This window comes from Xiphophorus maculatus, chromosome 12 (genome assembly GCF_002775205.1).
Source record: "Xiphophorus maculatus strain JP 163 A chromosome 12, X_maculatus-5.0-male, whole genome shotgun sequence".
NCBI classification, from domain to species: Eukaryota; Metazoa; Chordata; class Actinopteri; order Cyprinodontiformes; family Poeciliidae; genus Xiphophorus; species Xiphophorus maculatus.
The window spans coordinates 9,901,445-10,167,591 of NC_036454.1; the positions used below are offsets into that span (position 1 = coordinate 9,901,445).

General features: G+C 37.7%; 6 protein-coding genes across 10 annotated transcripts; 3 read left to right on the forward strand and 3 right to left on the reverse strand.

The window, feature by feature from the left end:
- The first annotated feature begins 25,494 nt into the window (after nucleotides 1–25,494).
- LOC102226127 (probable isoprenylcysteine alpha-carbonyl methylesterase ICMEL2) lies at nucleotides 25,495–31,602 on the forward strand. Its single transcript, XM_023343161.1, has 10 exons — nucleotides 25,495–25,588; nucleotides 27,163–27,189; nucleotides 27,273–27,407; nucleotides 27,529–27,649; nucleotides 27,765–27,971; nucleotides 28,699–28,782; nucleotides 29,628–29,769; nucleotides 29,988–30,150; nucleotides 30,260–30,483; nucleotides 30,701–31,602. Coding segments are annotated over exons 2-10 (1,215 nt in total). The 5' UTR covers nucleotides 25,495–25,588; nucleotides 27,163–27,187; the 3' UTR covers nucleotides 30,838–31,602.
- Nucleotides 31,603–32,928: 1,326 nt separating this feature from the next.
- On the forward strand, nucleotides 32,929–60,063 carry LOC102225868 (chondroitin sulfate proteoglycan 4-like). The gene is made up of 10 exons (XM_014468574.2): nucleotides 32,929–33,190; nucleotides 37,324–37,487; nucleotides 38,934–42,509; nucleotides 42,855–43,328; nucleotides 44,065–44,241; nucleotides 50,508–50,706; nucleotides 51,127–51,258; nucleotides 53,646–53,818; nucleotides 54,576–54,759; nucleotides 55,514–60,063. The coding sequence occupies exons 1-10, from the start codon at nucleotides 33,103–33,105 to the stop codon at nucleotides 57,568–57,570; spliced, it is 7,224 nt and encodes a 2,407-aa protein (XP_014324060.2). The 5' UTR covers nucleotides 32,929–33,102; the 3' UTR covers nucleotides 57,571–60,063.
- Nucleotides 60,064–76,541: 16,478 nt separating this feature from the next.
- snx18 (sorting nexin 18) lies at nucleotides 76,542–90,146 on the reverse strand. Its single transcript, XM_005798405.3, has 2 exons — nucleotides 88,303–90,146; nucleotides 76,542–77,797 (listed from the first exon to the last, which is right to left on the reverse strand). Exons 1-2 carry the CDS (start codon nucleotides 89,750–89,752, stop codon nucleotides 77,544–77,546), a joined length of 1,704 nt encoding a protein of 567 aa, XP_005798462.1. The 5' UTR covers nucleotides 89,753–90,146; the 3' UTR covers nucleotides 76,542–77,543.
- A 4,974-nt stretch (nucleotides 90,147–95,120) lies between these two features.
- arl15 (ADP ribosylation factor like GTPase 15) lies at nucleotides 95,121–201,731 on the forward strand. Of its 2 annotated transcripts, none has more exons than XM_023343730.1 (5): nucleotides 95,121–95,543; nucleotides 134,884–135,028; nucleotides 136,229–136,288; nucleotides 148,103–148,311; nucleotides 199,938–201,731. In XM_023343730.1, the coding sequence occupies exons 1-5, from the start codon at nucleotides 95,532–95,534 to the stop codon at nucleotides 200,088–200,090; spliced, it is 579 nt and encodes a 192-aa protein (XP_023199498.1). In that variant the 5' UTR covers nucleotides 95,121–95,531; the 3' UTR covers nucleotides 200,091–201,731. The 2 variants fall into 2 exon arrangements, with proteins under 2 accessions (XP_023199498.1, XP_014324017.1); XM_014468531.2 differs by lacking the exon at nucleotides 95,121–95,543 and adding an exon at nucleotides 102,264–102,595.
- Nucleotides 201,732–229,095: 27,364 nt separating this feature from the next.
- ndufs4 (NADH:ubiquinone oxidoreductase subunit S4) lies at nucleotides 229,096–249,556 on the reverse strand. 2 transcript variants are annotated; one of them, XM_023343180.1, is made up of 6 exons: nucleotides 249,444–249,531; nucleotides 246,722–246,849; nucleotides 246,417–246,495; nucleotides 231,422–231,594; nucleotides 231,235–231,308; nucleotides 229,096–229,304 (listed from the first exon to the last, which is right to left on the reverse strand). In XM_023343180.1, exons 2-6 carry the CDS (start codon nucleotides 246,808–246,810, stop codon nucleotides 229,201–229,203), a joined length of 519 nt encoding a protein of 172 aa, XP_023198948.1. In that variant the 5' UTR covers nucleotides 246,811–246,849; nucleotides 249,444–249,531; the 3' UTR covers nucleotides 229,096–229,200. The 2 variants fall into 2 exon arrangements, with proteins under 2 accessions (XP_023198948.1, XP_005798461.1); XM_005798404.2 differs by lacking the exon at nucleotides 246,722–246,849 and having other exon boundaries at nucleotides 249,444–249,556.
- A 667-nt stretch (nucleotides 249,557–250,223) lies between these two features.
- fst (follistatin) lies at nucleotides 250,224–258,842 on the reverse strand. 3 transcript variants are annotated; one of them, XM_023344081.1, is made up of 6 exons: nucleotides 258,628–258,842; nucleotides 257,311–257,508; nucleotides 256,925–257,143; nucleotides 254,991–255,215; nucleotides 253,407–253,637; nucleotides 250,224–251,351 (listed from the first exon to the last, which is right to left on the reverse strand). In XM_023344081.1, the coding sequence occupies exons 1-6, from the start codon at nucleotides 258,719–258,721 to the stop codon at nucleotides 251,263–251,265; spliced, it is 1,056 nt and encodes a 351-aa protein (XP_023199849.1). In that variant the 5' UTR covers nucleotides 258,722–258,842; the 3' UTR covers nucleotides 250,224–251,262. The 3 variants fall into 3 exon arrangements, with proteins under 3 accessions (XP_023199849.1, XP_005798460.2, XP_023199850.1); XM_005798403.3 differs by having other exon boundaries at nucleotides 257,317–257,508; nucleotides 258,628–258,841; XM_023344082.1 differs by lacking the exon at nucleotides 250,224–251,351 and adding an exon at nucleotides 252,026–253,240 and having other exon boundaries at nucleotides 258,628–258,841.
- Nucleotides 258,843–266,147: the final 7,305 nt, after the last annotated feature.

Sequence of the window (266,147 nt, forward strand, 5' to 3'; positions counted from 1 at the left end):
GTTTTTCTATTAGCTCTCCCCTATTTTTCACTTAAGTTTTTCCTTAGAGTTTCTAGTTATGTTTATTTCTTGTCACTAGTTATTTTCTGTCACTCTAGTTTAATTCTGTTTTTTTAGCCTAGTTTTTCTTCAGTGTTAGATTCTTTTTCCTGTGTATTCTCCCCTCTTACCTTGTGTCACTTCTCTCTCCCTGTCCATAGTCTGCCTCCTGCTCCCTTCATTCACACCTGCAACCTGTTAGCTCATCAGCCTAAGTCTTTTGTCTCAGCATTCAACCTCCCAGTACTTAAGCGCCTCTCCCTCGGTCACTCCTTGCTGGTTCCTCTAGTCACTTCTCTGTTATCCCCATGGTTTTCCTCGAGGCTCCTTGCTGATTTATTATTTGGAATTTTAGTTTACATTCCTGCCTGGACAGCTGTGAGTTTTGTAAGTTTTAATTGAATATTTTGATTATCCACTCCACACCTCTGCTCTTCTGCGCTTAGTCACCTACAACCACCATACATCATGGAAGTAGAAACTTCTTCAAAAAGGGGACTTCGGTAAATGCAGAATCTCTACAGAGTCTGGAAGTTTGTGGAGTTTTGATTCAGGATTTTTGAGGTCAGTGTAAAACTGGCAAAATATTTGGTTTTTCATACTTAATTTTCTGTCAAATCAAATTGTTTATCCTTCAATCTGTCCATTACCTAAGTCACAGGCTTTTTCTATACTTAAACTGACATTGTTATAAATTTTGTATCTGTAGCTTAAACCACATTGGCAAAAGACAGACTATATAAATCTGAACTAGAAAAAGTAAGCAATTTTGGCTCAAAAATGTGTAGAGACCTTGAAGAAAGGTGAAAGTTTGTACACTTTCCTGCTTCATGTAGCAAAGCCAAGCCCTCATGCCAATTTTGAACTTAACCCTAAACCCCCTTTTCCCTTTCTTCCACCGAACCTTTAAACTGACCCAAATCATGGGGCTGTGACACTTTGCTCCTTTTGAATGTTTGCCATTGAAGCTGTGGCACTTGACCAGACAAAGGGACATTGTGTGAAAACTCGGGTCCTCGGTGGGAAAGTGACTCTGATGAATTACATTCCCACAAAATTCAGCGTGAAACAGAGAATATTCATAACCTGGTTTTATTACATGGGAAAAGTGTAAAAGATCTGGCAACCATTGTGCACAATTTGCCTCTGGTTTCTGGAGTGCTTCCTGAGCCAGCAATTTCTGTGCTCAGACCCAGTTTCTCTTGTCATCTACAGTGTTTTAAACTGAAAGTCACACAGTTCAGATGCTGTCGAAGATCAGGAAATACTCCATGTTTTGGTGGTCGATTCTTATCTCACCAGATTTCACCTAAAGTACTAGTGTCTGTTTTAATTTCAAAATCTACAAACAGGAGCAGTTGCAAATTAATACCTGCAATAAACAAAAAAGAGCTTCAACCCCTTTAATTATACGCTGAAGTCATTCAAAACATAATCTAGTGCAGACAAGATACCAAGTTCTCAAAATCTGCAAGCCATAATAAAATATCCATACAGTTTGCACAATTACTGTACAACAGGTTGTGATCCGATTTTTTTTTTTTTTTTTTTTTTTTTTTTTGCATTTGGTGTTTGGCAGGTTATGCAAAATAAATTTTTTCACCCCTTTTGAAAAGGATGCCTCGTTGCGATAAAGACGCTATCCTCTTTATTAGTTCCACTGCAGGAAAGCTGCTAAGATATTGCTGGAAACTTGCATTTCTTTGAAAAGTTGTGACAAAGGTAATATTTATTTTTATGAAAATGTTTTTATCAGTTGTCATAATGCTTTATATAAATATAATTACATACCGTTTTTGTCTTAGCACTGATGGACTATCAGTGCTAAGACATAACATTTCTCTGTAAACTGAGGGGAACTAATGATAAAGTTGATCCAGTTGTAATTGTTGCTAATGTCTGTAAAAAAATGAAAAAGACCCGACCACAGGAGGAAGGTAAGAGGGTGAGAATGCCTATTAAAGTATCACAAAAGTGGATTATCCATCTTTCCCGGTCTCTAGGATGCATCTTTGTCCCAACAGTTCTTTGCAGATTCCCATTAACTATTCTGTTAGCCACAAATCCTTTCTTTGGTCTTTCTCTTTTCCTTCTTCTTGGCAGCTATTTCTGTTCCTCCTCAACCTTTGCTCTCTAACTCTGAGGTGGTGACATACGGTTGGAGAAGAAAAAAGAAAATGTATGACTTGTATCACTGTGAAGTACTTTACAACTCCAAATCAGTAACTTAGACTGTATCAGAAAGGGCAGCGTGGGAGCAAAAAAGAGGATCTGGTCAAAAAACTTAGTTCTGGATTTTGAAGAAACAGCAACTGACCAGTAAATATACATTTGAAATCTATGCAGGAGTGAAATAAAGCATGAACAATCAGAGTCAGATTTTATTTATGTTTGTGCACACAAGGAAATTGACTTTGGTTCTGCTTTATTCTCAGTAAAAACATTTCAAATATAAATTTATAACATAGAGGAAACAAAAACAAGTGTATTTTCTTTTTTGTAAAAAGGTACATATAGAGTGTTTTTACCAAAGAGGAAGACATTGTTGAATTAGTTCAGCTTTAAAGATAATAGCAGTTTATAAATATTCCTTAAAATATTCAAACAAAATAAATAAAATGAAATTGATTTCAGTTTTATGGATTTTTGATCCAAAGATCATTTGCCATCAAACATCTCAAGTGATCCAGATTTCCAACATTTCATCCTTGTAATACATTGTATGAAGTGAATCGTAGAAACAAAGAACCGCTTGTGGAGCTGCAGGCCAATGATCTCAATACAACTGAAGCCAAAAGTGCAAAACCTTAATTAGTTTTTTATTGTTAAATTAAAACTGAAAAGGTAAAAAATTAAATTGGTCCAAGAGACCAATAAGTTATGGTTTCTGTGCCAGTTCATATCAACATAAAATACTGATCTAGTATTGTCTCTTCTGTAGAGCAACCTTAACAGGGGCCGGGACCAGCTTACAGGAGCCCCTGTTGGCCTCTGTCTAAAACCACCAATGGTAGACTGACTCAAAGTAAATGAGAAAGGGCTACGGGTTCACACTGCAGTGATAAGGTGTGCATATGAAGTGAGGGATCAGAATGCAAAGAATGTACTGTGAAATTTACATTCTTAAAGTTTTGAAGAATGGCTGACAAGTTTCCTTCATAACTGATTTTTAAACCCAAAAAGCATACATTATATTTTCAAACTATATTTGTTGAATCGAAAACATTGTAGAATTTCAACGCTTCTGCTGAAAAAAAAACTGTTAAATGTGGAGAAGGTGATTTTCAAAGAGTATGGTACCAATTCTCTCTCTAAGATGGAACCATTGTTGTTTGGCTTTTGCTTGCAGCCTTGCTCTGACCTACACTTTCTTGCAATAGGCTGCATGTCATTAAGCAGTTTCACCAGTTGACAATTGGAAGTAACTAGATTACAATGACAGGGACACTTGTACAAGTATGTTGAGTTTGTACATGCAAAACCAGGGGATGTTATCACAGAGGAAAAAGCCAAGAGGTTGGGTCAATGAGATTGTTTATCTGCTCAGTGGACAATAAGTACCTGTGATAGTTTTCCTTACCTACATGAGACAGTATAATGTGTCAAAGGTAAGATGAACAGCTTGTAATGTTGGCTGTTGTGATTATGATTTTGCTGTTGTTCAATCTGCAGGCCTTTAATTTATCTCATTCTTTTAGGGATATCCGATGCTGAATTTAGGCTCAAAGATATTTTAATCCTTTGTTTTGTACTATGTGACAGCAATATAGCGATGTAGTGTTCTGTGACCTTCATTTTTTTTCATCTTTGCCTAAAAAGTCCTTGGGTAGCAATGACTCTCCAACAGTCTACCTTCAGAGTTGCCATAGCAACCAACTGCTGTACTGGCTGGAAGGGATCTCCACTGGCATAGTTTTGAGAACTATGCTAGTGACGTGGGTAAAAACAAAGCAGATTCTCACTTGCAGAGTTACATGCTTCAGCGTATGTGTATACTCCTAAGCCTTGAATAATCCTTCTTGTGTTTTTAGACAAAAAGTCTATGCAAACACATCCTTAGATCCTCTCTCAATCAACTTGGTCAGTTTCTTTCCCAGGACAAGTCAAGTTCTCACTATAACATCATAGAAGAGATATGAAGATTTATTTATTTATCTCCATAATTCTTTAAAATGTTTCACTCCAAAAATAAATAAACTAATGCAATAGTTAAGTACATGGGTGCATCATAGTGTGAATGGAATCAGGCTGGGACAAAATGACAACTTGTGTGTGTGTGTGTGTGTGTGAAATGACAGTAGAGCAAATTTAACCTGGAGCCAGGCAGTGGATTAAATTTAATTTTGTGGAACAACATTTTATTCACCTCTACATTATCACAACTTTATTAAAGAAAAAGTTAAATGTTAACGTCCAATATACCACAGATAGAGAGAAGAAGGTGTGGTTGAAACCGTAATCCACTGGGCTGTTTTGAATGTATCCTGGCAACACCTGAGATCATGACGTCACAAGAAACGACTTAGCATGATACTGAAAGAAATGAAGTAACCGTGAAGTAAATGTGAACAAAAACATACCAAGCCTCTGTTTAATCATGGTTGTCCATCTCTCCGCTTTTAATCTTACGTCACACAACCGGCAGTCTGTCAGGCAGCTTGCTCACTGTGATAAATGAGAAAAAAAGACTTTATGAGATTTAAATTGTCTGAACCGATGTAGGACCAGGCCATTCACCAAAGCAGAATGGAATGCATCTGGGATTTCACAAAAAAATATCAAATATCCATAATGTTAATGCTTATTATGACTTACTTTAACTAAATTCTGTTACTTTGCTTATCATTCCAAAAAATAATAGTCCCTTATGTAATCATAAAAGTCTGCTAACCTACTCAGTCAAAAGATATTCCCTCTGAAATGTTTGGAACTCAAGCAATTCATGTTCTCATTTCAAATTCCCTAAGACATTGTTATTGTCTTAGGCCAGTCCAGGAACATTGTATTCTCTACACCTCATGTCTAACTCCTTTAATATTCTCTCTAAGGAAACAAATAAGAAGTTTGGTGTTAAATACAGGTATAATTTTATAACATCAACAAGGAAGAATGGATGTATTTGTTTTCACTACTATACTATTAATAAACATTAAAGCTGATAATAAACCTCTGGGATGAATGTGTGGTCATCTACATCCTTTGAACGAAAAAAAAATGATGCTTTTAAACGTGTAAATAATTATTTTTTACTCTTGAAAATAAAAGGACCTGGGACAAGATGTCCTTGAGCAGACTGTGTGTACAGGTGAACATATTCCTGCAGAGTGGGATGCCTGCATACTTTGTCGCTCACTCATCAAACACACCCATATGAGACGATGGAAAGTTGCGAAGTGTAAAGCATGCCTGATGTTGGGTTACAAAGGTACATACTGAGCTGCGGTGAATCTTAAGCTCAGTGTAAACCTTTACTTGACTGATGCAACTCGGAGTATCTCATTGTCAAAAAACTTGGCAAGAACTTTGCAAACTATTTTGAATGTTTTGTGTAAGCTTGTATTTATCTGAATTCAACTTTTATCTTCTTCCACTTAATTTGGGTTTGGGTCGCAGGGACAGCAGCCTTCACCTCAGCAGGGGGGCATCCAGAAGGCAACTTAACCAGATATCTGGGGCAAATCCACTGGATCTGGGGGAGCAGTGACTCCCAGAAGACCGAGCATCTCACAATGTCTCAAAGGGAAAAACCAGACACGCTCTGCAGGAAACTCATTTCGGCTGCTTGTCGCTGCAATTTTGTTTTTGTGACCACAGACAAACCAGTACAACACCAAACCAGGACAGCACCAAACCAGTACAGCACCAAACCACCAATTAACCTATCAACGTCCTGCTCCATTTTTCTGTTGTTCATGAACAAGACACAGAGATACTTAAACTTACTTGCTTCTCTTGAATTTCTTCCCTTGTCATTATCACAACAAAAAGATAACTAAGAAATGTAAAATCTGTCAGATAACAGAAAAATGACTTTAAAACTTTGTAACACTTGAGAAAGATGGGGCTTTTTAAGGGGGGTGATTTGTACAAGATCTATTAGCCAACTTTCTAATCTGCGACATTACACATGTTCAAGAGGCACAAAATAAGGCATGCAATATCTGCCTATTTCTTCATGCTTGGTTACATGCAGATCAACAGTAAGTTGCAAACACACAGCAAGAATACCAAGACTAAAGCTTACATTTTGAACTACAGGTGTTTGCCTTTGAGCTATAATGAGCAGGACAGGCATTTCACAAGATAATTGCATGGTAAACATAATCTCTTCATCCTAGCAAATGAGCGTGAGACTCTGGATGTTGTTAAGTTGGACTGAAACAGCGAAGTAGAAAATCAGAAAAATTGCAAAGTCACAGAGAAATCAGGTTTGTCTCCAGCTTCCTCTGCTCCTTCCTGGAAAACAAAATGAAGCCAACATCTAAAAAATGCAAACTCATATCCCATGATTTTTTGGACTTGCTCTTTTTATAACTGTGGTTCAATGTATTTGAAAATTCTTAAATGATGAACTATAGGGAAATAGAACAGAATTTTGATGTGAAGAGAAAATGACTTTATTATTGTACATAAATGAAAGACTGAATAATGTGTTGTGTCTGTATGTATATATTTCTGCCATATCTTGCCAATTCTCTTTTTTTCAATAGGATTTAGGTCTGGACTTTGACTGGGACATTCTCCTTTGATCTAAATCATTCAAATGCAGTTCTGGTTGTATGTGTATAGTTGTTGTCCTGCTGGAAGCTAAACCTCATCCCATTTATCAAATCTTGATTTTTTTATTCCATAATTATCCTGTTTTTAGCTCCATTCATCTTACTTGATGAGCTTTCCTATCCCTACAGAAGAAAGGCACGTTGTTTCCACCACTATAAATCACTGTGGAGATGATGATGATGACACCATATTGTGCAAAGCAGAGGCAAATCATAGTGTTTTGTATGTGGGTCAGTACAGTTTTTGTCTCATCTTACAAGGGTGCCCTCTTCCATATGTTTGCTTGTTCCCTCCATTCCTTGTGGTAAATGTTAAACCGGGATTTCTGTTTCTTTTCTACCTGAGCTGTGAATCTCTGTAGCTCCTCTACAGGAGCTATAGAGATTATTTTGTTTTTCCTCTCCAATAATGCTCTCCTTTCTTGACCTGTGTTTACACATTGACAAATGTGTCCTACTTTTCAAGTTTCACATGAAACTTGAAATTCAAGTAAAACGCAACAACGTTACTGGTTGTAATCAGAAAAGAAGTACAATTTTAAAGGAGGAGTTTTTATGTGATCTCCATTCAGAACAGCTGTTTGGAGAAAAAAGAAAGCAAAACATTGAGGTGAAAATTATTAAAAACAGATTTATTCTTCTCTTGGTCCTGTTTCATTTGACATCGTTTCTTTTAAGCTGCTATAAAGAAATATCAGGCACCAAAAACACTCACTCATTTCCTTACTGTAACACGATCAAGATGAAATTTAGCAAATTAAGGAAATTTATTTTTGTTCCACATGAAATGGAGCCAAAAAGCACAGCAGAAAGGAATTTGCTGATCATTTCAGACAGTCTAGAAATGCTGGTGCGCTTAACACCTTTGTTCTCTGTGACAATAAGTTTAGCTGCAGACGACGGTTCCCAGAGAGGAGTTTTCACAGTGAGCATATCTGTGTGATTGTGCTCAGCCAGCTGAAAGGCCTGACTTGATATCACACCATACTTTATGTGCAGATCCTGTAATTTGTCAAACAAAGCCCCACCAAGAGAAAAATCACACATACACACATAAGAAACACAACACCTGTTGATTTACACTTTCTGACAGCCAACTGGTGAAACACGGCGTGAATAAAATGAATGTGACATGTGTGTCCCTGAGTGTTTAATGGAGCATGTAGCTCTATTAAAGTCTTAATATTTTTTTGAAAGATTAATTTAAATGCAGACATAACTCTCATGAAAGAAAAATACACAAATGTACATCCTGGAATTTAACATTTAAAGTAATCTTTATCATTTTGGCATGTTTTCCCTCGAATTCTTCCAATAGTATGTTAACTTTTTACCTTTACGTTTGAAGTTCTAAAAACTCTTCTTATATAATACATATGAATCTGATACAGGTACACTGAGAAGAAACTGTAATCGCTGGTTTTCTTTTCTTCCTATTGGGCAACACCTCAACGTGTTTGACGTGTGCAGATGCCTTCACGTACACGTTGGCTCCAAAATCTGCGGTGATATCTCCCCTTCTGGCATGCTAGATATTATGACAGCCCAACCATCTAGGCTAACACATACCAGAATGCTATTCTTATGAAAATCTTTCGAGTTCAGGTAATGCTGCCTTAAAGAAAACCTTTATGTCTGCTAACCTTTATTCACTTTTGGGTGCTAAGGCATTTGTCTGTAACACAGCCTCCATCTCCTTGTAATACTTGATTATAAGTATGAGAAACTGACAGGTTGCCCAAACATACTGTATGTGCCAGCGAATAGTTTGTCGAATAATTACAGAACCTTCTACAATTATATTTTTGCAGCAACATCATCTTAGACTGAAAACTGTGCTGCAATTCTCAGACTGTAAGATCTTTTCCTTCCTTAACATTCTCCTCATGTGGTGACAATATAAATAAAAGTCCTTGTCACGCCGTTTTTGTCAAAGCTCTAACTGTTTTAAGCTTTTTAATTATTTCTTTTACTGTAGTTATGAGCAGATTTAGGTAAGTAGTTATCTCCTTCATGTCCTGAATTATGAAGGACAACACAGCACTACTTCTCTAATTTCATGTTCCTTTGTCTTTCCCAGTTTTGAATATGTTTCATCATATTTATATCCATGTGGAAATTAAAGCTGTGGATTGCTGAGTAAATGTTCCCAGACACACTTTATATTATTAAAGTAAAATGTACATGTATAACGTTTTATTTATTTTATAGAAACTGGTCAGGATCCAATAAGAAATTTCTGCTTTGCATGAGCGGTGTCCTTCCTTCTGCCTCCCATTTACTGATGAAATCCATTCCACAAAAAAACTGTTTTTATTTTGTACACTGTCCTTAACATTAATAACTAAAACATAAGGATTGGATAGTAATTGATTAGATAAATATATACTGATTAGATCTAGATTTCAAACATTTTTGTTAGGAAAACCACAATTATTGTCTTCATTGAAGAACAGGTTCAGTCCAGGTTTAATGTGTTAACATTTGCAGACTGATAAAAATGCTAATTTCTATGTTTTCACAAACAGAACCCAAAATCTCAAATCATGTTTTGAAGAATATCAGCTCAGTTTTCCATATACACTACATTGTACCTCCAAGTAAGGCTTAACCAGTTAAAATATTTCAGATTTTGTCCCAAAGGAAATCAAATATGGTTTTGACTAATTAAAAAATGTTATAACAAATGAGCTTTGATTCAGCACTAAATAATAAGCTGCAAATCCAATGCCAGTGTCAAAGTTGTCAGGTAGAAATGTGTACAGAAATATTGTCTTTCAGAGCTTTCACTGCGCACACTACAAGAATGCATCATTTCCATGAATGGGCATGCAGATAACCAAAAAGAAGCCTTATTGCCCATATCAGTCCATATTGCCAGCACATGTAATTTTCTGAAAATGTTCACTTAAATGATTGCTGTGTTTTTCAAAATCATTTTGAAAATCACAGCAGTTCTAGAGACCCCACTTTTATCTACAATTGTCTTGCATCAGATCCATTTAGGCAATTAAAATGGGATCATTATGTTTGGGCCTTTTATCAGGCTACTTTACAACAAATAGAGACCCTTTATGCGAATGCAGGCTGAAAAGACAAATCTGTCATGAGTAAAAGTTCTCTCAACAGTTCTTCTAAGTACTGTATTTAAACTGCCGGTGATCTTCATGAGTACCAAGTTATGATCAAATTTGAGTGTCTTTGTGAAATTATCAGCCTCATATCAGTGCTGTGACTCAGCACTGACATGAGCAAGACAATAAAAGCAAGATAACATTTGCTTTGCTTTTATTGTTGCACTCACTGGAACCAATTGTAATCAGATTACAGAGGAAAAACCTTCCCAACGTAGATCCAGATATGCCGGAAGAACAGAATATTCTAGCAGCGCTCCTATACTTTCAGAGGCAGTTTAGATCTTTTGTGATAATGTAAAATGCTGGATTTTGTTTTTAGAGCCTCGGAATTTAAAGTTTTGCCAAAAAAGAAAAAAAAGCTTCAATTAAAGCATAAAAAAATAATAAATAATTGATCTTACTTGTACAGTGTCTTTGATCTTCAGACGTTTGACTCTTGTATTTCTGGTTTGATCTGCTATCTTTTCTACTCCAACCATGTTTCCCCATATGTTCCTGCCACCATCTGCTTTTTCGTTTTCAATGCAGTATTACCGAGAGGGCTGCATTTATCCAGCCCTCTCAGTAATACACACCTTGAGATTTTTTGTCCTCTGCCAGCTGCTCTGTTGATATCTCCACATAGATTTTTTTGTCCTCCCTTTAATGTTTTTTACTGTTTTGATGTCGCTTTCTTTTGTTGAATGAAGTTTTGGAACTTGCGTCTCCTGCATGTTGAGACATGCACTTCGGTCCTTCTGTATGTAAAACAAATGTTCTCACAGCAGTCGTGTGTTTTCTTTTGCCTACAAAAAGACTAATTTATAACTTCAAATGCTACAGATTTACCTTCAAATTGTTTTAGAGACCAAATGTTTTATGGTCAGACAAGAAAAAAGAATATGATAGTACTTCTCACATTTTCACATTTAAAAAAGTATGTTTAAATTGCTCAAAATGCAGGCCTGTATATTTATGAGGCTGTGGATTTGAGAAGATCCAGAAATCGAAACATGTAATAAATAATTGACATTTCATTTTCACCTTGAAAAAAAGAAATCATGTCTTTAAAACACCTTGAATAATATAACATTCATGCTTCAGAAGCGTTTTCTCACCATTGAAGAACTGCAGTAGGATTAAAGAAACACTGCAGGATTAAATTAAAAAAGGGAAACCTTTTGTGAGAAACATTTCATGTGTTTTGTACTTTGACACGTTTCACAACATTGAATGCCACTTGTCTTTCTAAGCAAAAGTTGCTTTGGAGCCTGCTGACATTTCATTTTATTTGAACTATAAATATAGGAGAGGCTTTTATTCTTTAAGAACAAAGGTTGCCTCCTTTGACAGTATATTGACAAAACGTGTAGCTAAGAAAGGCAGGGTAAAATTACAGTGGAGCTTGAAATACAATGGAGGTAATGAGCTTTACACAGGTATGAAGGGTGGAGTACAAACAGATGATGGGTTGGGGAAGTAATGTCAGACTGATCACTGCTTCATTATTTTACTAAAAAATATCTGTGCATAAAAAAAACAATTCCCCATTTCTTAAAGGGGAAAACATGAGCAAAACAGGTCTGGAGGTTTAGAAAAAAAAAAGCTCTTTTCAAATACTGGTAGGTACAAATTGTGGTGTGTTCAGATGCTCATTTGTGGAGGCGGCGTAGGGGTGGTTACTCATAATGCCTTTATAGCTTTGTTTTTACCTTGATTCGTGATTTCTTCTTGCTGACAGGAAATAAGGGATTTTACTAAAAGCATCTGAAATGTCACTGACTGATACTTTCCTCTTGTAACCTTTAGGGAAAAAAATTCTTTCTGGTTTCAGATCTTCAGTTTCCTTTTTCAGATAATTTGTTTTTCTTGTAATAGCAAAGAATATGTTTGTGTGCACAGTTCCCCATGGTGTTTAATTATGTAGCTGTTTTACAAAATGAACATCAAACTGTACTTTAAAAAAAATTATTTAAAATTTAATTGGAAACAATATAATGTTTTTTCCTTTATGTTGTTTTCCTCCATGTAGTTTTGTTTTACATTATGTCCATTAAGCCTAATTATTATAGTAACTAGCCTTAAAAGAACAAAAGATTTCATTGTTACCAGATTTGTATTCAACTGAGTTGTTAGTTCTGCTATCTTGCAAGTATCATGTTTGTTATTGGAAATGACAAAAAAAGCAGAACAAACTGTTGATGGAAAAGAATAATTTTAATATATCTTACAGAGAAATGATAACACACAAAGTAGCAGAGCAATGAAAAGATCCAGTAACAAACAATGAAAATCCAGGTGCTTATGCATAAAGGCAGAGAGGAAATGGAGGAAGAACCAGGTGAAGTAATTGACCAGCTGAGGCAGAGAGGAAGCTGAGGGAAGGAGAGTAAATAACATAGAGGAAGTGGAAAAAAACTTAAATGATCTTCAAACCAAAAGGGGAAAGCCCAATAGTAATCTAAGAAAATAAATTCACATATACAAAGGACAAAACCCAAGACTTAACTAAAAAATAAACACAAATGAATAAACTCATGTGACAACCCCTTGCTGGCACTAATGAATTCAGAAAACTGAAAAGAATATCACAACATCTACATAAAATCAAACCTCATATAAATGATCAGAATACCAAAACTAAAGAAACCCAAATTTCCCAGGATTGTGACAAAAAGGTCCTGATCTCCCACACAGTCTTAATAAATCAATGTATGTACCAAAAAGTTTCCTGTCAAGGAACCAAACCCAGGTAAGTGTGAGGGAAATGTGGGTTCAAATATAAAAGATCTAAATGTTCAACAGATTTTTTTACATGAACTGATTCCAATTACAAATTCAAACACATAAAACTGAGTCCAGAAACAGAAATTAATTCTGAGTTACAACAAAGGCTCAGGAAACCTTCTACAGGTTAATGTCATTTGGAAAATTTTTAGTACTTCTTTTACTTTCTGTGATTTTCCTTTCCTAAACTGTTACAAGGAGCTTTTCATCTGACCTTTTCTCATCGTAAAACAGGCACAGAGGAGAGTATTATGAAAGCATTTACACAAGTGGAGTGTTAAATAGCTTGAAAACGTAAACACCCAGTGTTTTTATGGGGTGTTGGACTTTAGCACATGTATAAATTTACTGTTCGTATATTCTTGTTCATTTCCAGGCCTCCTGCTTCTTCTTTTTTGTTAGATTTTAACTTGTTTGTGAAATCCCATTACACATTATGACTGCTTGATCACCTAAAAACAAATATGCATGATCATCCAGTCCTTTTTGCTCAGATAATATACTCAGAATATAAAAATAAGACTCTCTGCAGACAGAACACAAATGTCCACACACAATTCCTCTTTATCCTGCTCTGGGTCATGAAACCTGAACGTCTCAGGCAAAGTTCCTGAAATGTCCAGCACGATGTGGCTAAAAACTGCAAAATCCTATTATAACATTTGGTCAGTCATATTGCATAAATGAGCAAAATTCCAAGGCTGTGAGAAACCTCTAAAAAATGTGTTAGCAGTGAGTTTACTTATCTTATTTAACACTTTCCCTTTGTTAAAGGCTTTTGCAATGGCCTTATGCAATATCTTTTTGGGTGTTAATCTCAGTTTATCTCTCAGTTAAATGTCAGAGTTTGACCTTAAAAAACAGATTTTTTGTTACTAAACAGATGATTATGAAGATATTTTGGATTTGTCAAACACAAACGAGAAGCATGGATTCAGTTTGTTTTTTTACTCATATGTTTGCTGAATAGGTTTAACATAATTTTAACTTTTTGAAGGGTTTGGTGAGGTGAAGATCACCTTGGGGGATCAGAGAGTGTTGCTGGCAGGAAGTAGCCTAACTTGTTGTGGTTTTCTTTGTGTGGGGGCTTGGGCCAAGTTGTGGCACGGTGGGTTCCTGGCTGGGGGCCCTAAGGTTGTGCTGTAGTGGGGGTCCCTTCATCTTGGCCTTCCTGAGACTGTTTCACCAGCAATGCCATGCTGCCCTTTGTCTTTCTGATTTCTGGTTGGAGCCTCTGGGGGTGAAGGAAGCCCCTACTGGGTGCTGGGTGGTCTCGCTATACTGGGGGCCTGAGTGGGTGCCTAGCCCCCCAAGAGGACCAGATTCTGGGCTTGTCCTGGACTTGTCCTGGGCTTGGCAAGGTGTTAGCGGTGCCCTGTTTCTCTGCCTGCATGGGAACTCTTTGTCATGCCTCATTGTGTTTCAAGGCCAATATACCTCTGTGTCGGATGTATGGCTGTTCTGTTGGAAAGACAAGCATCTATCTGCAACCTGCAGAAGCTACCTGGCTTTCAAAAAATGTTTTATCTACTCAGAAATCTTCATACAGGTGCTGTGGTGGCATAGGGGTAAAACACAACCTATATATGCAGGCCATATTCCTCAGTGCGACCTCTACAGGTTCAAGTCCTTGCCTGATGACCTTTGCCGCCTCCTCCATCTCTTGTTAGCCACTTTCCTGTCTGGCCACTCAAATAAAGGCCACTAGAGCCAATAAAACCTTCTTTCAGATGCCTTTTGTGTTTTTTGACAGTCAACATGTGACTGCACTACCTTTTTACGTGTGTTTTTTTTATTTCTTAAAGTTATTTTTTCTTATTATTTTATTCAGTTCTGGCGATTTTATTGCAACACAGACACAGGGGCTCCTCTCTGTTGAGCGTGAATCCCATGCCCCTCCTGGAAATGTCAGCATGCCTGAGGCAGAGCTCAGTTTGGGAAATGTTGCTGCTGTTTTTTTCTCACCCTTTACCATGGAAATTTATATCAGACAGCACAGTTGAGCCATTAACTTTTCGTCTGCAGACACTTGATGTGTTTGTTCCCATGGGGGTTTGTCTGGAATCTGCAGAAAAAAAAGTTCAGTCTTAAACAATTAGCTTTGGGACAGATCCATTCAACATTGAAAGGTTTCTCACTCAATGCCTGGAATATTCTCTCAAGATTTAAAATATAGAAATGAAAGAAAAAACAAATGAAATGAACCATCTGACCTTGCTCTGAGAAAGAATGCTTGTATTCCAGGACTATGGTATTTGATAGCATTTACTGTTGTGAAAAGAATTATCGTAGCTGGACGCTGCCCTCAAAAGAAAAGGAAAGCAAACAGAAGGATCTAAATTACACATACCACACTCTGGATATCCCGTGTTTGTCCCAAAGCTGGTGCGTGAGTGTGAACCATTAAAAATGTTTAAGACTGGTTCAGACTCTTGGATGGCTGAGGAAGGGGGTGTTAGATCTCACACGCCTTATAAACTGTTTATTAAAGACAGATGTTGTCAAACAATCACCAAATAATTTTGTCTGACTTTTATTTGGCCAGTTCTGTCTTGATGGTTTCTGAACCAAGCTATGTTTTAGAAATGACATTAAAGCAAGAAGGAAGAATGTAAGTAGGGTAGTCAGGGTGTCAGATTGTTAGGGAATGCTAGCTGAAGTGAAAACCTTTGGGTTTGGGAGGTGTCATGCCAACAGTCAAATGGAGGTAACATTGAATGATAGGAACAATTGTCAGTTATCAGCCTTTTCTATCGAGGAACTAGCACCCAGTTATTGTCTGTAGGGCATAAATAATGTCTTCTTGAAGACTGAATCTAAAATTCAGTCTTTCTATAGCCTAGTCTTCCTATTGTACAGCCTATAACTGTGCTTGTACAGTTATATGATTTGGTAACAACTGTTACTCACGATACTTTTGTGACGTAAAACTTAAACGTTTTTTGTTGACAGTGCTCTTTGGGGGTAGCTTTGTGGTCAGACTCTGCAGAAAAGACAGGATGACAGGATGGTGACTAGCGACACAACCAGGAAGGAACGCACAAACAGGAAGTAGTGGTTTACCAGGCAGAAGTGGTTTTCCAGGATTTCTTCTTCGGTAGCTCCAGAGCTTGTTTGACTGGAATCAATAGTGAAAGAGTGAACAGTTCAGTTATACTCCCACTGCAGTATGCTTCATGATGTTTTGTCATATGTGTTTTCATATTTTATATTTCGTAATTTCCATGTAATCGTAAAAAAAAAAAAAAACACAACAGAAAGCATTGGTGGGACATTCACATTGAATCAGGACTGATTAAGGGAAGTTCAGTGTTTTGGTGCAACAGTGCCTTAGACAGTTGCTACTATGACAAACTATCCATATTGCTCTCTGGTGGAAAAAACAGCTTCTGGAAGTTGATTAGTTGGGGCTGTTTTCGCACAAACACACAGATGAAATTCTGACCAACCGCACAACGTTTCACAAGCAGAGAGGGGCGAAAGGTTTACCAAGGGGGTTGTGAAAATAAGGGGTGGACTACATGAGCATCCCTCACCTAGATAATGCTTTTTAAAGAAATACTATAGTCAAAGTCTGCAATGGACTGGCAACCTGTCCAGGGTGTACCCCTGCCCCGAAATGTCTCGCTGGAGATAGGCACCAACACCCCTCCCAAGCCCACTAGCGACAAGGGTGTAAGAAAATGGATGGATGGATATAGTCAAAGTGTCTAAATACATGACTAAGTATATTAATTAAACAAAATTACATTTTGAGGTTTCTAAATTTATTTCTAAGGCTGAAACCTTTGCAAAACAGTCAAGCTTGGGAATCATTTTTAAAAATAGATTGTTGAAGATGTGCATCACTAAGCATGCCAGAAGGAGAAACCCCAGCTTGTCCGTAAGCTGACCTCTGGAGAGCAAATGCACTGTTTGACCCCTGGTGTTAGTTTCACAGACAAGTTGTGTTTCTTAATCAGGCTGAAGACGTCATTTTATTTTCATACAACAATGTATTCGTTTGAAGGACACTTTCAAGTGGTCTCTCTGGGAACTGCAGGAGGTTATGAAGTTATTTCTCAGCTCCCAAGGTCGGCATTCAGGTCACTTTCGGCAGCATTTCACTGGGCTCAGCCAGACAGTGTCGTACTTGTGTTCAAATAGGGCAAATTAGTATTCAGTTCTCAACTAAACAGATGCATGCTGTTGTGTCAGCTGGAAGTTTTTCTTTAATACTGCATATTCATGGGACACAAACACAGTGCATGGCAGACACATTTAAAACCCATTACCTCTTCACATGTTGTCACCTCACAACCACAAACATTTGTACCTTTCTGGGATTCATATGATAAACCAATACCAAGTAGTGTATATTTGTGAAGTGGAAAGGAAGTAACACGTTTTTTTTAAAACATTTGTACTAATATGAAAAACTACCTCATTTCAGAGGTAATTGCTGCCTCTGGATTTTCTTTTGGGATATCGTTGAAAGGGTGTTCTAAACAAATTCATATCATTTCACCTCCCAACATTGCACTGGCCTGTGTTGATTTACTACATAAAAACCATATAAAATACACTGACATTGTGGTTGTGAGAAATCTGAAAAAGTTCAAGAGGTATCAGTGAATCTGCAGTGAACTTTATCCTCACTACTTCTCAAATGTTAGTCTGCGGTTAAGAGGGATTATGAATACTGAGAAATTTCACACTGGTATAGCAGATAAGACCCTTTTTTTCACGTGTGCAGAAGTTCTGAGAGTGAAATCCGGCTGCAAGATAAGTTGTAGTTTGAGCATAGAACAACCGTAATGTTAGAAATTTAACACAGACTGGTCAACTGTCAGTTTTGGCCTACTTCGGTTTGCTTTTGATTTAAAGCAGTTTGTGTGTTTTTCCATGAAGGCTGGGAGAATTCACAAGATCCCATTACATACTGCTAACTTACAAGCGTTCCACAGAAGTTGAGCCAGTTAGTTTTCTTTCCACAAAATAACAAGAAAAAATAAAAGTGCATGTCTGTTTATGCTTTCATGCAAGTAGCTATTACATTCCCCACTTTTCATGTATTTTTATTCCCACAACTTTACTGGGACTTCTACCTTTTTAGATTCTGAAAATTCTTCCATCTGCATGTTAGCAGGCAACTCTTAGTTTCTGTTAGTTCATTTAGCACCTAAAGGGAATATGAAGCACTGAAACTTGACTCCTTGCTCTCTACACCAAGCTGCGACTAAATTAAGATTTACAAGGACGTCCATCTGAACCCTTCAACCCGCAACCACATGCACACAAACACTCGCAGACATGCACGTTCAGAGCTATGTCAGTTCCCCCATCAACTACCTTATTTTTGCCAAACTTTTCCCACATTTTTTTTTAAAGAAATAAATCCTGAGCATCTTCCCTGCCTTGTTAGCATTCATCAGATGCATTTAACAAGAATGGCCACTCTGTTCCCTCCAATCAATCAGAGGGCCAAATGAAAAACCACAGCAGTCTGCACGCCAACACCTCTGCCATCGCTGCTCTTCTGGCGTCGGTGGGACTCGAAGTGTGATTCCGGACACCAACATATTCAGACCTCATATACAGAAGTGAGGGTGTATTGTTGGTGCCAGTTCCCATCTTTGTCATTGGGTTGTTCTTCCTCGGCCTCGTGTGTTTTTGTGGGGTGCAAGGGAAAAGATGGCTCTGTGTCCAGAGGTCTTGAGAGCAGAATTCCTCTGCGAGTACAGAGCTGCGCTGGACAGCAGACAGAGGAGAAAGTGGGGGAAAAGTAACACAGAAGCAGCACGTTTGGATCCTGGCTCAGACCCGAGCATCACTAAGGAGTTCAGGTGGACTGTGTCACTGAGGGGGTAAGCAGGGGGGAAGTAAACAGGCTTAATCAATGCAGGAAACATATGGTCAAATTGCAAAGATAAACACTAAAAAGTTGCAGTTATCAGAGTATTTTCAACTGAATAGAAAGTGTGTTGAATGAATCAACAAAATGTTTTAAGGGACATTCATGAAGGTGAGACATAATTATGCAAAAATAAAAAGTTTGAGGTGAGAAATGACAAGTATAAGGGAGCCACTCACACATTTGCCGTGAAGGAACAATGTTATGTTTGGAACACCAATCTCGGCCATCAGAGAGGAACAAAATGTCCAAGAGGAAAGTAAAGCATTTCACTCCACTGTGAGTTCGTAGGGTGAACATATATATGTTAATATACTCAGGGAGAAGGAAGCATGTGATGAAGTGGCTGTAAAAAGCGTTTAGAGACCTAACAGACCATCAATTGATTTAAAACCGCTCTATGAAGAGTCAAGTCCACCTGTAGTTCACCAAATATTCAGTGACCGCTCAAAACTAACATGCTATTTGAAAAAGATACAGTTCTGGGATCATTCAGGTAGATGTAATTTCTGCTCCGGTTCTGACCTGCATTGTTACACTAAAATACATTAATGTAGGTAAAGAGTTATATTTATCACAACTGTGTCACTGGGATACTGATACTGTGTGTGTCATAAATTTCATAATGTGACCCACAGAGAAGAATTATTATAACATTAAACATAGTTTGTATTTTTTTGTTATACAATCTACACCAGCAGCAAAAAACCACCAAGCGAACACATCTCCAATTAGATAATCAACCGTTACTTATCTTGCAAATTGAAGGAAAAAAATGCATCTCAGTTGTTCAAGTAATTATCAGTAGAAGCAGATGCTCCAGTAAGAAGCAGGCACAGGGCTATCAGCATATTCAGCAATCAAAACCAGAGTTACACTCCCCCCAAAACTTTATCGAAAGCAAAACAATTATTCTTTTTCTGGGAATTAGATAAAGTGCAACGACTCTAGTTTTCTGAAGAAATTACCACAGATCCGTTTGAGTGGACTTTTTCTGGGAAAACTTTGTTTGTTTATTAATAAAAAAAGACATTTGACATTAATAATCATAGTTTTGTCAGAATTACCCTGTGTTCATCTGGGAATCTAGATTGCTGGAGAAGATTGAACTGAAGGATGAAGGTCTTTGAAGAAGCTCGAACTGGAGCAATGAGGTGAATGCAAAGTAAGTGTACTGCAGGCAACAAACATCTGAAGACTGCTCTGCTGAGGCAGCACAGGGAGTCAGCTCCTCTGAATGATTGCTCATGACTGGAACCAGCTGGAGGCCGCATCTGCCAGTCTCACCTAGCAGGAAGAAGATAGGAACAAACATTCACTCCCAGCACAAAACCCAGTGGAGAAGAGAAGTTCATTGCTAAAGAAAAATCAAAGACACGGTATTAGAAAAAGAGCACACTGAGTATCAGCTGTGGGCTTCTTCAAAGTCCATCCTTGGTCCTATAATATTTGTATAATATTTATATTGTACATTAATGACCTCTGTAAAGTTTCTAAAATATAGTTTTATCTGCAAATGACATTAATTTGTACAGCTTTTATAAATACTTACACTTTTAACGCAGTGGAGAGGGGGAAAAAGAAAGGACTTGACTTCAACAGGTAACTTTTTATTCAAGGTAACCTATCGATGTTGAAAATAAAATGGAATTAAAGGTCATGCAATAGACAGAATTAAATAAGTCCACTCTGAGTTGCTTAAGAAAAGTTGTGAAGTGTATGATGGAGCTGTGAGATTTGCAGCTAACAAACATCAACACTGTTAATGAACATAGTAATTTGATCAATTTCCTTTCTCAGCCTGGAAAACTGTAAAAAAAAAAAGGGCTGTCAAAACTGATCTCTCCCAACGCTGCTATGATGACCTGAGGGCAAGTTTTCCAGCTGATAAACATACAGAGCAATGGTTCAGTTTTGTTTTCTGCAGCGTTAAAGAAATTACTGAACTGAAGCGCTCGTGGAGCAAAAAAAAAAAAAAAAAGCCAGCTGTGACATTTTGTCGGTGCTTTTCAGCATTAGTTTCAGCAACTAATGCATAAATGTAGGTTGACATTCGTAGAGTTTTGCTGCTTTAGGCTCAAGCTATTTTGCAGCTGACTGCAAAATTCAAAATAATGAAGAACTACTTGGGTTTAGACACTCTTCATGTCCTCATGGAATAAATTGAGGTGCATTTTTAACTGTGTTTTCTTAATACTACTATATATAAATTTATTGCCTGGAAAGATTCCAATGTTTAACAGGAAACAGGTAAAAGCTATGACTTCTTACCACCATAATTGTTGCAGTTGGGGCTGACTCTGCTCATGTTAGCCACTGAATGGCTGCCTTTCAGAATTAGTCCATTTCCACTGTGGTTTTATTTGAAGAAAAAAAAACACCTGGTACTCCCCACATCGTGGCAGATGGAGGAACAACCTCACACCCACTCATGGCTGGATCCTCCGCTCCTTGTTGCCAAACACAATAATAAACCCTCGGTGTGGTCAGCAGCACTCATCCACTTCTCTGCTTTCCATGAATGTGCAGTGCTGAATCCAGAGAAACCTTTGTCCTTCTCACGTATTTACTGAGGTTTGGATATGATCGGCGGGCCTTGGTGAAACTAAGAGGTGTAATAATTGGAAATATTTCTGCAGTTATTTTTACAGCTTTACCTGAATGAGGCCACTTAGAGACAGCACATCTTAGATCCTTTGTGCTTTTTTTTTCACTGGTGCATGCTGATTTATAAAGCCCTTGGACTAATAATCCCTGTTAAAATGTTTATTACTGTTTCAAATATTATTGTTATTACATTCCCAATACCTTAGCAGTCCTCCAGAGCCTGTATTCTACATGTTTTAGTTCTTTCCCTATTTCAGAACACCTTAATCAAGTAATGGTTGATCAGAAGGCCTCTTTAAAACGTTATGGTGAGGACATAGTTGGTCCATTTGAATCAGTTGTGTCAGAGCAGATGAAACCCATCTAAAACTGGCAGGACACAGGCCTTGACTGGAGGACTGGAGCTGGACACCCATGGCTTGGTGCATCTCATATCTGTGTCTTCTGGTTCATGTTGGCAAAGTTACAAAATTACTTTGTAATTTTTGTTTAAATTAATCATTCAATTTGAGTCATCTGGGTTCAAAGTTTAGTTTTTCCCAATATTCCACAAATGTAAGAAGTTATCTCCCTTAACTATAGAGGTCAAAAGACAACATGTCTTATGGAAAATACATTTAATTACAGATGATAGAGATCTTCCTCCCCCTGCTGAATATTTGCTGTATGGCTGCTGATTTTCTGAGCACAGGATTACAAGTCATTCTATTACTCACCATACCTCTATCTGCCAGTGTATAGGATTTTTCTACAAGGTGTGGAGGCTATTTTTCAGGGGGTGAAAAGTTGTTTCTTTGTTTGTTTTTTGCATTAAGGCCATTTGTTTTAAAGCACAAATATATTGTTGATTTTTGTGAGCTCCAAACAACCAGCATTTATCCATGACAATATATGAAAACATTTTCTAAATTCAAAATACTATGCACAAACAAACTTCCCCCGAGTCTTATTTTTAACACATTTAAAATAACATTGTTATATAATAAAACAGTAATCAGCAAACAGCAGACAAATAAACAAAAAAGAAAAAGAAGAAAGCCCAAAAAAAAAACAAAAAAAAACTGAAGTTTTTGGAATAAAAGTCTATTCTTTTACTTGGCTTTACGTTTTTCTTCTTCTCTGTGTGTGTATTAAGAACCAGCCAATTTTTAAACAGACAATAGCCTGTACACGTTCAAGGTATTTTAACATGTATGCATTTCAACTTGATTGCTTGATTTCTTTTTATTCACATAAACTGTTTCCGCAGCGCCAGTACAAATGTAAACAAGCTCAAGATTAGTACTCTCCCTTTATCTCTCAATTAGACAACATTTCCTTCAAATCTTAAATTTTTTGCAAATAACTGAATCTAAGGGTTAGATATTTTTTTAAAATCCACTTTCATCTATGTAATCACTCAAGACACAAAGCAGATGTTAAATAATTTCAATTTACTTGTTACAAAATCCTTCGACCTTGAAACCTGAAACGGAAGTCAGCAGTGGGAGACCTCTTGACAAAACTCGCGAGTCTTTGTTCACATATCAGTAAAAAGTTTAAGCGTTCTTTGGATGTTGACGCGTCCATTGGCAGTTATTAAACGTGTTAACATGCTATCTGGTTGTCTATGCTAGCAGATGCTATCTGCTAGACGATGTCTTTGTCTAGCATCGTAATTTGTTTTTTTTTTTATCCCCGTTGCTCCTACAGTTGTCCTTTTCATTATTTTTCAGGCTAACCGGAAGATAATATAGCGGCAACATCCGCTATATTATAGCGGACGAAGTCCGTCTTCTGTGTTTCTGGTAAGCATGAACACAGAGTGATTTCTTATTTACATTAACTTTGTCACAATCAGGCAATGCAGAGAAAATATTTTATTGATTTTGCCCAGACTTAATGACTTGTGTTGTTTTACTGGTGGAATTTGATGGCCTCTAAGTCTTCGTGTGTAATTCCGTAAAGGACCACTAGAGGGCATACTAGCACAGTACTTGAAGCTTTTATTGGTTTCCTTTATGTTAAAAACATCTGGTTTGTGAATCAAATTCACCTGCCAATAATTAAGTGGTTGTACAGTAACCAGTGGTTCTAATTGTTATAGACAATTAGTGTGTCTAGAAATATCGTGTCAATTCCTTTGGTCATCCAAGTTCATTTTAATTGTTAGTAAACCAACTTATGTTCAGACATTTTGCAATTTACACATTTATTTTTAGGTCTGTTGGAGCTGTTCTTTGATTAAAGCCATGAAAATCAAAAACCTTAGTAAACAGTTTAGAAGCAAACACACTCTCCTCTTTGAAAGAGCCGTCTTTGTTTTCTAATGTAAAATTTCATTCTCATGTTTTCTCATATTTTCCGTCTCTTGATGTTTGTAGATAATCGAGGAGAAGGATTCTTAACATGTTAGACCTTCTCAATACAGAATATTGAAAATCAAGGAGCATTAACAAAAATGAAACTATAAAATTATTTATATTTATGTATTTCCTTAAGGTGTTGGTGTATTCTTATGACTGCTGGCTTGCTGTTAGTAGGCCTCCCATATTCTACCTGTGTTGCTGCCCAGTGGTATTATGGCTGGACAAGCCTGGGTATAAGAAGTATATAGAAGCTCTATATCCAAGGTAACTTTCATAATATTGATAAATAAATAATACATTTCACATTTATCCCTGAGCAGTGTTTCTCATTCACACTCCAGTTCCAGCAGACTGTCAGTTTGACTCAGAGTTTAGTTATGAGGGTGTGGACTGAACCATGAACCAGCAGGGCCCTCGAGATAACAATTGAACATTCAACCCTACCTGAGCCACTGCTGCCCATTTATGGAAATGGACTGCACTAAAAGAGATGAAACAGAATAGAGTGATATCATCCTCCTCTGTGTCTTTTATTAACCATTATAAGCACTAATACGACAGAAGTCCAAATGAAAAGATGTAGCTATGCAAACTAATAAATGACTGTGCATGTCCAATGACTTAAAATTGAGCTTAAACATTTGCTATTTGCAGTGGGAATAATAATTCAGTAACTGACATATTTTGAACTGACGTGGATCTTCGTCAGGTCAACAGTGTAAATAATGAATTGGCCAGGCCCTCACATAGATGTTTCACAGGTACAACAGGTGGTATGGCACTCAGCATTCTCATCTTCACTGTCAAAGACATTACAAATACTGCAAGAATGAATCACATGTACCAAATAACAACACATGGTCAGAGTTCATCTGGATGGAAAGTTAATGCTGAACTGAATAAGAAAACTAAAAGTGTGTTGTTTTTTTACTCAGATGTAATTTTGAATGACACACTAGAAAAGTTATATTTAATAAAGAATACTTATTTTATTATTTATAGTATATTTTGGTATATTTTAAATGCCTTAAATGTCGTATTTAATATTTTTGATGGAGATTTATTAGGGTTTCATAGCTTGATATACAGCTACGAACGTCAAATATGATTTTCCTACTTAGTCAAAATGCCAAAGCAGGATCTTATTGTAAGGGGAAATAAATAAAATAAATATTTGAAAATTAATATTTAATCTTTTAAAATATCTTTAAAAAATATTAGTTTACAAAAAACTTAATACAACTGAAGCTGTTTCATATGAATTAAAATTAATACTTGTAGTATGTAGTATTTTTAATACTAAATTAAAAATACTACGTATTCCGTCAGACTAAATATTCCAACGAAATGAAAGAAAATATAAAAAATATATTTTTAATATTTATTTTTGTTTTACTTTATTGGCACATTTATTTATTTGATGGTGTGTTTATTTATAATATTTTTTTATTTTATTATTATTATTGTTTGAAACTGCTCCACATTTAAAACACTTAATAGAAAAAATTTCATAGAGGTCGATTTTGAACGTATCTATTTACCAGCTCTTTCGCTCCAAAAATGATTTTCGGCTCACCAATACAGAGATGTGAATAAGTTCAAGATAGTAATCCGCCTTTTCGTCCAGATCGACATTTGACTCATTCAGTGAAACCTGAAGTGTTTCCAGATTATTGAGCAGAGTAGAGACAACTGTCTGAGAAATCCGAACTTTTTTTTTGAAAATTTGAAACACTCAACCGATGCAGAATTATGTAAATTAATTTCGGACCTCATCCGCTTCCAAACCGGAAGTAAATATGGATTTTCTCTTGCCAGATCAACGGGGAAGCCCCAACAACGGACTTTGACTGTTGACCCATCCTTTGACAGCTATTTAAGAAGTTACTTTCTATTTTGGTTCAACAGTCTCTGATAGCATTGAGTTATATTTAGTCGGCTCCCCAGGTGTTACTATTTCTCAGAGCCAGCTGAAAGCTCGCAAACTTCAGCGGGAGATCCAACTGTTCTGTTTGTCAGGTGAGCCTAAACATTCTGTTACATCTGTAAATCTCCCATTTCGCCTCCAGAAAGGAAAGTCTTTCTGCTAATGTATCTCTAAATTTATTGATGAAGCAGTCATAATCACATTATTTAGCTTCCAGATTAAACTGTTATAACTCAGTTTATTTCAGCATCAGTCATGCGTTATTGCTTTTCCTGCTGGATTTCTTTCTGTGATTTTATATTCACTTGGTTTTTCTATTGATTGTTGCATATTTTCAGATGCCATTCTTATTATTTGGACTAATCCTACAGCACTTTGGTCCACTCTATTTTTAAATTTAACTGAAGAGATTTTTTTGAGCAACTTTTATTTGCCTAGATGAGTGATAATGTAAAATACCACTAGAGGGCATACTAGGGCAGTTTTCCTCAAAGGTAGGTGAGGTTTTCTCAAACATTTTAGGTTCATTATTGCAGTCTTCTTACCAGTGATCAATTAATAGACACAATTAAGTAAATGACATCTCTCATTGTCCTGTTTTGTAGCCTCAGTTTTCTGTTCTTAGCTGACAAGAGGCACCCAATGTGGTAAACATGTTTTGCATTTTGATGTAATATTCAAAGTAGCTTAGTTTTTTTATTTGAGCTGCTGTCTCCTTTCTGTCATCTGGAGCACTCTGCCCATTCTCCTCAAACAACATCAAGACCGTTTTCATCTACCCAGCTGCTGCTCACAGGATATTTTCTTACCTTTCAACAATTCTTTGTAAATCTGAGAAATTTGCATCCTGGAAAAGCTGGTATAGTAGTACTCAGGTAGAGGATCCCAAAGGGCTTGACACTAATAAGATAAGATAAGATAAGATAAGATTTATTTGTCATTGTCATCAACAGATTACAACGAGATTGAGATTTGCTCGACTCGAGTTAAGATGCAGGTTATGTGTATATACATAATATACAAAGATAAAGAAATAAATAGTACAAAATGAGAAATAAACTTAGACATCAGAAGATGGTTGCAGCGCCTGGAGGTGTCGCAACAGAATTTACATTTTTAACAAGTGGTGTCAAGAGCAGAAGTTCTTATGCCTTTGAATTTAATGCCAAAATTTGCCATCGGGTAAAAACTGTTTTTTAGGCGATTTGTCCTGTTTTTTATTGCTCTGTATCTCTTGCCTGATGGCAGCAGCTGGAAGAGACCATGGCCAGGGTGTGAAGAGTCATTTAAAATGTCCAAAACTTTCTTGTGGAGCCTGGAAGTGTAAATCTGTTCCATAGTGGGGAGTTAGTAGTACATTCACATGTACTACTAACATGTACATTCACATGCACATTCACAGTAATTGTGGCAAGACTGTAACGCATCGGCTCCCTCAGACCACTACCTGTAGGCAAAATGGGTGAAGTAATTTTAATTTTTAAAGTAAAAAAACAAAAATGAAGAGTTTATCTTTGACCTATCAAATATAGATAGTTCACTTCACATAAGTTAAGCCTGAAATTGCAATTGAAGCCATTTATAAACTTTTATTTTGCTTATTTCAGCTGCAGTAAAATGTTCATACTCCTGAATTGAATGTTCTTTGTCTTTTTTATGTTTGCAGAAGAAGGAGTAGACTAATCCACAATATGTAAGTCTTTCTAATGTTTAACATCAGTAATTACTTTTATTAAATGATTGAAATGTGTTAATATATTTGTATTTCTTTGAAAGGTGTTGGTGTTTGCCTGTTATCGTGGGTTTCCTGTTTGTGGCCCTCCCGTACTTTGTCTGTTTTGTGACCCAGTGGTTCTGTGGGTGGCCAGACAAGCCTGGGTACAAAAAGTACATAGAAGCTCTAAATCCAAGGTAATTTGTGTAATTGTTTTTGTTTAGGGCTTGACAACCATATAATGCCCTTTGGTACAACATTTTTGATTATTTAGAAGAGGTTTAATTGTTTTTTAAAAATGTTTTATCATCTAATCAGGCGGATCTACCGTTTGACCTTTGCTACGTTGGATCTTCTTAAATACTTTCAGTATTGGAAACTGTATTTTCAGATTAAGTCCTGGTATAGAAATGAGAAGAACACTAAGCACTACAAAAAGGTGGGAACATTATAAAAAAATGTACTTGTCAGTTTTGTACTTAATCATAATAAATATGGTAAGTTTTTGCAAAATCTTATCAGTAACCTCTGGTTTTCTTGCTTTCCTTTGGAAGGGCATTGTTTATGGGCGTCGAAGCAACAAGCTGGACTTGTTTTATCCCCCCATACAGAATAAATTTGAGTTTCCACCTCTGGTTGTATTTATCTATGGCGGTGCATGGAGCACTGGACACAGATCCATTTACTGTTTACTGGCAAGGCAGATGGCTGAAGAACTGAATGCAGCTGTTGTTTGTCCAGATTACTGTACTTATCCAAAGGTAATAAAGGCGCATTGTCAGATTATTCTTCTGATTCTGATTCTGATTATTTCTTTGTGTAATAAATGTAAATGAAAGGCTCCAACTGCAACATACTGCAGTAATAATGGCTCTTTGGGGAAGCAGCAATAAACCAAGGTTCGTCAGAGAGCTTTTCAAAAAAAGAGTAAGAGAATCACTAAAGAAAGAGAAGCAAACAAACATAGATGTATTTTGTTTTCCAATAATGTTGTAATATTGAGAAAAATGTCAAAATTAGAATTCAAGAGTAAAGTAGAAATTATTAGAAAAAAGTTGAATGTGGAGAAAAAGTTGAAGTGCTCTGTTTTGTGATGAAAGTCAAAATGTTGAGAGTAAATTAGAAATATTTTGAAGAAAAGCCAGAACCTGAAACTGTTGTATTCATCCATGTTTGTATAGTAAAAGAGAAAATCTCCTTGTTATTTAATCCTATTCTAAAATATAAATCTAATTCAATTAAAATGATTAATTAAAATTAATCCTATTCGCCAGACATGGCTGCAGATCCTTTTAACTTTATTGTGTAAATACGTTTTCCCACTTTTTCCTCATAATTTAAACTTTTCTCATCATTTTGACATTTTTGCATCAAAAATGGGAAAGAAAAACATTTAAGTTTTTCTGATTCTCTTGGTTGATGATAAAAAGGTGATTGATTGTGCTGAACTGGTTTGTAAATTACACTGCTGGTTCTTTCTGATTTCAGGGGAATGTTCTAATGATGATTCAAGATATTGCCGACTGTCTGATATGGGCGCAAGAAAACGGACAGAAGTTCAGCTTTGACAAGGTAAGACGCTCTCTAAATTTTAAAGAAAGTAGATCTGACTTGATAATCATTGAATAAATCAGAGAATATCCTGAATCCATGTCTATTTATTAAATAAAGCTCAGGTCACATACACTTATCTTGGCTAAGGATCAAATTTATTTCTCATTTTAGTTGAGAATGGTAAAAAAAAAAAAAGAAACATCAGTGATGTCAAAAACAGGTATTTGGTGTTTGAAATTACAAAACCAACACAAAGTAGTTTTCTTTCCATTTTATTTTATACCACAGCATTCATTAAACTTGACAAAGTACCGAAAGAAATTTCCAAGAAAGTTTCAGGAAATTGGCAAAAACATCTCATTGACTAACAAAATAGAGAACATTTTACCCAAAAGTTGGGAAACTACACTTTTCTTCTATGTAAGCAAAAATCTTGTGTCAGACATATTTGTCACATTTCTTCCTTTCTTTGTTTTATTGAAAGATTGCAGCAACAATAAGTGGTCCCGCTGCAGATTGCTGTTTGTAATGTCTTTGTGCAACTCGGAGAAAACCAACAACAAATTCAAACAATATGCACCCAATTCTTGTTTCTTATATTTGGTGCAGCTGCAAAAAATACCACAAAAATAGTTTAATTGAAACAATAAAAGTAGGACAAAATGATATTCATGTCCACGTTTTTTGTAATTATTTTCTCTGAAGTAGCATGGGTCCTATTTCATCTGTTATTTATCAACAACTTCTAATACTGATGTTTTCTTTGGGAGTCCTTGTACTTATGATTGTAGCAATATATTCTGTTAAATCCAAGGGTCTTCATGTGAAATATGCTTTAATAAATCCTGTTTTTGTCTTTTTAGAACAACATTATTTTAGTTGGCCATTCAGCAGGTGCTCATTTGGGTGTAATGACCACACTATTTCTCCTTGATACACGAGAGGAGCTGGTGATAGAGTCAAAGAAACAGCAGCAGATTTTACAGTCAATACGAGGAGTTATTGGTATGTACATCTGTATGTCTTTTTAAACAAAATATGTGTTTAAAAAAGACAAAATAAAATAAACATCTGTTTGATTATTTGATGTTTTTATCATTTTTTTCTGAAATTGACATCATTATCAATTAATTATAAGTCAATTTTAGTCATTTATTCCTTTTAGCCTTTATTACTTTCCTTTTTATAGGTAACTGTTTGTCTTTTTTTTGCTCCCTGAATAGGGATGAGTGGTGTTTACAGCATTATGGACCATTATGAGCATGAGAAGAAGCGAGGAATTGAATACGTCTCTTGTATGTCAAGAGCCATGGATGGGGAGAAAAACTTTCCATACTACTCACCAGTGCACATAGTACAGAACCTTAGTGAAGACAAGCTGAGCAGGTGAGATGCAAACTCGAGAAGTATCCTGAAATTTGTTTCTTGTGTACATTTTTCGACTGCTGCAGCAAAAACATCTTTCCTGACATTTTCCTTTCTCTGTTACTGCCAGAGCTCCACGGTTCGTTTTGCTTCACGGGAATTGTGACATCGTTGTTCCGGTTGAGTCTTCCACAAAGTTCTACAAGCTCCTCTCTTCGCTGTCCGGAAAGGTGTCGCTCCACCTGCTTCCTACCGTCAACCACACTGAGATGGTCACTGACCTCATGCTGTCAAGCGGGCGCTTCTACCATCCGATCTTCAGATGCATTGAACGCGAGTTCAGGAAACTCCTAGGTACCTGTTAACAGCCTATCAGGGCAGTGTCTGTGTCTGCAAACGTCAGCTGCCAGGGACACACATATTGCACAGCATCTGCTCTAATGCCACAAAAAATAATTTTTTGTTTTGATTTTATAATTGTAATAAACTAAAATATATATATATTATTTAGCTGCTTTCTATCCAAAATCAGAAAGCCTAAAGAATAAATGGTCTGTTTGTGCCTTCACAGCCCTAAGCAGTGTTTCCTTTTCACGCTGCATTCACCACAGACAGCCAGTGTGTCTCAGAGTTCAGCACAGAAAACGTCCTTCATCACCTGAGCCACAGCTGCCTGTTATGAAATCAAGACTGAAAAAGATTAGCTGAATACAATGTTAGGTCAAATTTCACATATCAACTGTTTTATTAAGAGACGTGCATTATGATACTATGTAAAAATATTACTGTTATTATTATTAATAATATTATTACTGCTGGAGTCAAATTGCAGAAGCAGTACCTCTTATTCTTGGGCTACTGGTTTTGAAGTGAATGTAGATGCACAACATTGATCATATTATTTGTTGTGTTAAATATAATTTATTTTGTATGATAAAATCGACTTGAATGTTGTGATGTTTAATTTAATAGGAATAACATAACATTTATGTTATGGATATTAAAAAGCACCTTAAAATTTTTTGAAGATATTTGTTTTTTGTTTGTTTTGTATGGGTTGTTTTTTTTGTGGTCCTTCATATTTATGTGCGGTTAAGCTCAAAACTGTTGATACCCCATGCAGAATTAGTTTTAAAGTAAAGTTTTAATTTGACCAACATGTTTCTTCTGACTTGAAGTGATATTAATGTTTTGGAGCGGCCCAGCCAGAGTGTGTTCTTGAATCTTGTGCTAGGGTGATGGCAAGAAGACCATCCAGCCTCAACAATTTGGAGTTTCTTATGAAATCAAAATACCAGTGAAAAAATACAAAAATAAGGTGTGCAATGAATGCTTTGATTACTGTGACACCAATAAAGATTTTTTTCCCGTAGATTACTGAAAAGGGTATAAATAATTTTTGGTATGCAGTTTTTTGAGTAAAATGTAAGCTTTTGTACTGACATTTAGTTCATGAAAACACAAAATTCAGTTTCTCAGAAATGTAATACAGACATTGTGGAGAAGATTTCTGACTTGACAGTTTCCTAGCAGACAGTCACTGACACCGTCCACAATGAGGGTAAGCCCTGAAAGGTCACGGATAAAGAATTTGGCTGTTTTCAAGAATATTAAAGAACATAGAAAGTTGAGTGAAAGGAAAAAAAATGTCATAGATAAATCTGGATAAGTAACAGGGATGCTAGCAGGATTGTGAAGCAGTCAATTTAATAGTTTGGAGGCATTTCAAGATGTGTGGACTACAGATGAGTCAATGTTTCTTGAGTCATCGCAAATGGATGTGTCAAGGACATGGGCTGTACTCCTCACGTTCATACTGTCACGGCACTTCTGGATCACGTATAATATAAGTATCTTACCTGGGCTACAGAGGAGAAAATGGACTGGACTCTTCTGCAGCTATCCAAAGATTTCTTTTTGGGTGAAAGCAGATTTTGCATTTCATTTGGAAATCAATGTTGCAGAGTCTGGAGGAAGAGTCAAGAGGCACAGAATCCATGTTACTTGAGGTCCAATGTGAATTTTTCAGCTGTCAGCCAGAAAATTTTAGAACATTTCATGTTTCCTTCTACTGACAAGCTTTATAGAGATGCTGATTTCATTTTCTAGCAGGACTCCTCTCCTTACACTCGTAAAACTACCAATATCTGGTTTAATGACTATGGTATAATATCCTTGCGTTTAATGGTCTGACCTAAACCTAGTGGGGAATCTATCATGTGTTGTCAAGAGGAAAATGAAATGAAGGTCATTATTAAAGCAAGCTTGGCTTCCTTAGCAGGCAGATGTGACATACACTAATACTACACAGTAAATTGACCTATTTTCTTAGTAGGCCAATGGATCCTTATGGTCTTACATAATACAGATTTTTTCCTAGTTTTTTAATGAATCTCAATAATCCTTAGTGTTTACATCCTTGCTATTTGCACAGAGTTGTTTCTTTCAAACATTATCCATATAGTTGTTTGAAATAACATTCTTGATGTTATTGTCTTTTTTTTCATTTCTTGGAAATAATCTGTTTTTTGTGCACAAATATACATAAACATTTTGTACACTTTTGAACAACTATTTAGTTTCACATTTCTTTCAAACGGAGCTATTTTTAATTATAACTGTATAGTCTCATTCTTATTTTTCAGTTTTTATGACTATATTTTTGATCTAAGTATGATTGTGCAAGCTTCTATTTACCTTTAACCTGCGGGTGTTACTCCAGAATTTCCATTCTATATACTATTCAGCTTTTATTTTGAAATTTCACGCCTATGTTTCGCGCACGAGGCGGAGTTCTGAGTGGGTCGGTTCGCTTCTGCAGAGCTGCGAAAGGGACATACACTCCATTCCGCTCCGTTTAAGTGTTTTGTTGGTCATCTGGACGGAACCGAAGCACGAGGGGGTGAACAACATTCGGTAAAAATGTGAATACAAATTCCACTGAAATTAACTGTGTCCAAAGAGACAGTAAACATGGACTCTAATGGGAACAACACCAAGAAGAAGTTGTGGCTCTGCGGTCTCCTTTGGTGGTCGCTCCTGCTCGAACTGTCGTCTGGAGGTAACAATATTCCTACTTTTGGACTTTTCTGTCAATTAAAGCAAGGACTAAGTTAAGACACTTGGTGTTACATTTAGGGTCAATGTGTAAAAGACACTTGGTGTTACATTTAGGGTCAATGTGTAAAATTGTATGTATGTGCTTAAAAAAGTGACGTTTTACGTGTTTTTTGTTTGTTTTTACTTTAATTGTAAATGCGTTACATGAAACTGGCTGTTAAAACTGTAACTTAAGCTTAAAAACAACCGAACATCCTTCAAAACAAAAATGATAATGACTTTTTTTAAAACCACAACATAAATAAGCGTGGCTCAGGTTTATCGTTACAAAAGATGATTAAATGATTTTTGTTGCTATTGTTTTTTGTCACTGCAAAGGTTCACTGGACTTAGATTGTTGACCTCAGTGTTACCCAACAGGATTAAGTGAAATATGTATGGAGACATGTTGGTGGGGGGTAAGGCTGCAGAGTCATTAGTCCCTTTCCATCATCAGCATAAACTCCACTCTCTTTCTTAATTTGGACATTATGAGGGCTAATAAATGTAGTTTTCCTCTCCTGTAAAAAAACACATTTGGCGATTTTTGCATGCATGGATACATACTGTGCAGAAATAGCCTTTCAAATGTAAGCAGAGTCATAGGATTTCCTAGATTTTGCACTGAGACATCTAAAGGAGAGAGATGTCTTTGTTTCACAACTGAGCATTATTAAATCCATGTAGGCATCCCTTAGCTATTCTCCTTTATTTGAGCCTGACATGTGTCATCTAAATTCAGCTTTCATCCAGGCACTGCCCTCGGGGGATCATCACAAATTATTTCACTTTGTCATTCTTTGAAAATGGCCACAATGGAGGAGATATTTCCCTTCATGTCATTGTCTTTCTGTTTTGCCTTTGCACCATGTACCAAGCCTTTGGTCAAAAGATCTGCATCTCGGGATTCTGACAGTGCATCGGCTTCAGATACAATTCAGTCATGTTGCATCTCCGGTCTGCTGAATAAACGGAATGCACAGGCAGTGACAAGCACTGGTCTACCCCTCAAATTAACTACAGGCCTGTGTTCTCTGAAAAGGTCACAGGCTTTGTTGTTAAGGTAGATGTTTGGGAAGTGTTTCAAAAAATGTCACTGCTGTAAAGAAAGTTGCCCCTGTTGACATGTAGATTACAGGATGGTGCTCCAAACAACCTCCTGTTTGTTCTTTTGAAGGGACATATTAAGGTTAGTGGGTTTTTTGTCTTATCTGCTATACTCTTTCATTTACATACCTGCCAAATTTTAGACATGCTGCAACACTTCTGTCATATCAAAAAGTCAAAATTATGGGAAGGAATATGGAGGAAAGAGCTTCTGTCATCACCAAATATTTTTGTTTATGCAAATGCAGTTTTAATGGCGACTCCAGAAGACACAATTAAGCATGCATTTCTGCCTCTCTGAATTTAGAGCAAGACATTTTGTCGCCTTCTTCTTGACTAGTTTAATCTTTATTCTGTACATAAAGCCACTCTTATGAAGAAAAAAAAAAGGACAGACACCCACAGCGGTGGTTACACTTTACTCTTTTTTTTTTATGCCTGCAAGCCTGATATTTGCACATACTTCCAGCTACATTAACCCATCTAAATGAGATCATACCTAAAAAAAAACCCCATAAAAAAACAAAACAACGCAAACATTCTGCTCTTAAGTTATTGTCCTTGTTTGGATCAGTGGTATGGGATACTGCCTTGCAGCAAGAAGATGTGGTATGGAGTGAGTGAACCAGCTGGTCAGTTGAGGTCTTTCTCTGTGAAGTGGTGTTTGAGGCTTTTCTCCAACAGTCTGTCTCTCAACGTCAAGTTCAGTGTTTTTTAGTTGATTTTGTTTATACTAAATTGTTCTTTGTGCATGTTTGTTTAACCTTTAACAAGTTATTACCTGCTTCTCTTTTAATGCACACATTTTAATGCTAATTTATATGCTAATTGTTTTTAACCCCACCACACCAATAAATATTAAACTCTATATGTATTTCTGAAGTATTTTTGAATAAATCAATGTTATCTGGCAGCTTTGTGGTTAGTGCAAAATATATCCTTCCAAACTATCTATGAAGAGGAATACGGGAGGTGACAAAAAGATTAATCTTTTCTAGGACTTTTATTTATTGTTAACTTGATTTTTGTACATAGACTTAACCAAAAGTATACAGTAATGTACACCAGCTTAATTTATTAGTAGCTTTTAAGTGCTTCATTTGCAGAATATTGGACCCTATAATCATTCTTCTCTTTTTAGATCAGCAGTAAACACAGCATTTTCTACATGTCAACACTTGTAGAAAATACATGAGACAATTCAAGTGTAGACGTTCCTGCAGACTTTCAAAGAGAGTGAGATGTAATAGAGATAACAGGAAGGATAAGTATAACAGGGAAGTCGGTCTGCTTTATCCTTTATCAGATTTCAACATCTGAAATTTTAACATGATAAACTAATCAATCAGTTTATTTACACCAATATGTGGAATTTAATTTGGAAAAGTTGGCTATGTTTTGGAAATATCAGAGAAAAGTAAGGATCTGTATCCCCTAGGGCAGTGTTTCCCAACCCTGGTCCTCAAGGCACACTCATGGGTGATTAACATGCTTTTGCTGAACTGCAATCATCTCATTCAGGTGTTGCATCTGAAACATGCAGGGTGGTTTGTGTCCTTGAAGACCAGGGTTTAGAAACACTGCCCTAGGGAATACATGCTGGAAAACAATGCAAGCTATGCTAATATGCTCATGTTGGTTTAAAATGTTTGCTTTGTTACGTTGAAAAATAGTGAAATATATTTGATGTTTGTGAAAAAGCATCATCAGCACTTCAATGTGCTTGTCATCTCAGTTTGTACAACAAATTCAAGATTTAGAGATATAACTGGCTTAAATGTCAGTTCCTTTGACTTGCAGATATTGAGATTTTTATAGATCAGATTATATTTTTATAGATGTAGATTATTTATGCTTATTTTTTTCCTCCTTCCTTTCATGTTGCGTTGGGTCCTGTAATTGACATACCTTTATTTAATCCTTTCCATGACAGATTCAACTGTGCTATGAGATTGAGCTTAGAAACATTGCATGTACCCACACTAAGTTTGTCCAGCCCAGTAATTCTCTCTAACCCATTATAGACTCACCCCCTGGCTTGTAAACTGCAAATGAATGAAAATGTGCAATGGGCGCTTTTCTCCACAGAGGCAGAGATGTTTGTTGACCTTTCAATATGTGTGGTACTCCGCAGCTTGTTAAAAACTGGTGGTGCCTGGGCATGGAGGCACATGAGAATGCTTCAGAGCATGTTTGTGCAGATTACAGAAGGGGGAAAATGGCAGGGAAGTGAGGTAGAAGAAACAGCTGGGTCCGTCTGCCATGCCATTTCTAGAACAAGAGGCCGCAGACAATGTGGGGACGTCAGAGCCTTTTATGTTCCGGTTGATGGTTCCTGTCAGTGCAACGCAGGCCTGAACATGTCTGACTCTCCAAGTCATTTCTACTTCAAGTGTCTCTCCCTTTGTTTCCCGCTATTATGGCATTAAAGTCAAATACCTTAAATATAGCATATGTTGTCCTTACAGCACCAGAGAGCTCATGAACAACTTTCTACTGGAGCTACAAATAAAACTGCAGTTCAGCCTGGAACTGTGTTTCTGACAAAGGTGCTTATTAGTTTAAAGGTAAAACCTCAAACCAGTATTTTAATGCATGTTAATCATAATGGTTGTGCTCAAAAATTAAGCCATACTGGCCCACCTTGAAGGAAAAACTTAGAAAACTCTCCCATAAAAACAGTTTTTAAATCAGGAAAGCTATAATATCTGAACAACCTATGTTGTAACTCTCAGTGAATGTGTCTGATTTGTATTTACAGACTCTGCTTTACTTATAAAGTACTTACCAACAATTATAATTAGCCTGGTTTTATATCTAAAAGTCACAGTGTGGGCTATAATAAGCCCACACTGTTGGACTAGACTTCCCCTCAGTTTGTTGTTGTCACTCCAACTCTACCTTTTTTACATATTTATTGCAATTTTACCTCACTTTTTCTATAATTGTGTATTTATTTAAAAAATCTACCAAATGCATTTCTTGCAGCTTCCTTCTTTGGGGATGGCTTCATACATCTTAAGGCAACAGAATCGTCCGACCATAACATTCTCCATGTTCGTTTCCGGACCTCCAGCACAAACGGCCTGATGTTTCTCGCTGCTGGCCAGGCCAACTACTTCTTGCTAGAGCTCCATGCTGGTCGCCTGCAGGTTGGTACAACTGTGGCTGCAGTACATCAGCATATGTTTGCATGCATGCCTTTACATTCTGAAATTACATTTCTTTGGGTTTTGCTATAATCAGCACACCCAAACATTGACTACTATAAGCTGTAAATCTCTCTTGTAGAAAAACAAAATTATTTTGCTTTTTGCTCCATCATCACAGTGTCTGCACCACTTTATTTGATCCTTAGCATCATCATTGGGATCTGTTTAAAGTGTAGTAAGGAAAGAAAGTCCATCTATTTGACTGCATGGCCCTTGAAACATAATGTGTACATGCAAGTAATTACAATTGTGATATTACTTGATTACATCAACCTGTTCAGAAACTGCAGGTGGAATTTATTAGTTTTTGCTAAAACCTGGTGCCGTGTATCTCTGCTTTTAAAAAGTTAATGTAATGTTCTACATTTTCTCTGTAAACAAACAGTATAAACAGTTTTGTACATATTGCAATTGCAGTTACAATTGTGACTTGATGCAGTTAGACTTACTTTAGTAAACAAAAGAAACTCTGGGATTTACCTGACAGTTTTGTGCATTTGACTAAAATATCCTTGAGACTAAGCTCATATTAGTTACATTTTAACTGTTGTGAAAGAATCACACTGACAAATGTGTTGAATTTTTGCACTTCACTGAGCACAAAGGGTGAACTATGCTTCATGGGCTATAAAGTGGTAGTGTTCACCATTTTTCAAGCTTGGGGTCTCACTGTGTGAGTCAGACATGAGTTGCTCCCTGGAAGCTCGTACATGTTTAGCTCCCCAGCAAGCCTTGACAAGCATGTCATCTAAATGCAGCATTATTCTGAGACAGTGTTGTGATGCTCTGTGGTCGTAGCCCAGGGCAAATGGATAATGGTCCTCTTCCTGCTCTCAAACCCAGACAGAGTTCACTGTTTTGACAACAGGTGACATCATCAGCAGTCTGAATCCTGCATTTCTTATCCCAGGTGTCACTGTATCTACAGCTTATCTTTTTTCAAACTCTTGCAATGTATGATATTATTCTTTATACAAGGATGAGTGTTTTGATATGATAAAATTTAAGAATATAGATGTCATCTTGCATTTGGTAAAGTAAATTCATTTATATCAAATACTAAAGCATCATCTGTTACATATAGATTTGCAGTGCCTTTATATCACTGAAATTCTAATTACAGTCTACAATGTATGTTAGTGATTTAGACCATTGTAATTGGAAGAATAAGATGCATTAATCTTTAACTTCGTTTTTTTAAAACACATTTTTCTTTCCTGCTATTACAGTTGTAACCCATTTCGCACTAAAGTCGTTTGTCTATTCTACTCAGTTGAAGCTTAAGCAGATTAGTGAAAGGGCTCTGTGTACATCAACTTCAATTCTTGTTCCATGTTTTCAATAGTAGATTAATCATATTATTTAAACATTTTTTGTTTCTTTTAGGTGAGATTGGATCTTGGATCAGGGGAGCAGGTTTTAGAGTCAGAGCGAGGGGTCCAGCTCAACGATTTGGCCTGGCACTCAGTGGAAGTCCACCATGTGCAGCTAAATGTCACACTGACTGTTGACAAAAACTCTCATACAAGTGTAAAGATGCCTGGCTCTCATCATCATCTCCACATTAAAGATGGTCTTTATGTTGGAGGCTCAGGAGGTTTGGACAAAATCTACCTTCCCAGAAACTTAATCGGCTTCCGAGGCTGCTTGGATGAGGTAGTGTTCAATCAACATGACGTGGTGTCATCACTGAGGCCGTACACTGGATACAAAAACATTTATGAAGTCTCTTTAGGCTGCAGTCCCCAGTTCTTTGCTACTGAGGAAGAGCCTATTAGTTTTTTCAGTTCCAGAGCCTATTTATCCCTTCCAACTTGGAATCATCATCATCATCAGGCTGCATTTGAGTGTGTTTTGCACACCTCAGCCAATGAGGGTGTAATCCTCTACAGTTCAGCCAGGGATGGAGGCTTTGTGGCTCTGGAGATACAGGAAGGTTTTCCAGTTGCTGTTGTAGGGAAAAATGGAGTCAAAACCGAACTACATTCTCAAACATCCATCAATGACAGAAAATGGCATTCTCTCAAGTTGCATTTTAGTTCCAGAAACCTTGAGCTAACTGTGGACAAAGAAATGGTGAAGAGTAGCATTAGTTCTCACTCAAAGAGGCTTCATCTTAAAGGTTTTCTTTATGTTGGAGGTATTGATGATGGTACCAGGTTAGAGGTCAGAAAGGTAGGTCTTGCCTCTGTATCAGGAAGGCGTGCCAGAGGAGGTTCCTTCAAAGGATGTTTAAGGAACATTGAAATAAACAGAGTAAAGATGGGTCTCTCTAATGCAGTAGTCACCAAAGATATTTCAGTAGGTTGTGAACCAGAAAAACTGCCAGAGGAATCAACCCATGTTAGTCCTACAATTACACCAAGATCAGTTTTGTATTATGTAACTCCAACGTCATCTCTTCAGATGTCCACCCTTGCAGTTGGTTTGGACAAAAGGTATGGCTTAGATTTTGTGCATTTCAAAAATCTTGTTGTCCAGGAAGGTGGTCGAGCCTCTCTTGATGCCAAACATATCAAGGTATTCCTGGACTTCAAGGCACTTGGCATTCGGCAATCTCAAATTATGTTTAGAATTGAAGAGCAGCCAGTTAGAGGTCAGATAAGACTTGATGTTGATGACGAGCAAGAGGAGAACACCTTTGGCATGTTGGATCTTTGGCATGGAAGAGTTATGTATGTCCATGGAGGTTCTGAGGAGCCAGATGACTTCATCATGTTCTCAATATATTGTAGTAGCAGAAAACTGGTTCCCGATTATCTGAAAAGCAGCAAATTATATCGCTACAACATAACTGTGACACCAACTAATGATGCACCTGAATTAAGCCTCCCTGAAGGAAATCTCTTTGTCATATTGGAAAGATCTAAGAAACATCTCACCACCGAGGTTTTGAAAGTAACAGACATAGACAGCAATTACACAGACCTTGTATTCTCAGTACTAGGAAATCTGAATGCTGATGCAGGCTATTTGGAACTAGAGGGCAACCCAGGCAAGGCAGAGACTTCATTTTCATATGTTGACCTAGATGAAATGAGGGTGTATTATGTCCACACGGGTGTGAGAAACTCAAGGATAGCTCTGAGAGTTAGTGATGGAGACAAGGTCAGCAACACTGTGGTTTTAAGGATCATGGCCATAGTGCTGGAGTATGAGATTGCCAACAACACTGGTCTTGAGCTCACTCAAGGAGAAACTGCTATTATTAGTTCAAAGCAGTTGGCTGTGCAAACAAATGCAATGAAACAAACTGTAGACATTCGCTATGATATCATTGAACCACCACAGTTTGGAGAACTCCAGAGACTTCACTCAAGCGGTGAATGGAGGCACACGGAGTCATTCTCGCAAAGACTTCTTGAGAAAGAGCGCCTTAGGTACGTTAGTACCTTTCAAGATATCCAGACCTCAAATATCAGTGATTACTTTAAATGCAAGGTTAATGTGGCTGCAAGAGCAAACACTGAAATAATTTTCCCAATTGCTGTTAAGTGGGTGAGGTATCATTTGGCAAGGAATGTCATGATAAATATGGATAAAGTTAGAAAAGTGACTCTAAGCTCAGAGTGCCTTGTAGCAAGAGCTGATGGTGTCACCCTCTCAGATGAGGAACTTTATTTTCGGGTCCTCACTACACCAAAGAAAGGAAAACTCCTGCTTGACTCCACAGTCTTGATGAAGAACTCAACCTTTAGCCAAAGGGATCTATCAGATGAAAGAGTCCATTATGAGCTGGTTGACAGACCTTACGAGGACACAACGGACAGATTCAAATTTCAGCTGATCTCCAAACATGCTCAGTCTGAAAATTATGATTTTCAGTTTTCAATCAAAGCCGATATCAACACTGTGTTTATGAAAAATGAAGGCCTCTCGCTTCAGGAGGGAGAGAGCAAACTCATCACCAAAGATGAGCTCTTTGCAGAGACTTTAAGCACAAGGGACATGTTCTACACTGTCATAAGCAGTCCTAAACATGGAAGGCTGGCACGCATTAGTCAGTCAAATTCCAATGCCAGCTATGATAACATCTTGACCTTCAGTAATCAGGATATAATGCAGGAGCGATTAATGTACATCCACGATGATAGTGAAACTACACAAGATGATTTTGCTTTTATAGCCTCTACTAACCAAGGGTTCAAATCTTCCATTTCGGATAACGAAGTTGGCTCCAAAGAAGGAACATTCAACATCACAGTTCAGCTAGTGAATGATGAGAAACCGATTCGAATCATTGATAAAGTTTTCCATGTTGTAAGAAATGGACAGAAGCTACTCACTACAGAGGATTTGCTTTATTACGATAACGACTCTGATTTTGATGATGGCCAGCTGATCTACACCCGACGTGGAATCCCAATGGGAGACCTTGTGCTGGTCAATGACACGACTCATCGGCTGTTTCAGTTTGCACAGAAGGATTTGGAGGAGAAGCGGGTGTTGTTCATTCACAAAGGTGCTAGTATTGGCAGGTTTGTTCTCTTTGTATCAGATGGAAAAAATTTTGTGTCAAGTCTCTTAGATGTTAGTGCTCATGACCCTTTCCTGAAGGCTGACAACAACACAGGTTTGTTGGTTCAGAAAGGACAGTCGGTAATGTTTACCACCAACAATTTCAGCATCGTATCAAATATGGATATCCGGGATGACCGGGAGGTCATTATTAAGTTGGAGGAGCCTCCGAGATATGGCAGTATTTATCGTAATAAGACAAAGGTTGAGTCATTCACTCAGTCGGACCTAAAGGATGGGTTAATCTCCTACAGCCACGATGACAGCAAACACCTGGCAGACCATTTCAACTTGACTGTGAAAGCTAAAGTTCTGCAAATTACAGAGAGAGTTAATGTGAAGGTTTATCTTGAAAGTCATCAGAGGCCACCCATCATACAGCATCTGGAGACTTTACTGGTGGAGGAGGGAAAACCAGTGAAGATTGATGAGACTAAACTGGAGGTACGTGGTACGATAACACACTTTTCTGTCAGAGATTGGAGTTTATCATAACTTTAATAAATGTTGGTGGTTTCATGTATTTAAAAGTAATGAGAAACATTTTAGTGTTATCTAAGTACTAATACATTTGTCAAATTTTGTCCACTCATCCATTACTTTGTCTTTAGCCTATTCTTCTCACCCTACCTGAAAATGTGGGTTTTAATAGCAGTGTAAGAAAAAACATTGAACCCAAAAGGTTTTTGCAGTAACATCGAGTATCATAAAGATTTCAAAGAGGGGTAAATCTTAGTTGGCAATGTGACATTTTAAATCTAACCAGGGAATGTTTTCGGATTGGGACAGGTCACACACGAGGACAACCTGCCATCTGAGATTGTGTTTGTAGTCAAAGTAGCTCCGTCTCATGGCTTTCTCCGGCGCTTTTTCGAAGCCGATGAGCGCTACATCGGAACCAAACAGTCACCTGTCAAGATGTTTACCCAGGATGACATTAACAAAGGGAACATTCAGTATGTTCAGGTGGAGCCAAACAAGGTAAACGACACCTTTGTCCTGGATGCCACCAATGGAATCACCGATGTCAGCAACATCAGGATAAGTGTTGACATCATCCCACTGCTCATTCCTCTACACGTCACCAATTTCACCATTAATGAGGGTGCCTCAAAAGCACTGACAGAGGATGTACTTAAAGTCACCAATAGACACTTTTCTGGATTGAACTTCTTTTATAATTTGACAAAGCCCCCTCTCCATGGTCACATTGAGCACTCTCGACATCCTGGTGTGCCTATAACCACTTTCACCAGGAGACAGGTGAGAAAGGTTACAATGATGAAAAAAATGTTTTATACCTCTTGAACATTTTCACATTTTATGTCTGCAATAACAGATTTTAATGCATTTCAGAAATAACTTTGATTCTACATTTAAAGTTATATTTTTTAAATCTTTTGAAAGATCTTTTTCTAACACTTCACAATTATGCACTACTTTGTGTTGCTCAATCACATAAAATCCCATTGAAATGCATTGAAGTTTGTGGATACAAAGAGACAAAATGTGAAAAGGCTAAGGAGTATCAGTAAGTTTTTGCAAGGCAAAAAATTGGCTAGCAGAAATATTTTACAAAAACTCAATAAGGTTTTTTTTTCTGTTTTTGCTATATACCAAAAACATTCAGCTATTTCTTCAAAGTAATTAGACTTCTGGTTATTATTGCAGTAATTACTTTCATACCTTGAACTGTGGAGTTCTTATCTTAAATGCTTGCATATTTTCAGTCTTGGAAACCTAGCAGTCTTACATAATTAAATTACTTCGGTGAAGAAAGCTGTTGCCCTGGCTTCACATGACCTCCTGCACTAGCTGGAATTTATTCACCTTAATCATTTAAAGTAATGTGCAAAATAAGTTTCTGAAATGCCTTTTTTTTATTTTTACAGTGTGTCAACTCTTGCCTCTATTTTGATATATGTTAGTCTTTATATTCTGTTTTAAATGACCAGTACTTTACATTTTCCTGGATCATTTCTATTACTTTTTTCCACAGGTGGAACATGAATTTATTTACTATGTCCATGACAGCAGCGAAACCTTAGTTGATAATTTTACGGTGGAAGCCAACGACACAGGCTTGAGGAAGCACAGTGCCGCCCAGACGGTTTACATCGAGCTTACAGCTGTTAATGATGAGTCTCCTGTCATTACCACCAACAGGGTCCTCAGGGTGAGTCTGTAGCTCTATATTTAAACTCTGCACACGTTTTTTCTGCCAGTCGGTCTGGCACCACTGTCAAAAGATTTTCATGGGGTCGTTTACTGTAGTTGCCATGCTCGGGCTGTGGAGGAGCGGGGAAAGCGTACTATGTTTGCTATCTGGGATCCCACAGGTCTGCCAGCCCAGAGCTGATAATGAAAATAAAAGCTGCTGTACATTTAAATAGTTTATTTAATGTCAGTGGTTTGGACAATACCTCTTCATGCTGTATGATAATCCAAATATAAATCCATCAGATTTTATAGGTAGAGCTGGATGGGATACATCTAAAAAAATAATTAAGAGTATTTTGTCTTTTATGACCAGCTTTGCCCCAGTTGCAACAAATTCCTTTGAGGTAATTCAGAATAGAGCCACCCCTGAAATTTCTAACATAAAATTTTATATAAAAACCAATTTTTATGTAGTTAGGAAACTCTTACAAGGTTACAGTAGTAGTTTTATTTTATGTTTATGAGTTTATTTAATTTCATAGTGATTGGGACCTGATTTTTATATGACAATTTTACACTTATAGATATTTTGTTAATGCTAATAAAGGTCACTTTTCAACATAATATGTTTACATTAGGCATTTGGTGAAAATCAAGCTTTTTAGACAAAAATAATATATCAGTGGCCACAAGGTGGCTGTCTGCCACTGTCTGACAATAAACTGTCTGTGCAACAGGAATATGTACCTTACATGCATGATATATATCTACTTGATGCTGTATATCGCTGTTCACGATTGAGTCTCAATTTTAGTTGAAAGGGCTTTGCCTTGTAATAAAAAAAGAATGATAAGATCGACCTGTAATTTGATGAACCTATGGTATCATCTTTATTTACTGCTGGTACAGATTGTGAAGATAAAGATAATTAAAACTGTCTCTCAACAACGACACATCAAAGCTGTAAAGGTTTGGCGGTTTAGACTTGCTCAATTTCAACAAAAATGAATCCAAAAGTCAAGTATAGTCACGTCCTTTGTGCTTATTATGATCTCCTCTCAAGATGTAGCTTGATGAACATCAAACATCCTGCTGTAATTAAGAAGCAATCTTGACCCCAGGAGACTTTTCATACAAACTGATCTCACGTGTCGTTTTTCTTTTAATCTTGTGAGTCATCCTGATGCTGTTTGTCAGTCCTGCTGTGACTTCCTGCTAAAGGTGGGATTACCGGAGGTGTAGTTGCTCCCCTCCAGAGCAACACTTACTCATATGTGAGAAAAGCTTTCTCATGTGGGGGGCTGTTCTGCTGTAGGGCTGTTGCGACAAGTCTGATAGGCAGTTGTACACGTCCTCACTGAAGAAGTCCCTCAAGTTGATAATCTGCATATTAGACCAAGTTTAACAACACTTTACTGTTGGTAATATCTGACAGTTCGTATGTTTAGAATGTAGTTTATTCCAAAATATCAGCATAAAAAGTAAGTACAGACTATGGTAATATCAGTTTTTTTTTATCAGATAAATGAACCAGCAAAAATATGCCATTCACCAGATGTTAATCTGAGGTAGAAAAGCTTAAAACGCAAACATCAGAAAATAACTCCACTTATTTATCTGATACTGAGCCAAAATACAACAGTTTAAGATGATCTGAAAAAGTGTTTAGCATTCAGTGCCAAGAAAAAAAAAACAAGACCTTTATGTGAAACTCCAGAGAATTCATGGTTCAGCATGTTAAATACTGCCAGTAACGGAACTCACTAAAAATGAGATGTTTGGCCATAATGCACAGTGTCACTTTTGGTAATATAGGCGAAAACGGTATAAACACACCAAATCAGCTGTCAAGCATGGTGGTGGAGGGATGATGATTTGGGGTATTTTGCAGTCACTACACACCTGGGTGTTTTTTTGACCAAAACTTTCTCGATATATTGTAGTCAGTATTATGCAGTTTAGTGCCTTGAAATTGGGCGTTTGAGCTGAAAAGCGTGGCACTCGGTGAGACTGTTTGGGAATCCCAGAGATTAAATGATTTCTCAAACATATATGAAAGAAGCAAGGCAAAACTCCAGGTACGTTTTTGATGAGGGAATAACATTATAACATGATGTAAAGGTCATGAAATATTAATTAAATGTAATATTGCCCCTTTAAAAGACGGAAAATCAATCACAACCACTTGTTTTTGATACCTTCTGATTGCGTCTTCCTGTCGGCTGTATCAATTGTATTTGGCATTTTGTAATGATCACCAATCACACGTTATCTGTTGTTGAAGTTTCTCACTTTAACCATCTGTCAGAGATCAGGCAATGCCTTGTCACATCCACAAGCTTCCTGTAAACTTGCTGTTTGCTAGGTGTGAACAATTTGACAACTGACAGATCAGACTCTTTATATATTGTGTCACACATTGTGATTTGCAAAAGTATTGCACAATGAACTTTTTCAAATTTTGTCATACAAGAAATGGAAACTTCTAGTGTTGTGGCACTTGAGTACTTTGAAAGTATTGAGTACCACATTTTCATTGTCTTGTCTACAAGACCAAGACTACAACGTAGTATGAAACTCCTTCCTGCATTCAAATACAACCAATGAAGTTTTGTAAAACTTTAATTTTACTGATGCAACCTGAACCCTTACGTACTTCAGATGAGAGAAATGAGAAAACAAGATGGAGAAACATTTTCCGGTTCCAGTATATGGATGTTTCTCTGACTGTGGAACACACAGACATGTTGCCTCCATGCACTGTGTCCGCACCTAATTCTAAGTTGGTTATTTTTTACCTGGATGTATACACTCTTCAGAGTTATCTGGTTTGTCTGTATAACTTGTTACCTGCTTGTCAGATTTAGTGGACAAGTGGCATGTTGGTCTGCAATATGCCACAGGAGCTCCTTTATTGACTAGCTTGCTAATGAAATGAGCTGCTACAGACAGTGTGGTTTTCTTTTTTTTCTGATTGCTTAAAATGAAATTCTGTTAACAGTCTAATGAATAATTGAATTTGTTTTCAGATTTTTCTTAATTACAGGATTCTGGCAGTATTACGGCAATTCTTACATATTGTAACCATTGCAGTTCCTTCGCTTCATAGTTTAAATGCAGCCTATGCCATTTTCCTTTAATCATATAAGCTGATATCCTGGCTCCTGTGAAAATGGCATATTGACTTAGTTACAACATTTTTTTCCAGGCCTACATGCTGTTTATATCACCCTGTTGCATTAATTAAGGAAATGACAACCTGTCCAAGCAACAGTAGCTCCTCTGGCTTGAGGTCTACAGGCTTATCCTTCACTGTCAAGGACCTGCATGCTTCAGTAGTTTTGTGCTCTGTGTGTCAGTTACTTCCTCTGTTACTTTGTGGTAGCCCAAGGCTCTTTGGTGTGCATGGAAGCAGGAATTTACCTCAGCTTGTCAGCACTCTGAAGTGCCCTGAAAAGTGTTTACAGTCTGTACAGCTATTTTTAGTCTGGGGTGTCCTTGATTTAGGCAGCATTCAAGTGTTTTTATCATTTTCTTTTTCTTTTTTTTTTCCCTTAGGCCGCTGTTGCTCTAATATCTGCATTGTCTAAGTTAGAAATTATTTGTATAGTAATTAAACTGCAGTACATGCTGTACTTGCAAATGTATTCATGTCCTGTGAACCTTTTCACATTTTATCTTACTTTGACGCCAAATGTCAATGTACTTGTTGGGATTTCATGCAACTGAACAACAGAAATCAGTGTCTAATGATGAACTGGAAGTAAAAGGATACTGGAGGAGATGCAGAGATTCACTTTATGGAAGAGTAGTAAGAAGTAAGACATGGTTGGAAAAAATAGATCCAATGGGGTACAGCAAACATGATCTTGTCAGATAAAACCAAAATTTGACTTTTTCTCCAAAATGTCAAATGCTGTGTATGGTCACACCATCCCCATGTTGAAAGCACTTTGAACTGCCTTGTTGCTGAAATGCACTATACACAGAAACTTGACTTGAAAGAAAGTGCTGGCAGCATTATGCTGGGTGCTTTTTAGTAGGTCAGAGTTGATAGGAAGATAGATGGAGTTAAACACAAAATATTACTTAAAAATCTGTGTTTATAGGCTCTCTTCATAAAAAAGCTATTTTTCAAGAAAAATGGGAAATTATTTAAGTATCTCAATGACTAGACATATCCAGATTGCTTCCAGCTGTAGTAATAGAAAAATGCTATTCTGCAAAATATTGACCAAGATAGTTATTAGTTATTAAATTTTGAAAGCTTTTTATGATTTTCTCCCACTTCAGAAATCTGATTTTCTGATGATCTTTCCAATAATATCAGAGAGCTGAAAGGCAATAAATAGTTTTGTGATGTAGCATAACTTGCAGGGATCGCATGTCTAAAGAAAGAAGGAAAAAACTCTTGAAACATCTTTGAATCCAAACTCACTTTGTCATTTACTGCCTTACAAAATAAAAACAACCAGGTAGTGTTTCTAAAATGAGTAGGGCTTACATTTCATCTGTACCATTTATTTGTGCAGCACTACGAGACATAATCTTTCTATACCATAAATGAATTGACTTTGCATTTCCTATGAGCAACCTGTTCAGGATGAACCAGTACTTTTACCCGACTGCTAGAGGTAGGCGCCAGCCACATCAAACCCTACGAGATTATTTATAGATGGATGGGTGTTATGGCCCCTGGCCTCTTGAGTTTGTGCAGGCTCAATGTGGTAAGTGCCGAACAAGCCAATAAAAAGAAACTAGGTGTCTTAAAGCGTCGATGGTCTTCAACATTTGCAGGAAGCTCACACTGGAGTAAAGTTAAACAGTCATGCCACCCCCAACCTGCACTCAAACTTAATGGTGTTTGTGCTCGAGTTGCAGTCAGAACTCCACTAAAAGTGGATGAGCTGAACAACGCTGGTGGTCTAGGAACAAATGATCTTACTCCTGTCAATGCCAACACTGTGGCAATAAATATTTATCCCACACCAAAAGCAAAACATGAGCAGCATTCTCTTTGTCACACACCAGTACTAGCTGCACCTGATCTGACCCGATCTTTCAAGCTGGAGGTGGATGCCAGCACAGTTGGAGCTGGTGCAGAGTTAATTGTTAATTGTTAATTAAGTGCAGTGTTTAGATCATCCTGTTTGCTATTTCTCCCGCAAGCTTAACAAACATCAACTAAACTATTCCACCATTGAAAAATAAACCTTGGCTCTGTTGTTGGCTCTTCAGCACTTCCATGTTTACCTTGGTTCTGGTAGTTTGCTGATTGATGTATTCACTGATCATAATCCACTAGTATTTCTTTCACGTATGTACAACCACAATCAGCGCCTTAGGCGGTGGGCATTACTATTGCAAGAATACCATTTGAACATCCGACATAAGAAAGGAACAGAAAATGTTCTCGCAGATGGCCTTTCCAGGATGTGAGTATGCTTCTTTTGTTTTGTGTGATACTCAGGATTTACAAAACTCGGTTTTGTAATTTAAGGGGGGGAGTGTTACAGCCCCTGGCCTCTTGAGGCTGTGCAGGCTCCTTTTTGTTATGCAGGTTCAACTGTGAGGGCACACCTTCTTGATTGGCTGCCTGGAGGCTGCAGGAAAGCCACCACCCCATTGGACTAACAGAGAATTTTAAGCCAATCAGACATTGATGAGCCTCACCTGCTCCCTATAAAAGGCTCCTGAAATCACAGAGGGCAGCTAGTAGGAAGAGGTTTTGTTAAGCAGTCCCCCACCTTTGGTGTTTACAACTGCTTTGGGCAGTTTGAACTATTTTGTTCTTGCTTGTTCTGCTAAGTAGTTTGAATCTGCATTAAATTGACTTTATACAAGCTAGAAGCTTGTGTTTGGGAGGTTTGGTGCTCCCTTTGTGTCCTTTCTTTTGGGTTGTTTTGAGTTTACTTTAGGTTGACTTGTTTGAACATTTTGTAATTTAATTTGTACTTAACCATTCTTGAATTTGTTAGCCCTTTTGTTTTAATTGGGTTAAGTTGTATTGTGTTTTGGTTTTGTGAAACCATCTCTTGTAATAAAAACCTTTACATTCCACTTATTTTCTCTGAACACATCTTTATGTTGCCGCCCCTAAATTCCTAGACCTTGGGGGCGTAACAACGGGTGAATTTCCAATTAGCTAATTTTAGTTCAGCTTTATCCCCTCTTAAGAACCAAATACAGTTGTAAATAACAGTAGTTAAAGCATATAGGGCATAATGAGTCACATGAAATGAAACTTTCCAAGTAATATGACACTGTTGTTTATCTCTCCAGGTGTGGGTGTCATCAATCACAGAAATCAGACCAGAGGATCTTAGAGCCGAGGATCTTGATACACCAGCAGATGAGCTACAATTCATGGTCACCCCACCCAGCAATGGACACCTGGCCCTTAAAAGCAACCCCATGAAAGCAGTGTTGAACTTCACACAGGCCCACATAGACCAGGGACAGCTGCTGTTTGTCCACAAAGGTAAAGTGATTTAATAGACAGAGAAGGACTTCTTTAATTTTGTTTTGTCTCCCATCTGCACAGTATTTCTGACTGTGAAGTTGTTAGTCAGTCCAGAAACTGATTTCTGAGTTTATTCCGTTCCTTTTACCTCCACTAGAGGGTGCTCTTGGAAAGTCTGATTTGGTTTTCACTCATGTCATATCAGGGGCAGTTCATCTAAATCATCAGCAGTTTTTGTCATCATGTTTACAGTGACTCCTGTTTTGATGTAACTTCTTACGTTTTGCTTACTTGTAAATGCAGAAAAATTTGAAACCTGCGCTATACATCACAGTCATGCAATAATGTTTTAAGGGTTTTGTTTGGGGATTTAAAAAGATATTCTTGTTTTTTATTGACAGCTTTTGACTTTAATTGATGTTTTGATGTCTTTTCTAGGAGCCATGTCTGGGGGATTTAACTTCCAAGTCAATGATGGTGTGAATTTTACTCCCAGGCAGATCTTCAGCATCACCGCCAAAGCTTTAGTTGTGAATTTGGAGAAAAACCGCCCACTCAAGGTGTTTCCTGGTAAGCATAGCCCCTGACTACAGCAAAATCAGCAAATTGCCTTTTCTGCTTCTCCTGTACAATGACCTCACTAATAATAAAGTGTTTTCATAAAGTGAGTGAGCAGCTATTACATTGGCTGCAATGATTTAAAGCATCATTTAATTAACAAGGCTCTCATAATTAAAGCACTCATAGGAATACTTTATTGATACTATGATTACTTAGATTAGAGAGACAGGTGTTGCAAAATTAATCTTTATGGCACAACAGAAAAAACAGTTTTAGGCTTATGCAGTTATACAGCTGGTATATTTGTCAAAAGAAATATTCTAAATTCAAAACTTATTTAATTTTATTCAGTCCACTCCAATTATTTCCTAGTTATAATACATTCAAATTAAGTTTATAATTAAATTAATTAACAATTTTAAAAGGACACCCAGCTGTTTGCAGTGAGTTGACCTTCCAAACAGTGGAAGTTTGTTTGTTTAACTTTACAACAGTCCCTCATACTAAAATATCATGTGGTGAGAGTAGAAAGGAATAATTTTCTCTCAACAGGAAGAAACATATCCAGGCTCATTATGAGCTGTATAATCAGATTCAGATTCACTTACATATTGTCCAAATTAAGTAAAATGTGCACTCTGCCTCAACAAGAAAGGCAAAACAAATTATGCTTGTCATTTACAATTGAAACATATGTGTAGATTTGACACTTTTGATCTCTAGTTAGCTTTTCTTTTAAACTACGACACTGTTGTGTGTTCAGTCCGCCTGCTGCTGTGCTTTCCAGATTTCTTTTGGTTTAATAATTCAGCGCCTTTCCAAGAGCAGGGTCATTAAATCATTAAATGGGTGTAGTCTGTCTGCAAACGCTTTTCATAGTTTTCCATAGGTTTTCACTACTTCTCTTTGTGAATTAGAAATAACTGATATTGTTGTGTGGGTGCAGCAAACAGCCAGCTGGCACGCTCTACTGAGCCTCTCAGCCACAGGGTGAGTGGGTACTTAAATAAAACTGTGCCACTGTCTGTTCCAGGCAGCCATGTTGGTGCTTTGTGCCAAGCAGGACAGACGGGGGGAAGCTAGGATGGCAGCTTTGGTTTACAATTAGGGGTTGTTGTTGTTTTTTTTCTTTAAAGGAGAGAGTGGCGACGTAAAGCCCTTTCACACTGCGGTGGGAAAATGAATGTTTTTCCCCCTTTTTCTCACAAACATCTAGACTGTCTGGGGGATTTCTGTCAAACCTGAGAGAGGAAACACTGCTTTTTAATCAACTGCATGTGTCTCTTTTGAGTTCACTAAAAAAGTCATGCAAAAAATGATGTTTAATATGATTAAGATAAAAATTGTGGAATATAGTCAGGACAAGTAGGTTATCTAGCTCTGTTATCCAGAATCTACTGTACATGTTGTTAAGATTCATATACTGCAAAATTATTTTCCTGTAGCATGAGTATAAAAGAGGGATTTTTATTTTAGTATGAAACCATTTCTCTCCCTCTTCCTCCAAGGTAGACATTTCCCTTGGGAAATGAAAATGGTGGGAGCGCAGCTTACAAGTGAGGAATGAATTTCCTCTATATTTCCCTGCCTTCCATTATTTATCAGCAGTCATTTTTCAAAGCCCTCAAAATATTCCGAGGAATCTGTACTGCAAAAAGAAATAAAAAATCTTACTAGATATTTTCGTCTAGTTTCTAGTGTAAATATCTTTGTACATTTGACATAAGACAAATCTAACTTATAAGTAACTTATTCAGCAAGATATAGAAGCTTGCTTTATGTCAATAATTCCTTAATATTAATCAAAAGAAGTAGTGGTTCCACTAGCAGACTATTTTCATTATAACAAGACATCTTTCCCATGTTATAAGTGAAATAATCTACTAATTGAACAAGTACCTTTTCATCAATATTAAATAGTTATTGATTTAAAACAATCTCCTATATATTACTGAAAAGATACTTGTAAGTTAGTTTTGTCTTATTTCAGGTGTATGAAGATATTTGCACAAGTAACTAGGCCCAAAATGATTGGTATACAATCCTTGGTATGCAGTGTATACAATTTATTTTGGAATAAACCTCCTTGATTAGTTCTGGCTGTTTTTGTTGATGTCTCTATATCCCCCCCCCTCCCCCAGTGGTATTTGTGTCTGTGAGGAGCTTTTAATGTGTTGTTAGGAGTTTATGCAACACCCCACTCTTTCGTTGGACATGGTGTTGTAAAACGTCTCTGGTGTCTGCGTGGCAGCTTTAATTTAACACATCAAAAGGCGGTTGTCACGCTATCCCAGGCTTTGTTTTTAAGAGTTTAAAATGTGCAGCACAAAGGAGGAATAACACAAGATGAGACTGCCTTGAATGGTTCAACCCCACCTATTAAAAATTCTCTCCAGGATCTTCCAGCCCGATCACCAATGATGATTTACAGGCTGTGACCAATGACATTGGAAGCACCTCTAACCGCACCATTATGTTCAATGTGATTCGCCATCCTAAACTGGGACGCTTGGTGAAGAGGCAGCTTGATAACTCTACTGTGGAGATCTCAACTTTTACACAAGATATGGTAAGTGCACACAAGGTCACATAAAAACTGTGTCTTATTTTAAAACATGTGCGCCATTGAAATAGAAATCAAGGGCGTGTGTGTGAGAGAGATTTTTTTATTAGGCTTCCTCCATTTATGTGGAAGGCTATGCCAGATTTCCAATGTTCTGCATGAATAATGCATGTCCTCCATCCATGTTGAAGATACTGACTCTCCATTTTTTGCTGAATGAGTCATGGCAAGCCTTTATGCTTTGATTTATTATGGATTTTGATCTGACATAATTAAAGTCAAGGTGATTGTTCTGTATTCACTGCAGAACAAAGAATATTTAAATTATTAATTAGATCTGAACCATTAGATCTTCATCTGTGGAGAAACTGCTGAGCAATTCAATCCCATAGACTCAACTTATACAAGTGCATCTCACCAAACCAGAACATGGAAAATGATTTATTTTACTGATTCAAGTTATAAAGTAAAAGTTCATTTTTCATTAATTTAAGTTTTGAGAAAATAAAACACAAAAATATTACGTCGCAACACTAATTTCATACATCAGCAAGGATACGCCACAAAAGGTCACAGCCAAAGAAGCCATTAATATCCAAGCTTATGGAAAGTTAAGTGGAAGGAAACGGTGATACCTTCCACGTAATCTCAATGATCGTTATTGGGATTACCTCGTATGTCTGAATCAGTCAAACTTTTATTACTCTGAGCGCTTTTCCACTTTGTGGACCGCTGTAGTAACTGAAATATTTCTGTATTGCAGGTGAACAGAAAGGAAGTCATCTACATTCAAACACCCATTGAGTCGGTGGGCTGGGAAGCTATGGATTCAATTACTTTTTCTGTATCATCACCGCCTGCCTCTATAGATGGTCAGACTTTCAAAATAGACATCTCCTATGAAAATACAGGACCTGAACACAATACAGTGCTCCTCAAAAACACAGGTATGAACTATATTTTCAGTTCATTAGCTGCTGTATTTGCTTGCACCTCGTTAGGTCTGCATTTTGCTTTACATTTGGTCAATAGTTTTACATACTGATCTTTCACATTTCATTTGGACTCTTATCTCCTCTATTGAAAGTAATCTCCTGTCTAGTCCTCAACCATGATAGCAGGGTTTGTAGTGTATGCCTAAAGCAGTGGTAAAATAAGTATCAGACCTAAAACACTGTCTGTAGCAGATAAACTAAACAGTTTTCCCTGTAACAACCACATTACAAACCTAAAAGTGTCTTTGTGTTTTTTGCATATCTACATAATGAACCAAAACAAAGTTGTGCACAATTATAAAATGGAAGAAGAAGGACACAGTTTTCAAACTTCTTTATAAATAAAAATCAGAAAAATGTGTTGGATATTTTTATTTAGCCTTAAGTCAATTTTTTAATAAAAAAAATGAAAACAATGTATCTTAGCTTAGTTTGCCAAGGTTGGGATGAAAAAGGAAGCTACCTTCTTGCAGATGTAGGGAGTAGTCTGGCAGCACCATTTTAATAAAGCTGTAAAACATTTATTGAAGTCAATGAAAGAAAACAAAAACATTTCTCTAAAAGCAGTCATGTTCAGTACTGATAGGTATGACAAAGCAGCATGTTTGTGAAAGATTACAAAAATGACAGAAAGGAAGAATGGAAACTGCATAATATTATACATGCAAATATTGCAGCTAGATTTACTTTGTTTATTTTGTGGTAGGTGCTGAGGTGGCAGAAGGGGAGAGTGTTGTCATAGATGAATTCAAGCTGGATGCCTCCAACCTGATGTCAAAGCTGTCCTTGCTGCAGCGGAGCTCCTATGAGGTCTGGTTTCAGGTGACTGATCTTCCCCAGCATGGTGTTATCGTGGTAGGTGAGAGAAATCTCACCAAAGAGAAACCAAACTTCTCCCAGTTCATCATCACCAAATACGGCATCATTTACAGCCATGACAACTCTGAGACGACTCGTGATTCTTTTGTGTTCAGTGCTTGGCTGAACCCAAAAGGCAGGACTGCCCAACGGCCTGAAGATGAGAAGGATGTTGTTATTGAGCGTTTTAACATCACAGTCAGGCCTGTGAACGATCAACCACCTGTGCTAAAAACTAAAACTCCAGGTCTGAAAGTGGTACAGGGAGACAAGGTAGCTATCGGGCCTGAGGATCTCAGAGTCGAAGACTTGGATGATCCTCCAGAGGATATTACATTCTCTGTTATTAGCAAACCAAGCAACGGTTACATAGCTCTGCAAGGAGGTTTGAATGAGTCAGTAGTTTCCTTCACTCAAGCTCAAATCAACAGCAGAAGTGTGTATTTTATCCATGATGGAAGCTCTGCCTCAGGTGTGTTTTACTTCAGTGTTACAGACGGACATCACAAACCGGTATATAAACTTTTTAACATAGATGTGTCAGAGATTACCGTCACTCTACTCAATTACACTGGATTGTCACTGCAACAAGGGAGGACCGTAGTACCTCTGACCCAGGACAACCTTGCAGCAGAGACGAATGGCAAAAGCGCCACCATTCGCTACATGATTACAAAACCTCCCACCTTTGGCAAAATTCTGAAAGAAAACCAGGAAGTTACACATTTTACACAAGAGGATCTTCGGACTGGAAGCTTGGCCTATCACATGATCTCGCTGTCCTCTACAGAGGACAGCTTTGAGTTTACTGTCTTCACTTCTGAGGCAAATCTTACGGGTCAAGTCCTTAATGTGACAGTCAGACCTCTGATCCATGTTAGCCAAGGCTTGAAAATTCCCAATGGGATCACTGTCAGGCTCAACACTAGCTTTTTTAATGCCTCTGAACTGGCTGCTGTAAGTGACAATGACCCTGTCTTTGACATTTTGTGCCATCCCAAGTACGGAAAGGTGCTTCAGACAAGTTCTAAAAGGTCCAGGAAGTTTGTCCCAGCTGCATCCTTCACATTTCAGGAAGTGGTGCAGCAGAAAGTTGCATTGGAGCTGAATGCCAACATGACTGGAGTAGAGGAGCTGAATGATTCCCTTGTTTTTGTGCTGAAGGCTGATAATGTCCAACCTGCTAAAGGGGAATTCCACTTTACAGTAGTCCCATATGACCCAGTGGTTTTTCCAACCACAAAAAGCCCAGTCCTGACCACGTCACCCAGTCCTCAGACACCAATCAAGATTTCTAGGAATGGAACCGTCTCCCCAGTCCCATCTACAGTTCTCCATTCCACCCACCAACCCAGCAAAAATCAGCAAAAATTCAGGGGCCGTAACCGCTGGGGGAACTCGAACGGAACTAGCTTTTTCAGCACAACACTTGGAAAGCCGCCTCGAACGGAGGAGTTTCCCTTTAGGAACACACCGGTCCGTGTGGAGTCCTACCCTCAGAAAACCTCCAACCCACTCCTCATCATCCTGCCACTTCTGGCCCTCCTGCTGCTCATAATCATCTTTGTAGTTGTGGTCGTCTATTTTCGACACCACAGACAAACGAAGCAGAACACCTCTTCACCTCGGGAGAATCCTCCCACTGTTTCACCCAGCAGTGAATCCCACAACGACCTAACCCAGAGGAGCACCACAGTTCCCACTGTTACTGTCACTCCTTTAAGTCCCTCCTACCCTTCCAGCCCTGTGCTTAGTAGGTTTTTGCCACAGAACCAGGCTTCACCTTATGACACAAATCACTCAAATATACTCGTCAGTTCTTGGAGTAACGGTTCTCTAGAACCAACTTCCCAAATTATTCACACCGTCACCCCAACTTTGCAGAAGAATCAGTACTGGGTATGAAGACAGTGATTGATACAAGATAATGTTGCTACATGTTTATGTAGTGAATGAATGGTACAATTGATCACTTACTGTTGCAGTTACTATAGATATTTGGAGCTGTTTTGACCCATTGTGTGCTTTGTTCCATTAAATGGAAAACTGTATGTTACTATCCATCAGTTTAACTCTCATGAGCTCCCTTTCTGGAAGGCAGCAGCTGCTGAAAGAGGAAAGAAACAGCTTTTATAAAGTGTTTCTTTTTTTGTTTAACAGGTCTTTTATAGTTAGAAAGCTGCTAATGTTCATGGCAGAGAAAGTTTTCCCAAAATAATAAGTCACCAGCAATCTTTAGGCAAGACGTCAATATTGTCTAAAGACTTGTCTATACACGTTAGTGCCAAGGTTTTGCTGTGCAAACACTACTGAAGTGAGCAGCTGGCTTTAGAAGAAAATGAGATGTTCCCATTTTATTGATGGATGCTAAGTCATGACCTTAAAGATTACCCTGTGCCCAGGACTGCTTGTGCATGGATGTGGCAAATTTCGGGGAAATAATCCCCAAAATAATCCCCAGGTGCAGCACATTTGACACTTATTGGTGCTTCGGTTTGAGAAGTGTATAAGTAGCATAATCTGATACTATTGACATTTAGACCAATGCACCATTTTATTAAAACATATTTTAAAAGTCAGGGGGAGGACCTTGCATCAGGAAAAGCTTGTGTTCAGCAATCATCAGTGGGACAATTACTGGTAGGTCAAACAGTTCCTTTAAGATGAATTTTGTGATAGCTCTTTTCAGATTGTTCCTCTTTAAATTTAATTAGAAACTTCCTATTAATCTTGCTTCCCTGGTGTAAAAATATGGCATGACAGAGACTTATCTCATTTAGAAACTGGCTATTATGTCTTACCATCGCAGACATTGAGGAAGTTAATAAGAAAGCTCACTTAAAGTGACAACTTGGGAACTGTGTGCTCCAATCAAATAAGACTTAAAACTGACCTTAACATCTGGCATAAAACGCGGGATCATATGTGGGAAGCACCTCATCTCTATGAAGCATGGTGGAAAACCTGTGATGCTGTGGGGCTCTTTTTTTCCCCCAAGTAGTTTAAAAATCAGCATTGCAACATGAACTCTTTAGTACATTTTTTTTTTTAAAGGCGTCCTAGTGAATAACTGAAAATAGATCATTTTTGAGTGTTTAAGCTGGAACCAGTTTATTCAGAACATGAAAAAATCAGCACAGGAAAAGTTCAAACTTAAAGAAAATCTGAGATGATTTGAAAAGAATCCAGATCCTTCACGATATGCTCCAACCTTTATTAAGTTATTTTGTGCACTTGGGAAAGAGGGTTTGTATAAAATAATACCATCAACATAACAGTTGATTTTGTAAAAAAAAAAAAAAAAGTTTATTAAAGTGAGATTAAATAAATTAAATTAAAAGTTGAACTTTTCTAACTTTCACAGTGTAGGATCAGGCTGTTGCAATAAAAGAAGAGTTTATTATAAGCCCATTTACCCATTTTTACCAGCGGTGCCGATAAGTGAGGACAACGTTGTACATTGAATGAAACAGATTTCAGTCTTTTTCTTCAGTTTAGTCGCTCACTGAAAACCTACATGTACCTTTTCTTTATGTCGGGAAGAAATGAGACATTTATGGATTTAAATATTAGAGAGGGAGATTAGCATGATAACAACTTGATACTGTGAATTACTGAAGCTGGCATAAAATGTATGGTCAAAATATTTCAATCGATTGTTTAGATTTATATAATTTCTATGCATTATACAAGTATATAAAAGTATAGTTTATTTTGTTATCTCAGGAATTTTTTTAACACAAAGTGTGCGATACATTTATCAAACACTGCATGTAGTCAGTAATCATTGAAGCCTACATAACATAATTGGCAGGTTTTTGCAGGTTCTTTAACTTATGTATGCCCATTAATGTGGTTTTACACTGTTTTTACCTCTATTTATAAAGCATTTAGGCACTGACCATGTGCTGCAGATTTAACCTCGTAGCACTATATCCCTATTTAAAATTAAATATCAAAGTGTGATCCACAACTGGTACATAATCTTTACATGTGGGGTTTTATATTTCTGTTATAGAAAAGGATGTTTTATTTAAATGAACAAAACTACTGAAATGTCTTGGCTAGAGAAAGCGGAAAGAAGCTTTTGATGACTGAAAGGAGCTCTTGTTTCATCTTATTTTATTAAAGTCAGGATAAATTGTCAAGTCATGAACGTTCCTTTCTGCAGATGAACTCTGACCTCTGTAAACAAGCGGTACTGCTGCGATCTGCTCTAAGGTGAATTGTGAATTTTTGGGGAAAAGAAACCACTGCAAGTATATTAGTCGTGAAATAATTTTGTACTGAAAAGAATCACTTGTGTCCCAGTCTAATCTAAGTGTTAAAATTTAATTTGTAACAGAAGTGTTGTATTTATTTATACTGTATTTTTTAATAAATCACTTTAAAAATCTTCTTAGTCTCAACTTTTTTACAAATCTCAGTCATTTAAATTTTTTTTATCCTGTAGAAGATTTAGTATTTCCTCACTGAATCCTTTTTTCTTCCTCATAGACATTTTGTGGCTCTCACTGTAATTGAAACTGTCCTGCTGCCAGGGCAACAAAAGACCCATTACAGTAGGGGACCAATTTAAAAAAAATAAAAAAATTATAATCATCAGTTCTCCCAGTTTCCTGCAATTAGCTCAGCTTTGGTTTTCGCACAACCAAAGGTCACTAAACCTGCAGCACTTTGTTGTGATCGGCACTGAGACGCGCGTTTCCATCCCATCAGCAAGACAAAAACAAATTGTTCATCTCACCGCCAGCAAATACTGGAGATTTTACATGTGTAAACTAAAACTGACTGAGCTGTGTTGTTTGGGTGTTTTAGTCTTTCACATTTACAATTATTTTTTTTTCATTCATTTTATCCATACCTATTATAAGCTAACAACCCATGCATTTCAGACAGTTTGGCTTCATCCACATAGCCTGAACCTGCTGCGTTTCTCATTTCTTACTTGTTTCCCAAAAAAGCTTGTCTGGTTTTTAAAAATTGTGATAGTTACACTTCTTTTTAGGACATGTCTGAGTTTATTCGGTTGGTGGTAATCACTGGCTTCGTCTTCTCCATGACTCTGTGGAACTCTTTACACAAAGTCCTATATTTTATCCTTTAAATGATTACAAAATATTTTTCTTTTATGACAGAAGGAAATATTTCAGAGCTATATGCTTTAATAGGACCTGGAACTCATAAAAGAGAAACCAAACCTCAAATTTAAATTTAATTAAACTGCTTTTTATTTAGATTTGTGACTTTTACGAATTTAATAATTTTGTACAAACAAGAAATTGTATGTGGTATAAACCAGGTTCTGCAAATTAAACCCCAATCACTAGTAGGTTTTTTTTAACGTATAAAACGCCTTATTTCTTGTACTCATGAATCATTTCTTGATTTTCTTCGTTTTAGTGAAGAAACATCAAACATCTACTTTATTTTTTTGTTTTAATTATATGACAGTCAAACTTGTTGAATTTTTCCAAATCAAAGCACTGATCTTACCTCAATCTCACAACTGGCAAAGCAACGTTGTTTCTTTTTATGAAATACCTTTTTTCTTGTTTTTTTTTTCATTCCCACAGGAGTAGAGATGAAATAGAAAAACATTACTGGTGAGACCACCCAACATTATGGAGCTATTTAGAGTTGCCTTGTGTGTTTAGAAATGCTGATTACCTAAAAGAAAAATTATACACCAACAGATAAAACTGCTAATTGGAATAGTTTGAAGCAAATCTGTTGTGAATATTTTAAATATATTTGTATAATATATCATAACATAGATGTGTTTGGTGAACTACATTGTGGTGGCTGGTTGTCTGGGTCCTGTGTGGTGTAGGAGCCTGGTAGCTGCACTGGTTTCCTATTTATGGCATGTGGCGTGCTTGTACTCTCATGAATTCTACATCATCATCATCAATTTTACAAACCTCAAAATACCCAGACCAGGCTTCAGTACTTATCAGTAATCATCTTAACACTCTTGGGAGACACTATGTCCCTGTGCCGCGCCGTGCACATCAAGTTTTGATACATTTCTGGCACATGGATATTATCATGCAACTGTGAAATGGGAAACGTGGCTGTGGAGAAGTACACACACCTCCAAATTGTACAAGGTCTTGTTGATTGAACTCTGATGGAGTCTTTTCGGCAGGTTTTATGAAATAATTACACAAAACTTAGGACTTCAGAGAATGGTTTAATCAATGTCAAAGGAGCCTTTACTGTAACTTTTACAGCTGAGTTATAACACAAACTTTGAAGGTCACACTCAACTTTTGGCACCAAATGAGAACTCAGGTTTTGCAAATTTTATTTTTAGGATTTAAAATGGTATTCATGCACTAACAATCCCCCCCGACTCTATACAGAATTCAGAAGCTGTCATTTTGTAACGTTATCCTTTACACAACCAGGGAAGATGCCAGGATTAACTTTACATTCCTCAGTCTTGACTGAGGAGGTGAAGAAATAGGTAACTAATACCCTGCTGACAAGCATCACTGCAGAGCATGCAGATAAATATCACATTAGAGCATGACTGAGTCTGAGTAAACCCGCATGAAGCTCCTACTTTACCGTGATAACTTATCAAACATCTCAAGATGATCTAGTCTTGTTTTATCACACATTTCTATTGCAACATTAAATTTATTAAACTTATTTCATTACTCAGTCCTGCAAAGGTCATGTTTTAAATACTCCAAAAAGTTTCAAAACAATTTTTAAACCAGAGTTGAATATCTATCTATCTATCTATCTTTGGCAGGCTTACATTTAAGATAAAAAATAAAATAAACTGCTGACATTAACAAGACCAAGGCACTGCCCATTGTCCTATCATATTGTTACTGTCATATGAATATCATGTCTAGCTTTACAGCTGTTTTATTTTTCTTTTGAAGAGGACTAGTGTAGTGAAATTGCTGACTTTGAGTTCCAAATAAATGCCTGAGTAGATGTAGACAAGGGTTCAATGATCTTTACGGCAAATGTCTGTAGTGTTGTGCTTCGAGTTTCTCAGTCGAACATTTAAATTACAACACCAAGATTAAAACAATAGCTGTAGCACAGCAATTGTACGAGTGAGGGTTGGATACATCTGATAGGTTCTTGGCGTCGATAGAAGATCTTACAGTAATCGCTGTAATTTGGGGGCTGGAAATTGTGGGCCTCAGTGAACAATGGCACCCTTCCCTTTAAGACAAGGCTGCCAGAGACAATAGCTTCTTGGTTCATGTGCTGTAATAGGGTTCCATATAGATGATCCCAGATGGCTAATTAAATCACAAAGTGCATGTTTAAGTTGAAAAGAACTATTTTATAGTGGCACTGCAAGAGGAACAATGTCGACACACCAAAAAAGGAGTCAAGTGACATTTACTGTATTTGTTATCGCTAATTGGGGCTCGTAAAATTCAGACTGGGGTGTCAGAATTTGTCACAATGGTGCTGAAAAGTATGAAGGTTGTGTTTTTAAGAGGAAGCCTTGTCACACAAACAACATCATATGGCAATACACCCTATTGCCATTCTGCTGAATGAGATGAGCTTAGTGCTCATTGTCTGACATTAAATCAGACTAAACTTTTCCTAACTGACCTAAAACTGGGAACGTTTAATCTTGCTTAATGTAGTTGTGTCTTCTTCTCTAGGGTACATAAATATCTGGTTTCAATTGGTTAAGGTTTCCTGTTAAACTGTTGAGGTTGCATTTCCAAAGCAATCTCAGCACTGTTTTGTGCATGCTTCATGTGATCTAAATGAATAGCAGAAGAATTTGAAATGGTGAATTTGAAGCATATTTTATCCCCTAATAATCTTCATCTGCTGTTTTTTTGCTGAAAACTAAAGGCAATATTTTAAGCTATTTTGTCTTACTAGTTGAATCAGGTGTAATTTTTACTTATTTTGCTTTTCTGTGATGTTTAACTTAAGTTAAATAATAGTCTTATCAGCATCCTGACAGACCCAGCCCCAGTCTCACTGGGTGTAGTAGTTACCTCCCACCCACATTGTTTGCTGAACTGACTCCTTACTACTGTTATCTGAGGAGTTATCCACTATTAGGTTATAAACAAATGTCAGACAGCAGAAGAGAAGTAATTTGATTAAACTGGAATTCTAATGTGGGAAAAGGTATCATGAACGAAATGCAAATTTGGTTCAAATCAGGTTTATAAAACACCAGCTTACATTACACAAAGATTTTACAGTTGAAACCGGACATTTCCATGCACTAAATAAAAAGATGCACACCCCATTTGTTTCTCTCTGTCTGAAGTTTCATCAAACCATATATCTCTCTTGTTTTAGGTCAGTAAAAATATGAAAATTATTTCTATTTGCGAATTGCTACAATAATGAGAAAATATGTCAGATTTATTTAGTTTACCCACAGAATAATTATTATCTCTTTAAACAATGAGCATAAGGTCAGAATTGGGGAGCAGCACAAGTCTGGTTCATCCTTGGGAACAATTTACAGATGCTTGAAGGTGCTGCATTCATCAGTTCAAACAGTTATATATAAGCATAGAGGTGTTGGGAGTATCCAACCATCATACCGCTCAGGAAGGACAGGAGGGGAATTTTTATCCAAAATGTGCAAATCCATCCTGGAACAGACCTTGTGAAAATGCTGGCTGAAGCTGGTAAGACAGTGAAATGTTCTTACCAGCTTCCACAGTGAAATGTGTCTTAGGCCTATCAGCAAGTAGTGGCCTGCGAAAGTAAGGTGAAACTTTATAGCCACAAAAACCATCATTACATTTGGAGGAAAACCAGTGGACACTCACAAGCCTGGAAACACTACTCCTACTGTGAAGTATGGGGGTGGCAACATCATGCTGTGGGGCTGTTTTGCTGCATGAGAAACTTGTATACCTCAAAAATAGGTCCCACCATGAGGAATGGACATTAAATGTGAATATTGAATCATCTAGAAACACAAATGGATTATTGAAATAAGATACAGCACACACCCAGAGTGGTTAAGTAGCTTACGGACAACACAGTCAATGTTTTTGGTGGATGCCACTGACAAATGAAGCAGAGATTGGACTGAGGCGGAGGACTGTAGGATCTCAGTCCTACAGAGAATTGGTGGGTAGATCTGAAAAGACAAACCTGACTCAGTTACACCAGTCCTGTCAGGAGGACTGGGCCAGAACTCCAGCAAACTATTGTGAGAAGCTTGTGGAAGGAAACCCAAAACATTTGACCAAAGTCATACAGTTCAAAGGCAATGCTACAAAATACTGACGAAGTAGAAGTATAATTTGGACATAATACATGTAAACTGGCAATTCACATCAGAAAAGCACCTGATTCTGCAGGTATGAATCTTTTAAATATTGCCTGATTTTCAGCTCTTTTTCTTTGAGGAAGCAAATGTTTTTAAATGATTGAAACGTGAAAAAAGCCAGAGTTTAAAACCTATTTGACAAACATAAAATCTTTGTGTATGTGGCCTCTTCCTCTTAAATGTCCTCTTGTTTATTGGAATCAGAGCTGTAAATGAATCTCTGTGATGCTGGGGGAGGGGAGAATGTGCAGACACACACAAACCAACAAAAATGCATGTTGTGTGCGTGTGGGGGTGTGAGTGTGTTTGTTGGAGGGCAGCCAGAGAGCCGAGAGGGTGGGAGGGCAGTCAGCGTTTTTCAGACAACATGAATGAGGCCCCGCCAGAGCGAGCTTCCTGTGTGAGGGCTATAAAAACAAAACCAGGGTAAAGACTCTCACATTCCTGAACACTCTGCCAGGTACAAGATACATGACATGTCCTCATCAAGTTTTTTTTTTTACTCCAAAAAGAAGAAAAGAAAAATGGTTGAAAAAGCAACACTTCCCATATCGCCTTGTCATGAATTGGAAAACACTTGAATGTCCATATATGTAGGTCAAAGCTGTAGCAGTGTTTGTTTTGATGTTCCTTAGAGGCTCATTAAATCTCAAAAACACCAGAAAGTTTCACAGGACAGAAATCTGGATCAGATTTCCGAGCATTTGTGAGTCAAATAATGAACCCACAAAGAAGACAACATCATGTATGAGTGCGGTCTACAACCATATGCATTGATGCAAAATATCTATTATAAGTTGTGGAAAAAGTTTCTTTGGAGTGATGAAGATTTTACTGTTGCGTGACTTAAGTGGAAATCGAGCTTCTTATGTGTGATAAATATTGTGAGAACATGTTTAAAGCCTTATCAGGATACTTTTATAACTAGGTAATATTTTGTCTAGAGCATCCAAATGTTGCAGAACAGTGGCACTTAAGGACTGGAGTTGCTGACCCCTGATAAGTCTTAAAGAGATGGATTCATGGAGTAAGGTTCACTTAATATTTCATTCAGGAAATACTTGAGGTAGAAAACTTTTGATGTCTTTAGAAACAAAACTCTAATTAGTTGGTCCCAGAGGCTGAAGCTATCATGAAGTTCAAGATGGACTAACACCAAAGCAGATTTCCTCAAGACAGGCCAGTCTCAAAATAATCAAAGCATTTTTATACAAACACTCTTGTGAGCATTTTAATGATACTCAACTTTCCAATTGATGGTTATTTAGACAGAAGAATGCAGGTAAGTGGCGGTGCACCACCAAAAACCTTCCTATGTGAAACATGTAAAGCGTTTTAGATCAGAGTGATCATCTCAACTGCCCCCATCCTGGATCTTGTTCATTCCGACGTTGCAGAATTAACACCTCAATCCAATTGTTCACATTTTCTAGATTAAGAGACAGATGACAGTGAAAAAGGTTATAAGCATCAAAATGCACAGAATTTCAGAAATACAATGCATGTGAAGAAACTGATGCAACATTGTGGTGAACTTCTTTAAATAGATGTTTTTTCTTTAGAAAAGCAGAGGTCAGCAAAAGCAGGTTTCTTTCCCAAGAGCTTCTGGAAACGTCACTGGAAGAAAAACACAAGTTGCTACTTGAAGAGACAAAAACAACTCAGATAACAGCTGAGTTCAGACAGTGTGGCTCTGAATCCTTTAAACAAGCTGAGATTAGTATTAGGGTTCAGTAATAATAACAACAGGCGTGGCAGGATGCCGATTTCTCCACACAAACCTAAAGGGGGCATCTTGTGTTTGTGTTTGTCCTATTTCAAACCGCAGCTTCCCACAGAAACTGCCATAACAAAGTGGTCTGAGCCCTGTGAAATAGTGTCTTTGCTGTATAAAATTGTGCTTTCAGCCATCAATACTCATTTCTAACAGGGTGTAGAGTGTATTTCCCGGTATTAGAGGTCTCGCCCTCGAGAGAGGGCTGCACTGAGGTCAGTGGATGATCTAATGGGAACTACTGTTGCTCACCAGACCCACATTTCTGTCTAATCTTACTTCCTGAATGGCCGACATGAACTGGCAGTGGCACTGCATTACAGAAAAATTAAACAAAACACCCACTTTACACAAAACAAACTTTCAAAAATAGAGGAAAACATGTTACTGGAAAGTGAAAAAATATCTATGCCCTCAGATTGAATTAGTTTTGACATTTTTGTCACAGTTAAATGTCTGAGTTATCAGGCAAAAATACGCTTGATAATTATAATAGCATCTTTCAGATCACAGTTTAATTTAGTAAGGGAAAAAAGTGAATGCCCTCAAATCTACAACCTACATTGCTTTGGAAGAATTTCGCCAAACTCTTTCATGTCACAAAATCTAGTTTAAGTTAGGACTTTGACTAGGCCACTTCAAAGTGTCATTTCTGTTTATTTGGGGGTCTCTGTGCCTAATGTCACAAGCTAATGAGCAAGAGAGCAAAGTTCATAGTTGGCTCTATTACCACAAGTCATCCAGACCCTACAGCAGCAAAGCAGCTCTATCACCATCACATTTGACCTTAAATAGGATGTTTTGTTTTTGAAATGCTCTGAGTTTTGTGGCAGTTGAATGTGATGGACACCTTCAATAAATTTCCATCTTTGCCTCATCAATCCACAGAATGTTTTCTTAAAAGTCTTGGAGATGGACCTTGTGGGGTTTTGTGTGTAATTTGTTGTTGTTTGGCCTAAACTACTGTACATCAGTAGTTTTGGCCTTAAATCCCACCCATGGATGCTATTCTTGCCTGGCCTCTCTTTATTACTGTTGAGTTATGAACCCTGACCTAACCTGAGGCAATTAAGACCTGCCGAGTTTTAAATGTTGTTCTATGTTCTTTTGTGACCTCCTGGATGAGTCATTGATGAAGTCCTGGAGTAATTTAGTATAGTTTCAACACTGCTCCATCATCCATTTCTGGATAAAAGCTCTTTAGAAAGGCTTTACTTTATGACCATTTCCAGTTTTCATTTTGCTCCACTCTTGAATTTCTACAGATTACGGAACAATCTGTTGCTTTTCAAGACCATTCAGCCTTCTTCATGTCGTCAGAAGGGTTCCATTCAACCACTTAAAATCTGGCAGTAGCCAGGCCTGGGTATGGCTGGTGAAATTTAACTAAGCAAATTTAGTTAATCACTCTGTGACTAAGGGTATTAGAGCATTAAAATGTTGACTCTGAGGGTTTCAGCCAGGCAACCTGTTTCCTGGGTGTGACAGAGTTCGATTTACGGAAAACACGCAGCACATAACGTACATTCAACCTAAGAGCTTAACAGTTAGTTGGTGTCATGTTGTTTTGTAAGAAGGTAAATATCTCAGGTACAGAGTGTGCTAAGCAATGTACAGGAACAGATCACCGATGATATCATTCTAAAAGGAGGAACTTGTTTAACAATTCTTCACTCATCAGCAGATTGCTGCGCAGACAAAACCTTCCAGGGGTCACAAGACAAAAACGAAGGGAGCTGTCATGTGAGAGCGGCCTGGTGTTTGTGACTCAGCGTGGAAAAGCTGAAGTGAGACTCTTTTGGTTGTTTTGAAGTGGCAAAAAGGGAAACAACTCTAAAACAAGACAGGTAGAGGTCAGGAGGAGCTGAGGGTTTTTCACCCCCGGCTGAAACATGAAGCCTGTGAAAACGGTGCTCTGGTTGCGACTGCTCTTTAACCCCGCCTGTACCTGAACCTGTCAGCTGTGTCAGGAATCTGTCAGGACTGGCTCTCTGTTTGCCGATCAAATGGTTGTACAAGCTGGGCCGTAATTAAAAACAGAGTCAGACAGAGCCCCCCTTCAACCACCCATCCCTTCCCCGCCTTCAGCGGGGAAATTGCTGACTGCAGGCAAACGCTGCACATTCCTAAAGCATGAACTCTGAAAAAACAGAAGACATTTTTCCGCCGGTCATACCTTCACAGACAAAGGGAAGGAACAACAGTAAATGATTGTATATCTGTTTGAGCACACAATGAGCATGCATGTAATTGTTTTTGTTGCTTTGATGAAGTGAAGTCCTGTACATGACTGAGTCGTCTGACCTGATGGGATGATGAGAACAGACAGGAACTAACTCAAAATAACCAGTTTGGAAGAGCATTTTACTTGTAGTGGAATTGATGACAAGAAACTCAGTAAGTGTAGTATCCTGAATTATTTTGAAAACACGTTTATATGAAATTGTAAATTGAATTACATTTTTGTAAATCACCTCAAAATTCTCCTTTTAGGTCATTTTCACACAAAATATCCCGGTAGACTGAGGACAATTGAGGGCGGGTTTCCTGTCAGTCTGAGTTTACTTTTAAAATGCAGTTTTTGAAAAAGGTCTGGTCCTTTTAAATGACATGGTAACCTCCTGACCCTTATTGTAGCTGGGGAATTTCAAGAATGGCATCCAGTTATTCCTACCAAGGAAACTTTCCACTGAGCATGTCATATATTTCTATACATTCTTTGTACAGTTTTTCACCTTTGTGCTCTGCTAAAATCTGAGAATAATTAAGATCCCTTCTAAAAATGATTAGAACAGCTAATGTTTTAATAGTTCAAACTTGAAATATATCCTATTATGCATTAATTCTCAGCAAATCTCTAGAGTCTTTATCTGTGCTCTTGCTTTTGCCAATCAGCACCAAGGAAAATAAATTGCACTCCTGGTATTTCAGATTTCCTATACTACATTTTCTTTCAAATACCTCAGATTTTCTCTCCAAAAATTATATGCTCTCCAAAAAAATACAGACAGATTTTTCTCAAACAATTTGAAGGTGTGTTCCACAGAAAAAGCAATGAATATGGATCCACTAATAAGCAAGGGTCCACTCTAGGGTGCATTTGTTATGGTTGTTTTTATCCAGAAAGCCTTGAGTGGTAGTTTTGTTCCTGTATATAGTTCACTTGAAGCGGATTTTAGGTGGACCAGAGTTCTTATGTTTTCCACACCAAAGTTTGAGTGTTCATTCACAAACCAGCTACAGTTCAGCTCAACAGGTTAATATGGATCCAAACCCCAACTTTAGGAATCTCTCTCTTGAGAGGCAGTAGTGTTTGGAAAACGTTTCATAGATAACAGGTCAAGACATTATGCAAACTTGATGACAAAGAGAATAAGGACAACACCTCTCCTTTATGTAAGGTCTGACTGACTATACTGACAGTTATTGCACAGGAGGTATTAGCAAACAAAAGGCAACACCAGGCAGACAAAAATGACTTCAACACAAGCAAGAACGGCATGTTCAGCACCTCCTCTTGAAATATTGTACATCCATCTAAAACAAACCATTTCCTTTTAACGGAAATCCTGTCTGGTCTGGTGACTTCCTCTTTTATTGTGGAAATACTAGAAGAAGAAACATAAAGGATGAAATATTTGCGGTTGGCCTCGGGTCATTTCCTGCCATTATAGCGTAACATTTGGAAGACTTTATCTGCTGAGGCAGATGAGGAAAGTTGGGGTCAGTTCCATAGTGGTGATTTGTGGGATATTATGTCATAAAAATGATAGAATGGATATGATGTGGTTATTAGGAAGATGTGCTCTGGATTTCAAGCAATGCATATCTGGAGTTCCAGTGAAAAATTGCATAAACTCATCATGAGAAAAACTGTCAGATTAATTTTTGAGCTATTAATAATTTAACTGAACTATATGTTCCAGAACTGACAACAAACAGCTTCAATAAATGTTTAAAACCAAGAATTAGGTGCACAAGTTACCTTTTTTTATTTTTGTTTGAATTGTAAAATGGCCTCAAATGTACATAAAGATCATCACTATTAATTGGGTAAAAAACATTACCAAGTTGCAGGGAAACCACATGCCTGTTGCTATCAACTTTTAGATTTAGATTTAGATTTAGATTCTTCTTTTCTGCTTGGAGATTTGGAGGTTGTTATTATTCAATATTTTGTTCGTTTTACATGTGGTTCATGTTACCACATGTAGTAAAAAATGAAAAACAAAACACTGTATGAGGCCACTACCTAGCACAACAGTTGCTACAGACATCTTTGTTTTTAAAACCTTATCTTGATTATCCAAAACACACATCTTGACATTGCAGTCAGTCAGTCTTTGCTTTGACAGATCTTAAGACATTTCTTTGGAAGGCATTTGGTTTGTAGGGCAGCTGCGAATGTCAGTCAAATCTAAAAATGTTTATTTTGATTCAGGGACTTGGTACCCTCTCAGTCTGTTATCCAAATTATTTCTCTCTGAGCAGAGAAACTGGATTTTCCAGAAGTTTCATAGCAGGCTTGTGGCAAGTCGGTTCTTGTGTTGATCCTGAACATCCTAACCAATTTTATGTTTGTCTGTGGGTGAGAGATTTCATCAAATGGTTGAAATCTGGTCACAAGCAGGCGTTCTAACATGATAATGATCCCAAACAAACATCAGAAATGCTTTTCAAAAACATAAAGCAGCAGACATTTAACTTCTGGAATGTCCTTCTCAATAACATTATAAATGTGTGAACAGTACCTAAAGGCATGTTCTTTTTAATGAACTCTGATAGATAATATTCAGCTAGAAATATGAAAGAAGCCTTTTAATAATTGGGGGGGGGAATATAACTTGCCAAGAGAAATTATACCCAAAGAGGCTTGTGGGGTTTATATTAGAGCCTATATGAATTATTGTCATCAATATACTTTTTCATTAACTGCCACTAATATGGCAATTAGCAGCAGTTTTCACATCATTTGCATCCTAGGTAAGTTTCTTCTTCTGCTGCTTGTCAACCAGTTAAAATGCAGGAAATGATCAGAACTTTTGGGATGGGATGAGATTCATTTCTATCCTAAACTAGTCTCTATTTTCTAAGCAGGAAGTGGGAGACTTGATACACAAAGTTATATTTTTCCATCTGATGCTGCCTTGGAACATTTGTCCATATAGATCAAGTAAAACAATCTGCTGAGAAAAATCACACCCATGGTGAGTATAATTCTGACAGGGACCATATGAGTTATAGAAGAAGGTTAAGTTCAAAATGATATACTAATTAAATTCTTTGCAAAAATATTTGTTTCAAATTCTACATCAATGTCATCTGATTAAAGGGAACCTATTTCCAAAAGCAGCTTTTCTGCATCCAAGAAAACAAACCAGGACTTTTCTGAAAAGAGAAAAAGAAGTGAACTGTGCAAACTCTGCTGTTTCTCTACAAGATGCATTCATCAGTACGTCTCTAGAGAAGGCATGTGGAGATATTCTCATCTGCAGGGTATCAGCACTCTGATTAAAAATGTACAAAATGTTTCTGGGTTACATTTTGTGAATTCCTGAGAGCTGCTGCGCATCCAAAAAAGAAATGAGCCAAGTCTCATGAGCGCGGTAATAACATTTGTGAACGTGATGTTCCTTAAAAGCACTGAAAGGCTACAAGGGTTGTTTGTGCACTCTAATGGGACAACTCCTGCAGAAAAATGTTTATCACTCATCGGCAGTGGTAGCCTTATCAGGCTCCTCTGCAGAATCTGGAGTGTATTTCTGGTGTTGCTCTAACAACACGTCCTAAACATTCGACGTTTGTGTCTGTGACATGTAGCCAGCAGCAGACAGTGCTCTGCCTCATAAATAAATCCCTGTCTCATGTAAAACTGTAATTTCTTGCTAAACAACACCAAACATAGTGACTTAAACTATTTTTGACAAACACTAAATAATAGTCGTTTGCGTCATATTATATGAATTTAATATCATGTAAAATTCAAATGTTGACACTGCAAATACCTTAAAAACATGTGACATTTCAAGAGTTTTACAAATTTAGAACAACACAAGCTTTAGGCTGGAGAGAGTGGGAATTTATGAATAGGAGCACCCATTTCCTAAAGGGTTGGACGTATCGGACATGAAGCCTGAGGGATGAATGTTAAAGTCTGCAAGAATCCAGTCAAATCTCATGAAGTGGAGAAAAAAAAACCCCAAAAGAGCTGAAAGCAACAAGATACTAAGATATATGTCACTGTGGCAACAGAAGGCTCGTTAGCTGAAGCACCACATTAATGAAGCCACAAATACTTCATATTTAATGTTTTTAAATGAATGTCTGATACTTATAAAGGTTAGGATAAAAAGAATGAACAACAGACCTTAGCCAAACCAGTTGTTGACATGTTTAAGAAATTGTTTCCAGTCAGGATAAAGTAATTTCTCACTGCTTACATTGGATTTAAGAGAGAAAGTAGCAGCTACTTATCAGATGTTTTTGGTTAAGTAAGTCAGTAAAAGTTTATGAAGCACCTGTTTTACAGACAAATCTCTCAAAGTGCTTCATACTAAAGAAAATAATATAATACAATCATTAACTCCAGTGTTTAAAGCAGGAGTTTGAACAATTTGCTCTTTTAGAGCAAATAGGCATATCTTCACCAGTGGAGGTTTACAAAATGGCCAGCAGAGTCATCAGCAGGAACCTTTAGAGAACCAATTGTTGCTTACCCTCAATCTGAAAAAAGGTGTATATCTATTTTCAAAGAATTTGAAGTCTAACTGTCAGAATTGGGTTTTTTCTGTGTTGATTTGAGTTCTCTGTGTGTTTATTTTAGGTTTCTGTGTGTCTCCGTGTTGTTCTGTCTACCCCTTGATTGTTCCCAGGTGTGTCTCGTTCTGTGATTAACCCTCTGTGTATTTAATGCCACCTGTGTTTCTGTGTCTTTGTCACGTCCTTGTCGATTGTTCGTACCAGTCTGTTGTTTTTGTCTTACTCTCCATTGTATTTACCAGTTGCTACCAGCGTCGAGCCTTAGTCTTCCGCTTAGCTGTGCTGCCTGGTTTTTGGACTTTCTGGACTCATATTTTCACCATTAAAGCATCACTTCTTCATCCCTACCTGAGTTCTAAGCATTTTCCTCACCACTCATCACATTTCATGACAAGAACAATGGTTGTAAGTGGGAAAACAATTAAGGTGGTTGCTGATCTTCCCAAGAAACGTCCCAGAAAATTCACCTGTTTCAATGTCAGATATGGCCAGAAACCCAAGAGATCCTGCATTTACTCGGAACAAACAGGGCTTTCTATCCAAAAATAATAAGGAAGGATATTATAGGTTTGCGAAGTTGTATATGAATGATCATTAAATAATTGAGACCAAAATAAAGTTGTCTGTCCATAATGCAGAGTACCATCTATCTAATAAATTAGCATATAAACACCTTATGGTGACAGTCAGACAAGATGGTGCAGTGGTGATGATTTGGGTCTGGTTTCCATGAATCAACAGTGAGGCTGTCTGTCTCCATATCAGCAGAACAATGATCCCAAACCCAGAAAGAGTTTAACAACAGAATGCCTGAAGAAGGAGAAGCATTAAGGTCAGTCAGAAATCAGACCTCAACCTGATTGTAAAGCTGTGTTGGGTCTTCAGACACTTTGCATGAACAAATGTGAACTGAAGCAATGTGGTAATGAGACAATGGTTATTGCTGCAGTGGTTCTACAAACTGGTTTACTTTGTTTTTTTATTATTTTATTTAATGTGAGTCTGTTTATTTCTCCAGAGGTTGTGTTTATATGCAGGTACTTTTATCAGGTGGTTTTAAGTTGTTTATGCATGATAGCTGATAGGATACTTTTTTTTTTTTTTTGGAGAAAACCTATTTTACAATTCCAGATCTTCTAATTTCAAATGGCCTCCTTGCCAGTTTTCGAAATTCAAAGTCTCAGAACATTTGATTACTTTTATAAACACACTGTTTAGACTCAGAGTAAAATGTAACTAATTTGTGACTGACAGGTTCTTTTTGTATTCTGTACATAAGTATGACTATGTCATTTTTTTTGTCAATTTGTCCTATACGTATTTACTTAGACTAATGAATGATAATTCAAAACTTTTTCGAATTTTGGAAGACTGCACAAGATCCAGAGCCTTCGTTTATCTTCCAAATACTTTGCATTGCAAAGTAACCTTGATAGTCAAGGTTTAAGAAACAACAAAGATCTTTTCACTGAGCAAATGTTTAAAATGAAAGGTCAGCAAGTTGAAAATGAAACTACCTGCCTGCTATGCTTAAGAAAATGCCAGCATTGCTTCAAACCTTCAAAGTTATAAGATTAACATCTGATGGTACCAAAACATTATTATGCAAACAGTTCTGCTTTGGCTTAATGGTCATTAACTTCCTCTTTTAATTTCCTGCAAAGTGGTACATCTATGAGACTTTTCAGTTCATCAAATCTTTACATTTAGATAACAAACCGAGACTAGCAGGAAGAGCAAACATTTCTCCAATAACTTATCATCCTGCACAAGCAGAAAATGTGAGATCAGATAACCTCTTGGTTTTCAGCGATGGCGATGAAATCTAATGAAAACCTGTTAGTGTGACCTTTTCCTTTTCACGGCGTGTTCGCTGTCATTCACTCTGACATTTCTAACATGGACCAGCTGTCTCAGATGGCTGACCTCTGTACTGTCAGCAGATCTGTGAGCATAATCTGAACCACAGACAGCACAGCCGTTCTCCAGGGACAGAGCCTGAAAAAAGCTGCACAGCGTTCTGCTGCCTTTGTCTTTTTAGCATCATAAAGCTCTTCTGTGACTACATTACTGACACTGTTGTTTGCATCCATATAATGGTATAATGGTTGTAATGCTTAAATGCTTTAAAAGTGCCACCTTGTGATTCTAAAGACTTCTAGCCCACTTAGTCATCCAAAATGTTTTCAGTTTATTTTATAACTTTTATGTTTTTATTTCGTGGCATTTCATGTTATTTGGCATTTCTTCTTTTAGCTTTTTGTTGCCCTTCTTTATTTATTTTTCCTGAGTTTCTCTGTATTATTTCGGCATTTTCCATCAGCTTAAGCCCCTGTCCTTCACAGCTGTTGTTCAACCAGTATTTAGACTCACCTGTGTTGAACTCCAGTAATCGGCCTCCACAGAATTTAAGCCCCCAACTTTATTCAGCCCTTTGTCAGACCTTTCTGTTTTCTGCTTGTCTGTTGCTGATTTCTGCTTTGCACAGGTTTTTACAGACAAATCTCTCAAATTGCTTCATAATAAAGAAAATAAATAACCCTAATCTCCTGGATCTTTTTAAAAGTTTGTTTTCATCATCAAACCATTTACAATGTTATTATGCCTTGCTCATGCCTGTGTTGAATCTTTAAACGCAGTTTTCAGCAGAGCAAATTTTCTGTATCTATCAAGCAATTTTCCTTATTTCCTCCTCTCCTCTATGGAGTACCTATTGGAGAATTTTTTAATATTTTTTTTTTACTTTGCGTCAGTACATGAAACTGAATAATGACAAAATTACTAGCATTATTGCTGCTCCAGCTCTTTCCACATGAACTCTGACTAAACTATGAATCATTGTTTCTGATGTATCAAGATGTGTAGGCAGCCATGCATGTCTTCCATTTCATTTAGCTGTTGCGATGAAGGAATGAATTAATAATTTTTCCACATCTATAACAGCGGTGCCAATTAGTGTGGACTGGACTGGAAATAAAATACAAAACCACCAAAAATCTCATTGTAATGTGAGAAAGAAAGAAAAACAAGACAAGCTACTATATTTCTGTAAAGGATAAATTTAATTTGTATCTCTTCTACAATCTTAACTTCATGATACAATCATCATAAAGTTTAAAAACACCAGTAATCCTGCTTTTAAAAGGATCTGCATTATAGACACTGGTAAGAAACCCTCTACTCCTAGCAGCCTGCTTCTGATAATTTAAAGTAGAGCCTTCAAACCAACATTTTGCTGACACAAATAGAAACATAAGGTGTAAAAAGTGTTTACCATGTTCATTTAAGCTGTACATGCTGAAACAGGATATTAGTGCTTGCTGTGAGCAGGGTATCCCTGTGTTAACAATCTAATCCAAGAACAACTTAGCAAAAGAAATGGCACAACTCGATAACATAGGCTTGAATTTACAGAGGGGAGCCTTGCAAAAACACATGGATTGTATGTCTGCATTATCAGCACATAAGAGTTGTTAGAAATAAGTAACAAAAATGACCAAAATCAGAAGGCACAGAGAAACAGCAGTGACAGTCGCTGCTCGGTGAGGAGCCTGTAAACATTCTGCCCTGTTTGTCTGAGAATAAATATTTCCTGAAGGCAGTGTGTTGGCCACAGGAGTGTTGCTGCTCCTGGAGAGGCGTTGAGACCAAAAATTGTTTTTAAAAACTGTGCTGTAAGGCTAAAAACTCCTGATATAGGAACTCTTGCACCAGATGTGTAGGCAACAGTGAAAACAGGCTTCTCTCTCTGCTCTTCATCTTCCCAAGATTAATCCGTTTATTATTATTGATCTCTATAAACTCTAGGCAACTGTGTCTGCACTTAAAACTGGCTTAATTTTCTAAAAATACATGTCCGAACGTCCCAGACAAAAATGCAAACGGGATTTCGTTTTGTGTCCTCTCCATAAACGTCCCGTCCTGCTCTGACGTCAGCTCCCAGCAGTCTCTGCGAGGTCCTGCCCTTTTCTAGCCAAAATCCCAATCACGGAAGCGGCACGGCCGTTTGTCGTCGAGACCCAAAACGGATTGGGTGATCCGTTATGCGTTGTCGTACTTTTGCAGAGCCTCTTCCAGTTTGCCCGTGATCTTCTGGAAGAAAGCGATCTGCTGCAGGAGATGGTGCTGCATCTGGGTCTTGAAGTCTCTCACGCGGATGTGGTGGAAGTGCTGGATCTCGGCCAGCGTGGCGCAGGAGATGATGTTGCAGCGGTCGTTGATGCCGTCTGCCTGCGGCCGGTCCATCTTGCCCTCCTCCACGTGCTTCTGGCTCTCCTTCACCTTCGTCAGGGCTCCTGTTAGGAGAGGATGAAAATCACAAAAATTTGTATTTCTATACTTACTTGTTGCTCTTAAAACAGGAAAAAATAAGAAATGACTTGACTGAAGATAACCAATTTAAAATTTTTAACATAAGTGACTGGGAACCATGCAGAGCCTCATATCTGTTTATAGTTATAAAATCTGCGGGGCCACACTCAAAACATATTAATGACATGATGTCACCCCGGAGCCTTCAATCATTCAACCATTTAAGGGACTTTGGTGACATTCCTGATGCTACTGCCAGAGTTAAACAAACACACACAGGTTTGCATTTCTGTCCTTATTAGGATATTCTGTAGACATTTGTTCATTTGTATAGCCAAAATCTATTCACACTTTAGCTATAACACACATCTGTACATATAATCCTAATAAAATAACTTTGAAATATAAGGAGGAAATCTGACAAGATGCAAAAAAAAAAAACAATGCATGGAGTCACCAAATGTTTTACAGAACTACATTTTAGTCATACTAAAAATAAGCTAAAATTTTACTTCAAGATAAAAATCCAATTTACTGTTATTATCAATACAATATAAAAGGGTTTAAATGATTATTGTGGTTACTTTAGTTCTGCAGCTGTGCTTCGAGTTTTGCCTTTGCTTCATAGCTGTGCTTTCTGGATTATTAATAAGTCACAAAACCACCAATCAACAGCAAGATACAGTAATTTACCACCTTCCACCAACGCCCATTGGTTGAACGCCCTGCTACACTTCAACCCAAGGCATTAGTTGATGAACAACAGATAAAAAACATGTTCTTCTAAATTAAATAAATGGATGATGTTTATGATTTGCAGCACCTTTAACGCTCAAGAACTTATAGAAACAAACTTTATCTTTATCCCATTAAGAAACAGGACATCTGATATGTCTGTTTGAAGTAGGAATTAGAAATAGGGGGTTATCTATAAATAAAACTATAAAACTAACAAAAACTGCAAAGGAGCAAAAAACCATCACCTGTTGCAGCAGCCTGAATAAAAAGTCAGCATGCCACCGTAGAAAGGATTTGACAATATATTGTCATATCTCTGTGCTTCCTCTGGCATCATTTCTGTTACCGCTTCCCACAGTAATAACTTTTTCACTGAAGAGTGTTGACAGCATGTCTTGGATGGGGTTATATATGGTGTATTCAGTGAATAGAAAATGTGTTGATTTTTGACTTTCAGGTCAAATTATCAGCCAACCAGCTTTAGTTCTCACCGTTTTCCTATCCAATCTGTTCAATTTAAAGTCTTTTGGCCTACATTATTGTACTTATAAGGTTTTTTTCTAGAACAGCTCTACAGGAAGTACCGGTAAATATTACCCTGAAATCAACCATAAAAGAATTGATAAATTTAGAAACGGAAGTGAAAATTGCAAGCTTGACACTCATACTAAGAGACCGAGCAACGTTTGCTCCGAGTGCTCACACATACGGAGTGCTCCTCTCGTCACTGTGGTGGGTTCTTGTGGTCTAAGTGAGCCGAAACAAAGGTTTAAAAAGCTGCATTTTCAAATACCACCCCAAACTTCCTGCAGAACAAACCTTTAGATAAGAATGTGCAAACACTAATAAGTTCCTTTCTGCCATTTCCAAAAAAAACACAAGTTATGCGAAACAAACATCACAAATGACAACCTACTGGACAGGAACATGACACTACCATATAAGGCATAAATGTATAAAGTGTGAACTTTCCTCCTTACAAGAACTTTTCTGACACACCTATAAATGTGCAAGTTAAACAGAAGAAGTGTGATTATGGTTTTAAATGTCTATGTCAATATATATAGTGAATTGTTTATTCAAAGGGCAAGAGAAGGGGATTGACGCTAATGTGAAGCAATTTTTAAATAAATAAATAAAAAAGACAGTCAACATAAATAAAGAAAAGCTAATGTTGATAGCTGAACAGGTTTTCAGAGGAGATTGGCACCTGTGAGGCATGAAGCGAAACATCTCACATTGTCATGGGATTTTTTCTTATTCATCAGGCCTGAGCTGAGACACTGAAGATTCCTGAAACATGACGCAAGAGAAAACCTAACACACACACATCACTTTTTTCCCCTTAAAGTTCACATGCAGGTTCCTGTGTTTGTTTTTTCTTTTCAATGCACAAAACTCTAACAAAAGGTAGCATGAACGACAAGCTAAGGACGTGAGCACAACAACAGAGGGATGCATATGCAGAACCAAACTGATAAAAGAGAAACTTTATGGGAAGAAAAATAACTGAGGCTCAGAGGATGGCGTTAGCATTTTGCAAAATGCTGAGCCACATCATGCTGCACACAGCTGGTGCACAACCTGCCAAAATTACTTTGGGTTTGAGTATCTGTGAACCTCAAGCAACAGAAAAATACTTTAAACCAGGGGTCTCAAACTCCAGTCCTCGAGGGCCGCAGACCTACAGTTTTTAGATGTGCCACAGGTACAAAACACTGGAATGAAATGGCTTAATTACCTCCTCCTTGTGTAGATCAGTTCTCCAGAGCCTTGCTAATGACCTAATTATTCTATTCAGGTGTGGTGCAGCAGAGGCACATCTAAAAGTTGCAGGACTGCGGCCCTCGAGGACTGGAGTTCGAGACTCCTGCTTTAAACCATTTGCTGTATCTTAGATGTGGAATACCAAAAACAAAACCTTCGTTTCTCTCGTTTTTATTTTGCTGTCATCCTACAGATTCCCATTCACAGTTCAGATAGATAGATAGTTAAATCTTTATTGTCATTGTCACAAGAACAACGAAATTTAAAAGAACAACAAAATTTAAAACCTGGCAGCTTAAATAAGGAACAGTAAAGAAACCTCAAGGTGAAGTCTGGCTAAAATACTGGTGAGATAAAAAAATTTTCAATCTACTCTCTTTGACTTTTGTCACAAGTTTAAACCAGATTTGTAATTTACATTTGCTCTACTCAGTCCTCACAAACCGAGGCCCTCTTTAACTGGCTCAGCTCATTGCTGAGGTACAGTGACCACACTCTGGGCTCGTTGGACCGACCAAACATCATTCTGAGTGATCAACCCTGGTGATTGTATTCTTTTAATCATCACATACAGCTCACAGTCAGCTGAAACCTGGTTTACAAACTTGAAATGAATAGCTTTACCTAAAGGCTGAGCATTCTCTTTGACAGACAGGTGAAGCGATTCTGCAGTTGATTCTGTCAATCAAATGTAATTCAGGCACAAGTCGGACTAGATTTTGTCTGTTTAATTATGTAACTTTTATTAGCATCACTGGCAAATATTTTCAAAATAACCCTTAAATGAACCTTTAACTGCAGTACTCCCTTTCATTCTATAGCGAAAATACTTCCATTTAAAAATATAAATAAATCTTTTGATCTTTTCAGTGTTGCAACACTAGATATACCTCAAACTGTATAACTTACTTTATGTTTTTAAAATGGTGCAAAAACTTTTAATTAGAGGTGCCACCTAATAATTTCAATATACTTTAAACAATTTTGATATAAATAAGACAAGAACTATAAAAATCCCAGTAATGACAACAAATTCAAAACTGAATTCCCAGACTCTTCTCTTTGACCCACTGAGCTGTGTTTGATGTTCAACTGTAAAAAACTCACTTCTGTTCCTTTTCTCGCTTCCCGTTTTACAGTTGGCAGCTGTGTTAGAGATGCAAGCTATTTTTAAGAACATACATTTGCAGACATTTAACACACAAACGCTGTAGAACTGCATGCAGCGTGCAGATGTGCAAGCGCTCCAAACAGGAGGTTGTCCTGATGACTGTTTTGTTAAAAAAAAGTTCTGTCTGTGGTGTGTGAAGGTGGCACAGCATTCCCTTGTGCAGGGAAAGATTTCAGCCCTTACGTAATCCCCACTTATGCAACGACCTGAGTGAAAGCGGACGAGCCAACAACAATCCCCGTCTCATCGGGGACAATCAGAGGATATTTAAATAAGCTGTTATGATGCCTCAGGTGTTTACACAGCAATGTGAGGCTGACTCAGCAGGACGTGCCAGCATCCTGGCATATCGCTGCTTTCTTTCACTTTCCTTATTATTTTTTCCTGTTCTAATATGCCTGATAAGATATGCAAACATTTGCAGGGTATTGGAGATCCCTGAGTGAACAAAATGTAGGAAAGTCTTTTTCTTGTTTTGTGCCCTAATTAAAACACATGCAAATGCAGCCATATGTTCTAATGTTCCAATTGAAACTTTTAATTAAAATATTAGCTACACAAAAGTACTTTTCCTCTTAGCAGCAGTTCTGTAGTTTCTTTTGACACGTACTAAACCACAACATTTCTAAACTTGAGCAATCTTCCTCCCACTTTTTCCACAGCTTAAAATAAAAAGAAAATGCCACACCCCAATCCTGTCAAGAGCCTCAAAATGAGTTTTTAGACAAAAATAGAGAACTGAAAGGTTCTGTAAAGCCAGTCAATAGCATGAGTTGGCGTTGTCCCCTTAAAGCTGCAGGGTAATGACTAATGGGATCTTTGTGAAGGTGGAGATCAATACTACGACAGCTAAGGTTCTCTAGCAGGAAAGCTCACATTTCACTGGTGACCAGGACATAAAACATCCTGCCTGATGTTTACGGGTCCACAAAGCTAAAAATGGCCGCACTAAATAAACATTTCTGGAAATATGAATTTGAAAATAGAAAATGGACTGAAACCCTGCCGAATATTTTAACTATATCTAAGTTTCAACGATTGTTTCCATTAGTCATTGTCGTAGCACCTGTCGATCCCCGACAACAGTTTCTGTGCAACCACTTATGTAGAGGAAATGTATACTTTGGTTTTATGACAAAGGATGTGGCCATGTTTCTCGACTTGTGCACAGATGAGTGTAGCAATAAAACCTCACTGCACAGAACAGTTGAACAATACTTGAGTGGACGTTTGCTTTACATATGACTAGCCTACAGATGGGGACCAAACTACAAATAAACTGCAATCTATGGGATTCAGAGTTAAAACAGAAAGACACTCATTTTTTAATTTATGAGGATCCCAGATATTGAGGCGAGTAGTAAACATAAACTGACTTCAGTGAGTTTACATGACCCTAAGTAATCCCATATGTCACCTTCATTGTGGAAACGTTTGTTTATAACTTCCTAGAAAAGCATGTCTGTCTTTTGCCTCTACCACATTCCCTATAAATAGAAAGGAATTAACAATGTGTTTCCACTTGCATAATGATCCAAACAAGAAAGAATTCATGAATGGGAAAAACAAAGATAAATGAACTGAACTCAGAGTAATACGACAGACTAGACCGCGCCAGTCAGTATGAAAAACAAGAGATCAAAGTGTTTTTACAGACAATATGCTTCCTGTGGCTCACCTCTCTTTTACTGCATACACTGTCTTTTCCTTCAGTGTATGATGGGTAGTGCCTAAGGAGCAATTCCCCAAATCTCTCAATCATCTGTTTTGGTTATGTTTGTGAATCTCTGTTTGTAGTCTACGTGGCAAACTTGGCTTGAGTTGACTGGGAAGCTTGTGTGTTACTGCAGTCAAAACACAGTCTGTCCTGCTTCCTCTGCACAATCTATTGTGGAGTAAATGGTCAATTAATTTGCAGGGACCCATTCGACAAAGGTATCCACAGGCTCTGTCATCAGCATAATGCAAAACATAAGGTATTCACTGAGCAGCAGCAGGAAGTAAGATGAAGAAACAAACTCAGACTGCTGCAAGTTTTGCATGGATTGATTGAGTTTAGAGGTGCAAATCTCTAAAGTGCAAATCTGTACAGTCCCATGTTTTGCATCACAAATATTTCACATCTTACTCTGTCACAATGGAATTACTTTAACAGTCACACATATTGGGAGGTACTGATGTTCAGAAAACTGTCAGTCAAGTTTTGCCAAGAGTAACGAGGAGTGGTTAAGTTTAAGCTGCATGTTACACAGTTGTCTATACAGATAACATCAAATTATTTTTCCAAGCATCTTCTAAAACATCATGCCAGTGAAGCAGAACATTCTTCTCACACAAACTCTCTTGGTTAAATTGGACGCATACCAAGACCATCTACTGCTACTTAAGACAACCGTAGCTTAATACTCAATACAGTCTCACTAGGGATGCACTGACCGATTAGCCACAATTTCATTAATTTTGAGTGATAGACAGTCGATTAATGTTAAACCGCTGTTATCCACCAATCTTATGTATTGGTCTATGTCCTCAAAGGTCTGAAAATCAGCCACTGATCCTCTGATCCTGATTCCTCTCTTGCTGGGCTGTGAGAGGCGACTGCTAACAGACCCGCCCACTCGGTCATCCACTGTAGCCAACTTAGCGACTTTGTCAAAGGTGTATTCTGCCACAATCCTACATAACATTACTACCACTGTTATATGTCCGTACAAATACCACAAGACTAATTCCCTCCCCCCGCCACACCAGATGCACAAACAACAAATGACTGAAATGAACATTGGTTATTATCATCAGCACAGTTTTACCTAAGGGATATGACACCAATGCATTAATAAAATGCTAACATTGTGTACTGTCAATGCTTATATAGATGCATGCTGCATTATAAATAAAAAAAACTATAGTGGCATACCACAAGAACCAGATTTGGGTCACGGTGGTGTTATCTGTGATAACTTTTCACATTATAAAGTGCAAGCTCAGAGGGGACCGTGCTTTTTCTGTGGCAGCTGCCAAGCTACGGCATGATCTTCCTTTGGGTATAAGACAGGCCTCTTCACTCGCTGTTTTGAAATCCCTTCTTTAAGACCCATCCTTTTTCTTTGGCTTTTGGCACAATCTGAGAGGTTTCACTTTGTTTTGTTGTTTGTTTTATTGTGTCTGTATATTAATATGTATTTTACGTTCAATCTTTTCCATTTTATAATTGCACTGTATTTTATGATTGTGTATAGCACTTTGGTCCTGTCGGTGTATAAAGTGCTTCATAAATAAAGTTGGTATGGTATGGTATTAGATTGCCTCCACTCTAATCAAAACATATTGGCATTGGAACTAAAATAAATAGAAATAAATAACAAAAAAATGTCTAACTCGTATTGGTTTATATCCCATTGTAGCAAAAAAAGACATGTTACTACCAAACTATATTGTTGTTCATAAAGCAGTCCAGCCAGTTTAATCTCCTGACAAAAGGAGTGGTTTGATTTGAAGTTGTAAGTTTTCTGTTTGTTTTTTTATGTGGACGTATGAAGAGATAATGTCACATTTGAAGACATCAACTACATTTCAAAAAGATAACACTGTAGGACACTTCAAGATGGTGGAACATAGGCTATCCTTTTTTGCTTAAAGAAACCCTTTGATTATGTTAGTAAATAGATTCTTAGTGCAAGGTTGTGTACTTTTTCCATTTAAATAATTAAAAAGGTAAAACATTCCTTCCTCACAGAAAACTAAACGTTCATAAAGGTAAGACTTTACAAATTATGTTTAGAGTATCATTTCCTGTAATGGTTTTAACTTGTCAGACATACGAGGGTGATTTAGTCTCATACTTACATTCCAGTAAAGAAAGCTGCAAAAGTCAAATATTATTATTCAGAGAATTTTGTTCTTGATTTAGCAGTAGTAATAAGAGTACAGGATATATATATATAGAGAGAGATATATATACTGTATATATATATATATATATATATATATTTTTTTTTTTTTTTCTTTTTCTTTTTTAAATAGGACTGAGCTCAGAGCTCTGTGATGCTCCAAAACACTGACTTTGCTGTCCTTAACTCCCTTTGTAACTAATGTATAGGTATGGTTAGGCTCACTGTCCTTCTAAAAGAACCATTTATGCCCAAGCTTTAGCTTCCTCCCTCATGCCTTGAGATGTTTCTTCATTATTAGGCCATAATCTTTTCTTTTAATATTTCCCCTTATGTAATGGCTTCTTCTCCACTGAGCGGTCTTTCAGGTCAACACAGCAAGACTTGTTTTGTTTGGATCATAACACTTTTAGCAATTTCAGTCACATAATTAATTTTGCCTTTCTTTTGGGCTTGACATGCACAATTTGAAGCAAAGCACATCTCAAAAACACGGAGCCTTTCTCCTTCCAGGATGTTATGTTGGCTGGACATGTCCATGCTGTTAATACTTGTGTTTAATAGTTTGAACAGATGAACTGGAACCTTCAGTTGTATAGTATCTGAAAAAGAAATTGTACCCGAGGATGAACCAAACTGTTCAGGGTCCACTGTTCTCTTCTCGGAAATCTTGTCTGATTCATTTTGATTTTTCCATGATGACTTCTAAGGAAAACAACTTCTTAATTGAGAAACTTATAAAGCCATGACATCATCATCTTAGCTTTTACAAATTGTTTAAAGGCAGAGTAATCTTAGTGTATGTAAACTTCTGACTTTAAAGGAAGTGATATGAAAGTCTCAAAAAAAAAAATAGAACACATATATGTGCGTGTTTATGTGCTTCTGCATTTTTAAAAAGCTTCAATAAAGATAATATCCAAAGCAGTGTTGTCATGTTCTCTTTTTTAAGAAGAAAGCAGGTGTTATTGAGATTATTAATACTTCTGCTGTGCGAACTGTTGTCCTTCTGAACTTCACCTCTAATCATGGCTGACATTTTGACATGTTGTGTTAAAAAATGAAACAGTTGGTGATACTTAGATGGACAGCGCCCTAAGTTTAGAAAACATAATCATTCGTGAAGGATAAACCTGCAAATATACCTGCAACATATAAAATGACATTTTCTCTATGTCAATATGTCACCACCAGTCACACAACATTAAGCACAGATAAATAACTACCCTATTCATGCAGCAGGTGAGTCAAACAGGAGCAGCAGCAGTTGCATGTTAACAAGTCTCCAAGTGCAAACACAACTTCTGTTTATTCTGGGAACTGACCTAAGTTCTATTGCTGACTTCTGTGAATGACATTTCAGACCAGAAGTTATTTGTTTATCCAAATATGACCATAAAAGACACTTTAAGTAAGTGAAAAGATGACTTATTTGCAAACCATTTATAAACCATTTATTGGTGGCTTATAAAGGGGATAAGACAGTGGTGTTATGATATAACAAAGGTAAAGTACAAACTTAACTATATTATCTAAATTAACAATAACGCAATATTTTCTTTTTATTTTACATCAGAAATAAATCTGACCACATAAGGTTGGCCATGTTATTCCTGAAACTGGAATAACTGGCCAAAAATAACCCTGTGAATTAGGCTTTTTTTGCTGAAAAATATAGAGCAACGACAACATTAATTTCCAATCAATGTGTTTGAAAAGGTGAAAGGTGAAAAGATGTCCAATTAAATGTGCTTCTTGCTGTCTGACTGTGGTTGAAAAGTTGTTGGGGTTGATAATGTGGGCTAGCCCTCACCGGACTTCGCTAAATTAGGACAGGGCACGTGGAATTAAAATGTCAAGACTTCAAAGTGTTCTTTTTGGGTTAGCAGAGGCTTAGAAAGGTCACAACAAGATAGCCATAGAAGTCAATTGATTAGAGTGCATGTGTCAAACTCAAGGTCTGTGGGCCAAATCTGGCCCACTGTGAACATTTCTGTGGCCCTCTAGAATCTGTTATCTTGAAATTGTTTGCATAAATATTATTTTATCAGCCAAAGCAAATAAATGCTTATTTGTATAGAGCTACATTAAATTAAAGGGGGAAATATGTTACATATTATTTAAAACTCCTTGTTTTGAGGGATAGTACTCATATAAAGCAAAGTCTGACTTGAGTTTTGATTCTCCTCACAATTTTGGTAAATTAAGTATGAGTAATAGAACAAATGTCTATTTCTCTGAACTATTGTCCTGTTGATGCTAATATGACAAGAACTGTATTCAGTATAGGAAAAAAGTTTTACAAATAAGTAGGCAGGCAATGACTTATTTGTAAACCAAACTGACCTCTGCAGCTTTAGTGTCAGATTACATATAAGTTTTAAACAATGCAAAGAAAAAAAGGACTGAAAACAGAGCCTTGTGGTACCTCAATAAACATTTGAGAATATATATATAATATATTGTAATATATTATATAGTAAATTAATATTTACTATACAAATAGTAAATATTATATATATATATATATATATTCTTATTGAAATTAGTAATTTCAACCCTTTAGAAGGGCTTTTAAAGTTCAGAAAGACTCACTGTTTTATCAATTTCATTAAAAATTAATAAAGTCAGCAGTTGAACAAGGGTTTTGAAACTCCATGATGGTATCAGTGACTCTTTTAATGTAATGTCTCCGAAGCACATTAAACAAAACCACTCCTACTTTCTACAAGTTAAACCTGCTTAACTGCCCTTTGAACATCATTGTAATGTGTTCATGTGTAATTTTGCAGTTGTAAGTTTATCACCTAAACACTGATACAAGAACAGACATGTACCATTTTGGGGGAAGCTCCTTAAAGCATTATTTCATTTTAAAGGAGTCACTGAGAAGTTTTAAAATGCCTCAGTGTAGTTGGTTTACCTTTTTGGACATGGATGACGTCTGGAAAGTTTGCCAGGTGACCTTGGTAAAGAGCTAACAAATCCATAATTGGGTCCAGATCTTTGCTGGGCTGTTCATAAAAATACTCTCCAATCGCTTCGTAGGTATCTCCAGTGAAGGAGATGGCGTGGTTGAGTCCCGATGAATATGTCTGCTGGTCCATCTCAAAGGCCTGGCTCAGAGCCTTAAATGACATCCCCACCTTCTGGTACTCCTTCTTAAATCCACCCATCTGCTTGCGAGCAAACTCATTAACGGTGGCGTTGAGCTGCATGGTGCTGTCGTCCATCCTCTTGGTGAAGGTCTTGAACCCGTCAATTTTGCTCTCCACCTCCTGGAAGTCGAGGGGAGCCGGTGGAGTGCTGATGGTGAGGAAGAAGTTGGCTCCCACTAGCTCGTCCTTCTCAGCCTTCCTCTTCCCCTGCTTCCAGGCCTTCTCGTCTGTGCAGGTCAGAAAGTGCTGGAAGACGTCACACTTGGACAGGACAGGGTGGCTGGTCATGTGGTTCATCCACCAAATGAGACCCTTCCTCCTCTTGGAGATGAAGTCCTCCTCGAAGCGGCCTGTGGCCTGCTTCTCTGGGAGGTGTGGCACAGAGATGACTGGGAACTTCTCCGCCAGGCGAGCGTAAAGCCAGTCGAAGTGCTTGTACCTCCTGCTCACAGGGTTCTGGGTGTGCGTGGGGGTCAGCTTGTAGGAGATGTAGCTCTTCATCCCTTTGAACTTGGTCTGCTTGGTGGGATCGTCAATAGTGCAGGAGAAGGGGTAAGGATTCTCCTGCCACTCCGGACCATACTGACCCATCACCACACACAGCTTGTCCCCATCCTTCACAAAGCCTGACGCCTCTCCGAGCACAAACGCCTCTCCTCCTGACTTCACAAAGGTAGAGAACCTGTTCAGGTTTCTGCCCACTGTGGCTGAGCTCTTCACCTGCGTTGCATTCCCTCTTGGACCAATGTGTGTTGTCACTCTGTATGTGGAGCCCTCTGAGTCCTGGTACCTTCCTCCCACATTCCCTGGCTCATCTGCTACAGTGGAGCTGTCATCCCAGTCATCATCCCAGTCATCATCGCTGCCTTGGATGTGGTGTTTGTTGTTGTGATGCTCTTGTATCGGCGCCGTGTTTGTGGTCAACCCTACCGGAGGAGGCTTAGAGAAGTTCTGGAGTTTGTCAAAGCCTCCAGCTGTGATATTAGAGTACCGAGGCTCCGCGTTGATGTTGTAGCTGTTCAGCTCAGCCTCGCTCCGCAGGATCTCCACGTACGAGGCGGGGACCAGTCCTCTGTCCCCTTTGCTGTTGGAGCTCTCCAGCCAGCCATCAATGTCCTGCTCGCTGAACAAAGTTAGGATTTCGCTCTCCTTCACCGACAGCTCCCCCGGGTTTTCAGAGTTGAAGTCGTAGATCACTCTGGCTTGGAGCGCCATGGCTCACACGGCAGCTGGAAGCGGGACAGCGGAATCACTTACTGCTGTCCGGGGCAGGAGGGGAACACAGCAGTCAACCCACCTCCCCAAATATATGCCTTTAAAATCCTCCTCAAGCTCAACGTTGAAGCTTTGAACTGCCTTCCTGCCTCCCCTTGACTCCAACCTGATTTGGAAGCGGCGGTGTTTGAAATCCAGCGGTCGCAGCGTGTGAACACGGACTGACCTGATCTGCACTGCGCTGCAGCCTCCCTCCTGCTCCGACCGACACTTCTTCTGCCTTTAAGCGCTGCGCAGCAATCCGACGGAGATCAGGCGAGACCAGTCGAGGGCGGAGCAACGACAACATGCAGCAGCTGCAGACAACACGAATCAAACCTCCTGCGCTGCTGCTGTTGGGTGTTTCAAACCACCCAAACTCGCCACGAACTGCTTAAAGGTGAGTGGTGGTAATGGTGACAACTCATTAAAAATGCATTCTTCATATAAAATAAAAATAATAATAAACAGATGCGGAATCTATGAAATTTCCGTTCAAATATCTATAGGGCCTTAAGCTGAATTCTTCTTACTCTGGCTGAACCCCTCCTTTTTCTTCTGTTTTCACTCTTTCGTCTTGCTTAATGTTTTTCAGATCATTAAATTGATTTTAATAATAAATAAATAATTTCCAAATATTCAGTCTCTATGTTTGAGCCCATTACCAGATTATTTAGAGAGTGATCAAAAATAATTAGTAAGAAGTATAATGTAATTAATCTGAAGGAATTCACAAGGGAAATGATTTAAACTAATCTTTTCATGTCAAACCTCCCAAACTCACCACCCTGTGCACAGAACAAATGCTAAATCCTAATGTAGGAAAAATAATAACGAAATGCTGCAATTTTTCTGTTACGTTCTCTCATGTTTAAACATGAATATATTTTCATTTTAATTAGACAAATCTTACTGTAATGTGATGTAAAACTTGTAACGAGAAACTTTCTCATTTTAGCATGATATGGCTGCTGTATTTATTTCCTAGCTCTTCTTTTGCAGTGCTGTGGAGGAATTTTAGCCTTCTGTTGAAAGGTTTTGAGCATGTTTTGTCTCATCCTACATCATCTCAGTGATATAATAGTCTAAACTTTGACTAGACCACTTCAGAATCTTCATTAGTTCGCTTAATCTGTTTTTTGTTTTTTTTTGTTTTGTTTGGCTTTGTTTTTTGGACTTTCTCGTGTGCTTTGGATCATTTGTCCTGCTGCGTAACCCAAAAGCCCTTGAGATTAATTTTCCAAACTGATAGCCGGATGTTCTCCTTCGGGATTTCCTGAGAGAAAGCAGAATTCATGTTTTAATCAGTTATGGCAAATTGGATATGGCAACATTTTTTTAAATACTTATTATCCCATTTTGAGGAGGCTGTGTGAAATATATTCTTGGTTTCATGTTCTTCTAATCACAGATAATTTATGTATGTTGTAATTGAAACAGTATCAACTAGTACCAAGGAACTTTCAGTAGATGTTTTTCTATTGTAGTCAGTGTTTACTTGTTGAATTAATATTAAAACGGGGCATTGCTGTGTTCAACTACAATCGGACTTGGACAGTCAGTCGTTGGTATCTTCCAGTTCCTTTCTTCTACAACTCTTTTAATTAAAATTATAGTAAAGAAATAATTTGGTAAATGTTTTAGGTCTCACTTCAACTGCATATAACACAAAATGTTTTTCTTTTTCAATCTTGAGTTCAAAAGTGCAGTCAGTCAAATAATGATGATGTATTTGATTTTTATCAAGGCACAAGTTAACTTGGATTGTTCCCAACCTTGTGTCATCATTCATCAGTTTAAAGGAATGACAGACATCACAATGACAAAACAATTTTTCTTTTTCCGTTTGTGCAGTCAGGTGAGTTGCTGACTCAGCTCACCGTAGGGCACTGAAAGTCTATTTTAAGTCTTTTACAATTACATTAATGAGTCAGGAGTCATCCTTCTAAAAATACACTTTTCATTCAATCAAGAAAGACGTAAATCTCGTCCTTGTGCGGGGATTTTAGAGTGGAATTTCCACACTCCTCTCTACGGAAGAGGATTAGGGCCACCGAAAAAATAAAAATAATAATTCTGACTTTAAAGTCAGAATTCTGAGATTAAAGTCAGAATTCTGAGTTTAAAGTCAAAATTCTGAGATTAAAGTCAGAATTCTGAGTTTAAAGTCAAAATTCTGAGATTAAAGTCAGAATTCTGAGTTTAAAGTCAAAATTCTGAGATTAAAGTCAGAATTCTGAGTTTAAAGTCAAAATTCTGAGATTAAAGTCAGAATTCTGAGTTTAAAGTCAAAATTCTGAGATTAAAGTCAGAATGCTGAGATTAAAGTCAGAATGCTGAGATTAAAGTCAGAAAGTCAGAATTCTGACTTTATTCTCAGAATTCTGACTTTAATCTCAGAATTCTTTTTTTTTTCTTTTTCGGTGGCCCTAATCCTCTTCCGTACCTCTCACATGGAACAGTAGGGTTTTTTCTCATTCCATTTTCCATCCACCGGAACAATGTCAGGTTATTTGACAACTTGTTGCTGACTATAAGAGTGAGTGTGTAACGTGCAAAGTTAACTGTGTCCATTGTTTTTGTGTTGTCTATGTAGTGGACTAGAAGCCTGTCAGGTCCGTCCAGAATGTATGGATGGACGGATGAATGGAATAGTATGAATAACCATACTTCTGTTTCACAGTGCAATAGCTAATTTTTCCTTCTACAACATAAAAAGACGTAACTCCTTTAGGAAATCATGCAAACTGAACGGAATAGCATAATCCTGGAAGCAACCAGATGTTTTTCACTTTGGTAGGTGCTTCCCCCTAGTGGATACTTTTATTCATGGCAAAATTAGAATTCCTAAGATATACTTTTGTTGTTTAAATATTATGATTTTAAAGATTTTTGAACATCTAAACAAACTCTTTTGTGTGAATTATGATCTCAGGTTTTACTGTTTTCACTAAAGTGTCAGCCCACTATATAATGTGAAATTTTACATTTTAATACGTATGTGGAGTAGTTATTTCAATCAAGAAGGTTATACTGAAACAAAACCGCCTTCAAATACATTCGTTATTCAGTTTGCTCAACTACCATACTCCTAGTGGCCTCCAGAGGTCTCCCATGTCACATTTCACTGATCCAGATGGCGTAAGGGAAACAGACTTCTCAGTGTAGTGACTCAAAACACTGTAGATGCTAAAGCTCATGCTTCAGCGTCTGTTCTCCTTCTAAGGGAAGCCTGTAGCTTTCAGATGTGAACGCATGTCACACAGTTTACCTTCCACTTGACCTATATTACAGAGATTTCATTTATAGAAAGTCCTATGAAATATTAAAGAACAGTGCACAGTGCAGGAATTATATCACACTGCACTGCCTGAGAAAACCTGTGATTTTCAGCCTTATGTAACCAGGGGAAAATAACATCTTCCTGCATAATTATATGACCTTTTTGTCGACTGAAGTTATCTGTTCATTGTCATGAACTCTGTGAACACTTTTGAAGATGATGGGAGTTCAGATCAGAGCTAATAAGGACGCCAGTACTAACACATCCAATAGGTTTGAAATCTTTTGTATACACATTCATCTTTCTATTTACCGTGTCTCTTCTATATTAACAATAGAAATATGAAATGAGGCTGATCTAAAGACATTTCCAGCAGAAGTACACTTTGTAAAAGCGAAGTCTTCAAAGAAATGGGGAGTAACTTCTTATTATTACAAAGAGTTCGCCAAAGCATATTTGGATGGAAGACACAAACACACTGGAGCATAGACAGTCGTGATCTGGCCTCAATAGAGCATAGAGCTCCACTGTAACAAAGCATTTTGGTAAGGAATTGAACAAACATAAACTAAAATCCAACAGAAAATGGAAACAAAACTTTTCTGAAAGACTGTGCTCAAGAATAATAGTTGTCATAAAAAATAACAATTTATTACAGCTATGATTAGAAAACAAAGTCTTCAGCAAAAATAAAGACATTAAGGAAGGCTTTGGGTCCTAAAGTTACATTACATTTGATAAAAACATTCTTATGAATTCCTTTAACATCGTCTAAAAAATTTTTAATAAATAAATTTCCCATGGTAGTAGCATATTCTTGCATTAAGAAATAATGAAAAATGCCGTATTTAATTTGAACATATTAACAAAACGAAAAAACTCTAATGAAAAAAATTTGCAATTTAGAAAATCCACAGTCCCATAATTTTGGAACCGATAAAATAGTTGTTTTCAGAATCTCAGTGTTAGTTCTATGTTCAATTAATGTACTTAAGGGATCTCTTTCTGTTTCCCTCGGGTCTAAGTCTCTTGGGCTCTCCTGAAAATATGAAAGATAAGAGAACATGCCATTGATCATAAAATAAAATCATGGCAATAAAAGGGTTTATATAGTTTGAGGATCAAAGTCAATATTTCACAGATACTAACTAGCAGGATTTCACAAAGCTTTATTAAAAAAGAAAGCATGAAGCTAAAACGAATAAGAGGCTGTCTTTAGGAGTTTACCTGATAATATAACGTGTCTAGCCCTGTGCTTCCATCTAACTGGCAGGATTTCTCATGGCTCCCGTTCCAATTTGGGCCAGTGAAAATCAGCTAAATATATCCCTTAGAAGATTATGACCGCTTACAAACCCAAAAATAAGTGTGACCCCTCGGTCACTGCATATAATTTGGAGACATAAACACATGTCTTTGCAGACTAGGCAGATTATAGAAAATACTTTATATTAGTTGCTTAAGCATGTGAAAAGTAACCCAGTTTAAAAATCTGTCAAAAAATATAGTTTAGGTGAGGTAAAGGAAGAAAGAATAACATTGAGTGGGTGTTCTCACTCATTCTTCCTACATTATATATAGAAAAACACTGCCCAGTCGCTTCATTAAGTACACGTATTTACTTGCTTTTTAACACCAATAACAACGACCAATCACAGGGCAGCAATACTATCTACTCAAACCATATTGACAATGACGTTCTCCTTCCTCCGTTTCTTATTTTTTGGTTCTCATTATTAGAATTATTATTATTGCTAGTAGTGGCACTTTTCTGTTTGTTTTAGTCTTGTAGTAATATAAACCTAGAGATCAACTTTTATTGCTCTGAGTGTAATGTCCCACAGCTATGTCAATAAATTATTCACAATACCAAGATCCAAACCCCATTTAATTCCCTCTATCGAAATGTTAGCGTTGTAATAACGAATTTGTTATCAAAGAAACGTCGGATTTAATCGTCCCTCCTCAGATTGGGCAACGAAAATAGCCTCCATGTGTTTGATCACGTGATCGCGCTGCGTGCGTAAAGAGAAAGGACGACGTGCGTGACGTAACGCGAACGCTTTCGTTAGTTTCCTCAACCAAACACTGTCTCTACTGATATTATTGTGTGATAAAAACTGGAAAGCAGCCGGTGGAAAGGGAGCTGTTTGTTCAGACAAAGACCAGCCAAACACAGCGGGGTTCCCCCCTTTGTGAAGCAAAACGAGTTGCTGCTTCTGCAATGGAACTTGTTTTATAGAGGGGAAGGAGACGACAATTTTTTTTTCCCTTAACAAAAGCACTTTTTAAACCCAAGAAAAGCTCGTTTTTAGTCTTCTAGCCATTGCTGTCGGAAGGAAGGCGGGGAATACAAAGAGACGCCTGCTAAAACCCTCAGAAATTTGGACTCACTCAAGCAAAAACGGGATTATTACGAAGCTAGGTCGTGCTGCTGTGACTGGTCAGCGATAGTACATGGATTATCTGGTGAGTAAACGAACAAAAAGGTTGTTTTTGTTGCTCACAGCGATTAAGCAAGCTGCTGCTTCCAGTATCTTTGCAGCTGACAAGTCCAGGTCTAGCAACAGTTTGCTGTACGTGTATTACTATTGTACCACTCATAATTAGCATTAGCTGTTATTAGTTGTCAAGTGAAGCTCTTAGCTTCCCTCCTCCATCAGTACTTTGGAAATAGGTCCAACTGGTTGACCCAGACTCCAACGTGTTTGTATGCAAAACAGCTACACCCTTTGAACACCTCTGTTGCTGAGGATGAATCTGTATCCTGTTTTTGATACGGTTATTTTCAAATACAAGCCGCTTGCATGTTTATAGCTGTCCTGTGCAAAACAATAACTTCCCTTCAGGCTGTTGGCTCCAGCTTTTGACTGGAAGATTGCTAGTTTTTGGGCCCTTTGCCCACATTGTGCAGATGGGATGGGTGCTGCTGGGAAGCCCCCCCTCCCTCCAAAAAACAAAACGGCAACAATAAAGAGGAAGCTGGTGGAACTGAAAAGCCTTCCCTTGGGATTTATAAAAAGTTTACCAGTACATTGTGCTGTCATTTCACTGGTGGGGACAGAGTGACACTGTGGAGTGCAGAGGAACTCGCCCACCCAGTGTTATCAACTTGTTTAGATATGGACCTCCCAAGACGTGAGACCTAAAAGAAACTTTTAACTTTGGCTTTACTGGAACTTTTTTTTTTGTCCTTAACCATGACCAAAACTGCTGCAATGTCTTGCATCACAGGTACTAATTTTCTCTGCAACAAAAGGAGTGTGTACATAGTTAACTTAGGTTATAATGTAAACTCTGCCAAGCATGGATGGAAAAAATATTGACACATAAGGGTAAACCAATAAGCCAGTGATGTCAAAACAGCCCCATGTGACAGGAAAGGATTAAAATAAACTGGTTGGTTTTCTGTACGGACAGACTTCACATTTATTCCTTTAATACCTATAATATGTGAAACCATGTGAAAAGATGACCACACTTTTCTTTTGCCTTGCTTCTGCTAAACACCCACAGTGCTGCGCTGCATCACTATCACTGTAATATTGTCAAACAAATAACACATGGCCAAGCTCCTGTCCGTCCCTAAACACACACAAACAACCACAAAATTGATATGATTTATTATATCGTAATATTGTCCCTGTTTTAGTTATGGGACCGATACGACCGGTATGTTAAAAAATGACTAGAAATGGCCGATAGCGATGTAGATGCATCTTTATAAAAAACCTATGTAAAATTTTGTACAAGCTGGTAGTAAACCCAGTAATTTAAGTGAGGGTCCAAAATTATCCAGTTATGTTTGGCCCGTGTTAATGGCACCAAAATATTTGGCTTTCCTTTAACTCTCTAAAAGACACCAATCCAAGTACATGTATAATTTTGACCATATGTGGTCAAAATTATACATTTAGAGTACTGGGTTAGAGTACACATATGTTACTCTAACCCAGGGGTGTCAAACTCCAGTCCTCGAGGGCCGGTGTCCTGCAACTTTTAGATGTGCCTCTGTTGCACCACATCTGAATAGAATAATTAGGTCATTAAGGCTCTGGAGAACTGATCTACACATGGAGGAGGTAATTAAGCCATTTCATTCCAGTGTTTTGTACCTGTGGCACATCTAAAAACTGCAGGACAGTGGCCCTCGAGGACTGGAGTTTGACACCTGTGCTCTAAACCATATGTGTATTTTCTGAACTATAAGCCGCTACTTTTTTCCCACGCTTTGAACCATGCGGCTTATAGCCCAGTGTGGCTTTTCTGTGGATTTTTCTTCAACCACCTGGGGCTCTTTAGCAGGAAGTGAATCATTGGAAGTCAAAATTGGAAATCAAAGAAGAAAGCGCCAATTTTACTTTAGAACAAGCACATGCTAGCACCAGGCACAACGGAGAAATTTCTTCAAACTCATACCTCCTCATTATGGAAACCACACGAAAAAGTTCATATGATGCATGTTGTACTGCCAGATTCCTCTTGATTTGGCAGTACAGGAAGGAAATGGAGCCGCTGCACGTAAGCTCGGCGTGAACGAATTCATGGTTCAGTGTTGGAGACGGAGGGCTGCGTCCTTAATGTCAGATTTATTAATCTGATATTGGAAAAACTGAGAGCGGCGGAGATATCAGCGGCTTATAGCCCGGTGTGGCTTATATATGTATGTTTCCAGTTTTTTTTAAACTTTGTAGGTGCGACTTATAATAAGGGGCACTCTATAGTCCGAAAAATACGTTAATTTCTCAGTAAATTCTGTCTACTGTGCCCAAACCATTTTGAAATTCATTGCATTTTGTTTTGTGTTCAGTTCATATTGAGAAAAGAACAGTTGAAATATTTCTTTAAAAGCTCTAAATTAGAATGATGTTCAAGATGGGTGTAAGCATCCTTCATTTTGACACACCTTCTCACTCTTAGCATTAACAGGAAAGAGATTTTTTTGCAGCCTGCATGTTTGAGGGGTTTTAGGATTTTCCATGGTAGTTTTAGTTTTGTGTGGAAAGCACAGCTGTAACTCTGGACTGTTGGGACAGAGTGCTTGGCTGTCCTCTAAGGTCAGGCACTCAACAGGCGTCGGGCTGTTGAGTTCCTGCTGTGCGACACTGAAGATGTGGTGCAAAGCTTTGAACCACAACTATATCCTTCTCAGATTTAATGAGTCCTTCCTGTTCAGTCCTGTTGTTCATTTTATTGAGGCGTCGTTTTGTTTTTGTGATGGGGATTACTTTAAAAAGATGGGGATTATTATGATCTATTAAATTACGGGCTAATCACCGTAGTTTGAATTATGACAGTAGCTGACTTCTGATCTGTGCCAGATTCTTTCAACTGGGATGCGGTGCATGTTAAATCGACTTCTGCATGCTCAGCATTGTGTCAAAAAGAACATTCGAAAACTGCAGCACTCAGACAGGGATTTGATCCCATGAGCTGTTGCCATAGTACAGCCTTACCAAATTACTGCTGCACTGTGTTACCACCTCCTGAGACCTAACCTGATTTTGAGTGACTCAGACAAGATGCTTTCTGGGGACAAAATATATTCTGTTTGTTAATTTGTGTAGGCTATTTCAGTACTTGCACAACAACTACTACTGCTGCTAAAGTAATGCATGTTTAAAAAGTTTTTAATCTGTAAAAATTTTGAATTGGGTGCACAGATTTAATCAAAAATATTGAGAAAACACATGCTAAGTATATAAATAATTTGCAGCCTTGGCCCTTTTTACTGTTGACCTCTTTATAGAGTGTAGAAAGATGCAAATACATTTTAAAACAACTTTACCTTAACAAGAGTGATATGGCACTCTAGTGGATTTCAATCACTCAAACTAATTACAAACAGCTGAATTCATTTTGCAGATGAGAGAAAAGTGTAGTATACTTCCTTCAGCCAGCTGGTCAGCAGTGTGCAGCAACGGGAGATACAACGACAGTGTTTTGTTATTCTTGTTAGTCTGACTACTTAATGTTGTCAGACAACATTAAGTCTGACAATGTCAGACTTAATGTCAGAAACTATTAACAGTTTTTAATTCGTAGCTTTTTAAAACCTTAGTGCTACTTTGTGTTTGAACTTGTATTTATTTGTTTTTTAGCTTTTTCTAATATATGACTTTTTGTGTGAGTAGCTTCATTTTTTGCAATATTCTGGCTCATATTAAATGTATAAATCAAGTGAATGCTGGCGGGGGGATTCTGCTACACCTTCAGACTTAACGTCTATCATATTCTAGACCAGTCTGTAAGGAAGTCAGCCTCTAAGATGTTATCTGTTCTGTCTCAACAACCAGAAATTTCTTGTTGTGGAATTTGAACTATGTGAAAGACTCACTGACAACGATTGGCAGGCATTGACTTGAAGCCATGGTAACAATGGAAAAACGTAACAGAGCTGCTTCATCTGCTCAAATTCTGGTCCACACCTTCATTCGTCTGGGTCAGGATCAGGATAAACAAACAGCTGCAACACTGAGAGGAATGATCTTAAAAGGTTGCTGCATGTTAAACCCCTGTAAAAGGAGTCAAGAGTTGAGCATAAAATGCAGTTTATGTAACTAAAAGCCACGCAAATGTGACATTATGAATATCTCATAACATGAGATATTCTATCATTTTATTGTTTAATGAAACTTGTATGTTCTGCTTAAATTAGAATTATATCAAATTGCAGTCTTGTTATCCTAACTATGGTTGTCAAAAGAAAAATGGTGACGTTTGGTTTAAATATTACACGTGGAAAGGAAAAGACAGGCTAATGGTTAATTTCTTTCATGTCTAGGTGATATTTAAAACTGATACTTTGTGCTTAAACCACTTCCTCCCTTTCAGTTAGCAAATTTGACACATTCAATAGGCCTAGATTTAAATTTTAACTTGCAGATAAAAGCCACGTTTTGTCTTTCTGTATCAGCTACTCAGTACTTATTTTGTTTCACAGCTGTAGTGTCAAATAATTAACATTTATGAGATACAATCATCCATACCACCTCTGCAAATTACAATAAAACGTTGCAAAAGGATATGAAATGTGAAGAACGCAGTCATAGTGAAGACTGATGACTAGACAGTTCTTCTGCAGACAGTCAGTGACACCCATCACAAGGAGGTTAGGCCACAAAAGACCATTTCTAAAAGAAGCTGACTGTTCAGAGTGGTGTATCCATGCATAGAAATAGAAAGATGAGTGGAGAAAACAAGTTTGTTAGAAAAAGAACGCAAACATTAGGAATTACCACCACCATGAGTCTAAAGCATAGCCAATTTAACAGAGATTTACAAGGTGTGGACTGTGGCTAGAGGCAGAGCTTCCAGAGCTGCCACTTAAAGAGATGTCCTTGGGCTTACGACAGAAATATTTTACTGTTGGTCAGTCTTTCAAAGTCGCCTTTTCAGAATAGAGTAAAGTTTGGGGACCTAATTTCCGACTAAAATGCAGAGTATGAGAATAAAGTCCAGTGTGATCATCCGGTGTGCCATGTCACTTGCTGATGGTTGTCCATGGAGGTTTTATCCACAGTCCACAACTACCAGAACAATGTAGAGGAGTTCATGCTTCCTAAGCTTTATGGAGATGCTGGTTGGCTTTTCCTGCAGGACACAGCACCTGTCCACATTGTCAATACCGGCTTTAATGACCACACTGTCACTGCTGGATTTGCCAGGAACCTGCCCTGACCTATACCAGGCAGAAAATCCTTTTATATTACAATCTGTATGTAATTAATCTATATAATGTGAGTTTTTCCTGTCGAATTGAATTATTGAAGTAAATCGACTTAGTATGATATTCTAATTAGTTGACCTGTAATTGTATTTAGTGAGGTTCAAAAATTATATGATGTTTTTTGGTCCTCACTAAGATCAACTAACACGGTCAGTTATGTCTAATTTTTATTGTGCAAGGTGAAAACAGGTGGAGCAGAGCTAAGAACAGGTGCGTTAGCCATACTCCCATCCTGCTGGCAAACAGCAGATGTTATCTTTGTCCTCTACTTGACAGTGCTGCACAGCTCTGCTTCTCCCAGTGTAGCACTGCCAAATTCCTTTTTCTGTTGTAAGCAATATGGCATTTCAGCAATGTGAATGGTTTAGGTCATTTGAATATCTGTGATATTCTAGGTAGTGATGCTTCCTATGACTCAATTATGAGTGCAGGCCCTTTACTTCCCTGGTAATATTCACATTCATGGAAGTTTTTGGACTCATGCCTTTAAAGAGGCAGCAATGAACCTTTCGTATTTTATTGCTTTTCAGTTGTAGTTTCTTTCTGCTCAAGAGTTATTTTATTTAGCTCTGACCTGCAGTGTTGTGAATTTATTTTCAAGATTTTATTATTTTACAAATAATATTTAGAATATATTTTTCAAAATGGTCTAGATATAGCATATTTTCTGAAACTTTTTAAACTTAAAAAATAAAGTTGTCCTAAGCCATTGCCCTGCGGTCCTTGTGTATATGAAGAATTTAGTGTCCTTTTTTAATTTTAAGAATATAAAATTCACCATCTAACACATCAGATGTAATTTTTCAAAATGTACATGTGATGCAGGACACCTGTACTATGATGCAGGAGTGACGAGCATTAAAAGTGAAGGTTGCAAGGACACAGTTTCCCCCCCAATTTGAGACAAATGAAGCAGAGCAACAAAGCCATTCAAGTTGAACATTTACACACACCTTGAAAATCTATTTTCTTACCAAATTAAATTTTGAATTAAATCTGTTCATCATTTAACATCATTCAATAATTTAACAACCTGTCAGTGATTTAGTCCACCCACTACCCCAATGCTAGCTAATTTTAAATTATATATTATACCTGTCAGCAGGAGGCAATGCCAACCCCTACTAGATGGCTGAGATGACAAACAAGCTATTCAAACATGACTCACAGTTCTCATAAAGGCATTCGACAAAACGTCCCACAGCATTTGCTGAAATCCCTGCGACCACAGGAAGCTCAAGTGGTCAATCTTTTCATCCTTCTCCTTGCAGAAAGCAATGATTTTTATACCTGCTATATCTCTGCTTGCAGTACGGACATTGTGTGTGGGTGGGTAATGGTGACTAATCCAATTTGCAGTCTTATTCTAGATCTCTAGTTGCTGCTGAGTCCTTAATCTCTGTGGAGAGTGAGAGAAAAAGAGATACACTCAGTCGTAAGCTTGCGTCTGTCTGTTGATCCCTGTGGTAATAGTTTCTTATCTTTCCATGAATGAGCATGGCGGGTAAACACAAGGTCCTCCTCATCTAATACTTGCAAAACAAGGCAGTGTGAATGTTGGGATTTAAACGAAGAACTGGAGTGAGGCTATTGACAGCTGACTGCAAGACAGGCAAGAGCTGCAACTCATGCTGTCGGTCTGACACTGTTGTGTTCAGCTACTCCTGATCCTCCTTCGTCCATTCACTTATTCCCGAGGCTTGCTGGTTGCCGGGGGTTACGCTTGTTGTCGAGCACAATGTCGGAGCACATGCAGCTTTCCCTCGCCTTGTGCAGGATTGGGCTTTATAAGGTAAGAAAATGCAAAAAATGTGTGGCTTTTTTCTCACTTTTAAAGCAACACGGATGTGTTTTATTTTTTTCATGTGAGCTGGATTTAACCCCGTCCAGTTTTAGCGTGGTTTAATCTTGTTGTGTTTTGAAATGGGGACTGATCAGATAAAAGTGTCTGCTGCTTCACTGCTGCTTGGCCCCTGACAGAGGATTTCATTCAAGCGGTTGTTGCCTATAATTTAACATAAGAAAGGTGAAGGTGAGCGCAATTATATTCTGCTTTATGTATCAGCTCATAGCAACTGTCCTCAGGCAGTGTTGTAGGTGCCTCTGGATCTATTAATATTTTCCTAAGTGGGCCATGGTGGAAATTATTGTCAGAGTTTTTGCTGTACTTTACTAGTAAGACTTGTGTAAGAGTAATATACATGTATTGGCATTGTCCAGTGAGAGTGCAGTATGCAACAAGTTTCAAATCAAACAGACGTATTTTAGCTACAGCTGATGACTCAAATAATGTATTGTGAGGTTTGATTTTTATTCCTGTAAATATGTGAAATGTTTTGGTCTACATCAACAAACCCAAATTGTGGAGTGGGAATGTTACACGGGTGGCACTTGTTTGGTTTAAAATCTCAACCGTGACTCATTATTTTAGCCATGCAAGCATCATATGAGTAGTGAAAGCCAAAAACACTGTCCTGTTTAAAGGAATTTAAAGCAGCACAAATTATTGAGATAGTTTTTAAAGCTTTAGTGTAATTTAAACTCCTACTAATGTTATTTGACAGTTTTTTAGGGAACTTGGACTCTGAAATTTGCTTTTGGTCTGAAACTTACTGCACATGTGGCGTTGAATCATAATGGTGCACTTCATCAGTTAACACTCAAGTGTGGCTTTCCTTTCTGATCAGTTAGTGATGATACAAGAGCATGTGATCATCTTTTTTCCTACAAATAAAATTACAAACTAACTCTTTGCAATAACAAAGGTTCAATGAATGCAAAATATCTTGTAAAGAAATGTGGGCAAATATTTCTCCTCTGTGACATGAGAAACTGCAGTTGTGAAGGGGGATTGCTGATAGGTATTGCTGTTAAAGGTGTTTCTACAAAGTCTTGGGTGATGTTCACTTTTTGTCTTGGCTTTGTTGCCGTTTAATCAGCAATGACAGTCTTAAGTGTTCTCATACTTTTGATGTCAGATTTAAGCAAGAATTTTGTTGCAGAAACATGTGGGGAACTAAACTGCAGGCTGACATTTCACTCAGAAGCAAAATGATGTCTGACATCCCTTTCAGCCGACTGTAAAAGACTTTGCGTGGGAAGCCTAGCTGATTTTAAAATGAGGACAATTGAAAGTACAGACTACTTAACAGAACTACAAAGGCAGGATTTCTTCTTTTTGTGCATTGCAGGGATTCACTAAGATTTAAACCCCTGCTGAATCACCATCACAACATCCGGACCAGCTATTTATCCGGCCTTTAACATTTAACATATGTGTTTCTCTGATGGATTAAAGAAACATCACACTTGTATAAACATACACACAGACACTGGCCCCTACTTCCTTCTGGTGTTCATAAATACTGATGATGAAGAGAACTCTTCCATTAGATTTTCAGCTTAAACCACATTTGTAGTGCGTCAAGATAAAGTATATAGGATAAAATATATGGTTATTAATTAAGAAATAACATTTAAGAAATAACAATTTCAAGTGTCTAGGATATTTGTTGATGGATAATGGAGCTGTACTACGATGGACCTTACCAAGCTCCGCCCACAACCGACCCACGTGACAGCAAGTCTCACAAACAAAGCCTCGCGGCGCGTTGTTTCTATGTAAACATGACTCGATTAGTGCATCATTTCTACCGGATTTTCACAATATATCAGCTACTACAATGGATAGAGGAACTAAAAAGTTCATGTCGTCATCTGGGAGGAGGTTACTGGTTTCTCAGTCACAAGCTGGTTGCAAACCTGAGGCCAGCAGGTGTCAGTCAGCTATGGTAGATCTGAAATTTGGTTTGATGACCTCAATATGAGAAGCTACAGACTGATAGGAGGAACCAAAGAGCTCTGTAAAGGTAAAGGCAAATCTTCTGAAGTTGGGATATAATTAATTTAATTTCACATAATTACCACGGTAGAAGCCATTTGTTTGTTAAAATTTTATGAAATATATTTGTTCTATTTGATGTTTGTTGTGAATGACGTTTACTCACAAACGAACAAGGTAATTAGTCCAACGTTTAGAAACTACAGTGGCTGTAATGCGCCACAGCAAAGGGAAACAAAGGTAAAATAACCCAAACAGGTGATCAACTCAAAACCACTCTTACCTTTTTACTCTCTCTCTCTTTGTAGTTTAAGCACACCTGTTACCGTGGCAACCGCCTGTGCCCAGCAAGACGAGCAAAGATTAAATTAAAAACATAACATTCAGTCCGTTACGATATCAAGTTTCCAGGCTTTTGATATTTATTTCTCGATTATTAATCAGCGCTTCCCTGAACACAGCGATGGTTGATTGACTAGCTGTACTTGGTGCTAGAGTGGCTAACATGAGTAACAGTGTAGTCCAAAGCCTTTTCTGCTAAAATAAAGTCTTTAGTGTATGTCAGATACAGACACATTGGATATTGATCTGCTTAGCTAACGTAAGACTGTGTAGCAGACAGGCTTCAAGGTGTAGAAGTTGTATCAGTGCTGCCATTATGCTGCACTTAGCTAACAATTTTTTACTCATTTCACAAAATGAAACTCATATTATACATATGAGTTACACACAAAGTAAGATCTTTCAAATCTTTAATTTTATATTTTCAACAGGGAGTTTGAATCTCCTTGTTGCTTAAATGTGCTACGACAACTTGTAATTCGGCTGTTAATGGCTTTCAGCTAATAAAAACCCATACTATCACACTATGTGGAATGGAACATGATCAAAACGTCCACGTGTAGAGGTTACTGGAACTTGTTACCCTTTTGGTCTTTTAACTATTAGCAAGCTATGTGATTGTGATTAGGCTCTCTGTGTTCCTCTAATTATGTCATTAATGGACTGGAAAGTGTTGGCTTTAACCCTGAGGGGCTGGCCAAACCATCAAGAGTCTCAAGGCATGAGTAAGCATGACCTACTTTAAGTGAAAATGCAGAAAATGGCACTCTGCAGTTTACCTGAATTGGCTTCCAGATTAGGTCACATTAAAGGATGCAGAATTTGAAAAAAAGACAGTCCAAATCATTCACTACTAATACAAATGAATAATAATAACCCTAAATATATTTCCTTCAAAAATGTTAGACATGATATTATACATTTATAAGCATTTGCATTAACTGATAAATGGAGGTAAATATGTCTGCAGGTTCTGTCTGACTTATTTTGATTAATTGTTTTGGCTTTGCTGGTTGTTTGGTTACAGGTTGTAAGGAAACTTTTGTCTTGACAGATTGTGCAGCTCCTATCACACAGGTTACACCTTCATCCGCTTTCCCCTCTTAAGAATAAGATATTAGATCATTAAATCGAAGCTTTCAGGTCTGGTATGTAATATGTTTTTCAGAAATGCAACTTATCACCAGTAAATCCTTTTTGCTCAGTGAAAAAAATACATTTTATGGAAATTCATATTTTCTCGTTGCTACATATAGCTAACACTTTTTCCCAGCTGATTGTTGCTTTTGTCATATTGCCAAACGTCCTCACTGCTTTTGTCCACAAGCTGTCCTTTAGGCTTGTGACAAGACCACTGGTGCAGTTCAACACTGTTCTACTTAGCTTGTGTATTATTCTTACTGATAAGAACACATGAGAATAGTTTCTGCTTGGGTAGTGTTAGGTTATGGTGTTCATAATTCAGCCACTTTTCTGTGAAGTCAATAAATAATAAAGAAGTGAATTTGAAGTTTCTGTTTGCATACTCTGCAGCACTTTTAATATTCACTTGTACTGCTTTGTTCTCGATACAAACTGAGATACTTGCATTGAGAATTAATTCATTCAGAATATTAAGATAGTCCTTATGATGGGTACATCACTTCATCTGCTTTTCTTCTTAAGCTGATGTCTCCTTCTCTCTGGTAGAGGATAACTCTGGACTCATCAGACCCTGTGACCTTCTTCCATTTCTCCAGAGACCAATCTTTATGGTCCCTTACATATTGAAAACATTTTTTTCCAGTTAGCCTCAACCATTAGTGGTTTTCTTAAAGCTGCGCAGTAGTTTAGTCCCAATCCCTTGAGTTCCTTTCACATTGTGTGTGTTTGGAAATGCTTTATTGTCTTTCTTTAAATGTGCAATGAAATCAAATCAAACTATCACCGATCACTGTCATTCAGGATTTTTTTTGACCACATTACTTCCTCAAAGACTGAGAGATCAGATAATGAGGATTACTTCCTCATTATCTGAGAGATAATGTGTTGAACACTTTGTAATACACGTTTAGTCATTTCTGTAATTTCCTTCGATGTTTTCTTTGCTTGATGCCAATATTTTGACCCTTCTTAAACAGACTAACAGCTTCTCCATGACCACAGGATGTGTTTCAACATGTTTGTTTAAGAAATGAGAAGCTTTTCATTGCATCAGTTGGGATTACATAACTTGTTGCTAGCTGAAAGATAATTGCCCATGCACTAATTATCCAATAGGAGGCTTGTACCGATGTGCTTAGTTAAATCCAGGTGCACTTTTTTATTTAGCCAGGCAGTGTATAATATATACTGTATAACACACTGCTCTATGTGTTCTTGGCTTTCATTGGGCTATGACAGTCTTTTTTTTTCAACAATTTTTGGTTATTAGTTATTTAAGCACAAGATAGTTTCAATATGTATTGAACTGATCAATTAACACTTGATTGTATGTTTAAATTCAATAAAGTGTCTTCAGTAAATTTCAAATTTCTGTTTTTAGAAATTTGAGAGCCATTTGTAGTTTTCCAAACAGGCCCACCATCTTTTTCTTGACACAAAGCTTAATGCCAAATGTAACATTTGACCAAAAGTTTCCAGTGAAAACTTCTAAAGGATATCCTAATGCTAATCCATGTGTTTCATCCTGCTTTCAGATTTATCCTTTCAGCTTGGTTATCTACACAAATTTTACTGTTTTTATGTAGGCTGCACAATAACAAAAGTTTTATTCAGATTATTTTAAGTTGTACAGCTTCTAGGAACTCTGATAGACTGTTACTCTTTACCACAAATATTAATTTAACTTAATTAATTTAATTTAAAGTTATTTTATAGCCCTTGGGACTCATAAATATGTTATAGTTTTTTTCTGGTGCCTGTTATGTCACCGTAAAGTTCTCACACAGTAAATAAACCTTTCTTCTTCTAGCGTGTGAGCAGCGTACATATCCAACCTGCTTCCGTCTTTTCTGAAAGACAGGATGGGAGCAGCCATTGCGCCATCCTGGGCCACGAATATCCCATATTTCAAAATAAACATACAGTGAAATGATGACTAAGAGACCATGGAAGGCCACCCTAGTGACTGTCGAGTACTGTTCACTGCTTCCCGGCTGCCACTCTTCAGTAATTTGTTTTGTTTGTCCAAAGCCATTCTGAGAAAGTGTTTGGCTGTGGTCGCCAAGGAAAGAAGAAAGAGAAAGTTTCTGTTGGAAATTCACTAGCAGGCAGAGAAGGGCGATGCCACATTGTACTTCTGTTTAGACCACGGCTAGAACAATAAGATTTGTTTTTCATTTCAAAATGGTGTGCTTTTGTTGTAAACAATATTGAGTATTTATATCAAGGAGCATCAGATTTTGTGTTTAATTGAATCTGCAACAATGTTGGCTGGATTTTCTTTATGTTGATAATCAATTATAGAAAAAGGATAAGTTGCAAAACAGATTTAAAGCAACACAGGTAATGACTACTGCATGCTTGACTAATCTGCCTACCTTTTTAAAGCTGCAGGATGTAACTTTGATTTAAAAAAACAAAACAACTATTTGTTGAGACTATGTTGTGACACATTCGTATGTGACAGATAATATTTGAGAAAAATTAGCAACTTTGCCTCTTCCAGGTGCTAAATAAAAAGAAAAAAAGGTCCTCATGGTCCTGATTGGACCCTCCTCTGTCATTTAAGTGCTGTCATTATGACAGAGGAGCGCTGTCATTTATTCTTGTGAACTTGTGATAAAATACATCCTAAACCTGCAAATGAAAAACAGATTTCATTGACTGTAATTTGTTTTGCAATCTATCTTTTGTTTTTTTTTAAATATAAACTCTGTATGCGTGTGAATGAGAGACGTGCGTGCATTCACAAGCATAAATGACATAAATCAGAATTTTAATGTCAAAGAAAATCTAAGTGATGCAACATTTAGTTGTCAGAAAGAGAGTAGGTATTTTGATGTATTTTGAAGTTTTCAAACATGAATGGACTATTTCCTTTTTTTTAATCTGAGGCCATTCATAAGTGGATCCTCTAGCATGCTTCATTGTCCTTCTGCTAACAGTCTCCACTAGATGGCTGAGATTTTCTGGTACAAAGCATATTTCACGGTTCCATCAGTTACAGCAAGTCATTCATATCCTGAAGCAGCAAAACAGCCCGAGGAAGTTTGACTGTCGTATGGTGTTGTTTTTTTCCTGCAGATATTGTGTTGGTTTAACACCTGATGTAACCAAAAACACCTTCCATAAAATTCCAATTTTGTCTCTGCTGGTTTTTTTTTTTTTTTTTTTTTTTTTTTTTGTCTTGGTTCATAGAATATCATCCTAAAAGTCTCAGACCTCAACAAGATGTATTTGTCTGATATGAGGCAGGCATTTGTGCTTGGCTTAGTTCTTGTTTTGATCAGCTTTGGTTTTCACGTTGGAACTCTCCAATGGATGGAGTCTCTTGCCCAGTCTCTTGCGTTTCAGTGTTTCTTTTGTGACCTCCTGGATGAGTTGTTGATGCACGCTTAGAGTAATTTTTGTAGTACAGCTGCTCCATTATTCTGCATTTTCTCCATTTGGTGTGGTATGGTTCTCTGAAGACTCAAAGCTTTAAAAACAGCTTTGTAACTCTCCCTAGGCTGTAAATGTCAATCTCCATTAATTGACTTTTGTGTCCTCAGAAATAAAAGATTACATGATTTTTATTTGCATGTCTTATAATTTTTTGTTAAAATTGCAGTGTGTTCAATGTTCATTTGCCTTTTTGTTTTGCTCCATTAGTATACATTTTTTTTGTTAAACCAAAAGGAGTTGTAAATTATGGCAAAGCATTGACAGAGAGAAATAAGTTGCTATGATTGTGGGTGGTTGAGCTTGCAGTATAACTGCTTCCTCATATTCCTCACATTTCAACTTGCGGTTTCAGGTGTTTTTGTCATTTATTTAGTAATCTATTGACTCTCTCATCTGAAATGGATAAATCATGGCTTTTAGGCCATTAAGCTAGAACGCCACGCTGCTCTGTTAAACTAATAAATAATGTAACAAAAATACGTATTTTCTTTTCTTGCTAGCAGGAAACTCGACAGTCAAATAAGTGATGGTGTAACATCATCCTTGCAAATGGAGAGTTGCACTGCTGCTCAGTCCACTGTGAAAATATGTCTGTACAAACGTCTTCATTTTTTCAAGCACCTGACATAAGAGTGTGCGCGCAAATGATTCCCATTGACAGAGTCTCTACTCAGTGTAACAAATGGAAAAATCTGGGATTGCTAGATCTAGATAAAAAATATTAAGGAAAAAAAAAGTGTTGCCAAACTCTTTTCTTTTGTTCCATTTCTAAAAAGATTAAACTCTACACTTTTTAAATTAAATGCAGATGACTCAAAACAGCATCTCACACACACTGAAGTGAAAGCAATTCAGTTTATAGAGTTAATTTGTATTCCCCTGATTCACTGCAAATCTCATGTTAAGGACCAGATCATATGCAGAGTGTACTGTCAATTCAGTCCAATGATGTAGACTTACTTATGGTCAACTGGATATACAGTGTATATATATTTATATATATATAATTTCTAACTTAATTTGTATGTATTAATTAATATTGCAACAATCCTCCTAATAAGCATGTAGCGACAGGGAACAATAACCTGTGCTTTAATTGCAGACACAGATTTGCCAGAGAAACATCACATTTTATCAAGGCAGTCTCTATTCAGACCATTAACAATAGTATAAAATAATGCTGATGTTTGTCCTTAAAGTAGGTCTGAATAGTAGTTAAAAAAACGTAAGAATCTATAAGACTAACCTGCTTTTAATTGGTTATGTTGATTGGAGAGCATGTTTTACTAACCGCCTACTTTTGCAACTAATGTCAAATGTTTTTGCAAGTAAATGTAAAATTTTTTGTGCTGAATCATACTTGTTCCTTTTTGTCTTTTAGTTCAAGCTATGAAATCTGTATCTGCTATACCACCGCAACAAAATTCATTTCCGTTCGTTCATTCAAACATTTTTCAAATATTATTAAATGCCAAAACTATGGAGCTGGAGGTTCTCAATTTGCTGGCTGTCATGGCTGAGAAATGAAAATGTTGTGCATTCCTTGTGATCGAGCCAATCCTGTCCACCGAGGCCTGATCCACCCACAAATGTAATCCGCTTTGATACGAATGGTGAGAGAGCGACACAATCAGCTTCCTTTTTCATCAAATGCAGATATTTCTGTTGTCATGCAGGGGCAGCATGAAGAGATGGAGACAGCTGAGTTTTACCATCTGGCCATCAATGATTTAAATCACATTTAGCTGAAAGCAGTATTTTTAAAGATTCAAAACATAAAAAAGCATTCAAGGCAGGAATATTTGCCTTCCTTGAATGACAGATGTTGATAAAACAACCTTTAACTTTTATAAGTAAGCTGCAGTGAACTGTAATTTTTTCACTCCAGTTTTAAAGAAGCCAACAGTTTCTGCAAATCTTAGAATCTTAGTCAGCTGCTTCTACAGATGAAGAGCACAGAGCCAGCTGGTGTATTCAGGCCCGTGATTGTTCAGTGCTTTATAGACCATCAATAAGATTTTAAATTATTTCATTTGACAAACAGAATGTTATTGTATTGATTTAAGGACTGGCATAAGCACATTCTGGTTTAGAAAAAACTCCAGAGGCACATTGCAATAATCTAACATAAAAATTAAAGAATGTAGATTTTCTTTTGTGTGCATGTCCTGTTTTGACAGGAAACTCTTTATTGTGGTAATACTTGGAAGTATGGTGACACAAAAGAATAAAGTTGTAGTTGTAGGTCATTAGCATTGGTATTGTAAGAGATGTAGTGCCTCATATTCTGAAATAGGGGAATAACATTGGTGCAGAATAAAAGTCACCTGAGAGTAGAGCCCAGAGGTATCCCATACTCCAAATACATTTAGTACAGAACCAGACAATTCCACACCTTTCCAGTCTTTAGTTCAGAATGTTAACTCTCTTGGATGCGGTTTTGAGATCCAGTAAAATCAAGACAAATGTTTTCTTTTTAAACATTTTTAAATGTATGAAGATGCAAGCCATTCAAAACCTTCACTAATAGACTCAGTGCTGTGGTTGGCTCTGTTAGACCGTTTTCTTAAAATGTTTATTATAAATAAACTAAACATATTTTTTCCTCTAAGATCCTCATAAGAACAAATCATTTAGGTCACAATTTAGGAAAAAAGGGATAAAATATAGGTGAAGTATTGCAGACTGAAACTATCTAGGTCATTCTAATTTAGTTATGTTGAAACCATTTTTATCCCACAAGAGTTTCTTATCTTAGATCAGTGGTTCCCAAAGTGTGGGATGCGCCTCCTAGGGGGGGCGCAGTGCCACTGCAGGGGAGGGGGGTGGGGGGGGAGCGGGAAGCAGCATGGATGAATGAAAAAAAACAAAAAACAGTTACACTAAAGTGTTTCACTGTAAAGATAGTTTGTAGTGTGTTTTGTTGCAACCTGAAGTGTGAAATAAACTTCAGTGGAGTTTGAAAACAAAATATGTGTAAAGGTTTATGTCTGGTTGAACGATGTGTCTGCCCAGTTTTTTTTTTTTTGTTCTTTTTTGGGGGTGATTTTATTGTTATTCATAGGGGGGCCCACAAAATCTTTGGGAACCACTGGGGGGCCCCAGAAGAAATCTTTGGGAACCACTGTCTTAGATCAACTTTTCTCATAATCTGACCGCTTTATTGTCCTTAAACAGAAGAAACTCTGCAGATTCAGGTTAAGTTTTCAGGTCAGACATGGTTATTAATATCAAAAACTCATATTGTTTAAGATTACTGGAGATTTATAAACTTTATTGAGCATGCACCTTTACAATCTAATGCTTTTGGCTTCTTTAAGCCAGCTGGTTATGTAAAACAGTGGTGTCTAAACTCAGTCCTAAAGGGCCTGCATCTTTCATGTTTTAGTTCTCTCCCTGGTGGTAGCAACAACCTTTTCAGCATGTCAGTGTTCTTCTTAGGCCTTCTAATGAGCCATCATTTGATCCAAGTGCTTTAAACTAGGGAGAGAACTAAAGCATGCAGGATGCCGGCCCTCAAGAACTGACTTTGGATACCAAGATTTATTAAGATTTAAAGAAAGGATAGTGGCGCCCTCTGCTGAAATTAAGCAGACACTGCTTTGGATTATCAAAACCAACTGACTATACAATAGTGAACGATCACAAACATTAGTGAAGTTTTGAGTGGAGTAAACATAGTCAAATACAGCAAGCAGATGAAAGAGTGAGCCAGTTGCTGCTCTGGTTGCTGTGCATCATGTCCTAAAGATGTGCATATGCAACACCATATAAAAAAAAGAGACTTGTATGACTTTCATTAAAAAATACTGTATATTTTTATACAGCTAATAATAAAAATATTAGATTTGCGTAGAATAAAACTGTCCAAAAATGAGAGATTTTTGGACAGTTTTTTTGTGTCAGATATCTGTAAAATCTGCATCCGGTAATTGGAGTAGCTGGAAAATACCTGTATTAACAAGGGAAGATTGCTTGAATATTTTCAACCTTAAGAAAGAACTCAACCCAGCTCAGATTCATATGTCACAGCTTCTTTTTGCAAAGGAACAGTAACAAAACTGCCATTGTGTAGCTCCATTCACACAATGCTAAACATAATTATTTTTTGTCTTAGTGTAGTAAAGTTGTGGGTGCTCTGTTTTATTGTTTTTGTTCTATCTCAAGTTAAATATGGATTTAAATGGTTTGCTACATTTTCTTGGAAAACTATTGCACTTTGAATATCCAAGCTTGGAAACTCTACCCTCTCTAGTACACTTATAAGTAAACAAATAAGAAAACATGAAACATGTAAAACCTGATTAAAGTTGTCTTGCTTGCATAATGCGTTATAATGTAGCCTCCTTTTTGTAACATACCCCAAGATGAGTGCTGTTTCACGTTATAGTTCTTTAAAATAGTTCAGAAAGAGAGAGAAGAATCTGAAACAGCCATCTGCACAATTGCATGTCCCTGTGTCCTGTTCATGTTGTCAGAACTTCCTCTAACAGAAAAACTCAGGAGTATTGTGGGGGGTTTTTTATTTTTATTTTTTTAACATTCATCTCTCATGGTCACTAATTTTATAGTAAGCTCATACTCTCCCTCACAAAAGTCTGAATAGCTGACATGCCTCATACATTTTTATATAGAGTATATATAGAAGTTTTCAATTCACTGATAAAGCTTTCCTTCTGTTTTTAACTTTGTGTAGCTGTTTATCCATCGGTTATCATCTGCTTCTCTCTTTTGTGTGCTTTTTAAAACCATGAAATGTTTTATTCATACTTGAAAATTCTCAGTAATTTCCAGTCTCTAATGATGGAAAACAGAGAGAAAACAGGAAATTCTTCTGCTTCAAAGCCTGAAGCAAGAAATGTAATATGTGCACCTGATAAATGACTTACTCACATTTAGGCAGCAAAACCACCGATCAAATTAACAAATTTTACAGCTGTGGATAGTATTTTTTTTTCTCTTGGGGGATGATTGTTTATAAACATAATCAGTTTTGGCGCTATCATTCTTTCTCCTTTCTCCAGGGGAATTTGAAAGCAGCCTTTCCAGAAAGCTGCTGCATTGGGTAATGTGAAGCAATAAATATCCAGCCTTTTTTATTTTTCATCTGTATCAGATCTGCACACAATGTTGCAATTTAGAAACATAAGTAATCATCAGTAGTATTTCCTATTGTGAGCTAAGAATTATTCAGAAAACTTTACTTATTTGTCCTCTGGGGGGAGCCATCCAATCATTGTTTTACTTACTTTCCAGCTCATATGTTCATTTATTGCTAAAGAGGATTACAGTTATATCTACAGAAAAAAAACTATTGCTTCTGGATGTGCTGCTTGATTTATTATTGTTTTTACAAGCCACACCATCCACATCTCTCCACATAGACTATTCTGATTATTGCTATTGAAATATTTAATATTTACAGTAAAGTATTAAGGGAAAATATGGGTCTGCATAAAAGTTGAGTAAACAATTAAAAAAAACGTATTTGATCAAAAACCAAATAAAAGAAAATTTATGTAAATTAGGAATGCCTTAAATCTGTCCCGTCCGACCTTTTGAAAGTTAACCTTGGGTCCTTTTGTTTCCAGATTCTGCTTGACTTTTTGATGTCCAGATATAGGTTATACACATCTATATAGATGGTTTCTCTTTATGAAAGCAGGCCTCAGGAAGGGCATAGGCTATGTAGGAACCAGGTTGGCGCTGTTCGTCAGCTTTATGTCGGCCTGTGATGGATCATGGCACAGTTGGCCTCTAACTGTTCTTTCCTGTTTTTGACTAAGTAAATGTTTCCCTCTGTGCTTAGTCATTTATGAAAGCTGCTTTGCGCAATACTTCCATACGCACAACATCTGTCCATCAGACTCAACTCTGACACCACGTGTGTGTGTGTGTGGTCACATATGTCTTTTTTCCATTCTTTTACTCTAGTGTCCGTCTCTCTTGCTAAGTTTTTAGATCATAATCTGACTGGATCACATTGAGCTGTTTCAAGTCTCACATGGTATTAATTTGCAGTTATATTATTTATGTAGTCATTTCCCTGAAGCATTGCATTAATAGATTTTTATATGAGCTGTAAAAATATCTCTATCTATATGTACATATATAAATATATATTTCTGGTAGATTTGCTGTTTATCCTATAAAACATTAAACATCTTTATTCATAGTATGTGTAAGATTACTCAGATCAATTTTGAACCACATGCAAAATTGCTAATCACCTTATTGGATCTTAAAGTACTAAAGTATTTCCGTTTTGTAAGCAAATTGATGTAAATTAGTGTTTCCATATATTGATAGTCCATGTAACGTAAAAATCTTCGGTTGTATGATGTGATTTTCTTTTGTTCCCTTTGAAGTAGAAGCAACATGTGGAGTCTATTTGCTTTAGTCATGCGCTGCCTGTGTGGGATTTAGTCATACATTTTGCATAGTTGTAGTCCACACACTAATAACCTCTCAGCTTTTTCGATCTTCTTCATGTTTCACATACACATGCGCGCACACATGTGTATGTGAAACTGTTAAAAAAGCATTAGCTCCACATGTGTTTGTGGTGTTGACTCTGCTTCAGTGCATCAGCTTTGAGGCAAAACTCACAAATCTCAGACTATGGAGGTAAAGTTCTGAAGGTGATTAGAGGCGTGTAAGTGTATAGTTTATGATCCACGTCTTTGTCTTGATGTAAAATCAAATATTGGGCTAAACAGAAGACGCAGAAGTTTGTCAGATTTTTCCCGGTAATCATCTGCTTTGCATTTTCAGCAGCCCTCAGAAAAACAGTATTTTTGTTTTTGTTTTCAAAAGCACGTAAAGCGCATGGCTGGTTCAACTGAGGCTAGTGTTACGACTGGTGTCATCAACTTAATTATGTAAATATGAGTGTGCAGATGCCTGTCACTGATTGGTCCGTAGAAGATGACGGAGACGTCCAATTGGTGGCCTCCCGGAGGCGACGGATATAAAAGCTGCAGACGTGGACTTCCTGCCATCCATCCTCAGCTTGTCTCAACTGGCCACACTGTTTGTCTGTTAACACCATGTAAAGTTCTGGAGTTTGTAGGAGTGAGCTGCCGTTTATGTTTGCTTAGTTTCCTCATGCTTTTCTTAAGTAGGGAGGTAAGTTATTGTCATTTGGTTTATTTATTTTCAATTAGGTAAGTTTTGATTAATATTCAGATAGTTTCCTTTTGTTTGTTGTTTTCGGCATTATAGCTCACTCTGAAGCCATATGCTCCATTTGTAACATCTTAATCAAAAATACATCTTTTTAAAATAAATGACTTTATAAAATGTTCAACTTTGTGTGTGTTGGCTGCTTGGGATCTGAAGAGGATGGATCCTGCATGTTATGATCTGGCCACCCCTAGACGGGTCGTAACACTAGACAGATTACTGTGCAAAACAAAACATCTTTAATTTTACTCTTGAAAATAAGTAAAATGTTGCCAAAGGCTAAATGACCTCACATGCATAAATGTAATTCAGTGTAACCTTGTAGTTGCTGCTCTAATCTAATATTCTGTGCTCAGTCAAAATGATGAATGTTATCTTTTTTGTCAAAGTCTCAGGTGAATAAAGTTGTACCAAGCTCAATCTGGTTTTGTAACTGAAGCCAAAGTTTAGGACAAATAATTACTTAAACTCCCATCAAAGCTTAACTTGCCTTATTGAAAAAAATGGTTTGTATTTTGGTAAAAATGTGAAGAAATGAAGCACATTTTGTGAAACATCAAGTTGCCATGTTTATGTGTATTTATTTATGATGTAGTGTTGTTGCATATATTTAATCTACATTTTGATTAACAATGTAAAACTGAATACTACTTTTTGCCACAATATAACATTTGTTTTTTTTCCTACATAGATAATGCTCACCTGACCATCTTGCGCTGAAATTTCAGTCCTGTATATACAGTCTGAGTCCCTTTAACTGGTGAAATAATTATTTGGCAGAACATTTAAGTTATTTGAAAACCTGAATACTGCCTTTTCAGTTTCTCCAAGCACCCGTCATATCATGGCAATTAAATATTTATTGGCGCAGACGAAGTATCTACATTGTGTTTGAATAAGAAAATTTGTTATTTGGACATTGCCGCAATATTTGTATAGGATTTTGTGGTAGGGTGGCTGTACTGAATCATTATCAGATGCATAGAGGATTGGGAAGGACTTAAATCTTTATGCGCCATAGAAATGCAAGGCCTGCACCCATCAGTGTGATGAAGATGTTTCATTTAACACACTGTCTTGAATCCAGGTGTAGGATAAAATGCACAGTGAGACATTTTTTTCTGTCTTTTAGATTTTGATTCTATTGCTTACACATGATCATGTGTACAACAACAATACTGGCATCATGTCTTCTGGACATCCTTCCTCATCCTATGCTAGTTTCATATGGAAAAGACTTGCACATTATGTGAAGTACGTATGAATCATGTATTTTTTTTTATTTTTTTATCTGGTTGTGCAAGACTCCCACTTGTATATCTAAATGAAAACCAGTCATGCGAGCAACATTGCTCAATTTGGCTTTTGGGGAACTACTGAGGTATAAACTGCTGAGGGTCTGAGGGCTTGTTGAAAGATGGTCTTTCTTGTATCAAAAGAAAATATGACAATTGCATCACATGGTGACGGAGTAAAAGCAGCTGGGATCACAATATGGTGGTCGTTTTAAAATTACATAACCATTGTGATACTCTAAATGAGAAAATGCTATGAAAAGAACAAAGTAGGGTTCGGAGGCTCGTTAACAGTTCTCGGTTCATTTCAGGGCTGAGGTCACATGTTATCCTCCCAGCCCTTCAAAAGCAGATGGAGATAGTTTGATAGTGTATTTCAGTACAGGGTATAAAATTTTTCCAAAATATTTCTTTCCCTGGAAAGTTTTTAGACATTTTGTCAAGTTACAAGCCAAAAACTTTAATGAACCTTGTTGTAATTTTATGTGACAAATCCAAAAAGTAGAGAATTAATTCACTGTTTTTAAAGCTCTTTTGCAACTTAAGAGCTAAAAAATGGGCTGTGTGGATCCCTGCAGCTCCTCCAGTTACCATAAGGTGCATGTCTGATTAACCCTCACCTCGCCCGGGCTTAGACTTTATAGCCGTGATTTGGTAGGTTTGAAGTTGCCCCAAAGTGCCTAAATATTCAAATTATGGTTTGACTTATAGAAGGAATAGTGTGTTCAGGGTTGTATGTAGTACTAGTTTTCCACCACACATGGTGTTTTGCACGTAGACCAAAAAGTTACGTTTTGGTCTCATTTGATCCAGAGGACCTTGTTGTAAATTGCAAACATGAGTTCTTAGCTTATTGTAAACAGTAGTTTCCTTGGGGCAATGCGTGTTGTAGACATTTCGTGGGCGCCCCATGTATGCAGGCTATTAGTTCTCAACGCAGCCACCCGTGGTTCGATTCCTGTCAGTGGGATCTTTGTTGCATGCCTTCCTTTATTTTCTCTCTCCGCATTTTCTGTTCTTACTCCAGTCAATAAAACTTAAGAAGTGAGACAAAAAAAACTAAAAACATTTTTTTTCCCTCTTGCCACTTTCTCATAAAGGTCAGCTTAGTGGGGTAAAATACTTGAGTTTTTTCTATTGACAGATTCTGCCACCACTGCTTCTTGGCTGTTACTTTCATCAATGCCTTCTGTACAAGCGAAAAAAGGAGGTTGTGCCCTCCTCTTTCCACATTTTGGAATATTGGTTGGAGAGTGCTCCATTTTGTGAGATGTTCAAAGCTGTGGATATTGTCTTTTAACCTAACTCGGCTTTAAATATCTCCAGAATTTTATCTCTGACCTGTCTGACCTGTCGGGGGGTGTTGGCGTGTGTGTGAGGGTGTGTGTGTTTTACTCTACAATCAACCAACCATATATTAAAAGGTCCTAGAGTATGTGATTGATAATACCCAATGATTTCCAAGGCCTTAAAACTTCCACACCGAGGTTTTAAATATTGAGAAGTGAGTTGTCATTGTTAAACTACTCAGGCTTTGCTTAATTGGCTGTTTTAGTGCTGATCTGTTCTTCACATTTTAGCAACTTTGATACCTTCTGCTCAGGGGTTTCATGGGACTCTGTTTAAGTATCTGAACCATAAACCTCCAATTTGGATCTTTAAATGAGTGAGGAGGGGAGGAGTGCTAGACTGACATGTGGGATGGGCTGTGCGCAGTGTTTATGGTCTCGCAGTATGGCGTGTTTTTTTTTGCGTGAGGCCACAATGAAAGGAACCTACAAGAGGGGTCTCCTAATTTCCATAATTAACTGTTGACACTAACTGTGCTTAATGAAGGCCTATTAAAGAGATTGACCCTTTTACTCAGCCAGTCCCTGGGAATGAAGCTGAAGGTTCTTCAGCAAAGGTTAAAACTATGTGTCTGGTTAACGTCCAACAAATGTGCTTCAATTCTTTCAAGTCTTAGATTCTGTCTCAGTGGAAAAGGTTTTGGGACAGAATGACCTGAGATTCTGAAGAAAGCTCTACTGGAATGAGCAACACTTTCTGATAAATATCTAAAGCATGAATACAGTATTCTGGAAGAGCACAAGCACAATGGAATCAGAATGAGATACTGGTCAATATGACTGATGTGTGACACAGTTAACTCTTTCCAAACTTTCTACCATCTTTGCAAGATTTTTCCTTTATGGAGTTTGTTAATATGTTCATGTCCTGTTGGCTCTCTAGTTTATTTAAATTTTATTTTATTTATTCTTAGCTCGCTGTATTTTTTTCATATTTTTTAGTTTTCTTCTTTTATTCAACACTCTATACGGACCCCTTAGTGAACTCAGCTAATGAATAACAGCACTCTAGTGTACTGAAGTTCAAAAACAAACCTGTCCGAAAAGAAACAGAAAATCTTCTAATATCTCAAAGCTTCAAATCTTATTTATCTCAGATAATAAAAATGTTAGGTACTCATTTCACTTTCACCTCAGAACCCATGTGCATTTGCAAATGAATTATGGCTTCCAAGTAACGCAGATGATGCTTTTTTTTGTTCTATTTTTTTAAAGTGCTTACGTTTCCTGATTAAAAGACAAAGGTCGAGAATGTAGAGTTTCATTTTTGACAATACATTGACTCAAAGTATCACCATAATATCAGTGTACAGGTTAATACATGAATACATACTTTGCATAAAATACAGTCTGTTGAATGGAGTCTAGCTGCATTACATGCCAACATCTGATGCAGGTAATCATACCCAAGACACTAAATGTAATGGTGTACGAATCACCAATATCTCTACTTAATTTTCGAGTATTGTACAAACCTACTGCTAAGCATATATTTAAAGGGGTTTGAGGTAAAGAGTTTATATGAAGTTTCATGGGTCAGTAAGGTATGCCATAGCATGGCCAATGCCTTCCTTCACAGTTCCACTTACTTCTCATCTTCCTTCAGTGCTCCATCAGGGATTCCTCCCATTGAGTTTGATTTCTTTGTTACATATCATTCACCCTTCTCACTCTACCTATTTCTTTTTTGGTAACTATTAATAAAAGCCCCTACTGGTAAAAAAAAAAAAAAAAAACGGACTCTAGTCAATAATATGGACAATCAGCTTCTCATCTCAGATTTATTTATATATAAATATATACATTTCATATATATATATATATATATATATATATACACTCTCTCTCTCTCTCTCTCTCTCTCTCTATATATATATATATATATATATATATATATATATATATATATATATTTGCAAATAATATGGCTTAGTGTTTTTATGCGGTCTAAAGAAAGAGATTTATGGGTTTGAAGATTTTCATCATTTACTTTTCATTTTTGAATTATAGCAGATGAGGAGATCCTTCAGTACATGTTTCTGAGGAAAGAGAGTTGTATGACAATTTTTTTTCTATTTAGTTAGCTGTCAGTAGATTCATTCTGTATGAAAATGGGCTACAAATGATGCAAGTGAGACAGTACCCTCCCCACCCACTTATCCTTATTATGTCTGTGAGATGAGGCCCCTCACACTCCCCCGCTTTGGTTCATGCACACTAGTTTCAGGGCCTTCAAAAGGGGGCCCCTCAAGCTTTGATCCCTTGTATGTGTGCAGCAAAACATCTTTTTGCCCTACACTGTCCCCATGAAAGTGTTTGCTGCAGCCACATGCTAATGTTAGCAAGCAAATTGCCTGTCCCAATTTTAAAATGTACACATTTCAACATTCCCAAGGGGTACGCCTTGAACCCCTCAGTTCTATTTGCCATCTTATCTACCCTCTGGCTGTCTCATTGAGTAAAGGTCTTCCTGTCTGAGTGCAGATGCCTTTTCATTATCTCAGATTTCTGCTTTCTTGTAAGCTGCTGCTGTCCTTGTCTATATTGCTATGTATGCTGATGTACTGAAAACACATTTGGTGGGTATAAATGTGAGGATATGATGGGTAATTTATTGAGTATTAAGTCATGTCACATCTTCAAGCTATATGTGTTTCCTGATGGGCTCTTGTTCTGAACATTGCATTCGTAATTGGGGTCAAGGGTGTGGAATTAAGTCAATTTACTAAGGCTAAACCTGGTACATTGTCCTGCTGTGACATCAGAATCTTATTTTATTTATTTATTTGATCCTGTTCAAGGTCCAACTGACTAACTGGGAAGATATTTTAATGCAGGTACAGTTAAGCCCAAAACTATTTATATGCCTGACAGAATTATGTCTCATTTGGTCTTTTAATTTAACCAACATTTTTCTTTTTAACAGGGGCAACATTAAGCTTTTAGAGGAGCTCAGTCAGAGTCCCGACTAAAATCCGTCAGAGAATCTGAGGAGGTATCTAAATAATAGTGTGTTAGGAAGGAGGCCTTCCAACCTCAAAGAATTAGAGCTCATCACCAAAGATAAATTATCAAAATACCAGTGCAAGCATGCACAAAGATTTTCTATTATACATAGGAAAAAGTATATATAAGCTTAGCAATGGCCTTTTTTCAAAATAAAAAGACACATAATTCATTAATGCAAATATTATAAACTTGTGCTCTTTTTTGTAATGTTTTAATGCTTAAGAGAGACACCTCTCATTTACTTTCAAAAATAAACTACTTCTTTGAATGAAAATGATCTAAAATCTTACTTTGCCAGCGATATGAACAATTATGAGCTTAACTATAAATTGAGCCATTAGTGTCCCTCTAATGTTCAAGCACCCTGCACGTTCAGGTGAGTTGTGTTAGACGTTAAGTGATGTGGTTGGCGGGAAATTGCTGCAGTAAGGTAGCAATTCTGTAGCAGGTGCTAATATCTGTTATATGGCAACTTAGAGCTCTCAAATGCTTAATGCTGCTGTTCTTATTTTCGGTCTGTAATAAGTTTCCAGGAAATGTCAGAAAACACAATAGCTTCTAGATGGGATACATGTACTGGTCAAGACTAAAAGGGTTGTTGTGGTTGCTTGTTTTGACAGGATCTGGCCTCTGAATTTGAGCGGAATGTAAGTGGATATGCTTCTTGTTTGATTGCTTTCTTTGTCATGCACATTAAAACCTGCTTAATATTTAGCCTACTGTCCAGTGACCTCCATCTGTGTGACTTATTTTCATACATTGGCAAACAGCATTGCTTCTCTTTGGGTTTTTTTTTATTTTTTTTGGACAATTAACATTTCAGTCTCAATAGTGTGGGAGATAGAAGGTTATGAACTTTGTTGATGAGGGTACACTTGAGCAATTCTGTAAAAAAAAAAAAAAAAGAGAAAGTAATAAACCATCATGAAAGCCCCCAGGCTTTGCTTTGACCCCCTCATGGCCTCACTGAAGGGGAGTCGATGTAGAACCCACACAGTTCTGGTTGAAATCTTGGATCAGACCCAGTTTCTCTTCAGGTGAACTCATATGGCTTTGTTGCAAGAAAAAGTTATTTTGTTATGCAAACCCTGTTGTATAAGAAGAACACATTTAAGCCTGTGACAGCAGTTTTGAATCTGAATAAACTTCAAAGTGAGATACTTTAAAAAACATCTGACACTGCAAAGTTTTGTACATTTCTTTGATCCATATCATTTATTCTCTTTTTGGATGCCAAATTGGCCTCTGTAACATTATCCTGTTTCTCATATCATGTCATCATCAGTTCATATCCTTGTAGACATGCAGAATTTGGAGACCTTATGTGGCTCATGGCTGCTTAAGTTATGGTTAATAGATTACAGAAGACAACATGCCATTCTGCTATCGCATGTCATCTCACTTTGCAGTTTTAAGACTGTTTTTGTATTTAGTACTGTCTTTGTGTATTTAGTTTATTTGCCATAATCTTGACCAAATTTTAGGAGTGCAACAAGATTTTGTGGTCTTATTATATTAAATTGCTGTAATATTTTAGTGAAATTGTGTTTAGAAAGCACACTTAGGATTATAATCCACTGCCTGTCATACATTCTCTGGTGAAATAAATGTAAGCTAATTATACAAACACTGACAAGACTATCTGCTGTTACACCCAACTCATGGGACAAGATGACGCATGAAATGTATGAGAACAAGACTAGATTTCACAGCAGTATGTGTGGGAAAACTTACGATTTTTCTAGCAAATGGAGTAAAGATTTCACAAATTCTGAACTGTTTTAAATAATCTCTAATCAGAGTAGTATATTTACATCCAAATTTTATTTTACATATGTTGTTTGTGATATTTGTATTGATACATTGTGGTCCTCCAGAAAGCACTGCAAAAAGCTCCCTTTTTTGTTTTCCGAAATTGAATATAAAGTTTCATAAGTCTTTGCATCGTTCACCAGGGACAGCTGATGTTATCGGAGGATAAGTAGGGCGAGTCACATGACACAGGGAGCTCCAGCAGTCAATACAGTCTCTCATTCAATGAATGTCATTGTAAGGGATTCAAACCACATACAGTAGATTGTTGAGGGAAATCCCAGATTTGTTAGATCTTCAAATATATTTGACAGCCTATTACTTGGTTTTGTTAGATGTGTACATGAAAATAGTCTACATGTGTTCAAAAAGTGATCAAACAAGACGAGGCATAGCCAGACAAATCACAGAAAGCAAATCTAAAAACAGATATCAGGAGGTGAGTTTTGACAGAGACTGATGGTGATAATTTAAAAACACTATGATCGGGTCTGGGATTGTATAAGAAACCTAATTTATTTAGGAGATGATTTATTTGTAATATTATATTTAGATATCATTAGTTTACAGCGTTATATATTTCAATACCTGGCTCTTAAGGACTGGAGTTGGAAACCCCCTGCTCAGATGCAGCTGTAGTAATGGCCAAATTACGTCCTCAGCGACAAACTCTGCAAGATCTCTGGTAATGAACCATCAATTAATCATTCATTTTTTTAAGGACATGGATTCTTGAAGACTGAAATTGGACACCCTTGTTCTATACAGCTAGTTTTTCCACAGCTGTGTTGACCAAATTCCAAATGATTTACAGGAACTTGATTTTACTTAATAGCTTTTTGAAAATTCTTACATTGGACTATAAAAAGTCTGGGCAAAGACCCAGAAATACTACTATTGCTGTGGTATTGAGAAGGGTGTGTGAGTGTGTGTGAACTGTAGCAGCGGGCACTTATTGCCACATCCAGATGGTGCAGCAAACTAACAAGGCTACACTGCTGGACCCCTCAATAGGAGCGTCTAGACTGGTCCCTTACCAGACAGATACAGCCTCCCATCAACTTGGCGTTTGTCAGATTTATGGTAATGGTCCTGCAACAGTCTTCCTGTTATTGACGTCCAGATTTACAGCACTGACAGCCGCCCCCACCCCACTGCCATGCACGCACACGCACGCACACACACACACACACATACACACACACACGCACACACACACACACACACACACACACACACGTATCATCCTTGTCTCAAATACTCCCATTATCTTACAGACTTCAAAAAATGCACCATCCGCTGCTCCAGCGTCTTTATCTCTGCGTCCTTCTTTTCTTAGACACGGTATGCTACTGCCAGCATCTGTCCCTTGTCTGTGGAGCTGAAAGTTATAGAGGTGCTTGTGTGTTTAGGACTGTGCAGTTGGTAAGGAAGCTCAGGGCATGAAGTCCTCTAGGACCCTTTTCTGAAAACATCTCAAACCCTGTGGAAGAGAATAGATAAAGACCCTCTTGGGGTGGCAAAACCACCCAAGCCCCCTGTATCTCCTCCACAATAGGTTGTGTCAGAGTTTCCTGTTAATCCTCTGTGATGAAGCAAGAGCGTTTTTCTTTTTCTGAGGGCCGGGGGGTGAAGGGTTTGGGAGCAGAGTGCAGAGAGGACTTGTGGACGAGCTACTTTGTTGTGGTTTGGCAGTGGCTCAAAGATGGGCAGCGTTGGAGGAGCATGAGGGGGAAGGAGGGGAATATATGATTGGTGGTGGAGTGCAAGTAGAGGACAGATATAGTCCGATGTATGTGGATTAGAGCGTAGCCCCACTTTCAAGTCGGCATTTTTGGGGTGGTAACCCGATCTCTGGGCTCTAGCACTTGTGAGCCCAGTGGGAAAGGCTTCCTGACAGATATCCCGTCCATTCTCAGCCCAAGTGTTTTTCCAAGGCTCCCTCTCTGCCTTTGATCTGGCCTCCTCATCAGCCACACAGGGTCACAAGCTACCATGTTGGCCGAGATAGGAGAGGGCTAACCCTGGGACCGCTTATAGAAACAGGAAGCTCCAGCCTGTTGGTCGAATTATCCACAATATAAACATGCCTTTTTTTTTACATTTAAAATGAGATGAAGATTTTAGATTGCCAGTGACAACAACTTTTTTTATCCATACTAATGTGGTGATGACATATTTATTTGATAGAAGTGGCAGTTGTCTTTTTTTTTTTTTTTTTTTTTTAGTTTTCTTGTCTAAAGTTGATTCCTGTTGTACTTTTCTTTTATTTTCTGGAAGACTTTGTATTCAGTGTATAAAGAAAGAAACAGTACAAAGAAAATGCAATAATATATGTTTTATTTTCTTTCACTTTTTATTAAGATAAAACATTGCTTCTGTTTCTTCAGCTTAGTTCATGCAGTGTGTTTCGTCAAAAAGCTGGGGGCGCTCTAACTTCACTTTAGGGCGGTGTGTGTGCGTGTGCTTGTGTGTGTTCAAGCTTGTCTCCTTGTCCAGACACCTTAGCGTCAGGGCAAAAGTGTTGGAGCTCTGAAATGAGGGCCAGACAGACAGAAGTGGGATGAATGAATTGGTTTGCAGGGGTTGATAGAGAAGGAGGGAGTGTGTGTGTGTGTGTGTGTGGGGGGGGGGGGGGGGGGGGGTGAGATGCATCTTGCTTTAGAATGAAAAGATGATGTGCCTGCAAAGCAGTTTTAAAGCTGGGTTTTCCCTTTTCTGAACACAGACAAGCACACTTTATGGACCTTGGGTTAGATTCCGCCTGCTGCAACAGACGGATGTTGGAGTTGCTGCAGACGGAGATATCACTACATTATAAAATTATGAATATAGCTGCTTTATGTATTTGTGCATTTGTGGAGGTGATCTATTTTTGATGTTCTGGGTAATGAATGCCACCTGTTTGGTGTCCCTAACGTTTTTTTTTTTTTTCCATTTTGTTTTGTTTAGTTGAATCGAAGTAAATCTTGGATTTCATCACCTTCAGCTACAGTTAAAGGCACGTCGGAGTTTATCAATGCCAAATCCACTTTTTGTGTTATTTATTCTGCTGTCGGGATGTTAAGAAAACAGTCTGTCGTGCCTGCAGTAACAAGCACAATGCCCTCTGTGTAATTTTTTTTCTCCACCCTCAGGGAAATTCTCCTTTCAGGCGGGCAATGATTGTAACAGTGGTTTATATAAAAAATGCATTGAGGATTTTAGAAACCAAACCTGCATATCTGCTAATGACAATAAAATGTATGGCAGAGATCCAGTCTGGTTGAAAACATGGGAAGAGTCCAGAGTGTCTACCATATCTCTCTCACCCCTTAACGAGAATGGCATGCATAGTCTCCCCGACTCCCACCCCCTTCACTCACTGTAACCATACTGTGTCCCACCATTCACTCCCCCTACCTCGAACTGGCTTCAAAGCGGCAAATAACAACAACAACTGAAGGGGGTGGGAGGTTGTTGGGGGGTGACTGAGGATGAATGAATGTTGCCATCCATCCTCCCCCCTCTTTCCATCTTGCTCTCTCTCTACCTCTCCTGGCCCCCCCTCACCCCCTTCAACGTTTTCCTTCATCCCTGATAGCCTACTTTCCTGTATGTCCTCCTTTGCCGCACACCCGTGTTATGACTGTGGATGGTGTGTATTACACACATAGCTGTTAGCGCTGCTCCTCCGCTGGGAGGCCCATATAAAGGACTGTCATTTGCAAAGGTCAAGAGTGAGCCCTGCACGCAAGTGTTGTCCCGACACTTGGTCTGGAAAAATAAAAACGGCCTGCTCGCCCATCAGTGTCTTGTGTCTGTCTGGCTGTAGTGGCCATGTGTACTTGGGCCAGTGTCTTAGATGTCCTCTTTTTTTTTTTAAATGTCTTCGTCTCTTCTTTCCTCTGTTGTCAGGAAGGCACGTCCAGCAAGGAAACATCTGTTTGCTTTTTGTTGTGTTCTCAGGGATTGTCTTTGGTTCTTATGAAGTTGTTTGGATTCGTTAGTTTTGTTTCCACAATGAGAACTAAATGCAACCAATTTAAGCTCATCAACACATGTGACATCTTCCTTGTATGTGGGAAATAATTTCCTAAGAAAGATTCAACTTTTTATGGATTGATGCACATCATGTTTATTGGAAATTTTATCATCTTTATTCAGAAAACTCTTTATCTACGAATCTGTTATGTGTAAAGCTTTGTTTTTACGGTCTGACCTACTGATTTAATTTTTCTTTCTAACGTCTGTTGAAACTTATTTGTGTAAACTTTGTTTTATTTTAACATACTGTATGCAGCAAACACTGACAGAAAAAGTGTAATTTTTGGGAATAGGGTAGTAGTTTGCATTATAACAATTAATAAAGAGACATCAAAGTGTATTCATATAACTGATTGGTTAATTGGTTAACTATGTGGCTAATTCAACCAGCTTACCAAATTACCAACCAGTCAACTAGCTAATCAGTGATCCAACTAACTGAACAAGCATCACCCATCCAGACAAAAGGTCAGTTAAGGACCCAACCCAACCTGTGTGGTTGGGGTAAGTCTACCATGCTGGTTATCATCTTGCCAACCTGTCAGCCAATCACCAAACCACATTTATGTAAGAGATCATATAAGGAATAGCAGAAACACTTTGACGTACCTTTAGCCACTCGGAGCCAATCAAGCAAACCTAGTGTTTATTGCTTAAAACCAAGTAAAATTTCTGTTTCTCCTTCTCGTAGTGCCTTATTATTGTTATTGTTCATATTCAAAGGTAATTTGCAATCACAGATCTTCTGATGTGGATTTTTAGTTAAATGCCAACTCCCACAACTCAAGGTATAAAATCATACTCATCCAGAAAATATGGGTTGATATTTTGATTAGTTTGGATAAGGTTTGCCAAACATCTGAATAAACTTATTAGTGAATGATTCTAATTGTCTGAAGTGCTTTGTTTTTTTTTTTAATAGGAGGTTTCCTGTGGTTGCCAGCAGTATTAGTAGATGTCGCGCTTCAACAGAGGCAGGGAAAACACAGTCCACACAACCTGGGAGCTTGTTAGGAGTTCCTCAGTTTGGAACATGCTGTCATCATGCCTCTGCCTTTATTCCTGTCCTGTGGTGTCTTGATTCCAGCCACAGAATATGAGAGTGAAACATGAACTAGACTGCTGCTTTGGTGATTGTGGTTTCCCTCTAACCCACATTTATTACCTCTAAAAATACAGAGTGGTTTTCTCTAAAAGAGCCTGTCCAACTGCAGCCAATGAATTTTCACGATGATGGATGGCAATTAATTGACTTCATGTGAACCCTTTTTCTAAAGTTCTTAAGTTGATTTACTTTGGAAATATTTGTGGAATAATATACGTTAGCCACTTTTGTATTGACAGACTTGAGTTCACAGGACTCCACCATGATTGAAAGACATCAGTGGCGGTAGCCAAGAGACATGTAACAACAGTGCTCATGCCATCTGTGTCTTTCTTTTTTAGGTAGTAGGTTCTCCATTGTTGAAGCATTGCCATGTCTTAATAAAATCAGCGTCCACTTGATCTCTGATTCATTGCCAGCAAGCTCAGTTATATCACCCATTAAATGTCTTGGAACCCAAGAGCTCATTTTTTGTTTGTCAGCTATGCATCAATTTCATTCAGAATATAAAGGAGTAGAAAACACTTTGCTTTTGGCCTAAACAATATGATTCTCATTTTCATTAAGTCTAGCGAATAAGCTTCCACAACAGTGAGGTAATGTCTCAGCAGGTCTTTCAGGGAAGTACGGGTGAAACAAATCCACAAGAGGCAGCTAATCAATAATGTCTAGGGATGGCAGACTTTTTATATGTGGAGTTGTTTTAGCTGCATGGTTGCAGCTAAACTCTTTATTGCACTCTCTTGCTTTTACAGGGGTTTGATAATAGCTTCAGTAAAGGCACTTGATTTTCAGCTAAATCATTTACTTTTGGCAATGCAAATTAAATTTTTTTCGATTTCACATAATAGACTAACAAAATGTTGCACACATTGTTAAATGAAAGAAAATTATATGTTTTTTGGCCACATTTAATGTATTTTAATAAAAATAAAACATTTATGAGAAGTGTGGCTTCCCCTTTTAATCAGCTTTGACTTTTGAAGCAAATTCAACTGCACATTTAGACACAGAAATGTTTTATTCTTTGCCAAAAGCTTCATATTCAATTAGATTTGATTATGAACACGAAATTTTAAGTCTTTCATCAGAATCTCAATAGTGTTTAGGCTCATGAAAAAAACTAAAAAAACTCCAGTTTAAATGTTTCTATTTTAGCTCTGGCCATAACTTTTGGGTTATTCTGCAGAGATGTTAAACCTCTGTTTCAAGTGTTGTTGAGTCTCTAACATTTTCTTTTTAGCATTACCTTGTATTTAGCTCTATCTGTTTTCCCATCAACTCTGACCAACTTCTCTGGAACTACTAAGAAAAGCATCGCCACAGCAGGAGGCTTACACCACATTTAATGGTGGGGATTGTTTCTTCAGGCTTTACGAGTAGTGTAATATTTCCGTTCCACATAGTGTGTTTTCAGTGTAGGCTATTTTTGGTCCCATCTGAGAAGAGCACCTTCTTCCACCCATTTTGCCATTTCCCCTACATGGCTTGTTGGCAAACTGCATAGAGGACATTTTAGGACTTTGTCCCAAAATGAGAGGTATGAACTGGAGATCTCTGCACTTCCTCTATTGTTAAAATTGACCTCTTGGCTGCTTCTCTGATAAATCCTCTCCTTACCTAGCATATCAGCTATGTCTCGGTAGTTTTGCAATAATGGTATTCTCTTTTAATTTTGATATAGATGATTTAAGAATATTTTACGAGATGTTCAAAGCTTCTGAAAGTTTTTGACTGAATGAAATCCATTGGTGGTTGTGAAAAGACAAAAACATCTGAAAGCTTCAGGGGCTTGTGTACTTTTTCAAGGCAGTGTACACATTGCATATAATCTCAGCTGTTTGTCTGGATGACTTGGAGATTTATGGGGGTAGTTACGGGCCAGACTGATTTGAGCTCTCTGTCTCAGTGACACAGCACACTGCCTCTCAAATCATCAACTGTGGGGGTGACGGGGCAGGGGCAAGCCTTGAGGTAAGCAAAAGCCTTTCGACATATTTATTTTTCCCCTTTGAGGCTTTTGAGCAGCTCTCCTCGTCAATCTTGTGCTGTCAAAGAAGGCCAGAGGTGGGAGCTGCCATCTCTTTCTCTCACAGGGGCCACTGTGTTCATGAGGACCCCAGGGTCAGGCCCTGGAAGCTCCTTTAGTTACTGTTGTGAAATCCTCTCTGTTTCCTCCCACGCAGCCAGTAAGGCCGCAACCTTCTTTGTTGCCTTTGTTGTGATTTACACTCGAAGGAGGGTGGATAAATAAGTCATATAGCTTACTATACACCTACCATCTTTTTCCACATTAACATTAACTTTTGGCTCACAGAATTGACAGCAGAGAAGTTGATTTAATCTTCCACGGAAGCCTGTAACATGTAGCTGCAAAGAAAGGGGGTGACACTAAGAGGTGAACAACGAACAGAGTAGAAGGACCTAATTAAACCAAGTTTGTACATGTGCTCGCCCATCTGACATGCGTGTGTTTCTGATCTTACCCGCTTTCTGGAACAGGAGAATGTTTCCTGTTTAAGCAGACGCGTGGGTTCACGGAGGAGTCGGGGGGTCGGGTTCCTCTGCCGACGTCTGGTTCTGCTGAAGCAGATTCCCCACATCCCCATCAAACAGCAGCCCTGAAAACTGACCCTTGTGGGTGCTGATATTTTGGGGGGGTATGATGGAGAACCGAGGGTTGGAACATGGTTGCTGTCGAACTGTTGCCGCCTTCTGCATACCACATTTATCTGAAATCGAGATTGTGCATTTTCCAAAATATCATACTGATCAAACAAAGTAAAGATGTGCATGCTAAGTTTTTTTCTATATTTGCCTAATTTATAGTGACTACTGGTCATGGACAAGAACCCCTATGTGGCCCTGGAGACAGATGGACAGATATTAGCAAATTTATGGTAAAATTATCCTTAATACTACTACACAAGTACCATCACATCAACTTTTACGTGCACAGAAGGTCATGTGCCCTTATTGGTTTTTCTTCTTGTTACAGTCTTTGGTAGAACAGGGTCATCTGCTGACATGAGCAGTAAAAAACCCGTGTTGATGTTCCACCTGAAATTTGATATACAAGATGGATGGGCTGCAGTGTGTGTGTGTGTCTGCTCTGCCTTGTCCAGACCGGTTCCTGTCTTGCTAATAAAAGAGATCTCTCTTTAGTTTTGGATACTGATCTCTTCACACACAAGTTTAAGGATCTCATTCACGGTTCTCAGTGCGTTTGCTCCCTAATGTCTCACAGCAGGGGACTCTGTCCCAGGCCGTGATTCATGGAGTGACAGGGTCTGCCCTCAGTGACCGTAATGGCCCAGTCAGACAGGGTGCAACGTGCAGACGAAAACATGTTGGGTCACCACTTAGCTGCATCTGTCCTAATGGTTGGTTTTTTTCTTGTGTATATATCACCAGGTTATAATAATCTGTACAAATTAAGTAAATATTTTTCCTTATGACTTTTTGATATCATGTGAACATTTAATTTAACTGCCCTTGATAAAATTGTCAAGTTTATAACACATTTCAGCAACAAGGTAGTTCAAAGTGCGTTACGCCATAGGAACATTAACCAATTATGAAACAAGCAATAAACAAACAGAAAATAAATGGAATTTTGTAAAATTCCATTATCTAGCAAATATACACTAAATATATTGATTAATGTCCCAGTTATTATTAATCAAAACCAGGTGCATTTTAAGATTTTATTTAAATGAACTCAGTGTTTTGGCTGTTTTTCAGTTTTCTGGAAGTTTTGATCCAGATTTGAGGAGCATAAAAACTAAAATCTGCTTTTCCATTTTTGGTTCTGACTCTGGGGAGGTAGAGCAGACTTGACCCAAAATACTTGAGTGGTCTTCAAGGTTGATGTAACGACAACAGCTCTATGATGTATTTTGGTGCTAATCCATTTGGTGATTTATGAAATAATAAAAATATTTTTTCACAAGTCTATTCTCTGAGCTACAGGGGGTTCAGAGTAGGACTTTATAATTGGGGTGATTTGCTATATTTTCCTAGTTTTATTGAAATTGTGGATCAGCTGCGGCTGTCTGATTCATTTTTTGGGGACAACTTGTGAATAAACATATGGATGAGTTTATCTAGATCCTTCTGGGACATTAGTCCTCTAACCCTAGAAACGTTCTTCAGGTGATAGGACGACTTTGCAATTGTCTTTAAGGATCTCTGAAGATTCATGTCTGAGTTCATCATTGCACCCAGATTTTGGCCCTGATCAGTAGCTTCTAGTTATAATAACTGATGTTGTGCACTGACTCTTGATTGTTCCTCTTTAGACCCAAAGATAATAACTTCAGCTTTGCTTTTATACACCTGGAAAAGGTTATGGCACATCCATGGATTGATTTGTTCTTAGAATCTGTCAAGTGCTTGGATTGGCTCAGAGTCACCTGGTAATATCTGAACAACACATTACTAGTTTTATAAAAAAAATCTAATTTGTAATTTAGGTAGTTATATTATCTAAAGCTTAGTATTATATATTGTATTATTATATTATGTATTGGTAGTTATTTCTTACATAAATAACCACATACAGCTTAAGCAAATACACATTTTTAGAAGTACCACACTAACAGATTTTAAAATGGTGGAGCTCTCAGACTTGAACTTTTTCTGTTTTTTGTGTTACCTCCAGAAATGTTATCAAAAGTTGGAATTTCTATTTAGTTTCCTGTTGCGAATTTCAGAAGCACAGTGCTACAACCTCCTTCAGTGAACACCCTGCTAAACAAAACATTGCTACCATCATGTATTGCTAATAACAGTAAGCCTCCTAGCTTAGCCATCATACTCTGAACACCACTGTCGGACCCAACAGCACTCTGAAGCCCCACACTTTGAAACCCTTTTTATTTGTGCAGTTGCTATATGCACAATTAAAAACCTGCCCAACTTCTTCTGCATTACAACTCATATTCTAAAACGATCTAAGATATGACAACTTATAAATCTAGTTTTTGATTGAGGTTAAATTAAGGGTCCGGAGTTATGTGTCAGTCTTAGTTTTGTTGAGGGGAGGGATCTGGAGCGGAGGGGGCCTGAGATACAACAGTTGGCAACCAGAGAAACAAACATACCAGAACCTGTTCCTGATTCACTGTCAGCTGCTCCTCATTGTACTGGAGGTTCTTCAAACATCCTTCCTTTCATTTCTCTTTTGAAGAGTTTTCTGATTAAGCAAAAATCAGTGCTACTCATCTTTCCAGTCATTGATGCTTATTAGTTCTTCATCATAGTTAATTCTTTAATAACTTACAATTAACTGATGTCAGAATTGGTACTACTGGTAGATTATGAAACCTCCCAAAAGTGAGCTACGACTTGATAGCTGTTTTTCTGTAGCCAGAAAAGTATCACACAAATCATCCAATACCAAAAAGTATGAAATGGTAAAGAGGCGAGACTGACAATATTTATTCCTCTCAATAAGACCAGCACCTCCCTATCCCCTCAGTGTGTACTGCCTGCTTCACATTCTTTGATTTCTGTACTTTATTTCAGTGTTTTCGGGCACTGTGCTGTAAAGGACCCCCACCACCTAGACCAGAATATGATGTGGTGTGCATCGGCCTGACAGGAGCTGGGAAGACCAGCCTGCTCTCACGGCTCTGCGGTGAGAGCACTGACAACATCGTTCCTACAACAGGTATGTGCTAAGTGCACATCACAGTGCACTGATGGAATATAAAGATTGTATTGTTTGGGTGGGGAGGTGCTTGTAGGAAATGTATTTCCCTTTAACAGATGACAGAGCTTTCTACCAAGGGAAAGAACGTTCCCAGTGTTTGTTCCAGGAGTGTATGCCAGGATGTCACCACCCCAAACTTTGTTTCTTTCCTTCAGTCACCTTGGAGGCTGGTGTTGTTTGTCCATCTAGGACAGGAGGATCTTGTCTTAGTGCACATCATTTTCCTGGTAGTGAACGTCGCTTTCCTTATATGCAATGCAGTCCCTTAAGAACGACGATGTTCCCTCCCACCTCCCTGTGTCTTTGACAGCAGCCACATTGAGCTGTTGCAGAAGTCCCATCTTAAATTTAGTCTGTCCCGTTGAAGTTAAACATAAAGCAGCTCCCAAATGTGCAGCTTATAACCATAAGTCTCTGCTTTTCTGGAGGTTTGAACCTTTGTGCCTCCTGCTTGGTACCCCGCACCAGATCAAGTATGGTAATTATCTACCTTAGCGAAGAGACATTTCAGTGAACGTTTATCAAAGAAGAGTTGGCTGTCATTGCCTCCTGCATCTGCCAACGTTTACGAAAACAGAAACATGAAGATGGAAATCTCCTGTGGCTTTGCTCACTTTTCACTCAAATATTTCTCTCTGTTGTAATTTGCTCTGAAATGAAACTTGGCAAAAAATTTAGCTTTGTAGAAAATCATAGTCTTTGATTTCCCGGATCTCTGCCTCCATGTGTTTGAGTTGCTTTGAAAAGAGTCAAGTTAAATCTATTTCTTGTCTAAGTTTCATCACTGGGCTCTTCTGTTTCCCATTCACACCCACAAAGAAGGACCACATAACTCAGAGAAATGCTTTATATATTAACTCTGTTCTCCAATAAACCCAACATAATGCTTTTCTGCTTAGCTTTTAATCTCTCTTTTCTTTCTGGACCACCAAAAATGGGGTTCTTGTTTATGACTCAGATATGTTTTTTCTTTTCTTTTCTTTTTTTTTTGTCTGTGAGAAAAAAAAAATAATTAGAAAAATCTACACTCAGCCTTCTCAGCCAATTTGATTATATAGTGAGTTTCTATTGTTACCATTTATTTTTAAATAATGTAGCAAAATTCTTTTGTAGGAAATTTTAAATGACCTTTTCTGTTTATATGTTTTCTGTTTCCAGGTTTCAGCATCAAGGCAGTGCCATTTCCAAATGCCATCTTAAATGTAAAAGAACTTGGAGGTAAGGAACACATTCTCCTTAAATAACTTTACAGTAAGGATGTACGATAATTATTGGGCCGATATCAAGAAATTTTGACATCATTCTTACCTGTCCAATATCATAATGAATAGCACTGATAACATGTTCGCTGGTGTTGGTGATTTTGTATTTTTTTTAATCAAGGGCTCCCACTTCTGTATGAAAGGAGCGTCAATATAATTTCAGAAAAAACATTTCTGACTGGAAGTAAATCATTTCAAAATTCTTTCATGTCAGAAAACAACTTGGTCATAATTTTTTTAAAACATAATATAACAAGCACCCCGTGGTTTTACACATACAACAGAAATATAAACATTAAAGGTCAGAATGACTCCCAAACTGGGAACTCCCAGCACCATGTGAATGCAGTCCATTTTGCCAGTAAACAGAAAACATAAAGGCTGTATAGTTTGGAACTTCTCTAAGGTTTTGGAGGAAGACAATATGCTGGCTTTGTGTATCAAATGCGGAAAGAAATTTCCGCATTTGATACACAAGTGAGGAGGAAAAACATCACAACACTTTACACGTCAAATTTCATCAGTCACTTTAAACACAATCATCGCTTTGACAGAGTATTGCAAGAATTCTCAAAGCTTTTGAGAAGGCTTGCAATGCTAAAGATGGTAGTATTAAGCCAACCTTCTAGAATCCATCAGGACTCAAATCTATTGGCAAAAACTTTTGATGAAACAAGAAAATTTGCTCAGGAGGACACAAGCGATTGAAGATCTCATAATGCTTATCTAGGCTGTGATCAGGACGACAGCCTCTCTTGCTTCGTCAGGACTGCAGTCAGTCTGGCACGGTTATCCGTTCAACACCATATCTTCACCAATAGTCAGAGCAGAGGAGACCCATTCCATTCATTGTTCACATTGCAAATAAATTGCGCATTTTTAACTCTTAAGGAAAGCTATCGGTCAATGCTTGCCAGTCACCGTAGCAGACCTTGCTTCTCCAACTCAGGGGGGGCTGTGCTTTTATAGCCAAACTTCTGTGATGACGTTGTACTAAGCTATAATTTTTCAACCAATAGGAAAACTCAACTGCCTAAGCACTGTTTTACGGAAGGAGGCTAGTAGTGAGACGGTTTTAAGCAAAAATAATGCCAAACTAAAAGAATTGCATGAAAATGTCATAATTCAGATTTTATTTTTCTAAAAAAGTAAAAACAAAAAAAGAAATGTCCCCAAAATAAACTGTGATCACAAATGCACATGCAAGCTTGTCTGTAGCTTTTGTAAAAAATTGAAGACCCACATTCTGAACAGGCACGTGTGCACATGCATCCCACCTTGTTAGGGTTTTCTGAAGTGGTTGTACAATCTGCACGCTGTTATTCCTGGAAATGTACAGCATTCACAGAAACTGTTTAACAAGCGGAGATGCAGGTTCAAATACCCGACCAAAACAAATGCAGTTTTTCAAGGAAGCCTGAAGAGAGTTCGGTCCCTCTGAAAAGCACCAGAGCTGGAAGATAAATTAGATTAGTTAGTTTGGTTCAGAGTTTTAAAAAACAGTGTTGTTTTCACTGTATGACAGGTGCAGTGGATATTTATATAAGACTCAGCTTGAACTAGCCTCCTGAATAGAAAGGGTGAAACTCAGACTCGCATATACACAAAGAGACACTGCAGGGACCACCAACAAGGATGCTACCAAATTTGGACAGAGCACATTAGGCGGTTTTCAAAAGGAGTTTTACTGGATTGGGTTGAGCCTAGTCTGGTGGTGGTAACATTACTGTGGTTGGCAAAACATTCATTCCACGGATGACAGTTCTGATTTAGAGATGATGGTATGGGCTGCCACCACAGCAAAGAAAGATGAAATCGGTTCTCTTTTTCTGTTTGCCAGCCCCCTACTGAATATACACGGTTCTGCTCCTCCTCATGTAAATAACGCAGAGCACAAAAATTTCAGGGATTTATGTTGCTGTGTGTGCATTGGAGAGTAGAAGCAAGCACATGATGCACATGAGTATGACAGCTTTACCGGCTACTGTTTATTTGGAACTGAATGCTGGGTTTAGTTTCAGTGTGAAGATAAATGTTGACATCTTTTGCACACACTTCTTTTTTCGTTTGTACGTGACGTAAATGTGAAGTGGAGAGTGTTGGCGCTGTTGCATAACGTTCAAAAAGTTTTCACAATGAGCTCCTCAGACTGTTTCTGATTAAACGGACATGTTTTTGTACATTTTGATGCTCAACTCTCGGTGTACTACAATAATCTTGTAAAGCAAGCGAGCTGGCAGGTTGTTTTGCATTTCAGTGAGTATAGGAACAAGAAGTTCATACTAAAGTATTCCTCAATGCATCTTTTTTTCCTGACCCACTTTGAGGAAAGAAGGGTTTCTGAGGTACGGAAAAGCAGAGTTTTAAAAGCAGAGTGCTTTTTTTAAAAACTTTTGTCACACCCATGCTATATTTTTTTTTTATTTTAGAAAGAATAAAATAGTGGACACAATCCAAAAGCGTGACTTAGATTGAACTTGCATTTTGCTACAATATTTTTTCTAATTCCCTTTCAAAACTATGCTGATATACAGCATACAAAGTAAAAACGTAAATATTATTTTTGATATTTTCAAAAAAAACCTTCAAAGCAGTTGGTTTTCTGATTTTTTTTTTAAATTTCCAATATTGATTTCTTTGCTACAGATCTTCTGCTTTTCTTTCTAACCCTTTCTTCCAACACTACAAACTAATGGCTGGCATTGCAACCTTGGATCTGTGGCATAAAGACTCTAACCGGGCTCTACATCTGTTTTGATTTGTCTTGGAATTTTTAGACTCTTCATAGCTTCTATGATGGAAAATCCAATATAATCTGACTATTAAAATACTCTGTTTAAGAGTTTAGCTCTGCAAAGAACCATTTGTTTACATGTATGTGGGAACCCAGATACAGTGTACCAGCATGCATGTTTTAAAGTGAGAACATATTGGAAGCATCATAACAGAAGTGTATATTTTGCTCTAATATAGTTCTTCATTTATACCCGTAGGTGACGATCCAACAATAAGAAACATATATAAATTGCTTACTAAATCAAAATGAATTTATTATACCGTAAAAATTTCACAATGTGAATATTTTACATAACTTCAAAATAATAGCTTAACATTCTTTTTTCACATCTTCACTTAAGCTGGATTGAAAATATATTTGTCATAAGAATCAGACAATATTTTGAGAAATCAATCTGCAGACAATATATTTTCTTTGCAATTAAGAGTTTGTGGGTCAAATATAAACATATACAGTATGTCGCAGAAGAAGAGCAGCTAGGGAGGCAAGGACATATTAACATTTCAGGAGTGTTGACTCTCCTGAACCAAACATGTTCAAAAGGAATGGCAGGCATGGAGGTCACAATTCTTTGATCAGAGCTGCTATACTCCTTATTAACTGCTCTAACTGGAGACAAGTACAAGTACTGATGAGTAACTGTCTTCTTGCCACCATTTCTTAACTTTACACTATAAACTCAACTGTCTTACTTGAATAGTATGTTAAATCCTATAAAGAGTGGCTAAGACAACTTTATAGAAGAAGAAAGTAATGCATTGCAAATTAGAAGTTCATAGATACTGACCTGACAAACTAAAATATTAAGCAAAAATTATTTGGTTACTTTTTTATTATTGTATTTTACACAGATTATAATTGCAGTACTGGTGATTTTAAAATACCAGGGCTAAATAAATGTACATAATTGAAAGGTGGAGGTCTTTATTTTTCTCATTGTATGGTTGTGTGCTTATGTATTTTAACACTACAGTATATTCATTCTATGAACATTTGTATTCATAGAAGACATTTGGATTTTTCAAAAATGATGATTAAAATGTAAGAAAAAAACGTAGCTTTCTCATTTTTAAACAATGTGCATCTGGCATGCATCTTTCATTGTGTTTATTTCATGAAAGTTTAATGTGATTGTTTCATTAGCTTCACACTGAGAATTTGAATCTGCTGATCTTTTGTCCCACAAGCATTTGTTACTCGGCTGGTGTCAGGTATAAGGATTAGGTGGGAAGGGCACCTCTGGTGTGAGTGTGTGTGTGTGTGGGGATAGTGATATGACGTCAAGTCTAGACGGGCAATTTCACAGTGTGCATTCATGTCACGCAGTGACAGCTGATAACGTGGTCCTAATAATCACAACTCACTGCTGTTGTTCTTTTGTGCTGTGGCTGTGGTTGGGAGTTGCGCTCTGGGATTTAAGGAGGACTGATTTGTTTAAATAAACCACACAATATTTGCACCTGGTTGTTTAAGAAAACATTTGTAGGTAGAACAAAATAGCTTTGCCGTGTCATTTTAAGCCTGTTATTTGATTTTATTTTTGGATGAACACATGCATGTCTGATGTCAGTGAAGAATGCATTCAGGGCTGGTGAAGCATACAGAGTGGGAATATGTTAAGACTTAACTTGCCACTGCAAATCTAACCACAAAGAACACAGGAAGAGATGAGGAGGATGCAGTGAGATGACAGACGATCCATCAGCTCCCTGTAACTAACAGCAGGCGATGAAAGTATGCAACTCCGTCTTTAAACAAAACCAGTGCAAGGTAGTCATCACACATCAAATGTGACTCTTTAACACTATCATGTATCCTGACAGTGTGGGTTCGTATGCCTAGCAGGGAATCTTTTCCAACTCTAAAGTAATTTGTAAATTGCCACACTGGTTTAAAGTCGATGACTAAAGTTGCTGTTCTGAATTTCACAGTTCTGAGGATTTGAACAAAACTGATCTCAGTTTCGGGGCCTCTTTCAAGGATATCGTCGTCTTTGATGTAGTTCACCCTGTTGATGCTGACCAAATGATGCGAGACAGATACTACCATTATTACTATTAGTATCTTGGGAGGGATTTGTCAAACCGGCTCTCGGTGGTCAGATTTCTGAGACATCCGGAAACGGTGAACATTCAGTTTTGATGTTGCGTCTGCAAGGTTTAAAGTTTAAGTCACGGGAAACGTGTAAACGTGCTTTTAATTTTCTGTTCACACTGACTTAACAGGAAAAGTGTTAAATGGAGCTGGGTAACATGTTTTATAAATATCAATAATGTGGTGAAGTATCATTACGCTTCTAGCCGGTCACATTACCTAACTATGAACAGCTGTAGCAGTCATGGTTACACGTGATAAAAATGGCTCAACTTTGCAGAGTTGGGGTTTGAATGACAAGCAGCGAATAAACAGCCAAATTGTTTGCATAAACAGTTGTTGGCAGTTATGTGCATGGTTGAGAAGGACTGAGGTATGATCTGAGCTAAGCTCTGCTCAGGAAACGTTTACTCTAAATCAACTTGACATCTGAATCTACAGCTGAGGTAGTTTCGCTTCAGTTTACAAGCAAACTTTGTTTTATTCCAAATTCTCACTAAAAGTTACCAGCTTTTCATCCATTTTTCTTGCTCTGTGGGAAGAATATCTGTTTTTCATTAAAGTGCCTGCAGTGTTTTTTTTTATTTTTTAGCATTTAGCTTTTGATGTTATAAACATAAAGGTATTTGCAGCATACTTATTAAAGTAAAAACTGCCAAAGACTAGCACTTGGAGGCAGAGTATTGGCTTAGTGAATCTAATTATGAATCTAAAAAACAGCTGCCAGCATTCCAGCTTGATAGGACTTTCAGAGTTCAGCAAAGTTTTAAAAAGTTATGTTTTCAGAATCTTCAAAATGGTTCCCAACTGCTCAAAGTCCTTTTTTCATTATATTCTAGAAAAGGTTTAAGATTAACCAGCACTCAGCCCTACCCCTCACCAACATGTTGCTGCACACCACTGGTCAGCTGACTGAAAAATATGACAACTTCATTTTTTTCCCTCCCTTACAAACAGACTCAGTAGCGCTCTTTGGTTTAGTCTGTGCTGTGAGATCTTCTCAGGTGTGAAAAACAGGGGAAGGGCAGAGGTGTTGCTTGACCCTAAATACAGCAATTCTAAATTTAGCTCCTTTGAGTGACATGTCAGTGAAAAAAAATCTTAAATTAAAAGGAAGAATATAATGAAAAAAAGCTTGGTTTTTGAACCATTACTTTTTCCAACCTTGATACCACTTAGCAACCCATGCTTGCTGGCAACAAATGTTTCAATCACAGGAGCAACAGCATGAAGGGAGCCAGCTGCAAACCAAATGGTGTCTTGTTTTTTTTTCCAGACCTTTATTTATTTAGATAAACTACTTAGACAGTCCGTTTTTTGTGATTTCGCATTTGCGAAATTTTGTGAAAATCCACCCACATTCTTTCTCACTAATCCATGCTTATGACTTTATTCCAATCTTTTCACAAAAATATTCAAAAACGGATTTAAGTGACTCCTAACACTCACCTGAAGGTGATAGGTATTTCTTACTTTTCCATCTGACTGGAATTATTGAACTGACTAAAACATCTGAAAACCATACGTTATTTTAACGAACTACAATCCACACACTAGACCATTTTGTGCAGAGAAGCACACATATTCAACTTTCCTCACAGATCAATCAAAAAAAAAAAAAAGTCCCATCTTAGTAACATCTCTAATCTGAACTGAGTGTATCTCGCTATCTGGGATCTGACTGCACGTTGAAGAGTTATGAACAGGAACACTTGTGCAATAGGAGTCCATGCTACAGAATTTTCTTCAGCGACGTAGGGGTGAATGTTATTACCATTTTGTAAAGTGATGAGCAAAAATAGGCTATGATGGATTTTTTTTATTTATTTTTTTTAACCTGTCAGTCAAAATGACATAAAAAAAAGTCTAGCCAAACCTCTGATTCTTCCATGCTTCTGCTTCAGCCTTACTTCAGCTGCTACCAGTTAGACTCCATGAACAATATGGCTAAAAACAAAAAGTTATATTTACCGTCATGCAAAAGCACGAGCAAAGCAATAGTAACCTTTAGTTCTCCACTGCAGTGAGGGAAAATTATTTTGCACATCTTGCAATAACTTACTGGACCAACAAAGGAAATCTACAGTTGACTTTTTCTTAAGTAGATTTTGGAAGTGATTTAATGAGGGGGGGTGGGGGGGATCTTGCAAATATTTCTAATTGAGCACCAGAAAATCTGTGATTTTCTTTGCAAGAAATCACAAAAACAATCACAAAAAACCAAAATGAAATGGAAAGTTTTTCATTTTTAAAACAAAGTTCACTGGGTTGGATATTTCAGTAAGATAACAGAAGAGGTAGTATTTTAGTATTTAAAAAAAATAGCTGACACATCATTGTTTATAAACCTTTTAGAACTCACATATGGATTAAATCCATCGTGAGATAATGAGATTCACCAATGGTTTTTGGCTTAAAGGCACCCCCCTGCTTGCACAGTTATATAATGGAGCCACAACACATGTTTTATCTTACTTAGACTTAACTAAAAGTTAAGGCGCCCTTGCTTTTGCCAACCATCATCTTGTACTATTGCCCCTTGCCCGCACATTTTAACCCAGCAGCTTAATTTATCAAGTCAAGACAAGTGCAAAGACTGTTGAAAACCGCTCTTTGAAACACTGACATACCTGACGACTTCACCTCATGGCGTGCAATTCTTTTAGTGGCCAGATGATTGCAATGGAGTTCATGTTTTTCCTATTTGTTCATGTAATTCTTCCAACGCAGTTAATTTATCACTGGAGAGCTGCTCATTATTTAATTTGTGCTGTCATGTGACGAATGAGATGATGAATCTTTCATTTCATGGTTCGCTTCTTCGAACAGTCAATAAGAAGCATGCCATTCTCACTTCTCCAGTGGCATTTTTGGCATTTTCTTCCACTTACAATAAAAACCTACACTTTAAATGCGTTTTCAAACAGTAATCGGATTCCTATTACCGGAAGAAAAAAAGATGCCCAAAAGATGATAGATCTTAGTCACGATGTGCCTGTTTGATTAAAAGGATGCTATGGCATGACATCATCCTCAGAAATCCTCCCTGTCAGACCATTAGGTGGCAGAAGCTGCCAACAAGATCCAGAAGCATGACAGACATTCCACCATTTCCAGGCAAAGACGAAACTTCCTAGACAATCTCTCAAGTGCCACTTTGTCTGATAGCTTTTCACTCCAGTGAGAGGTGCGAGTGGATTGACTGGGGGAGGAAACGGAGAAGGGAGGGGCGAGCATGAAGGGAAGGGAGGTAAATGTCAGTGAGAGGACTGTGTGATGTTTAAACATTTGACAGCCTCGCAGCTCGTCATTTCTTGGCAGTTAGAATACTGTGAGCAACTAAAAGACAAAACAACAGTTCACAAGATTATAAAGGAAGCAACCTCAGCGAACGGAGTAGGATCGTTTTGTCCAAATATGGTGCATTCCTCTGATAAGGATCATACTTGCGTGTGCAATGTGATGGGGCAATTTCTAAGCATCAAGCTTTTAGATCCAGTCAACACAAAAAAAGAAAGTACTTTCTTGTGAGACAAGCAATGATCTTAGCAGAAAACAATCAGGCAGCTAGACTAGTTAGCAAAAACTCTGCCGTGTCTGTTTTAGATTTTCACAAGTCTTCTCATTTTGCTTTGAAAGTTGATAGAAATGTGCTGAAGATCAGCAGCTGGCTTTGGTTACTTGCAACAGATTTGAGGGGAAAGCTCTTCCAGAGCTCAGAGAATGAGTGCCACTGAGGATATGGCCGTGCAAGACATGGTTCCTATTAGTTTAACTTGGATCTGAAAAGGTAATTTCTATCAGTGCTCAGTTATTTTTTCAGCTGTTTTTTCAATTTAATTTTGAAGTGAAATTACAAATTGTTATAGATGTAATATATTGCTAATAAAAAAAAGCGAGAAATGGGTGTGTGCAATAACATTATTGCAAAAAGCTGCTCCAATATTTGTTGTATGTGTCAGATTGACAGTTGTTGCTAATATAAACTACATGTTTAACCTTTGACGAAACCAGTAACCTCATCATAATCATCAGATAATTATCAGATAATTTCAGATAATTTCACAAAGGAATTCAGCTGTACAGAATTATTTAAAAAAATTCCCTTTATCTGTGTTTCATTGCCATGACGAATAGACTTTGGGCTCATTTTGATTTTTCTGTTCATTAAGTGACTCTATGTGTTTTTCACTGGGACTGCTATAGATTCAGGTGATTTCATACAAAAGATCATTGGAGCATTTCAGAGCATGGTGCTGAGATTACAGAACCAAGAGGCGTGGTTAAGATTTTGATGCATAAACCTGAGCAATATGTATAAAAATATATCTTGAGGATTTCCCCAAATCTGGGTGAGCTCTATGTCCTGGTCCTTTATTAAGTTGTCCAAATGTATTCAGCACTTTAAATACAATAAAACTGTGCGTCACATTCTGCCAACACAGTTTCCCCTGTTCATATTAATGCATATTAATGTATATTTGGTGTTTGAATTGTTAAAATAGGCTGTTATAACATTTTTTTTTTGGTATAGACAAGTAGTGAGGGTTGCACGTAAAGAGTGAAAGGCATTTATTTTTAATTTAAACTTTTTTTTATGTAAAACTATGTGATGAACAATATTGTTTTCCCTGAGATTTGTAAAAAAAAGTTTTAAAAAGCCTTATAAAGTTAATAATATAGACTTTGGGAACTGCATGAATAGCTTTACTTGCTTTGAACAATATCAAAACATATTTTCTCTTATGATTTTACTGGACCTGGATTTATCACTTGTTTTAACAAGCAAGAATATCTGCTTTGAAAGAGTTTAATCTCCTAATTTGGCCATAAACTATATAGTTGTGACTGCAACTTTTCTTTGCTGATTTTTTTTTTTAGATGACTAATACTTTTAAAGATAGACACCTGCATATGACTGCTGATATAACAAGTCAAAGAAGAAACAGGGAGTTTTGGTGTGGTAACAAGTCTAAGAAAATGTATTTTCTAACTGTACATACAGCCATATGGTTTCTAAAGAGGACTGAAATTTTCCATAAAAGAAAAGCTGGAAAAACTTGAGATAAAAACTTTTTGTTGCTCTGTTGGAAGGTTGTGTTAAAGACCTCAGAGGACTTGCCACAGTTCTCCTTTGGATTTAGACTGTCTCTGTGGCTTCTGTCTCCTTTTATAATCCCAGATTGACTCCATGATGTTGAGAGTAAGGCTCGGTGGGGGCCACACCATCTGTTGCAGAACATCTTGTTCTCCTTGTCTATATAACTCTGCTTTTGCTAGCTCAATTTATTAGATGCAGAATGAGTATTTTTAATTAAAAACTACATATTTTAATTGGAGCTAGATCAAACTTCATTTACTTTGAACATGTAGTGCTTCTGAAAGTATTTATATCCTTTGAGATTTTTCACATTTTGTCACATGACAATTGCTGATTTCCCTTTTCTATATTTAGAAAGAGTGCATAACAGTGAAGCTGAAATAAACAATATCATAAATGTTTTTTTAAAATCTGAAAAGTGTGACCTGTACTTGTATTTTCTTTCTGATGCCCCTAAAAAATCCAGCACAAACATTTTACTCCTAATGAGATAATAGTTTTTATATGTGTAATCTAATCTCAGTAAAATCTGAGGCCTCCGGTTTTTTGTTTGTTTGTTCTTTTAGAGCATAATAGTGACCAACATCATCAGGAAGATGACGTAACAGAGCAGACAAGTCGAGGAGAAATTAATGAAGAAGTTTAAAGTGGGATTAAATTTATCACTAGCTTTTAGTACTGATTTCTTAACCAGAAAAATCAGAAAATGGAACACATCTGCAAACCTACCAACACCTCTTAAACTGGGAAAGGTTGGCAAGCAGATGATGCCAAACGCAGCCAAGAGGAAACATTGTTGTTTTGGAGGAGATGCAGAAATACAACAGAACAGCTTAAATTAAAGCAAACACATGTGTATGGCCCAGTCCAAGCACAGAGCAGTTAGAATCTGTGGTAAGACTTAAACATTGCTGTTAATAAGTGTTCTTTCGATGTTACAATTCTTATTTTAGAAATATTCAGAAAACAATCATTTTTCTTTTTGCTCCCACTTATAGACTGCTCTGTATGGGTTGTATGACATCAAATCAAATAAAATCTGTAAAGTTGTGCTTGTAATGTGACAGAATGTAAAATAAAGTTAAGTTGGTATGAATACATTTACAATGTGATGAGATGCCTGTATTTTTCAATAAAATTAACTACACCAAGTCAAAAGACAGGATGCAGATGGCAGCTCTACCTTAAAACTTCAAGACAATAAAGTTTGCAATGAATCATTATTATTTGATGATTTTTCTAAAAATGTTAATAGTTGTCGTTTTTTTTTATTTCAGTTTCTTTTATTAAATACATTCCAGGTCAGAAAACCACATAAAACATTTAGATGTTCAGAGTTCAGCACATTACACCTGTGGAAAAGGTCAAAATTAACAGAACAAACTGTAAAAGACCTGAAAAACATTAACTTTTTATTGTCATTATATGCAAGAAAGGTTGTACCAACTGCCTGGTGTGAAGTTTGGGGTTAGAACTTAATAAAAACCAGCAGCAGATATGCTGCTGGTTTTTATTAATTTTTATTTTGGAACAGTTTTTACTGCTTTAGTTTAATAAGACGTCTACAGAGGTGAAAATGTCTCGAGATGTTAACCTGTTAGTATCCAAGTGTTCCTTTTCTTGTATAAGCATTTAAATTTTACCTGGTAATTTAGAAAACTTGTGAATTCATGTCACAAGTTCATGTCACACTAATTATCAGAATTAGTGTAACCTTGAGCAGCTGCGATCCCATGTTAGTAAACACACCGATTTACCGGTCTTCAATGTGTCTACAGGAGCTGACAACATCAAGAAATATTGGAGTCGTTACTACCAGGGGTCACAGGGTGTAATCTTCGTACTGGATAGCGCATCATCAGACGAGGACCTTGAGGCAGCGCGGAATGAGCTCCATTCGGCTCTGCAGCACCCTCAGCTCTGCACGCTGCCATTCCTCATCCTCGCCAATCACCAGGACAAGCCTGCAGCAAGAGCGCCAAATCAGGTGAACTGGACTGTTTCCTCTTGTTGCTGCTGGTTCTTCTCCTATGCACAAACTTTATTTTGTCTTTTACATATACATTCTCCCCCTACTACACATTTGAAAGGAAGACTATATCATGCATATCTTGGAAGTTATATTAGAGTAACATCAATGTTGCACATTTTTGGTGCCCTTTGGCACAAGTTCAATGTGCAGTATTGCCTTAATGTTAAATTTGTTGGAACAGAAAAATCAATTTGGATTGTTTTAGAGAAAATATGATTACCTGTCTTGTATATTAAGCTGCTAAACACCGTGTTTTGGACTCTCTCAAGGTAAGTTGCATCCGTGTAAGGCACTGTAATTAGAGATTTTCAAAGCAATTCTCGAAGATTATCTGATGGAAAAAATATCATGCCTGCACTCTGAACAAGAAGGCCTTAAACAAGAACTTTCAAGTCCTTTTTAGGGGCACTTATTAAATACAGCAGAGTAAGGTTTAGTCTCTTACGCGACAGTGAGTACTGAAATGTTTGCCAAAGCTCCTAAGGTTTAGTGGCATAATTATAATCAATTTAATTCCCTCTCGCTAATTTCTGTTCTAACTGTTGATTCAAATTGCTTATTGGTATGAATGTGGAAGGATGATTGTTTTTAAACCAAAGCTTGAAGGTGCAGGAACTTGTTGCTTGCTCTAGGGATTTGTTGTCTGCATAGACAAGAGATTAACAAAATTAATAAATTTTCAAGGTTTTATCTATTTGCCAAATTCCAAACTCCCATTCCTCCCCGTAAGTGTTTTCTTTCTTAAAAATGTATTTTATGGTATAGAAACCTTTTAAGTAGTGTCTCTTTTTCTTAAATAGCAAAAGTAAGGAGACGTTTCTTAACGAAACAACAGTGTGATCTAGTTGAATAAGTTATGTCTGACATTACACTCATTCTTCCTCAAAACGAATTGGTTCCTTAACCGAGTAAACAAACCAGACATGTCAGGAATGAAGGCTTAAAGCAGGGATAGGTTACACAGCAGTATACCAAGCTTTGAATGAAACACAGAGCACTGTGGAGTTCATCACTTGAAAAAAAAAAAACATGCTGCTGGCTTGACTAATCAGAGTATCTACCAAGAGGCCCAAAGTACTGCCAAAAACCACAACACAGGCAGGATAATCTGTTGATTGGACAGTTATTAGTTATTAACACCTCAAATCTGGCCTTTATGGTAGAGTAGCAAGAAAAAAGTTGTTAAATGAAAGCCAAAGAAAATCATGTTTGCAATTTGCTGCAAGATACACGGGGAACCTTTTGGCGTACATGCAAGCCAGTCCTGTTAGTTTCCAAAAGACTGGCTCTGATGTTCACCTTGGAGCAGGACTATCTTAAACATACAACCGGAGCTTTAATGGACTGGTTAAATCAAATCCTATATTTTAATGGGCTAACCAAAGTCTAAACCTAAGATAAATTGAGACTCCAACTGATCTGACCGAACTTAAGCTTATTTTCTAAAGAAATTTTTGTATGTGTTTTTTTTCTGCCCTCCTTTCTGTTTTCCCATCAAGCTCTACCAATAATTCCCTTTTAGAATGAGCCCTTTGTTGTTGGATGTTATGTCTAGCGTTCCCTGAACAGTTGCTCACACATGTGTCTGTAACCTCACTTTCCTGCACTCTCACAAACTCCGCCACGCAAACCTATCTACACACAAGCATCATCTGCAGGCCTATTGAATGTTTTAGATGGATAGCTCTGAAGGATGCCTGGAGAGAAGGCCATCTGTATTCCCCAGCCTGGACCACCAGTGTAGCTGTTTTACAGTAATGTGAAATCTGCGATGGGAAACAGGAGAGAGAGGTTATATTCCAGATTCTGTTGTGACTCTAAACGCTTAATCCCCCTGATATAGTTCATATGACTTTAAGTAATTATTATAGACATTATGCTCTTGAGCAAAAGCCACAATAGTTATGGAAACCCCCCAATCTTGTTCTATTTCATAAAGCAGCCTACTTTAAGCTCGGCAAGACTGTTCTTTTGTTGTTCGACGTTAATGTAGTCAAATAATGCTGTCTGAGCTCCCCACATTAACCACTGGTCTTACCATGATGTTTCCTCTGGCATATTTTATTTCATCAGTCTTAGGAAGTATTGACTTTGCAGTACAGTTCACAAACACTGCTGACATGTGAGTCTACATATCCATGATGGATTGGCTGTTAGGCTGGTAATTCATGACATCAACACATCATGAAAAAGCCCCGTAAAAGTTTGTACTGAAAGTTGAGTTATGCCTAATTTAATACAGTCTTCATCTTTGATAATAGATGCTACTACTAAGTCCACTTCCTATTAGAATTACAACCGAATGATCCTCTCAGGATGTTTAGCGGTTACCAATTGTACATGTCCAATGACCACGTAAAGCACTCGTCTGTCTCTATCATGATGTCACTTATAGGCCATGAGGAGAGCAACAACAGCCATAACTCAAGCATTTTGTTAAAGAAAGGATGGGATAAATGTCGTTATTACACCTTTTGTTCCTGTTGAACACTTTATCTTCTGACTCATGCCTTGTCACTGAAAGAACCTCATGTTCAGTGAGTCATGGATGATCTTTTCTTATATGAAAAAAAAAAATTGACAAACTGTAAAAGATATCATTGTCTCCAGATCGGTTTCTTCTTTTTGTTTAGTAACTTCAATAAACCATAGTAGAAAACAACAAAGCAAGTACTTTTGTCAGTGTAAATTGATTTCACAGTGTTGCGAAAAAGTATCTCCTTTGCATCCTTTTACTTTGCCTACAGATGAGCAAGTTTTAATCAGACAAAGATAACCTGACCAAATACAAAATTAAGTATTTAAATTACGGTACTATTTCCTTTATTGAAGGAAGACATTGTTCAAACCAATGTTGCCTTTGTTGAAATATAATTAACACATTTGACCAATTTTTCTTTTCATTTCACTCACCAAACCCATGCTTGAATACAACCAGACTTGTAGAATCAAGAAACTACCTAAGTAGGACTTGTCTGACAACAGGAAGTAGGCCAAAAGATCACAAAAACGATGACATCAATGGTAGATCTAAAGCAAAGTCGACTTGGGTTATTTAGCAAGATAATAATCTTGCAAGATAATAGTCTGTCTCTAAATGACTTCAAAATGAAGCAAAATCACAGTTTTGGACTGGCCTAGTCAAAGTCTGGACTTATTGTAATCAAGATGTGGTATATGGCCTTAAAAAGTAAATTTGTACTTGTGAATTGTGCAATATTGTTGAATTAAAATAAGTCTGCAAAGAAGAGTGAGCCAAATTCGCCAATTACTTTTTCAAATGGCACCAGATTAATTTGTAAAAAAAAAAAAAAAACTTTCTGCAATTTTCTCTTTTATGAACCTACATTTCCATTTATTTGGGTAATCTGAAATATGCAAGTGTGATATCCAGGACGTACAGAGGCTTTCAATTGCTATTCCTCTAATGGTTTACAACACTTTGATCTTGTAATTTAGGCCTATACATATTCTTGCTGAATCTATTAATTCAATAATTTAAAACCTGTTGGACTCTGATGAAAGACTATTCTGCTTGCCTAAGTTGTGTAAACGCCTCTCTCCAGATAACTGAAGTTCCCTTAAACTCAAATAAAAAAAAATTGCAACCCACAGTTTTATTGCTACACACAGAATTGCATTGAAATATGAACACTTTACTTAAATTTTTATGTGGTATTAAAAAGTGAGTTGAAATATTTGGAGCCACTTTCTGTATTCCTGAATGTCATTTTCATTGCATTTTGGAATCAGTTCACCGATGAGGCTGAATGACATCAATATGGAAGTGATTTTTGTTGCAAATACTCCTTCCTTGTCGAGCTCTGTGGATCAGTAGAACCAGCAGCTGCTTTGCAGGTTCTTGTTTCTTGTGAATGTTTGACAAGCACCACCCAAGAAACAAGGTCACATTTTAGCAGGTCTGAATTCTTTTGGCAGCTCTTTTGGCGATGACACGGTTCACAAATGACGCAACCATGCTGACCCTCCCCTCATAGCAACAACTCTGTTCATAGAACAAGGCGGCTTATTTCCCCAAGCAAGCACACATGGTTGGTTTTCCTGGTGAAGTTTTCTGCAGAGCTTCTTGTTCACTTGGGGTGTTTCTGGCGCTCGTATAGACCTGTTGCTGGGAGAGGGTGGCAGTAAGGCTGATGGTAATGGGCCTCACTGGGGCCCTGTGTGCTGGAGCAAGTGTTTTTTAGGAGCAGCGTTTGGTCTGGAGGAGGCAGAAGAAAACGTGGGACCAAAATTCCTTGTTGACATCAATCTCCTGCCGTTGGGGGGCCCAAGGAAGCTGGGGAGGAGTAGAGGGGAGGTCACCCTGTTGATATAACACCTCAACAAAGCAGGTCTGTTTGTGTGGTGGGGGCCTAATGGACTGCACGCATGAGAGGCTCTTGTTTTAGAAAATGCTATCGGTGTTGTGAACAGAGTTAGAGGTCTTTTCGGTTCTGTTGGCATTTGAGTTATCTGAAGAAGAGATAGAAGACAGAATGAAAGTGATGATGCACGCTGTGATGGGTGGAAAAACAATGAACTGAGTCATATTGCTAAATGTGGGAGTCAAGAAACAACAACCCCACAGTGCACTGAGGAAAAACGGTCAAGCTGTAACTTCTAACCTTGAAAGCTACAAGAACAGCCTCATTCCCGGACTGAAGACAGACACCGAAACATTGTCATTTAGATGATTTAATACACTTTTTTTTTCCATTTCCCCTCTCGCTCTTTTTTTCTTTTTACACTTTTAGTCTTTTACTCTCTCCCTCTCACACACTCATACACACACAGAACGTACAGTAAGTCAATCCAGTTCTTAACAATCCATTTATGCTTTCTGTCATTGTAAAGAAAGCAGTGCCTGGTAGAAATTGGAGCACATCTGTTTTGAGTGTACCAAAACTGAATCTGATGTTGCTTATTCATCATGACGGTGTCACTTCATCCACTCATTTGTAGTGGATGAACTTCGTTTTGTACAAAGGTGATACATTTTTTTTGCAGAATTAAGTCAGTTACAGTAACTTTGTGTTAATCCAATTGATTTTTAAACAATTGTGCCAGCTTTTTGCTTCATTTTGTGTAAAAATCAAATACATTTTTACCTTTTGTACTAACCACTTTTTTGGTCCTCTCAGTGGGAGGGTGGGCAGAAATCTACATTCAAGTAGGCGTGTGCTGGCACAACACTGCTGGTATCATTTGTTTCATATTTGTTCTGTGCCTTCAGCTGATCCTGTGATTAAATTTCCTGATGGAGTAAATATTTTCTTTTGGCTGCTGCTGAAGTCTGTTGAAAGAAGTCAAATCAAGTCATAAGCACATTCTACCATTTGTTTTTTCAAGATCTGCATCATAAAATACTGCTGTGTGCTTGAAGCAAAGACTCTGGGACATCCAGTTCTAATGTAAAGCACTTTCCCCATAAATGTTTTAAATGTTTTTTCTATTATTCTGTGCCTTTAGTGCCTCCATGTAGGATTTTTTGTGGCATAATGCCTTTTACAAGTTTATATAATCAGTACAACTCATGGTAGATGAATGGAGATATGGTCCATTCTTATGCTGGGCAGAGTAGAAAGTATGAACGTGACTTCATCTACAATCTGTGGTCACACATCCATACTGTGGATGTATGAATGTGACACACACATGCTGAAAGGGTGACAGACGGTGGGAAAAGCATCATGCATGTCTTGAATTGCCATCTGATGAGTGGTGAAGTGAATTTTAGCATCTGCACTGACCAGATTAAGTCATCTTTGGCTGGATGCCATGCTGCAAACCATTTAGCTCTTTGGTTTAGTACTTAGTTTTATTCTCTTTTAAACACTCTTTTAAATCCATTTCTTTTATTCAAACTGTAAGACTTTCTTTTATTTGTATCTTCTCACATTTAGGTTTCACTATAGTGATTTAGATTAATAACAATTCACAGTCTTGCCTGAAAGGATAGTTGCTTCAAATGTAGAAAATGTTTAAAAATGTGAAAATTATGATTTCCTGACTTTTCTGCCTATAATGTGGGATCTATTCTTTTAATTTAGTTTCAGCTTTTAGTAGATGGTATGCTTTCCTACCAAAAAAATATCCAGGCTTTGATAAGGTTTTGTGAATGCGTGTGGGTGAATCTGTTATGGTCTCTTTAAACAGACATTTGGGGCCACATTTGGAACAAAAACAAGACTGATCACCAAAAGAGCAGGATAGCCACAATCAAACATTTCAGTGACAGCGTATTGATCTGGGGTTACTTCATTTGGCACCTTTAATCAAGGTGGATAAATAAAGATGTCCTTAAAGCAGTTAAGGCTGACCCAGAACTGTTAGGAGCCTATTAATTAGTTGAAGGTGAAGAAGGATTTCATTTTCCAGCAACATAATGAGTCCAAACATGTCCAAATCAACTAAATAGTTGCTTAGTTTATAAAAACCTAGTGTTGGACTGGCTAAGCTGAGTCCATAACTGAATCTCAAGAGTTGTTCTAATCATTGTTTTGGTTTGCAGAGCTCCTGCAAAAACTAGTGGGCAAATATTACCAAGTCTAGGTATAGTTTGCTGATAGATGCCCACCAAAGAATGCTGGTATTCTGAAATTGAGTTATATGTTTAACCAAAGTTTTGGTTTATGGGTGTAGTTTAAGAAGACTTTGTTTATTTTACTTTTTAAGTTTATCTCTCAGTTTGCAATTTATTTGGGTACACTGAACTCATACCGTATGCTAACAGGAGCCTAGATCCAAATGTTTTATGGAATTAAACTGTCTGTTTAGAAATTGACTGGCTATCTACAGGACGTAAAGCTCAGACACTGATGACCTCAGTGTATTGATACCTTTCTTGCATTGGCATAGACTGAGTGGATGTGAGCCGTCCCTTAGAATTTTTTAATTTTTTTTATTGCAGACAGAAAAATGAATAGAATCTCAGGTGTTACCAACTGTGGACTCTGTTCAGAAAAACAAAAAAACTATATTGGGTTCATTGGACTCCCAGGTGAGTGGATATCCCAAGTGCCCCAAGAGAGGATGACCAGAAGAGTGTTGAAGAGTGTGTAGAATAATGGCCACTTCAGGGCCCTTCATGCACAGAGGTCAAAGTCTGGGCAGTGTAGTCTGATAGTGGAGCGTCTGCAGAAAAAGTCTAAGCATCTTGGCTATACACACACTTATTTCTGTTTTGTAGTGGTATTGTAATAGATGATTGCAGTGGAACCCAGATTCAACTGTTTGCAGATTATTCTGGCACATAATTCCACAGTATTTGTGAAAGGTTTCACTATTTGCGTTTCCCCCCCCCCGTAAAACATGAAAGAAAATTCAACTTGGGAAGTCAAAGTACCTGGGTGCAATGCTCTTGACATACAGTACTATTAGCTGACTTATGCAAAGCAGCCAATCCAGGAGCAGCATTCATTTACCTTCCTGCTTATTTGCTGTGCCCCCTAGAGCGGCGATAAAGAAGACTGCGAATGTTAGCTTTTGCAGTAGTAAGGCTATACGTAGTGTTGTGTATTATTTATTAATGAAAATAATGATCACCTATCACCTAGGTCTGGGCTGTTTTGTTTGTTTGTATAGTCACTTAAAGCATACATTTTAACATTTATTTTTATTTTCAAAAAACTGATTTCATTTTCAAGGTAATATCTTTTGCTTCTTTTCCCTGTACAGTCTTGCAACAGTGTGCCATCATAAGCAGGATATGTGCATATAAACAATGAGAGATTTTGGCTACTCCAAAATAATGTCAGCATATACTTAATCCAAAGAAAAATTTATATAGGATAAATCATTTTTAACTAGACATTGACCTAAGTGATTATTTACAGAAGTTAAAAGTGGTGGAATATGGAGAGACAAAGTCAGACTCATTCTCTGGAATTACAGCTTGAATTACATGATCAGATTAAACATATAGAAAAAAATTTCCTTTTTACAGTTGCTTTTGCAAAAAGAAAAAGAAATGTAGCATCATTGGACATGCCAATGTTTTTTGTGTTTTATTATTGCATACTTTTGGCTAGGTTTACTGCAAATGAAATAAAAATAAAATTTCTACAGGTTTTGTATCATGTGGTGGATTTATATGTTTGTCTTTCAGACGCTTCCAGACTAATTTAACCAATCAAAGTCTCCTTGACGTTTTCTTGTGCCATTGACTCACTTTCAGAATGCATCATTTGGAAAACTTTATATTTGCCAGCTTTTAATCGCTCTCCCTTTCTTCTTTACTGTCCAGTGCTGCATTGCAAACAGTACATTAAATGGGTATTAATCAAATAGATATTCTTCTGCAGTAATGATCTCAATATGGCTGGCAGAAATTACTGCTTACACTTCACCTTCTTGTCTTTACATCACTGTTGACAATGAGCCAAAAGCAAAGAAAAAAAACTGCAACCACTGCAGTCATTTGACTTTTGACTGATTGGTAGTTGAGCCCTGATGTTTCTCTTTACTGACTCTCACTCAGTGGAGTGTGTTTATAGGCAGTCGGTCTTGATTATCCATTTGTGTACAGAAATGTGAATTAAAGAACTGATAAAATTGTACTTTTAGTGCTTGCACCTTCTTTTAGTCTAATCTCGGATCCTCAAAGCAGAAAACTTTTTACATTTTTGTATTTAATCTGTAAGCATTTACTAAGTTACTTATGTTTTGCCATTTCTTTTAAATCTTAAATACTCTTTTGAAATATGTTGATTGTTTGATTTGTTTTTAATGTGGTGAAGGATACACACCTGAGGCATATTTTCATAGTATTCATAATATATCTATTGATGTGATTGAGTTTAGCCTTGTAATATTTGAGATTTGACCCCAGTAGGCGTGTATAACTTGCCCTCACCGAAGCTGTCAGTGACAGCTAAGGACGAGGCCACCTTCAGAGATTAAGAAGGTGGCTGGATCATGATGTGGGGAAGTAATATTTAGCCAGCCTTTTTGTCTCTATTATCAGGCTTTCTGAAATGAAGTGGGTGGAGTGGGGGGTCATGGTGGGCTGGTCCTCACCCTCTGTTTGATCATTGATCTCCATGACCCCATTTGAAGGGTCTTAATCTCTCTGTTGACCTCTTCAAGGATTGTTTTTTAGGTAGGGGTTACAGGGGTGTATGTTGACTGGGAACTATCAGGAGAGTGGGGATGCTGTATTGAAACTCGGGTGGGGGGCTAGCAAGCTTTTCTACTTGAGTGGAGACGGAGACATGCAGTGAGTCTGGAGGATGTGTGACTTCACACCTGTTTTCAAATGTAGAGATCCCGGCAAAATACTTGATATTAAATCAAATATGTTTATTTTACAGTGATGTTACTGCAATATCTGAGTTTTGTGTTGTATTTGTAATGGGCCGACTTATATATGTTCAAACCTTTGCCTTTCCTGATCATCCAGCTTAATTCATGGTTATACCTTGGCACAGCAGTTGTCTTGTTGGCCATGAGAAATGGCCTCTTGGCTTTTTTCTCTTTTTTGCCTTCGCTTGAGATTAGGAACTGCAGTCCTTGTTTTAAACTTTACATAAAATCTGCATGTATTTAACACCTGGTAGTAGAAGAACAGTCTATAGATGGAGTACATTCCAAATTCAACTCTAAATACAAAGATCGGGCACACTATTTACACATATAAATAGTGTATGTCTATCATACACTATTGATAGTGTACATACAAATGTTAATAGACATTTGTATGTCTATCAACCATTTTGAAATATTTACTACCTCTGTGTTTAACCTTGCAAAAACTTGTGAAAAAGGAGAAACTTTCAGACTTGTTGCTGTCCCTGCTTATTGGGACATGCATGTGGTGCTTAGTGGGCGCCACATGCAGACTGCTACAGAATTGGGGGTTTTGCATAACTGACTGAAATGACTGGACATGCGCCACAAAACAGTGCATGGTTGTGCACATTTGTGAACAAGATGCCATTTGTAAGCATAAATCTAGAGATTGGCTTTCCCTAGGTTTATAGCTTGAAGGATTGCAAAGATGATTTATAAAGACATTTTAAGATTGTTTTTCTTTGTTTCTTAATGCTAAGAGTTCCTTTGAGCATCACGCAAATGTCTAACTCTGACCATAAAGAAGGTTTAACGTTCATTTTACTATATAATCCTTATCTTCAGAGGATAACTGCTGTGTCTGTTCCCTGGGCTCTAACTAAATGTTGTGACAAGATAGACGGACTGCACCTTTTATACACATCTGCTCTACAGTAGAGGTCTGGCTTTTTGCACAGTCTGGAAAGGGCTGGAATGTCAGTATTTTCCAGGTCTGGGGGAAAAAAATAAGAATATGGGGAAAATATTTGTATTTTCACACTTTATTTTCTCTCTGATGTCTAAATATTATTTCCTTCCATACCTCCTTTGTTCATTGTGTCCTTTGATTCTTCTTCCCTCCCTTTGTTCTTAATTACTTGTTCCATGTGTACTTATTTGCTTCCTTAATTTCTTTTCTCTCTAAAGCCTTTACTTTTTTGTCTTTAATTTATTTATTTGTACCATTTATTCCTTATTCCCAAGATTCTTTCAATCTGTTTTTGTGTTCTACCTGTCTTCCTGACTTTATCTTTATTATCTTCATGGCTTCCTAGCATTTTTTCTTTGTACTTTGTGCCCTTGTGTCTTGCTGTTTCACACTTAAAGCCCACAAACTGTAGAAAATGTGGAGACTCACTCCTTTGGATGTCTAAGAAAATCTTTGTCATTGGCTTTATGTGCAGCATGGTAATATTTTACTGTACAACAACAACAGATTGAATGCTCCCTCCTCTTTATCAACTCACATGCTTCACATACTTCTTTTCTAATCACCTTCACTCCATATCTTCATTCAATACAACTGCACTGAAGGATGCATACAGAGACTTATGGGTTTTTCAAAATAAAACCACACACACATTCTACTCACCAATACTGCCAGTAGCAGTATTACACCAAATGCATACTGCCACATTGGGGTTGGACCTCTGAACCAATCCACTTTTGGGTAACAGCCACAGGGCAAAAGGTCCGAGGCTGATTGATGTATGTGGGGAGTGTATGCTGGCCAGTCTGTTCTTATTCAATGGACATGCTTCTATATATTGCTTTGCTAAAGAAGTTCATGCTTGTTCTGAAATAAAGATGTCAGACTGTCACTGTTTGTTGTCTCAGGAATTGTTAGAGATCATGTTCACCTTCATGCAGGTGAAAGTTGAGGGAGGTCTCAACTTTTTTTGGGACCTCCCTCCCAAGAAAAGTCGTGATTTTGATTTGAGTAGTCCAAAATATGTTATTGCCAATTGATATATCACATGTAATATTTAACTGATCATCTGATCAACTGATCAGGTAATTTTCTTGTGGGAAACTATTATTTTCATTTGTATGTTTTGGTCAATGGCTGTGCTTCTATGCTACAACATGCAGCAAGATGTACTGTATCAATTTCAGGACTAGCATAAGATAAATTCAGTAGTGAAGTACCGTTCACTGTGCTTTGTCCTCTCATTTTTCAGTTTGGGTTACACTTAATCTGAGAGGTTTGGAAAACAAGGATAACCGATTGTACGCAAATCATCAGTTACTTGCCAGTACTTGTAATGGAGGAAAATACTTATCATATCATTCTTGTACATACGTTTCCATATGTATATGTAATTTTGGTTGCACATAAATGTCTGATTTTATCAGGAAAACCGCATGTATAGCCGCCATCCATTTGATTTTTGTTTCTCTGCTTCAAATTGCAGTTGTGTATTACAGGTTATTGTGGTCATTATGGTTTCCTTTCTCAGGATCTATCATTCCCAGTACAATAACAGCTGATGATAAGGTGTTGGAGATGGCGGTTAATCAGAGACTTTCATGTAGATTGTGAACTTTTCCCTTTTTGGGCTGTTTTTCGAGAAGACATACCATGACAGCAGGAAGAGCCTGTGTAGAAGAGTTGGAGATGTTTTCGTTTGAGAGTCTTTGATATTCAAGCCAGATAATTAAGTCACTCTTTTAACTTGTCTCCTCTTTAAGACCTCCAGATATGCCTGAGTGTTGTCAGACAAGGTGTGTTGCAACACGCTTGTCTATGAGCAGCTGTGCGGATGTCCTCATTTTTGCATGGAAGTGCACATCCGTGGAAATCAAACAACTTCACACTGATAGACTTTTTCTAGAATAGTTTTTCTCCTCAAACACACAGCATTTTGCTTTGTGGTCAATTTCCAGCTCACCCTCAGGTATGCAGCTGCACTCCGGCTAAACCACAAGTGAGTAACTTTATACATAGAACCTGCGGTTTACTTCTTCGCTGTCTTCAGCTGGACAGCTTTTTTCTTAAAGAAAATACTTAACTCCCACAAATTCTCTGGGAAGGAAACAATAAAAATCGAATTTGTTGTGACGAAGAAACCCACTATAATGGGTGAATTGTGATCATGACAGATGGAACACTTCCTGGCTGCTTGTTTTGAGAGGAGATACTGATCTTGAGTAGTGTTACCTTAGAAACTGTAGCCAGGCACAGAGATTACCCTGAACGGGCTGAAGAAAAGCGAGAGGGCTAAGGGAAACACAAGGCTGCAAATGAGAATGGGTGTTGTGGAGGAACATCAGTGCCCTAGACCTCCCCTTCTGCTTATCTCTCTGCCCATCGTCTGGCTCTCTTTCATCCACACGCCAATTGTATCCAGGCCGCAGGGTTTTCACTCTTCTGTTTTTTTCTTAAACCACCTCTGTGTGGCAGGCATGTATGAACGCAGCCTTTTCAAGCTGTGACATAAGTGCTGAGAAAATGATGGACAGCTGCTTTTAATTTATTTTGAGCTCGTTATAGTTTTTCTTAAGATGTGCTCAACATTTTGTACTTTTAGAGTGAGCGGCCTCTAAAAGCCAAATACTGTCTGCAGCTGTTTACTGTACTCATTTTCTAGGCCTCATTATCCTCACCTTTCAGATGTATGTATGGTTTCATGCATTTGAGCATTTTTTTTTTATCAGCATGCTCATAAAATCTATTTGTTGCTAGAAAATAATCTTGCCAGTTCTCTAAAAAAAGTTTTCAATCTCACTGAGACTTTTAATGGATAAATAAAAGATACAGTGCTCTTTTCCTAAGTCTGTAAAGCCGTTGAATGCCTCAGATGGTTCTGGTCAGTTCACTCCATCGTCAGTTCTTACCCATTCATATGTCTGTTTCATATTCTGAGGTGCTTGAAGAGGACTGGAGCTGTTAGGCTGGTAAAATATTTAACGAGGTCTTAGAAGAATTTTGAAATCAACTATACCATTGTGTGAATTATAGTCTAAAGCTGGAGATTCAGAACTCCAATATACCCATGTCCAGCTATCCAAGCATATTCTCTTTGAAAGCAGACTGCAAGATGCTAATTAAAAGTCCCTAAAAATCTTGAAAAGGACCCACAGGAAGCTCTCGCTACTATTTATGTGAAAGTACATGTTTTTACTTACATCATGGGAGGTGTTTAAGAAGGAAAACTCTCTAAGGAAAACTTGAAGAAAACAAAAATTTACTTGAGGGAACATAGACAAAAATCAGGACCTATAGAATAATGTTCTTTGGGCAGTTGAATCTTAAATTAAAGCAACTTTGGAAAATAATCTTATATCATTTTTTAATCATATAGCTAGAAATGTAATTGGATGACATCCCAGTAAATCCACCAAGGACTGGTTGAGAATTTGGAAATAGGAAGTCGTTTTCACAGTCAAAACTTAAGAGATTTACACTTTTGAGACAGTGTGGGTTGTTTAAAATAGGCTGTACATATGAGAAATGCTTTAAGCATCTCACAGCTGATGGTGAGGACTGAGGCCAACGTTCCTCCAACCACAATCAGACTGGTAGGTGGTTACAGGAACTGATGTGTTGGTCAAAAAAAGGTGAGACTAGCAGAAACGGTTTCTTAGCTATAGCAAAAACTCCTGCCACAGCCCAGAGAGACCACAAATATAACAAATATGCACAACGTCTTTGACTTGTATGCTACCAAAATGTTGCAACAGTAACTTGGTAGTATTACAATTTCCTGTACTATTCACATGCCAATTGCACTGAAAAGTCACTGACACAGCAGGGTGTTTGGAGCATTTTTTAAATTAAATATGCAAATAATCATTGGACAATATGGGGCCACTGATAAATGGAGCATTGAATTCTCTATCCAAACTGGTCAGTATTTTGAAAACTAATGTTTTCACAAAATCTACTTCCTTACTTCATGTTTAGAACCATGTCAAGAGTGTTTTCGGATACATCCTTAGAAGTTACAGCTTTACACACTGTTTGCATTTCTTCATGCTACAACTACTTCCAGATGTTGTCCTACTGTACTATACCCACATAGTATTTTTTGTCTTTAAATACAGGGAATCCTCTTTTGGGTTAGATTTCCCCCAATAAAGTCACTTTATTTGACTATGTTTTTCGTCTCTTCAAAAGACTTTAACATGGGAGCCCCTCAATCAGGTATCCTGGATAAAACATTAGGGGTCCGAGCCTCACAAACCAGCCTGGACCCTGACTTAAAAAAGGCAAATGGCAGCGAAGGATATACGACTATGTCTTTTTATAGAAACCATGAGTTAAACCTAGCAGGCCCATTACAAGACCAACTCTTCCTTAAGATTATGATCTGTCTTTTCAGTGACATTCAGACCGGAGTTTCCCCTCCTAAATTAGTAGCATCTGCTTCTTTGATTTCAGTTAAATACCGCGGGGTCAGTAAAATGTCCTGCAACTTCATCATGCAAAGTTTTCTTCTGTCATTAGTGATTTCACGAAAACTCCTTGAATACTTTAAGCCATCAACTGCTTTCTGAAAATCTTCATTTTCTCATTCATTCATCAAACATCTCCTCCCTTGTGATAGCAGCTATAATAGATCTGCCGGCTTGTCAGGTAACATCAGCGTAAAGCTGGTGCCATGTGATGCCCTCGGCGGCTTGCCAAAAGCTAATTGTGCTAATTGGCAATCGCCAATCCTGTAACGAGGCTTTGAAGGACAACCCACCGACACAGATGAAAGCGCTAAGATTTGTCCTGTGTCAAGGACTTGTTGGTAATCGGTGCGTCTGCTGACCCAAAGGCCAGGAGGGCTGGATTGTGATGAAGTTTGTGTGGAAATGGATGGAGATCTAAGAGAAACTCTGCCTTATGGGTGTTCTCAGAAACTCTGGGCTAAATTTATAATTTTTTTAAAAGGTTCCCCTTTAAAATTGTGAAATGCAGACTTGTTCACTAGAGTTTTTTGTCTCTCTTTTTTTTTTTTTGGTCAGAGCTTCTTCATGTGACACTGTTTGTTGTTTTAAGTAGTATTCTCTTTTAGGTGTAAAGGTTTAGGTTTAAGCTTCACTCAGTTTGCAACCAAGTAACAGTGGCTGCAAACAGTGGTGTGTCCAGACTCCAAAGTGATAGATGATCCCAGAAACCAGACAGAAACTATCCCAAGAGCTTTACCAGTCACTAGGTCATTTTACTTTTGCAGCTTTAGTTGTCTGATAGCCTTAACTCGGAGTGCAGGCTGGAGGGGCCATTTGGTGCACAGTGCGACAGAGAATCGGTTTAGAAACCAGTGAACATATGTATTACTGTGTACTTTTATCTGTCTGATAGCATTTACAAATAAAAACTTAGTCATTTTTTGAAATGTTTTGGAATCTATTAAGTAAAAGTCTGGCCGTAAAGTATTGAGTTGGTCATTCAATTAATTTGACTTCAAAAATTATTTACAGTAGTTGACAGGCGTTTCCATTTCCAATCTGTTTAGTAGTATTTCAGTTCAAAAGTAAAGTTACTAATTTGGACCAATATTTGACCAATATAAGAGTGTAATAACCTCTAGAAAATACTCCTCCAGTATCAAAGTATTTTCAGAAGGTAAAGAAAAATTTTTCTCATAATGTAGTTGCTTTAAATTAAAAGAACTATTGCTACTGCTGAAAGAGATAAATAAACAATACTTAAACGCACAGTTATATATTTTGCTCAATCATCTGGTTTTCTCTGTACTGTATGGGTTGCTTGTTAATTAAATGCGTCACAGAAGCCTCAGCCTAACCCGACCATCAAGCAAGTAATTCTAGCCCGACAACGCCCGAACTTCAGGTTGGGCTCAGGTCATAAATCTAAGCAAAAATCCACATGGAAGTATTTGGCCGGTTGCATGGGTTTTGCTGACTGTTGATACTTTAGCGACATATTATTATTATTTTTTTTTTCTTAATTTAGATTTTAAAACACATGAACAGTGGCTGGATAATGGTGAGGACATATCCAGCCATGTTTGTTTTATTAATGCTGTGCAGCCTTGGAGATTGTGTAGGACCCGAGCCGGGACTTATTTTGACTTTAAATGACACTCAAGTACTTTATGCTGCTAATCCAAACTGGTATGTGAAATTTCATTCAGCTATGCAACTCTAATGGACATTGGGGAAAATAGATCAGACCTGGCTGATAGATGGTGGCTGAGAAATGTGTTATATATATTTTTTGCTTTTATATTCTAATGACCTTTCCTCAGATATTGCCATTCAAGGTCTATTTCAGTTTCTTTTTATCCGTCTGTTCAATAGGCAGATATCCAGAGGGGGTTTTGCAATCCTTAATAATCTTGCGGCTTTGTATACTTTGCAGTGTTTGACTGAAACCGTGTTACATTTCATCTCAGTTTAAACAAAACAATAGAGCTGTCAGTTATCTGAAGGACTGGGCTCGTTTTCAAGAGATTTAATTAAAATGTTTGATCTTAGTGACTGAAATGAATTTGACTAGTTTTCTGTACACGATTATCAAGTGTGAAATCCAATATGACATTATCATATGCTTTTTTTTTTTTCCAATTTGTTGACATTTGTGGATTCTGTCTGGAACATGATACCTTTCCATATATTGCATTCTTTTTGGTATGATAATATATTTACACAAATTTAAGTCTTGAATATAGTTTTTATTGTTATTTTACACTTCAGCAGTTAAAAATATTGTTTTGTTTGAATTATTGAAAAAGATCTGCCCTTTAAGTTTTATACACTTGCATGTTGGCGGGGTTAAACTCACCAGAGCCAGAAACCAAATGAATGCACCGAATACTTGGCAATTCTCTCTTCTCCAGTGCAATGTAGCTACATGAACATGTAAACTGTCTGAGTTTTGCAGACATTGCTGCAGGGCAGAGGGAATTACACTGTCACACAGAGGATATGGAGCTGCTGTGATATCCTCTTGGCACATAGTTGAAGACCATCCAGGTGGAAACTGGTATGCTCTGCCAGGAGCGAGGAGAAGAGTGAGGTAGCTGCGTGGGAGGTGCTCATCTGCATCGGCAAGCAATTTCTTTTATGTGAACTGGAATACTGCCTTATCTGATGTAGCTATCGAACACATCTAAGGATTACGAGGTTAGGAGTGAGGGCAGTAAATGTTTTGGAAGTTTACATGCATGTAATTAAGAAAAGTTGTAACCTATCTACTAAAATGGTTTATAATTGGGTTATAAAGCATCACCGTATAGTCAAAAAGGGCTTAATAAGGTCCTCATCTGGTTTTAAGCCTTAAAAATCTTGTTGTTCTGGAAGAATTTTAACTAAAATTATTTACATATGTTTGAACTAAGAAACTCGTAGGTATTTTTGTTTACATCCCACCTTGTTCCAAGGTGGCCAATCTAAAAATTCAAGACCTGGAAAGCAAAACAAGCTCTATTTAAATGTGATATTATGCAGCCTAAACTTGAAAGTTGCTGATTAATAAGACTACTGGATTGTAATATTGATAGTATTAAAAGTAATATTTGATAACAGGCTGGAGAACTACAAACATAGTTTTACCGCAGGTTTGCTCATTTTTAAGAAATTATTCATTTGTGAAAATCATTTACAAGATTTCACTATATGGCGGCTTGGATGATTTATATTATATACAGAATTGCTGGGGATTTTCTGCCTTTACAATTTCATACTTTTCAGTTTAGCGTTTTTCATTGTACCCAACCTTTTGGGGTTTGAAAAGGAGTCGTCGGCCATGAAACTTTTGTACTGATTCTGTGGATGTGTTATAGCCGCTTTCAAAATCTGTTCCAAAGTTGGAACTTTTGAATATTTTTTTATGTTTAGACTTCAATGCAGCTGAAGGCGTGAATAAGTGAACTGGTTCCAGTTGACCCACAGTCGCTCTAGCTACTTGGTGATCATTTAACAGTGGGATTCTGCAGTTTTATGAGTCTTGACAATATCTACGGTTCTCAAAAATCAAATGTCTCCACACTGGTCCTCTGCAGGGACCTCTTCAATGTATTTTTGTTGACAAATTATCTGGGAACCATTGTCGCGTTCTTAGGCTATACATTGGAATACCCCATTCTGTAAACTAACAGCTTCTCTGATATCTCAGAGTGACGTGGATAAAAGGAGAGGTTACATTTCATCCAGGTAAATCATGGTTCATATTTAAATGACAAAACCTAACTGTCATTTGGTTTTTGGAGGATGAATTATACATTGTGCATTTAATTTATTAAAAAAAAGAAACTCTTCTGTAAGTAAGCGACTCTTACAGAAGTGAGTTCACAGAAATTTAACGTGTTTACAAGTTTTCCATAAATATTATTTACCAACAGAAGGCTGCTAAAATTTGTCACTTGGCTCAAACAGCCGCAATTATTGTAAATCATGTGTCAAATAAAAATCTTTATTAAATCTTTATTTAGTTGTGGACAGCTAAATAAATCACACAAGAGGTCAGTATTTTCAACTAGGGGTTTTCTTTAGAAATCCTTATCACAAGCCTAATAAGCAATTAATCAAATTGGTACCAAATGATTAGATTACAAGTATAAAATTGTAGAGGGATCTGACATAATAAATTGAATAGTTCATTCAGAGGCAAGGAAAGCTATTCTTGTCAATTAAATAATTCATTTAGAAGTACAAATAGATTTAAGCACACATGTTGCATGCTTTTGTCAATTTGATTAAACTTCTAAGTAAGCACTCAAGATAAAATTAATGACAAAGTTGGACATCTTTTTTTTTTTTTTTTTACTTTTTAGTTATGGCTTCAAGTTTTGCTACATGTCAATTAGCTTTCTAGCATTTGTGAATCACTGCAGTTTTGCCATGATAGAAGCCACTCCTCCCCGGAGGTTGCTACATCTGAGGTCAACTTGGAGCATTTCTGCTTTTGCTTCAGTTTTTTAAAAGTCTCTCTGAAGCCCCAAGTGGAGCTCATCCAAATTTCTGCACTTATCGCTAATGGCAATCACTTAAACAAAAGCTGCAAAATTCTACTGCCAACACCATACTAATGCCAATAAAGCTACAGAAAATACTGTTGATGATTTTGTGCTGAGCATCTTGAACAAATATCACAGTTTGTCCTGATGTAATCCACTTCTTAATCAGAAACAGCACTCTTTTACTCTCATATGGCCTGAAAACCTGGTAAACAAATTTAGCCAACCTGTGTGCAGACACGCTTAATGGCTCTGACAAATTTCTCCCAGAAATGAAGATATGTTGCCGATAGGATTTGGAAACCAGGTGTCTGAATGCCACAAGGCCGCCTGGGCATGATTAAAGCCGGAGTTTTATCTGAAACATTCTTCAAGCGAGATAACGTGTCATGCTACAGGGATTACTGAACCATACTGACTATTGGTTTCTGCTCTATGAATCTGAATGCCTTTTACCTTTCTCCACATCTTTTTCAACTTCAAAAAGGCTAGTACTGTCATGTACATTTTGATTAGACACAAATTAAAAATGTTTAAACAGAATTTCAGTGTGGTCTGCTTGCATATGGTTGTTGTTTTCAGTTGGCCGGCACACATGGACCCCACACATTCCACGGGTTGAAAATGTGATCTGCCTCTGGTTACACTACTTGTATAATCATTGATTCATCACACCATGTGTGTTTACTCAAATTATTTCTGTTGTGATGTCTGGATACTGTTTGGATCATTGGATCATTCTTCACGTCTGATTGAGACCCCAAAGGTGAGCGTGGAGGTGGGGGGGTTTTGCCCAGAAATTCTGTTGACATTTCTATTGGGACCCACTTATGGATAAAAGCAAACAAAGGCATTAAAAAATAAATTACAGCCCTAATAATTTGACTACCTTTAGTCACTTATGATAAAGTGCAAGGAATAATGATAAAATAAGGATAAGAACTTCTTGATCAGTCTGATGTAATTGCAAATTTAAATCATTTGAGGTGTTTAGTTCTGAGCAACATCGTCTTTATTATGACTATGACTAACTCATTGAAATTATTGCCAGAGACATCTCAGAGTGTTGCATAGGGCAGTATAACTGTTCCAGCTCATTTTGTGTGTTAATAGCAACAGTTGACAGATGAATCCCCTGGGCTGTCTCTGCCACATGAGACAATCCTCCCCAGCTTCCTGTGATCTGGATTACCCCCCTCCAAGAGGATGACGACATGAAAGAATATTATAACACTATTATTGTAAAATAAATTTTAACGTGGAGTTATTGAACTTCACCGCATCAAACGGAACGTTATCTTTTTTTTTTTTTTTGCAGCGACAATAACCACATTGATGTTGCATTTCCACTGTTTGAGTGCCTATAGGAAGCATGTTATTACATGTTCTCTTATCTGATTTATAACTCTGATTAATTCAATACAATTTATTGAAACTTCTCAAACCCTGAAGGTGACTCTGTCTCTTTTCTTTTCTCTTTTCTTGAACCACATGAATGGAATAAGACAATAATGTTTGGCTGTTTTTGTAATCGATCCTCATGCTGCAGCTAGATATGACGTGATATGAGATCCTTGATGGCCTGGAATAAAAGCATTTAAAACAAAGGTGTTGGACATAATTTAACAGATTTTTTAAAGTTATAACAGAAAAGCAATTTTTAATACAGCTGTTTGAATCATTCTTATGAGAGGTAAAAATGAATCACCCTTCTTTCTGCTAGATGTCTAGAAATGTACAGGTTGGATTTTTGGGGCACTGGAAATGTGGCTTTAGTTGTAGGACTTTTAGCTGTAGGAATGGTATCACAGATACTTTGCTGCTTTTCTTTCTTTCTTTCTTTTTTTTTTACAGGCAAAGCTAAAACTATTTCACCTGAGGAGTTCTGGGAACATCTTTACAGACAAAGTTTTTTTTTTTTAATATCTTAAATTAAAAATGTATGCATTTTTATACAGTTAATTACTGCCCAGAATATCTGTACACTCTAACAATTAATCAATTACTAAATTAGTTAACAATTATTTCAATAATCTATTTATCAGGATTAAGATATCAGGATTGAGACCATAGCTTTTAAGACCTTGGTCTACATTGATGGTGATCCATGTCCAGCAATAACCGCTGCCTCTGCTCTGAATCACACACTGAATTGCTAAACTAAAGGTAGTTAGTTTATTGCAAAGTTCATCTACGCTCATGGCTTTCAGCCCACCTTGTCTATTTGCAAAGGAAAAGAGAAACACTTAATCAAAAGCGGAATTCCTCCAGTTTACTTTTGCCAAAAATCCTAGGATTACAATCATTCAGTAGTGTGATAAAAATGGCTTCTTCCCAGAATCTTTCCTCTCTGGAGAACTTTTCCATTCTGTTTGTCGAAGCTGAAATTGTGTGAACCATGCAACCCGGCCACCCAGCTCCAGTGTCCTCGTCTGTCCCTGTCAAGCCTGCCCTCCCCTCTGCTTCCCTCCTGCGGTGCCCTTTCTGAGGGCCAGCTCCCCTGAACCCAAACAACAGCACCATTTGTTCTGCCAGGGCTGGGAATGTACTCAGCCATCTTTCACTGCATCTCTGCCAGCCCTAGTAGATGCCAAACCTGTGGGCCCGAATGTTTCCTCCCCCTCTTTTTTCTGTGTTGTATGTGTTTATCTAAATATTTTTCTGTGGAAAATGTTATTGAGAAATTTAGATTTGGTATTTTCGATTAAAGTTCAGTGTTTTTTTTGTTTTGATAGTACTGTTTTTACTTAAATTGATATTTATGATTTCCTATGCTTGTAGGATTTTGAACCTTATTTATACCAATTAAAAGATCTATAAAGCAGTTAAACTCTTCAACTTGGCGTTCATTTTATAGAGTTGTAGGTTTATGGAAAGTGGAAAAAAAATATGACATGTTAAATTTTATTGCCTTTTTTGGCAAGTTCTTTAGAGTCTCAGTGTATTTAAAGCATTCAAGAACCTCTAAATGGTTCCAGGGGAAAAATAAGTCACCTTCTATATTTTCGTGTACATTATTCTACACTTTGCCATTGCCAAACTACAACATGTTTTATTATTTCATTTTTTACATTTCTGTTATTTTTAACCTGAGCCAAAAAAACAAGCAATGAATATATTTTCAGCTATTTGCATCAAGACCGCCACTGCTCATTGGAGACAAACAGGCCATGGATGAAATGTAAATGCCTCATTGCCCAGCGGTCCTCTATCACTGTTGAGTGAGAGACGGATGGGTGAGATTATGTAAACACAGGGTTGGGGTTCAAGCTTCTTCTCGCAGTGTGGAACCACCGTGGAGCTCTTCAGACTGCCGTTGAAGGACTTAAAGAAAACAAAAGTCTCTGATGGCGATCACTCAGTCTGAGAGATCTGGTTGTAGCCATTACTTCAAGCAGTCCTTGATGATGAGTCACTCACTCAGAAAAACAGACATTAGAGTAAATCTCAACCATGCAAAAAAGTTTTCATGCATTTATCTTGTTAAATTTGAGTTAATTATTTTTGATTTTAATTACTCAAGTTTTCAGAGACTTGTTTTAGTCTATTTTTAGAGATCCACTAGGAAATCAGAGAGGTTTCGTCTAGGATCCCATTATTTTTACTTCAGTGAACACACTATATAGAGCTACCAGGTTGCACTGACATGTCGACTCTTCAGTGTGTGCTTTTTTGAGGCGGTTTCATTCTGGCTGCAAGAAAGAACAACACTTTTAGCAGGTACCAGAAAGGCTGGAGGAAGTACAGCTGTTTCATCCTTTGAGTCGTCAACATCTTTTTGGAAATGGGCTGGATTTCTAAATGTTAGCAGCTCTGTTAAAGTCTTCAGGAAATCCAGTCTTAGTAAAGCTACCATATTTTTCATTAATTACAGAAGCTAAGGCCTGTTTGATATACCAACCCTTAATATTTTTTTTATTTTAAAATGCTAAATTTTGTTTTGTAAATTTTGTATTATACTGAACATATACTATTGCTGATGTTGGCTTATTTACAACTTAGATACTGGGTTTGACTTTTAAAACCCTGAGCATCTGCTCTTATACTTTCAATATAAATAGTCATGACAGATGGGTAGAAAGAAATGTTTTGAAGGCTGCATTTTTGTCTTTTTATCTTATTTTCAGACAAATCAGAATCGACCAAATTCAGAGATTGGAAAGTCAATTTTACTGCAAAGTTCTGATTAGAGCATCTGTATTTTTTTTATTATTACTTTTTACAATAAATAAAAATTTCCTAACTCAGACAAGCAAGTTGCGTACTGAGTGTGACAAACGGAACGACAGAGAGTCGGCTTAGGAGGGTTTCCTTGGCTGAGCAGAAAGAATGTAGATCAAGGAGTAATCGGCTCTGTCTGCTACATTAGCCATGAATGAGGTGTGAGCACATGAAGGAAGTCTTAGAGGATGCACCCCAGCCTTACAACTTTTCAAAGAAAAGATTTTACTACTGCTCTCTTGTTTCCATTAATGATTGAGTTTTTATTTGTTTTGCTTCATTTTTAGCTTTTTAATTTTGCCATGGATCATTTATGACACATAAACAAACGTTTCACCATCAAAACAAGTCTGCCATTAATTTCTTGTGAAGTTTGGCTCATTTTGTGATTATTTCGTTTTAGATCCCTTTGAAACCTTCAAATCAAAATCACATTCAGATGACGATTCAGTGTGTACCTTTCAGCTCTATAAAGTTTTATATATTTAAATATGAATATATCTTCTAAACAACTTAATTTGATCCTTGCACTCCATCTCTTTCCAATTTTAGAACCAAGAGGCCCTTTTAATAGGGATCTCCTTGCTAACGTGTCCAGACTTGTTGTACACTTTTGCCTATGCCCCCTGTAAATCACAGCCATGTCTTTGAAGGGATATGGTCATCTTTCAAGCAAACCTGGAAATGCAATTCTCTGGGTCTTATTCTTGTCAACAGTTACCATGACAGATATCTTAATATAGTTATGTTCGAGCTGCTTGCGACTTTTTCTGTAGTCGTGATGCCATGTAAACAAGATGAGTGTCCCTGACCCCAGTGCCCCATATTTGTGTCGCTCTTGCATTTATCCAGAACCCCAACAGGACAGGGTATATTTCCCAGTTTTTGCTAACGCTGTTATGACATGCAGCACAGACCAACTTCTACATGTTCATAAGGTATTGAGAACCTAAATGATCTCATCTCCCCCTTTTTTGATTCTTTTTAAGCTTAACATGATTTGTTGAATGAATTTGGCCTGCAGACCTTAAACCAGTATGTTATATTGTTCTTGTGACATTTAGTAATGGTGTTTCCACTTTATCAGTCAATCATTTAATTAATAAATCAATCACGTTTATTTGCATGGCACATTTCAAAATACTTTACATTATGAAAAGCTAAAAATGTTAGAACAAACGGTTAACAATTGAAACATTACATTTTGCCAAGTTCTGTCATTTCACATCTAAATGTTAAGTGTTTCATTTAGTAACTCTTAACAGGTGGGTTTTTAGTCTAGATTTAAAGGGAATCAGTGTTTTAGCTGTTTTACACTTTATGTACTCTGCATAAATATTGTTGCTGCAGGTATATCGTTTTTGTGTTTCTGCAAAATGAAGTTTTTCCGCTGAGGTATCTGAAGTTATAATAAAAGAAATAGCTCTGTGTGGCGTCCGTTGATTTGGTCTGCCTTAATATGCACCTAGACATGCTAAGATATTTTGTTCTGCACTGCAATTCAATGTTGGCTGCAGACAGTATTGTGTGGGACTTGGCAGACACCCCCTGAAGCGTCTTTTGAAAAAGGTTACCTTGTTTGCCCCTTGAGCTATTTTCGCTCTGCCTTTCTGTCTGGACTTGCCGAACTGTGAAAAAACTCCTCACAAACCTTTCCTCCCCTTCCCCGCCTCCCTCCTCTTCTCTGTCTGCCATGACATCACAAACGTCAGGTATCCAAAGCAGACTGCAGTGGAATGGGTGTTTGCTTGATACAGTTATTAACACACCTGCTTTGGAGCACATTCCTGAAAACACGGTCCAATGGGATGGGCACATTAAGGTAGATTCTGGGATCCCTCAGGAGGTTACATCTGAATCTCAGCGCTTCTTTTCTATGGAAATATCCACCTATTTCACAATCTAGTACCAAATCAAAAGCTGCAGAAAGAGACTTTTATGCAATGCTTTAAATGGTAAGAAAGTATAAGTTTACAAAAGAAACTGTTTTACATGTATTTCTGAAATAAATTATCCTGAAAATCAAATATAACATGTTTTTAAAAATAGAATAGTACAGAAAAGAAAAGAAATGTTAGCAGTTGCAAACTTGGCAAAAAAAAAGAGACTTAAATACCCGTCAGTTCAGAAGTCTTGCTGGTGTCTTGACACATAATTTTTTTGATCATTATATCTCAATGATTTTATTTCTTCAAACTCATGTACAGCTCATATTTCTGTTGACTTTAGCTGTGATAGACTTTAAATTATTTAAGTCTAGGGTTAGGGTAGGGTAGGTTTAAGCTGAAAATGATTCATATCCTTATTAAAATATTGGTCAACAATTGTAGAATAGGTAATCACCCATTCAGCCTCAGCGGAAGTAATTTCTTGCTCGGACCCCACAGTGAAAATGAATGCACAGGTGCGGTTCTTGTTTTAATGGTGCCCTGGGTGACTCCTTAGGCCACGCCCTTAACCATTCAAAATGCAGGAACATAAATAAATCCAATAAAATGCTGTGCAGTCCCTCACAACACATGTAAAATACTCAGTGCACACGCACATGCAGTCTGTAGTTTGCCCCAGTGGGAAATGGTTGCTTGAACAAAATATAATTAACAAAAATTTTAATTCTGACAATTTGGAAGATGTCGCTGTCTGCCATAACATCACGTATCTAAAACACTAGATATGTCGCAATGGAATGAATGTAACCTTATTAACACATCTGGAGCACATTTCTAAAACTTGGGACAGGCATATCAAAGTAGATTATAGGAGCCCGCGGGAGGTTACATCTAAAACTCAGCAGTTCTCATTGAGGCAAATACCGAACTAATTTACGATCTAGTGTCAAAAAAAGGGTACAGAAAAAACTTGTATGCAAAGTTTTGAATATTGAGATGTATTTCTTACACATCACATATTGAAAATCCTAATTAAATTTTACTATTAAAGAAATGTTGGCAGTTGCCACTATTTCCTTTTTGGTTCCAAATTTTGAAAAAAAAAGGACCTTCAGCTTAAACTATGCTATGAAATACTCTCAAATGAGGTTTTAGAAATCTTTTGGCTTCTTGAGAAGTTCTCATTGAACAATCCTTTCCCAGGAGGACATGTCACAGTGTTGAATGGATGCTTGTATGAACATTTATATATGTAAAAAAAAACAAAAAACTCTGGCATCTGTGTTGGAGATGTTGCCATTTCTGCTCCAGTTCTGACCAGTATTTTTCGGCCTTCTTGGCACGTTTTTCACTTGATAACTGTATTCATAGAATCCTTTTTATAGGCCTGCTGTGAATGTGTAAAACAAAGCAGCAGTGAATAACCTCAGTAAAATCTTATCCATTTTATCCAATGTGTTTTGCTTTACTTCGCCACAGTAATGCATCAGTGATGTGTCATGATGGTGTTCCAAGGACACCATCTGACACATCCATAAAATTAGGAAACTCTAACAGTCATTTGAACTTATTACCTCAAGTTAATGTTAAACATGTGGTTGATAAAAGGCGTTAAATTGCTACTCAATTATTTGGCTCAGACTGAATAAAGTAATTGCTGCTGTTAATTATCATGGGTGAAACATTACAGGAAAAGTTGTTTATTTATATGATGACCTCACTTCCAGATATTTTTGAACTGACAGATTGTACATAAAAGTGCAAAGTAGAGTAAAATTATGTATCTTCTCAGCCATTCAACTTCTTTATATTGACCATGTTGAGGAGAGGGCTGAAATACCTGTGGACACGTGAAGAAGTGTTGTCGACAGTTACAGAAATGTTTGATTGCAGTGATCACATCAAAAGGTTGCACAACAAGATATTAAATTACAGGTACCTTTGTTTTTGTTCCAGGAATGTTTTATTAGCCTGCTTTTGAAATGTAGTTCAACAAAATGTATGATTTTCATTAGTTAATATTCAGTAAGTTATTTTATTATTACTTCCAGTTTCAAGCCATTCGGTGACTTTTGTGGGCTTTTAATTCATTACAACAATTTTGTCTGTGTGTTTGGCATTTGCCTCTGATGGTCACTCAGCCTTTACTCCAAATGTAGTAATTGTCCTGGTAAAGTTTTAAATATGTTTTTGGCAGCACAATGCTCTTGGTGAGCAAAAAAAGTGAGTTTTAATTTTTTTAAAACAAGTTTGAAAACCAGTTGAAAGAATGATTTGGATTGTATCAAATAATGCATAACTTAGCACCAAAATATGGTAATGTTAAGGATTGTTTTTAATGTGCTGTGTGTGCTTTTCCTGGTGTCTGAAGATGAAAAGAAAGAAAAACTTAAAGATGTGCTGGTTTGTAGAGTTGAAACATGTCTTAAAGTGTGGTCGTTACTGCTTGAGTTGGAACAGTCATCCTCAGAGAATCAGCAAAATGTCTAGGGATGTAACTAAGCCCCCTTATTCCTAATGGGAGCCAATGGGGAAGTGGTAATAGTCTCTGATGTGACATGACCAGAATGACCCTCGCTTGCTGGGAGGTGGCTTAGAGTCTACTCTTCGCTGCATTTTTACTTCTTAGTGTTGACGTCCTCTGAGAGAATTGTCTGTCCCACATAGTTGTTTGTCTGTCAGTGAATTAAATAAATTCCCCTTTGATGTCTGATGCTGACCAGCTCTCTAAGGATGTGGGTAGATTTAAAGTACAGGCATTGTCCTTTTCTGATATTTTGTGAAAAGACCCGATGATCCTATTTTCCCACAAATTTGAAGCAAGACAATTAAAGCCTTTTTTGTCCTTCCTGTTTCCTCTAAATGACTACTTAAACGTCTGTTGTGCAGACAGGGGTATCAGCCATTTAAAATTTATATTGTTTCCTTTTTTGTTTGATAATCCTAGCCTGTGGAAACTTGGCATCCGTTTCTCACCTGTGGAGATGAGCTGCCAGTCCCTGACAATAGAGAGGATGGCATTCCACCTCTCACAATTATCGCTGAAATCTGGGATGCTTAGCGGAAAGGTCATGATAATCCCTTGTAATTGAGGCCTTTTGAAGTGATAAATCTGTGTTGAGGGATTTTTATTGTGTGCCTGACATGCACACCAAACAGCTACACTCACACCTCAACTGGAGTCTCTTACCCACAAATTATCCGTCAGAGCCATATATATTTTCAGCATTGTTGTGTCTCTTACGGTTGAATGGTGCAGGTGATAGCCCTGTAGTATTTCCATGCAGACAACACACCCAGAGTCTTAAAAAGGAAAAATGAAAGGTTTCGAAAAGCAGCCAGACAATAAATAAGCCACTGTCAGGTTTCAGAACTTCCAGTACCACCATGGTGCCCACTCAACAAAACTTACTATATCCTCATTGATTGGACTTTTTCCATCTCTTTTTGAAAAATATTTACTTTCTTCTGAGAATGGCTCAGCTTAATGACTCATAGATAATTTGCTGGTAGAATTACAGACGTGTATTCTTTCAAGGCTCTCACCTTTTCCTCTGCTATTAGATACTGTAAATGTTGCACAACAAAATATAATGTTACCGTTAACCGGTAGCTTCTGCTCTTAGAGAGATGTCGTCACCTCAATTAAATACTTCATGGACTCATTTCCCAACCAAAAACATCTCCACTGACATGATGACAGAATCACTTGCATTTTATTTGGGAGTTACCCCTTGGTAGATCGTCTTCCTCTCTCATTATACATCCTCATCCACAAAAATAAACAAATGAATATAAAGTATAAGTTATGCTTTACTTCCTTTGGTTTTCCATTATTTTTGAGGCTATATAGTTTCGTAGAATAGTCACACCAGGTGTTTTTTCTTTAGAATTGAATCTTTTATTTTCCCACAATGGGAAAATTTGTGTGCAACAGCAAACAGTCCCAGACAAAGATATATTGCGTTTAAAAAAAAACAGGGTAAAAAATACAATAAAATTTCATTGTAAATACTGTATAGTTATAAAAAATACTCCAGTCTGTAGGAATGTGCAACTGAGTTGGTTAAATAAAACACTTTACAAAATGTGAGCATTAAAAATATTAACTAAATTAGTTTTTAATATTAATTACATTAATATTTTAATATAATTAAGAAATATTAATATTGTCAATTTATATTAATTAGCAAGTAATAATTAATACTAATCATGAATTAATATAAAGTAATATTAATACACTGCATTAGACCAATGGAATGTAGCAGTGTGTCCTGTGTTCTGCAACATTAAGATGTGTCTTTGCCTCAACATACTTGAGTCAAATAATCAAGTTATTAGCAGGACTCAAGAGGACGTCACCACGTATTCAGGAGGTAATTCAGCCATTTGATTTAGCTGTGTTGGACTAGGGTACATCTAAAAGTTGCAGAACATTGACCCTTAAGGCCTGGATGTGAAGAACCCTAGTCTAAACCTTTGGAGATATTAGCTCAGCAAATGTATTGATAATACAATTATTTATTGCTGGAATGTATCTGTATCTGTTGTAGTAATAGACAAAGTTGGCAAAACAACCAATGTTTTGTTTGAAATATGACAAATCTTTCCAAGACGCAGCATGTTCTCCCTCCACACAAGAACTCTGTGTTCCTGCCTCCAGATGGTCACTTTAAAGTTACAACTAGTTCACCTTTTTATTTTGGCCATTATTTAGTTTGTAAAAAATGGCCAGTTCAGAATTGCTCTAACATTCCTTTGCTACACAACTTGGCAAATTAACCATATGTTGAGTCTTGCTCTCTGTTCCTATCTGCTGTATACAGTAGTTTAGATTTATACTTAATGACACAGAGTCCTGTAGTTATAATTGGACAAGGTTGATTGGTCTACATTGATTGTTCCATTGAATTCAACACAAGACCAACCAACTTCAAGAGGTATTAACCTTAAAACATTCAGACTTGTACAATTTATAAAGCCTATTGAAACTGCGTAATTACTGTAACCGCTCCAGAAGAAATTTTTGGGTCTGGCAAAACTAACTTGTCTTCTACAAGTTAGGGTTTTAAACAACTAAAATCATTTTCCCAAATCATATTTAACAGATCCCTGGGGACAGAAATGAATTCGCCCCTGTGATTCTTACACTCGGAGCAATAAAGAGTATTTTCGTCAAGACAAAAGTGACATTTGTGTCCACAAAATTCCAAGGATTTTAGATTAATCATTTACTCTAAACATTTCTCTATTTTCATTGCCCACTGCAGTCATTTGCCTTTTCAGAATCTGCCATCTTAACTTTTGTTCAAACTGCATTGGGCAGCGTCCAGGACGGAAGTGGCTAGTCAACCACTGTCCTCTGTCACATTTTCACACATGGTGAACTCGCAGGTCCTGGCACACATGGGCGGTGGCTGTGCTCAGTGACTCATGTGGCGCCCAGTGTCTGAAACTTTCGTCAAACGTCTGGCACATGGTGCCTGTGTGTCATTGTGGCCTCTGACGCTGGTGGCTCTGAATTACCCAGTAGATGCTGATTGGCTGTGTTGAAGATGAGGCACAGGTACGAGCCAATCAGTGAGCCTCGAGAAGGAAGCAGCAGAGTGTGAGCAACTGCAATACCAAATGGCTCTAACTAACTTGTTAAGAACACCCCTTGCCTTGCCGTTCACTTGCGTCATTACTGAGTGGAAATGTCCAAATATTGCCAACTCATTTGAAATAATTATCAGGATGAAAGTTGGATATCGCACATTCTCTGCTCTGTCAACCTTTTTATAAGAAATGCTCTGCATGGCAGCCTCTGTAGTCCTTTTAAAGTCTATTTGATGATTTATGAAGGAACTTTATGTGCTCCTGGTAAAATGCTAAGTTGCTCACATGGAGAGTGGAATGGGGATGTTAGGATTAATTTGAAAGTTGCAGGTGTTTCAAGGTAAAAAGAGATTTCTATCTGTTTTTTTTCTGAGAATTTATGTTTGGTGGCTGGTCGAAAACATCAATAACTTATTCCATCTGGTGGGAAAAATAGAGTTGAAGCCAAAATGGAGACAATAAGTGCGGAAAAATTAAATATCCACTCTCTGTTTCTTTAGGATTTTAGAGGCTACCTCTGTAAAGCAAGTGTTTTTTTCAGTTTGCTGGAATGGAACATACAGGTGTATGTAAAAAATCCATCCAAAGAAGACTAACATGAGCAGTCAATCAAGCTTTATTTCTTAAACTGTGGTGCACAGTAGAAAGGTCTAACTCAATGTGGTGAAAAGGTAAAAGTCGTTTGACCAATACATTTGAAGCAATAATAATGGGAAACTATTAGGACAGTTGTTAAGTTGTCAGTCAGGGAAGTGCTAGCCCAAGAGGTTTTACAGACCAGCTTAACATGTCAGATATTAGAGTTCATCACAATATTATTAAACGGTCTGAAGAAATCTGGCTTGTTTGGTGAAACCTTTTCTCTTTAAAACGAATAAAGCAACACCACTTAGGTTGGAAAAGTTGCATCTGAATGAACCACAAAATTTGAAGAACAATGTTTTTGTTTTTACAGTCACAGAACCTGGGCGATTTAAAATCATTGAACTCCTTTCTGGAACAAAGTATTGTAGAGTTAAATATGAAGTCATTTGCCAATTCAAAAGTAATTGCATGTGAACTTTAAAGAACTGAAGTTTGGACGGTTCACAAAGCTACTGATGATCAAATTATTTTGTATCCAGAGAGATAAAATGGGGTGGGTGGTGTCTATGAATGTCTGTTGTCCATCAGGTTCTCAATTTTTACTGATATTTGACAGGTGTCTCTGATGTGGCTCTCATAAAGTTTTATAAAAGGGAAAACTTTACTTCACAAGTCTGTGGTGTTTTTGTAATAGATTATCTCGCCAGCATTGTGGCGTGTAAAGATGGGCGTCCTTATTCCTGTTTCCGTTTCCGTTTTTTGTTTTTGGAACGAGGCAGGTCTGGTGATATTAACGCGCCCAGAGGGGGGCCTGATTGCTCAGCTCATCTAATCACTGATACTCATGACAAAAGCGATGCTATGCTTAACGCTGCACAGCATGTCAGCGTAGTGTTGGCTCACTCTTTGGTTTTTCACATACCTCATCGCCGGAATAAGCCGTGGCCAGTGCTTAATCACTGCAAGGGCAGTCTGTTAGGTATGGCCTGCCTCCGTCTTTTCATCTAAATTTAATTACAGACAATCAGTAACAGAATGCTGCAGGTTTTTAAAATGCTTTTCCTTCAGAGATAAATAATAATGTTGCAAATGTAAAAGTGAGCCAGAATCATATTTATTTTTTTCTCTGCAGAAAAATAATTAAGAAATATTCAACAGAGGCTCTTTGCCAGTCTTGTAAGGATGAGGTCATTGTGCTTTGTTAAATAATTTTATTCGGTTCGACCGGCAAGGGCTGTGACTAATGAATACTGCAACTGAATTGCAGCAAGCATTTCAAACAAACATTTTAAACTCTACAAATGTCCTAATAAAGGCTTTCTTAAGGGTGCCAAATGAAGATAAATGTGTCCTAAACTCTGAAGTCCAGCTGCCGCATTCAAATAAATATGGCATCTTCAGAGACCACAGTGTTTGCATTAATGTGTGTAAGCATTGGTGTGTTTTAAAGTAAAAACATTGTCCATTAAACAGCTACGTGGTTGTCCATTAATTACAGATATCATCCTTCCCATTAATATATGAAGTCTACAGTTGAAACCACATATTTACATATAACTTAAAAAGGGGTTTTTCACTCAATGTCTGACATTAAATCAGACTATGCTTGTCCTCTTTAAGGTTAGTGAGGATTACCAAAATTGTTTATATTTCCCAAATGCCAGAATAACAAGAGGTGCAATGTTTTGACAGATTGTAAATTTAGAAGTGGGCATATAGTATGCAGTAGAATTTTTCTTTCAAATTGACTTAGGTCCCATGTTTTGTTTATCCTTTCACAAACTTCTGAGATTAGTTTGGCACAATAAAAGTGACCCATTTTCTTTCTGCTTTTCTAAATGATTGAGATCAGAGCTTTCTGATAGCCTCTCTAAAACATTGACTTTGTTGTTCCTAACCCACTTTGTAAGTTATTTGGCGGTCCATTTAGTCACTGCCCATTTAAAAGACCCGTTTCTGCAAAACCTTTTACTTCCTGTCTTCTGTCTGAGATGTTAAAATATTTCCACACAATGTCCTTTCCACATCATGCCAATTATTTTGTGAAGGACACCGGTCCCTCCTGCAGCTAAAAACTCCAACATCATGAACCTGCCACCCCCATACTGGAATAGTGTTCCCAGGGTACATTTGGAAACTATCTGCTGCGTTTTAGTATTGTTTTTGAAGTAATGGCTTCTTCATGATTTATTTATTTGCGGATAATGACAGCCTTACGTTGTCATTTCTGAGACACTGAACCTGTCTCTTTGCTGAGCAGTAACATACCTGAACCTCTAAAAAATTGGAGGCTGTAAATTTTAGCTATTGAATGTGTACAAAGCCATAACTTCAGTTTTTAGGCTTTCCCAAATCATTTAAAAGCATTTTAATTTCAGTGTATGTAACCTAAAATTCTATCCCTGAGTGTTTTAAAATCTGGTACGAATAAATGATTTTACCTAATACAGGAAAAGTTTGGTCGCATAGTGAGAAAAAGGAGGCGGTGTGTCTTTAAATACAGTGTATGTAAATATCTAGTTTCAGCTGTATGTGGAATAGTGTTGCTATCACTTAGATCATATTTCCTCTGTGTATGCCGACTGGCTAGATGAGTGATGGAGGTGCTGTGCTGGAGGAAAGGGGATGAACAGCAAGAGAGCAGACAGGGGCGTGGAGGGGGCTCCGCAGCTCACTGACCTTGACAATGGAGCCACAGCCAGTGACTCCGATAGCTCTCTCCAACACCCTCTCCTGCTGTCTCCTCCTGTTCTCCCTTTCTTTATTGTATTTTTTCCTTATACCATCTTTTTTGCTCATGCACTTCTTTTTTTCCGTCTTGTCTTTCCTCTCTTTGCTCACTTGGAGCAAATGTACCCTGCCAGTGGCTACGACGGGCAAAATACACCACTGCCACTTCTCTGCTGCTGTTCACCCCCCACCCCTTACCTCACGTCTGCTCTCTTTCCAGACAAGCGGGTTTAAAAAGTCAACTGCGTATTGAGCCGTCTAGACTGAAGCTGGTCAGCATACCAGCCCTCCCCACCCCCAGCTCCCCTCTCTAACGCCAGACTTGTGAGTTGCTGGCCACAGATGAAAAGTGGACGAGGAGCATGTGTCCTTGCTGAGCTAAAGTACTAAATGGCTCCATGACTGCAATCTGTATGTATATTGACCCCAATCCAAAAGGAAAACATGCAGGTAGAATGTCAAAGTAGTACAGTAGCCAAATTCGAAAAGTGAAACTTAAATCTTTTATTGATTCATTACAAAGAGACATATTTGAAGCATTATTTTTTCATGATTTTGACAAGTGTGGCATAGAAATAATGAAAACCCAAAATTCAGTTTCTCAGAAAATGTGAATATTTAATAAAATCAGTAAAACCAATAGTCTTTAAATACAAAATATTAAATTACCCATTCTACCAAGAGTTATTGGTAGCCTCAGGGCCACCAAAGAATATTGCTAAAGAAATAGGTTGTGCTATAAAGGGCTGTAGACAAGCATAATAATGGAAAGTTAAGTGGAACGAAAAACTGTGCCAGAAATAACGGTGCACAAACAACAACACAAACTCAAGTGGATCTTCAAGCCTAGCTCATTCAAAAACCAAGTTTGGACTGAGGCTTTATTACATGCTTAAGGAGGCAGTACACAGACATATCAAGGACATTGGCTACATGTGTCACATTCCTTGTGCAAAGCCACTTCTGAACAAGAAACGATATCAGAATTTTGCATTTCATATGAAAAATTAAGTTGTTGGATTCTGAAGAAACAGCTGAGAGGCTAAGAATCCAAGTTGTTTGAGGTCTAGTGTGAAGTTTCTAGCAGTACCTGGCAAATATCCACACTCCCAAAAGTACCAATACCTGATGTAATGACCAGATATCCTAGCGAATTCTCTTGACTGATAAAACCTAGGATGCACTGATGAACTTGAAAGCCGCAGAATGATCGCTTTCACTGATTCAGTTATTTGTGGAAAGGTAGCACCCACACAGTATTAAGTGCATGTATTGAATATACATTTTTAATAAGCTGATATTTTCTGGAAAATTATATTAAACAAATCTAGGGTTAATGTTTCAGCCTGAACAGCTAAATTGTCATAATTTCTTGGTTTAAATACACAAATTAACAAGCTGTGATATGTTATCATAAGATAATTAAGACAATGTAAAACTATTCACAAAACAAAAAGGTGACAATTGTATCATTTCCTAAGCATAAGGAAGTTATAACAAAGTGCTCTTGAGGTTTTGTTACTTATAGATTATGAAGCTGTTATCAAGTTAATAATATATTTTTTGTATTTTCTAATGAAAATCCACATAGTTTGATCTATGATAGGTGGCTTTTGTGAACAAAAATTGTTTTAATACTAAGTTTTAAAATTTTACAGCTCAGAGTGCACCAAAGCTGAACCATGTACACAAAAAAGTAAAATACACCTCTTTAAAAATGTGATTGTGGAAGGTTTAATATTTTATAATAAAAATATGTAAAAACCCTGATTCTAATTTAATCCTCAAAACAAATAAAAACTAATATTTTTGCACTCATAGGATATATGTGAAGCATCTTCTGCCTGACAGGCTAAAGAAATTCACCAAGGGCCTCTTTTCCTCTTTACAAGGTGTTGGCTTTTTAAGTAAGGGCATTCCTTTCCTCTAGATATGTAAAATACAAGTGCTAGTTCAAGTGTGAACTTCCCATTCTGCTCCTTGTCTTCCTTTTGATGTTCAGTTTTATGAGTAATTTTTAACTTCCTGTTTGGACTTTGGGTGGTTATTATGAATGTGATTTGTGTTATTTTTCAGAACAATACAAGTAATTACTTACAGTAGGAACTGGAACCGGGTGGAAGTAGAAATGAGTTTCCAGGGCAGCACTTTCATGTTTGAGAAGCTCTCTAAAACTCTAGAACGTGCTCTAAATGAAGCACCTTATCAGACACTGACATGTTTGTAGTCATTATGCACAAGCTGTGGAATATCCGGTACTGTTTGTGAGCGTGTTTGCTGTTGCCAGCTGTCAGTTGATTAGGTGAACTGTATGGCACCCTGAAGTGTGACATTCCATGTAAAGCAGCGCGTGATAGTTTTTTAAGAGGTGTCTCCAGCGAGCCTGTGGCCCCACCATGTGCAGTTAGATGACTCTCTTCTGCCTGTTAAAGGCAGCGTTGACAGCTTGGTTTTCCAACAGAACACTTGACTTTAACAATTAAGCTGTTTAAGCGACAGTCTGCCCTTCAGTCTTGGAGGATTGCTCCTCTTTGTGAAGTTGAATAATTTAATAAGGTAACCTAAAACAGTTTGTCTGAGCACTGTCTAACCTTTTTTGGGGGAAGTCCCGAGGGTTAAGTTTGTCAAAGATTCAACAGGTTTAGGGTTTTTTTCACACGTGAGAGTAATTTATCAGAACTGTTACTGTTTTGTTTCAGCACAGCAGTTCATGGTTTATGCATTTTGCATGTTGGAGATCCCAGAGTTCGGCTTAATGGTCATGTCCTCACGATTCTTTAAATGGGGATTATGCTGTAAGTGTGCCAACCTAGAATTACTTAAAAAGCTTTTATAGCCCTTTTTTTTACATTTTGTGACCTTATAATCACATACTTCAATCTATTAAATACATAAATTTTATGTCCAAGACAAAAAGACAAAGAAGCAACCAAGTGGCACGTCGTAATTCTGGAAGAGCTGCAGAGATCCACAACTCAGGTGGATGAATCTATTTGTTTGTTTGTGATAGCTGGATGTGGTTTATTGTCAGAGCAATATGTTTCTCTTACATATTTGATAGATTCCCATTGGTCTAAAGCAGAAATTAACCCAAATTTCAGTTTATCAACATGGAAATTTACAACAAAATGTATAATATAGTTGAACTCCTTTTATTTTTGAACTGCAATAATTATGAGGCTAAAATTTAATTTTTACAGTTAAAATGAATGTTGTCAATTGTCCCCATGATGAAACATTTTGGTGGCTGCATTATGCTGTGGGGACGCCTTTCTTCGGAAGGTAAAGTGAAAATGGATTTGATAGAGAGTTGGATCTAAAAACTGGGCAATTTGGTGTAGAAAACTTCATGGAATGGCTTAGATCAGAGCATGTTCATGTTTTAGTTCGATTTTTGCCTGGACTTCGACTGGGCCATTCTTGGAGTGTGTAGCAGGACTTGAGAATCCCTCTTTTGAGATGTTCTTAATCCAACCTGAGTGAGTTTACAAATGAGAATAAATAAAACTGTCAGTCTTAGGAAAGACATTTTTATGTTGATCTGTCATATAAATACCTAATAAATTATGTTGAATTTTGTGGTCGCGACACAGCTAAATGTTAAAAAATTCAAAGGTTATGAAGACGTTTACTAAGCACCTGAAAACACAGAATAGACGACCTGTTTTGTGGGATTTTTTGTGTTTGGCATTTCTGCACATTCTCCCTGAGTCTCCCCCCACACACAGCTGAGAAAAAGAACATTGTGTCTTCAGATGGTTCAGCTTGTAAATATAGATAATAAAAGGTCCTGTGACAGACACTTCCACAGTGCCTATCAACTTCTGTTTTCATGTGTAGTCTGTGATTGATTACGAGAAAGAACTGCATGCTCTTAGTGTCATAAGAGATCTTACAGACCTGTACCAAGTGTTTGCTCCATCCTGGCCTGGGAGGCAAGGGTTGGAAAATCAGTCAAGATGCATAATTACCCTCTTGAGAATGTGTGAGACCTTGGAAGCGCAATATGTGAAGTTACTTAGAATCTCCTGATTTCTTTGAAGTTTTATCTCTCTTACATCTTTGTCTATCCTGCCAGTGCACTCTTCCCGCCCACCTTGATCTCTACTTTCTTTCCTTTTCCCACCCATACAGCCTTTCTCGTCCTGTCATTCCTGGGCCGGTGGTCTGTCCCCGTGGGAGGTTAAGGGGCACTTTGGGTGAGAGGGCAGTTGGCAGGTTGTGTGGGCACTGTGCACGCCTTTTCCCATAGCCGGCGTCAAATGCCGCTGAACCCTGACCCCAGCGGGTCTTCACTCTCAAAATCGACGTGGATCGCAATTCAGCCTGCCAGACCCTATTCAGGACAGGACTTTCCACTGGAGGAGAAAAGCTCGCCCCCACCCCAATTGTGGATACTGGCCTTCCCTTTGTCTGCTGGTCAAGCAGGGTCGGACGACCGGCCGCCACTAGCTAGAACAAGACTTCCGAAAAGCCTATTCAGCATGTGATCTGACCCCCAGGATCCAGTGCTGACTCACATGGATCAAACGCTGGGAATCTCCGGGGGTTCTCTTCCATTGAGGTTTTCATCTATTGAAATGTACTCTTTTCACAACTCAAAATGACAGTTTTTTTCCCCCTCAAGTTGGATACCACAGCACTGGCTTCCAAATTCAGGAATCCTGGAAGAGTTGTGTCTATCTCCTTTCAAAGTTAGGTCATTTCAACTTCATTTTCTTGTTACCAAAGGTTCCTGGAGTTTTGCAGAATTAAGTTAAAGAAGCCAAAGTCATGCTGCTTTTATCTCTAAGAGCTGGATCGAAACAAAGTTAATATATGGCAGCCTTGACTTAATAAATACCACAGAAATCTGTGTGAATTTTCTGGTGGCAGTTAATAGGCAGTAGCAAATCCTTCATGGACCAAATTATTCATTTATAAATATTAACATTTTGCTGAAAACAACATTTAATCTCTGCCTTTCATTCTCAGACCATAGAGAACTATACACATGCACATATACAAAGACTGCATCAGTTATTGGACTTTGCTGAAAGTGCTGGAATTTATCATGGGCTGAGGGTTATGAACAAAGGCAGCGGTTTCATTATATCGCTCGGATCACCCATTAGGGCTGTCACGTTTTATTAGAAGTTCAAACATTCGCTGCAGCGTGGGGAAACTTTGAATTTCAATGACCCTCTCCAGCTCGCTTTTTATATTCAAAAAGCTCCTCAGATCCGTAAACTTTAGCAAAAAAAATGTTTCAGAAGTTTTTTGCCTTTTTGTCCTGCAGAATTTGTGGAAATAATGGAATTAAGTTGTTCTGACTTCTTGTTAATTCAGTTAAAGATTAAATATTGGTAATGCTATCTTTCCATCTAAGTCAGAAAATGTCAGCTTCCACCACCCAAATCATGATGAACTGTGAGCCAAAATATAAAATCCCAAACTCGATCAACATATCACTGCACAAATTCATTCATTCATTAGTTTGGAGCACAAACAAAAACAGAGCAAAGCATTGAACCTGGGAAGGAAACACATCAGGGAATATACATATTAACAAAGACAAGGAAGCATCTCATTACATCTGTTATGAGCTATGAGGGCTACTTAAAGAGGGCGGCTAAAGAAAATATCCTTATCATAGGATCAGCGTACACAATAGTAATATTGCAAGGGATTCGTCAAAATGCCATAGATTAATATCTTATTTAAAAATCTAATCCATATATATAGAAATGACCTAATATAAGAAAGTATTTTACAGAAAACAAGGTCAAAGAGCCCAGAAACGTTGGTTTTAAACTTCTGAGATCCCTATTGTATATTATTAGTATGTGTAATAGCGGGTGGTTTTGTGTGAATGTGTTTACAGAGTCCAACCCAATGCATGGTTAAATCTCTGCAGAAGAGCAGCACTTTGATTGTAGTGCTGCGTGCTGTGTGCTAAAGCAGGAGCCTGCTGCAGCTTTCAAGCTGGTCAACTGTCAGGACTGGAGCGTGAAAAGGGGGGGCCTTGGAGTGAAAGGGGTGGAGGCTGAGGAGGAGGGGTGCCTTGTGACAGACCTCCTGGGTTTTGAGGGCCCTCTGTGTGGGCTGCCACAGCACGGCAGGCTCCTTGAGAAGAAGAGGACAGAAAAGGCGGGCTCAAGTGAAGGTGCCGGCACATTGGCCCCTACAGCAGGGAGCGCGGGCAGAATGCCAGCTCACCCGTTCAAGTCCCATAGACCAGATGTTCCTTGTCATGGAGCTGTTGGCCTTTAATAAATTGAGTTACTTTATGTGTAATATGGCAGGGCGAACATGGGCACCCTGTTTCCGACTGTGCACATGCCGTACTCCCTTAAATCTTTTATTGTAATGGGTCAAATAATGGTGAAGCAGCAATGCCAAGAGACTGAATCTGCTAAGTGTTTTTCATCCTAAGTCGGTGAATGGATGAAATCTTTCCCTATTGCCCCCAACTCTCTAAACTACTGTAAAACTTGCATTGCAAAAACACAGAATTATATCAAGTATTTCCGTCTGGTTTCTTGTGCAAATATCTGAGTACACTTAAAATAAGACAAAATGAAAATAAACACAAAAATGTTTAATTTAATTCAGTTCCAAATATTTAGCTGTGCTTAATTTCACATAATACAAAGGTTTTTGTTTGCTACTAGATTAATCAAAACTGCTAATTTAAAAAAACAGAAATATGCAGAAGAAAAACAGAAAAGTTACCTTACAATAATGTTGGAATCTGTTGAAGTAGATGACAAGTTATTATGCATCACTTGCTACCTTCTTCTATTAAAGTCTAGAATATGCAGAAGCTGAAGTGTTATTTTAGTCAAAATCCTGCGTTCTGTTGAAGAGAGGATAATCTATTTTCATGCTCATCTTCTGAACATAATTTTTTTCTTTGCTATGCAAAAGTGGAGAACATCATTGTGGAGAATAAATGCAGTAGCATTGTTCCACTTCGCTTGCTATAGAAAACTGTTGGTGTCTCTTGTGTATCCTTGATTTACAGCACCTTGGAGAACTGATCTGATCTGGCAGTCATCATTTCCCTTTGAAGCAAAGTATTCTGCAAGTGAATCACTTTGAACCTGCACCAAGGTGAACCCAAGGGAGAACCCGTGGTCTCACCTGTGTGGAACAGAATAGTAAATCCTAAAGACTCCTCAGATTTTATTTTATTTTTTTTTACTGTGACACAGGGACTTGGCTTGCAGGGCAGCCCCAACTCTTCTCACATACTTCCAAGGCCTTCCAAGTTGATTTCCACAGCCAATGAAAAAGAAACTTATGCTCTTCCTCTTGTCATGCTTCTTCATTTACAAATGCATTGCATGTTTTATCGTAGGCCAGGAATCTTGAATTCTGTTTTAGATTCAGCAAGAAGCCACTAAAGGTGAGCTGAAATCTGATAAATATATCTATCCTTCAATTTTTTTCTGTTTACCAGAAACATGTAAAAACATTTTGGATCAGCTAAAGACTTTACGCTGACTTGTTGGGGACTTCTTTAAATAGAATAACATTATAATCATGTTACAGAGTTGAAGAGAATGCAAAGACATTTTTTTGTATCACTCACATCACAAGGTGCCATAGGAATCTGTCACATTGTGGGACTGAAAATACATCTCCTGGTCTAAGATAACTGAGGTTCTTTACATTATTGGAGGGCAGATTAATATTTTTGCTGAGTATGTGGCTGAGGAAACAATGTGTTGTTGATCTGGTCCAAAGATGGCAAGCTGTCATATTTTTTCTATTTATGCAGAAACAGAAAATCAATTTATCCAGGCTTTTCTGTGTTCAAGACACAGTTTGTAACCCAGTTAACTAATGCCATTAGTCTGGATTTTTGCACATATTTAACTACAAACTAAAATTTTTAACTTGATATTTCTAGTTTGGGAAAATTTATCATTTACTTGACTAAACTTGATTCTCTTTAGTAGCTCATATGGAGCTTGGCAGTACAAGCTGCTGTAAGACCATACTTTGGAAATATGTAGCAAATGTTTGATTTTAGAGACCTCAGATATTCTGCTTTTGTGAAAACATCTTATTTGCTCACAGGGGCTTCATGCACATTATATAAGAAAATAAAGCTAGTGTTTTCTTCATGTTTGCTCATTTCAAGTACAATTTTTAAGATAAAAAAAAGAATTAGAAAAGTTTTATGTTTGTGAGAAGATTTTTATGTCGTGATTGATTAATGCTAGCTATGTGATGATAGTAGTTAATCAGAGGTAAGTAAACTAGAGAAAACACCAAAAGGTGGTGCTCTTTCTTTTAGTACCTCCACCAACGGCAACACTTTCACTGAACAGGTGATCATGTCATTATCTATGTTGAGTAAGACCTGTGACAGTAATCCTCTAAGATGCAAAACCTTTGGTCCATAATTGAAGGTGTTACACTCTTGCTTAAATAGGCTTTAGGTTTTACTTACTGGCCAGTAGGTCGTTTCATTTGACACCTCTGTCAGTTTGTGGTGCAGTGTTTGTTTTTTCACGAGCTTCCTAAGTGTTCCTCTCCTGGGGACCTCCAGGCCCTCTGATGTCTTTAAGACTCTTTAGGTTAGCCGGAAAAGCAAACAAAAGAACGTTATTATAAGGTGAGGGGATCTCACATTACCCTTCCATTTCAATGTAGCCGCCAGTGTGGGCCACTTTCCAAGTGACTGATATCTTCACAGGGGCCAGCATGTCAGGGGATGGTGTAATTGATTGTCTTGGATATTTGAGTATGCCACTTTCCCTTGTGGAGAGACCCTCTAATGCTTTCTTCCCCAGTCATATAGCTTCCTTGTACTGTGAGCCTTTGACACAATGGTAAAGCTTGGGAAACAAGTGATCACTGGACATAGAGTGGTGTATAAAAAGGTTTTGCCCCCTTCTTAATTTCCTTTTTTTTTTTTTTTATGTTTGTCGCACATTAGTATTTCAGAACATCAAATCAGTTTACATATTAGACAAAGACAACACTAGTAAACCCAAAATGTGGTTTTAAATGAACTGCATTTTTAAAGGTGTTTATTGTTGAGGGAGAGGAAAAATACAAGCACACATGGCTCTGTGTGGAAAAAACTGATCACCTCATAAACCCAATAACTGGTTCAGCCAATCTGAACATCAACAACTGCAATCAAGTGTTTGAGATAACTTTCATTGAGTCTTTGCCAGCTGTGGAGGAGTTTTGTCCAACTCATCTTTGCAGCATGTTGTATTAATGTCCTTCAGGATGATTTGGTAGACAGTACAATTTATGGTTCTGTGTTTGCTCAAGTGTGTGGACATGTTCAAGAGCAAGATGACCATCACCGCATTTTACTGTTTGTATGGTATTCTTTTTCTGAAAGCCATGTTACTATTACAACAGTCTGAACAGGACACATGCCTTCCAAAGAGTTCAACTTTGTCTCTTCAGTCCAAAGAATGTTTTGCCAAAACACTTGGGGATCATCAAAGTGCGTTCTGGAAAAATTGAGATGTGGATGTAATATTCTTTTTTCTCAACTTTGCCATGTAGGCCATTTTGCCTAGTCTCTTATGGTGGAGGCATGACCTCTGACCTTAACTGAGGTCAGTGAGGCCTGTAGTTTTTTGGATCTTGTGGTGGAATCATTTGTGACCTCTAGAATGAGTCGTTGCAGCTCTCTTGGGTTAATTTGGTTAGCGTGCCACTCCTGGGAGGTTTTACCACTGTGATAAAGACTTTCACCGTGGTTCACTGGAGTCCTAAAGCTTTAGAAATGGTTTTGCAGCCCTTTCCAAATTAATCAATCTCAATTCTTTCTCATTTATTCCTGAATTTCTTTGAATCTCTGCATGGTGTCTAGCTTTAGAGGATCATTTAGTATACTTCACTTTGCCAGGCAAGTTCGGTTTAAGTTACATCTTGAATGTTTGTCACATTTCTACTTAGTTTTAACTTCTAAATAAGTTTGAAAAAGAAAATTCTTACAACTAAACATTTTCTAAAAATTCTCTTATAATCTTATAATTTGAAAAGAAAGGGATTCTTGATTATGATTCAATTTAGCTCTGGCAGGTTTTCTAGGCTTTTGGAACCTAAGGCGTCTAGCAGAGCTCAACTCAGCAAAACAGCTTTTCCCAAATGAGAAATTAAGAGCTGACAGTAGACGTCATTGAGATCTCTTTCACAATATCTTTCTGCCGTAGGAGTTTGTCCAGCTAATATGCATCTGTTACATCTGGCTTCACTGCTACACTCTGCAAGAACTGACTCTAGATTTCCCAAGTTTGTGAACATAACACAAAACCACTGAACCATAGTAGGAGCTTTTATGAGTATGAACCTGAACGTGGTATGCTAATGTCATTCTATTGTCTTTGGCCTCTGCCATTACTCTCAAAATTTACTCATCACAAATATCTTTGCAAATCTAACTAGGAAACATACATGGCCCTTCCAGTGTACCAAGGTTATTAGGGTTTTGGCTTCATAAAAAAAAAGTCGAGTTCAGCACAGTTTGCCAGGTTGTCACATTATCTAAAGCCTGTTCATGAAGGTAACAAGTTCTGGATAAAAACTCAGACCTCTCTCTTCCTAGTTACAATCTCCAGCTAATTCATTCATGGTAAATATTAGGTTTTTCCAGACCAAACGGTTCCCCTCTTACTGGGGAAACTCCAAAGGAAGGTTTTCAGGAGTATAGATGATCAAATGTCTGAATTTCCTCAGATGACTCCATTTTAAAAGGAAGCTACAAGATTTTTTGTCTCTAAAGCTGTGACCAACCACCAGTGGAAGGCGGTTGTTTCAGCCATTCCTTCCTTAGTTCTTGATCCATATCTCATAACATGGAAGAAGAAACATAGTTGGACCAGTAAATTAGTTATTTGCTTTTCAACTTAGCTCTGTGGTTACACAGAAAGTAGCGTCACACTCATTAGTACAAGACAAGGTCCCATTCCAACTATCCATCTTAAGGTTCATCTTACCACCACACCTGACCAAGAACCCAAGATATTTAAAACCCTCGACTTGAGGGAGACATGTAGCCTAACCACTGAGGTACAGGTTTTGCTAAATGCTGAGATGTATGGTTACATGTTTAGATCTTTGTGAAGTTTTTAGTTTCATACAAATGTGTACATCAAACTTGCAGTGTAACTGTGAATCCTCTGTAGATGTGAATGCAACCATGAGTAAGCTTGTTAGACTTTCTTAGTGCCATATTATTTTATGGAATTGGAGACATGTTGTGTAAATTGCTCTGTGATAATTTAATGCTTGAAGTTGGTTCTGGGATGCTAGGAGAAGCAGGAGCTTGGAACACATTGGAGAGTTTCAGGAAAGTTGTTTTTGTATGTCAGAATCAAGAACAGAGACATATGGGCCCTGCAACACATTCTTGGTCTGAGATTTGTCTATTTTTCCCATGTATATTCATCATCATACATCATCATATAATCTCTAAATCTATAAATGAGCTTCTTGCCTGTTGACTTCTTTTTCTGTCCCCTGTCTCTGGTTGGCTTAGTTAGTCAGATGGCCAGAATAGAGCTCTGTAGAGAACTATTAAAGCCCTTTTAATTCTGCCAGGATATCCTCTTGACTTGGCATGATGCCGACTGCGGCCGTCACATGAAGTAATCTGGCATAAGTAATGGAGCCACTGAAAGCACGTGCCATACATGCCCCTTTGCCATCTTAAGAAGTCTGAGGTATTCCTGCCAGAGTTGGAGCTTAAGCTTAGCTGACTAATCATGCAGTTACTGGGTCACAAACTATCGAACCAAACAATGCATATCTAATGACGAGACATTTTCCACAGACCCGTTTTCCACCTTGGTCATTTCTGGGTTGACTATTTTAATACACTTGTAAAATTTATGATGACAGTTTTAAATATTTCTTGAAGAAGCTTACAGAGTCTTCAGCCAGGTTTATTTCAGTTGCTGTCCTGCAGATACCCTAGATACATATTTAGGTAATGTGACATACTTTGCCAGGTTGCCTAGCACCTCTGTCCCATTCTTTGAAGTCAGGCGTTTGTGACACTAACTTGTAGTTTTATCTGGCGTACCATTGTAGATAACTTTTTTCTGCATCGCCAAACTTTACTAGTCTTCTGATGTTAAAGAAATTAAGACAAAATTACAATATGTCAAATCTCAAACCTTTTGCCAGTTCTAAACATTTGCTTAATAAAGTAGTTTCCCTTCATACTATGTTCTGTGAGGATTTTCTTGACTTTAATGTCTCTAAAATCAATTTGTTACAATCAGAGAGTAGTTTAAAGTTTTGGACACTTATATATGAATAAATCTCTTTCTTCCATGTGCATTGTAAGGCCCTATATGGACTGTATGACCTAGAAGAAGCTAGATTGGATGACCCAGTGGTCATCCTCGAAGCCATCTGGCAACCCAGGTCTTGTTTGGCTTACCCATCCTGCTGCCTCACGCAATTCCTTAAGCAAGCATAAGTGTGCTTAGGAGGATTTAATCTCAGGGAAACTGGTTTGGGCCATACTTGTTGACTTTCGGAGTGGGTAGACACCGGCTGTTAGGTCATGGGGTTCCTTCAGACACGTAAAAACTGAGACTTGATTTTAACAACGTGTTCTCTCAGTCTGTTGTAGGATTTAAATCTTTGAGTTCTCATTGAAATCCTGCTCTTGCAAAGTCACTCTTGGTCAGCTTAAACTAAGCAAGTAGTTATTTAACACTCCAGCTTCTTGAGTTGTATGGTATCATTAGTTGTGTTCTGTAGAAGGCTGGCAGATACTCCCAAGTATATACAGCCAGCCAATTAGTCAAGCAGGGGAAGTTAGAGAAGCTCCAGCCTGTCTGCACACAGAGGTCACTCTTGGCCGTTTGACTGTCTGTCAGTGCAGAGGCCAGTGTCTTCCAGAAGAGGGCCTTGGCTACAGGCAGATGAGTCAACCAACCAACCAACCAACCAACCAACCAACCAACCAACCAGCCAGCCAGACAGGCAGCCAGCCACACCGTCTGCAGTCTAGGTCTGGGGCTACAGCCTGGACTAGGGCAGCTCAAGTTACCCAGACAGATTTGTTAACACTGTTTGGGTCCACTCAGCTTTCTAGCCAGGTTTCTGAGCCAAACGCGGCTGAGGTGACTTAATCTGTCATTAAACTCACATTACACCCGAACACAGACTCTGCTCAGGGGGGCAGAGACGGCACTCACTCTCCCACTCGCTGGCACGGCTGGCTGGGTTTAGGCAGACACAAAGAATACATCCCCCTTCCTCCTCCTTCCCATCCTCTTCATGCCACACACCATGGCACAGCTAGACAGCACTGCACAGTCTAGACAAAAGCAATTTCACTTGAAGTTGAAAAGTCATTTGGCTGTGTGATGGGTGTCCGTGTGGATTTCCTGGTCTTTGCTGTATTCTGCTGGTATACATCTGCTTTTCACAAGAATGTGCTGTCAAAAATGTTTGTTTTTTTTTTCTTCAATTCCAAACGTAATGCCGCTGAACAAAAATCAAATAAAACACAAATTTTATTGCTTGGTTTAAAGGACCAGATTTGAATTCTATTCACTTTCAATTTGTGAAAATGAGAGAAAAAAAAATATTTTATGAATCTTAAATACATTTCACTTTTAAAGAGTCTTAAATAAAGCCAGATATTATGTTAGCAGGTCTTAAAAAATGTAGACGTGTTAATTTGTGGCTTCTTCCATCAATGTTTTTTAGGAATATGCTGGTGTGTTTTTTTTTCTTTCATAATTTCTTCCCCTGGTATAGGTATTCCACTTTCTATTGTTGAATGAAAGTATCTGCTTGTGACACTTTTGAAAAAGTATTTACTTCTCTCAGATTTCTGTTTTTTATTTTGTTTTGTTTTTTACTTTTTTGTACAAATGAAATATTTCAAATTATCAAACCAATTTTGATATCTGGATAACCTCAGTAAAATTCAAATAATACAGTTTCCAAAAAAACATTTTATTTAAAAAGCAATAAACAAGACAACCTGAAAAACTATGAGAATTGTTTGCTCCCTTGTTAAATTATAAATTTATTATGATTAATTTTTTTTTGTTTTGAAATGATGAGTTCAGCTTCATTAGAGACTCTGTTATTACCAGGTATGTACATTAAAAAATCACTAAAATACAATTCATCTGACTTCATGAACTAGGCCACAATATTTTATAAAAGCAGCATATATTATTGGAAAGAGAAATTATGTACAGATGGGGAAAATATGAGGCAGCAGGAGACCTTCTGAGGAATGCCCAGCACACCACAGTTACTCAGAGCGCACTGACGACTCTTACAGGTCATCTTTGTAACATCTTTGTTTATGGTTTAACAATAAATCTTGACTGTTTTGGGGCAAATATTCTGTGAACTGACTAGACAAGCTTTGCACCAATCCATTGCCGTAAAACTAATATAGCATGTCAGATAAAGAACATCATGAAACCAGTCCTAAATGTTTTTAAGGTAGAATGGTTGTTTGCAGCTGCTTTGCCTTTACAGAACCTGGCTACTTTGGCGTAACCGATAGAACCAAGATTCAGCAATTTATGGTTGTTCTATTCCTCTTGGGTTATGCAGCAGAACAATGATCCAAAGCACACCATGAAGCCCACCAATGAATGGCTCAGGGAAAACAATTGAAGTTTTGCAGGGTCCTAGTCAAAATCTGTGGTTAAGATTGTATGGCATAGCCTTAAGCAGAATGTTAATGGCCAAATCAGCTTCAGTGTAACTGAATTAAAACAATTCCACAAAGAGACCAGAATTTATCCTCAGCAATGTGAAAGATTCGCAAACACTGCATGGCCTCATCATTTGAAAACAGCTTTATTTGAATTATCTTAAAAATATATTTAAAAGTCTTTCATGATCTAAAACATTTAGGTGTGATAATAAAAGCAAAAACAAGCACTTTTTCTGAAATAAATGTAATTTTAAGTTGACAAAGTTGTATTTAAGTTGTGTTTTTAAATAATTCTTTTAGATTTTAAATTAAAATTAGAATTATTCTAAAAGTGTCTTGACATTCTTAAATTGATATTTTTGGGACTATAATCTTTCTAATCTTTTTTATTTTATTTTAATTTCTACTAGCTACTTCTATTTACGACTGCTACATTACTATACAAAACTACTGTATTACCAAAATAGTTCTAAAAATATGCATGAAAATTTTAACATAGTGCTAAATTACTCAGATTAGTTTTTAGGATTCTCCTCTGATGCAAACATTTTTCTTTGCTCATTTTGTCACCTGTCATCAGGCAAACAGGAGGAGAAAGCTTGAGCAAAACCTTCCTTTACTCTCAGCTTGAAAATGTCAAATTCCCTAACAACCTGCAGGACGATCAGTGGAGGTCTAGGACATTGTTTCCCTCTGCCTGAGATTTGTTTTTACCTAACAGCTGGTTCTGCTTCCTCCACAAACCTTCCTGCTCCCCTGCTGTCAAGAGCTGCCAAAAGCCAACATATGAACTTTATAATCAACCGTTACACAGAGCAGTGCCAAGCCAACATGCCAAATATTTTTCACATGAAGCGGCTGCTTTGTTTCATTTAGTCCTCATCTGTTCAACTGTGTTGGTTTTATTTGTTAGTTTACACTGTCGTCAAGACACGTCTGCAGAAATCAAAGCTGATTTTAACTCCAAATCGGCTGAGATGAGGTGACATTGATCTAAACATCTTAGTCTTATTTAAACTTTATTTTACTAAACTTTATTAAACCGCATATCAGTTTCTACCTCCAGGGTCCTTGTACAGTCTTCAATAATCTGGAAATTGCTTTTATAATTTTCTGGGGCTGAATAAGGATGACCAAAAAAGATGTGTAAAAAAAACAAATAGATTTTTTTATTTATTTAATTTGTAACAGCATAGCTTCCATTTTTATAAAATTTGTTAAACATTTTGCTGTTCCAAGAACATACAGATTAACGCTTCCGGTGCACTCATTCAAAAATGGGAAAATGGCCATTTTGCAACTTCTCAGAACACAGTATTAAGCTAAACCCATGGTTCTTAGCTTGAATGTGGAAAGACTCCAATCTCATTGTAGTTAGTCTAGGTGCAATAAAATAAAAACATTTCTTTTACTGCACTGCCAAATTGAAAGCATTGTACTCCTTTATTGACTTGCGAAACAGACAAACATTAAAATGGAACAAATTATATTATTTTTGTTTGTGAAAGTCCAGAATATAAAATAAAAACTGCTTGAAAAATGCATGGAGAACACATGGAAAATATTGTTGGAATCTTGTATTGTGTGTTTTTAACCAGATAAAATATTTAAGAAGAAAATTGATGCTGTTCACCGTAAATCCTGTTTCTTATACAACTATTACAGTTTGGAAAAGGGAAAAATGTTGATGTTTCCAGTAATGACATCTATCGGTCCATTAATTTTTTTCTGTGTCTACCACTCATCTGTATGACCATCCATCTATTCATCCATCTGTTTATCAGTGAGTCAGTGATTTCTTTTATGTATTTATTTTTTTAAAAACAAACAAAAATTCAGAGCTTCGGAAATGCAAGTCTGGAAAAATGTTCAATTTTGACATGAAATATGTGTTTTAACTTAAGTACCTCTGATGCATTTCATTAGAAGATCATTTACATAAATATTATTTTGTCTTTAAAAACATAGTGAAACAATGAGCAATTAATTGTTAATGTCTCTTAATTGCAAAATCAACTTAGGGCTGACACAATCACATTAATTATGATTTGTCAATTATTGAAATAATCAACCAATTTAGTCATCCAATAATTGTTCATTGGCACTTACTAACTCTAAAATAAACCCACTGAAAAAAAACACTCTGAGCTGTAATTAAGCCAAAACTGAATGAAAATATATATTTTATATATTAGATGAAAACCCTTCTTTGCATGTAAATATGTTCTACCCACAGCTCCTCAAATTGCATAGTTTTAGCTTCACCTGGTTCAAATTCTGCAAAATTATTAATTGGTTAATTTAGAAAATAGTCTACAAATCAGCCCTGCACTTCATTGGTGTTAAGTGAAGCAGGAAGAGTTGATTTAAGCATTTAACAGTATATGCATTCTTTGCTATCTTATTGTGTTTTTGGCAATTACATGTTCATTTTCTTCTTAAGGAAATAAAGAATTTAATTATCTATCTGCATTTTTACATATATTTTATATTGTATTAAATGAGGTTAAGTGGTTAAATGAAAAATCATCTTAATAATCGATTACAAACATAATTAACTCCAGCCCTAAAATCAATTATTTGACTTTTTTTTTTTTAATAAATGCGACAGAACAGTGTAATTTGATCTCCTTGCATTTCTGTCTGCAGATAAAGAAATACTTTGAGCTGGAGCCGCTGGCGAGAGGAAAGCGATGGATCCTGGAGGGCTGCACTGTTGACAACATGGAGTCAATGAAGGAGAGTTTTGGTCAGCTCATCAGCCTGCTGGAGGACAAGGAAACGGAGCCGGCGAGGATATGATGTTAACGCAGGTCAGCGGCTGCCAACCGCCACGTCCTGCTGGTGCCCACGTCCACACACCTGAGCAAGCGCAGACACAAACACACAGGAAAACGCAACAGATGTCGGCCACTCTTTGTGATGAATATTGTATGTTGTCCTCCCTCCGCCGCGGTCTCAGTTTTCACATCGGAATAGTGAACCGGGGCATCAGTCGAGCCCCGGCAGACTGACAGAAGAGAGCCACCCTTAGAGCCACCCAGGCTCAGAGAAAAGTCCCTGAAGCCTGCCAACAATGGAAACCTTGTTTACTACTGTTTGTGCCATTGTTATGTGATCAAAGGCATTTAGGACACTTAGAAAGTCTGTAGTCAGCATTAAACACTAACACACACTCTGAAGCACACGCCCACATGCACACAGAGACATGAAACTAAGTGGAGCCCAGATTGATATGTTTAGCATCTCCACTAATTGCTTTGCAAGATGTTTGAGAGCGCACAGTTGATGTTCTTTTCCACTGAGAAGTACTGTATGCTGTAAAGTCTGCTTCTCCCTTTGACTCTTCAACAACACATTGTTGTTGTGTGAACGGAGTGCATAGCCTAAAGCCCTGTGTTCTGTACGGTAGTTACCTGTAATCCGAGTAGTGTAGTCTGAGTATCTCATGGAGTATTATGTAGATGCAAACAAACAATTTACAGTGTAACCGCACACAAGTACAAACTACTAACCGAGTGACTGAAAGCAGCGCTGGGAGGAAGTCTGAGGGCTTTTATAAATGTGCGATTTAGGTTATATTTTATAGCTTATGTATGTTAATCTCGTAAAGCAGAATTCTGATTTGTTTTTTAAATGTCTGTATGTCTCAAATCAAAGACCAAAAACAAAAAAGAAAGAAAGAAAAAAGTTGATTGACTGACCTGGTTATAGCCACAACGTGGAGCAATGTCATGAATTATGTGTCTTTATAGTGTTGACCAATGTCAGATTTGTTTTTATTTTATTTGTACTGTGTCTTCTTTCCTTTTTCTTTTGGACATAACCTCTCAACACTAGCTGGTGACTGGAGTTTCTCATCATGCCCCAATACAAACTATCAATCAGCTGCAGCAACAGCTGCATCTGACAAGTCCCTGTCCGACACCCTAATGCCTTCCAACTGTCTGGAGACTCCCCTCCTCCCCCCTGACCCCCGTCTGCTGTTTATCGCGCATACACCCCCCACCTCGTCCCGAGCAGCTCTAACCTGACTCTGCTCAACATTCCCGTTGCCTCTCGATGAGCTTTTTTATCTCAGATGTCATTTCAAGTGAACGGCGTATCATTTAGGAAGAGTCGCCTTCATTGTGCCACGAGTGTTGGGTTATCTCCAAGAATAATGATAAAAAAAAATCAGCAGGTTGTTTAGTCGTCATGTTTTTTGTTTTTGTTTGTTTTCTGGGGTTTTTTTTTTTTTTTTTTAGAATTTTGATTCCTTTTTTGTACCTGAATGGAGAACTGAGTGAAATTGTTTGCTTCAATGCAAATATGAATTTCTTAACCAAGGATTAAACCAGAGTCAGACTTCTCACGTCGTCTGCTCAGAAAAATCACAAATATGGGCATTCAGCTGTGCATCATGTCCAAGGTTGAAATTAAACTTTTAAAATTGAAAACAAATGTTGCATTTTGAGCTGTTAATGTGGATTAGTAATGTGTTGAGTCTACCATTTACATGTACAGGTATTCCAGAAGAAACACTATAAAATTAATGTCCCTTGTCTTTACAAATATGATCTTTAAGGGTTTAAAGATGATGTCGACCTTTTCCTTCATAAACGTCTTTAGAAGTAGTCTGAATGGAACACCTGGTTAACTGAATGGGTGTTTTTCTCTCTGTGCCTCTTATTAATTCACCAAACCGTCTTGTGGAAATCCAATACCCTAAACAATAATCAGAAAAGTCCAGATGAATGAGAGGAGTTCAACCCAAAGTTTAAAAGTCAAAAAATGCAGTCAGAGCGGAGCAGCTGAAGAAAGAGCAGAAAGTTAACCAAGTGAGGCAAAGATTACTGAGTAAAATGCTTCACAATGATTCAGGCTTGACTGGCAGTTCCAGGAGCCTCATGTGCAGCCCATGTGTACCCATAAAAACATGTTTCTTGCTTTTTGAAACCAAATAACAAGTCAGATTTATTATTAATAATATAACAGTGGAAATATGTGCAGCCCCACGCTGGCTTCAAGTCCTGCCTACCCAGATTTTCCTGGGGTTATTACCCCATGAGTGAGACTTAAAGAGAACACTAGGAAGCTATCAATGACCGGACAGCAATTATTATGCACACCAGAAACACATGATAAATGATTATTACATCTAAGTCCATGAATGGATATTAAAGCATGCACATTGTGGTGCAGGAATTACTTTTGCAACATGACAGCTTTAGCTTTATGAAAGTATATTGTAGACAATATGGTGTGAAGAGCAGGGTTGCTAAGTTACGGAAAATGTCTGGAAAACTTTACAGGGGAAGTTAGCTGGGGAATTAAAAGTAACTTTAGGGTATGTTAGAAAAGCAATGATATCTACACATAAATAACACCAATGTTATTTTTGCATAAATAAACTATGCCATACATAAAATTGAATTCAATTCATAAATACTTCATTTATTCCAAAGGGATTCATCCAAATATCTTCCAAAGAGTCGTGGATATTGATGCTATGGGAAGGATATCCAGAAGCAGTCAGGCTTGCAGTGAATCTGGAGATGCCTCTGACTGAAGACTGTTTTTGTACGACAGTCTCATGAGTGTCATGACATACCAAGAGCTCGGTTTGTGGCTCAACAGAGATGATATTGCACGGTAACATCTCCTGGACGATACCGTCAGCACTGCTAATCCACCTCATTTGCTTTTGATACTTCTCTTTAACTCTCTGTCTGTCTATATTGTTGATCCGGGCAGAGACATGTAGTCGCAAACATGCGACTACATGTTTCTTTTTGATTTTGGTTCTGCATCCACAAAACCTCTTTTTTATCAACTCCTCTGAGAGATTTGGAGCTGAAGTTAAGGTATTAGTCAAACTTTTTAGATGTTAATTAGCTGCTACCAGTTGTAAAACAATAAAAACAACAACGGCTTGTTTCCACGATTACACATCACCACAACCATCCGAAAGTTAAAAAGCAGGAGCAAAAATTACATCATCCAAATCCGGAGGAAATAGTTGTCCAAGCGTCTAACGCCTCAACCAAAACCACATGAGGAATGTCTATGAAAAGAATGAATCAGAATTAACACAAAAGGGCCAAAATGCTGCAACTATGAGACGAGTGGCGAAATAGTAGAAAATTATGTTGTTCAAATATATTTAACAAGTAGTATCCAATCTTCCCTAACTTTATGTAGTCCATGGGCTCAAATATGTGGCCTGAATTGACAAAGTTTCTTGAAATCATCATGTGGTGATGAATTACAGTTCATGCAAATGATGCTTCAGTAGCTTTCACCTCATCTAAATGCCATGTTCTCTTACTTTTCTCATCTTGACTAATTGACAAAGGGAAAGAGAAGGTTATAGATTTATTATTACAAGTTTCTATACAAAATGATCAACCTAAAAAATAACGTTTTAATAACAAAAAGTAAGGGTTCGTTGTAGAAATGAGTCTTTTTAAAAAAAAAAGAAGTTATTTCTTCCTCTGTTTAATAAATGTGCTCACATTTTTTGGTGAGTGATTATGCCACTGCAGGAAAAGGATAATTTATTTGAATGTTTTTATACATCTGGATATGTTTACAAAAGAATATTTGCTTTTCAGCACAGATTATATCCTGGGTTTCCCATTTACGTGAATTCCTGCCGATATTTCCCCCCGATTTGTGGACCAAGGTGTCCTGTGGAAACCTGAGACGCTGAACGACAATCAGAAAAAGACAGATGAACCAGGGGAGTTCGAGCCAAAGTTCGAAGGTAAAAGCGATCAAAGTGGAGCAGCTGAAGAGAGTTTTGAGTGTAAAGTTAACCGAGTAAGACAGGAGTTCCTGATAAATATACTCGACTCTGTGCTGCGTCTTTGTCCCCCCGCCTCAGCTCCCCCTTTCTTCTCCTTTTGCCCTTCTTCCCTCTCTTTCAAATTAACCGTGTGGCTTTAATACAATGTGTGTCAAGCAGGTTGCCCTGGCGACTCTTTGATCCTGTTTTCCAGTCTCTGCCTGTGGGGCAGACGTGCCTCTCTTCAGTCTGCTGCACATCGGTTCTGGAAGCTGTTGCAGCCCTGAGACAAACCATGGGCTGCTGCGTTCATCTCACCCCCACCAATCTCTTTTTCTTCACTTTCTCTTTTTTTTTTTTTTCTTTTTTGGCTTTTGGTTCTCTCCGTTCTTCTGTCTCGCTGCTCTCCCTCAACGTGGGCATCCAGGATGCCCGAGGGAAGGGCAGCAGCCTGGATCTCGGTGAAGCCGCCCTCCCACAACAAGGGAAGAGAAGACGCCTGTGTGTACAACATATTTGTTTATTTGCCTGAAGAACATGCAGCCAGTCCTCTCCTCCCACTCACAGCTCTTACCTGCTCTCCATGTTCTAATTGCTGGTGTCTGGATGTGGTGTTCAACGATGCCGTCTGGTTGCACACACCCTCAGGAAGACGTTCTGCTGTGTGATGAAGCAGTTTAGATTTTTCTACCGAGTCTAAATACCTGAGACGCGCTGTTTACCGCGCTGGATACAGTATCTAAAGAAACATTCAAGTCTCTACGTGCTCATTTTTACAAATGACGAACATGACTGGTAATTAACAGCTACCTGTAGGGCAGAAGGATACAGAGAACTAATTGTTGGCACCGGTATAAGGGAAGTAAGTGCTCCGAAGGGCCATTAAGAGAACGAGTGAGTCAGAAAACCGCAAAGAAGCAAACAGAACTTGCGTAGCTGAGATCAAACCTCCAAACTGTGTGGTTCTGCCGCCTTCATCGTGGTTTATCATCCGTCTCTCTGGTTTCAAGCTTCACACGTCACTATCTCAGCTTTTTTTCCCTACTGTTTGTACACAGTGTTTGCAGGTCACACACTTAACAACAACAGGAAGTCAAGTGTGGACCGGATTTTACCCGGGCTGCACTCCGTCTAACGCTTTAGGGAATCCATGGCTTTATGTAGCAGCTGATGATAAGGTGATAGTTTAGTAGGTTCAGGTGGAAATGTTTCCTGTAACAACATTCAGATTTTTTAACTCAACAAAAAGGAATGCTTAGGTAAAGCTAAAAATTAATTTGTGATTCTAGTTGTAATCAAAAATATTTTTTGCTTCTTCTATTATTAAACATTTTTTTTGAGGAATTTAGTGTTGCATTACACATATACGAATATATACCCACAGTTTTGTGACCCGTTTTGACCCGTATTACATGAATCCGGATAAATTGCGAAGCCCTTTTGTCTGGCAGAGGTCTCCAGATTTTGACTTAAAATGTTGTGGTGTTCTTTGAAAGCTGTTTTTCCACATATTCATTCTGTGTTTTATACCAAATCCAAATGATCTGTTTATTTATTATGAGCTTAGTCTTTGATTATGTTCACATTGCAGGTACAGGTGGCCAAAATCCGACTTTTATTGCCCAGATGGTAACAATATCTAAATTTTTGTTGTCTTCTTTTAATGACGCAGGCCATTTTTATGCAGCATCTGGTCCAAACTCTGATGCCTATCTAATGTTTTCTTAATGCTCGGATAGTCACATTGCATTTCATCCAGATTTTATGTCACTGAAGTGAGACAGATGTCCCAATTCTGCACTGGCGAAGACTCAAAGTTGGAATTTCAAATGTAAACCATAGACAAACATCCCAAACACAGTTGATTCAAATTAACTACAATTTCGATTGCAGTTTTATAGCGATTTTTTTTTATGTTTTCAATTGCTATTATCCGTTCTCCTCTTGCACGCTTACAGTTAGCTCAAAATGCTGCAGCAAGATTTTAAATGGCACAAGTACACAAGAAATCATGACTCCGGTTTTAGTTTTACAAATAAAATACGGTATGGTATGCTTTCAGTTTGTGGAGTTTAACAAACTCCACATGACTGTAATGGAAAAGGATGTTGCTGCTGTTTCCTAAGTGTAAATCCTGGTTTAAACTCTTACATTTATTTCCTTGATTGTATATAGGTGCAAGGTAAGATGAGAAGCTATTTTTCTGGAGCCTTTTGAATACACTTTACTTTCACGGCATGTTCTCTTGTCCTGCCCAAGTGAGGATGAAAGAAATGGGTCTCTTTGTCACGGCACAGTTATACAGCAGGAAAACAGGAAGACACAACTCATAAACGAAAGGTTCCCAGTTTTGTTTTAACAATTATAGAAGAATTTCTAAGAACAGTTAAGTTACATTCGTTTTATATAAATTATTGCAGTTGGGGGAAAAAAGTGCCACCAACAATTTCCCAAAAATACAATTTCTTTGCTTGGAAATAAAGCAACTTAATTGTAAAGCTGGGTTCACTTTTTTTTTTTTAAGTATAAGATTAAGTTGCTGTAGCAAAAGAGTAATGGTGACTCAATGAGCTAAAAAAAAAGAAAAACAAATGGATTATCCTGGTTTCTCAAAATGAAAGCATTTCTCAGTGAAGAGTAACAGACAAAAACATCTTATAAAACAAAAAAAGGACTAATTTGGAACTAAGTGACATAATTTAGAAAGCAATTATGTGGGATGTTTGATGTTTTAAGATTAGAAGAAGAACCGATGTGTTTCACACACACAATAATGACCTAAGCTGATGCTGTGATGCTTTGTGAAATGCAAACGAGTGACCCAACGGGGAACCCACCTCTGTTTACACGACAAACAAAAAGCAGCCATGTTTTCTTAAACTCTGCAAAGACAGCCCCTCTTCTCTCTGTCTTCTCCCATCCACTGTGTGTCTATTTGTGTGTGTGGTGGCATTTTTCTGCCGATAAGAGCCCATCAGGAGGTGCAGCAGATGCTACCCTGACATCCATCTGGGCCTTGCACCCCTGCGTTGCCTCCCTCGGCCGATGCTCCACGAAGGGTGTTTAGCGAGGGTCTGCTCCCAATAGACAAAAAAACGAGAAACCGCTCTGCCCCTGATGCTGAACAGAAAGGAGCTCTGGCGCAGATTTCACTCCCACTAGACACCCGACTGCAATCAGACGAGACCTCTGGGTTCTTTTAAGGTGTTTCCTCTTGGTTTCAACACTTTCCTGACTTTAGTTCTTAACAAAAAAGTTTTTTGGAAATCAGCCATCTCCAGCGATTCATATTGCTGTGTTTAGTTTTTGCCCTCATCTAGTTTTACTTATGAAATAACATGCACATGTGAACCTAATCAATGGTACTGGAGCGTAGAACATGTATCACATTCAGATAAAACTGCCACTGTGAAGTGTTTATAATTTTTACTTTCTAAATCAAGAGTAAGGACAAAATGCTTTTCAAACTTTGCTGCAAAATCTCCATTTGGCAGGAAAATTTTCACTTTTTAACTATTTTCTCTTGAACTAATATTCTAAAAATGCATATTGGTGCATAAAGTCTTTTACTATGTTTATTAACATTCAGTATGAATTCAAAGGAAAGTGTTAAAGATAAATATGCTTTTAAACAGATTAAATTTTCATGCTGAAAATATTAAAAGTCAATTCTCCTATTATACATATTTAAGGACAATATTGCGATTTGCAATTACTATTGTTCTTCTTGCCGAGACGTCGTCCATCTCTTAAAGAAACTTGAAAGTGTTGCTGCTGTCATTTATTGTGCCAGATGAGATGAGTTAGCAGCTCACTGAAGGTGGGATTTTCCGTCTGCCTTCAATCTATTTTCGTGTTTTCAGACATGCAACAGGAGATAATCCCGTAGGTTTGTGGTTGAAGCTGTAAAACTAATGAACGACTTAGACCCTGATAGCGTCTTTAACAACTTCCAGCCCTGCTAAGCAGTGAGTGCGTGATACGCCACCACTATTATTACCTCTAATTTGTGTTTGTTTAAGGTTTTTTTTTTTCTTGATGGTATTTTGTGAGTCACTAGATTAGCTTTTTTATTCTTTTGAACTTGACTTTAACCTTTTAATAAAGCATTTAAAACACAACAAAACTCTTCAGCCTCAAGTAAATTATTATTTAAATTATAAGGTGATGCAAAACTAAAACAGCTGCCGTGAGAAGACATGATTCTAATCTTGGACTTTCATGATTTATCTGAATTGTTCCTTTCTAAGGAGGAAAGATTATACAAAAAAAAAGAACATTTCAAAAACAAAATTCTGATGTTTTTGGTGGACGTTTCTTTTTTTTTTTTTTCAAACATCAAAATGATGCACACAGGCTCAAATTTGTTTATACATTCAATGCCACTAATATTTGGATAAATCTTTCTTAGCAAGTTTCAATGAACTCACTTTTTGTAGCAGCAAACTACTGGCAAAACTCTGAACGTTTCTCCTGAGCAGAAATGCTATAAAATGTTGCCAGTTCCCTTGAACTGGTACGTTTCTGAGAGGAAAAGTTAATATTATTCCAGAAGCTTATTTATATCCTCCCTTATGCTTTATTTATCTAGTTTTGATGAGTATTTGAAATATTTTTTTCTCTTGGAAAACACAACCAATAGGTGAAGAATTGGGCTTCATTCTTTATAATTTATTTCATTTCATGTGAGCTTTACATCGACTCTTCCAATCAATCTGTCTTTGACCGCAAAGCTTTCCTCAAGAAGACATCCAGTTCTCGTCTGTCGAGCTTAAAGATGCTGATTTTGGTGCAGAAGCTTTTTTACTTACCCCACCCTGTCTGTTTAGGTTCATTGACAACAGTTTTTCCAGCATATTTTATTTAACAACATGCTTAAGCCTCGGTGGTCCTGGGATTGTTCTTGACCATCCCAGTCCTAACATTTTATCTGAGGTTGAGCCTGGTGAAGTCTCTGACACAATTGTTCCACTATGACAATGATCTCAAACACTCATCTGAACTGAATGTTGGATGGATAAATGAGGCGACACGTCTGGAATAAATCTTTCCAAAGCCTCACCCTGTTGAAAATTAGTGGACTTAATGGTGGCTAAAAGTGAGGTCTACACCAAGTAACCAACCGATTTAAACGAGCACAAACAGTTCTACTTGAAAGAGTAGTCAAACATTCTGCACATGTTGCTAAAGAATCAAACACTTGTGTGAAGTGTGGTGTATGTAAACTGTATCTCTGAGCTTCTTCTATATTGACAAGTGTAGATTAAGGAAAATCTGCAACAAATTAAATTTTTTTTACAATTTATTTATTTAAAACAGCAACAGTATGGTAGAGGAAATGTGCATTGTACCAGGTTGTAGCTCTGGTGCTAAATTCCATCTGCAGTCCCTGACCCAGCTTGTCATTTTTTTTATTTTATTTTTTTAAAGAAATGCACACAAACAGTCGGTATGCTATTCAGTAAATTCAAACTTGCAATAGTTTTTAGAAATCAGTACATTTGTTTTATCATTCTAGGTTCAAATTAACTATTAAAATAAAAATGTAATATTTCATTCATACCCAGAACTGTTTGTCAGTTTTGGAGGAAATTATCCAAATGAAATGTGTGAAATTTTCAATCCTGAATGTAATTCAGGTTTCAATTTAATTTTGTTTTTGTTTGGTGAATAATTCATATGAATTAATATTTTCCAGTGGATGAAACAAAACAGAATCCTTTTATGTAAATTATTTCCATTAATGCTGCCTTTGTAGTGGTTTAAAAAAAATGTTAGTTTTAAGAACTAAATTTATATTTGAGTCCTTACAAAGTCTTATAAGGAGACCAGTTAATGTGCAAGATTCTAATCTTCAGACAAAAATAATGGCTTGTTTAGCTAATTAAACTGATTAAATTAATTTCAATTAAAATTTTTTTGAACTATATGTAAGACCAGAAGAAAACACGCCGCCTGTCTGAGGCCACCTCAGTGCATCTTGTTTTTCCTGCGTGTTTGAATGCCTCGTCTGTTTTGGTGACTTCCGGCGGTCTCGTCACTCAGATTGTTTGTCCTGGAGACGGGATCTCTGCTTTTCTCTTCCCCTGCAGCTCGACCTGAGTGCTGATGGAGACCCACATCCCAGGTGGCCCACACATCAAAACAAGAGGGGAGCACGGCTCTTGGTTTTCATGACAAACATTACTCACTTTCTTTGTTGTGTGAGGGATGTGAGTGGGGGCGTGAGGGGAGGTTTATCTCCAGAGGATCTCCCGCCGCCCCCTGTCGCTATCGCCTTCCACCAGCACACCGCCCCATCCATCCCACAGGAGCTGCTAAAAGCAAATGTCAGTCAAGGAGAAGGTGTTGCATTCCTTACAAAGGTCAATTAGTGGTGGCCACTGAAGGATCTGTTGCATACGGGAAGTGTTTGGGATTTTAAGGAGCAGCTTTAATGTTTTAACTGTCACTTTACTTCAGCTCATCTCGAATCCCTCAGCATGACACCTCTTTTTGAGCCCACGTTTGCTGCTCTTCTCTTTATGAATACACCAAACACCACAGATTGGCAGCTGACTGTGAATGATTTAAGACAAATCTGGGTTTTCAAATTGCTCCATATGAAAGTCATTCCCAGCAGCCACTTGTCCTGCAGCAGCTCCTGGATCCATCAGGTGATCCCTGCTCTGCCTCCTGGTCTGTAAGGAGAATTTAATTTGATTCAAGCGGTGTAGACTCTGTTTTCCCTGCTCCACTGATAACCATCAGACTCTCGGCTCGTTACAAGAGACTCCGTTGTCATAACTCTTTGAGCATGCACAGATGTGACGCCTCGCCACTGCGCCTTGCTCTGTCCCTCTGTGCAGGAGATGGGATGAGCGCGTGAAGAGAGCGTGCCGAAGCTCTCATGTAGAGCAGATGACAGATATAAAGACTTAATGACATGAAGTTTGAGCTGCAAGAATGACGGATTACATAGGTAAAGATGAATGTTAGATGAAAATAAATGAACGTTTTGCTTTAAGGGGATACTTCCGAAATACTTATCTCAGTGGGATTTCTCATGTTCAATGTTGTATCAGGGCAGATTATTTGGAACCTGAAGCTAACTGTAAATCCAGGAGGGAAGAGCAACTGGTTGCAAGTTGGAAAACAAAGAGATTTGCTATTTGTTGTACAACAAATTTCTGTAAACAATACCAGATACCAATGAAAGACGAAAAATCCAATCTTATAAATTGAAACATAAAATTAGCATGATCACAAGAATGTATTTCACATCAATCTGTGTGCCTTTGGTTTAAATGAGATACAAACTATTTGAAGTTACAATAAACAGCATATTAGAGCAAGTTTCACTATATTATGTTTTGGTACAGCCATAATTTGTACAAAGCTCTTGGTTGCTCAGAAAACTCTGATTTTCCCAGTTCGAACTCAGGAGGCGTTCATGTTGGTTTTCTGACTGGAAACTGGTAAAATACAACTTCAGAGTGCAAAGAGATGGTAACAATAAAGTGAAACTCTCCATATCAGCAGACACGCTATGTCTGTATGGTTGTATTAAATAATTTCGTATATAAGGGTTTTTCCTATAAAGTGCCTTCAGATTATATTTATTTGCAAAGTAGCTCCATTCAAATAAACAGAACTTGATTTCATTGAATTGATAAATCAAGACAAAGTAGTTTCTAACTGGAGGATCTGTGTTTCTCTGCTTTGGGATTCTCCTGGAGGAACTGGCCTCCACTTGGCCTCCACTGGAAGTCCAGACTTCCAGAGAGGGAAGTCTGGGCTTCTGTGTTTGGCCTGTTGCCTCTGAGACCCGAGGCAACAGGCCTCGGATTAAGTGGAAGATAATGGATGGATGGAATCGGAAAGCTGTGTTGTTCATAGACGATTGGACCCCTGATTTATTAGTTGGTAGAACTTCCTCTTATTGCAGTTAAAGTTGCAAGCGTTGTGGTTTTTAGGGTGTGTTGCGCCATTCAAACACCTCATCTGAACCGTCTCGTTGTGGCTATCCCAGTATGATTAGTGTTTTTCTGCTAAAACACTAAACAGGTTTTCTTCCAGGATTGTCCTGGATTCAGCTCTGACCAGCCTCATTCCCACAGCATGATTCTGCCACCACTATGTTTCATGATTTATGTTGGTGTGACCAAAACAACTTCTGATTCCCTACATGAATATAGGACTTGTGGCTTTTTTTTTCCAACAATGGCTTTTGTTTTACCTCTCTTCCAAAGGAGCCAGATTTCAGGCATTTACGAATAATAGCTGCCCTGTAGGGCGGAACATTTATTAGATTGATTATTGTGATAAATTTCTTATCATGCTAAGAATTCTGATTTATTGTTGTCACTGTAAAACCCAATTAATGTTTAAAACCCCCTAAAACTGCCCATGTTGTTGGGATTGTTATTTTCACCATTTTTCCTACCATTTATTTAATGAGAAGATTGATAAATATCAATAAATGTGAAAATATGATTAAATGCAGTGTACTATGTGCAACTAATGATGGAAATCAAAATCCCTCATGTAAGTAGTGTCCACAAGAAGGAAATGTTTTTCAAGAGCAGCATTTGTGCTTGTTGCACTATGATTCTGGGCCATGCTGTCACAGTCATATAGTTACCTATAAAGAAATAATAAGTACTTCTTATCATCACTTCACAATATTTCCACAAAATATAATAAAACTTTAAGTCTGCATCGCCCACTCCTTCTGATCTGTCTTTGTTTTTAGTCTTCAAGTTCATTCCTGACTTATTTGCTGTGTTTCTTGGTCTTCATGATGATGTTTGTTCACTTATTGCTGCACTTCCATGTCTTGACTCTACCGTCTAATTAGGCGACTTTAATTAGGCAAGTGGTTGTAGTGGATTTTATGTAGTTGTTTTGCGGAAAAGTGGACATGGAAGTTTACAAAGATCAACTTTCACTTCAGATCCTGCTACACTGGATTTAAGTCAAATAATGGTAAGAAGAGGACTGACTATAAATCTTTTAACAGAACCTCACTTTTAATAATTCAGAACTATGATATTTGCAAGGTAATTGTATTTGCACAGCACCTTTTAGTAACAGGGTAATTCAAGTGCTTTCCTAGATTAAAAAGAAAACAATAAAAAAGCAGAACATTGAATTGCAGCAGCACAACAGAGGAATGTGATAACAGCTTCAAAAACAGTCTGCACAGTTTATGATGTTCCAGTTTCGTTAATCAAAAGCAGCTCCAAACAAATGGGTTTTTAGTTAGTGTTTCAGCATTTTTACACTTTTCTGGAGGTTTGTTCCAAATTAGAGGAGAAAAACTAAATGCTGCATCTCCGCGTTTGGTTCATTCAGAGCAGAGGTGATTGGTCTGGAAGGCTGAAGCAAAGACAACAGGTCTGATCCTTCGAGAAACAAACAAGCTGTAGCAGAGGAGGCCATTTATCAGCTGATAATTTGTAGTAAACATTTAACAGTTTCCATCGGTGTGACCAACCTTTATATGTTAGGCCCGTTTGGCGTGCAACATGGCAGCCGGCCAAGCTCTGTAGGTGGATTAGCTCATTGAATCTAAACAGTTTATGAGGAAAGCGGCTCCAGTGACGACACTATGTGGGCAGCTTGCAGCTCTCAAAAACACAAACCTTCCATGTGAAAACAAAAAAAGGGGAAGAAAAAGTGAGTCTCTGGCTTGTGTGGACGCTGCAGTAAACAAGGTCGATTCGCAGAGAGGGAACACCTGTGTTTTACCAAACTTTTTGGCAGGCCAGGAGTCCCCGATAACCGCCGGGGGCCATATTTGGTGGGACTGCATATTTAACATTGCGCCCACAGCAGTGACAGAACGCTCGCTGACTCACACAGGAAACTGCAGAGTCAGTCACAAATAAGATCAGAGTAAACAATGGGAATAGGAGAAGGTGCTGAGATGATTCAGCTCCGCTCGGCGGCGAGCCGTGGATGCAAACACGGGTCAGGCAGCGCGAATGAGATTAGAGCCACAGCCTGAAATAGTGTTTAAAGTGTTGGGGATTAGGGTTAAATGTCAAAAGGTTGAGTTTAGTTTGGCTTAAAGAGCAAGATTGTTTAGGATTTGGTCATGATGCATCTTTACATCTATAGGTTTTTAAGTTTTTTTTCAGAAACAACAGGGAATACAGCTTTTTAAATTACCTCATTAAAAGTGTTCATCTGAAACACATTCAATATGAAGAAAATATGCTAATGTTTATTTAGCATATAGCTTATACATCAGTGCCCATTAGCTAGGCGAATCCCAGTGTTGGTTTTTTCTGCTTTGCTTGTTGCTCTGCTAGCTCTGAGGTGCCAGCAGTCGGGTCCAGTATTTGGTGTCATGTGGCAGCATTTCCCATCTGTTTACTCCAGTGCTGAGGACATAGCCTAAACATCCTCTAATAAGATTAACCATCAGCAGAAGGAAGAAATATGCCTGCTCTTTGAACCCTTTCACCAACAACTGTGTGGTCACAGGAATCCCACAGAGCATGGAGTGCTGGTTTTGGTCATTTAAATATATTCAACCACATCATATATTTGATTTTATCCTTAGATCACTTTTGATGAGTTGTTAAAGTGAGTCTAGGTTCAGATTCAAGATGTTAATGGGTATAAATTTAGGAGAGAAGCCTTAATGAGTTGCAACGATGTGGTTTTAGCACGGCAACCACAAGCTACAAATGTAATGCCCTGTCCAAGTTAGTGCATAATTGCTGAAATGATTCATGATTTTAAAATCTTCAGTCTGATACACGTAATTAAAATCCATTGTAAACACCAGGCTGCTCGCTAAGGTGCTGCTCAGCGGGGGGCACAGCTCAATGACCACAACATAATTTAAAGCCATAAAATAAAAAATAATAAGTTATGCAATGTTAGTCACCCACTTCTTTAATAAGAGTGAGTTTTCAACTGGGATTTTAAAACCTCCACTGAAGTAGCTTGCCTAATTTGCAGAAGTAATTTGTGTAGATCTGGGCCACCTCAGAGAAACAACAATCTTCCCTGAGCTTCAGCCGGGTTTTCAGAACTGAGAGCCATGGAACGAGAAGCTAAAGCAGATCTGATGAATATACAGGCGTCCGACTGTTAATAGACATGGAGGCAATTAAGAAAAACTTAAATGAACCCTAAACATCTTCTTTTAAGTCACTGGTTAAAACTTGCTTTTATAATAAGTAAATATTTGAATTTATCTTAAATAATTAGCATTTTATTTGTCTTCAATTTTTGTTTTTTAATTGATTTAGCATAGATTTTGTGTTTCTTGTATTATTTATGATGCGGTTTTAGTTGACTTTTTGGAATGCAGAGCATTTTGTAACACATATGCAAATAAATTATTACTATTATTAAACTGAATGTGGAAGCTAGTGCAAGAACTGCAAGAATTATTGTCGCAAGAATTAATTATTACAAAATAATTCACATTATTCAGTTTCTTGTATAGTGGTAAATGGTTAGATAAGCTTGTAAAATAAAATGTAAAATGACTTTTTATGAATGTGCAGCAAAACAGAAGATGTACAAAAACTGAATGAAATGTTCACAAAGCTCCTTTAACCTGCACAGAAAAAAAAAAGCAAGAGCATCATCTGCTAAACGTTAAAGTGACATTCCCGCATTCTTCACAGTTTGTCTTTCGTGTTGTTGTGTAGAAGACACACCCCCAATCTCCCCAAAACCTCAGCCCCCCCGCCTTCTGAATCAGTCCGGTTCACATACACAAGATTAAGTAGCAAAAGTGACATCCAAGACCAATCGGGCCACCCAAGAGAGCCGCAGCCAGCGGAAAGGCTGTCAGAGCCCCCTTTGGCGGCATTAATCTTCGAGCCTCTCCTGCCCTGCCAACTCACATCTCCTTCAAACGGGACAGAGGTAGAAAAGTGAACTTTTCCCTTCCCAAAGGTTTTTCTCCTCTCCATCAATTAACTCTTTGGGGGACAATTCATCGCCACCCGCCACCTTCAAACGCTGGGCTAAATGAATTGCTTTTCCAGACATTTTTACAAACTTTTCCCTAATTTAGCAGCAAAGACATTAAAGTAGCCATTAGTTTAATACTTAAAGCACCTAAATGCTTCCTCAACGACACATAAAGCAAGCGTTGAGGTTTAAAAAATGGAATTTAAAGTAATTTATGCGCAAGAAAGCCTCTTGTCTTCAGAGGCCTGCAGAGGCATCTGAGTGGCCTGTTCCGACCATTAACGTCAAACTGTGGACCTCAGCATCAGAGAGCCATTAACACAGACTCAGAGGACTTACTTGTAGCATCTTTGATCTCCTCCAGGTGGAGGCTTCTGTTCTGCGTTGGTTTGTGTGTCCAACCTGATAGTTGTGTGAATGGGAAAGCAGGGGAGATGAATACAGCACCCGGTAAATGGCGGAACATGAATGCGTCATGGTGCGGATGCCTTCAGTCCCAGGAGAGGGGCTTCCTAACCCCAACCTTTCTCCTGCCTGAGACCTGAGAGGCAGAGCTGGGTGGGGGCGTTGTACCAGCTAGCGGTGTTCTTTGAAGAGAACAACACTAATATCAGCTGTGTGTGTCAAATTGTTTCGGCCTGTTTTTAGTGAAGCAGTTTTCGTAAATGTTGTCTCAGAATACAAATTGTTCAGAGATCAAGTTTAATAATGTTTGATCTAATACCTTTTTATATGTCTTGAAATGATTCATAAAACCTAAAAACACACATAAAAACACAAAGATGGAGTTTTTTAACTGAAATCCCACACATATGCATAAATATCTGCTCAATCTTCTCTCCATTGTGGTTCTTTTAACCTTTTTATTCTTCTCTTTAGTAATTTAGGTAGCTATTTCCTACTTTACAACAACACACATATATTCTATTGAAATGAAACATTTCAATAAATTGGAATATGATGAGGCTCGTTTGAGCAATTAAAGAAACTTTTGATAACATTCTTTAAGTAGGATAATAAACATACTTTTCATTAAGTCCAGAAGACCTGAGTGGTTTGGAAAGTTGTTACAGTAACAGCAGATCGTTAATGTATTTTGGTTCTAAGCTGTTCAGTGATTTATAAACTAACAGAAGTATTTTAAAGTCTGTTCTCTGAGCTACAGGGTGTGTTGTGCTCTATTGTCCTGGTTTTAGTGGGAATGCATGCAGCAGCGTTCTGGATCAGCTGCAGCTGTCTGATAAATTTTTTCTCATGTAATATTCTAATATTACATGTTCTGTCGTCATTAGGTGTGAGCAAACACATAAAGAGAAATTTAAAAGTTTAAATAAACTTTTCATTAATATTGAAATTGACATTTTCTTGTTTCCCATGAGGATGGAGTGAAGGGCACAGACTGTTGCATCGTGTTTAGAGTGACTCTCAAAAGTCTACAAATCCATATTAAAAGGTCAGGGTTTTGTGACAAAAATAGTTTTGTTATGTAAAGTGGCATTTTCCCCACAGAGTTTAACTGAAAAAACACAAATCTGCAACAAGGTGTTCAAGCATTTACTGAATTTCGTACATTTGCATCCTTTAGCTGAATCCACAGTTTGCAGAGAATTTACAGTCAAAAAGATCTTATTATTCAAAGGTATCAGTCAGGGTTATAAATTTCAACAGCTTTATTTATGGCGCAGTAATTGCAGTCATCAATAGTTGGATAAAATATGAGGCAATAGTAATGTTACAGAAACCACAAGTTTCTCCAGAGTAATATTTAAAAAAATTGGCCAGGGAAGCCGCCAACAGCAACACTAAAGGATCTGCAAGATTTCCCTGTTGTTTTCCAACTGCGACAACAATCCTCTGCAATTGTCATATTCCTGGTCTAAACTCTAGGGTTGTGACACACAAGATTGTTCTTCCAAAGTCAACATCCAAAACATCCCAAAACTTGAAATAAATTACAATTATTACTACTTTTATGATGGGTGTATCGGGAAAAGTTTTAACTAATAGCCAATTTCGAACCTAAATCTTCAGGGGTCTGCTTTAAGGCTGAAGATGAGGAGGGATTTTATTTTCATCAGCGCAGTGAGCCCAAGCTTAGTCACATAAGAGGAACATCATGAGATGAAAATTGAAATATAAAAAACCAAACCAGAGTTCAGATGTAACTCTGCAGGATCACCTGAAGAAGGCTTTGGACAAGCAACCATCTTACAGTCAGACAGAATCTGCAGAACGTTTGAGAAGTAGAGGAGTCAAATGAAGGATGGTGACAAAATCCTGCTCTCTCTCCTGGCCAGTGGCAGTAGCACAATTACAGTAGTTACTGACAGACAGACAGACAGACAGACAGACAGACAGACAGACAGACAGACAGACAGACAGACAGACAGACAGACAGACAGACAGACAGACAGACAGACAGACAGACAGACAGACAGACAGACAGACAGACAGACAGACCTTCACTGCTCAACAAAAATATCATCATTAACATTTTGATCCTATAATCAGTTTTAAAATAATGACATAGACACTGAGATTCTGCTAGATTTTTTTAAAAAGCTCCTAGAAGAATAGAATGAGTTCAGCTCCTTTAACTACATTTTATTCTGAAGTTGATTTCATGCGGAGTGTGTTTCAAAATTAGATTACATTTTTGCCAAAATCAGTGTGGAGACTCTAAACAGTCATTGTCATTTTTAGTAGCCTGACTCTGTAGTTGACTATTTGCACACATTTGGTTAACTTTATTTTGGAGACCAATTTGTCATTTTTTGAAACATTTATTTAGTTATTTTTGACATTTCTGAAAATAAAATAAGAATACTTTTTGAAAACATCTAGAGTCTGTCTGGCTGGTTAGTGCAAATCCTGGACACACGGTTAAACATCAAAATTTAACGGCAGAATTATGGAAACTCTTCCGTATTTATAATTTTCTAATATAAGCATTTGTTTAATGATCTGAATCATGACAGTGTGACAAATAAGCATTAAGAGAAGAAATACTTTTTCATAGCACTGTTCATTACCAACTGTTTGTTATGGTTTGCATCCCATCTCTTTATTTGAATTTGTATAAACTACCAAGGAGGATAAGATAAAAATGACTTGCAAGGTAAAGCATCTCTCAAGTCTTTACTGGATCTAGCAAAGACTCAGTGTCTATATCAGCTTTCTTATCAAGCTACTTTTTCTTCTGTTGTCTTTTTTCTCTTTGCATTTTCTACAGAAACGAACCGATCGACTTTCATGGTGACTTTTGCTTTACTTGCTTTGGTCTATATGTTTCTCCGATTTGAGGAGCATTGAGGGAGTTGAGAGTTGACCTCTCAACTTGTGGGATTAAGTTTTACTTTTCTTCTCAGAGTGTGTTCTCGCTGCACAGATTGCTTTTACACCTGTCTGAAAGTCCCGTCATGATCTGCGCTCAGCCAGCTCCAGCCGCGGTCTGGCTTATAAATCATACAGATCACATGTAAAAGACAACATGTAAATGAGGTGTGAGATTTCTCCTGTCATGTCAGAGGTTTCAATACTTCTGTTTCTGCTGTCCCCACCATGACATGCACTTATTCATGTCTTCTTTCTGAAGAATCCGGGCAGGTAGGTTATTCTTTGATCCCAAACAGACAGCAGGATGTTCTGATCGGGACTCCTTGTTCTTCTTTTTGTAGAGGATCTTTTTTTTTTAAATCCTTCTGGCTGTATGTTTTGGCTTTTCTTCATGCTGCAGAGTGAGTATTTTAGCCTCCCCTATACTGTGACTTGATAAATATTTTAGGTGTCTACAACAGCACTGCACTGTATATGATGACAATGCAATGCTTCAGGAAAATCCATCAAGGAGGTTCTTTTGCAAAGAAATAAGCAGACAGGAATGTGTTGTAAGGGCCAGATTAAACAAATTAAAGACCAGTGGAGTCAGAAACATCATCACTGTGATGAGAAACTAAAATAAACTCTAAGTTGTAGATTCGTTTTTTCACATAAACCCCTTACACCCTGAGAGGTCTGCTGAAAGAAGCACTTCATCTTATGTTGTAAGCAGCATATTGTTCTGTCTTCAAGGTGACACATTTCTTCTAAAAATAGGAGAAAAAACAAAAGCTTTTAAAATAAAAGTAGAATATTTTCGAAGGACTTGATGTTGCTTTGGAGCGGAATAAAAAAGAAAAGAAAAGATTTTCCAAACTGTTTACAAATAGAAATATAAAAAGTATGGCATGCATTTGTATTCAACCCTTCACCTCAGAGCCAAAGCCTTTCTGAATTGACATTCTTTTAGGACAGGTCTTTATACACTTAAATGTTGAGCTAAAGCAGCGTGGAAACATAAAATAGTTTAAAATAATGCATAAAGGGAGTGTTTTTTTTTATTAATATCAGAATTAGGACATGAAATGAATGTTAATAGGGGTATACACGATTTAAAATCCACCATTTATTGGTTTTGCTTTATTGTTTTTATTTACTTTGCAATGGAATTCATTAGTTGTTTATTGTTATTGTTTTAACTGGCATTTAATTAGAGTAGAACATAAAATGGATAAGGTGGTGGGATAATATAGCTGCTTATTTCTGTCCACTCCTTTTTATAGGAACTGAGTAATGATGGGCAGAGGGATGTCTTGAAGATTTTTTTAATTTATGTTTATTCGTTCTGCTTTGTTGTCTTTTTGTGTGCTTATTTTGTTCTTGTGAAGAGTCAGAAATAAAATGTATATAATTGATATTGAATCTGTCTGCTTGACAGATTCTGTTTACTAAACTTTTAAGTATCTTAAGACAATATTTGTTGTGAATTGGCATCACAACAAATATCTATTATTCAAACTTTTGTCAGAGTTTGAATAATAGTTAGATTTGGATTTTGACTTGGTAATTCTAACTCATAAAGTTGTTTTAGTTCAGCTGGATGTTTGGGTCAAAGGTGAACCTCCAGCCCAGCCACATATTTGTCATCCTCTAAGTGTTCCTCCACGACTCTCTGGTACAGCGCCTCCTGAATTACATCTTTACTTCTTTGCTTCTTAACATTTTCCTTATCAGAGCAAGTTTATTATGCATTACTGGATGATGATTGAACAGCGTGCTGTGAAATGAGAACAGCTTGGGATATCGTTTTATAATCTAACCTAACTCTTTTACCAAATTTTATGTGACAAAATGTAAAAGAATTCGAGTAATATTAATATATTTGCAAGGCACATTAATCAGTGATGAAAAATGATGAGTAAAAAACAATCCATTTTTTAGATCAAATACTTCTGGGTGTCACTTGTCACTAGATTTTATTTAGGAGATCCACAGTTAATATTTATTCTATGATCTCTGCTCTTGAACACAAGTTTTCACAACGTTCTGAAACCCTCAAACATTTGCAAAGAGTGACAGAAAGGTAGCCTATGAAAGTAGGGGTGTGTGTGTGTGTGTGTGCGTGTGTGTGGGTGTGTGTGTGTGTGTGTGTGTGTGTGTGTGTGTGTGTGTGTGTGTGTGTGTGTGTGTGTGTGTGTGTGTGTGTGTGTGTGTGTGTGTGTGTGTGTGTGTGTGTTATTTAGAGTGCTGATAACAACTAAGTTTCTAGGAAACGTTTAGACTCAAACTTTTGACACCAGCAGCTGCTGAGTCGAAGCAGAATGCCGGGTTTAATGATGCTCTGTATGAGTTCCAGAGGGCTGTTTTTTGTGGCAAAATTGCAGAGTCTCATTTGTTAAAGTAAATAAAAACAATTCAAGATGGATGAGCAAACCTTTTTTTCCAAATATACACCCCTACAACAGAAATTTGTTTGCTAAAAACCATCCCACCCTCAGTTAGTGCAGTAAAGTTGGGAAGAAAGATGGGAAGCACTGGAAGCAGGACGACCAGTGCCCCATTAAGTTTTTAAGGCCACACATAAAAAGGAGAAAACCTAACAGTACAAGGGCATACCTGACCTTATTTTGTTACATTTTTTCTGGTGATCTTTCAGCAAAAGTTAAGTTATTTTATGTATGCTGCCTTTGATTCGGCCAAAACTAAGTCAGTACTGTACTTAGCTTAGTGGCATCTTTTCAGCTGACATTGGTTTCTCTGTCACGCCGCAGTTTGTTGAAGAAAGTCACTGCTCAGCTGCAGGAGGCAGTGAAGAGTTTTCTTATAAAATAATCAGGAGAAACATCGGAGGTCCCGCTTGCAGCATCTGTTCTCAACAAATGCAACAGATTAGTTGGTCATTATCAAGTGTGACCACCTGTTCTCAGAAACATGCAGGTTTTTATGAACACCATTCCAAAGTAGAAAGAATTCAACAACAAAATAGATGTTTTTTTGTTTTGTTTTTTACAAGAAAATAATGATCAAGTTGAGCTGCCAATCTTACCAGTTGTACACACCCCTGTGAATTCATGTCTAATTGAAAGATGAAGAAAACAAACCTCAGTTGTTTGTTTAAAATGTAAAGCGTTACATTTTAAAGACCATAGAGGGGAATGTTAGGAACAGACTAGATGAGTAAAACATTTTGAGGTGGGTGGCCAGGAGAAAAACGATTCTCTCTGAAAACGATATGTAAGACATTTGTTTTTGGGCTGCATGGTGAAGTTGTTAGCAGTCATAGCAACAACGCTCTGGGTTCAGATTCCAGGTGGAGGCTTTGTTTATTGTGTTTGGATGTTCTTCCTGTGCATGAATGGCTGTCTGTCCTGTGTGCTTCTGGCCCCACTGTTATGAACTGGCAACTCATCCAAGGAGTTCTTTCACCTGTTGTCTGCTGGTTGCTGCAGATAGAAACCAGCCCATTGTAACCGTGCAAGGATTCAGCAGGGATAGGTTTGCAAAGTTTCATATGCCATAAGACTTCTGGAACTGTGCCCCTTGGACAAATGAGATGAGACTAAGTCTGATAAAACAGAACACAGATCATCGGCGCCAAATGCAAACATTCAGTCATGATGGTGATGGTTTGGGCTTGTTCTGCTCATAGGACCTGGCCACTTTTCAGTCACTGAGTTGAAGATAAGCTCCACTAGTCAAATGTCAAATGGAAGACCATCTGTCCAAAGCTAAAGCTTTAGTGCTAGGTATTTCAGTGGTCCAGTCAAAGTCCAGAAATTCTGTGGAAGGGGATAAGGAGAGCTGTGCATGTAGAACTGTCTGCTAACCTTAATGGACTGATGTTATAAAGAAGTGGGGGAAAATACTCATACACAACAATATAAGAGGCTAACAGGTTCAAGTTGTTGAACTTTCTGCATTTTTCTCCGCAGCATTGCCACAACACAGCAGCCTCACAGCTACTTACACACCGTTTTCACCCCAGATGCCCCTCCCGATGCACCCCAACTCTATTCAAGGAGAGGAAGTAAGCGAAGTTTGAACCAGGAACCTTCCAGTCTGCAGTCACCCAAGCCATTGCCACCCCAAAACTTCGCTTAAAGGTACTGCCGCTAAAGGTGGTTCTACCGGCTGTTGAATCATTAGGAAGTTTTGAATTTTTCCAAAGTTTGTGACACCTTAAAGGTGACCTACTATGCTTGAGCAGGTTATGATATGTCTATTTGTTAAGCAAAACATGTTCCTTACATTTTTTTTTTTTGCACAAAATCATTCTTATATAATTAAATTTCAGTCTGCTCAGTTCTGCCTATGCTCCTGCTGTTGGCCACGCCCCCTTACTCAACTTTCACACTCACATGTGAAAATGGCTGCAAACAGATGCACACTTATGCAACCGTACATCTCTGAAAAGCAGACGTAGAGCCTCCTGCACAACCAACAAGAATGCAGCAAGTGGCTTCTGAATGGTAAGTTAACAACAAAACACTTGTCTTTTCCAGCAGGCATTGTACAACGCATGCAGCAATAAAACCAGTCGACCAAACATGCTGGACCTCTTCTTGGGTTGTTAGGTAACGAGCTGGTTGTCCATGGGGTTGCTAGGTCAGGGACTGGACCTCCCTTGGGTTGATAGGTAAATGGTTAGGCTTCGCTGGAGTTGCTTGGGGAGGAGCAGTGCCTGCTGTTTTGTGATGTTACATTCCACAAGTTTTTGAAACGGGACATTTTCCAGACACCAAAAAACAAACAGGCTGGGTGTTTTGTTTTTTTCCAAGGGCTTGGGTTGCTTTAGAAGCAGTAGAGATCCAAATAAAAGTATAAAAATGTGCAAAATGTGAATTTTGCGTAACAGGACCCCTTTAATGTTGAACAACTGTCAAAACCTGTTCTCCACCGTTCCATCCCAAAGATCTTCTGATCTCTCAATCCTCTTTAAACTTTTCAGAGGTTAACGATGACCCATAAAAGCCTCACAAACACTGATCTCCTGTTGACAGTAGATGTTTCAAAGATTGCCAGAGACTTTAATCAGCGTAGCAGTGGGTGAAAACAGCTCTTTGGCAGTACATGACAAGCAGTGGTAAGCTCGAGTTGTTTTTTGTGTCTTACTCATATTTGAGCTGTAATATTACGTCACCTCGGGAGTGTTTTAGCAGTTGACGGGCCATTCGGCGGTCTCTGACAACAGCCCATCACCCTTTGCAACATTTTATTATGTCTTCCAGCTGGTGAGGCCAATTTTTACCTAATCCATTAAAGCAGTTAAACTTAAAGACTGCTTTAGTAACTGAAAACACTATAAAACACTGTCATAACGAGCAGGTGCCTGGCTTATTGTTGCTGTTGCACGAATCAAGTATAGAAAAATGTTTTGCTAATCTGCTAAGCACATGTGAATTCCTTATGCGGTGTGCAAATACATTAAGAAAGCAGAGAATCCACTTAAATTAACTTTAAATCCTGTTTAGATGTACAGGTTAGCCACCATTCGAGATAAGCATTTCTTTGTTTGCTATAATATGATTCAGCTTAATAAAAAATGCCACTTTAAGTAGTTGAATTAAAAAGTGATATTACAAAAGCAAGTCAAATATGAATCACTTAAAATCTTTCCCCCCAGATGATGTGGCATTTTCCTTGTGGAATTAAACAACAAAAAAACAAACAAAAAAAAAACAACAAATCTTTGAGAAGGAAAATAATATATAAAAACAAGTGCAATGGCCTGGTTGCACAGGTGTACGAAACCCTAAAATAATAGCTTCTTAAATCAATGTTAGCATTAAAAAGTTCTCCAGTGGATTATGTGGGCATTTCATGACCTCTTTATTCTAACCCCATTCATTCAACAGAAAATGATTTTAATAAAATGTTTCAGCCTTCAAAGTGATGGGGAAGGGAGACTTAACAGGGAGACATTGACACCCTCAAGTAGGAGAGTAAAACACAGAACAACATTGTAGAAGAAGCTGGTGGGGTTATAAAACAATATACAAATGAAAAGTTAAGTGGAAGGATAAAGTGTGGTTGAAAAAGGTGCAAAGGCATCTGGTATAATTTGCCACTTTAATATATAAACATCTGTATCAGGTTCAATTTTTGATTGAATTACTAAGATGAATTAATTTTTTGCTAATATGAACTCAGTATTCCACAGTACAAAGCTTTCATACTTAGAGTGGGTAGCCATGGAGATCCACCACAATGGAAAACTACCACACATGTTTGAGGAAAATTCCACTAAATCAACCTCCAGAAGATGCTGACAAGTTTGTCAGCACGCACCCTGTTACTCTTGGAGGAAACATCACAGAACACAAAACACATTTCCCAACGTTCTGCATTGAATGTGATTGTTTTTATTTGCTGCTTTCAGCTCTGCCACATGTGATCTGACACCACTGGTTTCAGGCTCTTATTAGATCCTAGTGGGAGGTAAACAACTGCAAATGGCACATGGTGACGTAAGTGTGTTTTCCAAAGCAACGCTGACACTGATTCTAGAAAGTAGGAAGGCTGAGGAGTGTTTTTTTTGTTCCAAGTAGCATCTAAAATAATGTCAGACATTTCTATTGTGACAGAGGGAGAGATAAACTGAAACAGAGTACCACAAGAAACTAAACAAGAGCATTTAACTCCAAGAATAAATGCACATTTTGAATGTGATAAGCATCTTTGCATGATCAGTCAGTTTTTCTGTGGATGTGTATTGCTTCTAAGGCTATTAAGCTGTTTGGACTGGGTGTACTGCTCATCACTTGGAGCCAATGTTTACTGTCGGATGGATCAGAGCATCTTTATCGCCAATGTTTGCGTTGTAATGATGGTTCTGAACAATGCCACTGCGCTGCCATTCTCATTTCACATAATTTACTGCGCTTATAGGCCAAGACGGGTGGAATGCTTTCAACTTTTATGATACAAAGTTGTGCCAAGAGGTTTTTTTTTCTCTTCTCCTTCTTCTCTGAGGGCTTTTCATGGGGAAAAGCAATTTATGCCCTCACTGTTCAGATGGGCCATTACGCTCATATCAGATCGGTGCGTTTGATGTGCTGAGAGATGGAGCAAAATAAATAGCAAGCGCAAGGCTGTGAGAGACTTGCAACGCAGTGCGTTAATTAACGAAGGTCTATACCAATTAGGCTCCCATGATTGGTGTGTGAATGTCAGTGCAGTCACGCAGTTCGGGATTCAGAGCAACACCACTGTTCACTGAGCACAAAGAGCGTAAACAAGAGCTGGCATCGAGTGCGATGCTGAGTGAGCGTAGCTGGGCAACGCTGAGAATTTACGGCTTTTCCAACAATTTCAACTTTTACCCCAGCAAATTAATGAAAACATGAAGCAAGAAATAAATTTTTTTTATGCTCCACGTCAGGAATGGAAGTCAGAGTGTCATGGAAATGATCTATGTGCAATATAAAACTTGACTGATCTCCTTATCCTCCAGCATGAGTTTGTTTTCTGGAAGTCCTTTATTCTCAACTTGGACATTAAAAGACGATTTAAAAAAAACCAAACTTTAAAGGGACTTGTATCCTGTACAAATAAACTGAAAAACAAATCTGCAGTTGTGTAAGTCTACAAACATTTAATATTTTTGTTTCAGGATTCAGTCACCAGTTCACATTTGCCATCAATTATAAATGTGATTTATTTAAATACGATTTCAGCTATCCTCTAAGGATGTTGATGTTTTCTATCTAATATGACTTCTAGCTAAAGTCAGATGCTAAAAGGAGCTTAGAGTTTAAAAGTATCAGTCAGGATGTTATGCCACGGCGCTGTGGAAAGTTATAAGAAAACATTTAGGCCCGGTGAAAACTTCAACAAACTTTTATATGTAGTTGCAATCTGGACAAACCAAGCTAACATTTTGGTGTGTTTGGAACAAAACTACCCTTCTGAAAGAAGACCCTGCCCACAGTTCAAACATAAGAGTGATGTGATGCTTTTAATCTTGGCTCTGGTTGAGGAGTGGGTTAGCACAAGGAGTGATAGCATAGCCCATGTCCCACACACAACTGTATGGTTGTCCTCAGAACACCTGCAGCTCAGTCCACCCCTGGTGAACCTAAATGGGCTTTACATCATACTCCTTTCAAGGTTGCAATAATCCCCGTTGCTTCTTCATTTGTTTCTTCCAAACCCTATCCTTCCACACAACTTTCCATTGATTTTCTTGGAAATAGCACTTTGAATTACCAGCCTCTTTTTGCAGTGGTATTTCATGCCTTGTGGAGACTGTCAGTGACCTCACCACACCAGTTGTAAGATATAAACTATATTATATGTTGACTGCGTTTTGCTTTTCTAACTTGTGTTTTTCATATTATATTTGCTCAAATATTGAATTTGAGTTTATATTAACTGTTTGCATTTTCCTTCTGGCAGATTTGTTCTTTAGTAGAAAATTTTAATTTTATTCTATAAACCAGAGATGATATGAATGAATTATGTTTGACTAAAAGTGGATGACAATCACCAGAAACTCCATCCCAAATAGTTAAATGTTTCCTCAAACTGTAGAATGTTTAGAGCCATACAAAATGCTAATTTACTTAATATTCAGCCTTTCAAAGATTGTTAATCAGTCAAATATCACCTTGTTGAAGATGATATTTCAGTGTTTTTACCTTGTTTACTTACCTTCCTCTCTGTGTGATTTGAAGTTAACAGGTTTTAGCCAACTGACCGTTTCTGTTGTCAAGCCAAATTATGTTAAATAGACAACTTCCCCTGACAAATGAATCAGTACTTGGTAAGATAAAACCAGCCTTTGGATTTTAATTCCTCAAAACATGATAAAGCAGATTCAGGAGCAGGATGTGCAGCTTTATGGAGGAAATGGAATATTTGAGCTTTAAAGTTTTAGGAGACAACTTCCAAATTACTCACAACAAACAAGCAGTACATTTCTCTAAAATATATAATAAAAGTTACATTAAAAAGGGAACAAAGAGCTTAAAAATGCTAATAAAAAAAAATGAAACTATAGGTAATTTTAGACCCAGAATTGAAAATCTTGGTTTATTTCGGATCTACAAAACAGCTGAGACACTGAGCTCCTTTAAATCAAGGCTAAAAACCTATCTGTTTAGAGTTACCTTTAATTCATAATACTGGGAACATTAATTAATATATTTGATGATTATGGTGATTGCATTTAAGAAAATGTCACACAATATTGCTTGTTTTATAATTGGTTGTGTTGTTTTTACCATGTGAAGCCCTTTGACTTGCCTCGTAGCTGAAGTGTGCTATATATAAGTCTGACTTGACTTTGAAGGCATAAATGGAGACTATTAATTGTAGGTCTTTTTAGGACATTTTAAGAAACTGAAGAGAACTTGCTTAATCTTCTGTCAATGTAAAGCCATTTATACTTTCATAAAAAAAAGCATCAAAGGAAATCAAAATTCACCTTTAATTGTGCCTGGGTCTTTAAAAGCCTCCTAGGAGTTAACAGTTTGGGATTGTGCTCAATGGTAACCTCACTGCACAGATGTTGTAAAAAGACTGTTCAAAGCTCCCATTTAAAATTCCTCTCTTGCAGCTCTCCAAACAATGAAACAATCAGGGAAATGGGATAAAAACAATGTCCCCGGCTTTGGCCTCCAGATACATTTATCTGTGTGTTTAAACAGGTTCTCTATGCAGTGAAACGTACCACTCTGTTTCGCTGTTGCGCAACTCGACCAGGAGATCAGACACCTCATTAATCAGCGAGAATGAGTCGGGTAGTCAATTAATGAGGTGAATGTTTGAAGAGTGAAAGCAATAATGACCCAGTTGTTTAGTTTTCTTATATATAATTATGCATTTATTGACAAGAATGAAACAAGTCCGCAGCAGGACACACGCAGGTCGGGACAGGAAACAGATGGATCCTTCCGTTTACTTTGCGGACCTCCGGGTCCTCTTGTCCCAGGAGAAGTTCGCCCCGTACGATTTCACCCGGGGCTTTGAGGTCCTCTTCTCTGTGACTTCGTAGCTCCAACCTGGCGGGAACAAAAGACAGTAAGTGGTGAGCGGTGAGAACGCCCCTTCCGTTCACTGGACGGGCTCCAGCGCCGATGAGGTGTCCGGCGGACATTTACAGGCCACGTGTCTTCAGAATGTCTCTACTGATTTTCATGGCGCAATAAACAGAAGAAGCCAGTTTTCTTTACTTGGTTTCAACAAGCCTCCCCAGATGGTTTGGTTCTCTGAGTCAGTCAACTTGACCGCTGCTAGACAGAAAACACATCACTCATGTTTAACTGCCTATTCAGCTCAGGTTGAATCATTCCAAACTTTCTCTCTTTTGTGCCTCTGTTTTTCGGAGGCTTTGTTTTTTTTTTTTTATCCGGATTTAAACAGGTGATGTATTGCAATCGTCTTTCTACTCTCCGATGACAGTTGCTGTGTTTACAACAGCGAATCAGCTGAGCAATAAAGAGCCCATATTATGCTCATTTACACATATGAGTTCACATATTCTCCCCAGTTTGTCATGTTCCAACCGCAAACCTTGTGATTTTATGTGATAGAACACGATGGTACATCTTTGTGAAATAAAAATACATATTTTTTTCTTTTTTCTTTTATTTCCTACACATGAACATCTGAAAAGTGTAACATTTCAGTCCCTTGGAGTAAAATCTTTATAGAGCCACTTTTCACTGCAGGTCTTTTAAAATGTGTCTTTAACGACTTTATTTCGTAGCCAGTTCCTGCTTGAAAAAGCTGGAGCTCAGCAACATTTACTGAAGAACGTCTGAGAACAGTTTTTTAATCTCGCCACAGATTCTCACCTAAATATTGATGTTGACTCTGAATAGATCGTTGCCCCACATGACTATTGTTTGATTTAAATCATTTTACTGTTGCTCTGCTTGTATATTTAGAGTCATTGTGCTGCAGGGTGGCAAACTTCCAAACATATCTAAAGTGTCTTGCAGCTATTAACAGGTTTTCTTGCACTATAAATAGATATGCCTACCTTCCCCGCAGCATGATGGAGCCACCACCATGTATGAAAGTGCAAATGACATCTTGAGGTGGTTTTTAGCGATGTGCTGCATTATTTTATGTGGGGCAAGTTTCATTTTGGTCTGATTAGGCCTGCAGTCCTTTTATTTCCTAGGGCTAACTAGATCTCACACGACTTTCATTCATCGTTATTCCTTTAATCACTCTTCCATAAATGCTACTTTTGTGGAAAGCAGAGTAATAGTGATCACCAGATTCTTCCACCCGAGCGGTGGATCTTGGAAGCTCCTCCACAGTAACCAGAGGCAGGAGAAGTGACTGAGATGAGATGTGTAGTAATGAAGTAATGAAGTTCCCTCATTACTAATGAGGTATGTGAATTTAGATGTGTGAATTTGGTTCATTCACACATCTAAAGTATATAGGGGTTCAATTAATATGCACTGCACACTTTTCATATTTTCAGTTCAAATTTTTGAAAATCACACGTCAGTAGTTCTCAATGCAGAATGTTTAGCTTTTTGAAAATGTTAAAGGCTCGAGGAGAGTGAATACTTTTGCAGATCACAGCACACAGAATAAAGAATTTGACCTGCGCAGCTGTGAAGTGGGAAAGTATTTAAAAACGTAAATATACTTGTGAAGCATAAAACCTATTTAAATTTGGTTCATTCATACATCTAAAGTTGTCAATAAATTATGTAAAGTGACATCAGGTAACACTGAAACCAGAATTTTATTTCAGTGAAGTTAAAAAATAATAACTAGGGAAAATACAAAAAAAATAAAATGTAGCTGGTCATGATCATCAAAATTACTTAACCGAATCCTCTATAAACCAAAATAATAAATAAAAAGTTTATACTGAAGCATAATATACACAATCAGTTTAACCAAATGTCTTACATACTTCACAGCCTTTATTGTTCTGTTTTCTGTCACTTTTATGGATCTTACCATTTTTCTCAGCAAAAGCAATGGCGTCTTCCTTTGAGGAGAACGAGAGCACCATGTTGGACAAAGGATCGGCCCTTAAACACAGTGGAAAGAAAACATCCCAGGAGAGAGACGTCATAGGACACAATTAAAATGATTGTGATCCCACTTAGCAATGATCCAGATTCACTCAAAGTGATGGACTTACGTTGAGGCCCAGCCCATCAGCGGGTTCTCCCACCGCTCTCTGGTGTCAAAGTCCATCTTCCACTTCTTGGTGCTGTTGATGCCAGACTGCATGGCTGTTTTGGCGGGGACAAAGATGTGAACCTTGCGGGTTTTGATGTGCTCCTCCGGGACCCCCGTCAGAGTTGTGATGTCCTAAGGGAAAAGGAAGAAAAGAAAAACAACAGACGGTGACGAAAAGCAAGCTTTCGACAGGAAACGAAAAGTGAGGGTCATTTTTAGTGGCTGGTGGAAAACATAACCATACATTATAAAAATGCACAGACTTCGGCTATTTTTGACTGAGCTTAAAAGAAACAGTTGAATCTTCTTAAACAGAGAAATATGATTATGACCGAATAAAAAGCTCTCTTTTGGCAATGATTCCTGTCAGCTCATGATGAAGTTTTAGCAGTCAGGTTCTCCGTGTTGGGCGTTTTACATTCACAGTTTGGCTCCCTTGGCAGAACACGGACTTCCATATAAAATTTGACAGAAAGACTTCCCAGAGATTTTATGGAAGGGACGATGAGCTGATTTGTGGGTCAAAACATGACCAGTGAGAAAAACAACAGCTAAGTTATGTTTCATAAATCTAACTGAAATCAAAATTCCTACTATTTAAAAAATATATATTATTTATACAAAACAGATGAGTCAATTTGTCCCAATGATCCAACTTGAAGTTACAGATCCTCCACATCATATTAGATTAATTATTAATAGATTTCTGGGGGGAAAAAAGAAAAGGAAAAACAGAAGTTGGAAAAATGGGTTGATACTGAGCAGTCACAGAAAGTTTTTGTTGCCATAGTTACAGACATTTAGTCTTTCCTGAAAAGCATCGATGATGGCGCCAAAAATGTGAATCCAACTGCTCCACGAGGTCATCTGGAGGCAATCCCAAACTTCAGGCCCAGAAGAAAAAAACTTGTTTTGACTTCAGGAAAATGTTGGTTGGCAGCCGAAATGGAAATATGCAATCAACTGTTTCATGTTTTTCTTGTCCATCATCAGACTGGAGAGAATTATTTCCACTTTAAATAACAGGGACGCTGAAGAACAGTAAATTGTTATAAATCTGAGGAGTGAACATTTTTATAGGCGCCATAAAGCAAATGAAATGTTTTGGTTGTGTTTTTATCGTTTCATTGATATGATGGATTTTTTTTTTTTTGACATTCCTCATTTTGAATCTGCCCCTTTTGTGTGTTTTGACCTGCCAGGATTTTAACTTTGGTTTCTTTTTATTTCTTGATCTGGATAGTTCATTAGAAGCAGAAAAATAGAAACGTATTGTTGTGTCAGCCAATAGTTTTACTGCTTATGCCAAGTTGTCCTCAACCACAAAATTTTCAGCTCATGGATTTCACTTAGTATAATTCAACAGTTACAGTAGCAAAATTTTCTTGGGTTAAAACTGTATGTGAATTATTTGAAATTAATTTTTCTAAGTGGTCAAAAACATATTTAAAACTAAGCTTACAAATGACCTTTGGTTAGCTTTTTGATTTTGTGTAAATTTGTGTATTTTAGAATTTAATAAAAGTAGTATTTTGCAAAATTACAATACTATATAACAGACAAATAACGGATTAGATGGTTATTGTCTATGGGGAACATCTTACCAGTTACTGTTCTAAGCTCTTGTGCAGAAATATCACTTTATTCTCCTAAAACACTACCTCAATACTGCTGGACACGCCAGCTTAAAGCAATGGAAACTGTGCACTGAGATGTGTATATGTGTCTAAGTACAATTAAGTTATTATTCCTAACCCTAGCGGTTTTAGGTCTAAAGTGGACTTTTAATTTTACCAAATAGATTTCTGATGCAGATCAAAGTTGAACTCTGGTTCACCTAAAATCTTAGGTCTTGGTTCGGTTGAAGTGAACTCTGAAACAGTTTGAATGCCTATGTGGATGCAAGCAGATATCAGACTACAGAGCATTCTGGGTAAACACAACCAAAACAAACACACAAGTTTAGCACTAGCTAAGAATGGCTCATGGTTGTTCACCAAAGACAAAAAGAAATCCTACAGCCACTAAAACCTGACGGAACTCCATTTTTGTTTATATTTCGTCAAGAAAGAAGTTGCGGTCATGCCTTCTTTATTTCCTTCAATGGTTGCTGGTGGAGCACCATTGGGGAGGTGCTTGGGGAGGTGGACAAGTTGTTCAAATGGTTTGGTTTGCTTTCATACAGTGCAGTGTGAAAGTGAACCGCTCCAGCTGAAAATGGAACAAATGTTCCAATTTTGGTACTCAATCAAACCAAATGAACAATCAGGGACAAAAACATCCCCAAACATCTTTAAAATGAAGTTTACAGTGGAGGGCTCTCCTGAGAGGGGATAGGTAGCTTAAACAGAACTAAATACAAAACATGTACAAACTTAAATATTGGAGAATATTACAAAGGAAAAGCAGAAGTTACATTTACATTATAATTAATTTCAACTTTTGCATTTAAGCAGCCACAGCCTAACATACCAGATGTTTATCACCAGGCTGAAAGAAAGTAGGCCAGTGTGACAATTGGAGTAGGTGGGACCTGGGAGCCCCTTCAGGCTCCTATCAAAGATCTGGTCCAATTCTTCAGGGAATTAGCAAACAAGCACTGGGAAGTCGGCGACAAAACACAGACGAACCTCCCAGCACGCCGGCAGCAGCCACCCAAAGACTGAGGCCTTTCCAGGAGGTTCTCCTTTCAATGCAAGAATTTTACACATTTCAATGGCCATTACAACTTCAAAGAATCTAATTTTCATCATTGTCTGTCATCTGCCAGTTGATTTGTAGAGAGGGGGTCATTTTCCATGAACTCCACACAAAAGCCCGCCTTTCTTCTTGCCAAGGAGCCTCCGATGGCATCTAAGCCCAGTAAATTACAGGTCTAACTGCGAAACTACAGCTTGTTTTAGTGAAACACCTTTTTGCTGTGCTTAGAGGCAAGTACAGCCTGAATATAATCATAAACAAGATCTGCACATTGAAAAGATTGTTAAAATGAAAAGAAAAGGACAGACAAAAGGAGGAGGGATGGGGGGGGGGCTGGACTTCACAAGTGCTTGGTAATTATTTCCGGCTGCCCTATCTACTTAACCTTAACAATTCCTTCTTGTCACAAAGAGGAGGAAAACATGTTCTCCTCACCCAGAGAGGGTAATGGTTCATGACACAATAACACACAACATAGTGTTGCATAGCAGCAAAAATGATGTTTTTTCACCAGCTTGGTGATCGGAAATGTGTCTTGAATTTAGTTTTTATTTTCAAGGGTGTTCAAAGATCTGCATTCCCATAAATGGGAGAATAGAAACCTTTTGAAAGTCTTGGAGTGGAGTCACAAACCGAAAACTTACCCTTCCTTACATTTAAACATGAAATAAATCATATCTGCAATCAGAAACTTTCTTTTTGGCGACTTAGTTCTGGTGGCTGGATGCAGGAAAATCTTTCTTTGAGCCACACTAGAAATGATGCCTCTGGGATTAGCAGGTCAGACTATGGTTCCGCGTATGTAGTTACATAAACCATAACTGACACATGGGGCCCATGCATGGTACACTGGTGTGGTAATTTGTCCAGATGTAGCAGACCTTAAATCATATCGTAGGGAGTGGATCTGCACATAAACAGAGCCAAAACAAGAACTCTGCCAAATCATTGAAAACCTTCTGCTCATTATCCGGCTTTGCATGTAGAAATACAAGTCTAGACCTCTATGATACTCTTCTTGCATTACACCCGAGAGGTAGGAGGGTTATCGGCATAACAGGCTCACCCACAATGCCCGGATTCACAAAGGAGGGGGGGATGATTGTGCCTGGAATGTGGTGTGTTCCCAGGAGGACTAGAAAGGGTTGTCACAAAAGGAAAACCCACACGGTGGGCACTTTTTTTTCTGCCATGTACAGGAAGCAAAATGAGAACTATCAAGTTTGACACTATTCAGAGGGCCTTCACAGGGCCCTACAATACCTGGCTGGGCAGACAGAATGGCGGGCTTTAAGAAAGGAGGGTGGGGGAAATTGGCTGGCAAAGTCTTCGTCACGTGAAAGCGTGTCAATATTTCTGACACCTCCTGGCTACGGGCCAAATAAAAGCACATAGGAGGCTGTCGCTGTGGGGCTGCTGGCCCACCAGACTGCTGAAAGCTGGTACCCCTAATACTCCAACAGAGACCTGGAGCTGAACACTTCTGGGTAAACAACAAAGAAATCTCAAAGTGCTTTAGTCTGGAGGAAAGAAAAACTGCTGGAAAGAAGGGTGTTGATAATATGAGCTTTAAACTTTGGGAATCTTGAGCTGACGGTGCTAAACGCTAAACCAAACACCTGTAGCACTCATGAGTAATGTTAAAATTTAATTAGCTAAGGTTTTTAGAGACAATTAGATCCTCATGTTGCTCAATAAAAACTGAAACTGCATTACATTCCCTGTCGAATGTTTGGAACGTTTGACGGGGAATGTTTGGAGTAAAAGCCTGAGTTTCCTTTCCTCCTTGAATGTCGTGTTGGTCCAAGTTGAAAAACAAAAAAGCTCAGCTGGCTCACGCTTTTGGACGCAAAGGGCTCCAGGAAATTCATTCTCTAGTAACAGACATGTGAACAAGTGTCAATATGAAGGCTGAAAAATACTGAAGGCTGTCTCACAAAATAAAAACCATGAAAATATACAACACGGCAAACAAATAAAACGATAAACAGAAACAGACCGAAAAAGTATATATGGAAAAGTACATTTTGATTTCCATTTAATTAGAAAAAGGATCCACTGTGAATGATGAATTGGACATTGAGAAGACGCATTTTACAGAATCTGTTTTAACGAAGGGAACCATGAAATGGAAAACAGTTCCAACAGGAACTTTATTGCTTTGGAGTCGTGTCATGGGCCTTCAATCAAACTAAGGAGAACTTAACCATTTACATCATACCACTTTTTAATGCATCCTAGACAACTTTTTAATGTGACATTAAAAATAAAATAAACAAGTCATAACTAAATAAGTACTTGATTCATCTTAAATACTTCCTAAAGTGTCAGGAATACTGACTATGGACCATAATGCAATGGGCTGAGTGAGCTGTAAGTAGAGAAATTATGACTGCAGTTCAGATATTCACTCATTTTTCTACAATGCACAATTACTAACCAGTCAATGCACTGATTATATTACAGAGAATTCAGTCTTAAACTTCCCCTATGATGTTGTTATCAACATTTGCAAGAAGAAAAACCAAACTTTTAAAGGTAGATTCTCATAGATCATTTTGCCAAATAGGCACCAAACATGGTTGGACAAAAGCTAGCGGATGGGACTGGATGAAAATATTAACACGTAACCAGGCATTCAGCAGAGGTTCCTATATCTACAACGGGTTTAAGTTTTAAGGTTTTGCCTTGTTGCAAACCTGTTTGATACCTTCATCTGTCTATAGTTTAACAGAATCCAGTGCCTCTGCCCATGTCTGTCCGTCAATGTTCACTTACTAAATTTTCTTCAAAGAGACAACATAGAAAATGTGCAAAGCGAAGACTGACATGTAGCCATGAGACGATTAACTGCCGTCTGTTTAGAGGAAGTAGGAATCTGTCTGAAAAAAGGTTGTCAGGAGACACGACTTTACCAGCTAAATTCTCAGAGTCTGTTAATTTATTTTTAGCTTCAGGGATCAAATGGCAAACAGCAGAAGTGTTGTGTTAGGTTTCAAAGTAAAAAATAGGAATGCCTGCATAGATCCACTCAAATAATGTTTGAGAGAAGACAAAAGCAGCAATTATTCCTCCATCTTGGTAAATCAATTTTGATAGCCTTATGTCACTGATGTGCTTCATATCACCTACATAAGTCTCTCAGCTGTTTTATTTGTCTGGCTAAAGAAAATAGACAACAATGAGCAACTTTTTTTGACTCTGAACTGGACATATAGGCAGCCGCACTGTCCTTTCCTCTAAGTGTTCTTCCAGCCACCATTACCCTCGTATCGTTTAACACATCTTGTCAGCTTCAGATGATTTGCAGGTGAATATCCACATTTCCTGCAGTTCACTTCCCACAGTTTATACAAAGGAATATTAAACCCAGATTTCTTCCTCTCAGTGATCTAAAACATGGCCTCTTTAGTCCTTCCGATATTATTTGCAGACCGGTTAAAATGAAAAAGGAGATTTTCTGTGGTGTGTTATGCTTTTCTGTAAGCGATTGAGCTTCGCCAAGACAGCAAATGTAATTTAGACCTAGAAGTAGCTTGCCAACAATAAAACATATGGAAAAGGAAGAGAAAGTGAACAATCAGATATCACTTTTGGATGTGTGTTTGAGAAAGTCTTAATACAAATCAGATGAATTACTTAAAAAAATTAATTTTGATTGTGGAAATATCTACTGCCTGGAGGACAAAAATGTAATCAGACTTTCAGAACTGTGAGACTTATGGGTTTGACTGTTAAAGGTCTTTTAAATTTTATTAGGTTTTCTCTAATCATTGGACCAGTTTTTTTTCCTTTTTTTTTTAAACTGTCAGTAAAAGTAAAGTTATTTTCTTTTTTTATTTTACCAACATGTTTTTTCTGACTGGAGTTAAAGGCAATTTTATTGGCTCAATATCCCAATCAGAATCTGATGGAGAATCTTTGGAGGGAACTAAAGATTAGGGTCATTACACAGAGACCTTCCAGCCTCAAGGAGTTGGAGCTCCCCAAAATAAAACATCACAATTGTTAGGAAACAGGCTATAAAACTGCTCAGCTTTTACATAAAGGTTTGATTGATCTAATGCCAATAAATAATTTATAAATTAAGGGCAGTGCAAAGCAACAGGTTGGAAAGGAGAAATGCTGCATGGCTCTGGGCTCCTTACAACCAACAACTCTGGCCACTGTGGAATCTCATTAAAAAGAACTTTAAACCATAGAAACATTTTTTTATTTTGTTTTTAATATTTAATGATAAAGGTTCTATATTTCCAAAAAAACTGCATGAAAACCTTGCTGTTAATCCCCCAAACTTATACTGTGAAGTGAACTTTACACACCAGTACTCAAACCACTAGGAAAAAGCAGAATTACATATCTAATTAAAAAATTCAATGATAAATCTTTCCATCTCCTAACCCTTGAAGACAGCTTTATTTGTTATGATGATTGTTACCTCTCCATGAACTGCAGCTTATTGGGGTAAAAGAAAATACAGAGGAATAATCCTGACAGAAACAACATGATTAACATGTTTTTCTACTAATTTTATTGGTTTAGATCAGTGTTTCCCAATCCCAGTCCTCAGGGGCCACTGCCCTGCCTATTTTAGATGCGCCTCTGTTCCAAAATACTCGATTCCAATGATTGCAACTCCTTTGCATGCCATCAAAGGAGCATTAACAGGCAGTCGGTGATTAACAAGCAGAAGCCTGTTAATCACCCACTTATTCAAGTCAGGTGTGTGGCTGAAGGAAAGCACCTATACATCTGGTTCCTGATGAACCGAATAGAGCAACACTGGTTTAGCTAAATGTTTTATAACAGACATTACACATTCAGCATTTAACCAATCTGAATATGATCATTATGAGATTAATGCCATTCACTGACCTTTCTCTAAACTTCTTAAACATGAGGATTTGATAGGCTTGTTTGGATGTGACCAGTTGTTTATGTATCTTTCAAACAAACTGTATTACTGGCAGAATAGCAAACTTTTATTCCAAGTTTAAATTAGAGTAGACACTAAAACTACAACAGTGCTGGTACATGGCTTTCTCAGTTGTCCAACTTGTAAAACTTATTCATTTAAGCTGATATTTCCAGCTGGCTCAGCAGATAGAGACAAATAAACACGGCCAGCAACATTTTTGAGGACCTTGTACAAGAGTGACTCTTCTACCAAGCTGTAGCCTATCACAGTACGAACACCTGTACACCAAAACTGCAGCTCAGCGGCCTAAAGGGGCCGTAAGGTCAGCCTTGCTGAATGATGTTGAGTCAGCATGTGCTGAAAGCCCAAACACATCACCCTTAACCCCACACCGGCCGGCCCACACCCAGACCGAGAGGCTCACTCATCAGCCTCCGCCGGTTCCCACCTTCAGACAACTTTGAAGAGTAAAAAGCGTGCCAATTACTGATTGGACATAGGAGGGGGGGCGCGTCTAATAGAAACAAATATTATTTTGCTTGCTCATGTGTGGGAGTGATCCAACACTGGAGCAAGAAGCAGCTGGCTCGAGGGTCATCTCGGATCTCGCATTACACAGTCTAGTGAGAATCGGAAGAAGGGGACAAAAGGAAATGTCTTTCAGGGAAGAGTTGCACAAAGGCATGCCTGTTTGTTTGGGGGAACATCTTAATACTATATAGGAAGTGAAACAACTTACTTGGAGGTGATGGAACCAAATCCTGGAAATTATACTTTTTCTGTTTTGTATATTTTTACTTTGTGGACTTTGGGAAATGGACTCAGTAGCCATTTTTCAGAATTGTTTAAAATTATGTAGCAACAGTATTTTAGTTAAGTTATGAGATTCTCAGACCTTAAGTAAAAATTTCACAGCATTTACCCCACAGCGTAAGAGACGATAGCCGGAACTAACTAAAATCTGCAAATACTTAAGACCCCCTCTAGAACTGCCTATTCTTAACAGCTTAAACATCAAATATGCATTAATATAAATTAATAAGCGCAGCGGAAACAGTCTTAGGACTAATACAGGAGCATTAAAGTCTTTGTTATTTATGCGCTTGGTGGTATGGCCAATCACCACAGAGGAAAATAAGTAGCACTCCTCAATTGGCTGCTTTGCAAAAGGCAGGTCAATAGCATGTCGAGAAGCATTGTGCCCCGTATTTCAGCTTTGCAAGTTGCATCATGAGTATTTTAGATATACTAAAACACTCTATAAAAGAGTATCTATAAATACTCTATACTCTATAAAAAATTCTGTTAATAGGTGGATTTTCACAAATAATTTGGAGTTCCATTATACAGTTTTCTTCTTTCTTTAAAAAAAAAATAAATCAGCAACTGTGAATCCCTTGTATAATTTTAAACAAAACTGTATGTCATCTAATCAGTTATCAATAGCAAAAAAAAGAACTATTTCTCCTATTACCTAAAGTAATTGAACATAATGACTAACACACTTACAGAAGTGTTATCCATAACATTTATTTGATGTTACTTTGATATATCAAAGTGATGAATGAACTCCCTCTAAATTTATGAGTAGCTTTTAAGTTTGCACTACTGAGAATATAGCATAGAATGCCACGGGGGGATGTATAATGTGTTCAAATCTTGCTGTTTGTGTTTTTATATTTATTTGTTTTTGCAGTCCCTGATATCTCCAAACAGCTGAATCCATCTTTCTTTTAAATGTTCTGTCCGCCAGTTGAACAGCAATGGACGGCAACAAGTGCGGGAGGGGCAGTGCTGCATTATTCTGCGTTCTGTCCAACCAACCAAAACAAAAAGAATATCCAGAACTTAATCTTGTGAAACCAAATTAAACAGAACAGAACATTTTTGAAACTACAGCTTTATGAGACCTCAGAACACCTCCATCCCATTAATTACTATCGACCAGGTTTTGTTTCCAAACTACTATTGTGATTGAAAACATTTTTCAACAGCTGCATCTTGAGGAAAGGTTTTACTATGAAGTTGAAGAAAAGTCCTGTTATTTTCTGGTATGTTAATAAGATTACATGCCTGGTATCAATAAGATTTATCAGAAATGATGGAGCAGTTCTCCTTACCTGCACCCTACGATGGTGCAACAGTCATATGAGTCATGCATCATAGCTGTGACCCATTCGTTTCTGTTACTGATTTAGTTGTTTACTTTCTTACTCATGAGGAAAACTTCAGAGCACATTTTTGGAACCTTTGTCAGATTGTGTAAAATCGAGCGGGAACAAACAAATTTTGAAAGAGGTTGGTTGCCTTTATCACTAACGAGCAAATGCAAGTGTAGGCAAACAGAAGTGACACACCTTTTTCCACTTCCAATCTGCAAACACAACCAGACACTTCCAATATGAAGCCCTCACTGACAGCAGAAGAGTCCTCTTAAGAGGCTGGTTCTCAATGGAAGAGAGCGCTAATAAAGGAAATACCTTTTACTGAATGATGCATAATAAAGCCTCTTGTCTGGTACTCTTCAAAGACTAACATCCTCTGACCCTCTACACTCCAAACTTGAGCTGTGAGATCTTTTTTTCCCCCTTTTGGATAAACGCGCCGTATGAGAGGTTCAACCAGACAAAACAGACACTTAAGTTGCTGTGTGCAAAGGAGGGAGGAAGGGTGGGAGAGGGGTAAAAACGGTGAGGGGAGTCGGGGTAGTGAATGTGGTCTGCTCCATGGTAGGTCACCCCGTCTGCGAGAGTGGTCTGAATCTGAAAGTATTCACCTCTGTACTGTAGACTTCAAAGTGCTGCTGCGACGCATATTTACATGCATGAGTTACCCGGACTGCGAGTGGGATGCAAGTAAAGTTCACGTATATGTATATGGATGGGCTTTTCTCTTTTGTTTACAAATAATAACATTTAAAAAAAAAAGATTACAATTTTAAAAAGTAAAATTTTCTCCCCCATTTAACAGCTGTTCTTTTGAGGAAAGATTTTTGTAGCAATCCAGATTTTGGCAAAAAAACAAAAAAAAGTGAACCAAAACTCCCAGTTGACTCCATTTTGAGGCCAATTAAAATCATCCTACATGAGAAACCCTGTCAGTCAAGATAAATGCTGACTGACAGGCGCAGGATCCCTCAATCTGATTCTAATTTAGGTCTTTAAAAAGAACCAACAACATGCCTTTTGAGTCAACTACCTTACCGCAGTCAAACCCAACATCTTGTGCACAGATGTTATGTCAATTGCCAGGCAAGTGGTGTGCACCAAGATTCACTAGAAACCAAGACTTTTGCATTAAACAAAGCATGCCAGGAATAAAATGGCCCTACCAATCTAATACTCCCTCTTCCTCTATCCACCTTTTTTCCTCTTCGTCGATTCCTCGCAACCTAATAACTGTCCTCCTCCGTCTTGTAAAACCCCACAGCCTTTAGTGAACTCTATAACAAGGTTTCAACAAGCGCTTTAAGATTATGGTGTTGTCTTTATGTGGAGAGAGAGCGGAGCGGGCCGTGGCTGAAGCAGGAGTAGTAGACGTTTGGACACTTGTGAATAAGCGGGGGTACAAAGTGCTGCTTATTGAGGCAGTTGTTATGGCTGTTTCTGCAGAAGGGGGCCGAAGTGTTAAAGCAAAAAGGAGCTGACTCTAATTGACTGAGGTCACAGACATTCCCTGTAAAGCTGCGTATCAGTGGCCAGCCAGCAGGACCCTGGGAGCTGCCCAGCATGCTTAATCAAACAGTAATTACAAACAAAGGCGCGTCGGCCCGGGCGCTCCGGGGAACAGCCCCGGGCACTGGAGCGCCATCACGCATCTTTTTTGCTTGGGATCCGTCCAAAACGTCTGTCAGTCACGTCAAAGTTTAGTTAGTAATAAAGTCATAATTCAAATTTTACATTTGATAAAGTGGGAAAAAATATCAAACACTTAAATTAATTAAAATGGCAAAGAAAGTATTCATAAGGGAATCAGAAATTATTTACATTGAACCAATAAAATAAAGGTAGAGTTTGGCTTTTAAAATCCTGGAAGGAATGCTGCTGCAGCATAAGTCTTGAAAAACCCTAAATACACAGCCAGAATTATATTTTTGCGTTAGAATGGCCTAGTCAAAGATAAAACATGAGTCTAGTTGAAAATGTTCTCCAGTCTGTAGCACCTGAGCCAATATTGCAAAATTCCATCACACCTTTCTTGTTTGTAAAATAAAATTTGAAAACCATGCTTTGATAGTAGTTTATAGCATAAAAACACTAAAAATAAGTTTAAGTTTGAGGTTTTAAAATTATAAAATGCTTAAAAGCTTCAAGAGGTTTTTACTTTGGTATATTGGTATAAATTGGTTGATTTTAGATGCTTCAATGACTAATTATTGTTCTCTGTAACAATCAATATCGAGTGAGCCTTTCCAATAAATTTGTTCGCATTCTGGGAGAGATGGAAGTTTTTGTCCTTCACCTCCTAAATTTGAGTGTAATAGAGAAGGACAGAAAACCCATAGAGATGCGAGTTCCTGTAAGGGGTTGCATTTTCTTGGACAGATGAGAACAAAGGACAAGATAAGCGAGTATCACAGACAGAAACATTCAGACAGTTTTTGGAGTGAATTCAAAACATCACTTGCCCTGCTCAATACTGCAGCCTCATCTAAATGAAATAAGCAGAATGCCACGTTCTCCTATGGCTGGCAAAGAGAGGGAGCGCCCTCACCCGACATAACCTCTCCAAAGATCGAGATCTTTTTGCCGATTGGTCTCCACAGAAAGCAATTTTCACTTATCGACGGGCTGATGGCCGACTAGAGTGCCGACATGCTCCCAAATGCCCGACAGGAAAAGCACTCTTGCTGCCCTCTTCCATGTGAGATTGAGACCACTGCAGTGTAATCAGCTGAGGCCCTCTCTTTTTGGCCCGTCTGGGTGAGCATTAGAGTACTTCCCGCCGTCGCCAGCAACAACACACCACAAAGGAAGCTCTGTGACCAACAACACTGAGGTGGTCACTGTCTCCCTCCCGCCACCCAATTGAGTCTCACAAACTTTTTTTTTTCTTTCTGTGCAAACTCCTTTTCTTTAAAATCCCTCACTGTGTTTTGGAGGCCCTTTTTTCTCGTCTCTGCTGGTCCTCTCGGCGGCCCCTACTGAGAGGACAGAGACAGACACTCCGCCTAGCCAAAGGTTTGTCTGCCAGTATGGCCAGCTTTGCTTTGAGACAAAAGCACACCGATGCTGCTCACACCGCCCCCTGGCCATTCAAAAAAAAAAAAAAAGAAGTTTTAAAAAAAGTCCAAAACAGACTCCCTCATTCCTCCTGAACTAAAATTTTTTTGCACTTATTTTCTATGTCCTTGGTGTTTCACTAACACACCACAAACTTCAAATGCTTTGTTCTAAGCAGATGGTACAGCGCTAACTTTGGCCACTTCAAGCATCGGTTTATTTTGTGTTCAAGTCAGAAAACTGCACATTTTTATCCGTCTTGTATTGTTCTTTTTCTTCTTTGTCAACCAACATAAATCATTAGAACCATACGTGCCGATAAGAACCCAAAACATAAAACACGCAGAGGTGAGTTCATGTTTTAATTAAAAAATGATGTAAAACTCTGAGCTGCCTGTTTCTTTCCTGAATCAAAACAAAAGCAAACAATTTAATGTAAAGGATGAACACTTTTATAGTGAATATTTTAATTTAAATTTAACAGAAGATAAATCTCTGTTTCCATTTATCAGTCAGCGAGAGTACAAATGTCTCAGAAGTCAAATGCCAAACTGAGGTCAAATACTAATTTACTAATTTAAATATTTACAAGTTTGCATGGAAGACTTGCAAGTTACATGTGAAACTACGATGACCTCCTATTGACCCTGGTTTCCTCTGTCCACAGATTGAATTTTTAAAATCTAAATGACATTAAATCAAATCAAATCAAGCTATCTTGTCAATCTGCTGTGCATAGAATCGTAGTGCAGCAAAATAAAAGCGTGTCTTTCAACATCACTAAGTCAATAGAGGCCACAATTAGGCTTGCTTGGTAGGTATCAGATCAGTAAGCTATTTTAATAGGAACATTTTTTTTTCACAAGGATCATTTCTATTTAATTATCATAAACGTCAATTTATCTTAATTCTAGCTCTAACTCTGCACATTTCTAGTAAATTTCAGTTATCTTAAACCAGCACAGTCAAGTCACAGTCCGATGGTGCTTCAAAGAACTTTTCCATCAAAAAAATGAGTTATGAAATTTCACATAAACTGCTTACAGGCTGATAGGCTGCTCATTTGTGGCCTGATTAGTGGGAAAAAAAAACATAGCAGAAGTTAATTCACTATTACATGAGGTTGGTTTTCATGAGTTTCATAAATATAACTATTATTTAAATTTGCATTTTGTATTTAATCGAGTTATGTCTGTCTCATATTCAAATTTGGTTGATGATCTGAAACATTTAGTGAGCTAAAAAACCCAGAGGAGATCAGTAAGGAGGCAAAATATTGTAGGTCACATTAAAAAAACAAAATCTAATCTTAAACATGGCAGAAGAGCGAACATCATAAAATGATAAATATATTCTGATCCACATTTAGAGTTGTGGACCAGAATTTCTCCACAGGATTCGACTCTGGCCTCTTAGTTTGCTTGTGAGAATCTGCTGAATGCAAAATGTGATGCTCAAACAGACAATTTATTTGTTGGCCTATTTGATATTCATCTAACACCCTGTTTGACCTGCAAAAGAAAAAGTTAATTTCAGACATCGAGTGATACTGTTGATGATCACAGCCAATATTTAGTCATTAATAACCTGGGCTAAGGCCAAGAAAGAGCTGCTACTGGATGTGATGAACCAATGTTACATTTCTCTCACTCTGTGCTCAATATAACATGAAACCTGATTGGTTTATGTAATGTTGGACAACCACAAAACTGTACAATATCAACATATATTTGAATAATAAAGAAAACACCAAAAGGCTCAAGAAATTAATCATCTGTAATTCTTTTGTTGCTCTACAAATTACATTTTTTCCGTTATAAGTGAAACTAGATTTGTATATTACTCCCAGCAATTCTGCCAAATTGCTGCCAAAATTCCACTCAGTAAGCTATTCAGTAGTTGTAATAACAAGTATGGCTGTGCCAAAAGGATTAATGTGAGCGTTGAGCATGCACACTAATGACGAAACCTGCCATCAAATTGTTGCAAAAGCCTACTGTCCTGTTGAAGCTGATTAAGAGTTTCCAACTGTTTACCAAGAAAATAATTGGTAGACGGCAGATCAGACAAAAAAAAAGCAGCTATGTGTCACGTTGAAAAGCAGGGATTCTTACCAATTTCTCATCAACAGTAATAAGTTGCGTGTCATGTTCTGCTTTCTCTGCCAGCCTTGATGCTGATGTGCTTGCAGACCTGAAAAATCAATGAATGGACATTATACTCAACAGCCCACTACAAAGCAGGAAACTACACAAACAAGTGGCATTCTGCAGCCACCGACAGTCTTGGAGGATGGGGTGGGGTGAGGGTACAGGGAAAAGGAAAAGGCTAGGAAGGAATCCCCCCCGCCACCTATTAGTTCTGTCTGGTGAATCTCTGGCAGAGCCTCGCTCTCATCCTAATGACGGGACGTGCTTACTGTTGGCTGCTGGGTGACTGGCAGGCGGGGACTGTGGAGCTCTTTGTGAAAGTGCAGCCGTATCCTGACACTGAGCGGCGCAGGGCCATCTCCACTCAGCCAAGGAAGGGCTCACTCAGCATAATGTCCTAATTATCAAAATATGACCAAGACAATTTGTAGGAATATTGGCTACAAAAGCATAACTTTACTTTTCACAAAAGAGAACGGAAAAGGCGTGCTGTGCTTGATAAAATGCGCTGATTGTTTGACCAGTAACTGCACATTTTTACCTCAACTGCTTACATCAAACTAATAAACCAATCTCTACCACAGCAACGCCGCTGCACATTGTCACATTAATTAATCAAAAAGCTTGGAGTGTGCACTACTTGGATTTTCTTTGTTTTTCTGTTAGGCCTTTCACGGTAACAGATTTTGCTGGATGATAAATTGTCCCAGAAGTTATTGTGATATATTGCAATGTTGCTGTTCTGAGACCATTTTCAAGTAATATAATGGTAATGATAAGATAATAATGCAAGAAAGCATTCTAAAAGATAAATAAAATTTTAATTCCTCTAGAAATTTAACACTGGAATTGGAAGACATTTTAAATATCCAAAATAAATAAACAAAACAATAGAAACAACAACAAAAAAGAATTATGAATAAAATTGTCCTTCGAATGTACGGCAAGTATTACCGATAAATACATTCCTAACAGTTTTCTGATCTTGTAGAATGAGCGATATTCTAATGTTGTTTTGATCTGTCATCTGGTATTTAAAAATAATTATTTCTGGACGCAACTAGGCAAGGTTTCAAAACAACGACAAGCTTTGATCTACAGTCTAACATCTCTTATGAGCAAACAAAAAAGAAGTTTGAAGATACTTTTTTTTCCAGCTGTAAATAGCACTGAGCACAATGTCCTGTGAGAACCTCTCTTCCCTTCAATTGTTGCTGCATACTGCCAATCAGCTGTCTGAAAGAAGCTTATTTACACTTGTCCTTCACTTGCAAGACCGGCACACTTGTATGTTTGAAAGACTTTGGTCACAAACAACATGGATATTAAAGGAGCTAAAGAAGCACCACCTTCCATCTACTTAAGGAAACACTATTTTGAAATTAAAATGTATGAACTGTATGTCTGTTAGCAGCCAACTGCAGCATGGCTATGATAACTTATACCTCATTATATAACTAATGTGGTGGGATTAGAAACAATTCCAAATACTAGTTAATGTTGACAGAAAAAGCACAATAACCAAAAATAAATAGATAAAATAAATAAATTTATATCAACAACAAGTTGTCTTCAACAGAAGAAAATTTGTTGAATTTGTTGGAATGGTCCAGCCAAAGTCTAACCAGAGTAATTTGAAGATAGCTGTGCAACAGATATGCACTCACAATCTGACAGATTAAGAGCATTTTTGCAAGAAAAATTAAAATAAAAAATTGCAGCCTAGTGAAAATGTGTCATGAAGGTATACTTCTACCAAAAAGACTGCAAATGCTGTAAAAAAAAAAAATCAAAAGCTGCTTCAACAAAACATAGTTCTATGTTTTAACTATGTTTTATTCTCAGTTATATGTGGTTGTATAAAATCTCTGCAACCACATACGTTTTATAGGTTATATGTCATAGTCAAGGTAAGATGTGACATATTATTTAATTATTTTTCCATCACAAAGTCCAGGTGTTAAAAAATAGGGGTAGTAGACTATTTACATCTACTTTCTAAAAGATAACTTAAGCCATGCAAGATAACACATTTCCTTTTAAAGAGATCATAGTATGTCTCTCAGCATTAGTCAAAAATCAAACCAGCTCACAGCCTGTTCACCTTACCGCCTCTGACAAACACAAATGTTACTGCTGGCTTACCAATCATGAGATAATTATGTTTCTTCAGACAAAATCATGTTTGATTATTAAAGAAACATTCATAATATTACAGTGAAAGAACATTGTGCCAAACTGCGCAAATTCAGACTAGATCGACATGCTTCACACTAAAGGAATTAAAGCTAATTTTTCAGTGGTTAAGTACTTGTCAAGTACTTGGGTTCCTAAAATTGACATACACCAGTATGAATACTGGTGAAGGCGATTTTTAACAAAACAAATGATCATAGGATCTATATAGCTTGTTACAACATAATCTAATGTGATGAGGTAGATAAATATTGTAGTTTATGTCCGATGACAAATGTTCAGTGCTGTTTTGCTTTAACTTGCTACCTTACTTGACTGTAAGGTTGAATGAACTTTGCTATAAAACTACACTCTGTCCCATAACGCGCCTCATTAAAGAAAAGTTCACCATGTCGCACCGATCATTACAGATGGTATTTTTCAATACGCAGCAGAAAAGAGCGCTTAATTGCGTTTGCTCCTAAACTGATATGTAGCTTAGCTTCAGCTAATTAGCTACCTCGCAGCGTTTGCGAAAGGACATTGACATTTATCTGATACACTGGAAAATGACGAAAAGAAGTCGATAAAATATTCTGACATATAACTAACCCCCAAAAGATATATATTTTTTTCATTTCTGTTATTTTTTTTATATATAAATGGTTAGTTTCCAGGGTTTTATTTTAGCTTGGGGCAGACTAGACTGATCGGCCTGGGAGGGTTTTCCACATCTGAGCTGAAAATTCCATGAATAATCCCAAAAATGGAAAGACAAACGGATATAAAATTATATGAAAATCAATATTAAATTACCTGGCTGGATTCAGTAGGATCCTGGAAGCTACGTTGCTGAGAGACAAACGACCTAAACCGAAAAGTGACATTGAGGACGCCATGTTTGTTGTTAACAATTAGGTACGGTAGCCGCGATGGAACAAGTAGAACGAAAGAACAGTACTAAAAAATTATAGAAAACTAATACATATGGGTAAATTTACATCAATTTAGCCTTTTTGAAAGATAGTAAACATAGTTCTTTAGATATATATTTAGATATCTAAATACATAGTTGATTGAATATTGGTTAATAACAATAATAATACTAATAATACTAATAATAATAGTAATAATAATAATAATAGTTAGCATTATTTCATTTCAATAATTTCAATATCTGTGTCATTACAGATTACCTTCGTATGAATGAATCTACTGTCAAAACAAGGTGACATTACTATATTTCTTATCAACACACAAAGTTATTTTTTAATTAATTTGTTAAAACTGCAGATATGACTTTTAAAATATGAAAAACAATATCTTTGATAAGAAATACTTATGTCTAAAATTATAGTTTAGTAATGGCTTGTTTAAAAGATTCACGATGTTTTGTAATTGTATTTTATTATGATAAACAGTTAATGTTTGTTTTTTTCCATTTAGAAATTTAAAATTTGTCAAATAAAAAACAGAGCAAGAGGTATTCCTTTCATATCGTTATGCAAATTCTAACAAAAATATTTAAGTTAACCTTCTAGAAATTAAACTATTAGTTGTTGGTTTTATAGAAAAATACAACAAACTCAGAAAAAGTTATAAGGAAAAGATTTTATTGTTTCACTCCTCATATCTGTACAAATACCATCAAACTTTGTATGTACATATGACATTTACATAAAAATACAAAACTATATATTCATAACAGAATTTTGTATTTCTCTAGTGATGTTTGAAAATAAAAAAAATGCAGTCAGAGGGGAAAAACGGAAAAATAAACAAGGTAAAGCAGTCTGGTACAAAGTAGAGTACTGCAGAGAAGTAATCCTACTGTCACTCTGTGAGAGCAATACGGAGCACGTTGGCAAGAAGACAGTTCACAAATGTTAATGGCACATTGTTTCCAAAATGATCAAGTATTGTCCAAAATCTTGACTATGCTTCAGAGTTGTGAGACTACAAAAATGCTGTGGAATCATGTTTTCAGGTTTTAAAAAGAAATCTAAAGGACTGAAACCACAATGAAAATATTCTAAGTACGAGAAAAGAAACACAATTGGCTCTCTTTTTTCTTTTCCATTTCATTCCTGCACCATTTGCAATGCTCAAACCAGTGAGAGAACCCCTTTGGTCAGTTATGATAGCTCTAAACAAGCAAAAAAAAACTATGTACATAAAATGATTGATATATATACCCAATAAATAAACACACAGCCTAAACATGCATTTACGTATGTGTGACATAAACATCTGTGATAGAGATTTGACAGAAACAAGCAGGTTTTTTACAGCTCAGGGAATGCAATTTACAGCTTGTAGATGACTTATACTTACATGGTAAAATGACAAATAAATAACACTGTTTTTCTTTGGACAGATATAATTCTTCATGGTAAAAAAGGAAGTAAAATAACAACAACAAAAACGGGGGGAATATATGATGATAAGTGAAAGCCTGGACAATGTAAATGTATAAATTATAAAACACAAAAACAGTATAAATAAACATCTAGCAGACTGAACTATATGTATACTTCCTTTTTTCATTAAAAAATAAATAAGCATACACATAATGTACAGTATGGACATGATTCCTTGTCCTAAGAAAAGTTCCCCCCTCTATACTGATGGGAGCTTATCCATCCAGTAGAGAAGATAAATGGACATAGGCCTTGTAGTCTGAGTCCCCATCTTCCTCATCCTCCTCCTGGTCTTCTGAAATGGCTAAATGGGAGAATACATGGTAGCTGTTGTATGAATACGGACCACAACAGCGCAGAATATATCAGTGAATGTCAAAAAGGTTCACAACAAAATGTCTTACACTTTTTTTATGTTTGTTAGTTGTTGTTTAAATGGTCACTTTTATGAAAAGAGTCTGTGTTACTTGGCTGCAAGAATCACCAATTATACAATGTCCATTTATATAATCAAGCACGTCAGTGCCACAGAACGGGGTAAAAAAGGTTGAAAGGGGAATCACAAGGAGGGATATACAGATATAAGGACACTGGGGATGATGTTCCAGTAGCTCTGTTCTGTTTTTGGCAGAATCTTGAAAAGCAAAAACACATATAATGCCAAAAAAATTTGCTCTTCTGCTCTCCATGCTCTCCAATTTGCTTAGTTTTTTTTCTGATTAAGATGGAAGGTCAGGGTGCAAATGTCCAGGGCTGTGGCCAACGCATTAAATGTAATTAACACAGTTCTGAGGTATTTTCTTCTGCTTTTATACATAGATTTACATTTTTGAAAAAAAAAAAAGCACGCAAGCAAGCGCAAGAACGGCAATACAAAAAAAAGAAGGGTCCCTCATTATCTTAAAGTGGATGTAAAATATCTGATACATTTTCTTTAATTACAACAGTGCAGACAGTAAAAGCCAGCTAAAAAAACAGCTTCTCCTGTTTACAGTAATAAATCACATTTGTAATTAGCTCACAAGGTGATCATAAAGTTGGTCACCAGTCCAATACATACTTTAAATACGACTTAAGTGATTTTTTCAGGTGAAAGAAACTAAGAAGAAAAAAAGAACATTCCCAAATATTCGGAAACTGGAATGTACGTTAGATATTTCAGGTTTCTGAGTGTCCAAATGATCTTCTTTAAGGTTCTTTTTTATGCAACACCAATGTTACAATCACCTTTTGCTTGTTGTGAGCTAATATTTCTAGGGCGTTTGATTGATTACAGTCAAAAGCAATAAAAAGAAAAACATCATAAAGAAAAAAGGTTTCTAAGAATCAAGCAGTGCGAGCATGGAATTTACAAGCTGTAGTAATGTGATCTCTAAGATGAGATACTGCATGAAATTTAAGGCTTCCTGCTTCTGCAGGCGACTAGTATGACTACGACTCTAACTAGGTTTAAGTTTCAGGATATTCCAGAGCTGGCCAAAGGTTTTAGGAGCCCAATGCAGAATGTGAGTTGGGAGCCCACTTACAGCTAAGACCATTACCCACTGACCGACATGTCACCTCAAATATGAGGTATATTTATGCAATATATTATATGTCAAAACAAATGCATTTGAAAGCGCATGTAATGGTCTTTTAAATGACATCATCATTAAGGTTAAAATTGAATAAAGTTACAGCACTTTACAATATTAAACTGGGCAGCGTTACGCTCTTCCATTGTTACCCTGTTATTACAACAATTAGCAACTTTAACTGGTTTTCAAACTTGTAGCTGGAACATAGTTAAATTGGGTGTTATTTCAGTCCCAGATCCAAAGTTCAAACATCAAAGCAAACTGAGACTCTCTTGAGAGCCTCCTGCTGGCCTGGATGTCTTCAGCAGCAACTCAGTTGTTCCCTTACGCCTTGGGCCAGCTCTGGGGTTGCGCCACAGCAAGCAAACTAGGTCTCTTCTAGTGTTTGAGCTTATTTGATAAGATTATCTTTCCTCCCAGGCTTTTAGCGACAACTTACATAGGATTAAATCGTTCAGTCACTTTTCTCTTAACTTGCTTTCCAAAAAATACTTTAAAAATGCGAGAGAAAAAAAATCAAGAACACAAGAACAAAAAAATCAGCGACAAAGACAAAAGTCATGCAAGTTCTTCCATTTCCAAGTCCTTTCTGCTTCCTATAGCTGGAGTGATGTAGCTGGTGAGGGAAACATGGGAAGAGTTGGGATGAAGGGACACTTTCAGGAGAGGGTATTTGTTTTGGAAAAACAAACAGGGAACATTGTCTCTTGCTTGGATGGGGTGGGGGGAGGAGGAGTTTTATTTCTCTTGTTTCATATTTCACTTTTTGTTTTCTTACTTACAGTTGCAAGATCCTGTGTGCTTGACTTCCAGCAACACCCCCATAGAACAAGCAGCCTGCTTCATGGCACATTCGCTGGGATATGTGGTGTTGTCGCTGGCGCACACCGACTCGTCCGTCCTGCTCTCCGGACAGGACTCGTTGCAGAGCGAGCAGCGACCCCGGCTCATCCGAGCGTCCCACAGACACTTCTTCCCTGCGCTGCACTCGATGTCCTCACATGACTTGGCCTCTGGACAGAGAGAAGAGGAAATCAACAATTGGGGCGACCTCCAAAAAATTTTGTAATGCATGGTCAGAAGGGGACTATTGAAAATATTGAAGGGTGAGTGAGTTCAAAATGAAATCAAAAGCCACAGCAGAATTTTGGAGGTTTTATTATGCTTTTGTCATGAATTTCTGGGTTGCTAGAAGTGAGAGGCCCAAGGGCACTATCAGAAAATTATCATAGGGGAGGTCAAAGGAGGGTCACCAATAACCCTGAGGAAAACACAAAAACAAGTGGCATAGCACAGTCTCAGAAGTTGCACAATACTATTGTTCCATGTAGGTAGTGAGGGTAGGTGGAGCCAGTGGTGATTGACAAAAGAGAAAGGAAAAAAAGGAAAGACAAAAGAAAGATAGAAAGGCAAAGAATAAAAAAGAAACAGAGACAGACTAAAAAAAAATAAATATGAAATACATGATACACCGCGAGAGTGTTTTGGACACAAATTGTCAAGATTGATAAAGAAAAAGAAAAAGAGATAGAAAGATCAGTCCTGGGTCACACCTTGCTTAAGATCAGCAAATCTAATTTGACCAATTCAAATTTTTGTGAAGATTTTATTTTCTTTTAACACAAAGAACCGAATGAAATGTTCCCAAGCGGAAGTTACAGTTTTCAATCAAACAGGAAATTAACATTTCAAAATTCTGTGATATTTGACCAATCAGCAATCAGAGCCAATCAAGACATCCAAATAACTGGTCAATTGATTGTCCTCGCCTTATTAAAATAAATGCTGATAAAATAACATTTATAGAGTGTAGTGGGATGGATTACTGACAAAGTGGCAGTCTTTAAATAGACAGTTTACTCTGAATAGTTCTCAAGCTGGATTAGAAAAATCAGCAGCTTTTCTTGGTTTACTATGAATGAAATAGAAATACAATCCAACCTTATAGGGTAAATAGTTATGAAGGGAACAGAAAATTGCTTCAAATTAGCATTTTCAGAGTACAAGACTTAGACTGACTGCTATCTGGATAGGAAATGATTTGGTTAAAATCTTGAAGTATGTCTTCATGGCCCCCAGCACTCTTCCTTCCTCCCCTCTCCTCCTCTCTCTCCCTTATGAGATAGAGTTGCCAACATCAGGAAATAATAAGATGTCTATCATTTGTTGAGCAAACACAAGCAACTACCAAACACCCCCTCTGCCCCCCTTCCCTCTGTCTAACCCCCTCCCAACTGGAATGTTGGCAGTGAAAATACGCAGTTGGAAGAGAATAATGCACTGAAAGCATGTTCAAAGTCAGAGACTGTGGAGGCGCAGCGAGGGTGTTAAATCTCACGCTCTCACGTCTCCGGTTGCACACTTACTGATGCATTTTCCGTCATATGCCACACCGATTGACCTGCCCAAGAGACAGGTGGCCTTTCTCAAGTGACAGGCGCTGGCGTAGGTGATCCCGTCGTTCCCACACAGGTAGTGCTGAGACGACGCCACATCGGGGCAAATCCGATTACACGTCACACAGTATGCGTTGTTAGTCTGGTCCACGACGCAGGTGGTGGTTCCCGGGCACAGGACACCGAGGCAGGTTTCTGCCGTCACAAAGAAAGGGGAAAGATGTTACAGGAGATGAAGAGGAGAGACAGCGGTCAAGTCTTTCAGACAGGACTGAACAAAGGTTGTACAGGGTCTGAAGCAAAGTCTGATTTAGGAACCCAACAGCCACCGCTGCTGCACCAAGCAAATACGTTAACAAGTTTTAGCAACAATATTAAAGCAACGATTTAGCAAAGTTTAAGCTGTTTTAGCAAAACAATAAATTTCCTGATATGAAAAATAGGTCTTTGCATTAAAATCCTTCACTTAGTTTGAATTGTTTGCTTACATAAACTGCAATTAGTCCATAAGAAAAGACAGCATATGATTTTACTAATATCTACCATGAGGAGGTCGCTTCTAGTTCTCAGAGATATCAGAACCACAGTCAGTGGGAATAGAGTATATAAAGTTTTCAGATAATAATATGGAAAATGACTGAATTAATTATAATATGAGGGTCACAAAGGTCACATGTTCCCATTTATGAGTGATTATGAAAGCTTCTCTATATAAGGATTACATATTTATTAATGTTTATGATATTGCAACTAAATATTTCTGCTAACTGTCCATTTCCCAAGTGGCTGATTAGCAGATATTTTCCTGCCACAGTGAGGTTCATTGTGCTACTACAAGACTTTTCAATGAAACAAAGTTTTTAAAAATAATTGAATTGGTCAATATTTCAATTTCAAATCATTTATTTATTTTATCCAAACTCACCACATCCTACTAAATTTACTTTTGAAGTGTTTTGGTCAATCAATCAGAGAGGGTTGTCATAGTGAATCTGTGTTTGCTGCTTGTCTATCTTTATGTGTCAGATTGTTGACATGATATGTAAATACTTAGCTGCAAAGCAGAGATTGCCATCCCCAGTACAGAAGAAAAGACAAGCACCAAACTGTCAGCTACTGACAGCGTGCGTGGGAACAACCCCAGCTCAGACGCAGGCACCACAAATGATCAAATTGATAGAATAAATTACAAATAAATTCTTAATCGAAATAATAAAGCACATACAGTACAACGCACATTACTTTAAAGCACAATAAAGTAATGTGTTAATTATGTTTGCATGTAATTTAAATTAATTGGTTTGAAAACTTAAGAATTAAGACAGTCTGTCCTTAACTTCAACCTCCGAATATTTAGGCTAGTTCCATATAAAACTGAGAAAAAAGCATTCACTTATGAGAGCTATGGTCAGCAGAAGAGTAAAATTCAACTCTTTTGGACGCCCCCTGCTGGCCTGGCACGTCCTGTAGCGGTGGCTTAGTTTGGTTATGCCTTGGTCATGCCAGCACCTCCAAAAACTTTTCAAAAGGGGTGAACATATGGGAGCCCTGATAAGTTTGGAAAGTCAGACCAAAACCATACAGAACAGCATAAGTTTTATTAAGCTGTAATCATATATAAGTAAAAAAGCGATTACTTATTTATGTTAATATTTCAAATTGGCACGCTACTATGCCCATAACAATTACATGGGCATAAATATATATATATTTTTTTAGTAAATAAATGTTGCCAATGATTGAACTGCGTTCTCTCCGATCGAAATTCTATTAATAATTTACATTGTAGACTATCTGGCTTGGCGGGAAGCTATCAAATTCAGTCCCGGCAGGCTCCCCCTTAGTGGTGCGGCTGAGTTAAGTCATTTTTAAATGTGACTTAGAATCACATATGTTTGACTTACTTTTGCATTTTCCTTGGTACTGCACGTCCAGGTCGGGCTGGCCTTTGCATTTCGCCTTCAGGAGTCCGCATTCATCTTTGTAGGTCTTGCCGTCTGAGCCGCACACCGGACCTTTCCAGGTGATGTTGGAGCAGTCTGGAGCGCAGACGCAGCGCGGCTTACCTTTCCTGTTCATCTTGCACCTTTTACCGGGACCGCAGTCGACATTTTCGCAGCTTTCTAAAAAAAAGAGAGAAAAAAGTTTTTATTAGATTCTGAAGAGGGTCTTAGCTGTAAGCTTGAAATATTTCGACTGCTATAATTTACGCACGCTGGCACGCGCCAATCAGATCGTCTGCGTGCATTTTATGCTTATTATGAGGAAAAACAAAGGAAAATGAGTGCACCTCCACCTTTGCACGGTATGCAATTAGGAGCTCCGCCATTGAAGATCATCCACCTAAAGAGCGTGCTGTTGGGGACGTCCTCCTCGGTCCAGGACGTCCCCAGTCTCCCGCTCCGACAGCACTCCTCTCGGGTCATCCCAGGCATGTACAGCACCTGGCACCTCCCGTTCTTCCCCTGTTGCAGCCAGCAGTTTCCAGCTGCAAAGGACAATTCATTATTAACTGGGATATCGCACGTTGAGTGTCTAACCACTGACCCAGACGCACCAGACACACACACACGCAGACCGCATTATCCGAGACGCGCCCTCCCTCCTCTTTCGCCCTCCCGGCGGTATTTTGTCTGATTTTTTCTTTTTCCCCTCTTTCTTGCTAGACAGTTAACACTTGCCTATTCCAACTGTGACTGACAGCCCTTACAATGCAGCCACGAACCTCAAAAAAGTGAGAATATTCTTTTGAGGGGGTGGTAGGGGGGTTCTTTTATTCCCGGAGTCTCCTTGTTACCACCGGACAGAAACTGGAGCGTCTAGACGGCGAAAACCACAGTCTTTAGGTATATAGGCTGCAACAAGACTGAACACACCGCCTTCTACTTTAACCCAGACATGCATATCCGCCAGACATTGACACGCTCATTGACAAAACACAGATAAATGTAATTTATAGGATTTTTAAAAATCCTAAATTGGTTAGTGGCACAGGAAAATAATTTATCCAGGCACAAGTTGAACGTTTAAAGCGACACAGACACGCATGACATTGTGTGTCTGGAGGTTTCTTATATTAAGTACAGATTTCTACTCGATTGATTTGAAACATAAACCCCGCAAATGACAGAAAAGTCCGCCCTGTTCTTGCTTTTGTCACAATCCAAAATCTAAATTTGCGATTTGGCGCACAAAGCTGGAAGGGTGTGTGCGAAAAAAAAAATTCTAAATAAATACTTCACCCATTAACTCAGACCGAATAGGAAGAAGTTTGCTGTATAATAGAGAAAAACACAATGAAGTTCAAACTGTTCACGAAAAATCGTCTTTAAATTGTCTTTGGATAAATTTGGCACAGACGCCTGCGTCTGTGCGCTCGGAAAGGGCTGCAAAACTTGCAATTTCTCACTTTGAAGTGTCCCACACTATAACACCTGTTTTATATATGCCGAATGCACGCAACGCCTGCAGAATAAGTTTCAATAATACAGGGGGAAACGAGAACTCTATGAAAAGTTTTCAATAACCCGACACCCGCGCGTTTTTGCGCATGACAGCAAAGTTTAAAGAGAAAAAGGAAACAGAAAAGGAAATAAAAAGAGCTTACCTTGAACTTTTTGATCTTCCATGAGATGGCATAGCCATAAGAAGAAGAAGAAAAGAACACCGGGGTGAAGGTGGTGCTGGAGCATCCCAAACATAATGGATGTAGGCAAAGTGAAGCACGTATTGGACACAGGCGAGCGCAAAAGTAATCTGCTTAAGGTGGCAGTGTTGAATAAGTGTCAGTCTGAGAATGCAGCCTCTCTTTTTAAATCTATAAGGGGTCTCGGGTTGACTGTCTCTGGTGGGCGGTCTCCTCTTCTGTGGGGGTGGGGAGATTTTTTCTTTTTTTTTTTCTTCTTACCAAAGTTCTTTCAATCCCAATCAGGTGACACACAAACTTTCTCTTCCTGTGATCACCGAAGAACACGGAAATGTGTGTTGGAAAACGGAACAGGCTGGGATCATTGAAGCAGATTTGCTAGGAAACTTAAGCTAGCTGAAAAATGTGGCAGCAGATATGGATAGGAATTTTGATGGAATAATATTTGGGTCACCTTATGCATTTTTAGTTATTAATAATAATTTTTTGGTAAATTGAATATTTTACAACAATATATTTTATTTTATATGTTGTATGCATTTATTATTAAGATAATAATAATAATAATAATAATAATAATAATAATAATAATAATAATAATAATAATAATAATAATAATAATAATAATAATAATAATAATAAATAAATAAATAAATAAATAAATAAATAAATGAACGGCCTTTATTACTGCACAATGAAACAGACCGACAGCCAGCAGATATATCCGGTCCTTCTACCGTCATAATATTAAATGCACCACTTGGTGAAAACTGATATTTCTTTCCATCAGCTGTGGGGACAAAAGTGCAAATCTGTTGGTGTGCGTTGCCTTCAGGAGCACATCCGAGCCTCGGACAATAATAGAACTCATAGTAGTCTGCAGCCAGCCGCACTGCTAATATTAGATCAGACAGTTGTTTGGGTTTCTCTCCCGGGTCAAGCTTTTAAATACAATCAAACCTGTTTCCGAAGGCATCAGACGGAGGAGAACAGGGGTGTTGCATTTCATTGAATGAAACTCACATACACACGCACACAGAGGTCTCCAATCACACGGGCTCACACACGCTGAACTCCTTCAGAAAGTCCTTGCGCGACCTCTTCAGCGGAATTCTGGTCACAGCTTTCCTGTGTATAGAGCAAAGCGTTTGGCAGCGAGAACCAGACACCGGGGAGTTCATTATCCGTTTGTATACCCAGCAGCCAGGCAGAGGACGGTGTGATCTTTCTCTTCATCAACGCTACAATATCTCGGAAGTGTCTTTTATTTAAAGACATATTCATGCAAATGCAACAAAAACTATTAAAACGCGAGACTGCACCTGCAGAAGAGATGCGTACAGATTATGAAACATGCGTCAACTTGTTTAATTCTTCAAGTATTAGTTTGTTTCACCTGCTCACCTTTTCAACTGCTTTTATTTGCTCATTTTTAAATAAATGTGCAGAGAATCCAGCGAATTCATTTCGTTCAGTTGTTCGATTTAATCAGCTTAAATAAATTAAGTTAGGATCAATTACATTTAAGCAACGTCGCAAATTTCAAACAAAAGTACAACTCAAGGACAGCTAGACAAAGATATGAGTCAGTTATCATGAAAAGATCACTTTGCAATTAGGAGAAAATAGAAACCATGAAATTAAAGAAAACATAGCAAAGTGGTAAAAAGCCAATAAAATCAGAGGGTTTTAAAAGTGTACAGGAAACCATTCAGTGAATGAATAAAAGCTCTTTCTATTGGGAGAGTATTGACTTGTGTAAGTGTCCCACATCAAAAGAGGAAGCTGATTCCACTCCAGAGGGAGCCAGAAAGTAAAAGCTGCCTGAAATTTAATAAGGAGAATGTCAAACAGACCTCCACCTTGGGAGCAGAATATGATGTTTGGTGATTAGCAACAAATATATCCTGCAGGTTAGATAGTGACAACATATTTAGGGCTTTGAATTTAAAGGGAGCCAGTGTAATGAGGGTGATAAAAGAGACATATGACCCCTTTTCAATAGTGTCACCACACTATTCTGAATCAACTTGAACTCTTTGGACACCTAATATCTAAATTTCAACAAACAAGTCTTCATGTAAGATTTAGATGAAGATGCACCTAGTGTCTGAGATACTGAGCAAGTGAAGGAAAGTAGTTTTATAGAGATTCATCAAATTGTAGAAGGAGATGGGACAAATACTGGTGCATCAGAGGGACATGGGATTAAGTTTGTGATGATAAAACTAGACAAAAACAGAATTGAGGATCAAATATAACCAGTTACTTTGAAAACATGGATTGTTTCATATCATAAGGCATAAAAAGAAACCACTTTACTACAATTAAACTGCTGTCTTTCCAAAAGTTAGACCGACAGTAAACCATAAAGCAAAACCACCAACAATAAAGCAGACAGCCTACACACTTTTGGTAGCTTTACCACAGCATCTAATGCCACTGCTGAACCTTGAGGTTCCTTTGACTGATTTTTGTTAACCTGTAATCTTAACCTGTAAGTCTCAGCAGGTGTCTGCTGAATATTTACATAAGGTGTATTAGGATTCAGTTTTCATGGTTTCCAACAAAGAATCATAAGAAGCGTAGACTAAGAATTTAGAGTGGAAATGACCACAAAAACAATGTGTGTTTGATCTTTTCACTACAGGAAATTCATTTATCCCAAATTTTGGTTTGACTAAACCAATCACAGGAGAAAGAAATGACATTTTGCTTAGAGCTCTCCAGCTTGACTTTGGACTGAAGAAATCATGAGTTCATAAGGATTCTTTTAGACTTCTGATGGAAGTTCTTTCCCAAGTTTTCTTTTTTAACTGTAGCCAGATGCATACTCAACATGAGAAATTGGTGCAAAGTCATCAACTTAATGCAAACAATTGTTCACTGTCGCTACATGCGACAGCTACAGGAGACAATGCTGCAAGTAAATGACTCAATGGAGTCCACTGGGTTTGCAATGATAGAAACCTTTCTTCACCAATTTGGATCATAAACTGAACTTCATTCTTTGATAACTAGGTTTCATTTTAAATGCAGGCTGTCTGTATGACTGGATTGAACTTTTTATTTTTTAAATTTAAACATCTTGAGGTGGTATTTGTTGAAAATTGGCACTATGTGAATAAACTGAATTGAACTGAATTAATATGCTGGGACAGAAAATCCAAGACCATTTCCCCAGGACATTATCACAGTCTCTCAAAGTAAAAAGGGAAGCTCAAATTACTTTATATCGTTTTAGATATAACAGTTCATATTACCAGATATTTTTATCCATATTTGCCCTGCATAAGAATGCAGGTCTAGATGTTTTGCACATAATTTACCTGGAGTACTGAATGAATAAGGTGAACAAAGCTTGGTGATTGACTCAGAATATTTTGGGGGCCTGGAGAATAATTTCAGTTTCAAAAAGTAAAGAGAAACAAAGAATTTTAATCCAAGATTTTACATATTTACCACAAGTTTTCAGACTAGACTCCTGATCAGACTCATCTGGCTTGAAGAAGAAGTGAATCTTGTTTTCAGAGTGACCACAGTATTGTTGGATAAATATTAATTTTACCAAATTAGTCCTAAGACTGAACATTTCAACTTTAATATAAAATATATTCATGAAAATTAAGTCAATCATGGCAACCGATGCAGACTTGCTTTTGTGTACCATGCTTCTTTAATTATACATTGAAATATTTTATCAGCAATCAATGTCAAAAACATCTAATCAGAAATTTTTAAATAAAAACTTTCGTTTGCATATACATGGCTGTGAGAAAACCTCTTGCTCCCTCAGAAATTTGTTTTGTTTTTGCTACCTTATTAGAGATGAATGTTTCTGATTATCAATCAGATTTCAACATTACATAAAACTTATTTATACCTTAAAGGATAAAATATGTAATTAAATACAATTAATAATTTCTTGAAGAGAAAATAATTTTTTAATGTTTTTTTCTCCATTTATTAAAATTTAAAATCACATAAAAACTACATTTTGTATTTACTCAGGAGAACTTTAGCTGACAGTAAAATTTACATGGTCTAAAGATTTCAGTGAATCCCGCCACCTCAAAAAAAAAAAAAAGTCATTAAGGGGGATAATTTTTCACATCACTGCAGAATGTGTACGAACAAGTAAGAGTGAGTCATGATTGGTCGTTACTGAGTTGACTCCAACTCCTGTCAATTCTTTCTCCAACACAGCAAACAAAGTATGCGCAAACAAAAGAGGAGGCAGTTTGTCCTCTGTGACCTCTTGCCTGAGACTTCATGACTGGATTGTACTGTATTGAGTTAAAATAAATTGGACTGATCTGAACTAAAATAGGACTGGATATGATTTTATATGACTGGATATGAATTAGACCTGTTTCTCTTTTGAAATGACATTTGCTTTGTATTACATTGAATTCAAACTATGTTTAAAAGGTTCTTTTCTTCAGTGCCCCAACAACCTGATTGTGCAAGAGCAGTCATCTGGACCCAGTACCGCATGTCAGCATGTGGATGTGTGACCATTTGTGACAGACAGATTTGCTCAAAAGCCATTTGAAATGCCATTATCATCAGAAAAGCTCTAGATCAGCTCAAATCCTTGGAGTATATTTTGTGTGCCTGTGTTTGTGGCACAAATGACTAATAAGACAAGAGACTTTGGAATGGTTTAGAGTTTGAAATACTTTCTGTAATCTGAACACATTTTTACTCTGCTGCAGGTGCAGGTGTCCATCATAAATGTGCAACTTGATTAATGCTGCAACGTTTATTTAGGTCCACATCAGGTGACAATTCCCAAACCTGGATAATGTAAGGTCTATATAAGGCAACAGCATATTAAATTGCTGAAATATGTTTATGGTTTTAGGTTTTTTTTGTTGGACCCCAGACTGTCAGAGACCCCTGACTGTCTGACCTCTGCTTTAAACACTTTCTAGTTGTTGCGGTTTTAGTGCTAGTTGTAGTGCTGAGATGATGAACACCATATAAGCAAATGGAGTATCAGGGCTGCCACTCCTCAGATAGAAGGCACACTACATAAAAACTGTGGAATGGTGATTGAAAAATGCCTAATTGCATTTATCACAATAAATTTCAAAATTATTCCAATTTATTCTTAGAAATATATAAAGAATCTGCAAGATACATTAGAACCAAATTGGGGATTCCCACACAGCTATTAGTTGCTGAATAACTATTAAAACTAAAGACTGAGGATCCACTGAAAATTGGTAGGTGATCCATTGAGTGGTTCTGCATTGTTCTGGTTCTGTATTAGGTCTTGAGTGGATTTTTTCCCTCCCTGTGTATGTCAGACATGTCTTTCATTTACTGTTCTGCTGTGGTAGTCTGTCTTGTCCACTTTCCTCAATTCATAAACAAACTGCAAGGTAAGCTGTCATGGTTAGGTTCAAACACCTTAGAGGGGAAAATGAGTGGAAAAGACCTTAAAAACCATGGAAAATGCTGACTTAGGCAAATTTGAAAAGTTGATAGGAAGGTTTATAAACTAAATGTTAAGAAAACAGATGAAATTCAAAACGTCATGCTATGCTTTTCAATCATCAGTCCACATGGATAAGAAGTTCCTGATGGAAACCAAGTGACACTCAAGCTCATTCTGGGGGCCCCTAGAATGAGCTTGAGCTTCCCATACCTGACATGGGAATACCCATGTCAGGTATTCCCAGATTTAAAAAAAAGGACTACATGTTCTCTCCGAAAGGAGACATCGTGTTCAGAAGCTCAAACCATCTTAACTGACTCCTTTCTCCATCAAGGAGTAGAAGTCAGTTCTACTCTGAAGCTCCTCTAGACGACACATTTTGTAACCCTGGCTACTTCATGGAGAGAGTTCATTTCAGCTGCTCAATTGTAGGATCTCATTTCTTCAGTCATGATCCATGCCTCTTGACTGTAGGTGATGGACTAGAAAATCAGAAGCTTTTCAATTTAGCTCAGATCTTTCCTAACCTTGACCTGCAAGTTTTGCCAACATTACTGCAGATGTTGACTTGTACATCCATCCTCTGCTTCATTCAACTGTCACTTTGATACCCAGTCTCCTTCGTTTGTAACAGAGTAACCACCATTATCTGAAATAAGATAAAACTGTGAAGTTACAGAAGCAAACACCCTCCCATTTCTCTGTTAATTGTAAGTTATCTCCCTATTTACTGAACACAGTCTTCATCTTACAAGCCTTAGAATAAGTAAGAAAAAGACATGGATAAAATTTAGTTAAAAACAAATTCAGGACACAGTTAAAAAAATATGCAGTGATATCATCTCTGATTTACATTCACATTGCAACAATTCAGCAGTAATCATCCCACTGTGGTGGGGGAGCCAATTGTTTGGCCCTGTAGCTGCCAGTCATCTAAAGAAAGTCCCCGAAGGATGAACTCACAAACGTGTTCAAAATCTTTTGCTGTATCTCATTTCACCAAGTATTTCCACATCGCTCCCTGTACACCTATACATAGAATCTAACAGCTGTTTCACAACACTGCGCCACATGAGTAATTGTGAAACAGTGCAGCTCGGCCGTTTATCAAACCTCGTATACCCCCCTCTGACAAGGAGAGACTACGAGCCCAAGATCCTGGAGAAATATGCAACTTATAAGAGACGAATGGCATATTCTACTTGGCCAGGTCTACAGAAATGAATAGCTGCTGGTTGCTGGTGTTTACTCTGTGAGAAGGAAAACAGTTAGAAGCACATTCCAGGACTGTCAAGGGAGAAATAGCCTTACAGTGGGAAAACATGGCAATCAAAATGTGAGGAAAGTGGTTGTATTAAATATAGATGTCAGTACAGTGTTTCTAGAAGACAAAGGACTGCTGAAGATGATCCAGTCAGAAACAGCAGGGGAGACACTTAAGACAAATGAAGATATTTTATATAAAAACAGCACCAAATCAGAGGGATCAGACGTTTAATACTATGGGAGAACCTATAATTAGCTTTTTGCTGCCACCTTGTGTCAAAGATGTGCCAATACATGTTTTCAAATTAATATAACAAAATATCAAATTTGTCAAATAAGCCATGTTCATAAGATTAGAACATTATCAAAAAATATATTTATTTTAATGCAATACATTAGTTAATTACACACAGACTGATGTTTCAATGTGTACTTAATGAGAAGCATGTTGAATATATCTTATTTTAAAATTTAAAATAAGATATTTTAAATATATTTTAGGTTTGTTTAATCTTACAAACAAACCTAATCAGAACAAACATTAAAATTTATATCATGGAACACTGTATTCAGTATTATATAACTGTTTCAGGTTGCAAATTTCTGTCAAAAATGTTACATTTTTATTTCTACTCCACTAAATTTCTTTAGAAACAGTTCATGCCCAAACACTATAAAACATAATGCACATTAATACACATTGGCACATAGACCTCTAATAAGAACAATGACATGATGGGTCATCACAGATAAATTAAAGCACAAGCTT

Bases quoted from the DNA above. Each gene is read 5' to 3' on its own strand.
- LOC102225868 (XM_014468574.2), top strand. From the start codon at position 33,103: ATGGACTCTAATGGGAACAACACCAAGAAGAAGTTGTGGCTCTGCGGT. The intron at 44,242-50,507 runs GTGAGTCTGTAG...TTATCTCTCCAG, and splicing joins CCACCAACAGGGTCCTCAGG to GTGTGGGTGTCATCAATCAC. The intron at 50,707-51,126 runs GTAAAGTGATTT...TGTCTTTTCTAG, and splicing joins GCTGCTGTTTGTCCACAAAG to GAGCCATGTCTGGGGGATTT.
- snx18 (XM_005798405.3), bottom strand. From the start codon at position 89,752: ATGGCGCTCCAAGCCAGAGTGATCTACGACTTCAACTCTGAAAACCCG. The intron at 77,798-88,302 runs GTAAACCAACTA...CTCTCCTAACAG, and splicing joins CGTCATCCATGTCCAAAAAG to GAGCCCTGACGAAGGTGAAG.
- ndufs4 (XM_023343180.1), bottom strand. From the start codon at position 246,810: ATGGCCCTGCGCCGCTCAGTGTCAGGATACGGCTGCACTTTCACAAAG. The intron at 246,496-246,721 runs GTAAGCACGTCC...TTGATTTTTCAG, and splicing joins CAGTCACCCAGCAGCCAACA to GTCTGCAAGCACATCAGCAT. The intron at 229,305-231,234 runs GTAAGATCCATA...TGTTCCCGCCAG, and splicing joins TGCTTTTGCTGAGAAAAATG to GTTGGAGCTACGAAGTCACA.
- arl15 (XM_014468531.2), top strand. From the start codon at position 102,542: ATGTCGGAGCACATGCAGCTTTCCCTCGCCTTGTGCAGGATTGGGCTT. The intron at 102,596-134,883 runs GTAAGAAAATGC...ACTTTATTTCAG, and splicing joins GCAGGATTGGGCTTTATAAG to TGTTTTCGGGCACTGTGCTG. The intron at 135,029-136,228 runs GTATGTGCTAAG...TTCTGTTTCCAG, and splicing joins CAACATCGTTCCTACAACAG to GTTTCAGCATCAAGGCAGTG.
- LOC102226127 (XM_023343161.1), top strand. The intron at 27,972-28,698 runs GTAATAAAGGCG...TTCTGATTTCAG, and splicing joins ATTACTGTACTTATCCAAAG to GGGAATGTTCTAATGATGAT. The intron at 30,484-30,700 runs GTACCTGTTAAC...GTGCCTTCACAG, and splicing joins CGAGTTCAGGAAACTCCTAG to CCCTAAGCAGTGTTTCCTTT.
- fst (XM_023344081.1), bottom strand. From the start codon at position 258,721: ATGTTTGGGATGCTCCAGCACCACCTTCACCCCGGTGTTCTTTTCTTC. The intron at 255,216-256,924 runs GTAAGTCAAACA...TTGTGACGGCAG, and splicing joins GTACCAAGGAAAATGCAAAA to AAACCTGCCTCGGTGTCCTG. The intron at 251,352-253,406 runs GTAAGTAAGAAA...TCTCCCATTTAG, and splicing joins GCACACAGGATCTTGCAACT to CCATTTCAGAAGACCAGGAG.